This window comes from Amblyomma maculatum, chromosome 1 (genome assembly GCF_055883805.1).
Source record: "Amblyomma maculatum isolate TAMU_Amacu chromosome 1, ASM5588380v1, whole genome shotgun sequence".
In the NCBI taxonomy this organism is placed as follows: domain Eukaryota; kingdom Metazoa; phylum Arthropoda; class Arachnida; order Ixodida; family Ixodidae; genus Amblyomma; species Amblyomma maculatum.
This window is the reverse complement of record NC_139344.1, coordinates 296,953,236-297,179,319: the sequence shown is the minus strand read 5'-3', so window position 1 is coordinate 297,179,319 and position 226,084 is coordinate 296,953,236. Positions and strand designations below refer to the sequence as shown.

Below are 226,084 nucleotides of genomic sequence, written 5' to 3'. Positions count from 1 at the left end.
GCGTTTAAGATTGAAATTTGTAGAATATATAGAGGCACAGCACAACATAGAATTATATTAATTTTTTTATATTACGCAAGAACAATTTATGCATTGATGAATGCTTAAGACATTTGTGGCACTCCTGGATTGTGAATCCAGCAACGCTGAAGTTCTTTTTACTGCTGTAACTTGTGGCTGCAATGAATAATGTGTTCTTAGCAAGAAAGGAAAGATTTAGGTACATGGTTTCCTCACTTCACCAAAAACACGCGGCCTCTGAGCAAGGGGTTGATTCTGTGGCCAAGTACTCAGTAAGCTTATCTTGCTCACTGCGTGTCTTTCATGGCACCGACAAGGTCGTGGACCGCAGATGCTTTGACTAGGTGCTATGGCCCATTTCTACTGAGGCTTGTTGAGGCCTGGCACAACAGATGTGGAAGAGCTGACAGCATACCGCGAATCTGGAAACTGATACCTAAACATCTGCCGAAGAGGAAGAGACAAAAGTCAAAATTCGATAGCCCACAAGCAGCCCTTCTGCTTGGTCGTTGACAGCTAGCAAAGATCTGTTCATGCCAGGGGTGTGTGGTGTAAAGGTGCATAAACATCTGTATAGAGAATTCACACACTCTTGTGTGGGAAGGATGCTGCAAAATACTGCTGTATTGTGACGCCTAGCACACCACAACCATATTCGTGCCTTTAAAAAAGTTGTGAATACTCTGGATTGGTGTGTCCGGCCTGGCCCCGCCCAAGCTTGAGGCACAGAGCTTCTGAGCGGCCAGAGTACGAGCTTTTGGGCTAAACCGAGCCTTCGCACACCTCTAACGTTAAGGGCCGAGTTGTGCATCAATCTGGAGAAACCACATTTGCGGGTTCTGGGGTCAGAAGGGTGAAAGGCAAAGTTGCAATGATGAAACGTTCTGCGAGAGTAAGGGCGGCTCTGTAGAGCAGGTGCCGGCTTCAGTCATCCTCTAGTCCTAGGCAATCAGTTGTAGATGTGGTGCTCTAGGTCGCAGGGAAATATAAGCTTCCCACACATTTTAAGGCATAACCAAACTACTGAGCTGTGGCAGCACGTGCCTCCGGCCCAGTACATTCTTTGTTGTCCTCCTCTTGTGCAGCTGCGCTTAAGGCACAGCCAAAGAAGGATGCTGCAAGGGTAGCTTTTCTAACCAATTGTTCCAGTTTATTTTTTCTGATATTTTATGTTGAGCTTCTGTACTCTGTGAAATTTCTGGAACTCAGCGGAGAGTACTATAACTGTCGCAGCATTCAACAAATTCTTTTATTACAGTTCTGTATTCTCTGCATGAACAAGACAAATTTATATAAAAAAAAGGAAATGAATACATAACTCCTCAGGGCTGTTTCTTGGACTAGTTAGTGGGGTTTACTCATTTTGGTGAGGTCTGAAGTGCAAAACAGACAGTGACGTGAAAGAAACACAGGGCAAAGTGCTAACTTGCAAATGAATACTGAGCTCATAAAAATATTGGGGGAAGGGGGGGGGGACTTAAACTCTTCCTTTAAGGCCATGGCATGCCAGCGTTAATGGCGCCAGTTGCCGGTTTTCCTTGTGGACCTTCGTGTAGACACACTTTGCCACTCACTTGTTCAGAAGCTTTTAACTTGCGGCTGCATTGTCCCATACATAGTCGCAAGATACCACATTATAAAACCACCGCAACAAAGATCTAAAGCACCATTTTAACCAAGCCACACAAAGGTATCTTCGTGGCCTAGGGGTCCTGAAGGGCTGGATTCCGATTTCACCCTTCCATGTCACACCTGTGTTGGCAGCGCCTACCAATTCGGCCATGCCACGTCTCATGCCATCACACAACTCAATGACTAGCCATGCATGACCATGTCGTCTGCCAGCTACCACTTGCCAGAGCCATGCCCATGATTTTTTGCTCATAATGCGGACAATGGCTTTTCTGGGGGACGAAGCCTTTAATGGTGCTGAATGGGAGAACTAGGGTTGGAACACTTTCATCCAGCGATAGAACTAGTGCAGTTTCTTAGCACCAAGAACAGCCAAGGGCAGTCCAGGCTGCACTTCAAACACAAGTTTGAAGGACGTCGCCTGACATCAAAAACACTGCATAATTGCTGTTTCACCCCTTTTAGCAGAACATTTTCGAGAACACTGCAGGATCTGCACTGGAGAAATGCGTAAGCATGCTCATTGCTGTGTTGTCCGCAAGATGTGTCAGCGGGATTCCGCGAGTAACAGATACTGCGCCTTTCCTTTCCTGTAAACCAATTATAGAAGGGTGGTGAACTGTGATGCGTTCAATGGAACACTGGTTGTGTTCAACAAGAGGCATGCGATGTACCGTGTGCAGCAGCAATGCTCAGGCTTTCGCAAGATCAAAAAACAGCGCGGCTACTTGGGACAAACAGAGAGGAGAATAACGGACAAGCGCTTGTCCGTTATTCTCCTCTCTGTTTGTCCCAAGTAGCCGCGCTGTTTTTTGATCTTGCAGTGCACCAACTAGCTCAGATTTCCGTTCTTCAGGCTTTCGCATTTCTCCACTGCAGATCCTGCAGCGCTCTCGGAATTTTTCAGATTGCAATTGGCTGATTACCTCTCTTTACACACTTTCTAACCATTCCTACCATTTGTGCACGCAAATCACGCCCTTTCCCGCTCGTTCACGTTTCAAACATTTCAAATTTCCCGCCACTGGAAGTTAGTACCACGTGACCCGTTTGGATGTTGCCATTACCCCTCTAATTAATTACCTAGTTAACCCACATGCATCAAATTATTTACCCAGCAAGATTTTTTGGCCCATTCTTTTTCTTATAACTTGTTTCGTTCAAATGTAATTGTGATGACAATTCTGGTGACATGAAACTGCCGACATACCTACATAATGCTGACGCATTAAAATGGCAGTGACAAAGCATTACTGCCCTGTGCAGTCATACCTATTTGACACATGGTGCCTCTGTTGCCACAGAGGACATGGGCTCAACTTCAATGTCTTAGCCGTGAGAAGCTGAGGAAATGGAGGTTAGCATTTCATTTACAATCATGCCAGTCACAATACTGCGGTCTGGCTAGCGGTGGTGATCTTTCAAGGGGCAGAACATGCACACCCTCTCTTGGCATGCTACTGCACTGCTCCTCACTACTTGGCATCTCTGCTCCCGTCCGCCTAACGCAATGAACTATACGAGTACTGATGCGACAGCATTTGCTGACCGAGAAGAATGTCAGGCATTCGGCGTCAGTGTCCATGCGAAGCCTTCGCCTACTAACTGTGGCAGGTGATGTTAAGAGGTATTTCCCGCCCTCCATTTATGGGAGAGGAGGGAGATATTTGGACACGAAAGATTTAGCAAAGTTGAACCAAAAGCCACGACGAATAGAAATAGAATATAATCGGGATTGGAATAATTGGAGAGTGAAAAAACGATGGAATTAAAATTGGATTGGTTGAAACGTTCCAAATTGACTGGCTATGAGGGACGCTGTAGTGGAGGGATGCAGATAATTATGACTAAGTGAGGTTCTTGAATGTATGTACTCTGAAATCTCACAGCACGTGGGCACCTTGCATTTTGTCTCTATTGTAACATGGCAAGGGTCGAAGCCGGGTTTCCAGGCTCTGTAGTCAAGCACCCAATGACCAAGCCACCACAGTGCACAATGAGAGTAGTAATACATTGGTGAGTGAATTTCGTCTGCAGTCAGTCGAACTAACCGTCCTTAAATTTGTTTTTCCTACAACAAAACTTCCTATGAAAATGCTCTTTATGAACCGTTCCCAGCACTCAGGGGTGTCAGGCATTGCCCCTAGTATGTGGGCCATTCACTTCTGATCTCTTCAGTAGGCACTCCAATCCTGAGTGACCCTAGTTCATTGCTGCAAAGTGGTGGCTGCACAGGATATTGGTGGCTGCAGGAGACAGGATAAAATGGAAAAAGGTCCAATTGACTTATTTTCAGTAATGCTACTGCACATGTGCGAAGCCTTCTTCTCTATTTCTACATAGTAGGGCAGCAGTTCACTGCGTGTGCGAAAACCATAAAAGATGTCTGCTGGGTCATTGACGCTACAAACTGTTGCGCAATAATTACATGCATTGCTAGCATGTACTTGGCCCTCAGGACCACATACATTTTCCCTGCCCGCTATTGCAACAAACGAAAAGACGCTGCCAGGTTTGCCTTCTAAGAGATCAAGTGCCGCTTGGAAAATAAACCCACCCTACTATTGTGAAAGAATTTCTGCAGAAAATATGTGAGGGAGCCTCGGTAACCCGCCCTGCCAAACATACCTTGCCTGACGTCTGCAAGAAGAGGCGCGACTGGAAAAAGGTCTATAGCAGAGCTACATTGCATGTGCTTAACAAAGTTGTTTGCTGGGTTAACTAGTATAGCATCCTAAAATTTGAAAGTACTTGGAAAGACAAGGACAAGAGAAGTGGACGAGACAAAAGCGTTTTTCCTTGTCTTTCTGAGCACTTTCACATTTTAAGACTGCAAGTGCTGTTGTGTATAGCAATAAATTTGGTTATTCATAATTTGTCTGTTTTTTATTCTTTTGTTGGCTATTCATGACAAGCTTACAGAGGGGTATTTACATGACCTCACACGTGCCGTTTTATTGCCCAGAAGATAGCTTTTGCTAAGAAATCCGGAGTAAATTGTGGTGAGCCGATGAGACATGCATAGCAGTTTTTTGCAACGCTCCATGAACAGCAAATTGGTGGCCACTGTGATGTTGGTGAATAGACCAAACGTGCACGCACAGTTTTATGTAATGTAAACCAAGGATTAAAAAAGAAAAAGGCTGAGCACTGCAGCTTACTGAAACCGACGACATATTATTCGTCTTCGTGTAGTTCTGTTTGGAGTATTCCTTATATTTTATCTAATTCGTTAATTAGTTGAGATTAATTATTCTATTTTTTTTTATATTCAGTTTAGGCCCAAGTACCCTTAAGTTTTAGAGGGGGTTCAAGTACAAATGACCCAGTTTTTTCTACTAACATACTTCCTGCATGATTGTTTTTTCCAGCATTTAAACAAAGTGCGCAAATATGAAAGGAAAAGAAAATACCACATGACTACGGTCTTGCTTTGCTAAAGTTTGAATTATCCGAATTCAGGTTTTATCTTGCATGAAAGATGACGGAATCCTCTTCATGAGTATGTGGCTTCCGCCCACACTAAGAATTCGGAAAGCCCGTCTTTTTTTTTTTTTTTTTTTTTTCCGAATCAATGAAGCATACACGCCCACTGTTTCAAAGTGAGCAGCCACCGCCACTGTCAGCCAACTCTGACAAAGCTTTTATCGAGCTGTCCCACTGACAAAATTTGGCAATGGCAAACACAATGATGATCCCCAAATTTGGTCCAAACCACCCTCAAAATTTGACTTCGTCCGATTTGGACCAAAACCGACGTTCAGGCTTATTCAGCTATGTCAAGCATGATGGTGACTTTCAAATTTAGTCCAGGCCACTCTCTGCTGAAGCTGGATTCAGTTTATTGACAGGCACACTGGACAGCACTCAAAATATTGTTATGTCACTAGTGAGATCATGTATGTAACAATACAATAAAACAAGGTGAGCGCTTGTTAAAGAACAGAGAGCACGTGCAATTAAAAAAATCAGACTTTTTCCTGAGACGTGGTTACGTGGTTACAGGGATGATGACAGTGTTTCACCGCAAGAGATTCCTTCAGCCGTTTTTATGCAATTTCAGTGCCAAATTAAAATAAATCCTCAATTCTTGGATATTGTAGTGCTCGATCTATACTAAATCAGACATTTTTTTTTACACCATAATCTAATTTAATACATATTGTTACATTTTGGTCCATGTTTTGTCCCTTTACAGGTCCAATGGGCACATTCAAGTGCAAGGCCCTTAGTAACAATTGTGCAGCAATAGTACCTTGTAGCTGTGCACTATCAGACATAAAGGGCCAGTTCTGGAAGGCCTTTTTGGTGTCCATGGGATCGAAACATGTTATAGTCCTGTGCATTGTTGATAAATTCAGCCTAGCCCCACCATCCACTGGTTGTCCTGGTTAGATGACTTGGTAGACAAACTGCCCCACATGAGTAACAGTCCAGGGTTCACTCCTTGGACCACGTCAAATTTTTCACTACTGAAGCTTCTGGAAAACTTATATAGCTTTTCTTTTTACCTGTATGGCTGCACTTATATGGGTGCTAATGAGTAAGTAGCCTCTATTTGAAGTCTACTTTATCTTGTTTCCACTAAGTATACATTTGACTGATCTAGCAGCCAATGCGTGGTACTGCTTTCTTTGATACACATCGCATAATTCAGCACTCTGCCTGAGATGAGCAGTGCACCTGCTGCTAATCATATTGCTGTAACGCATGTAGCTCAGCCAGAATGTTCTCCTCAGTTGAGCAAACCAACCGTTTTCTGGTCTGAGCATTTCATCAATTAAAATAATTAGTGGACAACACACTTTGAAACAAAATTATCTTTATTATTTCAATCAGTAAGCTACTATCATTTGCTTACCATGCATGAAACATTTTGTAGATTTTGAACTGTATACTCACCACAAGATGAGTTGAAACGGTTCCGACTGATAACAGTTACAAGTGAATGGCATCCATCCTTCCACCAGTGTTCTTGTGATCTGCAAGGCTCCTGAAGTGAGAGCTGCATGGGCCACAATCTCCACACGAAGTCTTGTATCAAGGCATTTCTAGAACAAAAGAGTTTATTCTAGTAATGTCAATAGGCAGTTCATTGAAAGGTTTTGCAGACAGCTGCCAAGGAGGAGCTTCAGTTTCTTGGGGTGTATTACCATTTTGTTTTTGTTCATGAACTTGCCGCAGAATACATATCTTTATCTGCCAACAGAACTTTTTTTTTTATGTACTTTGTTCTTTTCAAGGCTGAAGCAGTACAAGAAAGATAAGGCTGCAAAATAGATTGATTCTTGTGGTAAAGTATGTGAAGTAAATGAAATAGGCTTCTGCCACAGCAAAAGCCTTCCACCTAGTAAACAATCTATTTCACTCCGGCAATGTAGTGCAAAGAGCGACGTGTCAAAGAACGCGAACTAAAGAAAACTAAGCACTGTTAAAGCTGATCACACCATCGACCACTTCAAATCTTGCGTGCACGTTTCTGTACGGTCCTGTCGTTTTTCAGAGAATAACTGGCACTTTTTACATCGGAAACAATAAATTACTTTCTTCCTGCCGATACATTCCGAACATGCTTTTAGTGCGCTCGCCCAAGTTCTGTACTTGCTCCCACGCATTGACATTATAAATGGCACTGAACCATTTTAACCTCGCAGAAGCCGCTGAAATCATTGTACTCTCCTAAGCTCGTTTCCGATGCACGGACATTTTTTAAATAGGAGCGAACTTACCAAGATTAGGTGAATTGCGCGTATCGGTCGGTGGTCTCGGTTCGCCGACGTTCCAAGTGTACGACAACAATGTTTTAGCACAGCGTTTAAGGGTCTGGTTGCCGACTTATAAAAACTGGGAAAGCATATGACAACCACAGCGGTAAAGAGGAAATGTAACAGCATAATAACAGCGCATATTTCTGCCTCTAACGCCGTACGTTAAATGCTTCAAGCACGGCGCCATGAAGAAAAATGCAAAAGCGAATGCAGCGCCACTACTGGAAATTACAATTGCAACTTCATGGAAAATATTAGTAACAGAAAAAAGTTCCCTTCTGAATGACATCTAACGACATGACTTCAACATTTAGAACTGTATTCTTGATGAGAAAGCTGAGTATGTTGCATCCTAAAGAGAAAAAAAAAAAATGATTGGTAAGTGCCGCCATCTGCACCGCTCGCAAATGCAGGTTCGGCGCCCTATTTGAAATAATTATTTTAAACGAGCGCATCGCAGATAGACCTCGCAAGGGCCGCTTTGCTCCATCGAAGCATTTGACGCACGACATGTAGCAGTGATCGCAAGGCACATCCGCGCAGACCTGTGAGGAACCAGTGCAAATGTGAAGATATTCCCTTGCTCCTTTTTCTTCTCGCAAGCAATATTCCAAGCACAAATAGAAGTGACTATGAAAATACTTTGCCGAGCCCAAAAGGAAGAATACACTGACGCTGAGCAGTCCCATTACGAATCCAACTGGATTGACATGTTGGAAAACAAGTGGCTGATTTGAGCCTGGCAGTTTTGTTGATGTGCTCAACTGACAGCAAGCAGCCTAACTACTGGCATCAACTAGAGCACAACTCACCCTTGACGATTTTTTTTTACTTTTTACAGTGACTCATGCTATACAGATATTTTATAAATGCACTAAACAAAGCGGCCCAAGCATACAAACAAGCGATAGTTTGTTTTGTCTCGCACTCTTATTTTTTCCTTCATGCATGAGCGCCCACACACTAGGAGGATGAAAATCCTGCAGGTTATGCACCTGTATGGATATGAACGAGGAATGACCAATGATGCAGCATTTGTCCAAACAAAGGCACATAATGCTCTTGAAGAGCGTATAGAAACTCTCAAATTGAAATCTTATACTACAATCCTTTTTTTTCTGGATGAACACAACGCTTATAAAATATGTTCTGTAATGCAAGCACCTTTCCTGTCATCAGCAGGACATCCGCAGCTATGCATCTAAAACTTGCCGCCACTGTGGGGAAGCAATATGAAATGCAACAGTAAGATGCACTGCTTTGATCTAGCAATCTTTTTCCGCCTCAAATGTGAATTCAGTGTACTCACCACGTTTACAACTATTACAAGGTCCTTACTACCCATCCGGTTAGCCCCTGAATTTAAATCTCCAAAATGAGAGGGCATGTGCTGCACTTAACATATTTGCTAAATATGCACTCAGGCACAACAAAACACAATGCCTTTCAGGTCTTGCAGACATGCGTTATGTTCATCTGTCAAGAAATGTCTAAATACTTGCGTGTCTAGAGAAACAAGCCCCTATTTCACAAAAACTGGGGCAACTAAAAAATGTTAGGAACTCACACAAGCCGCACAGTTTCATGCTTGCAGAATAGCAGCTATGTTTTTCTACCAAGCACATATATGACCAACTGCTTATTTCTGTTATCTGAAACTGCTTCCCCAACAAAATCTTGGCTCTTCAGTAAAACTTCCCATCATGTCAGAAAAGAAAGAAATGAAGCACCATACAACACTTCCTAGCTGCGCCATAGAACTGAGCAGTGTCCACTTTTATTTTTTTGGTAAAGTTGTTTTTCTTTTTTAGATACGAAATGGCTGCGCTATTCCAAGTTTGACATTGTGTCCACTCCTATCTTTGTCCAGGTTGGATCGACAGTATGTATAAATCGATAAATAAAAAATGAAGCTAGTGTGACTCGATGAAAATAATGCTCGGCACTTTCTGCACATAGGAAAGTACAAAACACTAGCCATGCAACAATGACTAGCATCTCACAAGTAGGTTTCCATGGATATTGTGTACGTTTTTATGTAGGGGTGTCTTGCACTTTTTTTTTTAGGTGAAGAGGATGCGATAGTGTGCAACAGCAAAGAAAAAAAAAATGGCAAGAGCATAGCCGAACAGGTTCCTCATCATCATCCTAACCAGCCTGACTACACCCACTGCAGGATAAAAGTCTCCTTTAATTCTCTTGTAAGGAGGAAGATGAGCATGCAGGAAGCTCAATGTCGGCAGCCACAGCCAGTTTGCTCAAAGTGGGAGACAAATCAAACTGCATGGGAGAAGTTCTAATTAGGCATTAACGCAGATGATGATGATGATGATGGTGCCATGGTCAGAGAGAAAATCAAAACCTGAAATGGTGTCACAGCAGCACGACGAGAGAACAAATTCTATGGTACATAATGAGCTGTGAATGGTGGCCCTGGCCGTGCAGGCAGTCAAAGGCGAAAGACACTGTGCATTACGATGTGAGAAGCGAAAGATCAGATAATGTTGTCCACACTTTTATTAGCTTGTGCAGTTTCCTACACATCACAGATACAGTAGCCCCAGTATCAACAAGGAACGGCCCTACATTTGTTGACGTATTCGCAGTTCTTGCCTCAGGCAGTAACTAGTTTTCCTGGGGCAGAGATGCAGCAAAGAAACCGAGTGGCATTATGAGGATGGAGGCGAGTAGGCAGGTGGTGAGTGGAGGTGTCAAAGTTGTCTGCAGGACAGACGTGGCCAAGGCTCAGGGGCGCGTAAAGGCAGGCACATCTGCAGGTGGCGACAATGACTCACAATGTGACCAGAAACTCTGCACGCATAACAAATAAGAAGGCTGTCATATACAGTCGTGCCTCGTTAATATGGACACTTTGGTTTCCGACCAAAACTGTCCATAAAGCGAGTCATCCATAATAACGAGTCATGAATAAAAACAAAAAGGATTTTATTGAGAAAAGAGAATTGAAATTAACGACTGCTTTTGTACATAACGGTGTGCACTGGACTCAAAATTCCACAGAACACCGGCAATTTTGAGTGCATTATCCTTGTCATTGTTGTCTTAAAAAATTTTAGTGCAGTCTGAAGCGACTCGCTTACCATGACACCCGTGATGTTGGGCTTTGTGTTGGTCGAACTTTCGAGCACGAACTCCTCACTGGCCGATGAATCAGCGTCTGATTCTCTACTCACCGCCACTTCCAAAATGGCCTCTTCACTGAGCAAAGTAGCCGCTAAGTAGCTGCTTGAGAATCTCCTGAGGCGAGGAAACAGCTGAGCCCTCGCAGCTTGGATTGACTGAGATGGCTTTTGCCGCTTGTATTCACAGATTTCTTCGTGTCTACGTTCAGCTCTGTTCTTTTGCGTTTAACTCCCGCCTTGCCAAAAGCCAGACTCAAGTTGGGGCTACTTTTTTGCCTAGTTAACCTTTCCGCCTTTCCGTACTGATTCTTTATTTTTTTGCCTTGTACTGTTTCTGTAAGGAAGCAAGGGAGTCAAGTTGGCAAGCTGCTATGCAGAGGGCTATCGAACATCCTATCTTCTTGGCGCCGTTTTTATGTGTTCCCATAAAACAAACACTGCAAGCTGAAGTACAGTTTAGAACGTCGGCTAGCCGACTACGACGGGCTCAGACCTTGTCAAGGCCGCATCGTTGACTCAAAGCGAAGCCGACATACGGACCGCCTAGTGTGCAAAGTTTGTCAGTTCGGCAGCGCAACAGGGACGAAAACGAGGAGCATGAGAGGGAAGTGCGTCCAGGACCAGACGACCGGTCCCGGTTGCGTGTTCGTACGTCGCCTTTCTTTTGTCGCCCTACTTTGTGAGTGTGTCTTAACTCTCACCGAAAAGCGTTAACGGCTTCATGGAACACACATTGCGCTTTGGGAAAGAAAACTTCAGTTCCCATCGCCACTGTAGGCACTTGTGTTTCTTCCTGTCATTTCTTTCTTACGCTTTTACTGGGCTCTCTGTTCACGTTCAGCAGAATTTATTGCAACCACATGTTGCTGTTTTCCCGACTGCGGCGGCACTTCCGCTGCACCCAGAAATCTCCTGGTTCCCCCCTTTCGGGGTCTTTCTTACGCTGACCCTCGGTTTTCTGTGTACGTTCCGCTCCGCTCTTGCGCTCCCCCCCCCCCCCCTCCCCCCTCCTTTAGTATGGCGACACGCAGGCTTTGGTTCTTTCCAACCCCACAGGACTCGTTCAGGCATCCCGCCGTATCGGCTGTCGCGTAGGTTCGTGGGCGGCGCGCCCTTCTTTAACTTGCGTTCGGACTACTCTTTTTTTCAAGCACTGTCCATATTAACGAGACAAAAATACATGGGTCCAAGTGGGGCGCGTGCATTCTTCCCCTGTCCATTGTCCGGACAGCGAGTTTCCATATTAACGAGGCATAAATACATTGAAAAGGTTTCGTCCCCAGAAAAACTGTCCATAATTCGGGTCGTCCATATTAACGGGGGTCATATTAACGGGGCACGACTGTATGCACCAGGAGTCCACACAAAGAGGGGACAGTTACGTAGGAATGAAGGTGGCAGGCTACAGTGGAAGGCGGAACGGGATAAACATGTCTGACCAGATCTGACGTTGCCATACATGAGCGTTATTGCAGCAGGAACCTGCAGATGAATGAATGGCAGCACTTCAGTCACTTGCTCTCAAATCAGCCTGAAGGGTCATGGCCAGGCTAGATGGAGATCCCCAAATGTCCTCAATTAGGAGTAGCTGTTATATCACCTCCCCGATCGCAGTCTTTAAACTGGTCCAGCAGCAAGCTGCTGACGGAACTAAGCTGGAAAGTGATTCAAAGTGCACAGAAGGTGGCTGAACCAGAATGCGCTGCTTTGCTCCTGCCAAAGCATGAATATATTGGCAACAGTGATAGGGTTTAGGACAACTGCGTCAGCCTCTATGTTTTTGAGAATGTGCTTTATCTGATCCATCTCTGGCTGGAGACTTCTAGATGTGCACACAGGTTCACAATGTCTTCAGTATAACTGGTGAAGGATCCTTGCAGCTGGGTTTAGGCTCACAAGTACTGTTTGGAACACAGCTTTTGTATGCAAGGGCAGCCAAAGATCTAAGAAAAGGCGCGTTTAAAAGCAGACTTGGTGGTGAAGTTTGCTTTGCGGTTTCTGCTCTACAAACTGGCAATGCCTGTCACGTAAAACACCATATCGTTCAGCTTCACAGCGTCGTCTCCCTGGTTGTGGACGCTTAATCGCTTGTAAGAGATAAGCCAATCCTATGTATCTTGGTCATTGAACCCATTGAAAATGGCCGGGTCCCACTATCGACATCAAGGTCCCTACATACCTATCTTAATGTTTAGCCAGCTGTGGCGACCTAATCCTTGAAAACTTCATCTCATTCGCACACTTCATTTTCTGCTGCCCCTTGCTACACGAAGTCAAGAATGTAGCACAAAAATAAAGAACAATGGACGAAGAAGAACACATAAGGCGATTGACTAGCGCTGGTCAATCATTTTATATGTCCTTCTTCGTCCGCTCTTTATTTTTGCGCTAAATTCTTGACTTCATGAATCATCAACTAGCCCGGCAGCAAGCTACACTTGGGAGGGAACGAATAAGGTTTGCCACATGAGGGACGGTGCACGAATTCAGGATCTCTGAACAGAACAGATATTCAGCTTAAGCGACGAAGGCGATCTTAGTCTAGAAGCAATGAGCGATAATTTCAGAGCCATTGATAATGAGTGCATGGCAGAGGTAGGCAGTAGGACAATTAGACAGGCTACCAGTAAACTATCCAAGCAGACGAAATATCTGATTATGAAATGGCAAGGTGTGAAAACCTCCCTCCGATGGGTCAGGATAGAACTGGCAGAGATGTTAAAGGTACTCAGTGAACGTAATTTGTTCGACGCAAGGGAGCATATTACGGAGAGAATCGAGCATGCTCTAAAATACAATGCTAGCCTGAAAGAGGTGAAGGGGAAATTAAGTAGGTGAAAATCCGATGTATGCATACCAAGGTAGCCGAGGAGTTCTACACTTAACCAGGCTGATAATGAGATTAGCAATAGTGAAGAGCAATCAGACGTTCCGTCAGTAAAAAGGAAGAGGTTAAGAAAGCTTTAGAAGCTATGAAAAGGGGGAAAGCAGCTGGGGAGGCTCAGGTAACTGCAGATTTGTTGAAGGACGGTGGGGATATTGTGCTTGAAAAATGGCCACCCTGCACATGCAATGTCTGGACATCGTCACCGGAGTTTTGGAAGAATGCTGACATTATTTTAATCCTTAAGAAAGGGGATGCTAAAGACTTGAAAAATTACAGACCAATCAACATACTACCTGTTGCGTATACGGAATTTACTAAGTCATTGCTACTGCAGTTATATATATATTGAACTCGAAGCGGATCACGGAATAGTTAGATACATAGGCAATTTCATATATAAGGCAAACCAACAGATGAGGCTCTCTATAACCCAGAAGCATGAATATGGTACATGTATGGCAGTGGTGCGTTGCCTGCCGGCAACACACTGCTCACCAAGGGTGCGGCGATGACCTGCAAGGTGTACACATGCACTGAATGTCACCTGCCACCTAGTGTCGAAAAGGAGAGTACATTGGGAACACTTCCAAATGCCACTTCGCAGGCGCCAGAAATCTTGGCAGGCAGCAGCCGCCATGACTGCACAACCCGGCTCTATGCATGAAAAATGATTGCCGGTGAGCTGTTAAAACAATCCTTTGCAGGGCACGACGCGCAATTCGATGGACATGAACAACGCTGCTAAACTTTAATGTGGGATTTTCAGGGGGATATTTTGAGAGTCCGATATAGGAAAATGATATATGTGCATTTGATATATCCGGGATCAAATACAGAATCAGGACAACCTTAGACTTTAATCAACCAAATGATCAGGCAGGTTTTCGGAAAGGGTACTCTACCATCGATCATATTCATCATGCTATCAACGAGGTGATAGAAGGATGTTCGGGATATAACCAGCCTTTATAAATAGCATTCGTTGATTAGAATAAGCATTTGACCTCCATAAAGAAAGTAATAAAATTCCCATAAGGAAAGGCACTAGGCAAGCAGACACGATCTCCCCAGTACTATTTGCCACTTGCTTAGAGGAAGTATTCAGAAACCTGGAGTGGGAACAATTATGAATAAGGGCTGATTTAATACATTGCCTTGTTAATTAACTCAGTGGACAAATTACAAAGAATGCTTAATGACCTAGGCAAGCAAAGCAAAAACATAGGCCTAAAAATTAATATGTGGAAGTCTACGGTAATGGTCAATAGCCTCGGATAAGAGCAGCAGTTTACAAAAATTCCGAGAGCACTGTGGAATCTACACTGCAGAAATGCGACAGCCTGAGTGTTGTTGGTGCACAAGGTGCATCACATTTGCTCTCATTATCATTACCAACTAATTGCATCGTCATTGTTACTTCCATCACTGTCATTATCACTAATTGCAGCATTATTGTTATCGCTACTATCATCCTCACTGTAGACAAGAAGAATTATGATGTGTTTCACAATTCCGGGCATGGCTTCAGTTTGGTAGAACTGAAAAAGTTTTAACCCGCCGTGTCACGCGAAAGTATGCTGGCACGTTTTATTGTTCATCGTCTTGTTTTGAATGTCCAAGTCGGCAATAAAGAAAAAAAAAAGGGGGGGGGCCTGGCGCAGTAGGTTAAAGCGCTTGGCAGGGGATCCGAGGTATGGAGGTTCGATTCCCGGTGGAGATCAGACTTTCATTTTTCTAGATTTAAGGACAAAGTTTTCAGCGCAAAGGCATGCGGCCAAAGGAAAGAAGAAGAAGGAAGACTATAGGGACGAACACAGCGCAGTGTTTGTCCCTATAGTCTTTCTTTTTTTTTTTTCTTTGGCCACGTGCCTTTGCGCTGAAAACTATGTCCTTAAATATAGAATACCAACTAGCCCAACAACTTACTCTACTGAAGTTCATTTTCCTGATGACGCTACTTTCGGTTTTGGGTGATGACGTCATAGGATTGATAGCTATGCCTGACCGGACGAATAAACAGCAACAGTATGAGCCATTGAAGGCTTTCGCCTTAATAGGTACACGGGTGGAAGCAGGCTCGAGCATTTTGGAACAGCTCAGGGAGCAGTGGTAATGCCACTTTGGAGCAGTAAAACGAGTGTTTTGAAGCACTCAAATTATGCTTTGGAACATGTTTCTAGGGTCAAGCACTTTTAATAACTACAATTTTTTTTCTGATATACAAAAAAATCCAATTTGATTACTTTTTATTCAATATTCAATGCTGTACTACCTATGCACGCATATCTCAACATGTAAAGATGTTTAAAGTAACACAGCTGACTAAAAGCTTTTGCCTATTCTGACTTGACAGCTTTAGACATGTCCACGCTCAAGCACCACCACTACCTTGGAATTAAAATAAACAAGCTGCACATCCCCACTTTTTGATTCCGCAGCTGTGCTGATAAATTCCTGGGCACTGCTCAGTAGTACCTTCAGGAAGGATAGATGGCACTGAAGGGTAGCCTTTTCTTCCTTAAGCTTCTTTACTTCATGGTTGTCTCCCAGTGACTCATGTTTTCTTTTAAATAACACTGGGGCTACACGTCAGCAACAGGCTTTCTATTATGCCTTTCCAACACTCTTGAAAGCATTTCTTGCAATTAACACCGTCCTGGCATCACCCCCATAATGCTTCAAGTATGCTTTTGTCTGATGTAGACTGGACAGGTTTGTTGTTAACAACGATTCTATAGTGAAGTACACACTCATTTTCACAGCAGAACTGTTGGAACAACTCGTGTAGTTCTTTGTAACCAGAAAAGTTTCCTCAACAGCTCGTGGTAGTCTGTGGCAATTGCTTCGCTCCTTGCCCTCACTTCTCTCACCACCGGCGATTCAAAAGGCTGGGAGAAGTTGCTGTCATGCGCACAAAACATTTTTCTCGCAATTAATTCCTCCCAGTCGTTTGTGACTCGTTTTAGAATAACTTGAGATCAAAATATTTCTTATGCTCGCTTTTCTAGTTTATTAAAATTTTATATGTGTTAGCTAGGCCCAGCCAAGGTGCATTGTACCTCCACCACTAGTGTGCTGCCATCGTTTAAACTATGACGACCCTTATAGACCAGAATACGGAGGGTAAATTGATCGCTGCCATATTGAGGGCGCTATAAGGCTACCTAGAGGTGCTGCAGCGAAATGACTGCTCTGCACTACCAAACGAGGTGGCCATGGCTATTCATAGCGCTTACGCCTTTACGTTTCTTTGAAGTTTTCACAACTTGCTGCTCACAAAACCGTCAAAATTGCATTTCTGCCTCATGGCAAGGCTGTTCTGCTCATCTCGCAATGGCAGAGGCAAGCACAGCGTCCACAAGTGGAGCGAGTGGTTCGGTTAAGTGCATGGTACCTTTCTATGCGAAAAATACTACGGTTGCGACATTTCTTACCCTCGCGTGGTGTCTGCAAAAATTTGTTGCAGTCCGCACCGCACAAACAGGTGGCATGCCACAAGTGCGAGTAAACCTGATGTCTCCGTTTGCATTTCAGCAAGGAAGTGCCTTTTTTTTTTTTAACAGCCATGATAAGCAACGCCAACCAGTCACAAAAATAAGACCTTGATATCTCCTGTTTGGTTGATGTGCTGCTGATTCATTCTTCAACCCTGCTGGAAAGGAAAAAAAAACAAGAGACACCGGGGAATCATCGCCAATGAGAAGCATTCGCTCGCAGTAGCGGCATGCGGTCTGTTTTGTGAGGTGTGGGCTGCGGCAGATTTTTTGCAGTCACCACGCAAAGGTAAAACATATAGCAGACTGCAAAGGTTTTGCTGGTACATGGGACATTACTTGGGGGTGCAAATCAAATCAGAAAAGTCACAGCCATAGCAAGCCTGCATGCAATGGTACCATGCGCTTATAGGAACCACTCACTTCACTTGTGGACACTGTACTTGCCTCTGCCCTCGCAAGATGTAAAGAATAGTCTTGCTGTGAGGCAGAAATTAACTTTTGACAATTTTATCAGCAACCAGTTGTGAAAACTTCAAAAAGAAACATAAAAGCGCAAGAGCTAGACACCCACGGCTGCCTCGTTTGACAATCCAGAGGCATAGTTTCACTGCGGCAACTATAGATGGTGCTAGAACGCTCTCAAAATGGCAGTGTTCAATTTACCCTCCTTGTTCTGGTCTATAGACCTTTTCGAAAAGTGGTCCTGGGCGCTGCCATATTGAATACTGGGCTGTGCTGCTAGCATAAGAAAAGTTGAGAATTATCTCTCCCAAAGCCGCCCCACAGCCCAGTCAAACCGGTTTCGCCGAGGCTCGTGAAAAGGTCTATAGCACAACATGCCACTGCCCTGCTGCACTTCTCACAGTCACCTAACCAAATTGCATCGAACCGCATTTCTTGTACCTGGCGCAATTAATGGCCCAATACAATTAATGTTAAGCAAAAATCATGTTTCGCTAAATTTTATGGCAAAATACCAAGGCATCAAAACATCATGGCAAAACATCAAGTTTTGGAGTTTTGGAACAATATTGTGTTTTGGGGCAGGATGGCGCAGGCAAAGCAGTTTGGAGCAGAATAAAGCAAACGGAGTGAATGGAGCAGTACTTCCACCCTGCAGGTAACAAAGCTCCGGATGTTGTTGGCAAATGTGTCTGCTTAGGACAGGTAGCAACCGCAGATCCGGACCATGAAAGAGCGATAACTACAGGTTTTTCCCCCGAATTTAATCCTAGTGCTAGTGCAAATAATCTGAGCGCTGACTGATATAATCTGCGTGCCATGTAATTTAATTCGAGTGCCAAGCATTTAATTAAAGCGCCAGCATATCTATTTCGAGCACGAGCTCAAATAATGCCAGCGCCAACTAATTTAATTTGAGTGCCAAAGCAATTAATACAAGTGCTGGCAAATTTAATCCGTGTGCCAACCAATTTAATCCATATGTGGAAAATGAATGCAATAGAGGGCTCCAAAGCACGAAACATGAATTCCAGAAATAAATCAAAATTGAGATCATCTTTCAGACAATGCGCCGAATCAGCAAAGTGTCAACGTATAGGATAGCCTTCATCAGTATTATGACAAGCATTGCCTTGATGCAAGTGTTTTAAACCTAATGTCTCCCAGAAAATAAAACTGCATTTTAAAGACGGCCGCTTCTGTGCTTTTACAAGCCTGTAGTTTCCTACGCCGCTACAATTACAGCCCAGGCAAATTAAGCACTGCTGTTTGGGTTAAAAGCTCTGCTGTACATAGTTTCAGCCACTTTGCCATGTCAGAGCCAGACTAAATGCAACGGCACGCGCTCTCTCTTTCCGTGGTAGTGGCCGTGTAAAATTGAGAAAGCGGTAAAATGAGATATGTTTCTCTGGCTCCATGTCTTCTCGCCTGAACCAACTCTGCTTCACACTAATCCTTCTTTTCTGCTAGTAGTGTTGAATCATTATTAGAAACACAAATACATTTCTGCACCGGTTGCCATTTCACAAAAACAGCAGGCTGTTGTGTGAAGGCCGAAATGCCATCAGCATGCAGATTCAGTGCATATGACAACCCATAATAAGCAGTGCTTAACCAGCCAATCAGAAGGTGACAGTCATATTTATTCACTTGTCATGCGTCTAAACTAAAAGCTGCAAGAGGCGTGTCATAAACTGCAGTTTTTCAGCTGCGCGTGGTCCTTGGTTTTTGCAAGATACAAGAACAAAGCAAAATAGTGCATGCAGATGTGACGCTTAAGCGTCACATGGTCTGCGAAGTGATCTCAATTTCGATTTATTTCTGGAATTCATGCTTCGTGCTTTAGAGCCCTCTACCGCATTTATTTTCCACATATGAATTAAATCCGCTGGCGCTTGTATTAATTGCGTTGGCAGTCTGATTCAATTGTTTGGCGCTGTCATCATTCGAGTTGGTGTTCGGATTAAATACACTGCCGCTTTTATTAAATGCTTGGCACTAAAATTAAATTACACGGTGCGCAGATTGTATCAGTTGGCGCTCACATTATTTCCGCTGGCACTAGGATTAAATTCAGAAGGAAAACCTGTAGAACAAGTCTAGGATGGAGCGCATTTGGCAAGTTCTTGCAGGCCATGACTAGCAGCTTACTGGTATACCTCAGGAAAACGGTAAACAACAGTTGCATCTTAAGAGTACTCATCTATGGGGCTCAAATGTGAAGGCTAATTAAAGGGGTTATACTTAAGTTGAAGTAGATGCATAGAGCTGAGGAAGGAAAATGGTAAGTGTAGTCTAGATCAACTCTAAATAATGGCATTCTAGTCGAAATCAAGAAGAAATGGTCACAAGCAGGACATGTATTGCAAAGAGAGGATAACCGATGGTCGCTAAGAGCAACAAATTGAATTCCAAGTGAAGGCAAGCGTGGCAGGGGGCGGCAGAAAGTCAGGTGGGTGGACGAGGTTAGTAAGTTTTCAGGGGTCAAGTGGGTGCAGCTAGCACAAGACCGGGTTAACTGAAGGATTATGAGAGAAGCCTTCGTTCTGCAGTGGGTATAGTCCAGCTAACGATGATAATGATGATGAGCTATGGACAAAGAAAAACCGTATGGCAACAAAGGGCTCCTTTATCAGATAAAAAACTGAATTAAAAAAAAATCTTCCCACCAGTTGAACCAGACTTGCAATGACCTCATTAAAATGGCCAGTTTACCGCCACTCTGAAATTAATGGCCGAGCAGCATAACTTTTGGGATCTGCACTCGCAAAATCAATACTGACATATACATTTCACTTGAGAAATCTGTCGCCAACGGTGACACCAGCATTTCATCTCTCCTCTTGAGTATACTCGTAACTCCCTGCCACTAAAAAGAAATATTGCTGACAAGTCGTATTGTCTACGAAGAGGCTTCACAAATTCATAAAACATTTAGCGTAAATATATGTGCGGCTCCAACGCCTCAATTCGTCTTTTAATTAAACTGCACGTGCTCTTTTCTCTCTGTCTGAGCACGTGGAGGGGCAGCTGAACTGTGCATGTGCAAAGGTTATCGCGGCGCGAGACTTGTGCTTGACGCGGCAGAAAGTGTAGATAAAGGGACAGAATGGAAGAATCGGGGGAGTCTGGCGGGAGCCCTGCTTGGGGAGCGATCACGTTGTTAGCTGTTGGCGAGCAGCCCGAAGCATCCTGATGTAATGGACTGTGGAGCAGAGCAATACCAGGATGAAGACGGAAGCAATGCCTCCTGAGCTGGGTTTTTTGCTTGAGTTGCAGCCAGACGAGGAGCAATGTATTTTGTACTGCTCGGAGCCCCTTTTGCCATGTCACATAGGCCATCTTTACACCCCACTATGTTTTGTCTTGCCATGTAAAAGCACTGGCCCCTTACTTTTGTAGCAAAGCATTGTCCTGTCACGAGTCTCGACCACATGCTTCGCATTGAAGCAGCGTGCAGTGTTGTATCTTTGCAAAGTGCTTCTCTGCTGACCCGGAAATAAACACATTTTTATCATCATCATCAGCCAGACTATACCCACTGCAGGGTGAAGGCCTCTCTCATATTTCACCAATTGGTATTTTGGAGCAGAATGGAATTCATGTGAATTTGTGACTAGTAGTCGGGCGAGGCCCTGACTCGCGGACCCATTCTTTAGAAGGCGGGGCCTTCAAATAGATTAGGTATTTTTAGACCTGCATCATTATCATCACCACGTCGCTTTATTGCTTCAGCAGCGAGTCATGGCGAGTCAGTGTGCCAGGTTCATCCATGCTATGATAGATGAAAGAATTCAGAAAATGTTGATGAATTCTGAATCAACTGTTCCTGAATTCCTGACCAAACCAAACCGAATGAGATGGAAGTAACACAGATGAAAAAAGAACCTGGAAGGAAGTGAGGAGCAGTCACAAAAAAAAAAAAAAAACTTGGCAGTGAAAGGGTTAATAACAGTGCGCTCTTTGTGATTAGGGTCATCGGCTCTACCTCGTCCATCCATCCCAGAGGTCTTTCATCTTGCCATTTTTCATTCACTTCACGACATCTGCCATCTCAGCATCAGAGCCACATAGTGCCTCATTACCCAGCGGTACGTCTGGCCAAACATTAGACGTTCGCCAGTGGGCCCGCTCGTGTTTTGCTTGCCAGTCCGTCAAAATGACTCACTATACAAAGACTCCTCCCCAGTCTTTCCTGCCATCTGGTTGTTGCTTTGACCACATTCACCTTGACTTGGTTGGACCACCACCTCCATCTAATGGCTGCCGGCACATTCTGATGATGACTGACCGCTTCACTCGTTAGCTCGAAGCAGTGCCCACTCTGGACATTACTGCGCAAACAGTTGCCAAAGCCTTCGTTTCAGCATGGATTTCCCACTTTGGCTGTTACCACGGATCGTGGCCGCCAGTTTGAATGCATCCTCTTCACTTCCCTTACCAGTCTGCTCGGCACTAAACTGCCGCACCACAGCATACCATCCTTGTGCTAACGGCATGGTTGAGAAGCTCCATCGTCAGCTCAAGACTGCCCTCATTGCTCGCCTAGATCGCGAGCACTGGGCTGGTCACCTTCCTATGGTGTTTCTTGGCCTACGCACCGTTTTTCGTCGCGACCTTGGCTGTTTGGTGGCCGAAGTCATCTCGGAGACTTGTTCGTTCCTTCGGCTTCCTCGTCCCAGCCCCTGCAGTACCTTTAACGCCTTTGGGACTGCATTCAACACCTAAACCCAGTCCCACCTCTATCATCTGACCGTCAGATCTTTGTGCACCCAGATCTTGCGTCCTCGAGGCATGTTTTTCTAAGGCGAGACACTGTAAAGGCGCCTCTTAGCCCCCCCTATGATGGCCCGTACCATGTCCTCAACAAGACTACAAAGTCGGCGACTATCCTGCTGGATGGTCGTGAGAGGTAGTCTCCCTGGATCGCCTTAAACCCAAATATATGGAGACACCTCCCCAGGAGCTCCCCTCGGATGTTGCTGGCTTATCTGTCGACATGCCTGCCGCTGAGGCACCCTCATCCCTGCCCCGTTGGCGCGTACATTTCGCCGCTCCGTTTGGTCGGGGGGCCCTGTAGCGCACAGCGCCGCTGTAAAGCGGAGGCGCTAAGATCGGCGTTCACAGCCAGCAAGCACGGCACAGGCTGCTCGGTTCGAGAAGCCTGCCACGCTGGTCCTCTTGTTCTGGTGCTCCACTGCAACGCCGTAAATTCCTTACATGCTCTTCACTGCAGGACACTTCCTGCCGGCTGCAAATATACACAGAACCAGCACTCCACTGCTTCAATACAATGCTGCTTTAGGCTTGGGCACTGCCAGCTTCGACAATAAAGGAATCTGCTGAAGGCCACGGACACAAAGAAAAATTTAAATGAAGCTGTAGTACAGCAGAAGGATCAGAATTCCCCGCAAAGTAATTTGAGATGCGGATCAAAAAGCTGCAAAGAAGACTGTTCGTTGCCCGCAGCTGCGAGGAGGGCTATCAAATGCAGGTGCCATATTCGGTTTGAGGTCGAGCACAGAGACTGGCATTCAACAAAAACAGTATGGAGCTCCTATCGGGATGGAGTCTATGCCGATTTACGACCTACGGGAAGTCGGCGCAGCCGTGGGCGAGCAGCGCACCACGGGCGTACTGGCGGCCCATGACCGGTAAGCGAGCCATGATAATTCGCCCCCTTGTGTTTCCTCGTGACTGCGGCGACGGGGATTTCAACAGAACGAGTCGGATGTACGGCCTGCATGCGGGGCCCGTTCGGCATAGAGGGTGGCCTGCCTCACTTTGGCAGCGGCACCAGGAGCAGAGCCCAACAACCCAAGTCCCGACCCCTGCCCTGATTCCTGTATTACATGGGCCTGCTGAAGGACCAGCCGTGCGACTCCCAAGGGGAAAACGGCACCCAGGTGGAGGTCATGATTAAGGGAGGAGGGTGTGGGAATTTAAGATTACCCACGCTTGCACGACACGGCTCTGTCTGCCTCACGGGGATACCTCATCTCTCTCCTTCCCCTGAAGCAGTGGCGGAGAGGGCAGGGGCGAGAGACCTGGCGTAGCGTGCCGGGCGGCCCCTCCTTCCCCCTACCCTCTAATATCGATGCACAGCATCTCATCGGGGGGAGACGACGCCGCGACGCCAGAGCCCGCGGATGCTGCTATGACCAAGGATAAAAATTGGGCACTCCCAATAAACAGCCCAGCCCGGTGGCTCTGCCTCAGTGTTTCGTTCTTCCCTGCCACGGATGTGGTCAGAGCTAGCGGCGGGGCGTTCCGTTCTGAGCACAGAGCCCGAGTCCCGTGAGAACCCCCACAAGGTGTTGTTACATGTCTCCTTGACGTCAGCTCCAGCATCCATTGCAGTGAAGAGCAAGCACAGAGCAACGCCAGGGTTCAAAGCGATCGCTGAATGGAAATGTTTTTTTTTTTCATCTAAAGCACAAATTAGATTAAGCTCTAAAAAATAAATGCCATTGAATGGTACTGTGTCATGCAATATATATATATATATATATATATATATATATATATATATATATATATATATATATATATATATATATTACCCCGCACCTCCACCAAGTGTTTAGTGGGGATCCAGGCACTGGTAGCGGGCACTGGTAGCGAGAAGAACCGGAGCGGTGGTGGCTTAACTTTTGAGTCAGCTGGTCCGCAAAAGCACTTCCTCTTCCTCCTTCTCGGCTATCTGTCCGCTTAATCAGAACTTCTTCTTTACAATACACATATATAACTGCAAAAAATTTGCACATTTAAAGCTGACAGTGCCCTCAAGCAGTGGACTGCTAGTTCGCAGCCAGCAGAAAGTGGGCTGCTGCGATGAGCAGGCACAGAGCAACACCGTGGTTGCCTGCAAAGGCTCAACTTGAGAAATTATTTTCTCACTTAAAAGCACCCTGATTAAACTTTCAGTATTAAATGGCAATGAATGGCTCTGTGTAAACTAGTATTTTTCATATCTTTAATAGGGCCACTTCATTACATAACTGACGGAGGAATAAACCTCAAACCTCAATAAGGTAATTTTCTCCGATTTAGAATACTTTTGCAGGTGCACCTTACATTGTTTGATCTCTTTTATAATGTTTTTGCAGGTGCAGCTTAAGTTGTTTGATCTCTTTTATAGGCTTTTTGTCTTCTAAAAAAGTTGGAGAAATAGATTGAGTACTATAATAGTAATAATTGGTTTACAGGAAAGGAAAAGTTTTCCCGTGGACACCTGAATCACGCTACAAGGGAAGGAAGATGGGAGCGAAAGCGGAAAGAGAGAGGCCCCATAGTGGAGGGCTACGGAGTAATTTTGACCACCTGGGGATCTTTAACATGCATTGACATCGCACAGCACACAGATGCCTCTCCGCTTTGCATCCATCGAAACGCAGCTGCCGGCAGTCAGATTCGAACCCAGGCACTCTAGTCTAGTGCCTAGACCATAAGAATATAAAATTTGACAAACATTTCAAAATTCCAGCTTTTTGTACCATATTTTATGATTTATATTTGAACAAATATAAGGCAGAGTTTGTTTATTTCCTGCACATCAAAAGAACAATGCATTTTATTAATATGAAAATTTTTGTTTATAGTGATGCATCAAAAAGTTAATTTTTTTACAAATTTATCTGTGTGACTAGGTTTTGCTATTACTTGCAAGCTTAGAGGAGTATAGACCACCTTCACTCTGGCTACGTCATGAAGATGCGGTGGCGCTGTCGTAATTACAGACTTTCGCGTGGTAGGAAAAACAATGCTTCAGTTGCTTCGCCTATTGTGATTGTGCGATGGTTTGCTGCAGCCGAAAAAATAAAAAACAAAGCACCATGCTGACTAGTTGCATCACCGTGGCATGTGCTGGAAGGCAAAGAACGCAAAGTTTAGTAAGCTTGCACAGGTTTCTTATGGGCGAAGGTCGCCGTAAACAGTGGGCCATCGCAGTGTGGCGCGGAGGCTGGATACAGACACCTTTACGCCAGAGCGGCTATGGGCTCAAAGGCCATGAATAACTCGAGTTTGGCCTTCTTTATGACGCGTAATGGTATTTTGTGAGTGCACGTAAAATGTTGACGAGGCAGCCAGTATATTAATGCGTAGACCTGTTTATAATGTAAGCAATTCCTGAAGCAAATTTTTTTTTCACTTTCTAGTTGTATGTATTATGTGCATAGTGAGCTGCTGCGCATGCGATCAGTATTGCACTCCTCCGTGGTTATATTGTATGGCTAACGTTAGCTTTGTGCACCTCAAATTATTTTAAATTTTGTGATGAAATGTGCGTGTGCTGACAGCCACTGATTTGCTCAATTGGAGATGAATTTTATTATACCGAGGGGTTTGAGTGGTATTCACTGCAGCTAATTTTGAATGCGAGTTGTGGGGTTGAGCGTCCCGAGTGACATATGGGCCCCTGTTTCAGATTTTGAGGATCTTTACATCAACTACGTAGCACACTGTCGCATTCAGAGTTTATCCTACATAGAAACGTGGTCACGGCGGCCGGGACCGAACTGGGTAGCCCTAACTACGGAACCAGCATGTGGACGCTGCAGCTTGTAATGCAAGCTAAAAGCTTGAATACCCATGAAGAAATTATAAACGCTGACGCCAATAACCTTCCACGAACAGAACAGATAGGCGTGCAGCGTGGTGATTTAAAGGAATAATGCAAGGATAAGCAAACCTGTACGGTGCCAAGGCACAATGCCCTTGCTACTGTTGCCATGCTTACCAACAACGCTCATTTGATGCTCGGTATGAAGAATCATCCGAGAATGCATTGATGTTTTGAGCGGAATACTTCCTACCTGGTTTGCGTGTGCTGTTTACGAGCGAGAAAAATCACATTCCACTTACCCGACTGAAAGTTGTTGTATGCACCCAAAGCTTTGCAATTCTCGACGCATTCCGCGGCTAATGTGCTGGGCAAATAGCAAATAGATATCAATCTACGCTACTCATTTTCAAGGCAGCAACAACTTCGCTCGTGCGCTTTGAACCCGCTCTTGGTCTGGTACGGTGTGCAGGACAAGGCGATGCATGCTGTGTACGTGAAGTTTTTCCAAGTATTGCTTTTGTACTCACACAGCGCGTGGGTATTTTATCTGCCAAAAAGGTGCCTGCATATCACAATAACACGCTCTTGGCAAGTATGGCCACAGCAGTGGGGCGGCACCACAGTGCCGCTCCCGTGCTTTCCGCCTGCTCTGGGGCCATAGACGACTGCCACACCACTTTGATTGCTTTGTTTGTTTTAAACATGGCGGAGACCTATAGACACCTAATTTTTGGGTTCGTGTTTAATTAGCTGTAATGATGTGCAAGGTATTACTGTACAGAAAGCACCAGGTGATATCCACCTATGACCGCTAAACAATTTATCATTGAATTTCTTTCCTCATCCGTTTCGGTTTCAAAAGCCGTGTGATGGCTGTGACGCCAAAGTTAAGTCTAGGTCACGTGACGGGTGAAAAAAAATTGATATCCTGTGATGTTTAAATTCACTGCAACACTGAAGCCAGCCTTCCTCAAGAACAGGAATCGCGAAGAGCTGGAGATTATACTGCGGCTTTTTCATGCTGTGCATGGCTTGGACTTGATTGTGATGTCACAGCCATCTCTCAGCTGTTGAAACCGAAATTGGCGAGAAAAGAAAATTGAACTGAAAATTATTTCGCAGTCGTAGGCAAAAACCACTTGGCGATCCGTATACAGGAATGTCCAACAAAAATGCCACCAAAATTTGGCGTCTATACTCCTTTAAGATGGTGGTCACGGGCAGAAAATATTTTTTCGCCAAAAACAAGCTGGGATAATATTCTTCATAGCAATACAATTTGCTATGATTTTTTAAAAAGAAATTGAGGATGGTCAAGCCCACAACCTGTATCAGTTGGTGTGGAATGAAACCGGCACCTTTACCTTAGCAGATCATGCTAGCCATAACAGCCTAGCATTATCCTTGATGCATTAGCATGACAGGAAAAAAAAAAAAAAACAGTGGTAGCATACTATATATACACCATTACAAAATCGAAGAACTTGAAGGTAAGCTGTCTAAAAATTGTAAAAACATTTTTTTTTTTGTGGAACTGCAGCAGCATCACACTTTGTACCAAAAAAAATTGCCTTGACAAGCACTGGACCATATATATGCTGGTCTGCAAATATGAAACGCCTTTGCCCACACGTACCAGCCACAGCTATCCGATGGAAACTAAGGCAGAATCAAAAGCACAGAAGAAAGCCCCAGGTTGCCTCCAAAGGATACCTGTTTCAGCACACGCACCAAAGACAGGGAAGGACCTGGAAATCAGAACAATGCAATAAATGCCCACTCCTGGGAAAGGTAAGATGTGAAGGATTTTGTTACAACACAGAAAGTATAATGAATGAAAGTATGAATTCCGCAATTCATGGCAGTTGGTTGTGTCTACTATCTTTGCAAACATTTGTCGTCACTTCAAGTAAAGGATCCATTTCTCGTTCCTAATTCTGAGGCAGTTGCTGATTTGCTCCAAAATGAGAGCTTGGTATACAGTGCTGGTTTTAGCGTAGATGTGGTTGATTTGTATAATCTCTTCCACACTCTCAACTCATCCAGGATGTTCAGCAATGTATTACGGAGGACAATGATGAATGCTGGTTCCAAAATGAGTGTGGAACCTTAACCGGATCCTTTTTGGAAATGTTATCTTACTACCTGAGTAACACGTTTTTTGAGTGAGATGGTCGACTTTATACGCAAAAATCTGGTGTGTGCATAGGTGCCAAGATAGCTCCCATCCTCAGCGACATTTATCTAAGCAGGGTTGATATGAAAGTTGAGAATGATTTAGCCAGTTGTTGCATGCACATTTTCCGTTTCGTGGAGGATTTTCTGGTGCTAGCTAGCTCTGTGAATCCTGAATTTGTGTCAAATGTTCTTGATGTTTTTGCACGTAATGGGTCGGGACTAAGGCTCACGCATGAAGTCCCCCAAGAAACAGCCTTACAATTTCTCGATTTAAAGTTGTCTTTCCAACCCCACCATGCCTGTTGGCAGTATTCACCTAGGAGTGAAAAGCCCCTTCTGAATTACAGGTCCTTTCATTCAAAGCTCGTAAAAAGTAGTATTGTTACGGGATGCTTAGGCATGGCAGTGAAGAAATCTTGTCATCATAAAATGATGTCCAGTCTCTTAACTCAGGCGGACAAATGCAGGGAAGCTGGTTTCCTGAACTCAGTTCTCGTCTCAAGTGCAGACAAAGTCCTCTGCGCGCTAAAATCGTCTTCAAGCATGTGAGGGCGGGAAAGGTGTTCGGAGGAAGGAAGAAGAAAGGTATGTAGTAGTCATGCCATATGTACACACGCTGTTGCACCGAATTAAAAGAGTAGGAAGCAAGCATAATGTAAACGTTCTGTTTCCTTCTCCTAACAAACTAGAAAGAGTGGGAGCCGCGGTTCAAAGAATGCACGAGGGGGCAGAAGAAATGTGTGCAACATAAATCATGAAAATAGATATGTTCCTTGTAAGACTGGCATAGTATATCAAATCCCTCTGTCCTGTGGCCTTACCTACATAGGCCAGACTGTGCAATGCATTAAAGTGCGGCTCATGGAGCACGCTAATTCGCTGAAAAAGAAAGAAGCTAACCTAGCGAAGCACTGATCCATGTGCGAATGCACGTCATTTTTTGATGACAGTGACGTTTTGTTCGTTCATTCTTACCAGTGCACTAGAGAAGTAGCCAAAGCTTTTCACATCAGAAAAAGTAAAGGGTGCGTGAGTACGCCTTTTGTCACATTATCTCCTCGGGAAATGAATATGCTGCACAGTGGGCAGCAGTTCTGCCGATGCACTCGTGCTTTTAAATGCTTTTTTTTCTTTTTACCAAAACTTGACGTCGTTGACGTTGCGCATGTGCGCTGTTTCTCTGTGTGCGTATATATGATGTGATTCTTCCCAATAAAAAAAATCAGCTGTAAGTTCAGCGCTATTCGTGTGTCTCATTTCGTTTATTTCTTGGTCTCTGTATTTTTTTTCGCTGTTGGGCCACCATTAATTTCGATACTCCCCCGCTTTTTATTGCTTTGGCTGTGGCGGTGCTGATCGAAATTCATGCCCTGGCCACATCAAAGTCATGCTGTGGACTATCTTCATAAATAAGGTGAGTTTGATTACATATATCAGCACCCTTGTGGAGCAACCGGTATTTGCCAGCACATATTTTTACAAGCGGGTGCACTCAAGTGCTACTCACCTTTTCATGAGGCACAAGGCATACCATCGGGAGAGGCCATGAGCAGAAGCTGCGACGAAGCCAAGATCTCACAATCGCCGTGCATCAAGATTATTTCGGTACATACTGAAAGGAAACAGAAATGGTTGCTCTTGCTGGGACAGGGCTAGCCGGGGCCAAACGGAGGCGTATTCGAAAATGAACTACAAAAGGAAAGCCCTTTCGTGCGAGCCGCCGGGACTGCTTTTAAGCGCACGAAAAAGGGCTCCTTAGTTCCTCTACACTTCACTTGAAGTCACTGATAAATAGACTCATAGCAAGATTACAAAAAAATAATTGAGATCGCTAAACAATAGAGCGTCGATGCAGAAAAAAAATTCCAAACAATTTGTAACGAGAGGGCAGCGGTGCAATGGGTTGGCGAGGCAAGTACGGAATGCAACACGTGTTTTGCGCTGCATTTTCGCTGTACTTACGAAAGTCTGAAGAAACTTGCAAGGATGGGTGCCGCCCAGTCTATTTTGCAGAATACATTCCAGTCTGGTCAATCTGAAACACGACGCGAACAAGCCTCCCGCTTGCTTGTACCACTGCGCGCCAAAATTGAAAAGGAAAAAAAAAAAAAGCACCTGCGGTAGTGTGGCTAGCCACCCTACCTGCGGTGCCTGCGGCTGCGGAGGCGGCGATAAAAAAAAGCGTCTGGGTACGAGAGTACACGCAAGCAAAAAACAAAAATAAGCAATTTATTACGTCACATCCGCCAGACTACAAACAGATCCTCCTCGCCTACCTTCTTTCTTCTCGCGCATGCGCAGCTTACCAAGATCGCGCGGTGGCGACCGGCAGGTGGGGTGCCACGGTGCGTGTCACGTCTCCGCCGAAAAAATTTCAGGAAGTAGATATATTATGCGCGGCGTGCGGAACTGAGGAGGAAACAACTGAACATGTTGTTCTAAGGTGCCAAAAACTTCGTCCTGCCCTTCCCGCGGGAAAAGCGGCAGATCTGGAGAGAGCGCTGGGATTTGCTGGGGAAGATGGACGAATGGATGAGGAACGCGTTTTGATAACAAAATAGAAGTTAGAGGATTGGTGGAAAAAGTCAAGAGAATAAAGAGAGGAAAAAAGGGAGGGGGGCAGATACGGGCGAATTAGAAGCTAAAAATGGGGAAGAGATAAATATATTTCTTTTAATTTTTTGGCTAGGCGGCGCAAGCTGCCGTCCGATACAAAGGGCAGAGCCACTATCACCTATCCATCATCTACCCGGTGCCGCGGCGGCGGTTTGGTTGGTTTGGTGCCGTACGACCATCATGCGTACGACTGTGCCTGTTGCATGGACGGGTGCGATCGAACTGACTGGTGTGCGCGCCATGAACAACCCTGGCACATCTGCTGCGGCTTCGGTACAGAGAGGTTAGTGCCCGGTCTGTGAAAAGATTTTAGTTGTGGACAAAGCATGCCAATGAAGGTGCCGCCATGTTCAAATTTTAGCTGCCCCTTTTGCGTGCGATGTTCGTGGTTATATGCTGTCCGCTTACCGTTCTTATTTGTCACATACTGCAGGGATTTGTGCCAAGGTATGCACTTACAGCACGCGCCAATTAGCACGGTTGAAGGCGAGCACTGCACTGTCTTATGATGCTGCTGACAGGCGCTTGATGCTTTGTCTTCTACGGCACTCGTCAGTGATTAGCTGCTTAGGGCGACGAAGCTCATTTTAAGCTTTTTTCGTTCTTGGCCCCGATTCTCCATACGCTGTTCGTTTTGATCACATCCGGGTGAAGTACTTGCCTATGATATCGCTCGAGCATCACTACCTTGAAACTAGTGATACATATTGAGCACCAAAAGCTCGAAACTAGCACTGAACCTTTTACAGCCAAAAGCGGCAGCTATATGGATGATATTCTGCGTACCCTTGATGAAATTTTACCTAGTTTGCGTCGGGTACGACAAAAGGATAAGCTCTGTTGAGACAACAGAAATGATAACGTAAATACCGTTTAGACAACTCCATTGTAGCACGGAGACCACGTAGCGGTGCTTCGAAGTAATGAACTCGCTACTGAACTCCCCTTATGTGTGTGTGATTTTTCTTTCCTGTATGTACCTTTAGTTTCTTACACTCCTTACTAGAGCCCTGCACGGATTGGATTTTCCAGCCCCTTCCCTGGCCCACGTTTGAGGACCATCCCGTGCCCATGGTTTCAAGCCCATCGGCAATGATTACATGGCCCGGACCCGGCCTGCGCTTCCACGACAGGGCCCGTGCCAAACCTGCAAAGTAAGTCTGAGCAGACGCCTTAAAAATGTATTGCTTAACTAGCACATAACAATAAATAAAAATGAAAGACAAACCTTGCAAAATATTCTTGGTAGAGAAGGGCACAGTTAAAGCACCGACAGAAGCAAAGGCTTGGTGAAGAATATTTTGACAAGACATTTTATGTAGAGCTATCTATCACAATGTACATTTAAAAAGTATGGATTACGGGTATTTTAACTATGACTCCTTATAAGCAATTGGCTCTTGGTGCAAGTTCTTTGCTTAATCACCTACAAAAAGACTGCCCCTGGCAACTTTGCCCCAGGAACATGAGTGGGCAAGGGCAGGAAAAACAAAAATTTTCATATTCATTGAAGAAATCACAGCCACATTGCCACATCTCTGTGGAGACAAAAAGCGGTAGTGTCTGTTCATTTTGCATGTATATGTTATTGGATATGTAAAGATTCCTAAAGCAATAAGCTCTTATCCTACAGCATTTATTATAGCGTAGAGACATTATTTGAAGGGGGGGGGGGCAAAGCAGACAGTTAGAATTTCTGTGAACAGACGGCTGCCTGCCGAGCAGTCAATTGAAGGTCCTTGTCCAGGGGCTGTTATGAGGCTTCAAATGTCCAGCCGTTAGCGGTAACACAAAGGTTAGAAGCTACCCTCTTGCTCACTGATTGCTGAGAAATCCTAAGCTGGTGGTGTTGAGCACTTCAGTAGGCACATGCTCATGCAAACGGGTCGTGTCATGCATGACAGGTCACAGCACTTCATAACACCTGCATTGTAGTACAGTTCGCTATTGGGTTTTGAGCTTTTCCTTTTTTAACTTTTTTCACTTGTGTCATTTAATGCAGTCCGGCATGTTCATACTAAATTACTTGGACAAAACATCGAGTGGCACTGATTAAACTCTGTTTACAAATGAGGTTTCTCTCATTCGCTGTCAACGTATGTATTAGTAGGGGTTTATTATAAACCACTGGAATAATTTTAGTGCTGGAATTCCATCATCTCCAAAAGAAGCCATACACAGCTTTACCCAGCCTGGCCTGGTTCCACCACTGCAAGCTGCAAGCCCAGGCCTGCGACGTCAAGCCCGAGCCAGGCCCAGACCCATAAAAACGGCAATTTTCTAGCCCGGCTCAGGTTTTCGGGCCGCCCGAATTCATGCTCTGCTCCATACACTCTGTTGATATTATTTGCCGAGAATAAGTTCTCAGCAGGCAGTACTTTGGCAACCTTATTTTTTTGCCCTGGAAACTTGGGTGATATCTGGCTTACACAACTACTTCAAAAATATCACCCAGACGTGTCCCTTGCCTGCAGTCGCTGTACAAACAGCATTGCAATTTATTTGCTGACACTATGGCGCATGTAGTACGAAACAAAAGGAGGTCATTATTTGCTAGAAGATGATTGTGAAAGTATGAAAAATTTCAGTCACTGCTATTTTCATGGGAAAATGTCGCATGGCCTTGTATAGCCAATTAGGGCCAATTGATGAGAAATTTTTGCTCAAGATTTCTGCCAGCAGAGTAGGCACTGCTGTCATTTCTAATAGCTGTTTCGTTGTTTGTTCATTTGCAGCGGCACCAACATGTTCTGTGGTCTGTGTTTTGTGCACCCATATTCTGTTTGTTGCTTTAAAACATTTCTGGGTAAGTGCAGTCGAGACCGTGAGCATAGTGTTGGGCGAATTCACCAGGCGGCATGACAAAAAGGAGGCAGTGTGGCGTAGAGGAATCCACTTGTGCTAAAGACAGAGACTGCAACCATGCCAGACAGGTTGCCAAGACATCGAACGAGAAGCCAGACTAGCCTATTGCCGAGAAGCTTACCAAATGTGGAATCGAGCCAAGACTGAAGCGGCAGCTACAAATGCGGCACCGGCCGATAGCTAATGCTCTTGAGTTCATTCAAAGAGAGCTGAACCTCTACAATTTTTTAATATTTCATAACAAAGGCTTCAATGATTTGCCTTAAGTGATTCCAGGTAGCCCTGCATGCACAAACCTTTGTCACGGATACACCTGCAAGACACAAATAGTGGCGCGTAATTGCTCCAAGCGATGTTCTCTTTGTTTTCCTTTTTAACTTGATACCATGAAAAGCACCCTGTGTGGCAGCACCTGCTTACTTGGTCATGTCATGTAGCCTTGTGATGTCACACAACCTGACGGACGGATGTTACCAGAATCCAATAGTGCAGTGTTTCGTGTCGTGACTTTTTTGTCACTTGTCCGGCAGCAAGACATATTTATTGCCGAGATATTTCGATTTGAAGTTGAAGAGGTCATTTTTCCTTTCAAGGGATTCAGACTTGGGGAAATGACGCAAACAATGGTGTAAACATAGACTCCGTGATTCTTGATGCATAGCAAGCAGTGCAATCTAGGAGCAGCTGAAATTAAAGCTACAGTTCACCAAAGCCGTCTATTTGTTTCACCAGGCATAGATTCTGAGCTTGACTGCAAAGTTCTCGCAGTGAATCTTGACCTTGGCACCCACAGAGCATGCGGTGCTTTTTAAAGTTGCGGTCACTTGACTAACAGGATAGAATGTACGAGCGCCGACGTGGCGGCAAAGTCTGTAGCAAGCGAAGCTATGGATGCGGCTACTGACATTGCCGAGCTACCATCACGAGTGACGAGTAAAGACTGCTACAGATGGTCTTTTTTGAATAGCAGCTGGGGCTGAACAATGCATTGTGGCAGAAAGTTAAAAGAAAAAAGGGGTACACAGGGCCTGTTTTGCTCAATTTATTTCGTTTCCTTCACTATTGTATTTCTTAATATGAACCAACTGAGCTCCCTTTCGTTCAATGCTTCCTTGGGTGTCTACACCTTATGTGGTGTACTCTAGCGTCGCTGCCCTGCAGATGGCAAACTGATGTGCCAGTAAGATCTGTGCATGCACGCTGGGACAGCAGAAAATAGAGAAATAGAAATATTATGAGATAGTTTGGCAAACTCCTATGCTTATCATAGATATGAGACATCGGTGACACTATTAACAGCCAGCAAAAGCATTCAGCACACTTGGGATGCAATTGTTTAGCGGTGAGTGAAAAATATGTGTAAAAAATGCAGTTGCACTACACAAGTAATGTAATGCGAGAGGTCTCAGCTGTTCGTGTGACGCAATGGCTAAGACATTCAGTTAAAACTCCAAAGGACTTAGGATTAAATCCCGTTTGAGGCTGTTTTTTTTTTTTTTCTCTTTTTTTTTTTTTCTTTAGCACCCATGCCATTTTAAATCTTACTTTTTCCAGCCTTTCTTTTCTTTCCCAGCTCCACTCGGGTCTGTGCAGGTTTATTCTGCACAGTAAGTTATAACTTAATCCTGTGTGCATTTCATACCAGATTTTTCAATAGAGAAGCGCTTACTGAGGCATGAACTTCATCAGAGGAAAACTCTGCTGCTCCGCACTTGTAAACCAAAGCATGTATATCAAAAATGAAACCATGTGGGCATGCCAAGTGCATAGCTGTGACTTTAAGAACCAAAACGAAACTGACTGCCTGTGGCACTGCCAAGCGCAAATTTTTTTTTTTGGCTTCCAATATTCAGCCTGTCTTTCTGCCATTTTTGAAACAAAAGTTAGCAATTCAGACATGTAACCATAATACATGTAAGGCAGCCTCTGGGATCCCTTGCATGTCATTGTGCATGCATTTGCGATTTCTGTTTTTCTGCAATGCCTGCATTTCTGTTTTGTTTTCAGTGAAAGTGGTGTTTTTGTGATTAGGAGCCAGTATACCATCGCTGCAAGCCTACTTTTTCTTTCAGTGTTCCTTTAGCACTACTTGCAGGTCTACTGCAGGTCTTTCATACTGCACTCTGAACAATTTTTTACCCATGCTTTTCAATAAGATTTGCGAAGCGTGAAGAGTTGTAGCGAATGGATTTGATTGCACCTGAAAACTTCAAACACAAATTGAGAGCCTGTAATTTCTCTTTCTGTCCTGCGCTGTTCCCGTCTACTTGCTTGTCCTATGTTTGTTGCACTGTGTATTTTTTAAAAAATGATGCACCAACTAGCTCAACTCACAGTTCTTTTGCAATTCTCTTTCTGTGTTTTCTTTTTTTTTGCTCACTGCGTGTTCTTTGCGATTGATGAATTTGACCACTTGCTTTACGAGGGAAGGCTCTAGGACGTTGAAGCTACTTTGAATGCCCGTCACTAGGCACAGTTATAGCAGTCTCGTAGCTTACTGGGTGCATGAGGTATTTGAGGTTATTACTCCTTATCGCCATAGACACCAGCAGGCTCAGCATATGTATCTAGGCATGCGACTTCTTGTTGATTGACCCCTTATCATTTATACTGCGCAGTTTGTTGAATAATGGAAGCGTACAAGTTGACGCAGGAAATGAAACGCCATGCAGTCCTCATCGCACTGGCCGTGCGCCACAGTGACTTGGAGATTGCCAACTTTCTCAATGTAGCAAAGCCTTTCGTTAACAAAGTGCGGACAGAACTGATGTGCTGTGACGGTGACGTGGCATCTGTGGAGAAAAGGAAAAAGCACAGTCAGCGGTCAGACGTCGTCAGAACACCTGATTTTCTTCAGAGGCTGCAATTCATCGTGAGTGACAACCCAGAGAAGTCAATGCGGGCCATTGCAATGGAGCTCAATGTCGCAGAGTCAGCTGTCAGGCTTGCTGTACACGAGGACGTGAGGTACCATTTTTGTGTCATGAGGAGGGCACAATTCTTTTCTGGTAAAGCTCGGGAGAATCGTCTGCTCTGGTCCAAGTGCTTGCTAGGCAAGCTGAAGAGCCTGGAATGCTCTTTTTTTTTTTTTTTCTTTCAGATGAAAAGAACTTCGATCAAGACCAAAAAGCTAATTGCTATAATGGAAGATGGCTTTACAGAAGCGCTTATGAGGTGCCGACAGCGATGCACACAAAATTTGTCTGTGATGGTGTCAGCAGCCATCAGCAACAAGGGTGATGTCATGCCGCCACACTGTTTTGCAAAAGGACTCCGCGTTAATGCTGCCGAGTACGCAGAGGTGCTTGCCACCGTTGTGAAGCCCTGGACTGATACTGTTTCGAAAGAAAGACCTTGTGTCTTTCAGCAACATTCGGCTCTCGTCCACACCGCCTGCGTCACCCAGGAGTGGCTGGCCAACAACTTCCAATAACCACATCACTCCCAACTTGTGGCCTCCTAGTTGTCCAGATTTGAATCCACTCGGCGTCGTTGAGAGAGAAGCCGACAAAAGGCCGCATAATACAAAAAACTCTCTGAAGGTCGCCATTGCTAACTCAATGGGCAGTATCTCTAAGAACCACCTGATCCGTGCATGCAGCTATTTCCGAAGCCGAATTGAATTTGTTATTGCTGAAAGTGGCGCATTCATTGAGTAATGTGAAAATAAACAGAAAGAGAAATGTCTCCTAAAGTTTGGTGAAAATATATATATTTTTGCTGGAGATATTTTCTTCCTGAAGCCAACATTGGATCCTCAAATACCTCGCGCACCCTGTATATTGCAGGATATGTGGCTCGAAAGTTCAGGCACGAATCAAAATGCAGTACTTATTCTGCGTATCTAATTTTGAGCAAATTATGCGCTCAAAAACAAAAAAAGAAAACGAATTCATCTCAAATTTTGACCACCGAGGTCTTCTTTATACGTCTGCAGAGCTTGCAAAGCTCATAAACACACTGGAAAATTAGATTTTTTTAATTATTTATTTCGTTTCAATAATGGAGATTAACACAAGCAGCATTCATAATTTTGCGATGTTTTTGAAAAGCCAGAGGTTCCCGAGCCTGGATATTCTGCCCATGACAGAAAAATTACTCTTCGCATGGAGAAGTTCTACGTCCAGATGAGGTTCTGTTCTTATGTGAAGTCACTAAACTAAGAGCAGATAATGCACCTGAAGGTGAGGAGGTGGAAAAAGTTATGTTCTAGGGCTCTATTTAGTGACTCTGCCCGCGTCTTGTGTATTTTCAAATTTAGCAGCTTAATTCATTCACGTGCTCGTAGTTCAGTGACATTTTCATATAATTCTGTAGTGTTTCTTATGTTGGTACCATATGCTTGAACTATTTATATTCACTTAAAGGGGTCATGACAGCTAGAATTTGAGCATAAACGGATTATTGCATTTCACTCCATTCACGTTAATTATAAATCCTCGAAATTTGAGATTTCAGTGCGGTAGATAGGTTAAAATGAATTTTTATTATTAATAGCGAAAGCAACTTTATGGTGTGGCAACCTTGGGCAGTGACGTCGCACGATATCATCCCCATGTTTTCTGCTATTCGTGGTGACTGCGGCACTCTTGCATGCATGCCGTGGATTGTGGTCACTGAGAGCCTTTTTCTTTCTTCAGCAAAAATATTTCATTCGCATATTTTTTTTTCTTTGGCAAGCCTTCACTATAGTGTGCAACCTTAGTGATCCTTGGACTTGTCTTGGGCTTCGTCTAGAGATTGTCGAGAAGGCCAAAATAGATGTGCTCATGCTGTATTATTTAAGCATACAATCTGAAGCACATTATTCTTACGTTTTGAAAGTTAGCTTGTTCAGCAACAAGCGCTCCCATGTATAAAAAGGCACATGTCCAACGTTTCCTTCCTGGTCTTAAATCTGTAACCACTCAGCAACACAGTTGATATGAATCGAAGTTCGGTTTACATTCCGGCTTCTGTGTTGGTGAGCAGTCAAGGTCGACAAGTCTCGTTCTGAACGAGGCCAATTTGGGAAAGCAACCCATGGGTTGCCTTTGCAAGTGTGAACATCGGTCAAGCTGAGCGGTTCCCTAATCGCACACCCTTTGCAATCCTCAATCGTGAAAGGGCCTTTAAACTGCACGCTGGTCACATCTTGCTTACAATCGGTCCGCAGTAAAATATCTTCAGAACACAGCGGGCCTGTTTGTAAGCAGCACAATTTCTGCTGCCAAGAAGGGTAGAAAGGCCTTTACGACTTATTGGAGATTTACATTGACCACATGCTCTGAAGTTTCTTCACAAAGCCGATATTTCTCCTATAAAACATTAACATTTCTGCTCCATAGCTGTTTCAGAACGTCTGTTCTGCTTTCTGCTCCATTTAGCTGCTCCAAAAAGCATATTTGCTTGCTCCAAGAAGCTGCTCTAAAAATCTATTTTGGCCACCCACACATGGTACTGCTTTTCACGAGCCCCTGTCCAAAAGTGCTGGAAGAGACAATAATGATGCTATTTTGGGGCCTACTTCACGCAGCATCAGCACTCAGACTTCGACTACCTTGAAGGAAAGTCGTCCTTGCCCCTCAGAGTGTTCAAACGTGGACTAGCCTCCTTTGTGCTTTATAATGGCGTTCGCACCCAACAGGACCGCCTACTTACTTGTCCCTGTGGGCCTTCTCGATGAAATCCTACAGGCCTCTCATGATGAGCCCACAGCTGGGCGCCTAAACTTTATTTTACTCTTCAGTCACATTCAGGTTAAATAATATGGGCCCATATTGGCCTCGTCTATTTGCTAATGTCACGCACTATGTCAGGAGTTACTGCGACTGCTAATGCCACCGAACACTAACAAGACTGCAGGATATACAACCAAACCAATCACTTGCGAGGCCATTCCAACAGATCGGCATGGACTTACTAGGTCATTTCCCGACATTGACATCTAGCAACAAGTGGATAATAGTAGCAACTGACTACCTGACTCGCAACACTGAAGCAAAGGGCCAAAGGCATCTCCAGGCTAATTATCGTTGTAGAAAGCGAGAAGCACATCATAATATCCGTTGTGTAAAAAACCCACTTCTCGTTGTCCGTAGCATTGTCCTCCTTGCATGCATTAGCAGTCAGTCGGCCTGAAAGTCAAGCCGATGTAACTGGTTTCTAGTTTTTAATGTCAGCACAGTAGCCTGCCGCGGTGTTGCTGCCGGCTAGGAGCGGAGAAGCAGGTCAACTCCATTCCACCTTGTGTATGGCAGGGAGCCCGAAAATTCCGAGAGCAGTGCGGAATCTACACTGCAGAAGTGCGAAAGGCTGAGCATTGCTGGTGCACACGGTGCATCATGTTTCCTCTTATTATCATTATCAACTAAATGCACCGTTATCATTGATAATGCCGTCATTGTCATGATCACTAATTGCAGCGTCATTGTCAGCACTACTATCGTCGCATGTGAGACCATCGCCAAGCTTGCCTTGCAGCGCCGGCTGAGCACTCTGCCATAGATGGTCCATCGAGGTATACATCGTACTCAAGTGCTCCGACACCAGATTAATGCTTTGAACGCGAAGGTTAGCAGAGAAGTACGGAATTCCACAAGCCGGCCTGTTGGAGATATTCCAGCTCTCGTGGAGAGAGCAGATCCACAACCAGGTTTGGGAAGCAGAAATGAAGAGATATGGCACAGCGAAGCACGGGCAAAGTCATGCCTGGCGGTGTACTCCAGCACAAAAAACGCCATCGCTAATGAGAACATCTATGACAACACACGAGACAGCGGACGGCAGCGGGTTACTCTGCGAGGCAAGGAATGGTTTTCTGCTCACAAGGACGACCAAAGCCAAGTACACCCAAGGCTTGGATACCAAGTGCCCAAGTGCGACGCAGCTGATGAAACCATACCGCATGTTGTGATCGAGTGCCCGAAACTGCGGCCCTCACCCCCTAACTGCGACATCAGCACTGATGGAGACTGTTTCGACAGCACTTGGTCTGCGGTCAATGTCATCACCCAAAGAGCACACCCTAAGTAGGGCAGTAGAGGTGACAAAGCACCACCTAAGTGACACTGTTTAGAGTTTAAGATTAGACCAGCCTTTCGAATACAGTGCAGCACAAGACTCGTTATGCTCTCAAAACGTCTTCCCATAAAGCCATTAGGCCAAGCAGAATCATGTTCATAAATTGGTTGAACATTGCTGGTGCATTGCACAACCCAAAGGGCATGACATTAAATTTGTAAAGTCTATCAAATGACACAAATAGTCTTTTTTTTTGGTCCAATGGATGCATCGGGATCTGCCAATAGCTAGACCACAGATCTACAGAGGGGGAATAAGAAGTGGATTGAATAGTCTATCATCATCAGCCTGACTATACTCACTGCAGGGCGAAGGCCTCTCCCATATTTCTCCAAGTAACCCGGTTCTGTGCTAGCTGCATCCACTTGACCACTGCGAACTTCTTAACCTCATCCGCCCACCTAACTTTCTGCCGCCCCCTGCTACGCTTTCCTTCCCTTGGAATCCAGTTTGCTACCCTAAGCGACCATCGGCTATCCTCTCTTCGCACTACATGTCCTGCCCATGCCCATTTCTTCTTGTTAATTTCCACTAGAATGTTGGTAACTTGAGTTATTTCTCTGACCCACTCTGCACGCTTCCTATATCTTAATGTTACCCCTACCAATTTTTATTCCATAGCCCTCTGGGTTGTCCTCAAGTAGAACTCTCTTGGTTAGCCTCCACGTTTCAGCCCCATAGGTGAGCACAGGTAAGATGCAACTGTTGTATACTTTCCTCTTGAGCGATACCGGTAAGCTGCTAGACATAATCTGCGAGTGCTTGCCAAATGCGCTCCATCCCAGTCTTATTCTTCTTGTTATTTCCTTTTCATGGTCCGGATCTGCGGTTACTACCTGTCCTAAGTAGGCATATTCGCTTACTACTTCCAGTACTTCGCTACCTATTGTAAACTGCTGTTCCATCCTGAGGCTGTTGAACATTACCTTAGTCTTCTGCATATTGATTTTCAAGCCTACCTTTCTACTTTTACTGTCTAGGTCATCAATCATTATTTGCAGTTCATCCCCCGAGTTGCGTAGCAAGGCAATGTCATCAGCAAATCGCAGATTACTGAGGTATTCTCCATCTACCCTTATTCCTAACTGCTCCCATTCCAAGTCTCTGAATACTTCCTCTAAGCAAGCTGGGAATAGTACTGGGGAGATCGTGTCTCCTTACCTAACGCCTTTCTTTATGGGAATTTTGTTACTTTCTTTATGCTCGTACGGCTCGTCTACCCCCTGATTTCGCAATGCCTGCATCACCGCCGAGGTTTCAGCTGAGTCAAATGCTTTTTCGTAATCAATGAATACTATGTATAAGGGCTGGTTATATTCCGAGCATTTTTCTATCACCTGATTGATGGTATGGATATGATCGATAGTAGAGTACCGTTTATGAAAACCTGCTTGATCCTTTGCTTGATTGCAGTCTAAGGTTGTCCTGATTCTGTTAGCGATTACCTTAGTAAATACCTTATACGTAACAGACAGTAAGCTGATTGGTTCAGTTTTTAAGGTCCTTAGAGTCCCCTTTCTTATGAATGAGAATAATGTTTGCATTCTTCCATGGTTCCGGTACCATGCACCACGCACTGCGTATACAGGGTGGCCAGTTTTTCTAACACGATATCCCCCCCCCCCCCTACCCCGTCCTTCAGCAAATCTGTAGTTATCTGATCCTCTCCAGCTGATTTCCCCCTTTTCATAGCTGTCTAAGGAGACGAAAGATTTGATTAAGAAACGCCAGAGTATGAAAGCTTCCAATCCAACAGACCAGATCGAATTGGCCCAGATACCAAAGCTAATCAATAAGCGCAAAGTGGCCGATATAAGAAAGTATAACATGGAGAAAGTTGAGCATGCTGTAAAGAACGGGGGAAGCCTTAAAGCGGTAAAGAAGAAATTGGGCATAGGCGAAAACCAGATGTATGCGATAAGGGACAAAGCGGGCAACGTCATCACGAATATAGACAAGATAGTCAAAGTATCCGAGCAGTTCTATACAGATCTCTACAGTAACCAAAGTAGTCAGGATCGTAACCAGATTGGCGGTAGGGAAAAACAGTCAGACGTTCCACTAGTGACGAAGGACGAGGTCAAGAAAGCATTAGAAACTATGCGATGTCAGTGCACGTTAAAGAACCCTAGGTGGTCGAAATTTCCGGAGTCCCCCACTACGGCATCTATCATAGCCTGGGTAACTTTGGGACGTTAAACCCCGCAAATGAAACCAAACCACTGTAGACAAGATTTATGTGCAGTTGGTTAAAATGCTCAGCTGGCGATGCGAGGGATGCAGGTTCGATTAATAATCATCCTCACTGTACACAAAGAGAATTATGATGCGTTTCATAATCCTGGGCGAGGCGTAGTTGATTAAAGCGCTCAGCTGGGGATGCGAGGGACGCAGGTTTGATTCCCGGTGGATGCAGGATTTTTATCTTTCTGATGACATTAGTTTCGGTTTCAGGTGATGTCATATGATTGAAAGGTATAGTGTGACCAAACGAACGCCGGCAGTGTGAGCCATTAAAGCGCAGCTGCATCAGTTTTCGAGCATTCTGCGATATTCAAGAATTTGAATCTCCATAAGCTGTCATTAATGCTTGCAAAGTGTTTTTGTGCTATCATTAAAACTGATGAAGTAATCAACGATTAAAATTCGAGATTCTCCTCACAGCACTGAGGGACTGCGTAGAAGCGCGATGATGACGTCACGGACGGTAATATTTCTTCTTTTCGTTACCTTCGCCCACATCCTGCGGTGCCTTTTCTGATGCCACCAAACAATGTTTCTGGGCCTTCAATTTTGGTAGCCTTGTTTTTACTTCTTCCAACCAAGCCATTCTATGCGGGAAACATACCGGTACCGTCAATGACATCATCATGTGCCCCCCACGCGTCGCTGTGTGGTGCGGAGAAGCCTGATTGCCGAAGCGGTTTAAATCGCTATTTGCGCCATTGTTTGAAATGCTAGCGCGAAAATATCTCGCATGCTTAACCTGGAAGCTGTAATCATTGGATTCCTCGAAACTCACCAAAATCTACAACCGGTGCAGTTTCCCTTTTCACCTTAATACAGCGCTCGAGGTCATGCTGACGAAACATGTAACGGAAAAGGACAGCCTCAGTGTCACTGCCTACTTTCAGCGTGCAGAAGCAGCCCGACGACTCGCCCAGCTGCGCATAAAAAGCCAGCAAGGCACCAATGCCTAACGTAACCTACAATGGCAATGAAAATTACAAGCCAGGAGACCGACTCTAGGTTTGGATGCTGAATCACCATCGTGGATTTAATGAAAACCATAAATTTTATGCTGCTGTTTCCGCAAATCAAGTTCACTCATCTAGATGAAATGGGCTATGGAATTGTCCCCAGATGCTACTGACAGCACCCCAGGGGTGATACATGTCCTGAAATTGTATGTTGTGTGCCTAAAGCCCTATTATAACTGATTGACACTGTGTTTATATTTTGCTTGATGTTTATTTTTGCCTACCTTTCGATTCAATGTAGAGCATTGGGCCGATGCTTCTTTGAGGGGGAAGTCATACCGCAAAGCTTTTTTTTTTTTTTCACGCTTTACGCCACCTGGACACAGCTTTTACTCTTTTTTTGTTGTACAATGAGGATGCACAGAGATTTACCTCGAATAATTGCCACAACACAACACTGCTTCTACATTGTTCTTGATCATTGTACTTGGCAGGTTTACCTCTGCTTCCTTGTTGCCTTTAAACTGAGCACTGGGCATTCTGTTGTTCGATGACCAGTGCCTTTGTCGTGATTGGCACCTTGTTGCAACGAAATAAATTCTGAAGGTGAATCCAGTGTGCACATATTGCTGTCAAACAGAGTACTGAGTTCTTTTTGGCTGATAGTAAATGATGGAATAAGAACAAAGAGCATATGTAGGCTCATCAAGAAGTTACCTGTGCTCCTTCTGCCATTTGCCTGTTAATTTGTGTGATGAACCACTAGTTTAAGAAACACTATCACCAACCAAATTATTTATTAGAACCCAACGTTTCGGGACCAACTCGGTCCCTTCCTCAGGGGCGACTAAAGTTCGATGCCTGCAGTAGCAGGCAGCGGCCTATGCTTCGCCTATCTGAAGCATAATAGCTACACACGCGCCTTTATTCAATGTGCTTCCCGCCGTTGAGCTAGCAGGACAAGAGGGTCGGTCACCACGGAGCCCTCGCATTGTGCTCCCATACGTGGCGGTCACCAGTGAGGCGCTTGCACACATCCTGTGCAAACATGTTTCTGTGTCGCACAAATCTACCTCAACAGTCTGCCGTTTTCTGCCGCTACCAAAAGATCGTATTCTCAGAGAAAAACAACCAGGCGTTATTTATAAAATCCCGTGCTCCGAGTGCCCGGCCTCGTATATCGGCAAAACGAAAAATCTCTGTCGGCGGATATTGCAGCACAAAAATGGAAGTCTGGCAATTGAACTCGAAAAGCAATTCCCTTGCCGAGCACTGCTAACGCGCCGACCACAAAATCGCCTTTGAGGAGGTGAGCGTACTTGACGTGGTGACCAGTCCTTACAAAAAGACGTCACATCTTTTTTCGGTTCATCCGGCTGACAGCTGCAGCAGTGAACAGGAATCCGGGGACGCTGGCTGCTACTGCAGGCCTCGAACTTTAGTCGCCCCTGAGGAAGGGACCGAGTTGGTCCCGGAACTTCGGGTTCTAATAAATAATTTGGTTGGTGATAGTGTTTCTTAAACTTTTGTTTCAAGTACCCAACCAGACGGAGTTCCACCGGAGATGTTCTCGTTCAAGTCAATGAACCACTAGAAAAGCTTTAGGCCTTTCCAGTGACGGGCATCGTAAAAAACCGATGAGTGCGGAGGACAAGTCTATTTGCCATGTCTGAACCTAGTCAGAGTCTCTATAAAGGCACACAAAGGACAACTTAATAAGAAGTTATCTAGCTCATTTTGGATATGTTGACATTCATCCAGCAGTAGTTATGGCTGACTGCATGGCAGTGTAGCCTAGCCTCTGAAATCTGCTTCCAAAAATTGATGTCAACATACGTAGTTTACTTGTGCAATCCACTGGTGTTGGCAACACCTGTACTTCTTTTTTTTGTATTTTCCGGTCTACAAGAGTTCTGTTTCTTGCTGTTTTTCTTTGAGACTCACTTTTGACAACTTGGAAAATCTTTCTTTTTGCAGAGTTCAAAGCCTGGAAGGACCATATGGAAATCTGTGAGGTGGCTCATTTTGTTAGTGGCAGGCCAAAGCATCCAACACCAGGAATGGCTAAGTGTCCTTGCCATTGCATTACAGTGAGAAAGGGGAAGGGGGGATTTTGTCAAATGTAAAATTACAAAGCAGTATAAAGTATGACTGTCACTATTTTTTCTACAGTGGCAGTATATGTGCAGTGTATCAAGGTGAAAATTGCAGTTACTAGAAAGAATAGCATCAGCATTCCCTTCAGTAATTTAGAAAGTTGCATCTGCATACCATGCAGGTTTTTGCAAATGCACATCTGTTAGCCGACCTTGAAAAATATGAGGGCTAAGGAATCTGCTCCACATCATGTTCAAAATATGCTGTGCATATTTATATGCCTAAGCTGCTTCTGACATTGCCATGGTGCTTTTGATTTTGTATACACATGCTATCTGAATAAAAGGTGCCTATGTATTTTGTATGTTTAATGAACTCAATGGTTCACATGCATGACATTGTTAATGATGGTCCCCAAGATGCACAGCATTTAATTGATGCTAATTATGTGAACTTTGCTGCACGTTAACCCCGTAACCGCCAAATTAACTCCCGAAAAACATACTAACATTGCCAGGTTTAGTTGTAATGTTTTTCAAGCCATTCTAATTCTAAAAAGTTTCCTTTATTAGTAAAGCATGCTGTCACTTCGCCATCTGTCTTTTTTTTACTAGTGTATGCACATCGCAAACGGGGTCAGAGTAACTGTCTGGTACAAATTCTAGATTGTCAGCGAAGCTGCTGTCTGAACTACTTCAAGAAAGAGCTCTTTTTTGTTGAGGCATCACTGCCACCGGCACTCTGTGTGTGGCACTATCATAAAAGGACTTTTGTCATGCCAAAAATGTGTGCTAAAGACTGAAGTGCGCATTTTTTCTCATGGATTACTACGGCTCTGTAGAGTTGAAAATGCAATCAATGGATTTACCAAATCTATTCCTTTTCTTTGGCAGTGCAAGCAATGTAACAGCAGGTCGGACAAGTGCGACTTGTCACTGGCAATACTGGCACAATTGCCAATGACAAATGAAGCTCTGAGCTAAAGGACTAAGCCAGCATATGGTTTTGTGGATGCAGAAAGCTATGTGTAGTTAGTCTAAGTTTGTACACAGTCATCTGAAAGATTCTCAACACTTTTACAATGATTATTGCAGACCTGCAATTAGAAACTAGGATATTCACTTTTACCTAGAAAAGTGATGCAGCTTCAATAGAGGCAATATGCGAAAATGCCCGTATGATATGCAGCAGTGTTAGTAGTGCATAATAAAGGTTCCCAAGAGGCTAAAATAGTGGCCCTCCTACAGCCTGGAAATAAAACCCCATGTACACTTTGCTGGTATGCACAGAAATACAGCCTTTTGATAACTAGACATAGGCTGCACCTACCTCCACCATCTGTGTTTGCCTTGGATTGCCATGCCTTATGTAATGTGCACAAAGGGATTCTACATTATTTGTAATTAATTTCACATGTACATTTTGGTGAACCGTCTGCAGCCACAGGGCCTGCTTTTAAGCTGCATAGATAGTCTTTTCCTCATGGAAGTTTACAGTTGACAAGTGCTCTGTTCAGTTTATGGGGTTTAATGTCCCAAAGCGACATTGGCTACGAGGGATACTGTAGTGGACAGCTCCAGAAAATTCTGACTGCCTGGTTTTTTTTTATGTGCACTGACATCGCAAAGTACAAAGCCGCCTTGCATTTCACCTCCATCAGCTGCCACCGCGGCTGAGAGTAAACCTGTATCCTTTGGATCAGCAATCAAGCTCTCTTATCACTGAGCCACCGTAGCAGGGTACAAGTGAACATTGCTGAAAACCTGTAGGCATAGGTTCAGGTGCAAAAACATTTTCTACAAAATTTCGCCTTGCAAACAAGCAACATTTGTGCACAACCTGCACTGTGTGCAAGGAGGCTGCAGTGGCAAAGCCGGTCAAAACGAAGGTAAAGCTTGACCACAAAGCTGCATATACAAAAAAATGAAATGATGCATTTTGAAAAGCCCAATGCTCAGCTTCATTCAAAGATGTGTACAAAGCCAAAATTTCTTTCGCCAAACCCGAAATCCAGGTTTCCTGCACAGCTGTTGTGCATAAGCTGCCCATATGAAAACTAATAACCAAAAGTTTCGCACCTTGCTTAACTGTGAAGAATCCATTTTTATTGCATGCTTAGCCTACTCAAGCTGTTGGTCTGCTTAAATCCCCTTTTTTGCATAAACCTAATTTGTTAGCATTGTGCAAATTATTGCAGTGCAAGATTGCCAAATGGCTAATGTGCATCATTTAAAATGATGCACTCTAGCCCGCAACCAAGCTTGAAGCATGCATACAAAACTAGCCAGGGTTCTTCAATATATTTGCATTTCGTAAACACCCTAGAGACTGACAGTTGCAAGGAATGGAGATTGCTAAATGGCCTTTTTTCCGCTGCACAGTGCCTTCAGTAAGCTCAAGCTTATGACACTATTTGGCAGTAAAGTCTTCTACTGGCCTGATTGGTGAACTATCCACAAAAAAGCATTGGCACTCGTGCTGAGCAGGTCTAGAATAGGAGCTGTTAAATGGTTCACAGGGCAGAGCACAAGCTGCTTTATTCTAGGTGTAGGAAATTGCCAACATTACAAAATAGAGAGAGGGTACGTACACAGGAAAGGAAAGTAAATGGCTGACTAAATATTCTCAGCCTGTGAAGTCATCTGACTGTTGGGTCAAACACTATGCAACCACTAGATAATTCCATTCTTAAAAGCTTGGGCTCGCCTCATGGCAAAGGCATTAATATTTCCCTATTTTGCTGCATTAAATAGCCGTATTGCTGACACAAGCCGCAAGTCTGCGAAGTGTTCACTAGACAAACTGCTTTTCAAGCAATATAAACCGTGAACGCCACTAATTCTACCGTTCCGCTAGCACAAGCAGCAAGCCTCGGTGCCTGAGAGCTTCTAGCAAAGAACACTCGGAAGCATAAACGTCGCACAAAAAAGTGCCTCGGTAGTAGTTAAACCGCTTGCGTTTTTCATTCCATAAGGTAAATAAATATGCGGTGCCGTTTCGAATGTCGTCACCAGAGCTAGGGGTGCAGACAATAGTAGCCAAAGGAGAAACCTTCCTCCCCTACCGTGGTGGCATTCTATGCCATCGGGAGCAGTTCCCTCGAATACCGCGCGATGGGCCCTATGTAGCCGCAGTGGTCATCAATGTACCAAGCGAGGAAAAAAGGTTAATAAATTATATTAAAAGCGATGGAATTCGGGCAAAAACAGCGGTAAGCAGAATCGCGTTTTGACAGCGAGAGAAAAGCCTACATTTTCTGTCCTGATTCAATCTTTTTAGTCCCGGCGTCACCCATTCCTTGGCATTTAGGTGCACTCTTCTGAACCTAAGCACAAAGATATCTTTCATAAAGCACAAAACAACCGGCGCAACAAAACGCAACATCGGGAATAATCGCGCCGTCGCGAGGACGTGCGGCGGCCCATGTCCTTACCTGCAAGAAAAAAGCAGCACCTTGGATGCGGGACGTGTTCTTTATTAGCGAGGACCGTTAAATTTCGTTATGGGTAAACATTCAGGACGAGAAATCGTCAAAAAAGACGGCCACTTACGCGTCCCAGCGCAAAACATGGAGGCAGCCATCTTAAATGTTCTTTTTTTTTTTTTTTTTTTTTTGGTGTAAATACACGACAGATGGTGCGAGACGCTACAAAAACGACAATGATGATAATGGCCGCGAATTTTGAAAATTCAGTTTGCACAGAAGGGTAGCGCTTCTTGCTTAAATTAGACGCAAATTCGACGAGATATATAGGCAGACGCCAAGCGTGAAAGGGAGATTTAGTTTGGCTACGAAAAAAATTTACGCCATACATAGCATAAAAAAATCCCAATAATAGTCATTTTCGACTTCAATTACACTCGGAGACAACTTGTTATGGCAGTGTGGCCAAGGCTAGGCAGAAAAGGTGGAAAATAAGCCAACTCATCCCTAGTGACCTTACACTTTCTCTTCAATTTATCCCTTTCCCCGTCCCCTCGCCTTCCACAAGGCAAGAGGACCATGGCCCGTCGTCTTCCCTTTCCTATCTGGCCTGGGCCACAGTGACAAAAAGGAAAAAAAAAAAAAAGGAAAAGGGTATCCCTTAGTATATACATAAAATATGCTGACAATGAAACATGAACTGATCGGGCAGCGCCTAGCTTGTCCGTGCGACTCTCCATATCAGTTGCAGATCCTGTACGGCTCGAGGACTTGTGTTACGTCCAAAAAGCAAGGAAAGGCACAAGCTTTCTAAACTGGTTCATTTTATTTCATACATACTGCTAGCCTCCTTTTGGAGGCTGTTGCAGGTTTGGGGCATAATATAAGAACAGCAAATGACAGGAATACTGACAATCCACACTTGTCTAATGTTTATATAATTTTATATGGCAGTGTGGAACAAGGAATGGAAAAAGAGGATATGATACAATATAATCACGCTGAAGACACGTTTCACTATATTTGTACAGAGGTCAGGCTACACATATATAGGGTACTTAAGGAACAATTGCCAGCCGTGAACTGAACCCACCTAGAGATGAGCAATTAACCACTCCATCGGCTAAACCATTCCATTCGCGGACCGCCAGGGGAAAGAATGAGAACATCAACGTATCGCTGTGCGCTCCATACTCGACTAAATGCTTGGAATGATGCATTCTTTCGTTTCTATGTGGTGACAGTTTAATAAATTTGGATGCTGTATGCAATCAAGAACAACCACACCGTGCGTGCTGCATAGCAAACAGCCTTCGGATGCTTGCCGTTGAATCAAACTGTAAAACTGGAGTCTCTATAAAGTCTTGACCATGAACTGCAGTACTTTATGTCGCTTTTCACCTCATCTTGGTTTGCAACTTCAGGTTTAAGTTCATTGCACAGGCGAGTTCTGAGTGTGTAACTATAGGCAGGGGCGTTAGAAGAGGAGCAAAGGCAGGGAGGTTAACCGAAAAAGAAACCGGTTTGCTACTTTGCACTGCGGGGACGGGGTAAGTGGATATAAAGGTGACGGGTAAAAGAAAGTTACAGAAATATGGAGTTAGTACTGTCCCATCACAGCCATATCACGTTGCATCGCAGCAAAATCACAGTCTACCGATCAGGCCCGTGGTTTTCATGAAGCAGAGCAGTGCCTGGGAGGTCTTCACCGCAGACAATCGCAGCGGGAGTCCATATAGACGCTCCAGTGCAGGGCAAAGACACTGTCTTTCCGCACTGTATGAGGTGCACTCGCAAATAATGTGGTCTATAGTCTCGTCAGACCCACAGGTTGCACATGCAGGGCTATTAGCCATACCTATCACAAACGAATGAAAATTGTGAACGCTACACCAACCCACAGACGGCACAGCAAAGTTGCTTCACGTCGGGGTAGGCCGTGTAGAAGCCGGAGCTTCAGGTCAGGAGCAGGGGTGCCGAGATGCCGGTTCTGCTTATGATATAATGACAGCACCACATTTAAGCTGTAGTGAATACGTTTTGCTAAGAATGTTGCAATAAGCGGGTACCGCACGGTTGCAGATTTATCTATACATAGGAGAGTGTCCCCCTTATATGATACAAGGAAAGAAATAACCACAAGGCGATCAAAAGGATGGAGGAAGGAGAGACTGATGACAGCGTGCTTTCTTGCCACTGAAAAACTGTGGAATAAAAGAAATCAGCTTAGTGCCAAGAGACGGTTGGTTGGTAACTTGGTTTATGGGGTTTAATCGTTTAATGCCCCAAGCATCTTGAGTCCTATGACATCAAGAGATGTGGTTATGGAAAAACCAATACAGGAATATGACAGCAGAGCTCTGCACATATAACAGTAGGACAAAAAAAAACAATAAAATAAAATAAGACATAGCAGAATTTGCCCAGACATAACAGATAAAGAAATAAACAGACAAGTGTAGCAGTATAACACCAAAGCATTGTGCCTTACAGCATATTGACGCGACACCGGACGCACAGGACCGGAGCCGAGGGTAGCGTTGACCGGCGAGGCGTCGAGGAACCGCGGAGACGTGGAGCTTTCATTAGAGCTGAGTACAAGTAGTTTATTTACATGTGTACACTTTGGAGATGTCAGAAGGAAGCCCCCTCCAGATGTCGGACACCAGGTTTTCTTCTCTTGGGTCTCCCTAGGTCCCTAGGCAGGGAATTAGTTCATCTTTGGCACGGGCCAATCGAAAAGCGCGAGGTGACAGTTTGCACACTGCATCACTGAGCCCCGCCCCGCACATTCTTGCATGTGTGCCACTACACTTTAGCAAACACATCGCCAGTTCACAAGCGACCCCCCCATCGTTCCGTCCTCACGGCTTGCCTCTGTTTTTGTCCGTTCGGTCCGGCGCCTTGTGGGTCTCCCCCTCAGCGGCAAACACTTCAGCCAGCAGGCCAGAGCTCGCGCGAAGCCGACGATGGCTTCTCCCTCCGCTTTTGTCCAATGTCGAGTACCGTAACCCGACACCGCGCGGCTCCGACGACGGTCGCTTGCTCCGCCGCCGCCCCTCTGTAGGTCATTAACAGGCCAGGCTCTTCTTGGTAAGTCAGGCCGTTTCTACCCAAAGCGACCAAATCGGTGCTTCGAAATGGCCATGGGTGAGGACAGCGGCTGTTGAGGCGTGCGTGCAGACCGGGTGGACATCTGCAGACGAAGCTTGCTGAGATGCCCGTGGAGCGAACGCAGACACACCGACGCCTTCTGAGCAATAAATGAGCTCGGACACAACAGCTCCTCCGCCGACGGGACGATCTCGGACGGCGAGGAGTTTCCGCTGCTCGACGTTAGAGATCAGCTTCTTCGTACGGTGGTTGAGCCACTCCTAAACCGCAAAGACTGGCGCCACAAACCAAGCAAGCGCCAGCAAAAGCTCTCAAGCTCCCAGGCTATTGCATGATAAACAAAATTCTCTGCCCAGTATCATACTTGCGGACCCTGTCACACTACTGCCATTCTGTTTTCTATCTAACTCCCTCTCTTCGGTTCACAAAAAGAGCTACAAATTCACTCACTTATAAAAACTGCTAAGAAACATTCAGTGCAACAATATCTAACTTAAACACTTATTAGAATAGTGCAGGATACATTTGTATCTTCCTCGTTCACTGAAGCGGTAAAAAGAGCATTATGCACGGCTCAAGCCACCGACTTTAGCATTTGTCTTTCCCTTTTGGTACCGCACACTAAAGCTCAAATCTTGGAGCGCAACGCTCCCTTTCAATTGTCGAGGATTTTTCTCTGCCATTTGCGAAAGTCACGTTAGTGGAGAGTGGTCTGTCACAAAGACGAAGGGGGTTCCGTAGAGGCAGCAAGCCAGTTTTTTGGATGCCAAAGGCAAGCACTTTCTTTTTCGCATGCGCTATAGGCTTCCTCTCTTGCTGCTAGCTTTCTGCTGGCGAATAGCACAGGTTGTTCACTTCCGTTTTCATCTACCTGACAGAGAATCTCTCCCTCACATCGTTTCATTAGGTGGTGGTGATAGATCATGAAATCTCGGCGCCCTCGCTTCCGCTCGATGGCGCAGTTCGTCTCTGAAAGCTTTTTCGCCACTCGGAACGGCCCTTCCCATTGATATTCGAGCTTTTTCGCTCGCGATGAGCACAGGACAAGGACTTGAACGCCCTCTCGACACGACTGCAACTTTGCGTTTCGGTCGTAGTAACTTTTCGCCCTAGTCTGTGCCTCAATTTTGGCTGGGTCCCACACATCTTTGAGATTTCCATCTTCTGTCTGCTCCTTAATGAGCGTTTGTCTGGTCACCTTTCCGACATTTCGATCTGTCGACACTGACGACGGAAGCACTGACAACCCCTCACAATCTCTTTCCTCACTTTCCGATTGCCCTGCATCATCTGGACTGACTCCTGTTTCTCTCTCCTCGGAGTGCGATGGGGCGTGCTTGTTTTCCATTTCATTGAACTGCCTGTTTGACACCTCCTCACTGCTTCCTTGTTCCTCGCTCCTCTGCGATGTCGGAGCCTGTGCACCCTCAACATCTCTCTCCTCCTGCCCTGAGTCAGCCTCATTCCTCTCTAGCTTGGCAGCAAGGGAACGCGCCTCAGCTCTTGTGAGCGCCTGAACGATTGCCTCTGTCAAGCTTTTCCCTTCAGCTCTCAGAAGCTGGTCCGTTCGGTTAGAAAACAAGTAGGGGTACTGCCACAGCCGCTCGATGGAAGCGCACTAGGTGCGGCCTGCTACGTCGCCCGAAACTCGCGGGAGGCGCCTACTTCCAGTCGCCACCGCCGCGGCGCCACCGTTCGGGGACAGCCGCGCGCGGAGAGCTGCGCCTGGCTGCGCTTTGAGGGAGGCGTCGGCGTGGTAGAAGCGTTTTATTTTAAGGATATAAGAGCTCCGCTTCACACAATTTGGCAACACAATTTAGTATATACTGTCATGTATAGTGTGACCATGTCAGCACTTAGCGCTTGCTCGGCAAGGATGTATACTGGAGTGTACCCCGAAAAACTTATGACGGTGGTTCAAGGCCACTCGATTGGAGAGCTCGCATTACCGTGATGTTGCAGTCGGATCCAGTTGTTTGTCACATGAAAATGTGACCCGGCTGTGAACAAATCGAAGCTGTTCAGCTGCCATGGTAGCCTAATGAATAACCCCTTAATTAACTGTGTCGCGAATTCCGTGTGTCATTTTCATACCATTTACTCATTCCTGCATACAGTTTTTATACATAGATTGATGTCAACCTGTTTTAAGCTGCCAGCGCTACCCAATAAAAAAATGTCCTACTATGAGCAAACTCTGTGAAAATGCGACATGTAACCACCCTTTCTATCTCATTCTGACAAATGTTATGGTGGAAATATGAAGATGTTTATCAGGTTAAATCTAGATGATAACCTGGGATCTTCGACTCAGTTGGAGACCTTAAACTTTGTACGCCAGAACGTTATCCATCATGGCTTCCAGCATTTTGCATGGCCGGACAAAGTAAGCGCGCTTGTTAGAGCCGGTATGCCTCAAGGTGCTACGAATATGCGGCAAAAGTTTTTATTACTATTTTTATTGGCTACTCGCAAACCCATACAATTTTGCTGGTTTTTAATTTTCAATGGAAGAACGCGCATCGAGTGTTCCTGTCGTGAAGCTCTTAGCTTTGATCACAAGAATGTTCACGCTTCAGAGCGCAACTGCAGTCGAGGTTCAGCGAGCAGCTGAGTACGCTTAATTAATGGCCACACATAAAAAAAGGAAGAAAATTACCAATCGCAGACAGAAAACCTTTCTTGAGAAAGGTTTATGTCATAGACATAAACGTCGCTGTACTGTTGAGTTGACATTTCCAGCCCAGCTCACTATCAGTGGGGGCAGCAACTTAACGATATCTGGCATAGCGCCTTAGCATGGGCATGATCATTGTTTTTGTAGATTAGCTGCAGGTACTGTGTACATGTGAGAAAACAATGATGAAATCAAAAGTTTACACAGCTTGCTACTTCGCCCGACCTCTTCAGACTTCTTCATCCTGTTAATGAAGGTGCTCGTAAGCTGACAAAGCTTGATTACTTCCTTTGCGGGGTACATCAAGCCTTCATTGCCCTTGGTTTTCATTAACCTGTAACTGGTCCGTTGACTCATATTTCCTGCAACAGGCTCTTGCACGACTGGCATGTCGCCTCAAAACCATTACCAAATATCGCATAAATTAAGCAACAACCTGGTAGTGATAAACAAAACTTGGGGTTCTTAAGTCTCCTTGAGGAGCCTCGTTAGAGTGCCCGCACTTTGCTACCTGCTTATTCATCGTATTCCGTAATTGCTGCCTCTGTCGCATATCATTAGAATGCAGCCTTAAGCCACCGCATTATGTGAAATAGCACGCTACACATAGCTATATAAAGCCCCTCTTTACCGAAGCCGTACGAACGTGCCCTACAGGAGTATACTGTGCCTGACTTGGGATCTAAGGGTCCCGCTTTCAATCAATAATTCCCATTTCACCCTTGCATCTTATTGACTCTCTCTAGTTTGGCAGCTCCTGCCACATTGAACATGTCATGTGTTCTCATTGCGCCAAAGGTGTCTGGCCATATCACCAACTAAAGTGCCTCTTACCAGAGAGGTTTTTTTCCGACTTTCCGCTCACAGAGCGGACGCCGGATTCTCTGAGGAACGTGGCTTTTCATTTTATCGCATCGGCGCAAACAGTCTCAAGAGTATAAAAAAATGTTGTATGCAGAGGCTCCTTTACTTGCAAGGCCACTAAGACAAGCGCTGCAAAATTTAGAGCAAATTACATGCTTATAGAAAAAAATCCTTCCTAGCTTTTTCTCGCAACATAACCTGCGAGAAAAGCTTCTGGTGCTACCTCATCGTGTTTATCTGCTTCACAACACATAGTTAAAAATCCTAGTTCACTGGCCAGCTCCCTGATAACTAAATAGGTTAAACAACGTGATGGGAACACAGGAAAAGAGGACGACACAACTAGTGCGGTTGTGCCGTCCTCTTCTCCTGTGTTCCCATCACGTTGTTTGCACTGTTAACCTATAATTAATCACCAACAAGTCCAATCTTCTGTCCCTTGTAGCAAATTCAACGGCAGCCGATAGGGAATTATGCTTCAGCATCTGGACTTTTTAACCTCAGCGCCGCTTTCATTTCAGAGGAAGCGAGTGCATTTCCACTCCTAACTGCTGCCTTTGCCTGAAGCGAGCTCACCAGATAAATTAGAAGGTCTCTTAGATGTCTCTTAAGCAGAGGACAGCGAAAGCCTATCCTTCTCCTATCATTTGCCTCTCATCGTTTGCTACAGTTTGTCATTTCAAGTCGTCGTTTGACATGTTGGTCGTTTCCCAGTCATTATGAGTCTGCCTGCGTAGTCTTTGTAGCCCTTACAACTCATAATTAAGCAGGTAACTCCTTTAGAATCAGCAGTGGTCATTACATGTCGTCATTTCACATATTAGTCATTTCGTAGTCATTAACAGTAATGATGAGTCATGCCTAGCTATTATAGTCATTACCACACATTGCTAAACTCGTTTACTCATTTCTAATCAATTGCGGTCATTACATGTCGTAGGTTGATATACTGGTCATTATAAATCATTTTAGTCATTATTAATCATTATTAGTCATTAGCATTAATCATTACCTCTATCAATGTCTATTTATAACTTTTATTGATTACCTATCGCCATCTATCAATTTCATTTTTAGTCTTCCTCCTTGCACGTCTGCTTTTGCGACTGACACACCAGTGCACAGATTACAGGCAGAGCTTTTGCGCACAGATTTTCGCTCCATGAGCCTAGAACGGCTTTCGCCTTAAAACACAAATGCATCCCGTCTCAACGTTAACGTGCTTGCACACGCGCACACAAAAAAGTTTGCGTTTACCACGCAGACGCGAGGCGAACGCGCCCAGAAAGGAAGCAAACCGCGCGCTCAGAGTCGGCGACCCCGGCGGCGGCGTGTCCCCGAACAGTGGCGCCCTCAGCAGAAATAGCGGGCGCAACTGTAAACTCCCCAAGGACGCGCTTGCCTCCCTCCATCGAGCGGCCGTGGTACTGCGGTGGCAGCTTGTTTGAAACTGCAGCCTCAGTACGAACTTCACCGAAAGGTCCAGTGATTACGACTTCCGCTACTGGAAGGCAAACACTAGATTCTTCCAGAATCGGCTTTATCCACGCACATTTCCCGCTGAACTGCTTTTCTTTCACGTAATCAGGATGTGCAAGGTCAATTGTTGCCCCACTGTCCCTGAGCACTCGGCATTTTTTCTCGTTGACAGTCAAATCAAACAAATAAGGATTGAGTAGTTCCTCATCCGTCACCGAATAGCAAGTGTATGCGAACGTAACTTTCGGTTTTCGACATCCCGCTGCAATGTGCCCAGATTCTTGGCAGTTATAGCAGACAGGCGGTTTGCGCGCTTCAAAAATCTTCCTCTGTAACCGATCGTGCGCCCCCTTTTTTTCAGGCTCACTTTCTGACTTTTCAACACTAAGCGTTTTCGTAGTGTCCGTTGTCACATTTCCCAGCTTAGATCCTGAACTCCACTGGCGCTTTTTCAGTCCTGACCCTGTCACGCTATTTCCCTTATCAGTCGGCATAGCGGAAGAAAGCTCCTCTCGCACCCCTCGGCGGGAGACGTATTCGTCCGCAAGTTCTGCCGCTGCCTGCACCGAGCTGACAGTCGTCTTGTCCTGAATCCAAATTCTCATCGCCTCAGGAAGTTTAGAAAGAAATTGCTCGATAGCAATGATTTCTAAGGCCTTGAGGTACTCATTATTGGCTTTGGCACCGACCATCCATTCCGTCAGGTTTGCCTTTAACTCATAGGCAAACTCTCCATAGCTAGCACCTTGCCTCTTTGTAATGCTCCGAAATCTCTGTCTGAAAGCCTCTGACGACAGACGAAATCTCTTGAGAAGGCTCTCCTTAACTTTATCATAGTCGTGAGAGTCCTCTGCAGAGAGTCGAGCAATTACATCCGTTGCCTCGCAAGGCAACAAACTTAACAAACGCCGCGGCCAAAAGCTGCGACCAAACTGTGCCTTTTCGCACATTCTCCCGAAGTTCACAAGATAGAGGCCTATGTCCTGCCCAACCTTGAATGGTTGCAATAACTTTGATAGATCATAAAGATCTTGTCGGATCGCTACGTCTACTCCTTGAACAACGCTAGTCTTTCTGAGTTCAACTTGCAGGCGGAGTTTCTCTACTTCAAGCTCCAATTGCTTTTTCTCTTCCGCCTGGGCTCTCTGAATCTCCAACCATGTCTCTTCTACTTGCTCACTCTCGGCATCCGAACTTTCTATTGCCACCATGACCTCATTTTTTGTCATTTCAGGGCCAACCTTGATGCCTAGCTCCTCCCCCAGATTCACGAGTTGAGACTTGAGCAGTTTTTTCAAAGGCTGTGGCTAAAGGTACGTCGGACGGACCCGATCAATGGTCTTAAAGGTACGTCCGACGGACCCGGTGCGTTTTTCTTCGGGATCCGTCCGACGGATCCGGGAAATATTTTTCAGAGGTACGGCGGACGGACCCGATCGGTAGGGTTCTTCCGACGGACCCAACGCATTTTTCTCCGATATGGGCCTTGGGATCCGTCGGGAAAGCCGGACTCAGATGTTGTAGCAACAACATGGTAGCCATATGTAGCCAAATCGAAGTTGGTATGAGGTGTACGTGCGAGGTGTAAGAAGTATGTACTACATACTGCATGCGTGAAATGTGAAATTACAAAGAATAGTACAGTGGCAAGAATAGTGCCTAGAATGGGTGATATACTACGTGATGGCATGATGATAGGTTTACTGAGTTGGACCGCGGCAGGGTGGCAAGCACGACAAGCGCATGTAATCGCGGTGTTGACGGCCAGCCCGCGGCCCGCACGCCCGCTCATTTGGTCCTCGTTATTATGTGGATTAACGTCTACGACGGTCGTTATGTAATTATGTAGTTTTGATTCTTCAAAGTTTCCTCACTTCCATCTGTGATGAGATGCGTCACGTAACGCATCGCTTTCTGCTCGCATTGAGGTTTGGTGCTGCAAGTTCTACGTAGTACAAGCGGCGCTGAAAAAGCTGGGCACCGCCGGCGTGTCTCTAGCCCAAGCATCGCGTCATTCGTGTTTGTTGTACAACTGGAGGTGTGGTTTGTGCTTACCGTGAGATGCTGTGATTACGGATTACGTCCTACTAGAGTGCTGTGTGAGACTACGAAGAGTGCTGTGATGAGTGCGCCGATGTCCGGACGGACATCAGTGTGTCCGTTTATGATCGGCGATGTTGCACGTGCATGTCAGTGTTTATTAGGTGCAGTGGTAATTTATTTACACGCGCTGTGCAACAATCAGACGAAAATAAGTCATCGACAATTTGTTAGCCTGTACTACAGAGCTCAAAACTCGGAAAATGGGAATGCACGATGCAGTTTTCGCATGTTGGAGTGGACCGAAAAATAAGTGCCCAGCCCACACCGCCGGGATGCGTATTACTACAGGTGAAATGGTTCAGGTTTCTGTAAAATAGCTGCCTGGCACAGCACCTTTCTAAATGTTCAGGCTTTGTACTATTGTTGAAGGCCACTTTATCATTAATAAAGGAACGAATATGCTTTATGTGTTAATGACTAATGCTTTTTCAACATATTATGTTCATTTTTTTTTTCGTTTTTCCTTAGTTTCCTTTGTTTTTCATGCTAGACAAACACAAATAGTACACTTTTAAACTTGTCAGTCCAAAGCTGAACATGAATATCTGCCATGCATGTGACAGCTTTAATGCTAGAAAGGTTGACATGTATAGCATGTACGTACACGCTGCGACATCTTAGTGGCACGTTAGGCTACTTGCCCCAAGGTCGTGATGTTTAATACCAGTGATGGCAGTCGCACTTTGGTGCAGGTGAAATGCAAATGCATCTGTTTTCTGCAAGATGTCAATTCAAAGTACAAAGCCCAGGCAGTCAAATTAGTCTGGAGCTCTCCACTACGGTATTCTTCATAGCTACATATGTCACTTTAGGATGTGAAACCCTACATGCCACAGGTAGGCTGCATTGTTTTTTAGATTTTGTAACCTCTCATCTATGTTTTGCAACATTTGGCTAATTTTAGTTCCCACTCATCTATGTTTTGCAACATTTGGCTAATTTTAGTTCCCAAACAGTTGCTAAAGATGAAACCGAAGCAGTTCTTGGCATGGTTTGCTGCTTAGATTAATTTGCTAATTGCAGTTCTTTGAAACTTGCATCAATGCTGGACAGTTCAAATAGCAAGCAGTTGAATTACAGAAATGATGTGGATCATGCATTTCAGTTCTGACAAGTGGAAAGTAACGGTCCCCTCCTTGCATGCATAGGTGCCTTTAGACAAATACATACTCGGGTGTGTGATTGTGACGCATATCAAGGGTCAACAGAAGGCCATGTGGAGCCAGTGTGATATTCTTCATGAAGGCTAAAGTAAAATTGTACAACAGCTGCTGTACCATGCAGAAAAAAAATTGATCATTTAGTGTATGATTAACTGACCATGAATAGCATCTTACTCAGAGTATGATGTGATATATATCTGGTTTAGCATCCCAAAATAACTACGGCTATGAGGAACACAATAGTTGAGGGCTCCGGTATAATTTCGACCATCTGGGGTTCTTTTATATGCACTGACACCGCACGGTGCATGACGGCCTATTGTTTCGCCTCTATTAAAATGTCCCTGCTGTGGCTGGAACCAAATCTGCATCTTTGGGTTCAGCAGCCAAGCACTCTAAGCCAGCACAACGGGGCCAAGTATCAAAATGCATGCCATTACATTTCTTTCTAGCCTGTGGTTTTCTTCACAGAACTAATGTATGCAAGGAAAAGTAAATAGCAAGAAAACACTAGTTTTATTGCACATTATATTCACATTTCAGCAAACATTCTCTAGGAAAAAATTTCTCATAATGTTTTCATGGAAACCATGAACAAAACAAAACAATGCACTTACTCCACTCGAATTATTAATGGGCAAGGTTGCATCTATGCTACTACACTGCGCTTATCACAAAACCACAAGCCCCATCTGCTTTGGCTAATCACTTGATGGAACTAACGGAGACAGATGTCGCACACCACAGACTGGTCGTCTCGCAACATATCTCTGCATATGTTGCATTTCAATTTCATGCCTTTCCACTTAGTTTCAACTGTTGCCAGCATTACTAGTCACCCATCTTTTCTGAAATTCCTTTTTACGCTGTTGGGATCAGCATCCTTGTTAACGATGGTCTCTGGCATTTTAGATGCTATCATTTTCACATCTTCCTCATCTGGAAGAACGAAGGAAATGACAAGCTTTGAGCAGACAAAAAATTAGGGAGACTCCTAATCTCCACCTGTAAGGGTATGGTGTGCCAGCGTTAATGGTTCTTGTCTGCAGATCCCACTGTGGATTCTCGTTAATTTACATGCTCTTTGCTACAAACATTACTACTAATTCCTTAATTCATGTCTCTGTTATCTCAGATATACTCATTAGCATACGGTCGTAGGCTGCCCTGTTAGGTGATAGACAACCTGGCATAGACCTCTGTAAGCCTCAACCTTTCTTAATTGGAGGTGAAACGTTGAAGCTGAAATATTTCAAATATAACTTTGTAAGCTTGGCTTAACAGCTCCTGCCATGTCGTGTGGCCTCGTGACATTTGGCTCGTGGCACTTTTGGCTTGTGCACAGGGGTCATCTGTTAAACACTGGTTAACATGCATGAAAAATACATTTTCACACAAACTGGTGGCAAATGGTCAAGTAAGTGGTGCACTGCAGATTCTGAAATGTATACCTATATTCATGCAAGGATCGCATCATCACATAACATGATCAAGAGTTCTATCAGTACCTGTAGTTACATAGCATTTCAATGCCCATTAAAGGACCACCTCAGACAATGGTTGTTGTTATCTCAAGACCTGTTCTAACAGCGTACTGACGCCATTCCACTGAGCGATGGACATGTATATGCATACCCTAGATAGCTCATGATTGTGGATCTCATTTATTTCTATGACTTCCAAGGAGTTCCTGTCGTCAGAAACTTTATGAAATCGGGACAGTAGTCTTGAAAGGTGATGAAAAGAAATAACCAGGTTACCTTGACGCAATGCTAAATTACAGAGGGTGAATATGCTGCATGAAGATACCAAGAAGCTTGTACAAAGAAAAGTGAGAGTGAAATGGCAGGATTTTTGAAACATTGAAATAAACTACAAACTATACTTGTCAAACCTGTCATTAAGGAATGGAAATCATGCAGTAATCAAAAACACAACATGGAGGACATTTTAGGTCATCTTCACAAAACACATACCCAAACCTCACACACAGCTTCATACTTATGAAAGAGGACAAACCAATATGCAAGGAGTGTGGAGATGAACTAACAATAAACCATATCTTACACATGCGCCAGAGTCGAGAAAAGAGGAAACATTTTGTACAATTTCCAACAGATCCATTTCCATCCCAGCATGATCCTAGGAGAGACGTGCAAATTTCCTGCATTTTTGGTTTCCTAAAATGTTCCTAAACAAGCTACATCCTAAAGAACATTTTAGTCATTACACACAAAATAAATACATTAAACCTTGTTCTTGGTGCATGGCAGCATTAGTCGCTTAGGCACCATAAAAATCAACACAATGCTGTAAGGTATACCATGGTTAGCTATGTTATATGAGACAAGCTTTCGGCCTGGTGTGGTCCTTATTCACGTGACAGCGCTGTCATGAGGGTCTATGTCCCAGCGATCGGAAAGTGACCTATTCCAATAATTTTACAAACTGAAGGTGAATGTAGAGATTTCTAAAGACTGGAGTGCTCAACTGTTTTATCAACGTCCGCCAGCTTTGACAGCCTGGAGTGAAACTGTTGAAGAGAATACATTTTTGAACATTTAACGCGTTTCTGAAGGCGTTGCTTTCAATTACGGGGCCAACAAAAAGCAGGTGAATGTCAAACGCCGCCTAGATAGGCTTTCTAGCAAGACAGCGGTGTAGCGTGGAAAATCGCTCCGCCGATCCATCGCTGGCGCCGCTGACTTGAAAGGCGAACTGTTCAAACTTATATAGCTACTGACCACACCTGAAACACTGAATTGCGCATGATCAAGGCAGAATTTCTCTAACACTGAGCACTGGTAGCTATCGATTTCGCGCCCAATATTGTGAAAATCTGTCCTCTCTTCGATCATTGATACGTCCACGGTTGAACATTTATGCGCCTCGGGGTAGGCCAGCCGTGGGAACATGGATGCGTGGTTGTAGCAACGATCGCTTGCATGGTACACTCTGCAAAATTCCAAGAGTCAGCTTCTTCAACGAAATGTGCAGCGCACATTTTCTACCGCGTACCTAAGCCCGGCGATGCATGCATATCGATCCCGATCGTTTCAAAGCTGCGCGGCCGTTCAGTCGGGTCACGCTAACCTCGAGCATGCGGGGGTTTAAACTACATGTACGCAAACTTCAACGACAAGAAAAAGATGCAGCCTAAGCACTTTAGTCTAGTAATCCCCTATATACCAAAGAACATTGCTGTTCACAGGGAATTCGGATCATTCACGCTTCCGGCTTTCCGGTTGTGCACTCTTGCGGTGCGGTGCAGTAGGTCTTCGCCTCGACGAGTCGATGTGCAGGCCTCTAGTAGATTCGGCAAGTCTTCTGCCACGGCTCTGAGGTAGAATTTAAACGAAGAATTTAGCCAAAAACATCCTGTTTCCTCGGTCTGCATGTGAGGAACGAGCATAATGCCATTTCACATACATACTTTGGACTGCCGAATGTTCAGCTGCACGACGAGGTGTGTGTGTGTTGTGCCGGCGCTAGATCTTCAGAAGTCGATGCAGGACCTAAGACAGCGTAAATGCTAGGAATAGCTCGCTCGCATTACGGGCAGATCGAGGTGATAGTTTAGTGCGAAGCGAAAGCTGCTCGTGAATGTGCGTATCTCGATGCCAGCTGGTGGAGCTGGAGCAGTACGTAGCATATCGCCTGCAGCTATGTGCTTGACAGCGATGTTTGCCGTACACAACCCTAAGAGAAGACCGTGATCTATGTTAGAACGGATGCACTCTTCGTAGCACCTCATCGAGAGTCGCGGCTAGCTGATATCATAGAGGATGAGATCCATTCACGCGTAGCAAGCGGAATGGGGCCGCGTTCGACGTGCATATAGCCATGAGCCTGTATATCGACGTCCGCCGTATCTTTACTAGAATCGAATGGATCCGTCGGACGTACCTTTAGACACTTCGATAAAACTAATGTTTTATTGCTATTTACTTTTTCTTGTATACATTAGTTCTGTGAAGAAAACCACAGGCTAGAAGGAAATGTAATGGCATGCATTTTGATACTTGGCCCCGTTGTGCTGGCTCAGTAGTTAGAGTGCTTTGGCTGCTGAACCCAAAGATGCAGATTTGGTTCCAGCCACAGCAGAGGCATTTCAATAGAGGCGAAACAATAGGCTGTCATGCACCGTGCGGTGTCAGTGCATGTAAAAGAACCCCAGGTGGTCGAAATTATACCGGAGCCCTCAACTATTGTGTTCCTCATAGCCGTAGTTATTTTGGGATGCTAAACCAGATATATATCACATCATACTCTGAGTAAGATGCTATTCATGGTCAGTTAATCATACACTAAATGATCAATTGTTTTCTGCATGGTACAGCAGCTGTTGTACAATTTTACTTTAGCCTTCATGAAGAATATCACACTGGCTCCACATGGCTTTCTGTTGGCCCTTGATATGCGTCACAATCACACACCCGAGCATGTATTTGTCTAAAGGCACCTATGCATGCAAGGAGGGGACCATTACTTTCCACTTGTCAGAACTGAAATGCATGATCCACATCATTTCTGTAATTCAGCTGCTTGCTATTTGAACTGTCCAGCATTGATGCAAGTTTCAAAGAACTGCAATTAGAAAATTAATCTAAGCAGCAAACCACGCCAGGAACTACTTCGGTTTCATCTTTAGCAACTGTTTGGGAACTAAAATTAGCCAAATGTTGCAAAACATAGATGAGAGGTTACAAAATCTAAAAAACAATGCAGCCTACCTGTGGCATGTAGGGTTTCACATCCTAAAGTGACATATGTAGCTATGAAGAATACCGTAGTGGAGAGCTCCAGACTAATTTGACTGCCCAGGCTTTGTACTTTGCATTGACATCTTGCAGAAAACAGAAGCATTTGCATTTCACCTGCACCAAAGAGTGACTGCCATCAATGGCATTAAGCATCACGACCTTGGGGCAAGTAGCCGAACGTGCCACTAAGATGTCGCAGCGTGTACGTACATGCTATACATGTCAACCTTTCTAGCATTAAAGCTGTCACATGCATGGCAGATATTCATGTTCAGCTTTGGACTGACAAGTTTAAAAGTGTACTATTTGTGTTTTTCTAGCATGAAAAACAAAGGAAATTAAGGAAAAGCGAAAAAAAAAAATGAACATAATATGTTGAAAAAACACTAGTCATTAACACATAAAGCATATTCGTTCCTTTATTAATGATAAAGTGGCCTTCAACAATAGTACAAAGCCTGAAAATTTCGAAAGGTGCTGTGCCAGGCAGCTATTTTACAGAAACCTGAACCATTTCACCTGTAGGAATGCGCATCCCGGCGGTGTGGGCTGGGCACTTATTTTTCGGTCCACTCCAACATGCGACGACTGCATCATGTGCATTCCCATTTTCCGAGTTTTGAGCTCTGTAGTACAGGCTAACAAATTGTCGATGACTTATTTTCGTCTGATTGTTGCACAGCGCGTGTAAATAAATTACTACTGCACCTAATAAACACTGACATGCACGTGCAACATCGCCGATCATAAACGGACACACTGATGTCCGTCCGGGCATCGGCGCACTCATCACAGCACTCTTCGTAGTCTCACACAGCACTCTAGTAGGACGTAATCCGTAATTACAGCATCTCACGGTAAGCACAAACCACACCTCCAGTTGTACAACAAACACGAATGACGCGATGCTTGGGCTAGAGACACGCCGGCGGTGCCCAGCTTTTTCAGCGCCGCTTGTACTACGTAGAACTTGCAGCACCAAACCTCAATGCAAGCAGAAAGCGATGCGTTACGTGACGCATCTCATCACATATGGAAGTGAGGAAACTTTGAAGAATCAAAACTACATAATTACATAACGACCGTCGTAGACGTTAATCCACATGATAACGAGGACCAAATGAGCGGGCGTGCGGGCCGCGGGCTGGCCGTCAACACCGCGATTACATGCGCTTGCGCTCTGGTCGTGCTTGCCACCCTGCCGCGGTCCAACTCACGTAAACCTATCATCATGCCATCACGCAGTATATCACCCATTCTAGACACTATTCTGGCCACTGTACTATTCTTTGTAATTTCACATTTCACGCATGCAGTATGTATACATACATCTTGCACCTCGTACGTATGTACACCATGCGTACACCTCATACCAACTTCGATTTGGCTACATATGGCTACCATGTTGTTGCTACAACCACATCTGGGGATCTCGGATCCGTCCGGCTTTCCCGACGGATCCCAAGGCCCATATCGGAGAAAAATGCGTTGGGTCCGTCGGAAGAACCCTACCGATCGGATCCGTCCGCCAAACCTCTGAAAAATATTTCCCGGATCCGTCCGACGGATCCCGAAGAAAAACGCACCGGGTCCGTCGGACGTACCTTTAAGACCACTGATCGGGTCCGTCGGACGTACCTTTAGCCACAGCCTAGTTTTATTGCACATTATATTCACATTTCAGCAAACATTCTCTAGGAAAAAATTTCTCATAATGTTTGCATGGAAACCATGAACGTCTTACAAAAACAAAACAATGCACTTACTCCACTCCAATTATTAATGGGCAAGGTTGCATTTATGCTACTACACTGCACTTATCACAAAACCACAAGCCCCATCTGCTTTGGCCAATCACTTGATGAAACTAACGGAGACAGATGTCGCACACCACAGACTGGTCATCTCGCAACATATCTCTGCATATGTTACATTTCAATTTCATGCCTTTCCACTTAGTTTCAACTGTTGCCAGAATTACTAGTTACCCATCTTTTCTGAAATTCCTTTTTTACGCTGTTGGGATCAGCATCCTTGTTAACGATGGTCTCTGGAATTTTCGATGCTATCATTTTCACATCTTCCTCATCTGGAAGAACGAAGGAAATGACAAGCGTTGAGCAGAAAAAAAATTAGGGAGGCTCGTAATCTCCACCTTTAAGGGTATGGTGTGCCGGCATTAATGGTTCTTGTCTGCAGATCCCACTGTGGATTCCCGTTAATTTACATGCCCTTTGCTACAAACATAATTACTAATTCCTTAATTCATGTCTCTGTTATCTCAGATATACTCATTAGCATACGGTCGTAGGCTGCCCTGTTAGTGATAGACAACCTGGCATAGACCTCTGTAAGCCTCAACCTTTCTTAATTGGAGCTGAAACGTCGCAGAACATATTTCAAATATAACTTTGTAAGCTTGACTTAACAGCTCCTGCCATGTCGTGTGGCCTCGTGACATTTGGCTCGTGGCACTTTTGGCTTGTGCACAGGGGTCATCTGTTAAATACTGGTTAACATGCATGACAAATACATTTTCACACAAACTGGTGGCAAATGGTCAAGAAGTGCACTGCAGATTCTGAAATGTATACCTAATATGCATGCAAGGATCGCACCATCACATAACATGATCAAGAGTTCTATCAGTACCTGTAGTTACATAGCATTTCAATGCCCATTAAAGGACCACCTCAGACAATGGTTGTTGTTACCACAAGACCTGTTCTAACAGTGTACTGACACCATTCCACTGAGCGATGGACATGTATATGCACACCCTAGATAGCTCATGATTGTGGATCTCATTTATTTCTACGACTTCCAAGGAGTTCCTGTCGTCAGAAACCCTACACTTTATGAAATCGGGACAGTTGTCTTGAAAGGTGATGAAAAGAAATAACTAGGTTACCTTGACGCAATGCTAAATTACAGAGGGTGAATATGCTGCATGAAGATACCAAGAAGCTTGTACAAAGAAAAGTGAGAGTGAAATGGCAGGATTTTTGAAACAATGAAATAAACTACAAACTATACTTGTCAAACCTGTCATTAAGGAATGGAAATCATGTAGTAATCAAAAACACAACATGGAGGCCATTTTAGGTCATCTTCACAAAACACATATCCACACCTCACACACAGCTTCATACTTATGAAAGAGGACAAACCAATATGCAAGGAGTGTGGAGATGAACTAACAATAAACCATATCTTACACGTGCGCCAGAGTCGAGAAAATAAGAGGAAACATTTTGTACAATTTTGCAACAGATCCTTTTCCATACCAGCATGATTCTAGGAAAGACGTGCAAATTTCCTGCATTTTTGGTTTCCTAAAATGTTCCTAAACAAGCTACATCCTAAAGAACATTTTAGTCATTACACACAAAATAAATACATTACACCTTGTTCTTGGTGCATGGCAGCATTAGTTGCTTATGCACCATAAAAATCAATACAATGCTGTAAGGTATACCTTGGTTAGCTATGTTATATGAGACAAGCTTTCGGTCTGGTGTGGTCCTTATTCACGTGACAGCGCTGTCATGAGGGTCTATGTCCCAGCGATCGGAAAGTGACCTATTCCAATAATTCTACAAACTGAAGGCGATTCTACAGATTTCTAAAGACTGGAGTGCTCAACTGTTTTATCAACGTCCGCCTGCTTTGACAGCCTGGAGTGAAACTGTTGAAGAGAATACATTTTTTAACATTTAACGCGTTTCTGAAGGCGTTGCTTCCAATTACAGGGCCCACAAAAAGCAGCTGAATGTCAAACGCCGCCTAGGTAGGCTTTCTAGCTAGACAGCGGTGTAACGTGGAAAATCGCTCCGCCGGTCCATCGCTGGCGCCGCTGACTTGACAGGCGAACTGTTCAAACTTATATCTACAGACCACACCTGAAACACTGAATTGCGCATGATCAAGGCAGAATTTCTCTAACACTGAGCACTGGTAGCTATCGATTTCGCGCCCAATATTGCGAAAATATGTCCTCTCTTCGATCATTGATACGTCCACGGTTGAACATTTATGCGCCTCGGGGTAGGCCAGCCGTTGGAACATGGATGCGTGGTTGTAGCAACGATCACTTGCATGGCACACTCTGCAAAATTCCAAGAGTCAGCTTCTGCAACGAAATGTGCAGCGCACATTTTCTACCGCGTACCTAAGTCCGGCGATGCATGCATATTGATCCCGATCGTTTCAAAGCTGCGTGGCCGTTCAGTCGGGTCACGCTAACCTCGAGCATGCGGAGGTTTAAACTACATGTACGCAAAATTCAACGACAAGAAAAAGATGCAGGCTAAGCACGAAGAACATTGCTGTTCACATGGAAATCGGATCATTCGCGCTTCCGTCTTTCCGGTTGTGCACTCTTGCGGTGCGGTGCAGTAGGCCTTCGCCTCGACGAGTCGATGTGTGCAGCTCGCCGCAGTAGCAGCGCAGGCCTCTAGTAGGTTCGGCATGTCTTCTGCCACGACTCTGAGGTAGAATTTAAACGAAGAATTTAGCTAGAAACATCCTGTTTCCTCGGTCTGCATGTGAGGAACGAGCATAATGCCATTTCACATACATACTTTGGACTGCCGAATGTTCTTCACGGCGAAGTGTGTGTGTGTGTTGTGCCGGCGCTAGATCTTCGGAGGTCGATGCAGGACCTAAGACAGCGTAAATGCTAGGAATAGCTCGCTCGCATTACGGGCAGATCGAGGTGATAGTTTAGTGCGAAGCGAAAGCTGCTCGTGAATGTGCGTATCTCGATGCCAGCTGATGGAGCTGGTGCAGTACGTAGCATCGCCTGCAGCTATGTGCGTGACAGCGATGCTTGCCGTACACGACCCTAAGTGAAGACCGTATTCTATGTTACAACGGATGCACTCTTCGTAGCACCTCATCGAGAGTCCGGCTAGCTGATATCATAGAGGATAAGATCATTCACGCGTAGCAAGCGGAATGTGGCCGCGTTCGACGTGCATATAGCCATGAGCCTGTATATCGACGTCCGCCGTATCTTTACGAGAATCGAATGGATACGTCGGACGTACCTTTAGACACTTCGTTAATGTTAAGGGTACGTCGCACTACCTCCGCTGCAGCAAAACCACGCCAATAAACTGAGAGACTTTACGCCCACTGCCCGAGTTCGCCGACGACGTCGTCGTCCAGAGCTCTTAATCCAACGCCGTCGGCGACAACGAGGAAAAAGCCGAAAAGCCCGCCACGAATCTGGAGACAAATTCAGACTCAATGATATAGGGACATAATAGTCAACATTTTGGTACTTTGTAAAAACATTGCGTTCAATGCGTTTTGGGAAATCTAGGGACAAAATTTTAGCCGAAAAAACCCTATTCATGGCGGGTTTTTCGCTGGTGATGACGCTACGCTATCTTTCTTGAAACTAGCGAAAGAAGCAGCCACATATACACTCTTCTACGAGGACAAGAATGGACTGCATTATCCGAAACCAGAGTTTATTGCCCTATTGGACAATGTTTTCTTGAAAAAAAAAAAAAAAAAATCTGCATCTACCACACACACAAATGTTCTCGAAGTATTTCAAGTCATGATTCAAGCAGCGCAATTGAGAATTCGCCATTGCTGAGTTGCCCTGAAGGAATTAACAACAGCAGGTCCGCTTCTTTGATATCTGAAAAATTTATCAGAATCCTTCTTGTCAATTATATGCCAAGAAAGTGACAGACAGGAATTACAGGCCAGCTTCCTATATGAACAAACCGGCCAGGAAGATTGAGACTGAATTTTCTAGCCGCAGCTGGGTCACGTTTTGATGAATTGATGAATATGTAGTACAATTTGTAGTACAATATGAAGTACAAGGACAATTTTTTATAGTTTGCCGCTCTTTTCAATTAGGCATAACTGTTCATGCCCATTTCCTTGATTAAAAGTTGTTTGGTTGGTTGGTTTGTGGGGTTTAACGTCCCAAAGCGACTCAGGCTATGAGAGACGCCGTAGTGGAGGACTCCGGAAATGTCGACCACCTGTGGTTCTTTAACATGCACTGACATCGCACAGCACACGGGCGCCTTGCTTTTCGCGTCCATCGAAAAGCTGCCGCCGAGGCCGGGATTCGATCCCGCGTCCTTGGGAACAGTGGTCGAGCGCCGTAACCACTGCGCCACCCCGGCGGGGTTGTTTATCCATGGATTAAACCAACTACGTCTGCTATACACGTGCGTCAGTCGCGAGACTATACATATTCTGTCTTCCAACTGTTTCAACCGACTGATTTGTTTTGAAAGAAGCTAGAACAGCTCACTCCACTATAGACAACTGCAATTTTAACTCTATGCGTAAATTTTGTTCCTTACTCTGAATCTGAGACGCGCCATGAATTTTCGCCGGTGCCAGGTGGAAATTTTCTGCTGGTTTCTTGCTGGAAGCTGCTGGTTTGTGCTGGAACCAGCAGGTTGCCTGCTGGATTTTTGCTGGTTGTACTGGTTCCAGCAGGGTGCTTGCTGGTTTTCCACTGGTCCCAGCAGGCGACCTGCTGGCTGTGCTGGTTCCAGCAGTGTACGTCTGCTGGTCTCAGCAGGCAACCTGCTGGCTTTGCTGGTTCCAGCAGGGTGCTTGCTGGTTTTCTTTGCTGGTTTTAAAATTTTGCTGGTTCCCTCCTGGAATGCTACTGGAACCAGCAAGTAACCCACCCAAGTTTACAAACGCATGTAATGAAGTTCATTTACGCACGTGAGAACTTGTTGCATTCCCCTATCGCGAGCTCATTCATTCTACAAAAACGCAGCACGGAAAGTATGTACCCGTTTTTATACCATGTTTCTGCTCCGTGATCAAAATATCACCGTAGCTGCGAAAGACACCTTTTTAAAGAAGCTAAGCTTTTTTTTTTTTTTTTTTTTTTTTTTTTTTTCGGCCGTTAGCCGCAGTGGTATGCCGCTATGAGCTATTGCAAACATCAAAGATGCAAAAAATGTTATCTGATCTTTACAATTTTGTTTATCACGTCGTAATGCATGAGGCTGTTCGCTGTCACCTTCATCATCTGCTAGCGTAGCAGACGACGCGCCTTCAAACGATCTGGTGCAACGATCAGAGCAGAGCAAATGCAATTACGTGTAAGAGGGTATACAAATAGTAATATTAGCACAATTTGAAATATTTCAGGAGTATTTGTTCGTAACGTTTGGCAAACGCGCATTTTGAGCGCTTACGACACTATCGTAACCAGTCTCCGGTTGACGCTCAACAAGCCAAAAGAAGCCGTTCCGAAGTTCAGACATTTACGTAGTGAGCTGTTTTGTGCTGGCTCGTGTTTGCGAATGGAGGAGTATTTTGTGCTTTTTACGATATTTAAACGTCGTCGTCAGTATGAATTATTTAAGACGTTTTATCTGAAACATCTACGTAAGTTTGAACCGGTCAAGGTGGTGTGACAACTTCTGTCAAGACTGAGAAATGTGATGCGACATCTGCAAGGCCTAGGACCTGCGTGTGTTTGGTAAGTAAAAAAGTGCATCTCATTTCATTTTTTTTTTTTTTTTTTTGGTAGTCCTTGCGTTGTGTAACGTCTAGTGGATTTGCGAGAGCTTATTATAGGCACGGAGGAAAAGAACAGTGACTCAAGCGCGCACCGCTGCCAGCGCAGTTCGGCAGTGATGAGAGCCTCTTACTAGTCGAGTGACTATCGAAGTGAGCTGGTAATTTTGTCGTCCCTAGTTTAAAATAGGCCATATCATTTTGCCAAAGTATCATTGGTGCTATTTTCGGCAAGTAAAATATCTTTGTCACCCGATTGTTTTTCGCTTTGTACGAACAATGGTGAACAGCCAAGGATTCAAAGAACGTCTAATCGCAAGTTAACACACTGTGCAAGTTAACACATATTCGATACGGTTCGTTGCAAATAGACTAACTAGACTATCTTTCCATGTCAATCCATTTGCAGGGTATGGGTGTATGACTTGAGTGGCATACCAAAGAAGATTAAAAGAATATGCCGCTAAACAGTCATGTCTGGCTAGCAATGGGTATACTTCTAACCTCTCTGATTTAATTTAAAGGAGCGAACAGTCTAAGAGTCCAATGTAAACTTTGGGGATAATTTTTCTTTTTTAGGTTTGTTGTTGATATTGACAAGAATGAGTCTTATGATGATTTAGGGAGAAATAATATTAAATGAAAAGCGGCATTGTTTTTCCTTCCACTTTTCATTTAATATTCTTTCTCCCTAAATCATCTTAACACTCATTCTTGTCAACATCGACAACAAACCTAAAAAGACAAATTATCCCCAATATTTACCTTGGACTTCGCTTCTTTAAATTGTATCATAACGAGCCCCTCATTTCATCTAACCTTTCTGGTAATACCGCACCAGTTGTTACGTGGCATCTGCCTAAAGCAATGCAGACACTTTCCTAGGAGTGGCATTCTCATGGTTGAATGAATGAAACATCATGGGGGCGTGCGGGCATTGGTGCAGTCTGCACAGGCACATGCAAAAGCTAGCCACCCACACATTAGTAGAAGCGCTGTTCATTGAAAATTTTCTCTAAACGTGGTTTGCATCACACTTGACCAGTTCTCTTGTGGATTTGCACCAAATATGTGGTTCTTAAGTAGATGCTTTCAATTTCCATTATTCATCTTTTATGTGCAGTAGCATGGTTTTGGTAGCATATTTTTCTGGTCTTTTTTTTTTTTTTCATGCAGCTACCTTCATGGCACCATCTGAGTTGGAGCTGGAGCACACCTGCTGCATTACCACAGTCTCGAAGGGTAAATGTGTCCATGCAGATTGCAGAATGTATATGGGCATGGAAAATAAAATTAAACTATGAGTCATGACTGAAACCTTTGCTGTTGCCTTTATTTTCTTTGTGCAGTCCAAGGCAGTCACTGCACCAAATTCTCGTAGGCTGACAAGCCCCCGGAGAACCAATCCACCAAATTCTGACTATATGCAGCCCTCGGTTGAAACCTAGCAGCCAATGGTTCCAATACCCGCTGGTCCCAGCAGCTACTGGTCCTACTGGTTTCCTGCTGGGATCCTGCTGGTTCCAGCAGTGCTGGTTTATTAGCACATTCCCAGCAGCTGCTGGTCCCAGCAGCTACTGGTCCCAGCAGCTACTGGTCCCAGCAGCTGCTGGTTCCAGCAGCTGCTGGGAATGTGCTAATAAACCAGCACTGCTGGAACCAGCAGGATCCCAGCAGGAAACCAGCAGAATATTTTCACCTGGTTGCTCTAAACGAAAACGGTAACGCTTTACAGAATCTCCACCCAACAGTTCACCATGCACTCACGCCAAGTCGCGCTACACCTGCTTACAAGGCACATTGCATAGCCCGTAAATTTATTTTTGTACAAAACTTGGGGGCAACAATGTTGAAGTGTACCCGAAGCTTCATTCGACCGTGCACGGTCGCACTGACGAAGGCGCGCGCAAGCGTGAGCGGATTATGACTGTATATTATTCCTCGTACGCGATAAATGTTCGATGCTGATTACGGCCTTTGTATAAACCATAAGGGGCGAAATGTCATGACCTGCCAGTTGCAACTGACGCGGACGAAGTTAAGAACGAGTGCGCGTTTCCCTTCCGCGTGAACGGCTGTAGCGGAGGAGCAGCAGTGGGGCTGTGGGGCGGTGGCGACCCCATCGATGCGCGGCGGGCGGTGGAAACAGACCCATTGGAGAGGCCGTACGAGAAGAGAAGCGCGCTCTCCCTCGAGACCGGCTCTCCCTCGAGACCGGCCGACCGGCCGTGGCTAAAGTGAGCTCGCTTTACCGTGGCTGCACAGACACGTGTAAAGAAGGAAAGAAAAAGAGACAAAGAGAAAGAAAAAGAGAGAGAGGGAGAAAAAAAAAAAGTTGTGGCGTCGGCGGGCCGGCGGGCCGCGGCGCGGGCGGTATTGGCGGTATGCAGACCCAATAGTCGCGCCGTCAGGCCGTGAGCGTTGTCGCGTCGTCGCCGTTGCCTTTGCCGCATTGGCTTAATAGCGGTTTTTTAGTGCTGGGAGGTGTACAGGCACATCGTTCGCTTTTCCTACTTGAAGGGAAAATGTCCAGCCCAGCGCCGGTGGAAAACGATGTATCACTACAGAACGGCGGCAAGGACTGTCATGTGAGTGATTTTGGTTCAGCGGAGTATGTCCTGTGTTTGTGTGCCTCTCGTTCGGCGCCGCCATCATGGCGATCGTCGGGTCGTACGGTGGAGGCATGTATCTGGTGGAGTTTCGCTCTGAGCCTTGCAGCCTTCCAGGGCGTTCCGATTTTCTGGAAGTTGAAGCGGTGTTCTGCGTTTGTGACATTGTTGAACCGATCGCACCTTCCATGCTTGAACCTTGCATTGTTCTGTGGCACTATTTCATGTTCTTCCGAATTTCTGTATGATGAATGCTTAGGCAGCTTAGGTACAGTCACTGTAGCTTAGGGACACAAAGTGCACAAAGATCGTGAAGAAATACCGGATGCTCTATGCGCACGGAGCGGCTAACAGCGCCGCATGGCCGCATCGCGTCGGTTGGGTGGCGCACGTTCCGCCGTTGGGCTTCGGTGCCCGTGTGCCTATGTCTGCTTTTATTTTTTGTTTCGCTCTCCGTGGATTCTTGTCTGCTGCCTCAGGAGTGCTTGGAACATCATTCTGCATTTCCTAGTTGTAATTACGCGTACCGACTGACCCGCCGCAATGGCTCAATCTTGATGGACGAGAAACGCAAGGAGCCCGGCTCGACCTCAACCGCTACTGCCGGGTTTTGATGGACGCTAAATGCAATGCTCCTGTATCTTGGTGCGACATTATTGCACTTTACACAATACCAGGTGTACGCCGTGGCATTACGGAGATGCAGTAGTCCCTTCAGTTACAGCTTGGGCTATGATGAACGCCGAAGTGGAGTGCTATCAGTAGTCGTATACGAACCATCCACTGAAGCACCGCGGTGTGGTGTTAACAGCACGCGACACGCTGCGCGCTGTGCTGAGGGCCGCCAAAGTATTGCCGCTCGTCGCTATCGCCCAGGTTCTGGGTTTTTAGAAATTTTCGCTTGTCGGCCGGAAAGCAGCTCGAGCAGCTAGGCGCAGAAGGCTTCGGGGTACTCAACTTCCGTTCTGCCTTTCTTCGCAAGTGAAGTTTATTTTCCTAGTCCGGTTTGAGTGAAGAACCTGTAGACGAGCACATATTTCATTTCATTTATTTTTTCCCTTAAAGGCCCGAGGGCATTACATAAGGGGGGAGCAAACTCAATATACAATGCGAACAAGAACAGGAAAACATTAAAACAACAAGAAAGAAAAACATATATATGAAAGCACATATAGTCTGATGGGTGTATTTTTGAGCGCATCTAGCGCAGTAAAAGCTTAGTAAGGTAATAAAGGGAAAGAAAGGCTACTGTGGCTACATATTGTTAATTTTCGCCATGAGCGGGATAAATTCACCGCTTGCAGTGCAAGTCTGCATCGCAGTGTAGTTTGGCGCATTGCTTCGCTATGCCCATTTAAAATGCGATGCGTTACAAGAAATTTCATCGCTCGTACTTCATGCTGTTTAGTGTTAGAAACGGATACTAGCGTAACTGTACTCCCCTTGACCGAACGAGGAGGCGGCGGGAAGGGTGCGCGACCGGCAGTCGCATGCGACCAGAGAGCAGCCCAGCGGAACCGATGTTCACACCTGCGAATGCGACTTGCGGTTTGCTTGTGTCTACCTTGACTGTTCACCGCATGACAACCCCTAGCGGTCCGTCGCGCGACGCCTCCGCGAACGCCTGTCGTTGCCGCTGGTGCACACCGCACGGAGCGATGGGGCTCAGCGACAGAGGCGCGTTTCCAGCGTTGCTCTGTTACCGCCGCCTCGTCGTACGGTCAAGGGGAGTGGAATCACGCTATATCCCGTTTCTAACACTAAACAGCATCAGGTAGGATAAAACACTGATGAAATTTCTTGTAACGCATCGCATTTTAAAGGGTCGCAGCGGTTCGCTACTACACTGCGATGCCGACTTGCACTGCAAGCAGTGACTTTCACCTGCTTGTTTCGAAAATTAACAGTATCTAGCCACGCTAGCCTTTTTTTTTTTTTTTTTCTTTTACAACCCTTTCAAGCTTTCACTGAATTGTCTCGATGCGCTCATATATACACGGATCAGATGAAGGAAGCGTCTGCAGGCACCAGGTTCTTCGCCCAAACCGGACTAGGAGAACAAACTTCACCTGCAGAAAAAAAAAGACCGAAAAAAGCCAGAACGGAATTTGAGCACCCGAAAGCCTTCTGCGATTGGCTGCCTCGCGAGCTGCTTCCGGAAGGCACGTGAAATTTTCTAAATACCCAGAAAGGGAGCGACAGCGACGAGCGGTAATGCTTTGGTGGCCCTCAGGCGTGTCACCTCATGCAGATAGCGCTTAACTCTGAAAACGTGCCACTCTGTTGCTGGGTCCCGTCGCTTCGTGCAGTGTGCACCAGCGGCAACGACAGGCGTCGTTGTCGCGCGACACATCGCCAAGGATTATAGCCTCTTTTGCGGTTTCTTGCGGTTAAAGCGGGTAGAAAGCATTGAGCAGTGGCTTTTCAGCGGGAATAATTCAGTGACTGGCGACATATCGGCTGAGTGAATAATGCTTGAAACTTTTTCGCGTATACTCTCAAAGTGAGTTTTAGATGAGACGTATACGCATGCACCTCTGACCGAACTTGCCGTTGGGGCTTAATCGTCTTGTCAAGAGACCAAAACACAATGCATCTTATAGTCTTGATAAAGTCGAGGAGGCTGTTTATGCGTGGTGATGGCTACGAATTTTATACCCCTGCAACACAAACACTTTTGATCCTCATTGAACTCTATCTGCATCCAACTCGATGCAGATCGAACGGCAACTTCCAAGTGCAATCGAGCTCAAGCCTGCTAGACTCGAAGCTGCTTCCACAAATGCTCTTGAGATTTCAAGCATGGTCGAAAGTGGTCGTCGACACCCTTGTTATCAGCAAGCTCTAAAATTAAAAATGAATGAATGCAGTAGAACTGCAAATAATAAGATATAAATGTATTAAAAGGCATAATAGAACATTGTTAGCACATTCTAAGATCGTTATGCTTGTTTATATTGAGCGAATTTTATAATCTCAACATTATGCTTCACCGCCAGTGCAAGCAAAGATGGTGTCCTCTTCGATGCGTCGGCGCAGAAACTGTGCAGTGAAAGAGAAACTGCAGCACTCATTGACTGCTTGGAAGATAGATTAGGGGACCTGAGGCACCAAAAGCGAAACGCTGCTGTGTACGCTGAAATCGTGCAATAAGTACCCCAATCTCTTGTTTCCTTGCAAGACTCATTGCGACTGATGGCAGACGACAGAGAAACCAGTATTTATAAGCGTTGCCACAGACCACCGTGCTTTGACTGTCGTCAGAACATTTGGCGCCACCTAGCGTACATGAAGGAAATTTCACAATGCTCATTGAAAATGCCTGTGTAGACCCGGATGCACCAATCCTTCTAAGCCACAATGCAGATTGAGTTCAGTGAGGATCGAAAGTGTTTGTGTGACAGGTATTAGAGAAGATCGTCCCAATATTTGCAAACAGCCTCACGCACAGTGAAGCGGTGTGCTTGTATACACTTAACATGCAGCGGGCAGGGGCATATGTTTCGGAAAAGAAAGGGTCATCGTCTCCAAATAAAGGGCCAGTAAATATGAATAGCACGCTACATATGAACGAAACATGGGAGAGTGTGAAAACAAAAGCAGAAATCGCGAAAACGTGTGTCAAGGCTTCTTAAGGATTAAGACTGCTCAAAACTTTTGTACAGTGATTTCAGGAAGATAGTACTTCACAGCAGACGGCGCCTATGCTAGTGAAGCAAACAAATTTGTGCGCGTAGCATGTTTTTTTCACATTTAGGCTCTGCGCACAATTTGTGTATGTAGACCGGAAGTAGCTGCGGGCCAATTTTGGGCCCATAGTATTGTCCATCTGTATTCTCTGAAGCTCAGAACTCAATTTTACTGTCCGAGTTTCATGAAGCTGCGACTTATCAGCAGTGCCTATTTTGTTGGCAGCCATGTAAATCACCGCGCTGAAAAAATATGTCTATATATAATTTCTTGCTGCCCTGACCCAGCGCTTATCTATTAAGGATATACCATATAGGGCAATGGGCAAATAATCCCTTCCCTACTTATGTGGCCGTTATTGGCCATGGATAACTTTAGAGTTGAAAGTTTGATATTGCATGGCTAACCATTCAAGAAATCGGTACTGTAAATATAAATGTGCCCCTTTGAAAACCGAGCAGGGAGAGGAAACAGCTCATAAGTTTAGGCGATTTGGGGGGACAGCACGCAGACCACTACGTGTTCGTACAAATTGGACTTGGTCACCGTCCACTAGAGATAGTCCTCGGGCTATTCTAGACTCAGTTGTGCAGGTAGGCTCTTCCTCCTGGTCAGCAGCTGGACACTGTGGAGAAATCTTCTGCAGCTGTTTCTTTCCCAGAACAAAGGGCTCAAGGGGGCTCCGATTACTCTGCAGTACGCCGTCTCGCTCTGCTTCAACCACATAGCTTCAGTGTCTTTGAGCAGGGCTCAGGACTGTAGTTTGCACTTAGTCAGGTTGCATCCACACACATTGGCCATTTTGTAGTTGCTGCAGGTTTTGCAGCTCAATGGTACCTATTGAAGTCATTGATCTGCTTCTGCTTGTATGCAGCTTTCTTGTATGGAACTTGTTCTCTTGATGGCCAGTTGGGCTTAACTGCTGTTTCATCTTGGGGAGTCGGGTCCTTAGTAGTCTTCCCATCAAGAGTTGGGCTGGACTGAAGCCTGATGCCTGGCGTACCACGATAGCTCAGTAGGGCCCAGGGAGGATCCTCTGCTCTACGGAAAAAGCCTCTCACGGTCCAAATCATTCCTTGCCCTTTGATTGTGCATAGTGTGAGCTGCTGGTCAAAGCTGTATGCCACGGCAAATGCGGCAAACACCTGCAGTTAAAACGGTGGGCCATTGTCTGACCTGATTTCTTGAGGGATTCCGTGCCTTGTGAAAATGCTCTTGAGGACATCTATAGCTTGGGCTGATGCACTCCTCAAGCTATCTCTGGGAACCATCAACCAGAAGAATAAACATTTGAACCTTTCAGTGGACCATGCTAAGCATTCCCGAGGGACTTCCAGGCAGATTTGTGGGAATCAGCGGTTCTGCCCGCTTGACTGTAGTGGAAGCACAATTTTCACAATTGGTGACTATAGAGGCTATGATATACCAGGCCACCAAACTGGCTCAAGAGCTAGAGCCTTGCTCCTGTTGATACCTTGATGATCTTCATGCAGCAGCATCAGTACTGCTGGCCGAAGTGCAGACGGGATTACTATACGGGTACCCTTCAACAGAAGACCGTCACAAACAGAAAGGGCTGCCGGCAAAAGCAGTATCGTCCAAATGGGGTGGTTAGCTCCTGGGTAGACATGGGCATTCTCATGAGGGCGTCCTCACCCTCACCTCGTGAGGTTTGACTCAATGAGGTGAGGGAGGATCGGCGCTGGAAAATTCGTGAGAGCGAGGGTGAGAGAGGGCAGAGGAGATGAGAGGAGACAGCTAGGGAGGGAAAGGTGCAGTTTGAGGGCGAGGGCAAATGTTTCAAGAAAGGCATAGTTTCTGTGGTAAGAACATATACGCGGGAACGCGAAAGGCACTGGCGAGCATCACGCTTTCTTCTCCACTGGGCCTGTGGTGCATAGAAAACAGATGTAATGGAACAGGGCGCTACAGCTAGGCTTCGAAGGGAAAGGAAAAATACTAGAAACGGTGAAGAAGCAGGAACGAAAGCCACAAAATCGCCCCGGTGCCTGCAGTTTTCCAGCCACATGGTGGAACCGGTGAAGTTTCTAACTGCCAACGTTTCTCTGCCACTCAGGGAAACTGTGGGTTTTCAAAATAGAGGGGACGCGCAGAAGGAATGCAAAAGGCCGAGGTGGGGTGATCTTATCTGCTGCGACACTGCCAAGCACTTTTTTTCCTCGCCCGGAGTAGCTTGCATGAGTAGTCTATGCATGAGAAGGTGTTCCTTGACTGTCTGGGCAGCAAGATTTTACGAGCTTTCATAAGTTGTGTAATCACAATTCGCAACAAAACCAGCGGAAAATAAATAAACAAACAGCAGTGAATTTGTGCTGATAAAAACCCCAATAAAATAACATAGTTCAACATCTCATGCAATCTTTGTCTTGCAAGCATAATTTTCTTACTTCTTGTACCATTTCTCGCTTTGTTGTGAATTAGCAAAAATCATCATATTGTGCATTTAAATGTGCAGCACGTAATTGCAACACATTCTCTTTTTTCCTGTAATTTCTGTAGCGTTAAGCTTTACTTTTTCTATCTTTTGAGATAGTTTTTTTCAGAGGCGTTTTAATATCATTGGGAAGTAATAGCATGTCACCATTGAGCACAATGTCGTGAAAGAGTTGTTTCATTTCCAGTATCCAAAGTCTAGTGTGTCGCATTTCGTGCTAACCTGTTGAAGCCCTGTACCGAAGTAAGGCTCTTTAATATTCTTTATTCGATTTACAGCATCTGTTCTGTAGTCGGAATAAGTTTCATGCATAGTAATGCCCGACGATCGTAATGCCGTATGTTATGACAGACTCATGTATGAGGGGGTATGACAGGGCTGAACCGGGTTCTATAAGTCTTTGCCGAATGCACTTTCGGGTTTGGCTTCACCTATGAGATGCCAGCGCAAGGATGCTTGCAGTTCTTTGATATATCTATTGCTGTCCGCAAAATTAAGGCCTGCTAGAAGTATCAGCCTCGCTAAAAAAAGAAGGTATATTGAACCACTAGTCAGCTCAATCCAAGCTTCTAAAGAAGGGTTATGCTAAAAACTACCAGCGTGCTCCTCTATGAAATCACACAAAGCGTACGGTGTCTGGCTGCAAACACTGATCAATGCAAGATTTCCCTGTGAGCTGGTCACCTCTGTTTTAGAGGCCCTCGCCAATGATGCTAGGGGTGTAGAGTAGCACCGCTGCAGTGAAGAAGCTCAAGGTACAAGACCAGTTGCCATTCCAATTACCATGGCTCAGAATGGTGACGTCCTGGTAGTCGTTACTGCGCCCCAAAAAACTGGTGCAAGGAATGCACAAGCAGGGATGCAGCATCACGCACGTAGGCAGGTCTGTCCAGTGGGAGAGTGCTGTCATTTACCAGACCCTGCTGTCTTGTGTCAAAAGCTACATAGGACAAATTAGATGTTGCAGAAATGTCGCACTTCAGGAGCACCACGCAGGAGTAGGCGCACTCATGGGGTGGAGGCAACTGGACGTCCATTGTCGCTACTTCCGTGGTTCTGTTTCACAACACAGAGGTGTGCGTCTCGGTTCCCTGAAACGACAGTCTTGAAGAAGTTCGCGTCCAAACTCAGCAGAAAAGTATGCGAAGCATACTGCTTTAAGATGGAATTCACCATTTAGCATTTGAAACCTCGGTTGCCTTATCCGATAACTTAAGGAGTTCAACTATCTTGGTAGAAAGCTTTCCCACACGCGCCAGCATACCAGTGTTCTTATTTTGCCATTACTTTGCCAAGATCAGATTCACTGTAGAGGTGGGCCACATTTATATCTGCTTTCAAGAGCTCCTTATCAAAGTGTGGTTTCCTGTGCTTGGTACGTCAGGATATAAAATGAAGTGATGCTGGTCCAATGCTTTAGAAATAACGCAGCCGCTGTAAGCAAACAGGATATAAAATGAAGTGATGCTGGTCCAATGCTTTAGAAATAATGCAGCCGCTGTAAGCAAACATAGATTTAAGCACACTCTCCAGGAAGGATAGTCAAACCTTATGCGCGAAATGCTGGCCTGTTCACCTTGCACGTCGTACTGCGCTACTTAGGCACTGTCTCGTTCTGCTCTCGTGTAGCTTTAATAGGAATCGAAAATAAAAAACGACCTTGGGCACCACTGTGGCGGCATTCGTGGAAGCGCAACAGAGCTACTTGTTTCTCTTTGCGTTTTCTGTTTGTTCCTGGAGGAAGTCGGGATGCGATCGGAGCAGTTTATTGGTGGTACCTACCGCGCTGTCCGAACAACTGCTTTTTTATGTGGTGTCTCCCAAATGACACTGCATGTACATGTCTGAAACTATAGCGGAGGGACCCAGGTTTGCATGCTATGTCCCCCCCTCAACCTCTAAGCGATGCGATCGAGGGTCAGGACCCCCTGATCCCCTAGAAATTTACGCTTCTGTGTGATAGCGTTTTGCTATTAATTGACTTAATTTACACTGTTTTGTTGACTAGTATGCCGTGTACGCCTCATGCCTTCCGTCTGTGGCTGGTTAGAAGTCCGAATCTCTTCTTTCCTCAAGCGGTGTGGAGTATTTCGTCTCTCAATTTCCTTCAAACATACGGAGCGTGAACAGGCGGGCAGGTTTGCCCAATTAACTATGGCAGTGGCTATTTTTCTTCCTTCTCGTATTTTCGCCTTTGAATGTCTGCTTAGGGTACTGTCAGAATTTTCTTTGCACATTTCACAACCCCTGGTTTCCCTTTGCAGTGCATATCATTGTCAGCAGCTTTCGGAATAAGTACCAGATGGCTCTTGCCAGTGATTTGCCACAGCATGAGTGCAGCCCCCGTCATTTCTTTAATCCTCTTGTTAGAAATCATATTTGCTAGCACGTCTTAAGACACAAGGGACATTAGAAAGAACATATAGGAACAGGACAGACGCTTGAAATTTAGATTGCTAAGCATAAATTATCAACGCAGCTTGACACCGGCAAAAGCGGATGCAGAGAAGAATAGTTTGTGCCTTCTTCGACTCAGTGACATTGCCATAGATTGGAAATAAAGAAAAAAATAACTCTTAATATTAAAACTGCAAGGTTGAGGGTGACGGAGGGCAGACGAAATCAAGGTTCGGGTGAGTGAGGACCAGCAGTTTTTTTTAAGTGAGGGCGAGGGAGGGCCAGGAAATTTTTAAAGTAAGGGTAAGGGAGGGCCACCGATTGAAAAGTGAGGGCGAGAAGGAAAGGCAAAAATGAGGCCCACCTCTGCTCCTGGGACTGAGAAAGGTGCAGCGTCTGGTCTATGCCGGATGGTATACTTGTTTAGTGTACCGAGTCCATGGAAGAGTTCAGAATGAAGCGTTGTGGCAGGGGCTTGAAGGTCAGTGAGAAACTTCGCTACTTCAAGGGCTTGTAATACAGGCAGGCCTAGGAAAGGTGCAGCGAGGGACAATCTAGAGGCGCTGAGTGCTATTTTTCTTGTCATCGAAGTTGCACTGAATATGAGCCAAGCATACATACATAGTGGTTAGGCCCCAGGGTCTGTAAATGAAATGTCCACATTGTTGAGTTCTGCTGGTAGTGTAGGAAAGTCTGTTCGAACCGCATATACTTCCGCTCCCGAGTCAACCTTAAATAGAGCGGTATAGTTGTCAACTGTTACATCAACAATTGTTGCGCTGGCAGTTGTCCCGGTGGCGAGAAGCTGGATGCAGTTGAGCTTCGACATGAGTGGCAGACTTGGGCAAAGTGCCCTTTTTTCTTGTAGAAGTTGCAGATCGAGCTGGAAAGGTGAGTCACTGCAAGTTGATGCTGAAGCACTTGACGTTAGGCGGCTGCTTTCAATGATATTGGTATCAGTCGTGATGTTGATGCCACTGGTCTCGGTTGGAAACTGTACCGTGGCTCAAGGGAGGTCGGCTCGGGGGAGGTCGGCTCGGGTCTCTAGGAGATGTGCGGGAGCCATAGACGACAGGCATGCAAGTGAAGCTCAAATTAACAAGACGCCCCTCTTTATTTCATAGGCATAAATATATATATTTTTGAAACACCCACCGGATAGAGCCACTGACGGGTAACTCAAATGAACAGTGGCAATCTCTACAGGTATCAGTGGACGGTAGTTAGCACCCAAAAAAGTTTTCATGCGTGCGGGTGCTTCCAAGCCTCTAACTTGCTAACCAAACGAATCTGGCCCAAGTAAACTGCACTTTGTGCGATGTCCAGTGTGTTATGATCACTTGTTGGTCATAGCAATTTTACTACAGCTGCACCAAGGTGGCTCTGGGCGCTTGACTGCTAGTGACGCGGGTTTGATCCCGGCCGTGGAGGCGCAAGGCACCCTTATGCTGTGCGATGTGAGGTGTACATTGAAGAGCTAAGGTGGCCAAAATTTCCGAAGCCCTCCACTGTGGCGTCTTTTATAGGCTGTGTCGTTTTGGGGGTGTGAAACCCTCTACACCAAACCTACAACAATCCATAGCAGATAGCCAGTGTTTGGACTTTTTTTTTTTCTGCCTATGTGTGGACTACAAGGCTGCCTGTTATTCGGCTGCCTCTAATCTGAATGCTGTCTCAAACCTGCAACCAAACAATCAAGTTTGGGGTCAGGTCACTGCAAGTTTGGTGTCTGTCAATGCAATGTGGTGTGGAACATTTAGAATTGCCAAAAATATGCCCATTCGATTTGGCTGCACTTTCTGCAGCATTTCAATGGGTGCAGCACATTTTAAAGTACCTGTTTGATAGCAAAGTTAAAATGAAGGCAAAAGATAATGGCTTCGTTTACAGAGTTTAACGTCGCAGAGCAACTTGGGCTGTGAGAAGCATTGTGGCGGAGAACTCTGGATAGCTTTCAGCCGGCATTGACATCTCTTTGTACATGGGCACCTTGTGTTTCACCTCTATGAAAACTCAGTGCTGCAGCTGGGATCGAGCTTGGGTTCCCTGGCTCGGCTCGGTAGTCGAGTCCACTGAGCCACGACGACGGCGAATAATGAAAGATGAATAAATGCCTGCTGCTCTTGTGTATTTATTTTGCAAAAGTGTGTACTCTGAGTAGCATGAGTTCCTGGCTGGGTGCACTCCTTGCATTGCTTAAAGAAATTTCCGGAGCAAAAAACAAAATGCTACTATCAAAAAGGCCCAAGAATTTGTCTTTTCCTGGTGCTGTTCATTACACATAAGGCATGTGCATTAGATACAAGTTTTATGAACATGTATTGAACTGCTTCCTGCAAGGTTATGCTACTTACATTCCTGGGACCACAGACACTTCTCCACTTCCTACTATTACTGCCTCTGAGTCGTCTCTGACCTGGCCACGGCACTGTCAATCTCCATTTTTCAATGAATGTCATCTAAGAACTGGTGTGGCACCATTTGAATTGGTTTATCAAGTGTAGCAAAATGGCAATACCCATACATAGGTCGGAGAAGGTCCATTTTAATGGCCAGTTTTTTTATGAAAGGATATAGTGGCGTCAGGATTGTAAGCCTGATCTTAGTGCAGATGTTGTCAGTTGAAAGAACCTCAGGTGGGAGCTCTCCACTATGGCATTCTTCTTAGCCAATTGCGCTTTGGGACATTAAACCCATATACAATATCAGAAACGCAATTTCCTCTGGCTGATTGACAGGAACACAATCACTATGTGAAATTTTGTTATGTGGTTTGGGCTGGCAGTAATGCAGTCAGCACAGCACTGGCTATGTTTTGCAAACAGCTACTGAATGCTAGGGAAGCTGCACACTTGTGCCACTGCAGGGCAACTTTGGGGAAGTGGAACCAAACTGAGCAGACCTACTAGCCTATCTCCACCCCATGATTTTATGCTTAACCCATTGGTCCAAAAAATCTCATTGCTTTTTCTTCAGTAATAGCACGTGTGGTGGGGCAGTGTGTAACTACAGTCCAAACCACTTATAGACCTTTTGCAAAATTGCTACCATCTATTGGTTGCCGTGCGTGTTTCCGCCATGTTTAAGGGTAGCTGAACTGAGGAGCGGCAAGCGGCGTAGTAGGGGGTTGCGTGGCAGGCTGCGTTAATGCTCTTTGTCGCCGATAATATCGGTATACTGTTGTATCCCTTGTTGTACGCAAAACTTAAATATGGGTGTAGAAGAAAAGAAGCTGCAAGTTATATCCCTTGAGCCTTTTTCTTTTCTTTTTGAGGCTTGTGTTAATCTGCTCTCGCGTAGTAGGCGCACTTTCGGTCAACGGCACGCCTGAATTGTAAAATGATACCTTAGCGTACTTTGGAAGATTGCAACTCCATACTCATTATTAAGCCAGACGAAATATATCGGCCACAGTGTGTTAAATTTGCCTGTAGAGAGACTGCGCATCGCCTTTTTGCGTGAAAGGTCTGCTAGTGTGTTCCTGATTTTCTTGTTGCGCCAACTCATCCCAGCTTTTACAATTTCATGCATACAAGCTGTCATCAGGTTTTGCCCATATGTATAGACCCTATTCACCATCAGGTTTAGCAGGCGGCCGTGGTGGCAACCCTGTTTTGCGCAGACGCCATAACGTTGGGCGGTTCGAAACTAAAAGCATGCTTCTGACGCGTCGGCGCCGGTCTACCATCATTCTCCCTGCTGCACGCCGCTCATTTGTCGGATACTTGAGACGGCGTTTGGAACGCTGTCCAACTGGAGCTCGGATTTTGACGACGCCGTGTACCCTGATTCGCATAGGCCCTCTCTCTTTCTTTCCCCCTCTCTCATGTTGCGTTGTGCGTGCCATGGTTGCCAGTGAAGCAGCAATGACGTCACATGAATAAGTTCTATACGTTAGGTATCCAGATAGAACATGTTTCGGCACTTAGAGGCACCAGACTGTTTTTTTAAATTCAAGCGCGATATTCTAATGTCTTCAAGCATTCAATTAATCGATGAATTGAGTATAGTCGATACATTCAGGCTTCAGTTGCTGAGATGCGTCTCCAGAACACGACTTGCAAAAGGTATGACTCAAAGTATACCTGGCAGCAACTGCCTCTACCATTTAGCTGCTCTCGTCTACTGCAAGTTCGCACGATTGTTATTGCTATAGTGATGGTGGTCCCCGCGCTGTTTATTTCATTTTTTTTTTTTTTTTACTAGTGCGAGATTTTTCCTCTGCGAGTTGTGGATTTTTATGGAATTTGGACCATGCCAGTTTGGTTTTCTCCTAGCCATATCACTGAATAATGCCGTTTTTTCATTTAATCTTCATGGCGCACCAATTAAAACAGTGTAACGAGGTAGGGATTGAAACTGTCAACCATTTGACACTATCCGCAAAGCAATATCGTTTGTTGCGAGCCTTACCACGCTTAGCACTGAGGTTTGCTACTGCGGATATCGCAGTAGAAACAAGGATGACCGCACGCATGTCTTCCAACCTTAGTTTGTCTAAAAATACCCAGCCCTATAAATGTATGCATCACATTTTCTGTATGCCCATTGCTCGGTACATTCTACTACTTCCCTGAATTGCTGATGGCAAATAATTTTTGTTATGCAATATGGCAAAAAAAATCCCATGCATCACAGCTCAACACTGATGACATTTGTGTTCTTTCAGGTGTGAACTGACTGCACTCCCTATAAATTTGGACTTTGCAATGTTCGGCAGCTATAAAAAGAAAACCATTCTTAATTAGACAGCCCGTATGTGTTCGCTACGTTTGCACAAAACGATTTCATGAAGAATTTTGCAAGTGTCGAATATTGCAATAGAATGCAGTGCTATTAGTATTTTCATTTAAAATCTTCACAAGCAAAGAAAGCCATTAATCTTGTCCCCCCGCCCCTAAAACTGAAAAAAAAAAAAGCTTTTCTGAAATGCTAGAAACTGGTACAGAGTCTGTGAATAGGCTCCGATAGTTGGTGCCTGTCTCACTATTAAGCTCATCAATGACATAGACTACAAAAAAAAATTTTTTTGAAATACTTCAATTCCGTCAAGAATCACGAAAAGACAAAAAAATGCGGAATTAGAGAGGAGAATGACTTTGCTGCAAAAACTGCAAATTACGCAAAGCACTGCTCGAATACGCGTCCACGAAGGAGCTTGACATTGCGTCTGGGTATAAGGCAGAACTCTGCGATGTGACTTCGCAGACTGCAGTATCTGCTATATATTGATTTTCACGAACTAGAACCACGATATGATGGCAACAGGAGCTACATATCTGAGGAGGATCAGCGCGCACGGAATCACGTCGTTGACCTGTCGCGTTTTGCCAGCAAATTCATGTGGTTGGGGCTTTTAGCCAGCAACATATAGAATATGGGATCTGCTATATGGTTGTTTACACGGTAGCGAGATACATCAGCGGCTAAATGTTCAGACAGAGGATGGGAACAGTAGTGAGCGTGCTGTAATGGGAATTGTGAAGGTCCATCGGAGCGCAGTGTTTATTAGGCATCAGTCATATATTAAAAAGAAAAAAACAACAACATTAAGCTACTTCGTGTATACGTACATACAGCCTACTATACGAAACAACAATGATCACAACCATGCGCCGGGCGCATTAACAAGTTTAGCCTTCCTCGTGCTAGACTCGAAAACATCCTGTGGTGCCTGACGCAGCGTATAATGACATCGCAGACACCTTTTACACCTGGAAGCAATATCAATATGTTTTGCACTTTCATCGACGCATATTTAAGCAGTGTGTAAAGGAATGCGCCAGAGCAGCAACGAAGGTTTTGCCGTCTGTAGCTATGCTGATGCCACCGTTTGCAAGAAGTTTTGGCAGGGCAGTATCGCTTCACGAAGTAAAATTGGAATGTAGGCAGCATTGAAAAGTCAATCTTCTATTATTCCCTCATTTTTTGCTCTGAAGGCGAACAAATGCGAATGGAAACCACAGCACAAAGCAGACGCAGCTAGCACGACGGCAGCTGCCGTAAGCGCAGCCGACTCACTCAACCCTTCAACATGGCGCCGCATAGCGCACTTCGCTGAAGGTCCGATAGATGGCAGCAATTTTGCATAAGGTCTAAAACAATACTTTCGTGGCACTGTCAGCTTTTCCATGTTTTTTTTATAGCAAAATAAACTGGTTATAACAATGCTGTCATAGTGCATTATCGGTTATAATAATTAAATGTGGCCTCCCAAGCACACATGCTCACAATGCAAAAGCGCACACATAAGGAGCTGATAAATTGATTGCTCGCTGCAGTGAAAGTGAGAGCCCCGCGTTACTGCACACACAAACGTCTTGCATGCAGGGGACGCTTACTTTCCAAAGTTTCCTTTGGCCTAGCAGACCATTATTAATGTTTATGAGGGTGTGCCCCTCCTGTGTGGCGAATTTGTTGGTGCTCGACTACTGTTCCCAAGGATGCAGGATCAAATCCCGGCCTTGGCGGCCGCTTTTCGGTGGGGCCGAAAAGCAAGGTGTCTGTGTGCTGTGCGATGTCACTGCACGTTAAAGAACCCTAGGTGGTCGAAACTTGTGGAGTCCTCCACTACGGCGTCTCTCATAGCCTGAGTCGCTTTAGGATGTTAAACCCCACAACCCAACCCGTTTACGAGAATGTGCCTCTCATAGAAAATGCGCTGGGGTGCTGGTGCCAATGCATGGCTGCATCTGCCTTGCGAGCATGATTTTCATGTTCCCTTCTCCATGCTCATCGGATTTGCTTCTGGAAAGTGTCCTCATTCGGAATACCAGGGACTTGAAGGTTAGCGAACCTTCCGCCAATGTACTGATGATGGCTGCATGTCGAGTGTTGGAGAATTCTTGCATATGACAATGCAGTTGTGAAAAATGAAGATTTCATTGATGAGGTCAGCTGTCACCTTCACTGCTAGTGGCGACGAACAGGAGCCTATGCAAAAGAGGCCTTACAAATGGTCATTTTTGTTAAATGTGCCCGAGTATGAGCAGTAATTTGGCACCCTGCAGGGAGATGTGAATGAAATATGGCCTGAAGCAGTTAGAGCTGGCTGATACGAATTTGTGAGCTACTTTCCTGTCAATAAATGCTCTGAAGTTTGTCATTATTTTTTTGTTGCATAACCCGGTCATAATAATTATTGGTTCTAACAATGATATTTGCTTGGCATTTTATTTCAGTATTGTTATAAGTGGGTTTGATTGTAGGAAAAGCAGAAAATTTGGCAAATTGGTTTAGATGGGTGTGTAACTAAGCATGCTTGAGGAATTGGGCTTGTTGCAAATACTATACCAATTGCTTGTGATATGAATTTACATGAAAACAGGTTGGGAGCCATAGCTTAGGCATTGCAGGCCACAACAGATTTTGGTAAGGGGATTATAGAAATGCACCTTCATGCAGTCCAGCTCTGAACTTGTTGTGATGCTAATTATTTTCTTTTGGAGCAGTACTTACAGGGCCCACATTTGTTGTTAATTTGTGCAATTTTTCTTTCCTTTTTAAGCGCATGGACATTTAATGTGTTAATAAATAAACTCACTTGCCAACAGCTGAGCAATTTCCATGTGATTTGCAGCAAGAAGAAACTGGGTGGCAGAGTCTTATTGTGATGCATCCATATTTCAAAATTAATTGCAGAGTTCACAGGGCCAGCCAATGTAATTGCTTTTATTGTCTGCATCTCTCCTATGCATGACTTGGGTGAGTCACGGGTAGAAGGCCGCCTAGTTTGAATCCTGTTTCAGTTGTGCTGTATTGGTGCTTTGAAAAAAAGGCTTCTCATGGCATCATAGAATTTCAGGCTGCCTGGCTGATATGTGGCTGACTAGTGGCTGTTACGGGACTCCAATATTTCCTTTGGGATGTAATTTTCAGTCTTGCTTCCAGCCAGAGAAAGGAGAGACAGAGGCTGAACATCCGACATCTGAAGCTGAAAACTCAAGCGATGGTCCTCCAGCCAAAAAGGCAGCACTGCAAGGTACTGGGTTTTTTCCTCGATTGTGGCCAGTGTGCTGACAGCAATTCATTACAAATGCATATTTCTAAGGATCAACTGTGAATCTGTTGCTTGTGTGCTGGTCTTTGTTTGTATCTTGTAGCCTTTCCACTTTGGAAAATCATATTCCTGGAAATAGGTTGCGAGGGGAAATCATCCAGCACCAAGGTAAACGGGTCTGTCTGTTTTGCCCTAGCGATCATGGCTAATAAGTGTGATTTCTGGGGTTCACTGCACACATCACCTTTTTTCATGCGTCTTTCTGTTGCTTTTCACTGAGGAAAATTCAGTGTAGGTGATTCCAGCATAGGCTTATTCATTATAAACCTGTCTTACTTAGCTTAATTCTTCTCGCTGTGTGTTTAATGTAAACTAAGCAGCTCTTTGTGTACAGACATCAGGCGATATGCACAACAAATCTAGTCAGGCTTATTGCACTATTGTTTTGAAACTGTTACTTCTGTGTAGTGTTGGTGGCGAGTCGATGATGGAGATTTGTAATGAAGGTCTGCTTGCATATACAAACCTGTCTTTTTTTTTTTCTTCTTCTTTTCTCTTTGGCACTGGTTGTGTATTTTTTAGCACCAGAAGAGCTGCATCGGCTGATGGCCGCCTTCCACGGCGTCCCCTCCCAAACTGGCAGGTGTAGGTAGTGCCTCTGCAATTGGGCACCTGCCAAACACAGCTGCCTTAACTTTTCCAGGTGACACAGCGTTTACACCACTATGCTTTTGTGATCCGGTAAAATGCGCCTTTGGATTAACGGCAGGTGACCTGTAGAAACGACAGTGATGCCCTTTCATTTACAATTTCTGTTTTCATTTTCTCCTTTGCACCAATTGTGCAGTCCCCTTTCCGTCTCAGCCCCCTTTACTGCACTGCCCAAGTGAGGCTGAGTAATGTATTAGTGACGTGAGAGAGACTCTATTCAGTTGTATTTCAGTGCTTAAATTTTCATGGCTGTTTTAATTTATGCATCTTTGTGAGTGGTTGAGTAGCCTGCATTCCCTGCAGAGACCCTTTTACTAGTTGTGCATTCAAACGCAGTAGCTTATGTGGTGTCATAGGCTTCATGAATTGCAAATGGCAGAATCAGTACCACTAAACCTTTGTGTGTTTGTCTTGTACTTTAGCAATTTAGTCAAGGCAGCCATGATGTCTTTCCCTGCTGTCTTCTAAAGACCTGTCATCTTTTGTTTCTTTTTTCTGTCTTCCTGGCAAGTCTTTGCAGGTGTTGCCTTCAGCTGCTGTGCTCCTCCACTTTTTGAAGGCACCCCATCATTCCAGTGTCGGCTGCCTTAGTTTTGATCCCTTTTCCCTTCCCACTTCCCTCTCAACTTGCGGGGCACTCAAAAATGTTTGCCTCTTGTGACAAGCTACCATTTTCATGGTAAATGTTCTAAGCAAGATAGTGTGCTGTCTATTGTTGGTATTAATCCAGTGCCAAGCTTCTGGAAGCAATTAAAAGTGGGTAATTTTGGACCCACGGAAAGGGCGTTTGTCCTCTTATCAGTATACCAAGGCATTGCGCTTTCAATTTTGCACCCTTATGTTGAATGCTGTGATTCTTGCTTTCAACAGGCCAGTCTTTAAATTTCGTCCTGTGAGCTATTGAGATGAACATATTGTTTGGCTGTGCATAGCTATCCTGCAAGTATTTCTGTGCTTTCATTGTTTCTTCCCATTCATAAAACCTTCATGGCCATGGTTATACTTTGGAATAAATGTTGGAAAAGTGTACTTTTAGTAACTACAATAACCTCATTACTGCTTACTGATGCAGTTAGTATGAGCCTTTGAACTCACTTGATACTCAAGTGCTGTGAGTACTGATTAGCTTACGGAGCATGTTTGACAGCATTTTCTATGCTGCATCATCAAGGTAGCGAAAAAGCACCTCTTTGCAGTGCTAAAGCATGTTCTGCATTGCGGCCATATTTACTACCCAATAAAAGTAGGTTCAGTTTGCTGAGCTAAGTTACGTTTTGCTTAATTTGAGTATTTCTTGCACTCCCAATGAGATAATGAGATTTTACTGTACTAGTGTCTCACTTGAAATATTGCTAACGGTGAGATGAGGGCATTAACTGCACACAGTGTGCCTGTATGCATTAAAGAAATTTTATTTAGGATGGTTTAGTGAATGTGTCAAGTCACATCAGTGTTTTACCTATGTTTCATTGCACAGCTGCCTTCGCTTATTGTACCCACACAGCTGTCTGGTAAGGCAAAACTGTCTCAACTCTAGCCACGAAGGTATTGCCCATTTGTGAGTGCTGTAATGAAAGAGGAGAACCTGCCACTAACGACCACCATTGCTGTGTAATGCTGTTGGCTTGTGTGGTGTTGTTTGGCTTCGTATCTTGATTGCCATGTTTTTCTCTTTTTTGTGTCTTTTTTACACCATTTAGTCAAGAGAGGGCGTGCGGTGCTTCTCACGATGCGAACAGTTGCGAATGTGACAAAGCGCATGACTGGAGAGCTGGCGGTAATGGCCACCTTCAGTCTGCTCCCTTTTCTTTGTTCTGCCTCTCTTCAGTATCACTCTTTTTCAGGTGATAAGTCACTGGGTGTTTCTTGCAACGCAGTGAGTTTTTGCAGTCAATTAGCTTGGCACAACCTGGGCAAGGCACTTGCACTGGCCCATAGCATGCCACCAATGGACGTAGGCAGAGACCATTTCCGCTTCAGTTACAGACGATTAGAATCATGGTGCTTGCGATCTCATTTCATTGTGCTGGATAGCATCAATTTCCTACCAGTTGAGGACAGGTGCTGCCGGTGTCAATCTGTGCAAGGAGGCAATGTTTGGAAAAAAGTCAGTGAGGGCATCATTTTAATGCCACTGAAATGGCATTTTAAATTGCATTCAGATGATGTGCTCTTCAGTAATGGGATACTCAAGTTGCAAGTAATGTAAAATGTGGTGCTAACCTGCTCCTCCCCACCGTGCATAGAGGAATGTTGCTTCTTGTCTGTTGGCCTGATTACTTGCGCTACCCAAAAATGGCAGGGGTTTTGTGGGTACTTTGATGTTGTAATTCATTAAGAGCTTGAAATTCTCATTTTGTGCGCCCATGGTAGGCCTGTGACATAGTTTTGAAAGTTAAAATTTGGAGCATAAAGGTCATTGTGCGTTCATGACATATTCAAGTCCACAAAAGTCAAGCTGGTAATTGGCAAGTAATTTTTTAAAATTTCATAGCATTGTCAGCCAAATGATGTCCTACTGCTTGCGTGATGTTGATGTTCTTGTTTGTGAGCAACACAGTTGCAAATGAAATTGAGGGAGCAAGCAGCCGAAATTGTAATCTGTAAAATCTGTAAGCTCATTCCTATGCAGGATTAATTGCTTATATCTGATGTACATAATAGGTCCTCTGTGGCGAGAGGCCTTGAAGGCAGCTGTTATTCTAAGCCATTTGTTTCCCTTTGCTTGTGCTTTTTGGGCAGGGTGGACTGCTGCAGGTGCCTTGCCCTGGCTTGAGCAAAACAGCTTTTGGAAGGTACTGTGTAGGCAAGGCATTCCTGCAAGCAGCCTTTTTTTCTCATTATTTTTAGCAAGTCTTAGCGGACATTTGCCACTTGTAGTCTGTTGCATACTCTCTGTAACCTTGGCAAGCAAATAGCATTCAGAGATGCTTTGGATCGAGGCCTTGGGACAAGCATGTTGAGCTGCATTTGCTGTTGGTTACTCATGTACGTATGAAAGCGTAGCTTTATAGTCTCTTGTTTTTTACTTTATTGCACTGGTTGCCAGGGTGCCTAGCAAACGGGAATTATCAGGGAAATTTCATGCACCGGGAAAAATCACGGAAATGTCAGAGAAACCATCAAAAATTTCGCCAAGTCAGGGAAAATGGCATGGTATATTCTGCAGTACATTTGCATTTTAAGCGGGCGCACAGCAAGTATGTTATTCATGCATTTGTGGCTGCCGTGACGTTGTGAAAGCTGATTTTATCGCATTTTGTGAGCGAAATCTGCATTAATAGTTTGAGTGCAGGTGCCCGAAAGGATAACATTCCAAAAATCAGTTTGTCTTAAAATCGATTTTTGAACATTTTTGTTCTTTCTAAGACTCGCGTCTCCAACTCTACGGCTGTTATCTTTAAGAATTTTCGCTACTGCAAGTCTTAGCTAATTTTATTTTGCAGCTCATTGAGCATTTATCAACAATCTGAAAGCTTGAAACTTAGATGCAGTTTCCTCTAATGGTCGCGGGCGCCGCCACTATTATACACCTAGGCACGGCCGGTCTCGATGGAGAGCGCGCTTTCCCTTGAAACCGGCTGTGACCTAGACGAACCCTATATACATCCGAATTTTGACCAATCAAAAACGCCGTTTTTTGATACATGGGGCCTATAGGAAATTTTGCAACTGGAGGTATCAAAAACAGCTCTGCTGAGGCTTGCATCAGTGCGCTTTTTTCAGAAAACTTGACATTTTTACCCGCCATTAACACTAATGACAGCCTTTGGCTATTGTAAACTGCAGAATATGATTAATAAATCGCTTTTTGTTGGGAATTATTCGTCTATGCTCAATATCATCAGCGGCTACATTTTTGAGCCTCTTAACTCGTCAGGGAATTTGAACTTAAATAATCTGGGAAAACCTGGAAAAGTCTGGGATTTTGAATATTTTTTTGCTAGACACCCTGGTTGCACCATGGCCACTGGGAAACCTAGGCTGTTTGAAGCAATCGTTAGAATGTCCTGCATAAGACATAAAAAAAAAAAAAAAAGTAGGAGGTGCAGACAAGTAATACTTCTGGAACTTTTTTTGCACAGGTTTGATTATTTCTGCATCTTGCCTTGTTCAGACCTTAGTGCCTCTGACGTATGTGAAAAGGTAATTAGGAAGAGTTGTTTAAAGGGAACCCGAGTGGCAAAATATCAACAACGCATTCCTTTGGGCATGCTAGGTTTTCACTACTAGCGTGTTCTGGTAATGGCTGCATTTGTTGTAACTTGAGTGTACTGTGGCATTTGCCAGGAACTGGAGGTTGCCTAGAGTTCTATATTGAGACCAGGGCTGTTGGATGCAAGTATTCAATTGTGGATACTTTGTTTCGATTGTGAAAGAAATGACAAGACCGCTGTTACAGAAGTTTTGCCTTTGAGCTTTCTTCTAATCACAGCACTAAATGCCTTCAGTGGTCCCAGTATAGAAATAGTCAAACCTCAATATAACGAACCTCAATGCAACGAAATTCGTGATATAATGCATTTTTTTTTATTTTCTAGTCTCTGCCCTGTTGAAAACTGAATTTTTTCTTCTTTATTTGTAGAAGTAATTTTATGCCACACTTTCGATGTAACGAAGTCCCTACGCATCATATGCATGTACCAGCAGCCCCATTGACAATACGATGAGCACTGAAACTTTAGACGAGACAGACCGCATTTTGTATTTGCCCCTTTTAGGCGCCAATTTTGCCCAGCAGTCTGGAATCTGCGAGCGCAACAGTGATAATAGGGGTGTACTGCCGCACCATCTGTCATATGCATGCAAAACCCTCAATGCGGAAATTTCAGAACACGTCACGCCATGACGTCACTGACCAGTCAGAACGGCAAATTGCTAACAGGAAATACAGCATTTACTCATGTAATGGACCCCCCCCCCCCTTTTTTTTTCTTCAAGGAGACGTCAGTTTGAGGGGAGGGTTCAATACACGAAATAAAGCTTTTTTGCTAGAGCTGTCCATCCTTGCACCCATTAATTATCAAAGGAAGCACGCAGTCAACCGGGAAATGACGCCGGCTGCTAGCATTGTTCACTTCAAACAGCGTTTGCTGCTATCGCATGTTCCAGCAATTTTGTGCCAGTGGGCGGCACCCGCCCCAGTTGCTGCGTGATAAAGTGAATATACTGAAAACCAGGCTTGCGCAACTGTAAAACTAAAACTGCGGGAACAGCAGGCCAGAAACAGTTCCACGATTTTAATTTTACAATGTCCCACCAATTGGCCTAAAGCCAAGCCTTTTAAGTTGCGCAAACAGACCAGTCAAGCAAACCACCGCCTGCATTCATGTCAAGGCCACTGGCACTCTGCCAAGTTGCCCTCATGACGAGGCCACCCCCCCCAACTAGAGCTAATGTTAAGAGACACACTGTGATGTTCTCCCTGCGCAGCATCTTGGCGTGGCAAGAAATGTAGTGGCATAGCCTCCTTTATACTCTCTGTGCCTGTCAACGTGCCGCTCGAACAATAGAGCGGCACCGTCGGGTAAAGTTGCGCAGCGCTGCCGCTCCCCTCTCTGAGGGCGCCACTGACGTAGGGGTCGAGGCGCACGGGTACGAACGTCGGCGCGGGGCGGGAGGGCTGTTATTCGCTGGCGGGATAACTGTTCCTAAGCATGAATCGTGCATATTCAGCATATTTACTTGCAAGGCCGACATCCACTAAGCATAACAAGTGACCATGACACTTGTTAGGCAATAACACCAACGCTATATGACATTTTATGTCAGGCAATTTCAAGAAATTGCGCATGGCTCAAAAAACTGCATGACTGCTCTGCTAGCGCCAATGGTAATAGAAAAATTACAATGCTGGTCTACACTGCAATAAAACAAAATTTAAGAAGAAAGGCAACAGCATTTATTTACACATTTCACAACGGCAATTGTGCTACAAGAGTACCATGTAGAAGTGGTGTGATGAATAGTTGCCACAAGTAGGGAAAAATGTTCACGGTGACTTCTGCCACTGATAGCACTTTAGAAGCCAGCTTGATTTACAGATGATTGGAACAACTGCATCGCAGTATGCCATTGAGATGTGTAAGGAGAACAATTTTGGTATCAGCTGTTACTTTCAATGATTCAGCGCGTCGTACAAATGTTTTTTTTTTTTTTTTAACTTGAAAAAACAAGGAAAGACAAATATACGCATTGCATCTTTCTGTTTCGGTCACTCCAAAATAATAGTCACAATAGGCAAAACTTGTGTTTTTATTTTTCACAGAATTGCGCAGTTAGCGAAACAAAAATACTGCGCTGGAGCACATATAACATACCACACAGACGAGCTAACCAGGGAGAAAGTTGGCATCGCAGTCCAGAAAATACACGTGCATATTTAATATTATTATTACCTTACTGACGTGTAATAAACACTTCCGGTGCTGTCATTTTCACAGGCCTTAATGCGGTTGAGTACGAGTTTCGCGGTTGCCGATGCTAGAGAGGGACAGTGATTTAGTTGACAAGGAAAACTAATATAGGCTTTGCCCGATTCGGTTCAACTCACTTTAAAGTAGTCATCTTCACAATAGGTGAATCTTGTGTTTCTATTTTATCACAAAATTTCGTAATTAGCGTATACTGCAAAAAAAAAAAAAAAAAAAAAAAAACAAAAAACAACTTCGCAGGAGCACATCTAACACACTACGCAGACGAGCGAGGCAGAGAAGCAATTAGCATTGCAGTCCAGAAAGCACAGGTGCACATCTAACATTACTATTGCAGTATTGACGCTTAATAAACACAGTGTTTGGTGCTGTCACTATTTTTTGCAAGCCTCAAAGCAGCTGAGCACTACGCAGCGATCGCCGGAAGGACAAAGCAAAGCTGGCACTTACCAGTTGGTGCAATGCTGTATTTGTGCAGCACCCGAAGCAGAGAAAAGTAGAAGCATGACCTTGCACACTGAAAAACAGTCCACGAAATGAGAAAGCGGCAGCGCGTGTCTATCTGGACCGCTTTGCAACACGGCGCATCCGGCACTCGCCTGGCGAGGGTTACCCTACGTCGCTGTCGCCATCTCTCGGCAGCCAGCGGCATAACTTGTCAACGGAGGAGGAACGGCGGCGACGGCCACGGAGCGCGGAGTTGCCAGGCACAGAGTGTATAAAGGAGGTTATGGCAATGGGGACTTTGGATGGCACGAACTAGATGGAAGCACTAATGACTAACCTCTTTTTTCGAGTTCTCAGTACTAAAAGTGGTAGGTGGGTTCATTATGCGAGTAAATATGGCACGCGTACATGAGGTCTGAGCAAAAGATTGCCGCGCCCAAGGCAGCCGCGTAGGCATGGCGATGCGAATATACAACAGCTCTCCCCATTAACGTCCCTAAATCAGCTGATCAAGAGACTCTAGTCACAGTTCGCATTCATTGTATGATGATGATACCAGTGGCGCCATCTGGTGGCAGCTTTGAGTACTAGGTGCCGTGTTCTATCTTTGCTTTGTGCACAAGAAGAAAAATGATGTGTTCGCGTCCATTTGCTGTCACTCATTGTGCTCCTGATATACAAAAGAACATCTGGTGCCCTTGTGAGTGGTATTATTACTAGAGTTTCTTGCTTATTTCCTGAATTTACAAGCTCCCATCTACTAGCAGTGTTCCACTAGCCTGTTATTTTATTTGGACAGCTAAAACATGGGAACCTTGACGTAACGAAATTCGCGATTTAACAAAATTTTCGGCTCAAAATTGAAATTTTTGTTATATCGGAGTTGGTCTGTAAATGAGAATTAGAATACTGCTGACGTCACTGACTGAGAAAAGCACAAAGTTGCATTAAAAACTTGCACTTATGAATAAGGTCATTGTAGTATATAAAGAGGTGGAGCTGTATACGGCATTGTCATGGCTACAAGGTGCATGCGAATGTGGGAAATTGTTGAAAATAGCTGTGTACAGTTGAACTTCATAGTGAATAGGTAAAAAAATGGAATATAGTAGGATGTAGTAAAACCTAATCTCTATTTAATGAAAGGACAGCAACTGGTATTTGTGCCATTGAGACTAGAGGCTGCCTTATCTACAGAGCCCCAGCAGTGGATGGCCAGCTAGTCATGTGCCAGAGCTGTTTCTGCCACCTCCACAACATCCAACATGAGTATTACTGCACCACTGGTCAACAGGGTTTGAAAATGTTTACAAATTGTTTGATATAACCATATCAGTGTTCATTCTGTTGAGGTTCAGCTGTACTTGTTCAAAAAGTTTAGGGGAATCCCTCAAGGTGGAGTAGATTTCTAATAAGGGAGTAATTACTCATTGTCATCCACCCAAGTGCAGCCATACGGCTGCAAAGGAAAGCTAACAGCTTTCTCAGAAACTTGGTAGCTAAAGAAAAATTTGTCCTGATCCGGAGATCGAACTCGGCACCACCGCCTTTCCGGGGCAGTCGCTCTACCGACTGAGCTAACCAGGACGGCCAGCAGATCAGATGGTAGGGCGAGAGCGAATTGATCTATAACTCGAAGTGGGAATGGTGTTGGTCAAAAATTAGAGCAACTGCCCCAGAAAGGGGTTCGATCTCCGGATCAGGACGAATTTTTCTTTAACTGCGAAGTTTCTGAGAAAGCTGTATGCGCTTAGGTGGATGACAATGAGTAATTACTCCCTTTTCAGCTGTACTTGTCGCAATACACTAAGAGAAGCAGTTTTTTTTTATGAAAGATGTCTGCTTATAAAGCCTTCTGCAACACTTGAAAACCATTTTGAAAAATTCTCCCGCCCCAGCCGGAGACTTTTTTGCGTACAAAAAATGCGCATTGTTGCCCCTTTTGTTGTGCAATTGGTGCTTACCTGCTTTGGGTTGCATGATGCGAAGCGGAAGGAATGTTATCTAGCATCACTATGAAAACATGCAACGATTGCCTCTGTACTTAACTCCAGCACTGCCAGATGGCACCCTTCTCCAGAAACTTCGCTCCCTCAATCTATTCGCCCACGGTTTCGCATCATGTGCGGCCAAACCAGGTAAGCACCATTGTCAAACTTACTACGCAACAAATGGGAGCGCAAGCTTGTACATGGTTTCACCGCTAACGAGCCTCTGATTGAAGCAGGAGAATTTTTCATAACTGTTTTGATAATGTTACAGAGCACTGTATAAAATCATTATTGCATGCTGATTCACTGCGGGGACATCAGTATGAGTTAGGAATGGCACGTTATGGAAATGTGTCACTGCACTAAGTTTCATACTTGGAAAGCTAGCATGCCTATTCATGCTGGTTGCATTTATACCCATGTAGTAATTCACTGTCCATGCAAAGTAGGGAACCCAAGACTCCTATCACAGAAACTCCTTTATTATCAAAGGGGCAGATGCAGCGCTGAATGTTTTATATCCTTCAACGCAGGGAGGGCGAATCCGCGATACAATGCCTTGTCAAGGCGGTAACAAAACACAGCATTATTGTTGAAACCTCCAGCACTGCATCCAATTTCTGCCCTCAAAACAGGTTTGCTATGCAGAGAAAATAGCTTTTCTAAAAGGTCTATTGAAATAACTGAATACCACATTTTCACTCTCCTTAAAAAGTAGGTGCAGTGCACAGATTGATTATGCGGTTTGTGGAAGGCTATTGACATTGTTTAAATATTCAGGGTGATTAGACGTGGCATCTTCCTTGATGAGCTCCAATTCTGAACACTACGGTCCGCGGAGGTAATGCAGTGGTAGGGTTGTGGTGCCCAAGGAAGCGGGCTCGAATCCCTGTCATGATGGCTTTTTTTCGATGGAGGCGAAAAGCATAGTGCACATTGAAGAACCCCAGGGGGTCAAAATTTCCGGAGCCCTCAACTATGGTGTCTCTCATAGCCTGAGTCACTTTGGGATGGTAAACCACATAAGCTAAACCAATACATAGAAGGTACCCATGAAGTAAGCAAGCTGTTTTAGTGGTGCATGTTACATTCTTCTCCTAGGGTAGCTAGGCAGTGAACGTTGAGCGTTAGCTGCATTTACGGAGGTCCCCATTTTTCATTGAACATTTGCTCTGTTTGCATCAGATAGCTGCCAGTGCTGTTTGAGCTTCATGTTTGTGCGCTACTTATTTGTAAAGCTTCACCCAGTTTTGTGACACTATATACAGTGTTTATCGTTGCATTACATTACCCCAATTTTCCTTGGCACTGGCCAAGTTCGCTTGTGGGCTGTTTTCCTCTGATAAATTCATTTGTACTGAGGGCTGCTTTGGTCTGCCAGATGTTCATTTCTTGTGCTGTAGACAATTTTTCTACCACATTGCAACTTGTTAGCAACCTTGGTGGCTGCAACCAGTCCATCATTGGAGAAGCAACCGAGGTTTATGCAGTAAATCGGCCCTTGTCATAATTTGAGCCAACGTTTACAAGTCAGCATACATGCTTCTTCCAATGCCACTTTTTGTAAAGGCTGTTGCATGACGCCATACGCATGCTGTAAATGAAGGAGACTTGACCTGTGGTCTGCAGAAGCCTGCAGCTTCAATTATAGGTGGCGCAGGGCACAAGGCTCCTGGCATCTCCTGTGAGGACGCCATTAATGCAGCATGTTGTGCACAACATACTTACAGGCTGTGGTTGCACGCAGATGCTAGCAGTGGAGGAGCGACCAAGGAAGAGGGGACGCCACAACAAGAGCAGATGGGTCCCGTGCTGGCAGGGCCTGGTGCCCTGAAGGCCGCGCCGCCGCTTATTGGCTTTGGCCTCATGAAGCTGACGCCTGAGCAGCTTGAGATGGTTACACGAGCCAAGAAATTTGCCATGGAGCAGAGTATCAAAAGCGTGCTCATGAAGCAGACCATTGCACACCAGCAGCAGGTGGGTGTTCCCTTGTGGGACTGCTAACACATCTTAATATCATTTTATATAGCCTAGATTCAGTTATGTTAAGTTTTGTGAAGAACATGCTCAAGAGAAGTTTAGCCAGTGAGGGGACAGCAACTCTGGCAACACTTACAAAAGAAGTGGGGCGACTTTTCGGTGACTATTCTAGAGCAAAAAAGCAAACGTAGCACAGATAGGCGAAAGCTGTCGTGAGTGCAGCAAGGCTGCTTCTGAGGTGCTGTCAATGGGTGTGAGAGGCGTAACATGGGCTTGGTGTCCAACCCTACATGCTGCACTCTTGTGGGATAAATGCACTACAGGCAGTCGTCTGCTATACAAGCAGATGCTGAGGATATGTCCAATAGTTTCTAAAAATCGGTATTCATTATAGTATCAAGGTTTCACTGTACATAACGTTTAAAAAAAGAAATAAATCTGTGTGAATTTGCAGAAAACAGCAAAACAAAAAAAAGTTGAAAGTGGCACGAATATTAAAACAAGCTGTAATAAAAATGGCTTCCAATTTACGGGGCTAAGCTGAATGCGATTTAGGTGCACTAGCACATTTTCTCCTTGTTTACCTTTGTTTGGTTTGGTTATTGTTATGCGGCACAGCACTTGAGCGCGTGTCGAGGTACAGTCGAACCCGGATATATCGAACTCGAAGGGGATCGCGAAATAGTTCGATATATCGATAATTCGATATACAAAAATCGGCTTGTGACAGCACTTACGATGCGAAAACACGATACCGTATTTGTCGCCTAATCAACCCACTCGCATAATGAACCCACCCTCCACTTTTGCACCTGAGAATTTGAAAAATAAAAAATGCGTTAAGACCGGCTCGCTCACATGCAAGAGATTGAGCGATCTCAGCGACGAGCGGCAGCAAGAGAGCGAAAAATTTCAAACTTGTTGGAACTGTGTCCCTCTTGCCGCTCTAGCCACCGCGACATCTCAAAACAAGGTTTCTGTGTTGCTGCGGCAGAAATCGTGAGCGTTTTCGCTTGCATGTCGATGGCGCGCGTCACTCCGTTTCGGTCGTCGCATCCACAGCTCATTTCTTGGCAGCCAAGATGCTGCGCAGCGATAACGTCAAGACGCGTTTATCTTTTTATAGCTCCTCCGGTGGCGGGGAGCGAACTTGGCAGAGTGCCTGTGATGGCTTGATTCAATCAAGCCTGGTTCGATTTATCATGCCGCGCTTGGGGCGGGCGTCATGATCGCAGTAGCAGACTGCGTGCTTCCGTTGATTCATACGTGCTTGGGTCTGCGTGCGTCGGCGGCACGGATGGTCGTGGCACTGAAAAGCTTTTTATTTTCTTTTTTTTTCTTTCCGCTGAAGCGCTGCTCGGACGGTCGAGTAAGCTGCGCGGGTGGGGTGTGACCGGCCGTGAAAATTCATCTTAACCGATTAGCGATTGCAAAGTGTTCATCTTAAGCGGATTTTTTTTGCATTGACTCTATGGGGAACCAAACAAACGACCTCCACTGTTCATCTTAACCGAGGGTTCATCTTAAGCGAGTTCGTCTTAACGGGAGTCTACTGTATAAACTTTCGGATGGTGGCTAACCGGGGCATAATGATGGGTCAGTGTTTGGCTGGACCTTGATGACTGCATTAAAATTTCCCTGTGCTGCCGCCTCATCAGTTTGCATCCCACACTGGCTACCACTTCTAATTATCCAGTCAGATTTACATGTAAATAACGGGACTACAGAAATTGTTCAGTTATCTGGTATTTGGAATCATTGAGGTTGTACTGTACGTGATTCCCATTCCTTATTTAATCCTTGGTTGGCCTTATAGGGATGGAAAATTATGCTGATGGCGAGTTGAGACAAAGTTTGGTTGCAATACTATTTTATAGCTCTGTTTTAAAGTACTTGTACTCAGTCAATGGGCAGTATTGAAGGTACATGTATCTTCAATACTATCTTTAGATACATTTTGTGTATCGATATTAGGTATCGTGTGCTGAAAATGAAAGTATCGGAGTATCGAAAATACATTTTAAGTGTGTCGTGTATTTTAACGATACTAGATACTAAAGAAAACTGCAAATACAGTCAACGACCGATTTTTCGGACCCTCTAGGGAACGCAAAAACGTCAGAAAATTCAGGCAGTCTGAAAAAAAATGAATGCATGAAAAAGACGTACCATTTTACAAATATTTCTTGGATCAAAACAGTCAAGGACGAGGTATTAGGCTTCCGAAACACCAAAGCATGAAAAAGAGCCGTTCAAAAACTTTATGCAGCCGACAGCCTGTTTATTATGCATGTGTCGTCACGGCAGCCAGCGTTATTGCTGCAGTGTCTTAAAGAACTTGTCGATCATTGTTTGGATGGCGTTACGCTTGCATGCGATCATATTCGCCTCGATCTGAGCAAGAGTCATGTCAGCGCTGTACACCGATGAAAGCGTGAGCAATGCTCGCATCAACTTGGCGCTCGTAGGCGGCACAGACGTTGGCTCCTCATTCTCAACATCGGAGTCTTCCGAATCCTCCACAACCTGACGGACTAGCTCCTCATCGGTCAGTTCTGCATGCATAGAAGTCGAGCTCGTTGTCAGCGTTGACAAACTGTTCAAAAGTTATTTCCGTCGGTATGGAAATCCCAGCAGAGCGGAGGTCGTGATTGCGTCGTCCATGGGCGGGCACATGTCAATCATGTCACATTCAGGCAAGTCTGCTGTGGTGAGTGCGAAGCCCGCGTGGCGAAAACTGTTGCGAATCGTGTCTTCCTTCACTGTCTTCCATGTGTCCGCAAGCATTCCGACAGCAGACCGAAGGTCAACGTTGTAGCCTTTGCCGCTTTCCGCACACAACACCATGTGGTTTAGTACCCGTGAATGGTACAAAGGTTTCAGATTGCGGATGACTCCTTGGTCCATCGGTTGGAGAATTGCAGTCGTGTTGGGCGGCATGAACTCCAGCTGTACAGCCTTCAAATTCTTGATGTGACCATGAGTGGTGCAGTTGTCAACGAAGAGCACGACACGTCTGTTCTGAAGCTCAAACTTCCTGTCCAACCTGTGGACATAATTCTCAAACTGCTGAGTGACCCATGCCTTTTTGTTGGCTTCGTACAACACTGGCAGCGATGCCCCTTTAAAGCACCTTGGGTTCTTCGACTTCCCGATTACAAGCAAGGGAAGCTTCTCGCTGCCAGATATGTTGCTGCTGACGAGAACAGTCAACCGCTCTTTACTGTGCTTGCCATCGTGGCATGGGTCACCAGCAAAAGCAAGCGTTCTTTCCGGCAACATCTTATAAAATAAGCCAGTTTCGTCGCAGTTGAAAACATTGTCAGCAGAGAACTGCTGCAACAAAGACTGCAGTTTTCCGTTGCAGTACTGCTCAATATCTGCATTGTCGACGACGCCGCTCTCACCGCACACCTTGAACTTGAGGTCATTCCGATGTTTAAAGTTTCTCAGCCACCCATCACTAAACTTAAAATCGTCAATGCCCATTTGAAGCGCGAGAGTTTCCGCTTTTTATTTCAAGCACAGCTTCAAAAGTTCGTTATCGCACAAATGGCAAACTAACTGCTCAGTTCTCCAAACACACGAGGCTGTACCTCTTAGCACAGAGAAAACGCAGGGGCCACCGGGTAAGCAACGTGTAGTATGAAATGAAAAGGTAGATGCTTGGGCACGTTGTTTTGACATTATCGGTGTCTCCTCTTGTCCTCGACGTATGTGTTGCATTGATAATAAAATGAAAGGCAACAGAAAAAGTTTCAGATGTGTTTGTATGTACAGTCAACGACTGATTTTTCGGGCTCTCAACGGACCACGAAAATGTCCGAAAAAATCTGGCTGTCCGAAAAAACAAATGTGCACCAAAAAAGCTCAATTTATTGCCTATTATTCACTTTGAGGCCGGAAAAAGCCATGAATGCTTTTCTGCACCACGCTCCGCTTCCGTGCTAACAGGTCCACCTGAATTTCGCTTGCATCAGCTCAGCTTGCGTCGTCTGCGCTGCTGCAGGTGAGTCATCATCGTCTTCGCTCTCAGACTCCACAAGCACTTGGCGAATAATTCCTGTATCTATGGGCCCAGAGCACAGTTCCAACTGGTGGTCCACGTCTGTGAACTTTGAAAACGAGATGGCCGATGGAATTTCGACACCAGCAGTGCAAAGGTCGTGAATGAACTGCTCACTGCCTGACAACTGCTCGACGACGCTCTTCTCGTCCAAGGCAGCCGACTCGTCATTCAGCACAAATCCCGCGTTATGGAAGTAATTGCGCGGCGTTGTGGGTGCTACAGACTTCCACGCATCGGCGAGGGTACTAAGTGCTCCAAGCAAATCGACAGAGTAGGTTTTCCCACTGTCAAGGCACACAACAACCACCAAACACTGAACCACAACACCGACTCCGTTGAGTGCCTTCTCGCTGTCGCGTTGCAAAAAAAGAAAAAAAAAAAATCTTTTAAAATCTGGAAACAGAATTGTAGCCGATTCAATAAAATGCGAGCCACAGTAGCGACAGAACGTAGTTCTCGCATCAGAATGACCACGGCTAGGCCTACATGGCAAACGCACAGAGGAACAGGCAGTAGAAGTGATCACACTAAAAGAAAAAAAAAAGCACTCTGGCAGCGACGTTGTCCCGGAAACGGAAGCTGCTAGGCAAATATTATAGCCTCGATCCAGCGTGCTTAGCTAAGGAGCGGCATGCAAGGCCAGCACCGGTTTCGAGGCTATCGAAGGAGAAAGTAAACAAGATGGCGGCGACACTGCTCAAAATGTGTGGCAGTTGGCCCGGCTGACGCTTGGAATGTCCAAAAAATCAAATAGCCCTCCTTAGAGTGTCCAAAATTTTGAGCAGCGTAATACATTGACTTTATAAGGTATGTCCTGGGGCCGGGAAAAAGTCCGAATAATCAAGCATGTTCGAAAAATCGGTCGTCGACTGTATAGCCAGGGTGCCCACAGGTCGGTTTGCATGAAAAGCTTTAGTTTAACGAAATGTTTGCTAGGTTGCTTGTGGAAGCTATCACTTCATTGTAACATGGCTTCAATCCAGTGTGAAGTTCTGACGAGGCCAGCTGCCCAGACAGAGGAGCTTCAATAACTCCGTGCGGTCGGATTCGTTTAAGCCCTTTTTGATAAAACTATGCTATAGGAATGCACTGAAGATTCCAGAAAGCACGGCAAAATTTCATAATGTTGCTAATCATATCGCCACCTTTATTATGTCGGGATTTCAGTGATGCATCGATGTATCGAAGTATCAAAACAGTACCGAGTATCTGTATCGAAAATCAGTCTGGACTCTGTATCTTGTATCAGTATCGGAAATACAATTTTTCAGGGTATCGAGTATTGGTATCTAAGATACTTTGAAGTACAGTAAAACCCCGTTAATTCGGATTTCACGGGACCGGAGAAAATGTCCGAATTAACCGAATGTCGAATTATCGAGAGGGGCAGAAAAAAACGCAACAAACTGTCCCACACCAACATACCTTTATTTTTTGAAAAAATCTGTTATAGATGTCTGCTTTGTGCGAGAAACTTGCATCGCAACTACTATCTTACGCACCTCTGCCAAATGGTGCAGGGCACGTACGCTGTCTGCAGAGCCTGCACAAATGTCCTCCAGAATGCTCAGGGCGTCAACAGCCTCCGTCACAGTGTGATGCGGCAGTTCATCGCATGCATCGTCATCGTCTTCGGAACTGGGCTGTTCGCTTCCTAAGGCTTCTGCGATGATTTCACCGTCGGTGAGGTGGCCAGCAACGACAACGTCACTGTTGATAGCGACGTAATCACTCAGCCGAACATTCGATGGCAGAACGCTTTCGTAGTCTTCATCATCTTCATTGGCATCGAGGCCGTCCACACCGATGGAGTCGGTGCTATCACCGAAACCACTATGTCGGAAGCAGTTGGCGATCACTGCAGGTGGTGTGCCTCTCCACACATGCACCAGTATGTGTAGTGCACTTAGAAGTGTGACGTCATACTTGCGTCCAGCTTCCGTGCATAAGAGCATACGTTGAAGCACCTGCTTCCTGTACCGGCTCTTCAGGTATTGAATAATTCCCTGATCCATCGGTTGGAGGGAAGCAGTGGTGTTGGGTGGCAGGAAAAGTAATTCAATGTTTTCGAGCCCGGACATATTCCTGTGTGCACTGCAGTTGTCAACGACAAGCAGCACCTTGCATTTTTGGACTGAAAAGCCGCGGTCAAGTTGTCGTAGCCATGCTTGAAATATCTCCGACGTCATCCAAGCTTTTTTGTTCGCTCGGTATTCTACCGGCAGCTGCTTTATATTCTTGAAGCACCGCGGCTTTTGAGATTTCCCAATAACCAGCAGTGGCAGCCGCTCCGTGCCGGTCATATTCGCAGCAAGCAAAACTGTCACTCTGTCCTTACTCCGCTTGCCGCTGACACATGGGTCCCCTTTAAAAGTGATTGTCTTATCAGGCAGAGCCTTGTAAAAAAGTGCCGTTTCGTCTGCATTAAATACATTGCAGGGCTCATAGGCAGCAAGGCGCCTCGGAAGCTGAGCCCTCCAATCGTTCTCGACGCTTTCATCCACAGCGCCTTTTTCGCCGCAGACACTACGGAAGACTAGATTATGCCTTTTCTTAAATCGGTCAAACCATCCTTTTGATGCACTGAAGGCTTCAATGTCCATCATTAGTGCGTACCTTTCTGCTTGTGCACAGATGAGGGGTCCACTCAAGGGCAGCTGTGCATTTCGCGTGTCAGAAATCCACCGAAGTAGTGCCTCTTCTAGCTTTGGGTGCGCTGCTGTCCGGAGTCTTTTTCGCTTGTCGCTGAACTTCTGTCCGTCGTAGGCTTCGAAAATCTGAGCTTCATTTTTTATGTATGAGCTCAGCGTGGACCTCTTCACGTTAAACTTTGCCATGATGACTTGTCGAGGCATTCCTTCCTTTACGGCTTTCAATATCTCGACTTTTTCTCCCAAGACCTTCGCTTTGCAGTACTTCGTCCGCTTTGCTGGGGCCGCGGTAGCCATCGCGGGGGCCTAAGAACGCAGCGCTATCGGGCTTGTTCCACGGGAAAAAATGAGAACAGGGGACTGCTGTCCACACTTCAGCACCAGCTTGACGCACACACCTCGCGAAAAAAAAAAGCGCACACCTTGCGTACGACACGCTCGCAACAGCTGAGACAAAGCGCGCTCTACGATGCACACGCAAAGAAAACAAAGGGAAAATGGCGAAGTACGGCCAGCAGCAGAAAACAAAAAAGTATCCCATCGTGCCTTTTCCCATTTGATGTTTATAGCAATGAGTATGGTGCTGTTACATTTCGGTTGAACACCAGCGCCACCCGTGCTATAGTGGCCAGGCTTATCCCTCATTCACTATCATCATCATCGTCAGCCGCCCTCATGGCCGCCTTTTACACATACATTCAAGCTCCGCTGCCTGTCCGAATTAACCGAAGGGCGGCCAAATTTGTCCCAATTAACGAGAGTTTTGCGCCATAGAAAAGTAAATGCGGTTGACGGGACCGGATGGGCTGTCCGAATTATCCGATTTTCCGAATTAACGAGGGTCGAATTAACGAGGTTTTACTTATCTTGCCCAGCCCTGCCTATACTCGTTTGAAATTATTTTAATTTACACTCTGTTTGATTCGCAAGCAGTTTTTATTATTCACATTTGCTTTGACCACTGGAAATAACCTAAAGCATACGGAAGTGGTCATTAAAGCTAATGTCATTGTATCTGGCATACTGAGTATCAGTTTGCAATTCGCTTTTCATATGGTAAATTAGGTTTAGCTCCATAGCAACATAGGAAATGACATGGGATGAAGCAGATGTTGAGGTGTGTTCTGTTGGGTTATTAGGTCTACAGTGTCGATCTAGATAGCTGCCATTCTTGTTGATCCTGTTTCTTTGATTGCAGCAACAGAAGACGCTACAACGACATCAGGCGCTGGTGCTCATGTGTCGGTAAGTTCCTTTACCTGTGTTGTACTTTGCACAGGGGTTGTGAGATGGTCAGCATGGAGGTGGCCTGTTGCTTCAAGCATAGTAGATCTGGTCTACATTTGAAAGTGAATGCTCGGGCCATATGGCCAAAATGGCTAATACAACATGTGAATCAAAATTTTGAGGACGAGTGTTGTAATCAAAATATAGTTGTAGCTGCGAAATGAAACAGTAGATAAACTTGAAACAATAAATGGTCAAATTTTGTCCCAAACTCGGCAGAAATGATTCAGAGACCCTTAAGGCCGAACCACATGGCAGCGTTTCTTCGGCGCTGCGTCAGCGTCTCGGCTATCGCCATCGCCAGAGACGCAGTTCTGGCCGTTGAAGCGAGGCGATGCTAAAAGACGCAGGTATCTGGAGGTGCCAGATCTCAGCATCGACGCCGGAAATGATTCGCAGGTGGTGACCAATGACAAGCCACACGTGGGCAGCTAGCACCCACCGCCACAGGCCCAACTTGTTTCCGCGAAAGCAACAGCTCCTCTTTTGTCCGTGTGCATGCCTGCGCCTTTTGTTGCCCTTGCCTCTCCCACCCTCCACAGTAAGTCCCCGTCGTCACCGAATAAGACGATTTTAGCTATGGACGGGAGAGAATTGTTCGAACCTCCAGGTTTCCCCCATGTCTTGGCTTGCAGACGCAAGTTCATACGCCGTCATGTGTTTGGCCACCCTTTCCAGCGCGCGCCGAGCGACGACGCTCATAGACGATACGCTGACGCGACACTGAAAAATTGCTATGTGGTCGGGCCTTTGTAGCTTGGCAACTAGCATAGCAGAAAGTACATGTGTGCAGAGCTGTTCAAGTCGGAGCTCTTCGATACTACCAGTTGTGAAACATCCCATAGGGCGCATGCAAAAAAAAAAAAAACAGCAGTTTTGATTGGTCAAAATTCGGGATGATATGAATAGTGGCGGCGCCCGCGGCTACTAAAGAAAACTGCGTCTAAATTGCAAACTTCCAGATCGTTCATAAATGCGCAACCGCCATGGAAAATATGAACTGAAGACATGCAGTAGCGAAAATTCATGACGATAACAGCCATATAGTTAAGATAGAAAAGAAGAAAGAAGAATGTGATTTCAAAAAGGCAATGATGGCAATGGCAAAACGCTTCTATTCACCGCTTCCAGATGGCGCGACAATTCATAGGCACGTAGAGTCACATAATAAATTTCAGAGTACCGCGAAGGTCTCATCGCCTGCTGGCAACCATGAATTAAGATAGCAAAGAAGAAAAATGTTTCAAAAAGGCAATGATGGCAATGGCAAAACGCTTCTATTCACTGCTTCCGCGACAATCCATAGGCACGTAGAGTCACGTAATAAATTTCAGAGTACCGCGAAGGTCTCGTCGCGTGCTGGTAACCATGAATTAAGATAGAAAAGAAGAAAAATGTTTCAAAAAGGCAATGATGGCAATGGCAAAACACTTCTATTCACCGCTTCCAGATGGTGCGACAATCCATAGGCACGTGATAAATTTCAGAGTACCGCGAAGGTTCCATCGCGTGCTGGCAACCATGACCGGGCACGGCCATGAAGCTTTCAACTGCTCGAGGCTATACAGTACAACCCGGCTATAGCATACTTGGAAATAGTAGTAAAAACTCTGATATAGTAAAGTGAAACTGAAGTCCCAGTCATCTTCCATAAATGACTGTACATTTCCCCCCTGTATTACATTTCCTCACCACCATTACCACTACCACTAGTGTACATTTCCTCACCACCAGGCAGACATCTCCTGTTGCCATTAAAATATATATCTCTCTCTCCCACTTTATACAGTCAAATCTCGATATAACGAATCCCGCGGGACCGCAAAAAATCTTTTGTTATTTTGAAATATTGTTGTAATGAAAAATTCCGATTATAAGCCAGTGGTCAAACCTAGGTATGCAAACGACGTACCTTGGCAGTGGGCACGTGGGTAGACAAGCAAAACCTCAAATGAAAATGTTGCACTAACTCCAGAGCTGATTCATTTGAAGAAATCAATTATTTTCTTCTGCCGCGTGCAGCAAACACGACCGTGCACTGCATTACACCACTACAGCACATACACCTTCCACTTGGCGGAACACCTCGTCGCATGCGTGATTGCACCGAGCGATGAAAGTACGGACTTTGTCCATGTGCAAAAAAACAGAAAAAACATGAGTTCGATATGACCACATCTTCAATGCCCCCTGAAGTTTGAAAATCTTGTCTCGGTCTTTCAAAATGATCGCGGCGGTCGATGGGGCAATGCTACCTGTCTGTAGAGGCCGAATCGCTTTTTCCTTGCGTCGATTCCTTGCAGTGAAAGCTGCTGCGTTCATATCTTCTTGGCACTTCGCTGGCTAATATCATCGCTCTCGCACAAACTTTGCAATAAGATAATCCGTGGCATAAACAAAACTTCCAGCGTGCTCGGAACGCACAAACGACCGACCCGCGTACAACACATAAAAAAAAAAAACGGAGGCGGCTAGGCCTGCTGGCTACTGCGTAATAAATCATAGCTTCGTGGTGGCGCTGGCAGCTGGTACTAGATATCTACAGCCCACGGACCATACACACAGAAACGGCGGTTTCTGTTTCATGTTTCTGCAAGCTGCGGCGCTGTTAATTTTAGCCGAATTCGTAATACTGATGTTCCAAAATTATAGAAGAAGAAATAAAATATGTTCATTATTCTGAAATGTATGCTATATTGAAATTCATAATTCTGAAATAGTTTTAATTGAAAACAGCAAATCTGCCGGGGATTCTTAAAAAATTCGTTAATGTGGTGTTCATAGTAACGAGATTTCACTGTAGACTGTTTTACTGAGAGCAAGCAGGAGAGAAGGAAAATACCCTAACCAGATTCCTTGCAGCGGCCCGTTGTTGCCAGTACCGAGTGGGCTGTGCATTCGCACGCTTCGGTATATTGTTGTTTGAGAGACTTAAATACCTTTATTAGTGCCCATTTTAGTGGTAATGTCATTGGGACAGCAATGCGTGATCGTGGACTGCACAATCATTAAAAGAAATCACATGATTGCCGAAAGTGTATGCGGGAAGCATGCAACGACAGTCCGAGCGCGGCTGTGATATGTTTCTGCTTCACCGCATCCATGTCCATCCTGATTTAATTCGCCTGTGAATGTTTTGTATAAGCCAAATAGACTTAGTACCAATGACGGACTCACGGATATGATGCCCATTTTGCTTCCTCCGCACGAACGCTGGGCAGGCTGTGCCTCCTGCAAGCCCTCTGCCCCAACGATACGGTGGATCTCTTCCGTCAGCGCCAGAAGAGTGTGCTACACCTAAACAATAAGCCAACAGAAAAAAAAAAAAAAAAAAAAAAAAAAAAATTGCGGTTTTTTGATTCATATCGTGTTATTGATAACTGCAATACAGTAAAAGCTCGTTAATTCGAACTTCACGGGACTGGGAAAAAAGTTAGAATTATCCGATGTTCGAATTATCGAATGGCCTCGGAAAAGCTGACCAAAACCGTTCGTACTACGGTAAATGTACCGTATTTAGTCGCGTAACGAACTCACTCTCGCTCGCATAATGAACCCACCCAGCCCCGATTTGTGCCTACGAATCTGAAAAAAAAAAAAAATAATAAAGGCGTCAGTCGTTAACGCGTCCCTCTGTTTTTGCGCCTTGACGGTCCACAACACATTTCTTGGCAGTGCACCAAGATGCTGCTCGGCGATAACTGCGTGTTTATCTTTTGACTTCAGCTCGGGCAGGGGGGAGGAAAGCGAACTTGGCAAAGTGCCTGCGCTTATCCGGTTGTGTAAGCCTCCTTTTCAGTACGTTCACTTAATCATGCTATGAGCGACTTGGGCGGGCGGCACTGTCTACTGCCACTCCAATCATCGGAGTGAACGTTGCTAAAAGCCGGCGTCATGATTGCGGCGGCTGACTCGCGTGCTTCCGTTGACGACTGATGGGTGGAAGGATGGATGGCTATCGCAAAAAAAAAAAAAAAAAGTTTAACCCATAGTGGTCGTCCGATATCATAGCCTTTTATGGGCATTGGCTGGGACCACGCCGACAGTACTTATCCCTATTTCCAAATTAACAGGGTTGGAATTAACGAGTATTTAGTTGCGAGCTACGGAGGTTGCGCAGAAGAGAGCAGGCAGCTGCCGCCGCGGCCATGCATATACCTTGCAGCGGCCGCGTCCCCTCCCTTCAACGCCGCCGGCCGCCACGCCGGTCATGGCGCCATTTAAGTTTTACCCACTTTTCCATGGTTTTACCTGGTTCCTTATTCTGTCCCCGTTTTGGACGTGCGCAGCCTCTAATTATGCCTACCGATCGCGGAGGTGTTTCTTTACCTTTTTTTTTTTTTTTTGCCGCGTGATGTGCGCCAAGCCGCCCAGGCGCGGCGGCGCGTAGTTCGAATTATCCGTAGCGGAACCGACTCGCGTTCGAATTAACGGGCTTTTTTATACACAGATCTCTATGGAGCTTGGCCGGACCAAGTAGTGTAGTTCTAATTATCCGAAAATGCGAATTATCGAGGTTCGAATTAACGAGCTTTCATTGTACAAACAAGTTTCGCAACACATTGCCGCTGGTGCGGCGCGTGGCTCACTGTCTGCACGCTGGCTCCGCTGCTAAGGCGTCAATGAAATTTACAGCTTTCTTTTACTTATATAATGAGATCGGCAATAAGGCAGTTCCATGAGAAATCATTTACTCTAGCCTGAGCAATTACAAAGCGCCGTCGGATGTGTCTTTGATGCGAAACAATTAGGGAGTAGCCCTCGACGAGAGTGCCGTCGTCCGCCGCGCCAGTGGGCGGGTCCGTTTTCGTAAGCGCTGCTGTATGTGCTGCGAATTTGTCGTCTTCGTTCATGGTGCAGCTGAGAGCGCACGTTTTTTGACGATTCGCTCAACAATACGTAATGTAAATGAGGCTGTTACGACGTACGGGATGGGGATACGATGTTGCGCCGCAGGATGAACACCCATAAAAACGTCGACGGATGGTACTTTATACACTACTTTTTTATGTACTGTTCTTGAGCCGTGGTTTAACTTGAAAGTACACATTGTTGAAGCAGGACAGCTCGATCATATATCGAAATAGGTCGCACTTCACCTTAAATCAATGTGGCGATGACTGGAAAACATCTTTCTTAGTATTTTATTCCGCCTTCGATAGCTGCCCGTACGGTTTATTCGCTTTGTGTTTGTGTGTGCAGATATCATTGCGATTATAAAAATATAATTGAAAATACATGTATCATGAGAGATACAACAGATGCATCCGCACAGTTAACTCTGACGAGTTCGGCCTGTGGAAGCGGAGCGCAGACCTTCACTGTCTCCCCGGCTGCTAGTGCTGTTTCCAACAGCTGCCGCCATGCCAAACGGATGGTATACAGTTTGCTGGCGCGCACAAACAAACCACAAAATAGCACCAAGGTGTCTGATAGCTTTCACGAACACCGTGAAACAGCACTTTTACACTGCCACATCGCAGCATCAACACACACAGCACAGCCCAAGATGGCGTCAAGAGGAGTCAGAGTGGTCTTTCCCAGTTTGGCTTATATGGGGCGCCACCATCAAACTAAGATGGCTGTGCCCAGGCATTGGAACTAAAATAGTCTATAGTAAAGACATTTTTCGGTAAAAATCTGTTATAGTAAAGAGCGTCTGGCCGCGGCGACGCCTTTCCGTGAAATGACATCGCCGCATGCGCTCTACTTAAAATCGAGAAGCAATTTTTTTCTGAAACAAAAAAAAACACCGAGCGTTCTTTTAAGGGAGACCCTGGTCTTTGACCAAATTTTGTTAATATTTAACTTAGAGAGATGAAACTTTTGTGGCTAGTGTATTTTGGCATCCTAAAAACAAATATGCAATCGATTTTTGCCTCTCTCTGATAGATTTTAAGATTTCAAGATTTTAATAGGTCAGCATTCTGCCCAAGTTATAATATTTCGTACATTAATGACTGGCAAAAATTTTATGTCTACTTGTTCTACTGTAATCCCAGAGTGCAACTGTATCATCAGCATAATTTTAGCAGCGGCAGTTCAAATGTCGTAGCCTGTCATAAGCTGTGCATAAATTTGTCAAATTTTTTTTCTATGGAAGCGCTAAATTAATTCAATTTTGCCAAAACAAAGTAGTAGTTTTTTGTTATACAGTCGAACCTGGATATATCGAACCCGGATATATTGAATTTCGGTTATATCGAACTCACGGAATATCCCCTTGAAAATCCCATGTAAAAGAATTGGAAAGCCGCGTCATATATTGAACTCAATTTCATCGGTCGTTCGATATATCGAACTACGCACCACGCACTGGAAAGTGTGCCTTTCCCTAGGCGTTCGCATCACCCTCGGCCGTTTGCCTCGTGACGTTTTCAAGCTGCACGCGGAAGTAATGAGAGGGGACAGTTCGGCTAGGGCAGCGCCGCGCCCATTCCCTAAAGGCGTTCGCATTTTTTTATCGTTTCCCGCGCGCCAGCACGTGACGTTTGCAAGCCATGTGCGTGAATGAACCAGAGAGAACCGGTGGGAACGAGTGGGGAAAAACGCGACAGAGCGAAGTGCAAGGGTGTGCCCATTCTTTTGCCTAGCTATCTCTCTCCTTTCTCTTTCCCTGCCTTCGTTCGCAGTAGCACGCGCTACGCATGCGCCAAGCCAGCTCAGCCCGTTTTCAGACAGAACGTCGGACGCTTTCCCCAGCGTGTGTTGCGAAGCCTCTGTGCACAGCGGCTGACGTGGCTATGGCGCCTGCGGAAGTTAGCAAGCGGCAGATCTATCTTTTTTTTTTTTTTTTCCGAGAGTCTTCTATTTTTATCGGTTGTGCTGTACGCGCGGCGTAGCGTAAGATATGGCGTTACGAAGCGGCTTGTTTTCTTTTTGTGGGAGTTGTTTATTCTTGCAAGTATGAATTAACGAAAGCATTCGGTCAGCTGCGATCATGACACACCGGCTTTTAGCATTTTTCGCTTCAAACAGCATTTGCAGCTACTGTATCACGCTTTCCAATATTTTGTGGCAGTGGACTATGCCCACACCAAGCGCCACCCCAAGCGCGGCTTGATAAATTGAACTAGGCTTGTGCAATCAAGCCATCATGGGCAGTCTGCCAAGTTCACTCCCCGCGGCCGCAGGAGCTATAAAAAGAAACGCGCGCAGCATCTTGGCACGCTGCCAAGAAATGAGCTGTGGATGAGGACCGAAACGGAGTGCGACATGCAAGTGAAAACGCTGGCGATTTCTGCCGCAGCGACACAGAAACCTTGTTTGGAGCTGCCGCGGTGGCTGGAACAGCATTCCAACAAGTTGGAAATTTTTTGCTCTGTCGCTGCGGCTCGTCCCTGAGATCGCTTAATCGCTTGCATGTGAGCGAGCTGGCCTTAACGCTTTTTTTTTTCCAAATTTTCGGTTGATTAAGTGGAGGGTGGGTTTTATGCGAGTGAGTTGATTACACGAGAAATAAGGTATCGTTTTTTCGCATCGTAAGTGCTGTCCCAAGCCGATTTCTGTATATCGAATTATTGATATATCGATCTATTTCGCGGTGCCCTTCGAGTTCGATAGATCCGGGTTTGACTGTAGTGCACAGAAGAATGTATAAGCTTTCATATACATCAAGAATGATTGAAATCCAACCACTACATCAAGAGATACCTTGGGCAACAGCACATGTCATGCTAAGAAGAACACTTTTTAGAAAACGAAGAAAGAAATTTCAAAACATAGCCTGAACTTATTTACTGCAAATATGGGCATGAGATAAGACACACTTTGTATTAAAACCCTCTGGGAACATAATGACTGTCATTTTCCTTGATGAGCTTTTGTTTGGAGGTGCCTTGGTGATTAAATGTAAGATCTTGTGGAGAAGATTTTTCTAAATAATCTAGAGTCACCAAGTGGTGCAATAAGCATATATATGAATGTGCCTAAAGCTAACAGCTACATATTAAAGTGGGTTCTGACTGGCTTCCGATGTTAGTGCATCATTTACCACCAATATAATTGCCCTCTTGAACGAATGAAATTGCCGCAAACGGAATGCATGGTCCGGAGGCCGCCACCAAGAGGAGTTCGTTTGCATCGTGACCTCCGCAAAAGTTGGTGCTAAGTTCTGGTGCGCAAGCGCCATTCTCACGTTCATGTTGTAAACGCAGTTGGCCTGCAAATAGTGATAAGCGGCCATTGCTCGTCTTGCACCGCGTAGCATTCAGAAGGAAGTTTATTTTGACTGGGTTTGGGATTCCGCTTGTCGCGCTGTTTCGCAACTGTGGCCAGAGGGCGATCTATCCCGGCGTTCAATGATGCATCACTTGCTTATCTGCACGATTAAGGTGCCCCTATACGGCAAGAATTGCTTCGACAAAGTCATGCTGCTCCTCGCTATCGCACTGAGTACGACCGGCTATGCTACGCCGTTATCAGGCCGCTTTGATGGGCTCGCTTATGGTCGCCAACTGAATATAGGAATGGCCTGAATCGCGCTCTTTTGAACGAGACCGAGATTATGCCCGCGGATCCCGTATTTCTCGAACTGCGGGCGATCGAAATTCAGCGCGATTTGACCTCAGTTTAAAGGGCTACGTGTGCAGATTCTCGTCTTTGGAACGCTGTAGCGCGTGAATTAGGCAGTATTTTTCAACTAAACTTTGGAGGTGGCTGCGGAAAGATCTCAGGGTTGCGAAAACGAGGAGATCGAAAATCCGATTTTCGGCTGCAAAGACCCGTGTCCCCCCTTAAGAAGTGCCAATGCATAACATGCACGCGTGTTTTATCTCGTGTACGCATCGTCCGAGCCAGAATTGACAGCGTAAAACAGTGAAGCAGCTCGGCACATGCAGTTTGGCAGCACAGGTTGTCACCGATTTCTGCAGCTACACGCAAGAATCGCTCACAGGAGCATGCGAACAGCTACGCTAGAGAGGCAGCGAAATGGCCTATTCCAAAACGTCGTCTGCCGTGGCATCGATGCCAGATAACCAAGGCCCAGCGACGACCAGGGAACAGCGCACAACCGGAGTGCCGTCAGCTGCAACGATCACGGACGGCATCTCTGAGGTAACGTGGCGGCATCCGGTGCTGCACTTAACCCTTTGAGGGTTTTTGCGGTACAGTCGAGCCCGCTTATAACGAACCTGAGCGTCACGCGGCGTCCGTTCGTTATATCCCGAAGTTCGTAGTAACTGGACCACAAACTAAAAAAGAGAAAAAAAAAAGTTGGCGGTCAAAACACGAAATTTATTTCTTGGCAAAAAAGTCTGTGATGCTCGTCTGTTTCTGCAGTGCAGATGCGATGAGGGCGGTCTCCAGTTTATTTAAAGCACTAGCGTGCTCTTCGCCGAGTCCCTTAGCATAGACAAGTTGTCTGAGGCCCTCTATATAGCCCATTGCTACAGATGTGCTTACGGGTGCTGGCTCAGACGTTTCATCTTCATCTGATTCTTCCGCGTCGCTCTCGGCCCGCACTTCAGAAACGATGCGTTCGTCCGTGCACGGTTCCGCAATATCCGCGTCTTCATCCGCAGAAATAAAATCCTGCCAACCAATGCCAGGGCCTCCCATGTCGGAGTCGACGACGCGCTGCCACAAATCGCCGCCGGAATCATCATCATCGGAGGCATCAGGCCCGACGTCCGGTACTGCGTCGACGAAGCCGGCTTTGCGGAAACAGTTTCGCACGCAAGCGGTCGTCACCTCCGCCCAGGCCGCCTTCACCATCTCAAGGGCTGAATACAATGAAACTCGGAGCGGCAAGTTAGCGGCCGGGCGGTCAACGGCGATGAGCAAGCGCTGCACAATGCGGCGCCTATACGATGCCTTAAAGGGGCGTATTATGCCCAAATCAAGAGGCTGCACTTTAGAAGTGGTATTGGGCGGCAGGAAAAGTTCAGTCACTGCCGTCAGAGACGTTTGCACGTGGTGCGCTGAGCAATTGTCGAGCAACAGCAGCACGCGCCTGCTTTGCCTCTGCATGTCGCGGTCAAACTCGCCCAGCCACTCTGCGAATAAATCCCGTGTCATCCAGGACTTAGTATTGTGCCTGTAGCGCACGGGTACATGGTTCCGAAAGCAACGTGGCTTCTTGGATTTTCCGATTGCAAACGGCATGCGCCGGTCGCTGCCATTCATATTAGTGCACAGAAGAACTGTAACGCGCACTTTACTGTGTTTACCGCCAGCGCATGACTCCCCTTTCATGGAGTGCGTCTTGTCTGGAAGCATCTGATAAAATAATGCAGTTTCATCTGCGTTATACACATCCTGCTCCGCGTAGCTTGCAATAATGGCTCGGTTTGTTGCAAGCCAATTGGCAACGTCCTGGTCACTTACCGAACGCGCCTCACCGACAATCGATTTAAAAACAATCCCATGCCGCACTTTGAACCGATGTAGCCAGCCATTGCCTGGGCAGAAGTCGGGAAAATCTAGTAGGAATGCGAAGTCTTTGGCTTTGCCCAGCATCATTGGTCCACTTATCGGAATGTTGCGAGCCCGTGCGTCGACGAACCACTTCAGCAGCGCATCCTCTACGTCCGCATAGGTGGCCTTCCGCAGGCGCTTTCTGTCCGCTGTGTTGGCGTCGGAGCTGGCGATCTTTTCCTTATTCTTCAGAATTGTCGAGATGGTTGATTTCGACACGTTGTACTTCTTCACCAGCTCGCAATTTTTAGTACCTTGAGACAGTTCCGTCACAATTGCTCGCTTCATTGCCATGTCCAGCGCTTTTCGTTTCGTGACCGCTGGAGGCAGGCAATTCCCGTCCGCCATCCCGAATTATACGACTCAGGCCCGACAGACGAAGCGCTCACACCACACACACGAAAATGACAACAAAGCGCCGCAACTGACGGAGCACGTGCGCATGTGCGACAATCACGGGAGGCAGGCGAGGAAGTGCCTAAGGAATGGAACGGAACGGAACGGACACACAGCGGGGCATGGTATGCAGCGGGGAGACCAATGAGAGGCACCCCTGAGCGTCAGTGCTGCCACCTGTTGGCTCCTACCGTAGTTGCTTTCAACCGCCCATGGCCTCCGAGATTTGCCACGAACCGTCACCGCCGTACTGAATGCAGCGGCGTGCGCGCGCCGCTGCGCATTCAGTTTGCCCGTGCAAACAGTACAACCGCTAGCGTATGGAGAGGCCTGCCTCCTGGCGCCCCGCGCCCCTGGCACGGCCGCTCAATGGAACAGCCAGGAAACGAAACGACGAAACTTCGAAGACTATGCCGGCGGCCGGCGCCGTGGAGACAGGCGAAGACGAGGGAATGGCGAGAGGAGAGGGGAGCGGAGTTGCGAGGAGGGGCGGCAGCGGCCACACCACGCGCCGACACTCGTAGGCAGCGCACGTCGGCGAGCAAAGGGTAGCTCGCTTGCGAGGAGGATTGCGAGAACAGACCAAAAGGGATGGGAGCCCATCGTTATCTCGTATCGGGGCGCCGGGTTTACGCCGTCCGTTCGCTGTAACCGATCGGCAGCGCTCATGGACGTTCGTTATTCGTCGCGAGATCGACCTAGAGGTGGCACCACCGTCACTCCGGTAGTGTGGATCGGCAGCTGGCGGCGCTCGCAGAAACGCACGCTGCGTAGGTCTGCTTCCGAGTTTACGGCGGGTTTGTTGGCGATGAAAACGTGTCTTCTGCAGTATTTCTGCAATATTGCAGAAAAAGATCCAAGGATTTCGCCAGTGCAGCAGAAGAAGAACGGATTTTAGGAAAACAAAGCACGCAACCACCAGTCTTCTAGATTTACTTTGCACGTTTCTTGCGCTGTACCGCGCTCACGCGCCTAATGCTTGGGCCTGCCAAATGACCGCTTTGTTTTTCTTATTGACTTTTAAACAGTTTGCACGTGTCTCATGTGAGTGAGACCGGCGAATTTAGTGTCAAGCCCATGCAGATACAAGGTTCGTGCTCTGACCTGCAGTAATTTAGACTGTATCGAGAAAGCCTGGTTCATTATATCGTACTTGACTCGAGGATTAAGCAGGTTAAATGTAGCATTGGCAGCGCACTGCATGGCGAGTTTCTTTAGACTGAGTGCACATCAACTCTGGCCCAGACAACCACGCACAAGTATTCCCCAAAAATGATATCACGCCGACACTATACAGGAAATCTCGCCGCACAGGAAAGCTGATTGTTCACGTGTACAGCGCTGAGTGGGTTGAATTTGCCGAGATGCTTTTTGCGGCCACTGTCTTAGAATGTGATAGTGTATTAATGCATGCGCCACTAACTGTAAATGATTTCCTGAAGCCGAGGAAAGTATAAGGGATTTCTGATATGTGTGATGTTAATATATAACGGTAAATTAGTAGTGTAATTATTTTGTTTTGCAATGCGAATAAATTTCATCGTGTGAGAGAACTTTTAAACACTTGACAGAATTTAGAATAATCAACGATTAATTTTCAGTAACGTTAAAGTGCGAGCTACGAATTACTCACTGCGAAGACATCGTTATAAACTGCGCATGGGCACTGTCATGTTCTGGGAAGCAATTTTACAGGCTGAAAATTTCATCACTAATTATTTAGCAGTGACTAAATCTTATGCGAAGTAAATATTAGGGTTGCTTCCAAAACAGATGCCGGATATAAAACTATTCCGAAAGAAATGGAGGTCATCTTATCATGCGACTATAAAAATGTATTTATTCCCGAACTAAACACTGATATTTAAGCCTGCATGGAGCTGTTTTACTCCCGTTGTCAGAAATGACGAGTTTTGTCGGAAGACAGCACTTGGACGAAAAGGGATTATAATGATTATAATAGGCTACCTGTAAAGTACATCGATCTAGGTGTATTATGTAATATTTAGGGGAACAATTAGGTGCAGGGAATATGTTTCCCAAATATTCGAGCATTTCTCTAAAGCAAAATGTGTTCACTAAAACTTTTACGGATGCACAGAAGCCTTCAACAACAAAAAGAAAAGAAATGCATATTGGCCCGAGTTTAACGCATGAAAGCGGCATCGGCTATGACGGATGATTGCAGAAGCTGGTTTTGGTGTCGTCTTTTTTTTTTTTTTCATTATTAACACCACATTTACCACGTGGGATTGTTTATTGTGCAGTCAAATCCCACAGCAGAGGACGCCTTTCGAAACGGTTGTGATTGAATCCCCCGTTCTCGAAATCAGCAGTCGAGCGCCCTTACCATTGAGACACCGTGACAGAGGTTTTAAAAGCAAAAAAAAAAAAAAAAACTACTCACACAACTCTATCGTGCATACAGACGGCACAGTAGGCATAGAGTGTTCTGTTCAAACTGTATTCTGCTGTATGAAGCAGTCTGCGGTGGCATATGTTTTAGTAGCTGCGGTATTCCGAACAGAAACGGGAATATGCGATTTCTGAGCGTTTGCATTAACTTTCATTGACGGCAGCGACCTGTTTTGCTTTGACACAGCGGTAACGACAGTACCACTTCGTTTGAGACATTGAGACCGCGTTTGAGACCGCGATGGATGATGCCCTTATCCAAACATGACATGCTCGATACGGACAAGTATATATATATTTTTTTAATGAAGCGTGGGGTTATAGACTGTTCATATTTATTTTGCAAGAGGCATATAGGTAAGCAAAAGCTCACAGGAACGGCGAAACAAACAAAAACACTCCTGTACACGCCGCATGCGCGCACGTAAATCACTGCGGGCTGGCACGCGACGCGAAAACGCATCCACACTGAGTAGGTTTCGCCGCTGAGCCGCAAGGTGGCGACTCTGCTCGATCTCGAGGCCAATACGTGCGATCTTGTGTCATTGAAGTAATGTATATTTTGGCGGTCGCTCCGGTCTCGTTCGTTATAAGCGAAAGTTCGTCTTAAGTGGGGCCGATATAAGTGGGCTCGACTGTACATGTACGGTGGTGAGTTTTCGTCCCGCAAGGTTTTTGCCGTACCGGTACGGTTCCAATCCTCCGTTTGAAATCTCGCGCCCTAATGACAATGCATGCTCACTGGGAAGTGCTGCCACCTCCTAGGGCTTACGAGAAGTGCCTAAAATGTATTGCGCTGCCCTTTTGCGAAGATAAACAGAAATGATTCTTCGCTGCAGCGTGTCGCCCGGTCTGTGGCAACGCTGCCGCCCTATCGCGGTTTCGGTTTCGCGACGTGATCGCATGGGTGGAAGCGCTGCTCCAATTGCTCCATTCTGCTCCAAACTGCTTTCCCTGCTTCATCCTGCTCCAAAATGTGATATTGCTCCAAATTGGCTGCCTTGATGTTCTACCATCAAATTTAGCAGAACACAGGAACAATGTCACAGCGTCAGGGGCAAAGATATAACGCATCTTGCACTGGGCTTAATACAAATTAAATTTTGTAATGGAAAGAAGCATGGAGCATAATAAATATTTGTTCACAAGTAAATTTAGTATGAGCCGCAGGTGATTGAAAATAGTTAATTGCGAAAAAAATGTTATGTGCATATGACGTAGCACCTCCTTTCAGCCTTTTGAATCGCCAGTGGAGAGAGTAGCGAGAGTAGCAAACAAAGAAGATAGCTTAAGCTACTGCGAGCTGTTAGGAAACTTGTCTGGCTTCTCAAAATACACAAGTTTTTTTAATGCTTTTACTATGAAAACAATCCAGTACTATTGAGCCCCTTTGTCCCTGAGAAGCACGTCAGGCCTACGTCAGACAAAATTATACTTGAAGCGTTATGGGTTGGTACGCCAAAACTGTCGATCACGAGGAAGCTTCTCAAGAGTGTTGGAAAGGCGTATGGACTACTGCCAAGATAATAAAAATGAGCCCCAGCATTGCTCAAGCAAAGGATGATGAACTACTGGCAGGCAGCAGTGAAGTAAAGCTGAAGGATGGTAACCCATCAATGCCATCTATTTGTATCCCAAAGCTGCTCCAAAATGCTCAAGCCTGCTTCCAGCTCTGTAAACCTCTTCCATAATTACAAACAAACAAGGCGATCGAGGTGGTGCTGCTGTCGTCTGCGATCCCAAGGTAGGCAAAAGGTACAGGAGCAGCACTGGTGCCAAGCTTGTCAAGGTGTGTTATTGTGGTCTGAAGGTGCCTTTTTGGCAGACGAAATAACCAGTGCTCAGGAATTAATCAGACAAGCCCAGACATAGGATCAAAAAGGATCATTAATACCCCATATCTATGGACTTCGAAGTGTATTCTAAATAAATATGCGCAAGGTAGGAAGCAGAAATGTCATGCCCATTAATATGGACTCCAAATTAGTATCTCTGCTAAAGCGCATTGAAGTGGTAGACTCGACATTTCAATCCATCAAGTCAAAATAGGTAAACACATTAGGTCAGACTAGGTGCTCTGCTATGAAGTGCACCAGTAAGCGTTCCGTTTGCTGCTAGTCTGTTCCAAGTTGTTGCTAAGGTCAGCCTGTGTTATATTGTATACCTTTACATGCTTTGACCGTTTGTCTTGTCGGAGATGAGTGCGAAGTCGGAAAGGCGTTGGACTTGCATGAAAAGGAATCAGGTTGAACTTTATATTTCAGAAAAAAGAAAACTGCAATTATCAAAGGTGTTTGACCTTAGAAACGTGCTCCAAAACAATTTAAATGCTCCAAAACTCTCGTTTCGTTGCTTCAAAGTGGCTCTGAAATGGCTTTATTACTGCTCCCAAAGCTGCTCCAAAATGCTCCAGCCCGCTTCCACCCCTGTGATCACAAAGTAGGGCGAAACTTGATTTCTTCAAGGGCACTTCCTTGCAGGGGGATAAACAGAACTGATTCCTAGCTGCAGCTCGTGGCCCGGTCTGTGGGAAGGCCCTTGCATGGTTTTGGTTAACCCCCCCCCCCCCATGATTCCATGATCACAATGGAGCCCCAAAACTTGATTTTTATCTTTATGGCCACTCGGGGTGCAGGGGCCATAGAAACTGATTTCCATCTTTATTGGGGCTGCTGTTAGCTTGTTTATCATGGAAGCTCAGGAGGTATTCCTGCTCTCCTTGAGGTTTCCTGAGGTTCTTGAGTTTGCAGTGTGGAGCAACGTTGTCTCGAAAATACGGTTCCTAATATTTTTCTACAACGTTTCCTTGACTTTACTCATACTGACCTTTCAGAATCCAAAGTAAAGTCATTTGACCATCTGGGAAAGTTTTTTTAAAAGAAATTCGACCCTGAAAGGGTTAACCGTTGCAAATTTGTGTAGTTGTGCGATGAAGCTGAGGGCAGACCTTTTTTAACGCACATTCTATTTAATTATCAAAAAGCTGCACAAATGGTCGATGCTGCAAAGTCGAGACGGGACTACAGTACACTGTTGCCACGCCGTAGGTCGGTACACAAGGCTGATGCTGCCTATTTTATGTGCTGCTCCTGAAATATGATCCGAAGCTGAAGTGTACAATTGATATGGTGCTGAATCGGACCAGCTTGTGCTCTTTTCGCATTCTGGTGCTGACGCGCACTTCTCTGTTAACATCGTGAACTGAAGCGCCAAGCTCAGGGGTTCACGTATGCAGTGTGTGCAGCACTCTAGCAGACTTTCGCAGTTACCAGAAGTGTGTCCGTGACGTAGTGGCTGTCGCGGCTGCAGCCAATGGCAACCTGTCATGGCCTACCACTCTTGGTAGTTGTGACGTATGTACTCATGGCAGAATAGTTCTCTAGCACCCTTTTGGGTGGGTGCCGGGAACACGGATAACACGCGCTGCCTGACGAAGAAAATAAAGACTGCTCCTGGACATGGCTCATGCAGCCTCTACAGGCAGTCTTGTTCTGGTGCCAATCAATAGCAGCAGTCAGTCGCCGCACTGCGCAGCCTACCCCAGGAGACCCGGCCACCTCGTCTCCATCATCACGCTCTTTCGCGGACACTTCAAGCTCAGAGTCCCAGCCCTCCGGCTCTCGACACCGGGCCACGAAGTGTACACCACCCTGTTAGTGGTCGGGAAACACCCGCTGGGATCACTAATGGCGGCATGTGGTCCCGCCAGTTGTCCGAGCTGCCTATTTATGGTAACTGACACATTCTACGGCACCCGGTTACTTATAGACACGGGCACGGAAATCAGCGTGGTTCCACTGACTAAGGCTGATCATTCCAAGTCATCAGGGCAGTCGCTCCGTGCTGCCAACGCCTCGTCTATAGCCACATACGGACTAAGATCTGCGCTTCGCTGCACTTTTCGATGGGTATTCATCATCGCAGACGTGGTTCACCCAATCAGCTCAGACTTCCTCTCACACTTCGACTTGGACGTCAGTGTGCGGCGTCGTCGCCTTACTGATGGTCTGACTCATCTTTCCATCTCGGGAGTCTTGCCCGACCTTCCTCCAAGTTCGAAAAAGTGCTGGCTGATTTCCCAGAGCTGACCAAGCAGTGCAACCACACTCAGGCACCGAAACAAACTGTGAAACACCACATCGTCACCTGAGGTCCACCTATAGCTGCTCGACCACGCCGCTTGTTTGGGAACCGTCTCACTATCGCCCAACTTGAGTTTAACCACATGCTACAGCTCGGCATTATACACCTGTCATCCAATGCGTGGGCGTCTCCGCTTCATCTAGTGGCCAAGCAGGATCCAAGCGACTATTAGGCGTTGAATGCCAAGACTGTCCACGACAGCTATTCGCTGCCCTACATCCAGGACTTTACGACGTGCCTCGCCAGCTGCACCGTTTTTAGCAAAGTTGACCTGGTGAAGGCGTGTCACTGAATTTCCATTGAACCCGCCGACATACCTAAGACCGCCATTACGACGCCCTTTGATTTGTTTCAGTATGTACGCATGCCTTTTGGACTGCGCAGTTCGGCTCAAACCTTCCCGCGGTTGCTGCTATTCTAGCTAACTACATTTCTTGTACTCAGCGCTCGTTGTGTCGTCTTCTAATCTTGTGCTCCCGTCCACGTTCCGCACTGTTACCTCAAGATGCATAACCAACATGCCCAAGCTGCTATTCTAGCTAACTACATTTCTTGTACTCAGCGCTCGTTGTGTCGTCTTCTAATCTTGTGCTCCCGTCCACGTTCCGCGCTGTTACCTCAATATGCATAACCAACATGCCCAAGCTGCTATTCTAGCTAACTACATTTCTTGTACTCAGCGCTCGTTGTGTCGTCTTCTAATCTTGTGCTGCCGTCCACGTTCCGCGCTGTTACCTCAAGATGCATAACCAACATACCCAAGCTGCTATTCTAGCTAACTATGTGCTAGTGCTTCCAAATCACTCGGATTCATCAGGAGACCACTTTCCATGTCCACCGCGGCCACCAGACAACTAGCATATGAAACGTACATTCGGACTAAACTAGAATACGCCTCAGTTCAGTTCAGTTCAGGCGTTCAGTCGTGTCCGACTCTTCGTGACCCTATGGACCATGTCACTCCACGCTTTCCGGTCTCTCACTATCTTCTTAACATCACATAGCTTCATCTGCAATGCCTCGAGAATGCCATCTAACCCATTTCTCGCTTGACGATATCCAGTTTACCTTGCGTCATAGATCTTACATTCCATGTTGCTATGTGATATATCTCCTTGCAACATCGGACTTTCCGGTCGCTTCCAGACACATCCACAGCTGAGCGTCCTTTTGGCTTTAGCCCAGCCGCTTCATTCGTCCTGGAGCTACTAGGAATCGCCCTTTGTTCATCCCCAGTAACATGTGGGACGCCTTCCAACCTGGGTCTCAAATCACTAGCCTTCCGCAGGAAAATTTCTATTCTTTGTCTTTTTCACAAACTGTATTTTAACTTTCCAGCACTGCGAGAAAACCTTCTATGAGCTCCGGTACGATCATGTCGCTGTTTATTTAACTCTTTAAGCATACAGCATTTGCACGGCTCCACCAATTCTTTCAATAAATCCTTCCTTCTCAATGTGATAGAAAGCTGGAATAACCTCCCCGAACACATTGTCATTGAGGCTAATCCTTCCAGATTCAGACAGCTCCTAATCGACTATCTCAATGAAAAATAATCTTCCTGTACCTTATGTCAGCTACCAAGCCCTGCAAACTGACCAGCCGGTTTTCCTTCCATAGCTGTAATCTGATTTTGTTTTATATTTTTGCCACTCTGCCTTGGCGTGATTATCTGAATTTGTTACTCATCTTTTTCCACCTTGTTTTACCCGCTGTTTCTATTTTGTTTTTATCTTGTTATTTTCTATATTTCTATATTACTTTTATATTTATGTTCATGTATGACTGTACCCCCACCCCCTTATGTAATGTTAAGGATTAATAAATGATGATGATGATGATGATGAATTACTGCACTACACTGTTCGTGGATACAATCTGCATTGTTATTACTTGTGTAGTGTAAGTGCACTTTTGTCAGATATTTTTTTCAATCGTTGAAATTTGCATTGCCTGCAGAACGTGCTAAATTTTTTGGCTGTGTATTAGATGGTCAATGTCACATATCTTAACTGAAGTTGGATGTTCTCTGATGCCACCTGAAATCAGAGCGGCCACTGCACAATAATTTTTGTTGTTTGTTGCACATTGGGATAGGTAGTGGCTGTTTTCAGGAGCTTCGGTGCAAAGCAGTGTAAGCCTAGTTGGCAGCATGTTGCTGCAGGAAGTGCACCACTTGTGCTGCTAATTTGCAGATAAGCTTCACTTTTTGTGCCTGCATTATCGTAACTGAGCTTCTAGAGGTTGATAATGTTTGAGCACCACTTATTAGTCGATTAGGTTAAGACCACTGTTGTGAGCATGTGAATGTGCCAGTTGTACAGAGGGTGAGTCGTCCACACGGATGGTGCAGGGTGTACGTTGGCAGCATCAGTTTCGAGCTGAAGGAGGACACCATCAAGCAGGCATTCCGGCCATTCGGTCCCATCAAGTCCATCAATATGTCCTGGGACCCAGTGACGCAGAAGCACAAAGGCTTTGCCTTTGTGGAGTATGAACTGCCCGAAGCAGCCCAGCTGGCCTTGGAGCAGATGAATGGAGTACTCATTGGTGGCCGCAACATCAAGGTGGGACTTACTTTATGAGACATTAGCAGTCTGTAGAGATGGAGCAGCACTGACTGCTTAAGGTTTCAAAGCATAGCATTGGCTTGATGGTTTTCAGGTGGCAATTGCTAATTTTGACAGCATGAGCCCAGACAGGACCAGTATTGTGATTACAGCATCAGTATTTTTGGGACAATGGTTGAAGCTGGATAGAATATAGCTTGTTCAAAGATAATTGGTTGGTTTGTGGGGTTTAATGTCCCAAAGCGACTCGGGCTATGAGAGACGCCGTAGTGGAGGCCTCCGGAAATTTCGACCACCTGGGGTTCTTTAACGTGCACTGACATCGCACAGCACACGGACGCCACTTCATTTCGCCTTCATCGAAACTCAGCCGCCGAGGCCGGGATTCGATCCCGCTTCCTTGAGCACAGTAGTCGAGCGCCGTAACCACTGCGCCACCCTGGCGGGGCTGTCCAAAGATAAGCTGTCATATCAAGATCAGCTGCCATCCAATTTGACTCAGTGTCAAACTAGCATTGTTAACAATGTCAACACACATCAGGCGCAGCACTTTCCCAGGCACCTGAACAATGAAACTGTGAGTAATACCCTGTGAACGTCATTAATAGACAAACTAAAAAGAGTGCCAGTGAATTGTAGTAGTTGTGGGATGGTTCAAAATTGTAAAAATTTTTAAAGCTACTATATTGTCAGGGGTGCAACAGCTGTGCCAGTTGCACCATTTTGATACAGCTGCATACGTCTGAGCCAAGCTGCGCCATAAGCATAAAATTTGTTAAATTTGCGCTATGCTGTGCCAAAATGCCCCGACTATCGCAAACGTTTGCCATACTCAAGAACTTCTTTCTGCAGCCAGTCGCGATGTTTCAGGCACTGAAGCGCACGTCAGTGTTTTTAATTTTATTTTGAGGTGTTTGAGGTGGCATCATGCCGTTCTAACGCCTACTCATTTTTTGTTTTTTTTCACGTGCTTCCTCCACATGCTTCCTCCGCTCTTCGAGTCCGCCGAACCATTGCGTTATGGGGATGCTTCGCCGCACGGACTCTCACCCATGCGGTGAAGCATCCTCATAACGCAAAGGGGCCGCTTGTAACGGGGGCACCACTGCTACCTCCTGCTACTGCGTCTCACTGCGAAAAGGGCCGTTGGTACTTGTGATTTTGGAGAAATACTTGAACACTGTGTTTTAAGCATTGCATGCTTTTAATGGATGTAGTATCTCTAGTTTTTTATGAGGCTGTTGGAAGTTTTCGGTGCTTTGTCGGCTATTCATGTGCAGCAAGGTTGTTCTCTTCGATAGACTGACTTTTCCGTCGTCAGATAGCGTAGGAGGTGCATCAATTATGGCTTCTGTGTTTGTGCTAATATAACTTGAGGAGGTGCATGGGAAATTTATTTTGGGCTTCAGCAGGTCGGGAAACGTGCACCAGCCTTAGATTTTGAATTCCATAATGCCACATTGGAGCCAAAGACTGCCAAAATTAACATTAACGGATGCTGGAACATTGAAATGCTCTGAAATGTGCTCCGTGCATTAAATATATAACCTAATATTACGAGTGATCGCCCACCTTCCCTTAATCAAAATATCGAGCCAAAAACCACAGTTATCGACAGTCCCTATAGAAAGTGTAAATCACGGATGGACTCGCTCATCAAGTTTTTTTTGCTTACAACTTACTTCCTTATCTGCTTTCAGCAATTTTTTTTTTAGTGTGATAGCATACCTTGGAGTACAAAATGCTTATTTGCAAAAATGGTGCACGCTGGATTCCTAAAAGAAATATACTAAGCGCCTGTGATAGGTGGCCCTTGCTAGATTTCCTTTGGATTACATTCATACAGCTCGATATCTCTTCACATCTCTTCATTTTTTTGTGCCGAGTTTCTTCCCTGTTTAACGGCTCCAAAATTTTAATTTCTGCTGCAGAGTGCAGTTTTTTTTTCCTGTGAGCTGCTCCAAATATGGATTTTACATATCCAAAAGTAAGATCCTGCATTTTGCTGGCCCTCCCAATTGCTTTGCTCAGGTTGGACGTCCGAGCAACATGCCGCAAGCAGCACCCATTTTGGACCAGATTATGGAAGAGGCCAAGACCTACAACCGCATCTACATTGCGTCCGTCCACCAGGATCTGACGGAATCTGATATTCAAAGGTCAGCATTCCCTTCAGTCTTTGTGTGCACCTTCAGCAGGGTATGACTTTCTTGAAACGACATGATTGTCTGCAGCACTCATTTCACTAGCAGAGGCTAGCCAGTGGGGCATACTATGAGATGAAAAACTGAGAAAAGGGTGGCCAAGTGGCGCTCGACTGCCCAAGGATACGGATTAAATCTCAAACAAGGTGCTTGTGTACTGTGCGATGTCTGTGAATATTAAAAAACACCAGGCGGTTGAAACTTCCGGAGCCCTCCACTACGGTGCATCCTTCATAGCCAATGTTAGTTTGGGACGTTAAATGTCTTAAACAAAAGTAAGCCATCACGCCAGTCTCAGCCCTTTGGCCCCGTGAAGCGTGGATACAGCCAACTGCTGTTAAATCATGTCCGGTGTATGTGCCAACAGCCCGCACGGTCAACACTTCTAAAAACATAGACCATGGTCCTCAAAGCTAGATGAAGTGAACCAAACCTCTAGCAACCTGCTGCTTGCGCTTGTCGTTCCCATCAGCCGGTGAGAGCATGTGACAGGTCGCAGGGCTGCTTGACACCTTTAAATAATCCCCCGTTTCTCTTTTGCTCATTTCTCAAAACATGCATTGTCGACCACTTGCAGTTTTGCGGCCTCAATATCTCTGCACCCAAAGCACGTAGAGCTGAAATTTTTTTTTTTTTGCAATGGGAAGCTGAATGTATTCTGTGTAAAATGTTGGAAGGAGATTTTTGTTTTTGAAAGTTAAAATTAATTATTTTTGAGTTTACTCTCACTTGGTGCATACTTTTATACTGAACTTAATAAGGCTGCAAAATGAGTGGTAATTAACATATCAAGAAACTGCTCCCAATATTTCATTCTTTATTCTTCTGGCTATCCAACCATGCTAACAATCCATTATTTCAGAATTTAGGTCTTAAACAATGGACATTGATTAATAATTATCTTGCAAACTAATGGACCTACTTGAAAACGGCATGAAAAATTTAATAAGGCTGTGAATTTTTATTACAATTGGCCAAAAAGCAACAGAATAGGTCCCCCCCTCCTCTTTGTTTTGTATTTAGCAAAAGCAGCCCTTCCATGGCGGTTGCTGCAGCAACATGTGAAGGTTGAGATAATTTTCAGTGACGGTGCTTATACCTCCAGCCATGAGTCAGGATTTAGAGATAATTTGGTCAGAAAATACTTCAAAGGTTATACCTAAATCTAAATGCACAGCACCCGTGGGTAGCTGCTTTTTTTTTATCTACCGATTTGGATTAAACTTCCATCACTGATATATTTCAATGTGCTGATTTGAAATATTCAATTAGCTTTTTGTAGAGTGCATAGTTTTTATAATATTACCTAATTAATGTTATTCATTTGGAGGTGAGCTTATTACTGAACACTCAAGAGCATGATGAAGATGAGTGCTAGATTAATATTAACTTATGTTAGCGTACATCAAACTTTACTGTGGAAAAGCTCGAGTTGACGCCCATTGTAAATAATTAGTTTTGGAAACGTTGCCTCATCATAAAAGCGTATATTTGAGTCTTATTGCACTCTTCAAGAAAGCATCTTTGCAACAAAGAAAAAAATGAAAGCAATAGTCCAAGAGATATCGCTCCTCTGAAATTGCAGCACCCTCAAAATTGCAGTTTTGAGAAAACAAGCAAAACATGTCAGAGCATGCAGATTTAAATTATGATAAGGACTGACATATCAATATGATGAGAAATGGTTAGAAAGTAAATTAAAGCAAAAAATTATGTTCTATACCGATTTGAGCCAAGGTTACACCATAAAAAAATCCTTAATGGAAATTTTCTTTTTGGTGCAGAGATAACCTTTTCAGTAAATTCTCCCGCATGGAGACACGAGAAAAGAAAACAACTGTTGCAAGAGCAGGACCAGAAATACTGGTCTTCCAAAACTGCACGGGGGACTGTGAGGAGCACACATGTTCACAGTATAGACCATTTTACGACCCTGGGCTGTTAAGGGGGGGTGTCGTTAACTCTTTCCTTTGCTACGGAAGCAGCCCAGCGCCCCAACATGGCAGCACCCTTCGGTAAAATCGTCTATATTTAGCCAGGCAAGAAGTGCTTTAAAATGCACCTGGAGTGGGTGCATGTTTTTGCTGCTTTAGCAAAGGTCAAGTGAAGGTGCAAGTTCTTTTCTTCGGCTCTCCTGGAGCCAGTTACTGTTACAGTATCCACATTCTTGCATGATCGCTGCAGCCGTATGCTTGCAGCCAGCACTAAAGCGCAGCACAGCTTCTGCTGTGGCGGCCTCCATTGCTAACAGCGATGCTTGTCGTTCCCTGTGGATCCACAAGTTCTGGGTTTTCCCCTGCAGGCACCTCTGCAGGAAGCTCTTCTCTGACAAGTGGTTGTAGGCTGGTTTTGAGCTTCAACAACATCACTTGGCAGGCTGTACTTGTGGCTGGGTTCAGGCTCCTGCCTAGCTCACCAGATTGCTCACTAGTTGGGCACAAGGTGTGGTTGGGGCGGTTATCAGTGGATGCGACATAATAATACGCCACCATCACAGCATGGCATCCACATCATCTATATACACAGCCAGCCTGTCAAAAATAGCTCGGCTGTGAGTCGTGCCTTGCCGAGGCTTTGCTTTCCCTCGCCATTGTGCTTCTGCAAGAGGTTGCGCAGTGCTGTCTCCGTGCTCTTCTGCATATGATTGATGCGGTCTTCTTTCGCTACCTCTTTGTAGCCACATACTCTCACATCCTGAATGGCGTTGAATGAGCGATTGTCCCCATCATGGCTGTGTAGTGCAGGCTGTGCAGCTGTAGCGACGTCTCAACTAGAATTTTGCCTGCCTCCATTTCTACTTTTTTTTCTGGCGCTGGTCATCCACATGCCGTTGTAGCACACGGCAATGTTCTCCCTCTGCCCAAAACACAAATCGTCCTACACATTCACCGCAGCTTGCACGGCCTGTGCCATAGCGGTCACAACAGCTCGGGTGGCAGCAGGTTCAAGAGTATTTTTTAGATGTTGTTGAAATGTCTTGTTGTGTATTCCACGACGAGACAATCCTATCACTGAAAATATGTCTTTCATTGCTGTCTGGCAGCGTTCTTGACTAGCCAGAACGTTGACCTCAAAAGGGTTGCACCTTTTCGTGCCGTCGACTCTGCGAATCCCACATCTCACCGTAGTTGTCGCACGGCAAGGCCACACGTTTTGCACTGCAGAGCATCCAGCTGCTCCGGCCGATGCTGCGAACCAGTGAAGAGAACAGTCTTCCATGCAGTTGCCAGCGTCAGTTGCAATCAAGCGTTGCCTGCTCACGGGCACTTTCTTGCGTTATGTCACTGTTTGTGACAGGCGCAGTGTCATTTCATATGTGACTGCAGTTGGCACGAACATCGCTGTTTTCCGGCAGAGTCGGAGGAGCATCGTTGTCCGCAACGCGACTATCAGGCAATTGCGGAGCACTGGCACTTGCTTGTTAATCACCAGTCACAGGCGGCAATGATAACGTGCCATCAACACGTTTCTTGGCCTTTGCTCGCTTTCGCCTGAACTTGTGCACAGAGTGGTACTTCTTCACACCTCCTGGCATAGTTCTCGCGTTGCGCTAGCTTGAAGAGAAAGACAGAATGGCATCGCAGGGCGTCGGATTTCCGAGGCTAGTTTGCCGCGGCCAACCAAAAGGCGTCATTTTAATCATGTGCCTCAACCACCCAATAGCTGCGCGCGCTGGTTGTTACTTTTGGGTTTTTTCTGCAATGATGGCGCGTACAGGGTTGCTTCTTGCAAGGAATAGAAAGCTGAAAACGTGCTCTTTCGAACGAGACCACCGCAATTTGCATAGTTTCCATACCCTGGTTAGTTGAAATTGGGTGTTGTTTCTCCACAGTTTAAAGTGTGGCATCGCATTTTTGGACTTATGAAGTGCTGGAAGTGGCGCTAGGAACTCGAAAGGATTGAAAATGTCCCCACCACGTCTTGGGTGATATTTATTATAGCTTTATTATACTACTCTTACGAATGCAAAATAAAGTGGAAGGTTTCAGGCATGCGCAATATCATTTACGCCAGTGGAAGATGCAGCACAGTTTTTCCCAGAAAGTATGAGTTCTATTGAGGTTCAACTGTATCTGATCAGTGAAAAAAAATTGGAGGTTAATAAATAGCAAACATTTTGTTTATTTCTGATGCAAATACAGTCAAACCTTGATATAGCGAACACGCATATTACGAATTATTGAATATATCCAACTCTTCCGAAATTATTTTGTCAAACACATGTATTTTTAACTTCCCATAGCGAATGCGGTTCGGCATAAAACGGATATTACGAACTTCGCGACGCCAAGCACTACCTTCTTTTAATAACAGGAGGCAGGCTTCGTTGCACTACATGTGTGTTGTGCGGCGCAGCAAACGTTCAGGACTACCTCGCAGGCGCTGACAGCGCCACAGATGCCACGACGGCATTGGGAGTTGACAGCCAAAGAATTCCATGGCCTCCGAGATTACCCCCGCTTGCCTGTTTGTTCGTGCGGAGGTGATCTTGGAGGCCATAAGAAATCGTTCGCATGTCACAATTGCTGCAGCGCCGCTTCAGCAGCGGCGGCAGCGGCGCGATCGAAGGTTGCTTTTGCCTTTTTGGTTTTTGCGTTTTTAGTGTTAGCAGCGGCGTCGCGGCGTGGCCGTCGTAGCGTTCGGCGGAGGCTGCGTCGGTCGTCGTGTCGAGTGTGGTGCGCGGGTGTGCGTAGTGCTGTGATGGCGGTGAACGTGAAAAAAAGAGCAGCACTTACGTTAAAGACCAAGCTCAAGATAAAATCAGGGCCTTCAAGGCAGTTTACAAGAGGAGACTGATTGACACTCTTCTCGTGACTTGACTTGAAGATCGACTTGCTGGGGGCATTGAAGCAGCATTGGACAGCGTGAAAGGCGAAATGATTGCAAACTACTTCCGGCACGGAGGTTTTGTTCCAGCAGAGGCCCGTGCATCATGTGACGATGGGGACGATCCCGACGAAGCAGAAGCAGATGTAGAGCTCCGCGAGCTCGATGAGCCTGGAACCATTTTTTGCGTTTTGTTGGTGACATGCCCACAACAATGACTGTAGATGACTTTGTAGGCGGCGACGACATCGCGGCGACCACGCCTGTACTGACGGACGCCAAAATCGCTGTGGAAGTTTCTGAACATTCCGCAGACGAAGCTCAGGCTGACCCTGCAGACAATGAGAACATTCCGACTTCACAAGAAGCGCTTGCTGCATTGGATTTACTGCGCAGCCACTGCAGTGCTATTGAGAGCAGTGGGTTTGCCCTTGTTGAGTGTTTGCAAACTGTGGAACAGGGCATGATACGGAATGCAATCAACACAAAAAAGCAGGCCACGATAACGCAGTTCTTTGCACGTAAATAAATGGACGTGACCCAAGTAGGCACCCTCCAAGTTGCTGTGCCTTCTCTGATTGAATTTCGCTGAGTACGAATTATGGATAGAGCTAACTATTTTCCGATTTTTTAATTGTTCGTTATAACGAGGTTTCATGTAAAATTAAACTAGAATTGCACGGATGTGTATACGATTCTGTGTTCCAATGTTTTGTAAGAACCTGCATGAAACTGGGTGGAGCTGTCATATTGCTGCAGAATACAGTAAACTCATTAATTTGACCTTAAATCTCTGAATTAACAGTTATCCCCTCTTCTCAAATAGGAAGGTCCTTCTTTACAAAAAGGAGGGTGCTTCACTCCACAGTCCACGTGGCACACAGGCAATGAAACTGCGATGAATTCGAAAAATGTATTATGTAATTTTTCAATATTCCAAAATTCTGAATATATCAGAATATGAATAATAGTTGTATAACAAACATATTCAAAATTTCATGTATTTGCACACCCCTGTCCCGTCCGTCTTTCTGTGTGGTTCGTCTAAAACTTAGCGCTGTATTTCCTTTGGTTTAACGCGATTGCACACCCCCAGTGCAGGGCACATGATGTTGCCTGGCTGCCATTGTCTGTTAAATGTATCCAAACTTGCATTAGTAACTTGTATTAATAATTTGATGCTTTATTTTTCTAAGTGTGAGAAGCAAACATGTATACTGAAGCAAGAATTTTTTCCATGCATACTTTTTTTTCCCCTTTGCTTTCATGAGTGCTTCGTAACTAACATGCTACTTGCATTTTTGTTGTTGCAGTGTGTTTGAAGCATTTGGCAAAATCAGGAGCTGCAAACTGATACCGTCATCAACCCCTGGGAAGCACAAGTAAGAGACGTCACCGTGTGCTGCTGATGCACTGTGCTATGCCGTGCATTGAGCCATGGCACGATCAGCATTTTCATTACAAATCAGCCAGAGCTGGTTTTGATAATGTAGAGGCATTTCTGCTCAAATGCTGTACATGAGACATGTGCCTCAAAAATACCTGAAATGTTTTGCAGGTGTACTGGTAAAAATTGGTCAGCTACTGTAATTTGAAGTTTGCATTGTGGTGCTGAGGGGGTTCTCGTGAGCTGCATCACAAGGAAATGTGTGTGGTCTGTCCTGTGTGCCCTGCAATCTGCTTGCTCTGTGTTAGGGTTGTCTTCTAAGTGTTGCCTTCCCATTCTTTTCAGAGAGTATGGCTTCATTGAGTATGAAACCAATGTGGGTGCAAATGAAGCTATAGCATCAATGAATCTTTTTGACCTTGGCGGACAGTATCTTCGAGTTGGAAGGGTAAGTAACCATTCATGATGATGTCCTTCAGCACCCATCACTCTATGCCGCCCAGAGTAGTGCCACTGTCAATTGAGGGGCATGTTTTTGCAGGTGGCGGGAGCAGGCGGCCGTCAAATTGCGTCAAAAGGGATGCATTTGCAAATATGCTCATTATTGTAAAGCATTCTGTGAATACAGTCGAACCCGGTTATATCAAACTCGCGAAATATCCCCTTGAAAATCCCATGTAAAAGTATAGGAAAGCCGCGTCATATATCGAACCTTATTTCACCGGTCGTTCGATATATCGAACTCCGCACCGCGCACTGAAAAGTGTGCCTTCCCCAAAGATGATCGCATCACCCTTGGCCGTTTGCCGCGTGACGTTTTCAAGCCTTGCGCGGAAGGAGTGAAAAGGAACAGTTCGGCGACGGCTGGTCGGGCCAGCGCCGGGCCCATTCCCCAAAAGTGCGTGCATCTGCAGTTATCGTTTTCCGCGCGCCAACACATGACGTTTGCAAGCCATGTGCATGGGTGTGCCCATTCTTATGCCGAGCTATCTCTCTCTCCTTCAGCACGCGCAACGCATGCGCCAAGCCAGCTCAACCCGTTTTCAGACAGACGTCGGACGCTTTAGCTTGTTGCGAACACCCTGCGCGCAGCGGCTGACGTGGCTCTCTGTCTCTCTCTCTCTCTCTCTTCTCTTTTTTTTTTTTGCGAGAGTCATTCATTTTTATCGGTGTGCTGTACGCGCGGCGTAGCGTAAGATATGGCGGCTGCGGACGTTAAGAAGCGGCAGGGCTTTTTTTTTTTTTTTTTTTTGGCGGGAGTCGTTTATCCTTGCATGTATGAATCAATGAAAGCACACGGTCAGCTGCTGCGATCATGATGCCCGCTCTAAGATGATATCCTAGAATATTGAGAAAGCACCACAATCGCATTCTTAAGACACGATTACACCAGTACAGGCACAAAATTTGGGTTAGTTTTGAGTGGATGGCTGTATTTTTGACGTTTTCTGAACGGCCACCGGGTCAGAGGTAGTGCGCTCCCGACTGTGAGCCAGCGGATGTGACGTCACAATTGCCCTCAGCAACGTCATGGCCCCGCGATCCCGCCGCCGCCGCCCCCGCACCTGAAGTTGGTTGACCGGCTACACGCAGTGTCGGTTCCCCCGCGTCATGTTGTGCACAATGCTGCGAAGTGTGAAATGCTGCACACGATGGAGGTTGAGGGGGACGCGTACAGAGGGCGCGTATTGCGGACAATTGTTTTCACGCTGGGAGGGAAGGATGAATTGTGCACAGGAACACGAGCAGCAAAAAAAAAAAGCATGTCCGTTCCTGCGCTTTGCGAGTGCCACGGGGGAAAGAAAAAATGAACAGGTGTGACCGGCCGCGATGGGGGTAGTTGTGACGTGATATCCGGTTTTGTCAGAGCTTTCGCAGGAGCCTGCTAGGTGCGGTGATTTGAGATATATTCATTAAAATACTTACTTTCCACTCATTTCTGTTCATAAAGTGGATTGTTTTGGTCACATCCAATGCGAGAGCTACGATCTGCGCTGGAAATCTCGGCGCCAATTTTTTTATTCAGTATACCTTTAAGGGTAGGATGCGGGATTTTTTTTAGCAGGACTGTCCAGCTTTCACTCCAACATGGGTCCACACTGATCTTTGGCTGACTGCTGCTACAATTGGTGCACTGTGATGCAGATCAGCAAGTACAAAGCCAGGTGCCTGGTTGCACCCATTTGAGAGGGATGAACAGTTTTAGAAGTGATTCTTCTAGTTTGATTTAAGAGCAACTGCCTGAAACTCTGCTGCTTGTGGGAAGTGGGTGCAGGTTCATGCTGCACAGCAGGCCATATGCTTTGGGACTTGCAATGCGAAGTAATGGGCACTTCATCATCTCTTGTGGGACTTTTCCTTGCTTTAAAGATGTTTTGATAGCCAGCTGAATTTTTAGCTGACAGCTGCATTGTTTAGCTTCTTGATACTATCTAAGAATGGTTCCTCCTTGCTAGGTGCCTCTCCTTGCATGAGTTTTTTTTCTGGGTATGGCAGAATGTGCAAGTTGCCTACAGTGGAAGGACTTGGTGTGCAGCAGCTGCTTCCGTGTGCACCTTGACAAACATGAACAAGTGGTTATTAGATTTTGCAGGTCTTCAACAGTGGTAATGGTAACGTACGTCATTGTTGTGTGCCAGTATGCGCTTACTGTAGCCAGCTTTTCTTTATCTATCCAAATACATGTGTCTATTTGTGGAACCCTGTTATCACCATTCCTGTATTCATGGGCAATCCTCCGAGCTGTCACACTACATGTCGCCCAATATGTGCTCTTAAACAGCGACAGAACCAGTGTCTGGATCGAGCTCATTCCCTTCTTTGTTCACGTCACCATCTTCAAGACCACACACAGCACATTGAGTCGTTTTTTCTTGTCTGCTTCTTCAGAGGCAGGAAGACTTGGCAAAGCCTTTGGGCCAGCACCTCAGCGAGGCTGCACTTGCCACTCTGCATTTCCTTTTTGTTGATTATATGTATGCAGTTTTTCTGGCTGTCTTCGTCATGAAAATGAATGTCACAAACATTGGCAGAGAGCTCTTTGTTGGCCCTGTTTCATGCGGAGTGTCTCGTTGCTGCGAGCAGGGAAGAAATGCTGGACTGGCCTGTTGGTGTCAGGTGCATAGCCACCAGTGTAGCCATGAACTAAGCATCATTCACTTGCTGACTGCAATGTGCAGAACGGGCAATGGCGGTCAGTACCTAAGCAGCAAAAAAACGCACTGCCAAGCCAGCCAAATCAGCGTGATGTTGCCCCAGCCGTGCCGTTCAACCAAAGGGCGACGACAGCACCACGAGATTTGGTGGTGGATTCACGCAAGCAGGGAAGAAGTGTGAAAACTGAACCTAGTCTGGTAACGTTGAGCTCTCCCTCATCATCACCTCGCCAAGTGAATTCCTCGAAGTGAGGGTGAGAACGCTCTCGTAAGGATGCCCATGTCTGATTACAATAGCACATTAAGCCACAGCTTTGTGGTGCCGCTAACAGTTGGAACTAGTCACGATGATGATGATAGCTAAGGGCGTGCTCACAAAAAGAGCATCTTCTGCTTCATGCGCTCTTACTTTTAGCCGAATTGGTAATACTGGTGTTCCTTGAGTAGAAAATAAATTATGTACAATGTTTGGAAATATCTGCTTATATTGAAATTTTTAGCTGTGAAATGTTTTGCATTGAAAATGCTGTCAGTCTGTTGAATTCTTAAGCTATTCATAAATTTGCAAAATTTGTTTCTGTTGTATTCATAGTAATGAGATTTCACTAATCAAACATGGTTCCTATGACTACCATCTTCACTGGTAAAAAACTGGTAAAATAACTGTTCATGAAAAAGAAAACAGACACGATTCAGAGTTATTTTTAGCACAGAAGATTGTTATAGTAAATTGCCAATAAGAATCAGTTGTTAGAAACTGAATAGAAACCGAAAAAGTCAGCTGGATTTTCAAAGTTTAAAAATGGAAAAGTTCAATCCCCCACTTATATGACACGGCAGGCATATGAAAAGACTATTAATTAAACAAAATCAGCTGATTTACTTCTAATTGTTTTGTTTTAAGGCATAACATTATATTGCAAAATGAAAGACCCTTATCATGAAGGAGAGTCCAGTTTATAATTTTTGTAGTTTGAAATATGGAACGTCAAACATAGGGTCTAATGGAATGCTGAAATGGTTATACCTCTGTGCGCATTGCTGAAATATGTAGGGGTGTATTCTTCATTCAATATCTGATTGGTGAAAAGTAAAAAAAAAAAAAAAACAGTAAACATTGTCTCGCTTATTTAAGAATCCACATGGTATTTGCAAATAAAATTAAACTATAATTGTACAGGAGAGTACACCCAGCTGGAAAATCCAGGATAAACTTTATAATAAGCTCTTGTTATTTGGTTTCAAACGACCAGAAAAAATTGCAGAATTAACCGAAAGATGAGTTATTGAATGGGCCTAAAGAACTGCAAAAGTGTTTACATCACAGTAATTTTATCACCTGCACGATGGACGTCGTGCATTTGAGAAGAGGTGAGAATGTCGTTTGTCAAGTGCTTAGCGCATATAGTCTCCTAGGAAGGCCTTCTTTATTGAAGGGAAGGTGCCTGCCTCTACGAAAAGGATGCTTCTCTGCACACAATTAAGTATTGCGGTGAAGCAACAGTTGTGCCCCGTTAATACGGACACTTTGGTTCCTGCGCAAAGTCATCCATAATAACAAAGCAGGAAAACTCTTAGGATAAGGACTGCTTTAGCGCATAATAGAGGCGCCAGCAAAGCTGGCATTAGGAGCTACGAACATATTATCCCATTCACCCTTATGCTTCAAATGCGATGTAATTGAAAATAATGTCGTGCAGTTGCATATTGTTCTCTATAGCGTTTCACGAATAAATTACTTCACTTCTACAACTATTAATCTCCCACAAATCCCTGCTGCACATTAGCATTCAGTCGGCTGAAATATGCTGAATGCGGCTTTCTACAGGGCGCAAGTTGCAGGCAGTTTTCACGTGAATTCATGATATACGAAAATTCGTAACGCAGTATAACACACTTCTCGATATAAAATATGAAACCACAAGCAAAAAGGACAATCACTTAGTCATTAGCACTACGTTCATGTAGTGCTGTACACAAAAGTCAGAAGTGCAAATTTCTTTGAAGCAGTATAACTGTTTCGTTTTCATGACTGTCCATATTAACATGACAAATATGCATGGGGGCTAATGGGAGCTGTGCATTTTTTTCGTGTCCACCGGCTGGACAGCGAGTTTCCATATTTAAATACATGAAAAAAGTTTGCTTCCCAGAAGAAACTGTCCATGATTCAAGTCGTCCATATTAACGGGGGTCGTATTAACGAGGCACGACTGTATTCGGGAATTTTTCAAAAAATTTTGAAAACATATTCGATTCGTGTTCAAAATCTTGAATATTCTACATCCCTATTAAAATGGCATCCCTGCGTGTGGTATTGCACAGAAATAGCATAACCATCTTTTATGTCATAAAATACACAAACTATCCATATTTGATTCAAGTGGAATTATTTCATCAATGTGTAGCTTGGGGAAGATGACTTTGAAGAGGCTCTAAAACCATTTGTTTTAACATTCTTACCATGAACCACAATGCCGATTCTGGAATTTTTTGCTCTTGACAGCCTTTTGCTATATAATTATGTGCGTGAAACAAAATTAATGAGGCTAAATTGAGTTACCTTTCTGTTGTACTTTGTAGCTTATTGTCTGCCCTATCGTACAGTCAAGCTGCACAGACTGCGCTGAAGTGTCTCTTGCATGGTTATGAAAACGTAAATCTACATTGAATCATTTGAAACACCTAGTATATCCGCTAGAAATATGGCAGTGGTGTGAATTCGTTAAGATAAGGTTACTGGAAATTCCTAACCCTTTTTACCTTACTTGTGTGTTCATGAAGAAAAAAGGCATGTCAAGTTGCTCTTTAATAAATAGCATGCACAATCATTTGACTACATGGTGGTGATTCTAGTTTGATTTACACAGCCTTGCAGCATATTGTCGGGCAAGATGCCAATATAGGGAGCACAAGCTGAAGCTTGTTCCCCAATACTTGTTTTCTGTTGGAGTGGAGAGTTCTACCTATGAGCCCCCTATGTGCGTGCGTGGAGAGACATGCCAGTGGGCGCAGCATGTGCACATGGTGGAGGCTGTGAACAGACGCGTACGAAGCCAAAGAAGTGGGCTTTCCCATTTTTAGATTTTTCGGTTCCTCGGCTTACAAAGAAAGCTCTGTGCTCTCAAAAGTAAGAAATTAAGATTAACTGGTAAACTGTGACCTCTGCGCACCACTTTAGGTCCTGAAAAACGAGCTGCAGATATTGTTTACAACGCGTATGTTGCAGGCCCTGAGACGTTATAAAAAGAAAGATAGCCACAGAATCGCTACTCGAAGGTCATAGACAAGTGACGGGCTGTTTGAGGGATTCTAGACTGCATGGCACCTCTTGTGTTAAGGTGTAGGAGAGCCAAGAAACAGCCTCGGGAAGGAACAGCAGTTTACATTAGGTAGCGAAATACTGGAAGTAGTAGGCGAATATGTCTACTTAGGACAGGTAGTAACCGCAGATCCGGACCACGAAAAGGAAATAAGAAGAATACGATTGGGATGGAGCGCATTTGGCAAGCACTCGCAGATTATGACTAGCAGCTTACCGGTATCGCTCAAGAGGAAAGTATACAACAGTTGCATCTTGCCTGTACTCACCTATGGGGCTGAAACGTGGAGGCTAACCAAGAGAGTTCTACTTAAGTTGAGGACAACCCAGAGGGCTATGGAACGAAAAATGGTAGGGGTAACATTAAGAGATAGAAAGCGTGCAGAGTGGGTCAGAGAAATAACTCAAGTTACCGACATTCTAGTAGAAATTAAGAAGAAGAAATGGACATGGGCAGGACATGTAGTGCGAAGAGAGGATAACCGATGGTCGCTGAGGGTAACAAACTGGATTCCAAGGGAAGGAAAGCGTAGCAGGGGGCGGCAGAAAGTTAGGTGGGCGGATGAGATTAAGAAGTTCGCAGGGGTCAAGTGGATGCAGCTAGCACAGAACCGGGTTAAGTGGAGAAATATGGGAGAGGCCTTCGCCCTGCAGTGGGTATAATCAGGCTGATGATGATGATGATGATGATGTTGATGAGCCAAGAATAATGAAACCCCGACGTCTCTGTCCCTGATGTTCAGGTAAAGGAAGGGTGCAGTCTTCTCATGGAGACCCATTGATGCGCGTTAACACAGCAATGAGTGCTCCAGGAACCGGTTTCGGAGCGAATAAACGACAAAACAGCGGCTTTCCTTTGAGGAGGTTGACAACAGGCGTTTGCCCCTAACAAGGTGGATGCAACTAAACATTGCCACCCATGACTCACTTGCACCAGCAGGGTGACACAGGATGCTACCAGTTCTGTCTTGATTTGAGACACCCGACAGGGGCACTGCTGTGTTGCTGGTCCTGTCTGGATTTAGTGATAAGTGGTCCATTGTCATTGACCGGACGCCATGACATTCTTATTTCTCTCCTCACGAGACGAACAGCGAGGAAATGCCTTTTGATGCAGTTCTCCGGAAGTGGTCATAACTGCTGCTTTAAGAAAAAAAAAAAAAACTAACAACCACCATCCAAATTCTGCCATTTTCCCTATAAGTGGTATGTGAAAGCATTTGGAATTTTTCTTTTCTTGGAACGCTACAGCGGCCTGAACTTGGAAAGAGTTGCAACATTTGAGTGCACGTAAACAAGCGCTCTTCTCTTCACTGTTCTTTCCTTATCAGAGTGTTTTTGGTGCTGCAGAGCATTCAAGGTGTGTGAATGCAGGCCCAAATGGAGAGTGCATGCTGTGAATAGATGCATTTTTTCCAGGCCATCACACCACCCAACGCACTGACCCCACCCAGTGCACAGAGCTGCATGCCAACTGCTGCAGCTGTGGCAGCAGCAGCAGCCACTGCGAAGATTCAGGCGATGGATGCAGTTGCCAATAATGCCCTGGTAAGCACTTTTTCTTTTTTGTTTACGACCATAACAATGACAGAGGTCGGAAAAAAGAATTGGCAAGCAACAAATAGTGCATATACTCGTGCCCCCAATATGGCGGATGGTAATTAAAAACGAATATCAACCACAGCCATTTTTTTCCTCGTGGTGCATTCTGCTGAGAGGGGATAATACTGTCATTGCCAGCTATATCGAGCCTGAAGGAGATTGCAGAATAGTTCTATAAGGCAGTAATTCGACTGTAGTGAATCAAGTTACCTGTGACCTAAAGTGCAAGTATGGTGCATCAGCACTAGGGACACACATTCTGAAGCGACATGCCATCTGCTGGCATACTACTAGCAACAAAGCTGCCATGAACACTTTTTTGTCTTGCACTATGAGAACACTAATTTTTATTCAGATTAATGAACCTTGGCTCCTGCGTGCCTCAGCTTTGTCGGTGCTCACAGAAGTCAAAATTACAGTTGGCTCCAGGCATCAGGTTTTGATGCGTAAAAGCAGCTCACGAGTCTAGTTTCCATAGCTACAGGAAGCAGTTAGCATTCGGATGCTGAGAGGAGAGCCCTTGAGAAGCTGCTTACTGAAACTAGAAAGGGCAGTCTCTGCTATGCAAAAATATTTAAACTACCTCCTTTCTGCCTCAACTCCGCTCACGCTGGCATGGAAGAAAGCAAGCACCCGTGTAGTTTTCTTGCATGTAGCATTTCTGCATTTATATCCTTCAGTGCCACCTCTTCCAGAAAAATGCATTTACTGATACATGCTCCTCCATTTGCGAAAGAAAAAAAAAGGGGATAAAAGTGAAATGGTAGCACTTGATGCTTCTGCTTGGTAGTCAAGTCACTTGTGTAAAATCTTTGTTGTACTTGAGTCCTGTAGACATTCCTTTATGCTTAAGTTACACGGAGTTGCAAAAGCACATGCTTCAAAGGGGGCAGCCAGTGTTTAGGTATGGTCATTTACTGAGAAGTCATTTCATACATGCCAACCTTCCCGATTTGCCTGGGAGACTCCCTGTTTTCGACTGAACTTTCTGATTGTATACTGTAGCATACTGTACTGTACAGCATACTGTAGTCCCGCCTCGTCTTAGCAGCATCGATCATTTGTGCGGCGTGTTGATAATTAAATGGAATGTGCGTCAAAAAAGTCTGCCCTCAGCTGCATCGCGAAAGTACACAAATTCGCACCAGTTACGTGCAGCGCCGGATGCCGCGAAGTTACCGCAGAGACACCATCCGCAAGCACTGTGGCTGACGGCACTCTGGCCGTGTGCTGCTGCCAGGTTTTTGCTAGGCTTTACAGTTGAATCCCGCTATAACGAAATTCACGGTGCACGAAAAAAAAATTCATTCTCGCGGAACTTCGTTATCGCAAAAATTTGACTTGAAACGCAGAAAGAATTGCCCAAGCAGCAGCAAAGGCGTTTAATGCCAAAAATCTGTAAGCTTGGTTTGCTTACGCTTCACGGCGAGCAACGCCGTCACGCGATTTTCGCACTCGGTCAGCAAACCTATTGCAACATCGTCGTCTCGGACAGCAACGAAATTCCTGATGACATCAAAAGCGTCCATCACCTGTACGGCGGTTGCCGCAGCCGGCGCTTCCTGTACGTCGTAGTTTTCTTCATCGGAAGAGTTCTTATCATTCCGGGCAGCTTTTATGATCTGCTCATCACTCGCATCTTCGTGAACAACAACACAAGCCTCAGCGCCGATGTATTTGTCGAGCTCAAGATTAGGCGGCACGGTTCCTATTTCTTCCAGCATTTTCCAGGCGGCAGCGATCCCCGGAGCCGGTGACGCCTCTTTGTCGTCGTCTGTAACGCCTGGTGTTAGGCCAGCAGAGTGTACGGGTCGACCTTCGGCAAATCCGGCGTGCCTGAAACAGTTCACAATTATTGAGCGCCCCAGTGTGCTCCAGGCAGCAGACATAATCTGCAGTGCCACTTACAAGTCCACCTTCGTGTCTCGGCCGGTTTCAGTGTTAAACAGCAGCCGCTGAATTAACCTCCCGCGGTAAGCGCGCTTCAGGCTAAGAATCACGCCCTGATCGAGAGGCTGTAAGACAGACGTGCAATTGGGAGGGAAAAACCTCAGCTCCGTGTTAGTGAGCTTGACTTCGTCGGAGTGATGTGCTGAACAATTGTCCAGAAGCAAGCAAACTTTACGGCCCTACCGTTTCATGTCGCGGTCGAATGCCACCATCCTCTCGGTGAAAATAGCGCGGGTCATCCATGACATGTTGTTCGCCTTGTACTGCACAGGTAGGCTACGAGTTTCCTTAAAACAGCGCGGCTTGGCACTTTTGCCTATGACTAACGGCGGACGCTTGTCCGAGCCATCCATGTTTGTGCAAAGTAGCACTGTGATGCGTTTTTTGCTGTGTTTGCCGCCGTGACAGCACTGCCCCTTGAAGTCGAGTGTCCTAGCCGGCAACATCTCGTAGAATAGCCCGGTCTCGTTGGTGTTGTAAATCTCTGCAGGCACGAAGTTGCTTAAAATTCCGGCCATGTTACTCGCCTTCCAAGCAGCTGCTCCGTTCACGTCTGCTGACATTGACTCGCCGCACAACACATTTCCAACGATGTTATGGCGGGCCTTGAAACGGTTTAGCCAGCCAATGCTGGCTTTAAAATCATCAATGCCAAGTAGGCATGCATAGTTCAAGGCTTTCTGCTGGACGATGCTTCCGGACAGGGGGACGTTGCTGGCTCGTGCTTCCACAAACCACGCATACACTGCTTTGTCCAACTCTTCATGGAGGGGCCGCGTCACCTTTTTATGCTTCGAGGATGGGCCTGAAGCAAGTGCCATTCTCACGATGTCCTTATTGCCTAGAATCGTTGACAGCGAACTTGCAGGAATTCCGAAGTCTTCAGCAATTGCCGCTTTCTTCCTTCCGCTTTCTGCTTGGGCGATTATTTGAGCTTTTTGCTCAAGGGAAAGTGTTTAGCGTTTTTTCACTTGCGTTGCCATCGTGTCCTGCGGATGAAAACTCGTCGTCGTCGAAGAGAAAGGCAGCGAGTGAACAACGCGACCATGACACAAAGCCAAAATGGCGGAACTGCAATCACGTGATTTCATGCTTAATGTGGCTTTGGATTTGACTTGGACTTCTCGCCAATAAAACTAGTTTCAGTTTCGATTTTGCCCGCGAAAGTTTCGTTGAAGCGGAAACGCTCTGCAAAAATGGTTCGTTGTGCAGAGAAATTTAGGCCATTAATTCTTATAGGATACTCGCGGGGAATAAAAAATTATTCGTTGTCGCGGAAATTTCGTTGTGGCGGTATTCGTTGTGGCGGGATTCAACTGTATTAGGCATCTAAGCCACAATGGACAGTGTTTTGCAATCTGCCGCTCTATGCGTTATTGTTGTGTGTACCCTGCGCTGCCGAACTGCATGCTGCTTTGCTTATGTTTCGATCCATCGAGTCTGGCTCGGACGATGCAAATATATACATGAGATAAAACAAGCGTGCACGTAAACACTTCCTAAACAATGTGTGAAAGAATTTCAAGAAGCGCAACTACCCATTTGTTAATCTGAATTCTTCTGACTCGCAGATGAGTAATTCGGGCTCACTTGTAATCCGATATCCAAACCTTGTAGTGATCTCTAAAAAGATAATCCATGCTCATGTCGATTCATTATGCACCACAAATGTCGACCATCGTTAAAGTGCTCATTCTGACTAAAAACTATGTTTGCATGTTTTCACGCGTGCAACTCGCACTCTTGTCTGCCAGCATCCATGCAGAGTCGTTGCTTGCTATTGCACCAATTCCGCGAGGAGACTTGTTGCCGTTGGTCAAACCACAGAATACGGTACCAAAGCTACTGACACCGGAGATTGACGGGCAGTGTGAGAGAAGAAAAGTGCTTTTTGGAAAGCCTGCACTAGAGCACTGCATGAGCTCGGGCCGACCTGAAAGCCCGGGCTCGACCCGGCCCGCAGGCTGGGCTTAAAAATTGCTTCTTTGCCGGGCCCGGGCCGGTCTCGGGCTTGAAATTGCAGGCCCGGGACGGGCTCCGGCTTGAAGTGGCGGGCCAAGGTTGGGCTGGGGCTAGTTGTGTACGGCTACTTTCGGAAATGAATAAATCCCGGCGCTAAAATCATTGAAGTGGTTTATGAATAAACCCCTAATAGCACATTTCTTAATGCTGAATGAGAAAAAGCTCAGTTGTAGACCGAGTTTAATCAGCTGCACTCAGTGGTTTGTTCAAGTAACTTTGGGTGCGCACGCCTCTCAGCATTCAACACAAGCGAAAAAGCTAGAGAATGCGCAAAACACTCCAGTGCGTTCTACTACAGTGCAGATCATAAAAAGCGCTGAAACGCATGCCGCACGTCTTGTTTACATGAGCACGCGCTTACTAAAGTACACAACACCTCTAGCTTGGAATTTTTCAGCCATCAGTGAGCACACTCCGTCGGATCTAGCAGAAGGCAGTCTTGTATCATTTCTGTTTTATGTTACCGCCAACGACTGGACGTTTGAAGCCTCATATGAGCCACTGGAGAAGGACATTTAATCGATTGCTTGGCGGGCAGCCGTCTTCATTTCACCTCACCTACCCCCCCCCCCCCCCCCCCCCTCACTTACTTAAAAAAAAAAAAAATCTATACTCTACGAGAAACACCATTGAATAATAGCGTATTGCATTAGAAATCTTTCGGTATTCAAACACATAATGATGCACAACAAACAAGAGTTTTTTTTCTGTCTCCATAACAATGCGGAGGGCGGCCATGAGTTCTTCAATAAAATATTGTTGCACAAGAATTTCTAAATTTTTTGTTTTCCTGCCCTTGATCACACAAGTTCCTGTGGCATAGTTGCCGGAGGCAGTCTCTGTGTGTGATTAAGCAAATAACTTGCCTCAGGAGCTAATTGATAATAAGGAGCCATGCTTAGAAACTCTGTAATCCATAGCTTTTAAACGTGCATGAGCACAATGCCTTTAATTAAATGACATGCCAGAAATTTCTTGACCAAGCATTTGCTCCTGCCGGTACTTTAAAAATGCCCTCCTCTGCTCAGAAGAATATTTTATCACATTTTTCTTCCATCTTGATTTGTTATTATGTACCATTTAAGCAGTATTTTTTATTTTAACAATACTATCAGTCCTATTCAGAGCTAAGATAGGAGTGCGTTACTTAGATCAAAATGTACACCCCCTCGTAGTAGTAAACTAAGACATTACACATGAAATACAGTCATGATCAAAGAAAAAAAAATGTGAGCAGCTTACCTGCCATTGCGGATCCAGCAATTGAGACAACAGAGAGAGTTACTGACTGCTCTTAGCATATACAATATTATTGGTAAGTTTATTCCAACCTCGCTTCCGACATAGTGGCTAGCACACGTGGAAGGCTCATACAGAAGGTAGGTGGACAGTTCCTTGTGTGATAGCATTACATCCGACTATAGCTACCAACAAGCCCAAATAAGAGCCTTGGTAGTGCAGTCTTGCTCTTTTCCGATAAAAAAGGACTACTTCATGCAGACTTTTGAAAATCTTTTTTTCTTTCATGTGCTTAGAATTTTTTTTCCGCATTATTCTGGATGTGGACTCTCTTATATAGCATTTGATGTCAATCAAGACTAGGTCATTTGTGATGGAATAAATAAAAAAGAGTTAAGTGTTTTTTGTTTGTTTTTCGCCTTAAAGGAGTATAGACGTTATATTTTGAAACGTCGGAAGGAATACGATTGCTCTCCTGGTTATACAGAGATGCTCCCCAAGCAATCCCAACCTCGCACATTGCCGCGAAGATATTTTAATCTAATTTTAAAAACAAGCCAGGCAAGTACTTCGTTTTTCAAAACCGATCGGCAGTGACATCTCTGTGACGAAAACGTGTACATAGGTAAACATGATGTAATCAAAACTGTGATGTGGAGTCTGCAAAGCAGGGCAGTGACGACACATGGCCGGACTTGAACAGCGGCGGCGTCGCCGCCGGTTCCGGCCGTGCCCTGAGAAAGTACTACGCTTCTGCTCGGTTTACTTGATCGCATCTTTATTGGTGCATGTTACAATTACCTCACTGGTGTACGAATGCAGACTTCCTGCTATACTCGGGCCCGAACAGCATGCCTGCGCAACGGCAGGGCTTTCGGCAACGGTGCCTCTCGATGGCGCACCGCGAACTAACTGCGTTGCTCCCCGCCTTCCCTAGACGTCGCTAGTCCTAGTTGGTTTCACTGGCAAGCCCATCTCTTAAAATATTTTGTTGCTTTGCGCGACTCCTTCAGCAGCGGAGCTAGCAGACGTCAGATGCGTCTCACCGGGCAGCAGCTGTAGGGGAAAAAAGAGTTTGCTTATATCACTGTAATTACTTCTACCAGGCCCTCAGTACAGGCCGAACAATCCTCGCAATTTAATCATGACTGATAGTCCTTTGTACAAATAGTTATGTAAGCGAATGAACAGCGATCCGCGATAGCTAGATTACTGTTAGCGGATGCTATGAAGCCGCTACGACTTGGGAGCCGATCGCGGCGGCCACAGCTTTAAACACCTAGATTGCCTTGACTGCGCCAGATGGTGCCACATGCTTGGACGGTGGCACGCAGGCCTGCCGTGTTGGGACCAATCAGTGCGCGAGCAGGCGTGAGCACGGGAGCCATCGGGAGAGCTTGCAGGTTACGGTGGCTGATCGCGTCATTACTAAAACATTTTTTTAGAACACCAGCTTGGCTCACACTGGCCAACTAGACTGATAAAGCAGCATCTTCACGGTTCCTTTGTTCAACATTCCTACCAGTTGACATTTCCTGCGCATCAACCCACCAAGCTTTCGTGGCTGCTGCTGATTCCTGCTTCGTCGCTTGGGTCGCAGGCGAGCGGGTCGGGATCAAAGTGCCCAGCAATGCCAGTAACATCCGCGCTATCGGGCGAAACAACGTCAGAGTACTAATTATGCTGAAGCACTGCCCGACGATGATATTTTCTTGCATATGCGACCGCAAGCAGACGAAAAACACGGCTCGAATGCGTCATCAGATTTTGTGTTTACGCGATCACCAACCTTGCCAGTAGGGGGCGGGGCGCTCGTATGGCGTTTTCGTATCTTTGACGTCATCGCGCGCTCGTACCCGGAGAGATCGAAACCGAAACTGGCCCTGATAAATGCACTGATAATAAATTATTTGAGCTATGCTGGGTCGTTTTGGGTCGCAGTCCCTCTGTTTTGGACTCTGTGGATTGATTAAAGCAAAAATACCGGAACAGACAATGTACGTGTCTATACTCCTTCAACTCTAGGTTTTAAAGTATGCCGCGCAGACAGACTGCAAGGCCTAGGCCGGGCTGAGTCTGTAGTGTGGGCCCGGGCCCAGCTCGGGCTAGCAGCTATGGGACCAGGCTGGGCTCGGGCTTCAAACGATGGGCTCGGGCCGGGCACGGGCAGTAAAATTAGGCCTGTGCAGTGCTCTAGCCTGCATGCTTATTTGTACTCAATCACACTGCGTGTGTATGAAGCACTGGGATATGAAGGGAAGTGCTCTGCGGCGGCTGCTGGTGTCGAGGCTTGCGAATGACCCGGGTCGTTCGAGCTGTTGGTGCACACAATTTTGAGCGGTCAAGAGACTGCTGAAGCCAGCGGCCTAGGAAACCACGAGACAAGGCTGAAAATTATGCAAACGCAGACGAGAAGGGAAAGGCAGAGACTGATGAATGTGGAGGCGGTGTAGGAGGGAGAAATTTCACGCTTAGGAAAATGGGCGTGACACCCGGAAGTCGACGAGCCGAGCATTGCCGAATGGCTTTTTCATGGGAGGGGCAAAGCCCCCGTGCTGTTTTCTTTGTATTTTTTTTCCCTGATGTCTTGGAGTGTTATGGAGGGGGAGAGGAGGAGCACCACTTTTAATTGCCGATATCTCCGGTGTTAATGAAGCTAGCTGAAAAATTCTTCCGATGAAGTGACTTGTGAGGGAGTACCTACCTGTCGACCGCTTTGCTTTACCTAATTTTAGGCGTTTCATAGTCCCTTTAATAATTGAAAATCTCTGATCATTCAAAGAGCCCATGTTGTGCCTTTAATGTAATTTAGACAATAATTCGACGGGGCTAGCACAGTCAATGTGGGAATGCCCAGTTTTGCTGCAGAATGCCTTAGAGCCGCAGTGGTGATGTCTCATCGCATCATTGGTCACCCATAGCAGTGTGTTTCTTTTAGTGGTATGTCCTATTTATGAGTGTGTAAGGTACATTGGATGAGCAGCAGGTAGTACATGCTTGGCAGGACGCATTAGGCTCCATGCATCAAAAAGACTAGGTAATTAATGTGAAAATCGGCTGCGGTATAGGAAATTTGAATTGCACGCTCATTCGAACATACTTTTGACGATAATACCGCAAGGATCTATACACAACTATACACGGCCATGCAGACTTGCCAACAGGCCATTCAGGCTGCACTGGAAGGCAGGGCAGAGTAGTTTCGCTTTTGATGTCATAATTTATTTCTGTAAGTTGCACGAATACCGCAGGAGACTACAAAACGAAGTGCTGGATGGAGGGTATGTGCAGCATGTCCACGCTGTAAAATTTTTAGCCTGACTTTTCTTTTTTGTTTGGTCAATTTGAACATTTTTTATGGTCCCAATGGCTTTGAATAATGAGGTTTTACTGTATTTATTTGATTGCTGCAGGGGTTTCGTAATGCTGGCACTTATCTTAGGCTAATGATGCCAATTGCAGCTAAGAGCTGGGAAGAAATGGCGATGGCACGCAAAAGTATGGAAGCAGTGGACTCATAGATGAGAGGCAACATCATTAGTACAGAAAAGCCTCCAATGCATTGGCGCAGTCACCTGCAGAGCAGTGGCTGCCATCACCACTTGAGGGCCATTGCTGCTATGTGTTTGTCCTTTGCTAATCCACTCTGTGGATATCACTGCATTCTTTCCCTTCATACATGCATGGTATGCAGCTCGAAAGCGTTTCGAAAGCTGAGCTTACAAGCTTGGTGGTAATAAGGGAGTAATTATATTCATATTGTGGTCCCGAATATAATGTAAGAGGAAAAATGTTTTATATTCGTGTAAATGAAGTACTTAGTTTTGTGCACAAACCAACTGCCCTGTTGTGATTTTTTTAAAAACTTTGTTGGTATCTTGCATGCAGGTTCTAAGGTAAATTTTTTTTTTGAATTTCGTTTCTGATTAAATTTAACAGTGCAGTAAGCTCTTAATGTTTAACATCTTATCTAGCTAATTTAACAGTACCTCACTGCTACCTTGCCTTTGTCGTTCCACTTCTGCAGGATCCTTTCAATGTTATTTTTTTTGCTCAGTTGAATTCTTGGGAACACGCTTGGTAAAGTGCATCCGTTTTGTTTGCAGGCATTGGGGCTGTCATCGCCAGGAGCAATACGTTCTTCATCAGCAGCGGTACAATAATCTTATTTATATTTTGCTGTGTAATAGTGTGGACAGATGTGTTTCATGGGTTTTCAGACGAAGCTGTAATGGTGGCATGGAACTGAGCGATATCACTTGCCTCTTTCTTCTTGCTTGTCATAATACTGTGAAATCACTGTGCGGAATTTGCAACTTGCATCCCGGTCCCATCAACATGAAGAATAATATTTGAGCTCTGCATAATTTCGGCAAGTTATTCAGAGTCAGCTGTACCAATAACTTTGGGTGCATGTTGACTTGTAAAGTACACTTTGCCATCGGTATTAATGAATTTCTTGCATTCTATTCTGTAACAGTACTTGATTGGATGCTTTTTGCTTGTTGTTCTTTATAGATGTAAAGCATAATGCTTTGGAGATTGCTTTATATGGACCAAATATGCCTATGATTAGTCGTAAAATTTGCCCGAGTGGGTGAAGGGCAAATATGCACTTAATATGTGCCCACAGTCTTCTAGTTTCTTTTTTTTTTGTATATTACAGTGCAATCCACTTATAACGATATTGAGAAAACGGGAAAATCCGATCGTTATAACCGATTATCGTTATATCTGGACCGGCAAAAAAAAAAAAGTAAAAAGAAAAAAAAAACAAAACAAGAGAGCGCACATACATTTGCCCGTGCATGCAGACTTACCTACTTGCCAGCGACGATTCAATCGGATAAAACAAAGCTAGTCACTAAAGAACACTCAACACTTTATTGCTGTACTGTATATAAAGGGAATAAATAACTTAATCTCGCTTAAAGAAGTCTGAAATCCGCGCTTGCTTGAGCGGCAGCTGACGCTTGATAATTTCAGTCTGCATAGTCTCCAGTTGTTGCGCGTACATGTGCGGCAGTCCTGTAGCATGGATGAAGCCTATCAGCGACTGGATGGACTGTACGGCACTTCGTGACGACAATGGAGCTGGCGTGGTGGTGTCACTGCCATCGTTGTCCATGGTGCCGTCATCGTCGTCACTATTTTCACCATCGCTCGATGCCGCTTTTTGTCGCTGCTCCTCGGCAATGGCCTCATCGGTAAATTCCTCACACGAAGCAGCAGCGCAGTCAGCGTTTAAAAAGTCTTCCAAGAGCGCTCCGCCGGCATTATCGGAAGATGCAACATGATCCCATAGTGCACACACATCGGCAGTTTCGGGGAGCAAGTCATCTGTATCTGTCCCTTCTGAGACCGCACAGTCGTGGCGCACGAAGCCTGCTTTTCTAAAGCAGTTCTGGATTGTGGACTGCTTCACTTCGTACCACGCACCATACACAAACCGCACCGCTTCGATCAAGCTCACCTTCAGGTGAGCAGGCCCGGAAGCATCCTCTGGCGATCCCAAACGGTCTATTTTTAAGATCAGCCATTCGACCATACGACGTCTATAGAGAGCCTTGAAATTGGCAATTACGCCTGCGTCCATGGGCTGCAGACCTGCCGTGGTGTTCGGGGGCAGGAACAGCAACTCGACAGACGTCAGCTTCACGCTGACGCTGTGTGCTGTGCAATTGTCGAGGACTAGAACCACTTTCCTCTTCTTTTGCTCCATTAGGCCGTCAAATTCAAGCAGCCATTCCTGAAACAGGTCGCGAGTCATCCACGCTTTCTTGTTATTCCGATAGCGGACCGGAATGTGTTGGTTCCTGAAGCAGTGGGGCCTCTTCGATTTCCCAATCACAAAAGGCTTCAGACGCTCGCTACCGTCCATGCTGGCGCACAAAAACACAGTCACTCGGACCTTGCTGTGCTTCCCACCGCTGCACGGATCTCCTTTGAGAGCGTGCGTCCTTGAAGGCAGCATTTCGTAGAAAAGCGCTGTCTCGTCCCCATTGAAAATGTCCTTCTGTTCATAGCGCTCCAACAGCTCGGGCAGTTTCGTCGCCAGCCACTCGTCTTTCGCCGACACGTCCAGCGAGGCAGCCTCCCCGACCACGTTTCTATAAACAATGCCGTGGCGATCTTTGAATCTTTGGATCCATCCTCCGCCGGGCTCGAAGTTTTCTCGTCCCAGAAGAAAAGCGAATTTCTTCGCCTTTGCACAAAGAATCGGTCCTGTGATGGGAACATTCTGGTTGCGAGCGTTCAGAAACCACTGGTAGAGAGACTCTTCCACATCACTGTACAAAGGGTCTCTAACCCTCTTTCGCTGGTCGTCGTGGCCGCTGGAGCCGGCTTTCTCGAGGACATCTGCAGCCTTGATTATGGTTGAAACCGTCGACTGCGAAAGCCCATACTTTTTAGTGAGGCTTCCCACCTTGAAGCCCTGCCGAAAATCTTGGTGAATTTGGTGCTTCACCTCGAGAGAGATTGCCTTCCGCTTAGTCGGCGCCATCTTCCACGTACAACGGCCAAGGACGCGCTCCCCTTCTCCCCACCTTCTCTCTTCAGCGATTGCGATGATGATGGCGCTCGCTTCCAAAGGCCGTACGCATCGCCTCCTTGCGGATTTCTCCACAACGGTCTATTTGCGGCACTTTTCGCGTCATTCTAATCAAATAATTTTATTTTTCGCAAATATTTATACGAAATTTGCTAGTAAATATTTTCCAGGCGGTCAAAATTCTATCGTTGTATCCGATATATCGCCGATAATCGTATCGTTATATGTGGTTTATTTTTACATAGGGGCAATGGGAAAATTGATAAATCTAAATTATTTGATCGTTATAACCGATATATCGTTATATCTGGTATCGTTATAAGTGGATTACACTGTATATAGAACTACTACAGTGTGAAAGCGGTGTGTAGACCATTAGCCAACAAAGTGCTATGGGCTATTTCCTAAGGTGTAGTTCTTCTCTGATACGTGCTTTGTGCTATCTGGGGAAGTGCACATCTCTTGCCACTTTCACAGGCTTTGGGGCTGTCATCTCCTGGAGTCATAGGTTCTTCATCTGCAGCAGCGGTCATCCCTCCACCGGGCCTCACCATTCCAACCCTGGTGCCGCCTGGCTTAGTTGGGCCACCAGGCGTGCTCCCGCAGCCAGTGTTGGCTGCCAATGCACCAGGCATCATTACTGGTCAGTGGGCAAGTTTGTATAATGTGCACCATCATGGCTGCATGCTAGCCGACCGTTTTTTCCGACTCAGTGGGACCTGGGAAATGGTCCGAAAAATCCGGAAACTTGAAAAACATCACTTTTCTGCAAACAATTGGCTCTACAAGTCACAAACTTTGCCACCTCCTATGTTTAGTTTGTAGACAAGCGTCAGCACGTGACGTCAGTGGAGATGCGGCGGCGCTGGTGACAGCAGTGACTTTCGTGGTGTAGGCAGAAGCCAGCGCCGTTTGCATTGGATGCGCAGCGCTTGCTGTGTTAACAATTTCGTGAGCGCTGTTGGCGGGAGGCGATGACATGTTTCTGAATAGTTCGTGTTGGGCCGATGTGACAGGATCGCCAACACTACATGAACACGCTGATGACGGACTGAGTTGACCAAACTGTTTCCGAGTGTGACCTCTGGCTAAAGAATGTTGCCATGGCCCTGCTGCCGGTTTATTAGTGGCTTTCCAAAAGAAAGGTGCTTGAAAGGTGTTCTCAAGGTAAAACTCAGAACTCCAATGAGAGTTTGCACTCGGCCATTTGGAGTCTTGTGCCCAAAGCACGACACTCTTCACTTTTTGCTGTTGAAGCAGCTGTTGCTGAGACAGTGTTGCGCTTTAATACAGGGAGCCAACGGGCAGTGGCAGCAATCTTAGGCGAACTAAGCACAAGCGTGCCAAAAACTGGCCTCAAGAGACATCGAGAGAGAGATGTACGCCGTAGCCGCATGTCCAGCAAGAAACTTCAAGTTTCACATCGCCTGAAGAAGAGAGTGAAGTTCAGACACCAGGACTCCATGCACCCAGATTATTCTCCTGGGGCATATTCAGTGGTTTTGACTGGATTTTTTTTTAACTTTCCAGTGAGTAAACATGTTACAAAACATTTTTCTTCGTTTTCTCAAAATTAAAATATTGTTGATGGTACATGTTTGGAGGTGCGATATCTCAGGTTCTACTTATGATATTGCTATAATTCTTTTGCACTAGGAAGATAAACTCATGTACAGTGTAAAAATATAAATGAATTTGTGGTATTTAATTAGGTAAATTAAAAAAAAATTGCATGTTTTCTGGACTGTCCAGGTGGCTTTTTGTTCTCGGAACTTTCACAAGCTGTAACTTTGGTTAAAATGGGACCAGGGCATTCAGTCTTGATTTTTGCAATCTCTGTGAGTTCTAAATCGATTTGATAGGTCAGTTTTCATTGTAACTCCTGTAGTTTTACTGACAGCTCACCTAAGAACATAAAGTGCTCATTATCGTAAAAAATAAATGGCCTACAGAGAATATATGTGCATATTTGAAATCAGCACAAAAAACTGCATAAATGGTACAACTTTAATCAAAATCTACCAGTAAATAAAAAAGTGTTTAAGACCAGGGGTCCTGGTCTTAAGACAGTTTTTTTTATTTACTGCATATTTGAGATCTGCACAGAGACTAGGGTCCCCCTACCGACTGCGCTGTTTTGAGGCAACTGGCCAAATGAACTTACTACATCTGCAGTTCTGGGCAGAGGTGGACAGAGAGGCACTTTACTGGGGGGGACCCTGGTCTTAAGGCAGTTTTTTTTTATTTACTGGTAGATTTCGATGAAAGTTCCACCATTTATGCAGTTGTTCGTGGTGATTTCAAATATGCACTTAGATTTTCTGTAAGTCATCTAGTTTTGATTATATTGAGCGCTTTATGCTTTTTCTTTGGAGGTCGATTGTTAGTAAAACTACAGGAGTTACAATGAAAATTGACCTACCAAATCATTCTAGAACACACAGGGAATGCAAAAAGCAAGACTGAATGTCCTGGTCCCTTTTTAACCAAAGTTATGGCTTGTCAAAGTTCTTATTTGCCACCTCGACACTCCAGAAAACATGCAATTTTTAAAAACTTTCCTCATAAAATACCACAAATTCATTAATATTGTTGCACTGTAGATGAGTTTACCTTTCTGGTGCAAAAGGAATTATAGCAATATCATGAGTAAAACCTAAGATATCACACCTCCAAACATGTTTCGTCATCAATATTTTGATTTTGAGAAAACGAAGAAAAACGTTTTATCACATGTCTACTCACTGGAAAGTTAAAAACAAACCCAGTCAAAACCACTGAATACAGTCGAACCCGGATATATCGAATTTTGGTTATATCGAACTCAAGGAATATCCCCTTGAAAATCCCATGTAAAAGTATAGGAAAGCCGCGTCATATATCGAACTCAATTTCACCGGTTGTTCGATATATCGAACTCCGCACCACGCACTGGAAAGTGTGCCTTCCCCAAAGACGATCGCATCACGCTTGGCCGTTTGCCGCGTGACGTTTTCAAGCCACGCGCGGAAGGAATGAGAGGGGACAGTTCTGGACAGCGCCGCGCCCATTCCCCAAAGGCGCGCGCATCTGCAGTCATTGTTTCCCGCGCGCCAACACATGACGTTTGCAAGCCATGTGCGTGGGTGTGCCCATTCTTTTGCCGAGCTATCTCTCTCCTTCAGCACGCGCTACGCATGCGCCAAGTCAGCTCAGCCCGTTCTCAGACAGACGTCGGATGCTTCCTCCAGCGTGTGTTGCGAACCCTCTACGCGCGGCGGCTGACATGGCTATGGCGCCTGCGGACGTTAAGAAGCGGCAGCTCTGTTTTTCTTTTTTTTTTCTTTTTTGCGAGAGTCATCCTTTTTTATCGTTGTGCTGTACGCGCGACGTATCGTAAGATATGGCAGCTGCGGACGTTAAGAAGCGGCAGGCTTTTTTCTTTTTTCTTTTTTTTGCGGGAGCCGTTTATCTTTGCATGTATGAATCAACGGAAGCACGCGGTCTGCTGCTACGATCATGACGCCCGCCCCAAGCGCGGCGTGATAAATCGAACCAGGCTTGTGCAAATAAGCCATCACGGGCACTCTGCTAAGTCGCTCCCCGCCACCGGAGGAGCTATAAAAAGATAAACGCGCCCTGACGTTATCGCTGCGCAGCATCTTGGCACGCTGCCAAGAAATGAGCTGTGGATGCGACGACCGAAACGGAGTGACGCGCGCCATCCACATGCAAGCGAAAACTCTCGCAATTTCTGCCGCAGCGACACAGAAACCTTGTATTGAGCTGTCGCGGTGGCTCGAGCGGCAAGGGGGACGCAGTTCCAACAAGTTAGAAATTTTTTGCTCTGTCGCTACCGCTCGTCGCTGAGATCACTCAATCGCTTGCATGTGAGCGAGCTGGTCTTAACGCATTTTTTTTTTTTTTTTTTTTTTCAAATTCTCGGGTGAAAAAGTGGAGGGTGGGTTCATTATGCGAGTGGATTGATTACGCGACACGTGCGGTATCGTTTTTTGGCATCGTAAGTGCCGTCACAAGCCGATTTTTGTATATCGAATTATCGATATATCGAACTATTTCGCGATCCCCTTCGAGTTCGATATATCCGGGTTCGACTGTATGCCCCAGGAGAATAATCTGGGTGCATGGAGTCCTGGTGCCTGTGCTTCACTCTCTTCTTCAGGCGATGTGAAACTTGAAGTTTCTTGCTGGACATGCGGCTACGGCATACATCTCTTTCTTGACTCCTCTTGAGGCCAGTTTTGGCATGCTTGTGCTTAGTTCGCCTAAGATTGCTGCCACTGCCTGTTGGCTCCCTGTATTAAAGCGCAACACTGCCTCAGGAACAGCTGCTTCAACAGCAAAAAGCGAAGAGTGTCATGCTTTGGGCACAAGACTCCAAATGGCCGAGTGCAAACTCTAATTGGAGTTCTTGGTTCTACCTCGAAAACACCTTTCCAGCAATTTTCTTTCAGAATGCCGCTAAGAAACCGGCAGCAGGGCCATAGCGACATCCTTTGGAAAATTCTATTTGTGCTTAGGGACTGGCTCTTCCTTTGCTTTCGCAGCATTGTGCCGGCACCATGACTTTGCCAGCTGGGCACAGTGAATGGTTAGGCTTCTCATTAGTAGGAGTAATGTGGCAATAAGTAGCCATTACTGCCCTCATCATGGCGTCCATGTAACCTCATGGGATTTGAGTGCGCAGCCATAATATACACTCAGCTTTGTGATGAGGTCCGCTGCCAGTCGGCATTTTCCTCCCAGGCTTCATCCATGTTCAGTCACTGTGCTTTTGCAGCAGGTTTCTGAGTGCCGTCCCCATCCTTTCTTGAACATGATTTATGCATTCCTCTTTTTTAGCTTGTACAAAACCATGCACTTCAACCTGGGTAATGGCATCATAAGTCCAGCTATCCCCATTTTAGAGGACAGTTGTGTACCGGAGTTTGTACTTCTCAATCGACCTTTGAAATAAAATCAGGCCTGCTTCCACCTCCATTTGCCATGACTTACAGTCAGTGTTTGTTTTTTGTTTTGCACTGGTGCTCATTTTTCCATTCCTCATAGCATTCCATGCCAGGTTTCGAGCCAACTTCGCATCCGAAACAAAAATTGCTCAGAACTGCGTAGTCAAGCATAAAGCCCGTAAATAACTCTAAGATGGCACCGACACCGATGTGTGCAGAGTGGCCGCGCGTCATCCAACTTCCTTCGTAACACACGGCTATGTTGAATGGATGAATGGAATCAACTTTATTAGATAAAAAAGAAAGTCTTCCAAGGTTGTCCCCTACTAGTCCAGGAGTCCACGGGCTTGTGCTTCACATAGAGCCCGTTCCACCAGCCATTTCTAGCCTGCGGGCTGAGTGGTCCGCAAAGCAGCCTTCCAGAAAGAATAAGTGGGATTGGGGATGGGAGGTACAGTTGAGCCTCGCTATAACAAACATGTATGTTTCGAATTATCTGATAAACGCACTACAATCAAAGTTTGGTCGGTCTACGGTTTATTTCTATGGGAGTTCTTTGTGTAAAACGAAAGAAAAATTTTAAAATTTGATGCTAGATTGGTTATAACGAAGAATTTTGTTTGCATTAAAACCGCAAAAAATGCGTAAAGGAGCCGGAAGAAACATCAAGGCACACAATTTTTTTCGATCAATCGAATTGCCCACCGCAGAGCTGTGTTTGAATCGCCCGCGTGCTCTCGTGCCGCGTCATTTGGCGGCGGCAACAAAAGCGACTTATGGCTTCCGAGATCACATCCCCATGCGCTGTGCTCTCGGAGGTCATGAACGGCCATCGCCAGAGTCGAGCAGCGCCGCCAAAGTGCGTTTAAATTGCCCGCGCGTTGCGTGTGGCATCATCTAGCGGCAGCGACAAAAACTAGCACCAATGGCCCATGGCCTCCGAGATCACACCTTTGCGTGTGGTGATTTCTGAGGTCATTAACGGCCATGGTCGGACTTGAGCGCCGCCGCCGCCGCTGCTTGAGTCCGGCCATGCAATGGCTGACATGCAGGCATGTGCATGTCATCACTATAGCCTCGTCATGGCATGAGACCCTGATGCGCCTCTACCACTGCGGCCGACCCGTGTGCGTGCTTCGCTCCCGAAGTTTGTTGGCTCCGTCGTGCAAATTGTGTGCGGAGGCAACATCCCTTCTTAGTATTCATTTTTGCTCTCTAACACAGATCGAAAAGCGAGATTTCATGCTTATCCCAAGCTTTTAATTAAAAAATTGTGCATTTTCGCACCTTTGTGTTGTCCATGTTAGTGCACATTTTGTTTCGTTTTATTAGCCAACTTATTTGCCAGAATTTGGGTGCACACCTCACTAGCAGGTGGAAAGTTTTAAAATATATCGTTTCTAAAGAAGAATAAAAATACGCACTTGAGTCAGCTTGTGATTGATGGCTTGCCCTATTCCCGCTCGTTGCTGGCAGACAAATTCAATGACTTCTTTACAAGCTTTAGACCGAGTGGTTCTGTGGTCGAAGCTCTTCGGTTTCTCCCAAATACGGGTTTAGAGACTTTTGCTTTTCATTTAACGACTAGTGAGGAAGTTTTTAGCGTTATAATGAACCTAAAATCTACAAGTTGCACCGATCTTGATGGCTTTAAAGTTAAACCAGTTAAATTTGTTGCAGATCTCTTAGCATCATGCTTAAGCTACATCTTTAACTTGTCGCTCAAATCGGGAATATTTCCTGCACGAATGAAATATGCAAACGTAACTTTTATTTTCAAAGGAGGTGATAGAAACAAGATAACAAACTATAGGCCAATTTCTATTCTTCCTGTTTTTTCAAAGGTGCATGAAAAAGCAGTGCTCAAAAGTATCTATGGGTTCTTTTCTAAACATGCCTTAATAAACGCCAGTCAGTTTGGATTTCGAAAGGGCAAGTCCATGGAATCTGTTTTACTCTTGCAAAAGGAAAATGTTTTAATTAATATTGAAGCTAAAAGCTTGACTGTTGGTGTTTTCATAGACTTTACAAAAGCTTTCGACCTTCTTAATCACGAAATACTACTCTGTAAACTTGAAAGCTATGGTGTCTGTAGTCTTTCCCTCCAACTCTTTTGTTCTTATATAAAAATGCGCCAACAGGTCGTTTTGGTCAATAATCACAAGCCTAGCTCTCTTTTTATTTAATGTGGTGTCTCGCAAGGCAGCCTTCTTGGCCCGCTCCTCTTTAATGTCTATGCTAGCGACCTTGCGAGCATAGCCTATCATACAAGTTGTATTCAGTACACTGACGACACAAGTTTTTTTTCTTAGGGGCTTTTCTGCCGACGAAATAATCAGTAGTGCAGATCTGGTTCTTAGTGCCCTCCACAAATGGTCCACAGCTAATGGTTTGGTAGTTAACTCTAATAAGACCAGAGCAGTCTTTTTTCAACCCCTTAGCCTGGATATTACAGTAAAAAATACTCTGCATCTAAATAATAACATTATTGAAATTATAGACAAGTTCAAATTGCTCGGTGTTGTATTCGACTCTCGCATGAGGTGGTCAGACCATACAATATATATTGAAAGCAAGCTTACTACAGTCTACTACTTATTTTTTGGACTCTCAACAGACCACGAAAATGTCCGAAAAATCGGGCAGTCCGACAAATGTGCACCAAAAAAGCTCAATTTATTGCCTATTATTCACTTTGAGGCAGGAAAAAGTCTAATGCTTTTCTGCACCACGCTCCGCTTCCGTGCTAACAGGTCCGCCTGAATTACGCTTGCATCAGCTCAGCTTGCGTCGGCTGTGCTGCTGCAGGTGAGTCGTCGTCGTCACTCTCAGACTCTGCAAGCACTTGGCAAATAATTTGTGCATCTGTGAGCCCAGCGCACAGTTCTAACTCGTGGTCCACGTCTGTGAACTCTGAAAACGAGATGGCCGATGGAATTTCGACACCAGCAGTGCGAAGGTCGTGAATGAGTTGCTCACTGCTTTACAGCTGCTCGATGATGCTCTCCTCGTCCAAGGCAGCCGACTCGTCATTCAGCACAAATCCCACGTGGCGGAAGCAATTGTGCAGCGTTGTGGGTGCTACAGACTTGCACGCATCGGCGAGCGTACTAAGTGCTTCGAGCAAAATGACAGAGTAGGTTTTCTCATTGTCGAGGCACACCATAGCCACCAACCACTGGATCACAACACCGACTCCGTTGAGTGCCTTCTCGCTGCCGCGTTGCACGGGAAAAAAAAAAGAAAAAGAAAAAAAAAAAACAACCACTGCTTATAAAATTTGGAAACAGCTTCTTGAAGAACTGAAGCCGATTCTATTCTCTCATTAGCATGACCATGGCTAGGCCTACTCGCTACGCTCGGCAACGCACGTGAAACGCACGGCAAGCACACAGAGGAACAGGCAGTCGAAGCGATCACGCTAAAAGAAAACAAAAAGCACTCCGGTGGCGAGCAGCGACGGCAGCGACGTCCCAGAAACGGAAGATGCTAGGCAAATAATATAGCCTCGATTCAGCGTCAGTTTAGCTGAGCCGGCACCGGTTTTGAGGCTATCGAAGGAAAAAATAAACAAGATGGCGGCAACACCGCTCAAAATGCGTGGCAGTTGCCCCGGCTGACGCTTGGAATGTCCGAAAAATTGAATAGCCCTCCTTAGAGTGTCCGAAATTTTGAGCAGCCTAATACATTGACTTTATAAGGTATGTCCTGAGGCTGGGAAAAAGTCCAAATAATCAAGCATGTCCGAAAAATTGGTTGTCCGAAAAATCGGTCGTTGACTGTATATCTGTTGGCTTCCTCTCGAGACTTCGGAACGAATTTTTTCTAAAGCATAAGCTCCTTATTTACCACGCTATAATTCAATCACACATAAACTACTGTCACCTCGTTTGGGGTACAACATCTAAAACAAATCTGAACATCATATTCGGTCTTCAAAAGAAGGCCATTAGACTGATTGCTGGTGCATGTTACACTGCCCACACAGAAACATTTCCGCAATATAGGATTCATCGTGTGCATAACATGTTTGAGTATCGTTTATTTCACTTGCCTTAAATTGTCACCTCAATGCTTAACCGACTTCTTGAAGAATACTGCTGGACTTAAGCCTTACGCAAAACCCTTTCACGCCAGAAGTAACCAAATATGGGACGTTCCTCGAACGAGGACGTTATGCGGTAACCAGAGCCTTCGTTTTATATTACCATGCATACTAAATCATTACAGCATACAGAACCCAGACATCTTTACCACCTCAATTACGGGCAGAGGCACATTATTTTATGTTTTTTTTTGGGTAGCCTTACCATAATATATGTCTTTCTGTACTTTCCGTTTCTTGCCTTAAACATTACCATAAGAATAGTCACTTTACAGTTAAACCTCTATGTAACGAACCTCCATTTAGCGAATTCCTCGATATTAAGAAGTTTTTCAATTCCCCAATGCCGCCTTCATTGAAGTGAATGTATTTGAAAACTCCATGTAACGGACATGTCGCGGCGAACTCGAGGTGCCGACTGTCTCTTAGCTAGTGCTGAGTTAGGGGAAATATCTAGAACCCCGCAAGTTTCAGGATGATAAACACTAACTGAAGTGAGAGGAACGCCTACTATAGCAACGATGACCGCAGCAGTTACAACTCGCCGTGTTTCAGCGCCGACGCCGCATCTCCGCTGCAGACACAGCATTCTCCGCTGCTTTTGCTGTCGAAGCATGGCACTACAATAGTTCATGCGTAAAAGCTGGCAAAAATAACAGAAAGAAGACACAGGGTGAGCAGCGCACGTCCATCGCTGCCACGCGGCTGCTCGCGGGCTCCCGCGCGTCGGCAGCGGGAACAGCGGAGCGCGCTGGCGACGCGAGGCAAAGCCGGCTTCCTTGGGCAACGGTAGTGGGCAAGGGGGCGGCAATGCGCGTGCTCTTGCCCACATTGATTTCTCCTCCATCCCCTCTCCCCGTTCTCTCGTGGACGTGTCGCGCGAGCTGCGGAGGCGCAAGCTGCCGCCGCAGTCGCGCCACGCTATCAGTGCGATCGCGAAACATTCCCTTCTATGACTTCAGATAATTCTGATTTACTGTAAACACTTTCAAGGTGCTTTCCCTTACATCAATTCTTCATCTGGTTCATTGTCCTTTTGGGTCTTTACGCTAAAACTGTATGTAACGAAAACCTGGATGTATTGAAGAATTGCGGACACTTTACAATTTCGTTATACCCAGGTTTAACTATTTTCATTACGTTTTGCCATGTTGCGTGCATACCATTAGATGATTGTTGGCCGTTAATTCACTGTGCTAATTTTTAATTTGCTGTTTCATTTGTATACTTGTGCTCTTTCTATCTTTCTGTGCTTCACAATTTTCATGTTATATATATGGATATGTTCGCCTTAATTTCACACGTCTTGTTGCTCTGCCTTTATTGAGCCTCGGGCATCTCTCAAGCTATTATTGTAGCTTTTAGCCTGAGACCCATTTCCTGTATATTACTGGAAATAAAATCTTTTTCAAATATTTAATTTCTTTTATTAATAACGAATATTGGATATAACGAACTACTTCGTTATAACGAGGTTTGACTGTACTGCTTGGGAAAGGAAGGACATTCCCACAGGTAGTGGAAAAGTGAGGATCTGGGCCCGCCACTGGTGTCACAGTGAGGGGGCAAGCCGAGGTGAAGGCATGAGAGGTGGTAGGGGAAAATGAAGCAACCCGCCTGCAGTTGTCGCCATGTGACACTGGATAAGGGCGAAAAGGTGCTGTGGGGTGGTAGAAGTGTCATGCGGCTGTGTTTGTGGAATGGGGTGATTTGATGATATGTAGAAAGGACCGATGTGGCCTCTTGCGCAGGGTTGTGTGTCTGATCATCCGGGGCCCTGGAAGGGAGTTCTTGGGCCAGTTCATGAACGCGCTTATTACCGGGGATTGAGGCATGCCCAGGGATCCATGTCAGATTAACCGTTTGGTCGAGAGAGGTGGCTGTGGCAAGAATATGATGTGTGGCCGGTGTCGCCATGCCGTGTAGCTAGTGGCAGTATGCAGCCTGAGAACCGGTGCAAATTTCGGTTATATTTTTGTCGATGGTGGAGTGGACCAGTGCAAGTGCGATGGCGGCTGTTGCGGTGCGCAAAGCACAGTTCCTCATAAAGCTTAGCCACTTTGCGCGCACTCTGCTCCATACCTTGGCCGCTTGCGCAGCAGCAGGCCTCAGCATGTTTCTGAGGTGGCCTTGGAATGTTTTCTTATGCATGCCGCGGCCAGACAACCTTATAGTGGCAAATATATCATTCATGGCTGCTTGGCCATTGCCAGTCGAGAGCATTGCTCGTCCTGCGAGTATATTAATTTCAAAGGGGTTGCACTGCTTCTCGGTCTCCACCCTCCAGCTCCATTCTGAGGCAGCTTCACCACAGGTCTCGCAAACCAATGTCAACTTAGTCTAGCGAGGCCATAGTCACGGTCACCTCGCACTGACTTCAAGCCACTATGGCACACTTTGCACGTAGCAACATGAAGGAGCATGTTCATTGCAGTGATATCCACAACGGGATACTGTGCTGCTGATGCGACCGACGCTTCTGTGGTACTAGCCTGAAAACACTGGAACTGCCTTTCTGTGACAGGCGTCGAATCCAGCTTTCGATTTTTGTGACGACTTTTGATCCCAAAGACCGACCCGGGTCCCCCCTTATCTGTTCCTTTGCATCGCATTACACAGTAGTGCGTTGCATTCTAAATGTGTGGATCATCAGCCGGTACGAAAAGACCAGTGTTCGCCCACTGCAGCTCTCTATGCGGCACGCATGCCCATTGCGGAAACAACCCTTCTCCTCTCCACGTCGATGTGCGCATCTGCTGGGATGTCGCTACTCTCCTTCTCCTCTCTATAGCGAGCCCAGTGGCGGAACACCTGAGGAAGGCACAGCTCGTTGCCGTGGTTACGGCGCGTCCATTGTGGTGTGTGCCAACATAGAGACCTTTGCTTTAGATGATGTAGTGAAGCTTTCGCTTCAAAAGTCAAACAAAATTGCACAAAGACTAGCAGCTAACCGTCAAAGCAATCCGGTGCTTACTGCATTTTGCAAATAAGCAGCAACAACGCGCACGAGAAGATGCATGACGGCAGAAAGCAGTGGCACAGCACGCCAACATGTTTGCCAGCAGCCGACGCCAGTGGCAATCGCTTCATTCTGTTATCATGCTTTGCGCGGATCTGCCAGGGGATGGCGCTGCAATTTGCAGATAGGTCTATTGATCATATAGACCTTTTCACGAGCCCCGGCGAAACCGGTTTGACTGGGCCTTGAAGTGGGTTTTGGGGAGATAATCTCCAGCTTTCCCTGTGCTACGAGCACAGCCCAGTATCTAATATGGCAGCGCCCATGACCACTTCTTGAAAAGGTCTATATGTGTTGATTGTATCAATGCACTGAAAAGATGTGCCTTTGTGTTGCAGGCGTTACCCCGATGCCGCCCACAGCAGCAGCTCTCATCCCTCCTCCTAGCATAGTGACCACGCTACCACTTGGCAAGCCTGCCACTGACCTGCTTGGGGCGCTGGCTACGACGACAACAGAGACTGCGCTCAACCAGGCTTCCATAACCCAGGCTGCTCTGAACCAAGCTGTACTAAACCAGTCGGTGAGCCAAGCACCTGCCACTGAGACACCTAAGGAAGATGATGATGATCTGGCCAAGAAGATCGCTGAGGAGCTGGAGCCTCAGACATTGCAACAGCAGGAGAACATGATGATAAAGGGTTCGAATGCAAGGCACATGCTCATGCGGAAGCTGATGCGGCGCACTGAGGTGAGCTGCTTGTGGCTAGGTGCAAAAATCTTTTGGCTGTGCCCACGCTTATTATAGGACCTGTAATTTGAAGATGCCAAAAGAAAGCATGTATTTTTACTGCATATTGTGCATCACTTAGTGTCTGGATGGAGACTTGTAAGGCACTCGCGGAAACCTCCGATTGGTGTACTGTGCTGCATCTCCTCTCTGAGAGTAACACTTCAGTGTGACCAGCTAAAACATTATCTGGATGTCAGTAAACATTTAAAGGTTTTCATTATGTTATTTGCATTCCTTCATGGCCGAAAGAGTGGCTTTTATTTGTTTTTATTGTTAAAGCAATACTCCGACAGCCAAAGCGAAACCTAGGGTGGCCGTAGCTATGCCGTGAAGAAGCGTAGCTACAGTCTCCTCATAAAAAAATCAGTCTGCCATGACATATGAATTCACGTTACCCCTATGCCGTGGGCAGGAGCTGCCAACTCTGGTCGCTCCTTTCATATGGGAGGGTGATATCAGAATCTGCTCACCAGAACCATTTGCATTATTGTTACCCCTAGGACACGCAGACACGTCCATACGGCTTAGTTGAAGTGTGACATTTTATGTGGGCTGGTAGCTTACGCTCTCGCGTTATACGCTTAAGGGGGGACCCTGGTCTTAAGACGTTTGTTTTTTATTTACAGGTAGATTTTGATGAAAGTTGCACCATATATGCAGTTTTTTGTGCTGATTTCAAATATGCACATAAATTCTCTGTAGGCCATTCATTTTTTAAGATATTGAGCACTTTGTGTTCTTTGTTTGGATGTGAGCTGACAGTAAAACTACAGGAGTTACAATGATAATTGACCTATCAAATCAATTTAGAACATGCAGAGAATGCAAAAATCATGATTGAATGTCCTGGTCCCATTTTAACCAAAGTTACAGCTTGTCAAAGTTCTTATTTTCCACCTTGACACTCCAGAAAACATGCAATTTTTAAAAACTTTCCTCATTAAATACTACCAATTCATTGATATTTTCGCTGCACTGTACATGAGTTTACCTTTCTGGTGCAAAAGGAATTATAGCAATATCATAAGTAAAACCTGAGATATCACACCTCCAAACATGTTTCGTCGTCAATATTTTGATTTTGAGAAAATGAAGAAAAACTTTTTATCACATGTCTACTCACTGAAAAGTTAAAAACAAACCCAGTCAAAACCACTGAATATGCCCCAGGAGAATAATCTGGGTGCATGGAGTCCTGGTGTCTGCGCTTCACTCTCTTCTTCAGGCGATGTGAAACTTGAAGTTTCTTGCTGGACATGCGGCTGCGGCATACATCTCATTCTTGACTCCTCTTGAGGCCAGTTTTGGCACGCTTGTGCTTAGTTCGCCTAAGATTAGTGCCACTGCCTGTTGGCTCCCTGTATTAAAGCACAACACTGCCTCAGCAACAGCTGCTTCAACAGCAAAAAGCGAAGAGTGTCGTGCTTTGGGCACGAGATTCCGAATGGCCGAGTTCAAACTCTCATTGGAGTTCTGGGTTCTACCTCGAAAACACCTTTCAAGCAGCTTTCTTTCGGAAAGCCACTAATAAACCGGCAGCAGGGCCATGGCAACATCCTTTGGCAAATTGTATTTGTGCTTAGGGACTGGCTCTTCTTTTGTTCGCAGCATTGTGCCGGCACCACGGCTCTTTGCCAGCTGGGCACAGTGAATGGTTAGGCTCCTCATCAGTAGAAGTAACATGGCAATAAGTAGCCATTACTGCCCTCGTCATGGCTTCCACATCACCATCTTGGGATTTGAGTGCACGGCCATATTATGCACTCAGCTTTGTTATGAGGTCCGCTGTCAATCGACCTTTTCCTACCAGGCTTCGTCCATGTTCAGTCCTGTGCTTTTGCAGCAGGTTTCTTAGTGCCATCCCCATCCTTTTTTGAACATGATTTACACCGTCCTCTTTTTTAACTTGCTCAAAACCACACATCTCAGCCTGGGTAATGGCATCATAAGTCTTGCTGTCCCCATCACAAAGTACAGTTGTGTACCGGAGGTTGTGCTTCTCAATCGACCTTTGAAATAAAATTAGGCCTGCCTCCACCTCCATTTGTCCTTACAGTCAGTGTTTTTTTTTTGGCACTGGGGCTCATTTTTTCATTTTTCATAGCATTCTGTGCCAGGTTTCGGACCAATGTTTTGCATCTCAAACAAAAATTGCTCAGATCTATGTAGTCGAGCACGTAGCCGTAAATAGCTCGATGATGGCGCCGACACCAATGTATGAAGAGTGGCCGCGCGTCATCCAACTTATGTCGTAACACACGACGATGTTGCATTGCCCAAAGCACAGTTCCTCATGGAGCTTAGTCACTTTGCACTGCAGCAGGCCTAAGCATGTTTTTAAAGTGGCCCTGAAACGTTTTCTTATGCATGCTGCGACCGGACAATCCCATAGTGGCAAATATATCGTTCATGGCTGTTTGGCCATTGCCAGTCGAGAGCATTGCTCGTCCTGCAGGTATAATAATTTCGAAGGGGTTGCACCGCTTCTCGGTCTCCACCTTCCGCAAGCTCCATTCTGAGGCAATTTCACCGCAGGTCTCGCAAACCAATGTTAACTTAGTAGCGAGGCCATAGTCACGGTCGCCCCGCATTAACTTCAAGCCACTACGGCACACTTTGCACGCCGCAACACGAAGGAGCACGTTCATTGCGGTGAGATCCACGGCAGTATAGTACTGTGCATCTGACGCGACCGACACTTCCATGGTAGTAGCCTGAAAGCCCTGGAGCTTCATTTCTGTTTGCAGGTGTCGAATCCAGCTTTCTGAGTGCAGCTTTTTCACGGGCACTTACTTCTTTCAGTTTGCTGGTTGTCACGAGTGCTTTATCCATTCTTAGGCGGCCGGAGTCACCACAAAATGATGCGCTGTTGACATGGTCCTGCGGAGCCGGCAAAGCGTTGGATTCTTGCGGCAATTCCAAGTCCACATCGGGTTGCCAAGCATCCGCTTTGCGCTTGACTCATTTGCGCACTTCTTCGTTTTTCTTCTCGTCCGTCTGTAGCGGCCTCCAGGCATGGCAAGATGGGAGAAGCCTTGACCGTGGTTACCCACTCCATTTGAGCCAATCAACACCTGCCATACTGGTCACGTGCCCTGACTGGCCAATGGGAACGCACGCTGCGTGTTCTTTTTGTGGTCGCTTTTTATCGCAACCATCACATGCACAGTGTTGCCTCTTGACTAGAAAAAAGTCTGAAATGTGACATTTCGAACAAGACCAAAATGGTGCCGAGGGACCCCTGCGCTCCCGTGTTACGTGCGGCGGAAACCTTGCATGATTTGACCTCAATTTAAAGGGCCGTGCTCGGGTACTCTGTTATTTAAAATCGTCTAGGGCAACAAATATGCGGTATTTTTGCACTGAAATTTGCAGATAGGTGCGGAAACGTGCCAGGATCACAAAAATGGGGACTTCGAAAATTCGGTTTTTGGGACGATTTTTGATCCCAAGGACCCGGCCTCCCTTAAGGGGGGAGGCTACCTTTGAATACCAACTTTGTTGTTTCTTGAGATAATTGAATGAAATTTTCAGGGTAGACTCATGGCGTAGCCATTTGAATAACTGCAAAGTTTCATGGAGCTGCGCACATTGGTACTCAAATTAGAGAAGTATATCAGAATGGTTCACATGGGTTCCTTGTTCCATGCCTGGTGAACTTGCAAAATGTGTTGGTACTATGAAATTCATTATGAAGGTTCCTGAATAGGTACCACAGGGCAAGACAGAGCCCTTTTTTTTAATTTCCCTGCCGAAAACTTTTAGCAGTGCATTGAAGTTAGTGCCACTAATTGGACTTGCATTAGCCTAATTTTGATTGTTTATTATAAATTCCAGACTCAATAATATGAAAAAATGAGCTTGTCTTGCCCTCGGAAATTTATTCAGGCACACAATAAAAAAAACCAGGTGGGAATCCGATTAGCGGTTCCAGAAATATTGCGGGAATAAGCAACCATACCATGAAAAAAATTCATTCTGAGAAAATGGCCCTTGAAGTTTAAAACAGCATTTTCAAGTCTAAAGTTTGTTTTTCACTGCAGCACGTTGTGCCTCCACCTTCCCGATTCCCTCGGAAAGTGCATTTTCATGCGAACAGAGGACGACGCTGACGACGCGTTATCGCTTGCGATGACAGACGCGATACGGGAGGCCGAGATCGCTGATAAGGTCGGTACAGCAGGCACGCTTCAAACGCCGGCTCCTTACGTTGACGCGAAAGATACGCAGTTGGAAGTGGCAGCGCAGTCGGTCTAGTAGTGATGTAGCAGAAGCAGCACTAATAGAAGCGTCTCTGCGCCCGTTGACAACGCTTTTCGCTAACTTCGCGATTCGAACGGCATTCACAGAACAGCGACGTATGCAGTGTTTTGAACTTCTTAGCGCGCATCGTGGCCGACCGTGCAATAATCCACAAAGTGCACATAACCGTTCAAAACACGCCACCAGAATTCGTAACGAGCGATGATCACGGCGATCTCAAAATGGTGAAACGTGGAGCTATTCAGCGAGCGTACAAAGAACGCCAGCTCAGTAGCAAGCCGGAGCAGACGACGCGCCGGGGAGGGGCTACCGCGTCAGCGCGCGCAGCAGCCAATAGCAGTCGCGCGATTCCCCGCGTTCTCACGGAGCGCGCGCTTTGTCCAATCACAGCCCGAATTCAAGACGCGGGAAGCTCAACAATCCCTGTGAGGCCCCCAATCACAAGCGAGCCACGCTTCTGCTACGCCGCGGATGCCGCCGGCGAAGGCAATATGGAAAAGGGCAAGCATTCACAAACAAAACAAGACCAAGATGGCGGCGCTCGGTTCAGCGGCAGAGAAATGGCGCGCGCGCGAAGTTTGGGTACTTTTGCCGTTCGCTCGCGACTCTGGGGCTGCCGCGCCCAGTTGTATATTTAATTTAAAGCAGTTCCACGATGAATTAGGCGTTTATAATTATAGGAAAGGTAGTTTATAACATATACAACCGAGATATGTACTTTTTGAAAAGCCGACTTTTTCGCGATTTTTCGACTTTTAAAGCCCGCGTCCCCCCTTAAAGGGGTCATGCAATGCCTAAAATGGGGTAAAGCAAATCGGTCGAGAGATAGGTACTCCCTCACAAGTCAATTCACCGCAAGAATTTTTTAGCTAGCTTCATTAACACCAGAGATAGGTACTCCCTCACAAGTCAATTCACCGCAAGAATTTTTTAGCTAGCTTCATTAACACCAGAGATAGGTACTCCCTCACAAGTCAATTCACCGCAAGAATTTTTTAGCTAGCTTCATTAACACCAGAGATAGGTACTCCCTCACAAGTCAATTCACCGCAAGAATTTTTTAGCTAGCTTCATTAACACCAGAGATAGGTACTCCCTCACAAGTCAATTCACCGCAAGAATTTTTTAGCTAGCTTCATTAACACCAGAGATAGGTACTCCCTCACAAGTCAATTCACCGCAAGAATTTTTTAGCTAGCTTCATTAACACCAGAGATAGGTACTCCCTCACAAGTCAATTCACCGCAAGAATTTTTTAGCTAGCTTCATTAACACCAGAGATAGGTACTCCCTCACAAGTCAATTCACCGCAAGAATTTTTTAGCTAGCTTCATTAACACCAGAGATAGGTACTCCCTCACAAGTCAATTCACCGCAAGAATTTTTTAGCTAGCTTCATTAACACCAGAGATAGGTACTCCCTCACAAGTCAATTCACCGCAAGAATTTTTTAGCTAGCTTCATTAACACCAGAGATATTGGCGATTAAAAATGGCGCTCCTCCTCGCTTCCCTCAACTCAACACTCGGAGACACCAGAAAAAAACGAAGAAAACAGCTCGGGAACTCCGCCCCGCTAGCCCCGCCCATGAAGCATCGGGTGACGCTCGGTTCTCAGACTTCCAGTCGTCACGCCTGTTTTCCCCGAGCGTCGCCCATGCATTCACGGTCTCTGCCTTTCCCGTCCCGTCTGCGTTTGCATAGCTTTCAACCTTGTATGCTGTCTTCCTCGGCTGCCGGTTTCTTCAGTTTCTTGACCTCTCGGAATTACGTGCGACAGCAGCCCGAACGACTCGGGTCGTTCGCGAGCGCGTACCTGCAGGTGGGAAGCTGCTGTCCACACATACCGGCAGCCGCCGCGGAGGGAGCACTTTCCTTCATATCTCTGTCCCATACAGCGCAAATTAGCGTGCACTCACAGAGCACGGCTTTCTACAAGACCGCTTTCTTCTCTCGCGCTGCCTGGGTCAGTCTCTTTGGTACCGTCTTTTGCGGTTTGACCAACGGCGGCCGGTGACCCCTCGCGGAGTTGACGCGATAGCATCGACTCTGCATGGATGCTGGCAGACGATCGAGCGTGCGAGCTGCCCGCGTGCAAACATATGTCGTCGTCCCTTTTAGACCGGAGCTGCTTTCATTATGGTCAACGAGAGGCATCTCTTGTGCATAACGAATGATATGTACACGCGTATGTATTACCGAAGAGAGCACGGACTGACGATCGCTACAGTTTGGATATCGGATGACAGGTGAGCACAAATTATTCGTCCGCGAATCTTAAAATTGAAATTAACAAAAGGGATAATGTAGTGTTTTTTTTTTTTTTTGACATCCTTTCGCACATCGTTTAGGAAGTGCCAATGCGTAACGTGAACGCGTGTTTTATCTCATGTGTACGCATCGTTCGAGCCAGAATCGACGACGTAAAATATCAGCAAAGCAGCTCGGCACATTCAGTTCGGCAGCACAGGTTGTCTCTGATTTTGGCAGCGAAACGCAAGAATCGCGCACATGAGCATGCGAGCAGCTACACTAGAGACGCAGCAAAGCGGACGATTCTAAAACGCTGTCCGCCGTGGCTTCGACGCAAATAAGGCCTAGCGACGACCAGGGAGCAGCGCACGATCGGAGTGTCGTCGGTCGCAGCGCCCGCGGACGGTATCGCTGCGGTAACCTGGCGACATCCGGTGCTGCACATAAGCGGTGCGAATTTGTGTACTTTCGCGCTGAAGCTGAGGACAGACCTTTTTTGACGCACGTTTCATTTACACGAAGGTTGATGCTGCCTTTTTAATCGGTACGATGTTGAATCAGACCAGCTTGTGCTCTTTTCGCACTGCTGCACCGACACGCGCTTTCAGTCAGACGCACATCGTTTAGGAAGTGCCAATGCGTAACATGCACGCATGTTTTATGTGTACGCATCGGCCGAGCCAGAAACAACTGCGCAAAACATGAGCAAAGCAGCTCGCCACATGCAGTTCGGCAGCGCAAGTTGTCACCGCTTTCCGAAGCTACACGCAAGAATCGTGCACAGGAGCACGCGAGCGACTACACTAGAGACGCAGCGAAGCGGACGATTCTAAAACGCTGTCTGCTGTGGCTGCGATGCAAAAGAAACAAGGCCTAGCGACGAGCAGGGAGCAGCGCACGACCGGAGTGCCGTCGGCCGCAGCGCCCGCGCCTGGCAGCATCCGGTGCTGCACTTAAGCGGTGTGAATTTGTGTACTTTCGCGATGAAGCTGAGGGTAGACCTTCTTTTGACGCACGGTCCATTTATTTATCAACACGCCGCACAAATGGTCGATGCGGCAAAGACGAGACGGGACACGGGACTACAGTACGCTGCTGTGCCGTCGGTCGGTACATGCTGCCTATTTAATCGGTACGGTGTTTAATCGGACCAGCTGGTGCTCTTTTCGCACTCCTGCACCGAAGCGCACTTTCAGTCGGACGCCACCACCTTTTCGGTTAACATCGCGAACCGAAGCGCCAAGCTCGGGTTCACGCATGCATTGCAGCACTCGAGCAGACGACTTTCTCAGCTATCGGAAATGTGTCCGTGATGTCGTGGCTCTCGCGGCTACAGCCAATGGCAGCCTGTCATGGCCTGTCTCTCTCGTGACTTGTGACATAGGTAATCACGGCAGAATACAGTCAAACCCGGATATATCGAACTCGAAGGGGATCGCGAAATAGTTCGATATATCGATAATTCGATATAGAGAAATCGGCTTGGGACGGCACTTACGATGCGAAAAAACGATACTGTATTTGTCGCGTAATCAACTCACTCGCATAATGAACCCACTCTCCACTTTTGCACTCGAGAATTTGGCAAAAAAAAAAAAAAGCGTTACATCCAGCTCGCTCACATGCAAGCGCTTAAGCTATCTCAGCGACGAGCCGCAGCGACAGAGCAAAACATTTCCAACTTGCTGGAACTGTGTCCCTCTGCCGTACGAGCCACCCGGGTAGCTCAAAACAAGGTTTCTGTGTCGCCGTAGTGGAAATCGCAATGTTATCGCTTGCATGTCGCACTCCATTTCGGTCGTCTCATCCACAGCTCATTTCTTGGCAGCGTGCCAAGATGCTGCGCAGCGATAACGTCGCCGCATGTTTATCTTTGGATAGCTCCTGCTGCGACCGGGAGCGAACTTGGCAGACTGCCCGTGATGGCTTGATTGCACAAGCCTGGTTTGATTTATCAAGCCGTGTTTTGGGGCGGGCGTAGTCTACTGCCACAAAATCATTGGAAAGCAAAGTAGCTGCAAATGCTGTTTGAAACGAAAAATGCTAAAAGCCGGTGTCATGATCGCAGCTGACCGCGTGCTTTCGTTGATTCATACATGCAAGAATAAACGACTCCCCTAAAAAAATCCCGTTTCTTTTTTGCTCTTTTCTCAAAATATGCATTGTAGACCAGTTGCAGATTTGCGGCCTCAATACCTCGGCACCCAAAGCACATAGAGCTGAAATGATTTTTTTTTGCAATGGGAAGCTAAATGTATGCTGTGTGAAAGATTTGGCGTTTTTGAAAGTGAAAATAATTGTTTTGATGAGTTTACTCCCACTTGGTACACTCGCTTTGTATACTGAACCTAATAAGGCTGCAAAATGAGTGGTAATTACTGTATATTGCCGATTTTAAGTCGACTCCTATTATAAGTCGATGCCCCAACTCGCGACCCCCTTTCGAACTCCGAATTAGGTTGACGCTGCTGCACCCTGCTGTCCTAGCTCGTCCAAAAAGTATTTCAGAAAGCCGAGTCATAAAGAAACATTTATTCGTTCATGAGACATCTGTCGTCGCTTGTAAGGACACAGTCGCGATCATCATCTTATGAGCCACTGCTGCCGCTGGTCGTCGGAAGCGGTGCCAAGATGCCGCACGTGGAGAACGCCACAGAGACCATGTCTGTTGGTAGTCCATACCAGGCATCGTTGACGCATTGAGCCACTTCGCCCAAAGAAGCTCGCTTCAGCCTCTGTGTTGGTGTCTTTGAGTTTCCTTGCTGGAGCCACTCGTCGTAGAATGTACCGATGCAGTCGTTGAATGGCTTGTTCAGCGCCACATTCAGGGGCTGAAGAATAGGTGTCAATCCACCCGGAATGATGACCAGGTCGTATCCCGCGTCCGCTACCGCTTTTTTCACATGGTCGGTTATGTGGCCGCAGAAAGAGTCCAGGGTGAGCATGCTGCGGGGCTTCAGCAGTGCCCGTGGACGCCTGCACAACACGAGACGAAACCATTCGAGGACCATTTCATCATTAAAGAATCCCTTCTCATTCACCCGCACGATGACTTTTGGCGGGAATTTTTCCTTCGTCGGGATCGTTTTCCTCTTGAACAGAAGGAATGGCGGCAACTTGTGCCCATCTGCCGTACAGCATAACTTGACCGTGAAACGGTTGTGCGTGTTGCCCATTGTCAGCAGGTGGACCTGGCGCTCCCCTTTTACGGACACGGTTCTATTGCTAGGCATATACAGTCAAACCCGGATATATCGAACTCGAAGGGGATCGCGAAATAGTTCGATATACAGTTAAACCTCGATATAATGAAGTCGTAAAAATCGGCACTTTACTTCGTTATAATGAAATTTTGTTGCATCGAAATTTCGTACCTAGCATGCGGAAACATTACCAAATCACTTGCCAGTTGTAAGCACTCATCCTTTATTTTCTGTGAAAGTAATCAGTGACTTTCTTTTGCGTCTGCTTTGCAATCAGTGATGGCCTCACACTGCGTTCATAGGCCCACAAGGATTGCATTGCATCTTGCTGCCCAATCGAACTCGCGTGGCGCCGCAGAACATCAATTGCGTCAAGCACTTTGCGGCTGCTCAGGGCGTCGTCGTCTTCAGCATCGATATCGCTGCCTGGGTCCTCCTGCGTGCTTCCTAGCACATCCTGCACGATGGAGTCGTCGGTAACTTCCTCGGTGGCAACGACGCAAGAGTCTGCGTAGAGGAAGTCTTCCAGAGCGACACCGTCAGGAACGGCCCCGTCACTCTCCAGGCACCTCCATGCTTCTTCAAGGCCGGCTTGATCGCCTTCCTCGCCATCGAACGGAGCCCTTTCATTAGCCTCCGTGCTGTTGTCTTCGGAGGCACTCGCTGCTGCTGCCACGCCGTTCTCAAACCCGGCTTTCCGGAAGCAGTTCTTGATAATTTCCTTTGATGTCGCCTTCCACGATGCGGAAAACATCTCTAAGGCTTGAAAAATATCCACCTTAGTGGGGCGTTTTAAGCGGAGATTGAGCAGCAGCTTGTCGATCAACCGGCGATGATACGCACACTTCACGCTGTTGATGACTCCTTGGTCGAGCGGCTGAAGCAGCGACGTGCAGTTCAGTGGAAAAAACCGTAGCTCGACATTGGTAAGCTCTAAGTCGTCGACGTGATGGGCGGAACAATTGTCCACTAAGAGGCACACGCTGCGGCCGCCATTCTTCATATCCTTGTCGAACGCCCGGAGCCAGTCACGGAAGATGTCGCGGGACATCTACGCTTTCGTGTTAGAAGTGTACTCCACTTCCAGCTTCCGAGCGTTTCTGAAGCACTGCGGCTTCTTGCTCTTGCCAATCACAAGCGGCACTCTCTTATCACTGCCATCCATGTTGGCGCACATCAGGGCAGTTATGCGCAGTTTACTCTGTTTGCCACCATGGCAGCGATCACCTTTCAGTGCTAGCGTCCGATTCGGTAGCATCTGATAAAAAAATCCAGTTTCGTCTGCGTTGTAAACGTCCGATGGCTGGTATCGCGTCAGTATTGCTGGCATTTCCTTCTCCAGCCAACTAGCGGCTTCAGGCGCGTCAGCCGACATTGACCCCACAGCAGCCGTCCGACGATCCCGTACCGGGCCTTAAAACGGTGGAGCCAACCACTGCTTGCCTTGAATGAATCCTTCTCGAGCAGGCAACCGAAATCCTTTGCTTTTTGCTGCAAAATTGCGCCACTTACCGGCACATTCTGCGCTCTGGCGTCCATGAACCAGGCGAGTCTTGATACGTAGCAGGCTTCAATCGCTTACGTTGGGCGCTCGTTCCACACTTCACTGAGCTGAGGATAGACTCCTTGGCTTTCAAAATTGTTGAAAGCGTACTCATGGATATGCTGAATCGAACCGCTACGTCCTTCTTCTTTTCGCCTTTCGAAACTGCGTCCAGAATCGCCTCTTTTTGCTCAAGCGAAAGGGCTTTCCGCTTGCCACTCATGGCGGCGACGCACGCGGGCATACACGAGGGCAACCAAAGCAACGCCTGCGATGTATCCAGCACATGTGGTAGCAGCGAGTGAACAACGCGACAACGCGGACAAAGGTGCACGGCGGCGACGGCGGCCGCGCAAGTGCGCAAGCAATCACATGGGTTGGCAGATCCAATGAGAGACGGGCGTGTAAGCTGACGCATGCACAGCAAAGAAGCCTGGGAGGAGTGGGGGGGGGGCTGGAGTGGAGTGCGCCGTCGCCGGCGACCGAGCAAAAAAAAAAATAGATGGGCCCGGACGGGGGGAAGAGAGAGGGTTGCGCTCTCTCTCTCCCGCTTGCTGGGAGCGAATTCCACGCGCCCCATGAGGCCCATCCGCGTGGGTTACCCAAGTCACTCACGCTAGCACCGCTTTCCCCGTGGCCGTCATCGTCACGGCGACATGTTCCTTCTGGGTAAATCTTTTTAGGATACGCGACTTCGTTGTAATGAAATTGCAGCAATATTACTTCGTTATGTCGAGGCAAAATATACATGGTTTCCAATGGGGAATAAGTTGAATATGCCTTGTAACTTCGTTATATTGAGGATTTCGTTATATTGAAGTTCGTTATATCGAGGTTTAACTGTATTGATAATTCGATATACAGAAATCGGCTTGTGACGGCATTTACGATGCGAAAAAACGATACCGTATATGTCGCGTAATCAACCCATTCGCGCAATGAACCCACTGTTCACTTTTGCGCCCGAGAATTTGGAAAAAGAAAAAAAAAAGCGTTAAGGCCAGCTCGCTCACATGCAAGCGATTGAGCGATCTCAGCCACAAGCGGCAGCGACAGAGCGAAAAATTTCCAACTTGTTGGAACTGCGTCCCTTTCGCCGCTCGAGCCACCGCGGCAGCTCGGAACAAGGTTTCTGTGTCGCCGCGGCAGAAATCGCGAGCGTTTTCGCTGCATATCGATGGCGCGCGCCACTCCATTTCGGTCGTCTCAGCCGCAGCTCATTTCTTGGCAGCGTGTCAAGATGCTGCACAGCGCTAACGTCACCGGGCGTTATCTTTTGATAGCTCCTGCTGTGGCGGGGAGCGAACTTGGCAGAGTGCCCGTGATGGCTTGATTGCACCTGGTTCCATTTATCACGCCGCGCTTGGGGCGGGTGTCATGATCGCAGCTGACCGCGTGCTTCCGTTGATTCATAGGTGCAAGGATAAACGACTCCCCCCCCCCCCCCCCAAAAAAAAACATCTGCTGCTTTTTAACGTCCGCAGTAACATATCTTACACTACGCCCCGCGTACAGCACAGCGATAAGAATGGATGACTCTCGCAAAAAAAAAAAAAAAAAACCACAAAGAGAGACAGAGAGATTTGCCGCTTAACGTCCGCAGGCGCCATAGCCACGTCAGCCGCCGCGCGCAGAGTGTTCGCAACACACGCTGGAGAAAGCGTCCGATGTCTGTCTGAAAACGGGCTGAGCTGGCTTGACTCATGCGTAAGCGCGTGCTGAAGGAAAGAGATAGCTCAGCAAAAGAATGGGCACACCCACGCACATGTCTTGAAAACGTCATGTACTGGCACGCAGGAAAGGATAACTGCAGATGCGCGCGCGCCTTTGAGGAATGGGTGCGGCGCTGCCCAGGCCAGCCGTCGCCGAACTGTCCCCTCATTTCTTCCGCGCGTGGCTTGAAAACGTCACGCGGCAAACGGCCAAAGGTGATGCGATCGTCTTTGGGGAAGGCACACTTTCCAGTGTGAGGTGCGGAGTTCGATATATCGAACGACCGGTGAAATTGAGTTCGATATATGACGCGGCTTTCCTATATTTTTACATGGGATTTTCAAGGGGATATTCCGTGAGTTCGATATAACCAAAATTCGATATATCCGGGTTCGATATAACCGGGTTCGACTGCAAAACCAGACTGGAGTCTGGTCACCGTTGCCTATTTGACCAAGCAGGAAGGAATGTGTTGCCCGCAGGTCATTCATGTAATACAGAAAGGCGCTTCGTTTTTCTTCGTAGGCTTCGGGCAACCGTTGGCATACGGTCGTTCGTCACCTCAGGCTTAGGCCGTTCCTCTTCATGAAATTCGTCACCCATTTCTTAGACACTTTAAACTCTGTACGCGGGATGCACATCTCCTCCTCGACGGCACGTGCCTTTGTTTCAATGTCATTGTAGGAAACACTCAGGCTCTTGCTGCTCTGGTCTAACCGAATCTCGAACCGCCTCATCAACGACAGGGTATTGTCCGGACTTCGGCCCGCGAAAGGAACGGCGTGTAGCAGCACACGCAGAAAGCTTACTTTTGTTTTCTCCAGCCTCTCACGCACTTTTCCGAGATGTCAAACTTCCGCCCTGCTTTGACGTTGTTTTCCGAGTCGGCGTAGAGGATGACTTGCCGCTTAAAAGCAGCGCTGTACTGTTGCCGAGGTAGCGGCGGCATCTTGCAAGGCGCCCGTCGAGTGACACAAACCACATACACCGCTGTTAGCTGTCACGTCGGCTAGAGTCCAGGCGGTGCGATGAGAAGAAATGGCGAAAGGCACATAACGTTGCACAACACGCGAAAATGCTTCTCTGCTCATGTGACTGGTCACGTATGGTCGTTTTGGATTGGATTGGATTTGTAGCTGTCCCATGTGTATCAAACATTGCCAGTGCCAGCTCGCCCGGCTTTGGCCGTTTTTTTGTGGAACGCCCACGATTTGTCGATAACAAGTTGCTATCGTATTAAAGCAAACCTTTGGTGCATATCTCAAATTCGTTTTTTTTTTTTAAAGCAGATCCATTTTCGCATTGTGTCTGACAACTTTTATGGAATTACGAGCGCACGGTGCGTGATATTTTCCCTAACTCGGTCGAAATGTCGACCCCAATTATAAGTCGACTCCCCAACTTTTGGAAGGACATATAAAAAAAAAAAGATCGACTTATACGCGGCAATATATGGTAACATATCAGGAAACTGCTCCCAACATTTCATACTTTACTCTTTTGGCTATCTAACCATGCCTTAAAAAATTAGTTTTTAACAATTCATTATTTCACAATTTAGGCCTTAGCACTTTCCTGGGAAAAACAGTGGTTTTTGGGTGCTGTTTTTATTTTTTTTCCTTTAACAAAACTTGTTTGGTACAGGAGTGTCTAGTGCCAAATTGTAGGCGAGGAATTCCTTTTTACAATGGTATTAGTGATAATCAACATACAGTCGACGACTGATTTTTCGGACACCCAATTTTTCGGACATGCTTGATTATTCGGACTTTTTCCCGGCCCCAGGACATACCTTATAAAGTCAATGTATTACGCTGCTCAAAATTTCGGACGCTCTAAGGAGGGCTATTCGATTTTTCGGACATTCCAAGCATCAGCCGGGCCAACTGCCACACATTTTGAGCGGTGTTGCCGCCATCTTGTTTGTTTACTTTTGCCTTCAATAGCTTCGAAACCGGTGCCGGCCTTGCGTGCCGCTCCTTAGCTAAACACGCTGGATCGAGGCTATAATATTTGCCTAGCAGCTTCTGTTTCCGGGACGTCGCTGCCGGAGTGCTTTTTTTTTTTTTTTCTTTTAGCTTGATCGCTTCTACTGCCTGTTCCTCTGTGTGTTTGCCGTGTAGGCCTAGCCGTGGTCATGCTGATGCGAGAACTACGTTCTGTCGCTACTGTGGCTCGCATTTTATTGAATCGGCTTCAGTTCTGTTTCCGGATCTTATAAGATCAGCGAGAAGGCACTCAACGGAGTCGGTGCTGTGATTCAGTGTTTGGTGGTTATGGTGTGCCTCGACAGTGGGAAACCCTACTTTGTCGATTTGCTTGGAGCACTTAGTACCCTTGCCGATGCGTGGAAGTCTGTAGCACCCACAACGCTGCGCAATTGCTTCCGCGACGCGGGATTTGTGCTGAATGACGAGTCGGCTGCCTTGGACGAGGAGAGCGTCGTCGAGCAGTTGTCAGGCAGTGAGCAGTTCATTCACGACCTTCGCACTGCTGGTGTCGAAATTCCATCGGCCATCTCGTTTTCAAAGTTCACAGACGTGGACCACCAGTTGGAACTGTGCTCTGGGCTCATAGATACAGGAATTATTCGCCAAGTGCTTGTGGAGTCTGAGAGCGAGGACGATGATGACTCACCTGCAGCAGCGCAGCCGACGCAAGCTGAGCTGATGCAAGCGAAATCAGGTGGACCTGTTAGCACGGAAGCGGAGCGTGGTGCAGAAAAGTATTCATGACTTTTTCCGGCCTCAAAGTGAATAATAGGCAATAAATTGAGCTTTTTTGGTGCACATTTGTTTTTTAGGACTGCCCGATTTTTCGGACATTTTCGTGGTCCGTTGAGAGTCTGAAAATTCGGTCGTCGACTGTATTTATTGAATAAGTGATGAAAAAAAAAACTATCAGCAAGAAATTGTAGTTAAAAAGCACAAAAGCATCAAAGTTTCTTGATACAAATAAAACAAATATTTTTCAAAATATGCTTTCTTTACAACGGGGACCAATGCAACATTGCAGTGAATTCTGGCTTTTTGTGTACAGTATTCGCTGAGTTAGGAAAGAAAACAGTAGTCGAGGTCGACCCCTGGCTCTCCTCTAGCGGAAAATGTGACTTCCTGCTCTGCCGGCGACAAGTAATACTGCCCAAAAGATATTGTCACCCTGCAGATAACAGTTGTGACCTTCAGAACAGTGATCTCTTCCACGCAGCAAAAGCGGAAATATTTGGGGAGCGAACGCTAAACTTATTGAGGCACGAACGCTAAACTTATTGAGGCATGGCTGTCGACGTTTCGGGGGCGGTTTGACATAGTTTCGCTGTCAGTGCTAAAGTCTGAAGATCTGAGTTCATCTTCCCAGTCATCACTGCTGCAGTTCGCATCCAATAACGAGCTCTCCGATGCGTCAACTTCCACGGAACTGCGCCGTTTCACGCAGCAGGAGCGCACGCGACGTCGACGCCATGATGTAAACAAGGAGCGCAGATCACCTGAGTTCGGAGAGACCATCTGGACGGGTGCGGCAATGGCGGAAATAGTAAAACCAAAAGCAAAACTGAAAGAAGGGTTCTTCTGTTTCCCATTGGATGACGCCACTTGTCAAGGAGCGCTTCGAAAGCGGTAAAATTCGATTTCTGAAACCATCGATAGTGGGCTATCGATGGGAATAGGCGCTGACAGGAAAATGTTAAACAATGGAAGTTTAATAATTATTATCTTTCAAATTAATTGGGCTACAGGGAAAAAGATTGCATATTTGAAATCAGTATGAAAAATTCAGTAAGGCTGTCAATTTTAATTACAATTGGCCTAAATATAACGAAAATAGCCCTAGACCCATATCCCCCCCCCCCCCCCCCCCCCCTTAAGGGAAGACACTGGTCTTAAAACAATTTTTTTTATTATTAGATATATCGCAATGAAATTCGGTATGCATTTGTATTTCTTTCTGCTGTTTTCAAAAATTTAATTTGTTTTACCATATTTCAATTAGTTCTCATACTATGGAAACATAACTGATGCCTAATTAGGTCATTTCTTACTGGTGATTAAGACACTTTCCCTCAATATTATTTGTCTCTGATTAAAATGTAGCTGTAGCCAAAGACCTGCCATGTGGAGCTAGGCTATTTATATTATCACTGAGGTGCTTTGCCATATAAAAATGCCCAATTATGCCGACGCCCCATAATTTTTAAATATTTAGCTGACATTACTCTCCCCCAAATTTGATATGTTCAACCTAGCAACATAAAAATAGCATAGCTCCACAGTTCAGTTCTTCCTGAATGCAACGGTGTAAGACTTATAAAATTGTACCACAAAAACGTAATGAAAAGTTCCGTAAGGCTAGTCATATTGGCAAAAAATATGAAGTTAAGAAAATCGCATTTGAAGTTTTGACTCTGACTGCAGAAAATTTTGGGAGGAATCTTCAAGTGCAGATTTTATTTCAGTTTTCCCTATCTGTCTGCCTGCAACACAAAACAAAAAGTGTCTTATTCCATCCAACAAAACATTTCCTAAAAATTTTGAAGATGTGTACATGACGAAATTGTAAAAAAAAAAAATCAAAGTTATGTGTTTAATTTTTTTTTTTTAAGCCGACGAGAGCGCGGGGCTAGGATGTCCAGCTCCAAGGATAATATCTTGAGCCCTGCAAACGGTTTCTTGAGGGAACTAGCGGTCCCGTGCCAAGGGGGCCTGTGGCAAACAGTTGGGTGGCCCTGAAAAGCTCCGTCGTGATACTTGTGCGATTGACCGCTCGCATCTTTGCGATCTCGCCGCAGGTTCCGCGCTTCGTGTGTGCAATAAAGTTGTTAACGCTTTCATGTCCACAATCGTGAACTCTGTACTGGCATAGCATTCCGCGCTGAGGCCGCGGTGAAATTTGCGTTGGGTGGCCGACTTTCCCGACAAAACGGACTTTGCGCCGACAGCTCAACACAGTGCATTGGCTCCGCCGTAGAGTAGTACGCGGCGGCGGCATCAGTGTATCGTAATCCGGGATACAGTTCGCACTGTAATTTGAACCCGCGGTGTCGTCGTAGTGCAAGTCCCGACAGCATGCTTGCGACCCGCGTCTTCTGGCTTTTTTTTTCCACGCCTGTTTTGATTGCAAGGAGAAAAAAAAGAAGAAAAAAACGATCGGCACAAAACGGTGCTTCGAAAAACGCGAGCGCAGACGTACGCGAAGAGGCAGCCACGGCGGCGAACGCAAAACAGAAAGAAAACAAAAATGACGCGCTGTTCACGCCAGCCAATAGGAGACGCGGAACGGCCAAGTGCGCCGCATGGCAGCCAATCGGAGACCATAAACGGCCTTCGGAAAACCGGCGCTATCAGCCATACTGCTTGAGTGACGCCATTTTGAGGTAGCGCAAATTGTGCACAAAGAAAACAGCTTCAAACCAAGCCCAAGATGGCGGCGATCGGTCGGCTGGAACGCCCGCGGCGCGCGCGGGAATTTCTAACAAATTTTCTCTTCTCGGGGGTGGGAGGGGGTGGCATTTCGCGGCTGCCGTGATGTTTTGAAAACCGATTTTATCGCATCTCCTGACAGACTTCAGCGTTAATAATTTGAGTGCAGGTACTCGAAAGGTTAAGCCTTCAGAAAATGGGTGTTTCTCAAAATAGAATTTTTTACCATTTTCGGCCGTTCTAAGACCCGCGTCTCCCCTTAAGTTTTCTGTTTGAATTTGTTAAGTCAAAATAATTGAAAGCTTTTAATGAAACTTAATGTCAGTTATGAAGTGTGGAAGCAAGCATTCTGTTTGCTACTGGTCTGCTTTGAATTATTGCTCATTTCGCTTGTGTTTATTTGGCTGTTTGTTTTGTTAGAGGCGTGTGCCTAGTCAGTGAAGCTTTAAATAAAAATTAATCAAAGTGGGTATTTTTGTATGTCAGGAATAAAAAAAAATGCAGTTATCAGAAATGTTTCACCATAAAAACATTCTGCAAACATAATTCGAATACTCTAAAACTCTTGTTTTATTTCTCCAAAATGTTCCACCCCTGGCATCTGACACATTCTGTTGGCTTCGTGAAAGCTTTTTTTGAAATGCCCGCTCGGGCGTGTTGTTATAAATACTGTGTTGAACTGAGATTTACTTTTTCTCTTTACAGTCCTGTGTAGTGGTGCTGCGCAACATGGTGGGTGTGGAAGACCTGGACGATGAGCTTGAGTCCGAAGTAACGGATGAGTGTGGCCGGTTTGGTACTGTCAAGAGGGTTATTATTTACCAGGAACGGCAGTCTGAGGACGAGAATGCTGACATTGTCGTCAAGATTTTTGTTGAATTCTCTCAAGCACAAGGTGAGCCATGTGATCTCAAGGTCGTGGATATTGTGTTTATCATTAACTGTTTCTGACAGGTTTTCAATCTGAGTTCTCTAGAAACTGTGGAGTTTCTTAAGGGGGGAGGCTACCCTTGAAAACCAACTTTTTTATTTCTTGAGATATTTAAATGAAATTTCCAGGGTAGGCTCATAGTACAAACATTTGAAGAACTACCAAGTTTCATGGAGCTGGGCTCATTGGTTCTCAAGTTGAAGGAGTATATCAAGATGGTTTACATAGGTCCCTCGGGGTAGGCCTGCAGAATTTGCAAAACGTGCTGGCACTATGAAATTCGTTATGGTTATTCCTGGCTTTTTTTTTATTTCCTTGTTTTCCAAGTTCCACTGTAACAGATGCTAGGATGCTGCAGGCATCGATGCAGTCGTCGTTGGCACGCCTCGCCATGAGGATGGCCTTCGCTTCCGGGCACTGAACGCGTGTCGCACCTCGAGGCATCGTGAGCGACTACGCAATGCTTTAACACGTTGCTCGAAACAGTTCAGAGGGTACGATGAGAGATATTATATCCAGCGATCGCAAAAACGGCGAAAGGCAAACAGAATGCACAAAGTACAAAGACAGCCAACAACGACAGCGAAGAGCCGGAGCAGACGATGCGGGTAGGCAGCCGGCAGAGACCGATGCGTCAGCGGGCGCAGCTGCCAATAGCAGTCGCCCAATCCACCGTGTTCTTGCAGAGCGCGCGCTTTACCCAATCACAACCTTGAATTTGAGCGCGGTAAACTCGAAAGCCGCCGCGAGGTTCCCAATCAGAAGCAAGTCGCGCCTCGACCGCGCCGCCGCCACTGACGAGGGTGGCAAAAGAAAGCACGAGAACTCACAAACAAGACAAGACAAGGTAGCGCTCAGTTTAGCAGAAGAGGAATGGCACGCGCGTGAAGTTTGAGAATTTTCGGGGCTTACTCGCAGCTCCGCGGCTGCCGCCGCTTGTTATTTAATTAATTTCGAGTATTTCTACGGTTCTATGAAACCCCGGCCCTCAGTCACCAGCGGCTGCAGAACAACTGACCACGGCAGCGGTCAGACCTGTGACGCAGCAGGGGGTGCTAAGAATTTCTGGCTCTGCTGGACAGGCCGCCATTGGAAACTGACCCTGGTAACGTTTAAAGGGCCACTGTCCAGGGAAGGACCTTTTAAGCAAAGGAGCGCAGTGTTTCGATCAGGTACCGGAGATAGTCTGTGCAAAGTGCTACAGTGACACGCGTGCCGCAAAGCAACGAAAATACAAATCAAAGCTCTCTCATGTTCTCCTTCGGGAAGCCAGCTTCCCCGTTCCCTGCGCTTGGCCCGTCGAGCCTCAGCTATGACGACTTAGGCCTCATTCTCACAGCCGATTTTTCTCTCCTCTGTCGCGCAGGCGCTCGCCCGAGAAGGGGAGTTAATGGTGCCAGTACTCCCCAAAATCGGGTGGCCGGCGCCATGGGGTTTTGCTCCAAGGCGCCTCCGGTCCGGCAAGCGGCGGACTCCGCCCCACGAAAGACGGACCAGTGAGCGCGCTCGCTTCTCTCACGTGACTCTACGTCACGGCTTGCGTGTCGCGACCGAGCGAGCGCTGGCGGAGCGGCCGCGAGGCTTGCATGCAGACGGGCTTGCATGCAGACGGCGGTGCGCGAACACACAGAGAGAGAGAGAAAAGCGGGGGTTGCCCTCCTGTTTGGTGCCCCGCGAAGCACGCTCTGACAAGAGACAACAGATGCCGTTTTTTTTTTTTTGTTTTTTTTTTTTCATTTTTCAATGCACCGGGTGTCGCAGCTAAACATGACCTCCTGCAAAACTTTACAATATTTCAGTTGTATGTTTGAATGGGTGTATCAAAAGAAATCTTGCAAGTTCTGGCGACCCATTCCTTTATTGATGACAGAGTTATTATATATGTTCCTATAGATTTCTTCGATTTCGCTGACTGCCATGAATAATATTATAGATGTGCGCATTTATACAGAGCTTGGATACTGGCTTGATATATATTCGTACCCTTTATTGATCCGTAGTACGTGTGGTGTTTGTACTGAGGCTGAGATAAGGCGTTCCAACTCTGAACTGCTGCAAGAAGTTGTGACACTAAAAGCGGAATATAAGAGACGGGGAATTTTTTTTTTATCTGAGATGCTGAGGTAACACTATTTTCAAGTAGTAGATTTGGAATTTCACTCCCTTTCATTTTGGAGCTACGCAAACGGTACCTTGTTGCAAATAGTTAATCTGGTAGTTTTTCTCGCCAACCTAAGTTGATCCAAATGCAGAACAGGTTCTTGACAAATTGAAATCATGCAAAGTATGTGGCTCACAAGTTGAGCTAAGAGCCATTATATAGACACAACCAGAACCAAAAACAAGTGCGGAGTGGCAAACAAGGTTCAAAGCAGTAAAGATTTGGATGGACTGAAAACCTGCTGGCTAGGCAGGCGAAGAAGTCAAAACGACTGCCGCACAGGTGAAGAAGGGAAAGGAAGAGGTAATGAGCGAGGTGAGGAAAGGAGCAGAGGAGAAAACTGAACAAAGAAAAGAGAGAGAGAGAAAAAAAAATGCAAACAGCGGGTAAATGGCATGGCAAGAAAACTTCGTCAAGGGGAGGAGGTCTAAGAAAGCAAGTAAAGAAAAAGCATGTCATTGGGGAAAAGAAATGTAAGAAAAGGTCGCAATCTTCCCGCAAGACAGAGAACCCTTAAAAAAAAAAAAAGCTGTGACGAAACTGCGTTTCAAGAGGAAGCCACCGCTTTTGAAGCTGCATTGCTTGCACTTGCAGGTGATAGCGAAATATTAAGCGCTACCTTAATATCACGAATGGTGGTATCGACAGGAACGTTTCATTGCTGGTGAACAATGCTTATATTGATAGCAGCCTTGAGTTGCGTGGAGTTTTGTACAGCTACTGAAGAACCAAAGCACAAGAGGCTAACAAAAAATGCCGATTTCATTTAATTTTGCAATATGCAGGACGTCACAGCTAACCTCGACTTCCGACAGATTTGCGTGAAATATTATTTCAGTCGGCGCCATTCTAACTTGATTTTTTAATGCTTGTATCAAAACCATCTTGCCATGTTGTCGCGAACAATTCTTTTATTGATAGAATAGTTCATTACGTTTTCTGTGATTGTGCTGATTGCGAAGAATAATTTTATTGGATTGAGCATAACTTTCTGCGGTTTAATACATGCTTGCTATAATTATACTCATTTGTTTTGGCACAGTACGCGTGGTGTTTGTACCGTTACCAAAGCTGAGATGAGAAAGCTGAGATCGCTTTCTAGCTCCAAACTGCTGCTAGAGCACGTGAGACAGCACGCTTCTTTTTTTTCCAACCATACAGACACGAAGTACACGACTTCCACTGCTGCAGAGAGGGCAGCCGCCCTCCGTATTTTTATTTTTTTTTCTTGCAGGAGAAAAAAAAAAGCGCTCCGACGTAGAGTCACGTGGGAGCGGCGAAGCCCCTCCCGAACTGGTTTGACGGCGTTCGGCGGCCCTTTATGTTTGAACATCGCGCCGCTCCATCCGTCGTGCGGTGTCCCCCGCCGGTGCCGCCGCGTTGGAGAGGAGCACCGGCTATGAGAATGAGGCCTTAGTCGAAAACGACGTCCATTGGTCCGTCTCTCTCTGTCTGAGGGTGAAGGATGGGTGTCTACCGCTCGCTGCTCGCTTTTCCCTCTCCGTGGCCGGACTGAATCCAGAGGCACGCGCTTCCTCGCTCACATTTTTTTTCCGCGCACGCGGAGTGCCACGTCCCACCTCCCTCCAAACGCGGAGGAGGAAGGGGAATTTGTCTTGCGGAGGCTAGACGACCGGGCAGGAGAGTGAAAAACCTTTGCGAGGGAACGGGAGGAGAGAAACACTACAGAATCGGGTGATTGCGGGGGCTGTAACTGCATTATTAGTTACTCTTTTGAAAAACATTTTGTGCCCTTGTGTTCTGGGGGCGAAGTCTCACAGTCACCGGGGAAGAAAATATTTTCGACCGGAGGGTGGACAGTGGGCCTTTAAGTGTATAATCAAAATCATTTAATTTTACTGAATGAAATTGCTGAATCAGGCATTTATTGAGGCAATTGCATAAGTAGATAAAATCTTTGCCTTTGCCTGCTTGCACTTTTCTGTGGTGGGAAAGAGCCATTGCTGTGTTTTTGCTCTTCGGTTGCTATTTCCCAGGCCCAGCCCGACAGTAGGGTGGACACTGATATACGTTCACATTTTTTTAGGCAGCATGAAGAAGCTAATGCTATTTCTCTACTTCATGTCGCGTCCCTATGGGACGGGTGAATGCCATTGCATTTCAGCTGTTGATATTGTGCGCCCAGGCTCAGCTTGCTCGTATGTTTTCACAAGTCCATTTGGTTGGTAAACGTATTGTACGACCAGAATTCATGGAAATTTTGAATGTAGCAGCTACGAAATCTCATCTGGGAGCATATTAACCATTAAATTCCATACAAAATTTTTATTGCCTACTATTTTGAGTATATGAACTGGGAACTTGTCAGTGAGGTTCTGTTTTAACAACCAAGGGCTACATAGGGGTGCAGTGCATGTGTAGCCGTGCTGCCTTTTGGCTGGCAGCAAGTCTGGCATGACTCGGTAGTTGCCTTGATATCCTTGTAATGCTTTTTGTATTGAATTTTGAGTGCAAAGTATGATATTGCTGAAAAATGGTCTGATCTCACTTCGTAGGCAGCTATTGGGAGTAGTGCAAAATGGTGAACTTGAGTGGTTAGAAATGTCACTAGTCTCTTCCAAACCTCTTTCTTATTTTGTGGTAATTGGAGTTATAACTGGAAGGAATGTACTGCAGAATTATGATTGATTTTTATTGCTGCTTCCAGAGTCTGCAAGTGCAAGGGATGCATTGAATGGCCGATTCTTTGGCGGTAGGATTGTCAAAGCTGAGTTGTATGATCAGACACTCTACGAAGCAAATGACCTGTCTGGATAGATTGTATAGAACCTGTACATACCTGTGTATATACCATACCAAAATAAATCCTCGTCACCTGCAAAGGACCTCGTCTAATTTCTTCCGATCGGATGCGCTCATCGATCACTTTTTGTTTCCATGTCTGCTGTGTGATGTATGCCTTTGTATGCCAAATGAAACTTGTGCAACATCACAAGTTAGCTTTTTCTTTTCTTGGTGACGTCAAGCACTGATTGCACCAGTGCCTTTGTGCTATAATATAAGTAGTTGAAGGGACACTGCGGTGGTTTTCAAATCTACTAATACTCTAGATTTTTGAAGCAGATTATTTGTTAATCACGGCTGTGAAGTTATTTTTTTCGATTATGCATAAAACACCTGTGCAGTCGCCGACTGAAAGTGCGCAATTAGTCTCCCATGCCCCGCGCAACTGCTACAGAGGGGGAAAAGAGAGAGACCTCGCTTCTCCATCCGTTGTGACGCCACTTTGAGGAGCCAGAAGCATTCAGAGCCACCTGAAGGAGCTTTCGGCGTGCGTGGTTCCTCGTCTTGTGTGCATTGCGTACGTACAGAATATGTGTTGTGTGCCCGATACAACACAGCTCTGCATGTGTTTATAGGCATGAACAGCTGTGGCACGACGATGTCGTCTTCCATCGTTTCTTGCAATGTCAAAAGCTTGCGGTACAAGGCAGTGCTGCTGAGGAGAGAGCCGACCAAACAAAACATTCTACTCGAACCATTTTCGTGACTGTGACTACGTGCAGTTTGTTCTTAGTGTGATTTCTGTAGGGCTTTGCCAAAAAAACGTGACTTAACCATGACGCTGTTCCTTCTATTTCCTTGTACAAAAGAGTTGTGCCAGTCATGTTTAGGGATGATTGTGATCTGTTCACGAAGTTCAATCTCGCAATGGGACAGGCAGAAATGTAATTCACAAGGGTGGAATCTTGGACTAGTCGGTAACGATGATCCATGACATGAGAGTAGCGTGTAGGTGCTAACTTCTGACTGAAAGAACCTAAGGCGACTAAGGTGAAATGTGACATATAAAGACTAACAGGTCCAGAAAACTGTGAAAAAAGTTGTTTTTCGTGTGTTTTTTTTCACCGGTTTTCTGGATGCATGTGTCTGCCAGTTTATGTGTCATGTTTCGCCTTGGTCGCCTTAGGTTCTTTCAGTCGGAAGTTAGCGCCTGTGTTGTGTACCCTTTGTGTCTTTCGTCGCTCTGCACTCTCATGTCAGGGACAGGCAGACAGCATCGGCACGTGGTTGTACTCGCATGTCTCATTTTCTTCTTTTTTTTTGTGCAAAGGTATGGGCAACAGCTCCTGTGTTAAACATTCGACAACTCATGAGCAGCACTCACTGGTGATCCTTTGTGAGCGAGCAGATTAAGAGCCCACTGTTATTTTGCAGCTGTTGTGACATCATTGCGAGATCCTTTCCAGCACAGAACATGCCTTATATATAGGGTTTGGAGTTTTCGGTTTTTATTTTCAAAGAATTTAGCTGACTTTTCAGCATTTATTTGCAAACACAACTTCCGTTTTTTGAGGGTAATATTTTCTGCTGAAAAATATCGTTTTTTTCGGTGAGATATTCATCCATCTACAGTTAAAAGTGACGTAGTGTTCATTTTAGATTTTTTTTCTTGCATATTGTTTTATGCACTTATTTAATGTGCAGTTGGTCATATATACTGTTAAGATCCTGGGAGAAAATGCTATTGTTGTTATGACAAAGTGCATATGTAGAACAAATGCACACGTTAGACAAAGGAGTAATGAAATATCATTCATTGCGATCAAATTTTTGGATAAACCAAATCACTTAAAAAAACAAATGCTTTTCTCTCGGTTTTTATCTGAGAAGCATCACGTGGCAAGAAACTGGCGGGTTTTGGTCTTCGCGATTTCCTGAAAGCACGTGCAATGCAAGTACTCTGGTCTGTCCTCCGCCCCTCGAAGGGCCTGCCTTGCTGCAGGCGCCCCTCCTCGGACGCTTGATGTGTTTATGAGGGTCGGGAAGCACGGCTGCCATTCTTTCTCAATTCGTGAGGCCATGAACAATGCCTCAAAAGCCTTTAACCGCTGTACCTAAACCAAATATCCCACTGTCCCGCATCATGCCCCTGGATTGAACACTGTTCTAATGTTCTCCAGTCTTTGAGAGTTTGCGGTGTGCATGAAAAGGTACTGATCTTTTTCAGTTTAAACCGAACCTTTTAAAATGCGTTCGGCGTACCTTTATCGGTATTTTTCGGTTTAAACCGAAAAGTCCAACCCCTACTTATATGTTCGTGGAACCCATACGAGAGCATTATTAGAAGATAAAGCGTGTAGCGCTCAGCTGAGTATGGGCACATTCAGGTATGAAGCACATTGAGCGAGGTTTCCTTCGATGTGTTCAAGCAAACAATCATCGAAGTTGTTTATATATGGCCTCGTGAAAGCAGGATTTGGTGCATCATGCCTTGCACCCGTTGCTGCCTCATCATTTGACATAGCCTTGTCTTGTTTGGGGATGAAAATTAAATTAAAAATGAAACCGACGAGGCTCTTGTAAGAAGAGCCATATCAGAACATGTTTTTCTCATGAAGGTATGGGTACAGTGAAGCTGCAGCCTGGCTTTCAAAATACGGCAGCCGTCAATTCACTAAACATTGTGAGTACGATAAAAGGGAAAGGTTCTTGTGATTTTTTCGAAGGTGGAAGCAGACTCCAGCCATCCCGAATGAACACAACCTGTTTATTCACACATACACTCATATATATATATATATATATATATGTATATGGATGGATGGAATATAGGAGCGTCCCCTTTGAAACGGGGTGGTAGCAGTTGCTATCATGCTCATTTTTTCCCACTATATCTTAATTATTTTAGATTGGTTAACTCTACCATCATTCTATTTATTGAATTTTTCTTTCTACATTACTAACATTATGTCACTTTTCTGCTTTTAAGCTACCAATCTTCGAATTGCTTTTGCTAGCTTCCACCGCAGGTTCATTCACCTGACCACTGGTATCTAAACCCCGGAGCTTCAGGAAGAGTGACTGCACCTGCATCGACTTCCGGATGGATACCATTACATTCGAGTATAATATGGTTAATTGTTTTATGGATTTGCCACTTACTGCACATGTGTCATTTTCCTTGTTAAATTTATATTTGTAGCTGTGTAGAAGCACCCCCTGGGGAATAAAGAATTCAAACCAAAACGAAACTTAATACAATATACTCCCCCCTTATTTTTAGTGATTAGTAAGGAAACCCCAAAGCATGCACACTACTTATTTATACATATATACAGACTATTTACACGTCCCAACTAATAAGTGGTAGTCTTGGAGCCAGGCCGGTGGCTGGCGCTCTCGGGTCAGGCACTGTTGACGACAGGCTTGTAGGCTGCTGCTGCAGTATGCCAGGAGACCCGAGGCTGCGGCGTGGCAAGCTGTAGCACATCGGAAGACCAGGGCTGCGGCATGGCAAGATGCAGCACACCAGGAGACCGGGGCTGCGGCGTGGCAGGCTGTAGCACATCGGAAGACCAGGGCTGCGGCATGGCAAGATGCAGCACACTGGCAGGTTGAAGCACACTAAGGGGACCGAGGCTCTGGAACCCTGGAAAGCTTGGATGCATTCCATGTACGGCAGTCTCCAAGTCTGAAAGAAGCTGGTCCCCTCCTCACGACCACCTTTGTTGGTGAAGAAAAGGTGCAGTCTCCCTTGAAACGAACCGGCAGTTTCCTGACATGAACAAAATTGCCTAAGGCTATCTTCGTCTTCTTGGCAGCTCTCCTTTTGTCCGTGTAGTGTTTGCTGTTCTGCTGTTGACGCCGGACCCTTCGACGGAGTCTCGCCAACTCCTTGGCTGGGTCTTCTGCAAATGCTGGTGCTGAAAAACCCACAACATTTAGCCTGGTTCGGGGCATTCTACCATGCAGCAGAACTGCTGGGGCGACCACTGTGGTGGCGTGTGGAGTGGCAAGGTACTCTGGATAAATGATAAATGGCAAGGTACTCTGTGACTGCTTGCCAGAGTGGTCGTATTTCAAGGAGTGAGACAAAGTTTTTCAATGTGCGATTGAGCCGCTCTATTTCCGCATTCGCTTGGGGATAGTACACCGATGAATGTGAAAGACTGATGCCTCTGCTTTGCAGGAAGGTGATGGATTAAAAAAAAAAAGGTGAGGAGGTTCTTTGTCACAGACGATCTCTTCTGGATAGCCTTCACGGGCAAAAACTTGTTAAAAAGTCTTTCACGGTGCTTGAGGACACTTGCTGCAAAAATGTACCTCTGGTCAAATGGCCATAGGTAAAATGGTAATCAACAAGTGTTACTGCAAATGTAAGCTACATGCGCCAAAGGGCCAACAATGTCTAGGACAAGCTTCTGCCACGGTCGCTCAGGCCACTAAACAGGTTGCAACGGTGCTGGTGATGTTTCGGCGGACTTATCAGGTGTGGCAGTTTTTTATTGCCATTTCCACTTATCCGTTCGAGGCACGCAGTCGCGCCTTCGTGTGCGTGATACTAGGCTGTCTCGTGCGCGGTGCCGATGATCTGAGTCGTGAGGGAGGACGGAACGAGGCGCTCTGGACGCAGTAGCAGGTTATCAACAAGATTTCTTCCTGATTAGGGTAGAATGGGTTCGCTTCCTTGGGTATGGATTTCTTTGGCGGCCAGGAACTCTGCACGAATGACTTGACGGATGCAGGAGCGCACGGAGCTGCCGAAACTCGCAGATCTTGGATTTGAGGAAGAAAGAACCGATTGCGAAATAATGTTTTGCGGTTTCAGGGGCACTGGACGCTTCGTTAATGAGATAGAGTCCGTGAAGGATGTAGATGATGCCGGCTCGTTACGCCCAGACGTTTCCCAAGCCACTGCAACGCCTGAAAGGCCACGATCCCGACGGAGGCCACTGGAAGCTCTTTTCAGTGCTGCCACTATCAGTGGCCTTGAAGGCAAATGATGGGGCATTTCGCGCACGAGTATCTGAATGTCTGTAAAGGTGGATTCACACGACGGACCGAATAGCGAAGCGATCGGTCACGTGACCTCTGATCCGAGGTCCGTCCGTCCGCGGCGAGCATTCACACGGTGGGAGAGAATAGCAGACGACAGAGCGGACTTACTCTTTCTCCCAGGCACTAGGGTCCCTAGAAATATTGCTAGTCTGTCGTCCGCCGGCCGCGGCGGGGGCTGCCGCTGAATGATCGCCGCGGTGGCGCTGCGGTGAACCGGAGTGCGCCACTGCTGACGGAGCAGACGACGTGCGCGCCCGTGCGCTTCGAAATGCATTCGCTGCATGCTCATTGTCAGGCCTTGTACATGCGATGCCGCTCTTTAGTCTTTGATTTCAGTTTAGTCGTAATAATGAATTCGCAGCCGAGTTGTTGGCATAACCACGGATGCGACTTTTTTTTTTTTTCGTGAGCGAAGTTTTGCGCGCATGCCCCTGAGCCGACGTAGAAACGAAGCTGCTTTTTATACCCTATTATCCTGCTGAAGCTACCGCCGTGCCGTATTGTAATGAAGACTTCTGAGGATTTTGTGCAAACAATTGCGCTTGCATGGAGAACTATACTAGACGCACATTCCAGGCTCCAAGGACCATGTGTGCGAGCAACAGAGCGCTGTCGCCGGCGTTTTCATTCACGCTATAGTTTCATCTTTCAACTTCTTCGGACGTTTAGCTAAGTTATAACACGTATGTAGAACTAGAAACTTTCGGATGCATGCACAATTAAAGCACGCAAGATGGGAACCCGAGCCCTTCAAATCGCACCGCGCTTCAGGCAAACTGCTGATAGGCATTCTTTGGTACTTAGGAAGCCTAGTAGCCACTCATCAGAATATGACATCACTTTTGTTGACTTCCGTTTTGCAACCTCTAAAACATATTTTAGCAGCCAGCTGTTAGTTGAGAGGAAGGGCACTAACACTTCTTTCAAACTCTGTCCTTGAAAGGTGTTCATTTTCATTTTTCATTTCACCGAGAGCTTTTACCAGCTTTGCCACCTTATCCTTCGTACGACAAACTGCTCGAGACATAGAAGTCTATTTCTTAATTTTTTCTTCTTCTTGACAGGGTGTTCTAAGTTAACTTTCGCAAGTATTTGCAGGCTATATGCATGTTGCATCAGAAATAATGGTACAGTTCGTCGCAAATTAAGCAACGCCCATTGTAGGTGGGAAAGGTCTTGGTAATAGGCTTCAATCCGCTGCCAGGACACACGCTGAGTTTCGCAATGTCCTGAATAAGATTAATTACCTCTTCTGTCGACTTTACAGCTCTGTTTCCTCGAATGCACACATCAGCATTCATGGCAGCTTCACCACTGCGATGGAACAGAACTCGCCGATGGCAATTGCCTCCGGAGATTCGTCCTCGCTTGAGTAGCACTATGCGAATGTTCATTGTTCAACATCAGAAAGATCGACATTTGTCCCCAGTGGCGGTGGCATGCAGTTTTCTGCATTCCTGGAGCAGGCTCACGTCACACGATCCACCACCGCTGTATTCAACTGGCTCCACTGATGCTTCAGGATCAGTGCACTTGTTTTCTTTCTCTGCAGGTCTCCCTGCTGACTGTTTTTGCTCGTACAAGTTGCGCTCCTTTCTCTTGAGAGGCAGGAGTTTCAACAAGTATTTTGGAGTGTCAGGAAACAGCGTTGAGATGGCATCCTTCGTGAGTTGCGTAACATCCCGTGGAATCTCAATTACCTTTGCCTGTCTTAAAACTTCGCTCAATAAAGCAGGGCTCGAAGTGTCGCTCACAAACGTCGACACTAGCTTATTCGTGTTACAGTAATGTGAGGGCAACCCCATCCGGATCATCCGATATTTATATATACCGATACTTATATCAACGTCCAGGATTTCCTGTCTGCAACTCACAAAATAATGAGGAAGATATTCACCACTTGTGGGTTTGCCCGCCACTGAAGCCGACAATATCGGCACCTGACGGCAGTGGGCCTTTCACCGAGCAACCCATCTTCGTAATTGCTTGCACGCAAGGGCCTTATCATCGTTCTCTCTTGAATTTTATTAGAACACAGCCATTCAATTTTCTTTCATTTATTACGCCTTTTAATTTTCGTTTTGCATATTCCTTTATGCCCTAAACAATGTTATTGCCTTTGCAGCCGCGCTTGATGTTGCGCTCCCACTCTTGCCTCTTCCCTGCGTCTTTCGGTGTCCTGAACAGAGAACATTTCACCTTGCACGAGCGCTACCCGGTCTTGCACCCGGGCAAGAAACACGTGCTATCACGCTTACCCCGTTTTCTGGACGTGACGCGATCACATATCCATAAAAAAGGCACACTTGCACACATGCTAGCTAATTTGCGCGCATTCCGGCTCGCGAGCGAAAAAAAGTGCACGTGGTGCACGAGCCTTGTCACGGCACCAACGGATCAGCGCGGCGCAGATTCGCAGTACGGCACAACCGCCACAGCACCACGTACACAACGCGACCGCGCTCCGAATGCGTACAGCGCCCCCTGCGCTTTCATCCGGGAAGCGGCCAACCGGTTCCATAGGGAACCCCGCTCGGACGGCAGACTAGCAAATACTTCTAGGGACTCTACAGGTATACTACAGGCACTGCGCGAGAGGAGAGCCTTGTTCTGGCGCGCTGTTATCGAGGGTAGCCTACCATGGACGATGCATGGACGGTGGGTGAATGCGCGGGTTGCGGCGGCCTACAGCTACTGCTGCTGCGCCGTTTTGCCAAAGTATTGTGGTGACTGTTTCGCTCGATGTGGTATACTACGCAGGCAGTTCTCTGCAGTGCAAACGATCGCGCTTACTCTATGAGAGCTGCATGAAAATACTGCTTTCAACCCTTGGAAGACGACCATTCGGACTGCCCCTATGCTCCCGGTACGTGCCAAATGCCAAAACGCTTGAGGAAAGCGATGAATACATTCAAGCGACTGCTCTGTGCAGTCACAAAACTCACGCATTCGGTATCGCGCAGTGCAAGAGCCTGTCACTGTAAATTCTGTGAAAACCATGTACTGCGAATGAAGGCAAAAACAGGCTAGTTCGACTCCAAAATAGAAACGACTGCCGTCAGTCGTCAGAAGCCGCTTCTCGCTTTCCTACAGCGTTTTAGTGCAATGTATGTTATGTTGTCTATGCTTGGGCACCGGGAGCATAGCTGAAAAGCGTTCCGCGAGAGAAATAAATAAATAAAAAAATGTCTTGTCCGTGAAGGATCCGAATTGTGAAAAGGACTCTCGACCTTGTCGCGAATTGCTGCTCGCGGACTGAAGCGAAGCAGCGGAAATCACTGACGTAGGGCCACGTCACAGCGAATCGTGAGAGCGATTCGCGATTTGGTCCGCCGTGTGAATCCACCTTAAAGGTGGATTCACACGGCGGACCAAATCGCGAACAGCGCGCCAGAACAAGGCTCTCCTCTCGCGCAGTGCCTGGGAGAAAGAGTAAGTCCGCTCTGTCGTCTGCTATTCTCTCCCACCGTGTGAATGCTCGCCGCGGACGGACGGACCTCGGATCAGAGGTCACGTGACCGATCGCTTCGCTATTCGGTCCGTCGTGTGAATCCACCTTAAGGAGCAGTACACCACTGAAGCAGCTTTGCATGGTCACTTTCTCGCACCAACATACCATAGTCGCTGTGATCCTTGATGGAGCCGCCGTGCTCTATGCGTTCTGCTGGCATCATCGAGGTTCTCGACGCATGGCCCGAAGACTGACTGTCCCGAGACTGCTCGTGTGTCGAAAGCGTTGTCTACTCGCGTAAAGTTTGGGCTCGATCCAAGCCTTTGCTCGGGGGAGGTTCAGGGAACGTTGGGCTGAGACAGCGGGCATTTTGATTGATGACGAAGTTCTGCGTGTCGTCCTCATCGTCGCTCTTGTCATCCGTGTTGCGTCTGTGTTTTATCGATAGGCGCCTACGCTCATCAGGTGTGCTGTCGCTGCGAGACGGAACATTTCGCTCATTGGCTTTCTATTCTTTCAAGCACCAAGGAAGGAAAAAACTAGGAGGGAGTACCGCAGCGGAAGTGATACCTAGTCATTAAAAATATAATGGAAAGCATCATGGGAAATTAGCCAACACGGCAAGCGGTAGCCGGTAGCTGGTTTCGATTGTGGTTTCGCACATTGAGTTTCCTCTACGGTTTCGCACGCTCCCCTCGGAAGGAATGCCTTCGCTACGCAACGCCTGCACTAGAAACATGAGGCGCACGCTGCGATGAGACGATGGATGGAACTCTGGAATTTTAGACAGGCTGATGCCGTAGGGGCTGCAGCCGCTATACAGTGCACCCATGTATTTCGCAACGTATGACTCCCCTCAACTGCTCCATGAAATGCTTGCGGGGCTCGGCGCACAAAGACTAAGGACGAGAGGAAGCGCTGGTCATCGCTTCCCTGTCCATTGTATTCTTGGGCTTCGTCTTTGTGCGCTGAGCCTCGCAAGCATGGAATACTACTTACCTTAGCACTCGAAACATTTGTTCGAATCATTTGAATGCAGCCTTTTTTCTGGAAGTTTTTTTTTTTACAATTCACAGCATTGAAATAAATTACTATCATCTTTCCTGGGGTGTATTCCTCTTTAGGTTGCACTATGTCATGCTTTAGATTCTTAATAGCTACAAAACCAGCCGTGAACACGGCCAGGAGGGGATGGCATGCCAGTGGTTACACCATGCAGTTACCTTTCCCGCTTTGAGTAAGAGTATGTTACCTTTAGGTTATGACTAGCAGCTTACCGGTATCGCTCAAAAGGAAAGTATACAACGCGGAGGCTAACCACGAGGGTTCTACTTGAGGACAACGCAGAGGGCTATGGAACGAAAAAATGGTAGGGGTACCATAAAGAGATAGGAAGCGTGCAGAGTGGGTCAGAGAAATAACTCCAGTTACTGACATTCAAGTGGAAATCAAAAAAGAAATGGGCATGGGCAGGACATGTAGTGCGAAGAGAGGATAACCGATGGTCGCTTAGGGTAACAAACTGGATTCCACGGGAAGGAAAGCTTAGCAGGGGGTGGCAGATAGGTGGGCGGATGAGGTTAAGAAGTTCGTAGGGGTCAAGTGGATGCAGCTAGCACAGAACCGAGTAATTGGAGAAATATGGAAGAGGCCTTCACCTTGCAGTGGGTATAGTCAGGCTGATGATGATGATGACCTTTAGGTTGCGTGCACAGACACCTCTCGGCAACAATCACCATTTAACTCTTGCGAGACTGCCAGTGAGGAGAAAAGCTGTGTGATGCCACAGTTGAGAGAATAGAATTACGCTGGTGCGCAGGCCTGTCGCACCGGTACCAACTGGCGCGTGAGCACGAGAGCCTCACAGTAGCAGGTAGCGGTGGCTGATCGCGCCTATACACCCATCCTTCCTAACTCCCTAATTACCCAAACAGCTGCCGGGAGCCATCCCTTCCTTCAAATAAAGGATTCATTCATAATTCTCTACTAAAACTTTTTTTCACATGCCAGCTTGGCGCTGAGAAACCGGACTGAGAGAGCATCTTCACTGTAATCAGTTCATTTGTTCAACATGTCCTACCAGTTCGTTTCCTGCACTACCAATCGATCAAGCTTTCGTGGCTACTGCTGATTCCTGCTTCATCGGTTGAGTCGCTAGCGAACGGGTCGAAATCAACGTCCGCGCCTTCGGGCGCAATAATGTCGCAGTACTACAATTATGCTATGCTGAAGCACTGCTCAACGACGATATTTTCTTGCTCGTGCGATCGCAAGCAGACGAAAAACTTCCAGTCATTAGATTCTGTGTTGATAGCAACTGCTACCACCCTGTCTCAAAGGGACGCTCCTATATTCTCTTCGCACTACTTTACTTCGTGACGTCAAGTTATTACTCTTGAAACGAATGGGCAAATTACCAGTGCACTACAACTAACAGCTTGAGGCGACGGAAATAAACTAGTCGTTCTGAATGGAACTGCAAGGTTCATCCACTGCCGTATACACTTTCTTATGACAATCATGGGCGATTCTGTATTCGTGTGAATGCTTTCCCTGCGTGACATCTGGTGGAGGTACTTCCCTTGATCCTTCAAGCGAAGCTTTGTTCCTGTAGCCCTTGAAGACCACCCTACAGGTCACCAAGCCAGCCGCTGACTCCAAGGCCTGCAACCAGAACATGGTCTGCTGCCTGACCCCACTATAAAAGAGTGGAGGGTTGAATTTCCAAAGCCTTTCGCACACAATGCATGCATGTGAGTGGTTCACATTCATTGCCTATTCAAATATAATAACCCAAAGAGTACAAGAAAGGCGTCAGTCTCTGGCGTCTATTCTATAGCTTGCAAATCACTGTCAGGAATGGAACCCCGCACAAATTAACCTTTTATTGATGTCTTATCTCCGGAGGCGACTACGATACAAAGACGATCTGTAGGACACTTTCCGGGAATTATTTGTCGAGAAAGCACGCTGAACACATGGTATTCACGTAAAGCGGCACCTTACGATTCAAAAACACGCAGAACAAGAGCACCGTAGTTTTGCGCCGGCGTCGACTTTCTGCGCTCTTATATGTGAACTTTATTAAGCATGTTGTTTTGTGCTCTGCACTGCTTCTACGCCCTGTTTTATACTCGGTACGAAGACAGCGAAAAAAGTCAACCATAGATGAGCATGTGACACAAATGAACGCTACGATCACCTGATTTTAATTTGTCTGTGGCTGTTTTTTGCGCTGTCTTCTTACTGAATGTGATTAAATAACTTACTGAGATCGATTTGGTCTGCAACAGAATTTATTCTTGCATACACAATGGTGCATTCATCAATCGCTGAGCTTGGCAGTCGTGTGGTGCGGACGCGTGTTTCATTGCTCCTCAGACTGCACGTGGCGACCGGAAACGTACAGACGCGAAAGCGTCAAATAGACAAGCTCTTTCTTCTATTAATTTTATTTAGTTTTGAGCTAGTTAGGTTAGGTGCAGGCTAAAGAATAGATTTTAGTTCTTTGTCCTAGTGGCTTGGTTTTCGTACCGGCAGCTAGGTTTTTCAGCTTTTATTCTTTAACTATTTTGTTAGCATCTTAGTTTTTTAGGTAGTTATCCTTTTTTCTAGGTGATTGTCATTCACGGAATTTATTTGAATGCGTGTTTGCTAGTAGTTTTTGTGTCTCATCAGGAGTCTGTATATTCTGAGAACTCCCTAGAAAATATAGTCCAGTTTATATAGGCTTAAGATGTGCAACCAAAAGAAGGTTAAGTGCATGCAGTGTGAGGCGCAGGTTAATCTGAAGGCAACACGTTTCGACTCGGTAGAGGAAGCGGAAGGCACTGACTTTTTGTGTCGATATTGCGTGCCGAGTATGTGCTTGGACAAGTTTGAACAAGAAAAGGCCGGTCTAGTGTCACGTGTGGAAGCCTTGGAAAAAGAAATAGGCATAGTAAGGGCAGAAAATGAGAAACTGCTGGAACAGCTTCCTCAAATGGAAGAAAACATGGCAGACACCGTCCTTGGAAACAGTAAGGATGGACATTCCAGTGCAGGCCACGTGGCTGGGACAGGCACTGGCATGAACAACGAAGGCAAAGTAGGTCAGGCGAAGCCGTACCGACAGAGCTATCCAGAAGTGGCTACTAAGAAGTCGGGAAAGAAGGAAGAAGTAGGAAGCATTGAAATTCCCAGAGAGGACATAGATAACCCAAAGCAGGAGCCAGCAGTTGGGAGGGAGAGAATGCCCGGGTGCTTATCGCCGGAGATTCCAACATGAGCAGGTGCAGTCGAGCTATCATGGAACGTGTAGAGGGTGATCAGCCAGTATCAGTCGAAACTTTCCTAGGGAGGACAATGAACGCAGTGCTGAAAGAAACCAAGAATAGGCTGTATGAAAATTTCGCAGAGCACAATATTGTGATAGTAGCAGCGGGGCACAACGATGTCCTCAATAGTGGCGCTGCCGGAGTGGTGAAAAGTCTAGCTCAGGGAGTTAATGATATCAGGGAGATAACACAGCAAGCGCAGATCATTGCATTCACAGTGCTAGAGGTGCTACGAACGAACGGAAATCTTGAAAAGGATGTGCTGACAGTTAATCATTACATAAAATTAAATCTGGAGAAAAGTTTCGAAGTGGCTGAAGTAAACGGGGAGGTGCATAGAGCAGATTTTGGCAAAGCTTTTCATCGAGACAGCATCCATTTTAGCAGAAGGGTGGGAGCAGAGATCGGGTGGCGCCTGGCGGGCAGGGCTGTAGCTTTTTTAGGCGATCCGCGAGGGCTCCAGGAGCTGGGGTAGTTGGATGTGAAGCAGAAGAAAGCGTAATAATGGAGAATGAGCCCAACAAAATGGCAAAGAGGAGGTCCAGAAAGAAAAGTACGAAAAAGATTTAACATTAGGATCAGCTACATAAACATGCAAGGGGGTAGAAAGACAGCGCAATGGCTATAGAACAGTAGTTCAAGGACGACAAAATAGGTGTGTATGCTTTATGCAAGACTTATCTGAGGAATCTAGAAGATCCACCGTTTATTGAAGTCTATATCTGGGAAGCATGCAACATAACTACAATGCAGAAAAAGAGGGAGGGGTAGGTATGTTGATATACTAATTTCATTGGGATTAGTAAATGCCTTGTACTCCACGTGGTTTATTAAATTATTTACATTGAAAGGGATTGATCTAAGGTCATATTTTGAGCGAAGAGAAAGGCACGCAGATTTGCATGTGCTGCACGTTAAAGTGCAAATATCAAGGTGCGGTTTAGCAGTACGAGAAGCACGCGTAAACAATTAGCCGTTTACGCTACATGGTTTATTACATTTTTTAAATTGAAAGAGATAGATCTGAGATCATGCTCAGAGCGAAGGGAAAAACACGCAGATTTGTCAAGTCAAGTCACTTTTATTTTCAACATTTTACAATGTTGACGGTCTCCCAGGCAAAAAGCTGTAGGGACAGCTTGACGGGGCCTGGAAACCGGCGGCAGGCAACAGTGACAGCAGTACAAAAAATGAGTACAAGAGATCAGTTGCTACTTGGGAAAAAAAACAAACAAAACTGATATTTTATCACAGACATACAAATGAGACGAATGAAGTGAAAATATAAGTTATATCAGGGTGTTATATAAAGACTAGCGTTTACATACACAAAATATTACAACAAACCGATAATTACAACATGACGGACATAAAACTCAATCTACTATGTATATTACACGCGGTACCATTTTACACTGGAAACAGCAAAACACAGGTCAGCCTATAAACATTGAACGTAAAACTTTGCGTGTTAGTACAGCGTTACTAAGAGTGGATAAATTGAACTTATTTAGCAACATTGGCACTGTATAACTTAATGACTGCAGAAGGTAATTTGTTCGGTGGTGCGGAATTGTCCATTTTTCAGGTGTACGTGTTTTAGAAATATTGCAGCGTAATGTTGCACCCGAGAGCGTAATTAGAAATTCTTTATACTTTTCATTAGCAAAATGGAGGTGGTGGAGAAGATGGTAACTATAAAGAGACTGAATATTGATTATATGATGCTGACGGAATAGCTCGGCTGAAGGATGCAAAAGTGGTACTTTGTTTATGCAACGTATGGCTTTTTTTTCTAGACGCAGAAGTGTACTGATGTTTTGTTTGGTGGTCGTCCCCCATACTAGCGTGCAGTAGTTAAGGTGTGAGCGGAAGAGGGCATGGTACACTTGTAGTCTGACAGACATAGGAAAGAGGTCGCGCGTTCTAAATAAGGCACCTGCAGCAGACGAAAGTTTTTTAGCCACTTGTTCAACATGACTGTCCCATGTCATCTGATTGGAAAATGTCACACCTAGGATTTTATGCTGTTTAACGATATCTATTTTACGGAGACCTAATTTTAGCTCCCGACTACAGGCCAGACGTTTGTTTTTAGGAGCAAATAAAATTGCTTTTGTTTTTTTCCCATTTATTTCTAAGCTGTTTACTTCGGACCATTTCAGTACCTTTGACAACGCCCTATTCGCCATTTCAAACAATTCGGCTTCATTAGTTGAGCTAAAGAACAAACTTGAATCATCCGCATATAATACAAATACAGCATTATCATCAGTACGCATAAGATCATTAACGTAGACATTAAATAAAAATGGCCCAAGAATACTGCCTTGTGGGACACCAGATGAAATCGGTTGGAAAGCGGAATAGTAGCCATTAATGTGAACACACTGGGATCGGCCGGCTAGGTATGACTGCAGAAGAGTATTTGTTAGCCCACGGACACCATAATAATCTAACCATAATTTGCATGTGCTTTTTGTTAACTGTCAAAATCGGAATACGATTTAGCAGTACGAGACACGTGTAAAGCATGCACTAATTTTACTAGAAATCGTAATTGCCGTTTACGCTACATGGCTTATTACATTTTTTAAATTGAAAGACACAGATCTGAGATCATATTCAAAGCGAAGGGAAAAACACGCAGATTTGGATGTGCTTTTTGTTAACTGCCGAGTTAAGAGTAAGATTTAGTAGTACGAGGAACGCGTGCAAAGAATGGACTAACTTCATTAGAAATAGTAATTTCCGTTTTCGCCTCGTGGTTTATTAGATTTTTATAATTAAAAAGGTTGGTTCGAGATCATATTCAGAGCGAAGGGAATTACACGCAGATTTGGAAGCGCTTTTTGTTAACTGCCGAAATCACAGTACGGTTTAGCAGTACGAGACACTCGTGTAAAGCATGCACTAATTTTACTAGAAATCGTAATTGATGCTTAAGCTACATGGTTTATTACATTTTTTAAATTGAAAGAGATGGATCTGAGATCATATCCAGAGCGAAGGGAAATACATGCAGATTTGCAAGTGCTTTTTGTTAACTGCCGAAATCAGAGTATGATTTATCAGTACGAGACACGCGTGTAAAGCATGCACTAATTTTACTAGAAATCGTAATGTCCGATTTCGCCTCGTGGTTTATTAGATTTTTATATTTAAAAAGATTGGTTTGAAATCATATTCAGAGCGAAGGGAAACACACGCAGATTTGGATGCGCTTTTTGTTAACTGCCGAAATCACAGTACGATTTGGCAGTACGAGACACTCGTGTAAAGCATGCACTAATTTTACTAGAAATCGTAATTGATGCTTAAGCTACATGGTTTATTACATTTTTTAAATTGAAAGAGATTGATCTGAGATCATATCCAGAGCGAAGGGAAATACATGCAGATTTGCAAGTGCTTTTTGTTAACTGCCGAAATCAGAGTATGATTTATCAGTACGAGACACGCGTGTAAAGCATGCACTAATTTTACTAGAAATCGTAATTGATGCTTAAGCTACATGGTTTATTACATTTTTTAAATTGAAAGAGATGGATCTGAGATCATATCCAGAGCGAAGGGAAATACATGCAGATTTGCAAGTGCTTTTTGTTAACTGCCGAAATCAGAGTATGATTTATCAGTACGAGACACGCGTGTAAAGCATGCACTAATTTTACTAGAAATCGTAATGTCCGACTTCGCCTCGTGGTTTATTAGATTTTTATATTTAAAAAGATTGGTTTGAAATCATATTCAGAGCGAAGGGAAACACACGCAGATTTGGATGCGCTTTTTGTTAACTGCCGAAATCACAGTACGATTTGGCAGTACGAGACACTCGTGTAAAGCATGCACTAATTTTACTAGAAATCGTAATTGATGCTTAAGCTACATGGTTTATTACATTTTTTAAATTGAAAGAGATTGATCTGAGATCATATCCAGAGCGAAGGGAAATACATGCAGATTTGCAAGTGCTTTTTGTTAACTGCCGAGTTAAGAGTACGATTTAGTAGTACGAGGAACGCGTGCAAAGAATGGACTACCTTCATTAGAAATAGTAATTTCCGTTTTCGCCTCGTGGTTTATTAGATTTTTAAATGTAAAAAGATTGGTTTGAGATCATATTCAGAGCGAAGGGAAATACACGCAGATTTGCATGGGCTTTTTGTTAACTGCCGAAATCAGAGTACGATTTAGCAGTACATGGCATGCGTGTAAAGCATGCACTAATTTTACTAGAAATCGTAATGTCCGATTTCGCCTCGTGGTTTATTAGATTTTTATATTTAAAAAGATTGGTTTGAGATCATATTTAGAGCGAAGGGAAATACATGCAGATTTGGATGTGCTTTTTGTTAACTGCCGAAATCGGAGTACGATTTAGCAGTACGAGACACGCGTGTAAAGCATGCACTAATTTTACTAGAAATCGTAATGTCCGACTTCGCCTCGTGGTTTATTACATTTCTAAATTGAAAGAGACAGATCTGAGATTATATTCAGAGCGAAGGGAAAAACACGCAGATTTGCATATGCTTTTTGTTAACTGCCGAGTTAAGAGGATGATTTAGTAGTACGAGGAACGCGTGCAAAGAATGGACTAACTTCATTAGAAATAGTAATTTTGAAATAGTAATTTCTGTTTTCGCCTAGTGATTTATTAGATTTTTATACTTAAAAAGATTGGTTTGAGACCATATTCAGAGCGAAGGGAAATACACGCAGATTTGCATGTGCTTTTTGTTAACTGCCGAAATAAGATTACAATTTAGCAGTACATGGCACGCGTGTGAAGCATGCACTACTTTTACTAGAAATCGTAATTGCCGCTTACGCTACATGGTTTATTACATTTTTTAAATTGAAAGAGACAGATCTGAGATCATATTCAGAGCCAAGGAAAAAACACGCAGATTTGCATATGCTTTTTGTTAACTGCCGAGTTAAGAGTACGATTTAGTAGTACAAGGAACGCGTGCAAAGAATGGACTAACTTCATTAGAAATAGTAATTTTGAAATAGTAATTTCTGTTTTCGCCTAGTGATTTATTAGATTTTTATACATAAAAAGATTGGTTTGAGACCATATTCAGAGCGAAGGGAAATACACGCAGATTTGCATGTGCTTTTTGTTAACTGCCGAAATAAGATTACAATTCAGCAGTACATGGCACGCGTGTAAAGCATGCACTAATTTTACTAGAAATCGTAATTGCCGCTTACGCTACACGGTTGATTATATTTTTTAAATTGAAAGAGGCAGCTCTGAGATCATATTCAGAGCGAATGGAAAAACACGCAGATTTGCAATTGCTTTTTGTTGATTGCCGAGTTAAGAGGATGATTTAGTAGTACGAGGAACGCGTGCAAAGAATGGACTAACTTCATTAGAAATAACAATGTCCGTTTTCGCCTCGTGGTGTATTAGATTTTTAAATTTAAATAGATTGGTTTGAGGTCATATTCAGAGCGAAGGGAAATACATGCAGATTTGGATGTGCTTTTTGTTAACTGCCGAAATCAGAGTACGATATAGCAGTACATGGCACGCGTGTAAAGCATGCACTAATTTTACTAGAAATCGTAATTGCCGCTTACGATACATGGTTTATTACATTTTTTAAATTGAAAGAGACAGATCTGAGATCATATTCAGAGCCAAGGAAAAAACACGCAGATTTGCATATGCTTTTTGTTAACTGCCGAGTTAAGAGGATGATTTAGTAGTACGAGGAACGCGTGCAAAGAATGGACTAACTTCATTAGAAATAATAATTACCGTTTTCGCCTCGTGATTTATTAGATTTTTATATTTAAAAAGATTGGTTTGAGATCATATTCAGAGCGAAGGGAAATACACGCAGATTTGCATGGGCTTTTTGTTAACTGCCGAAATCAGAGTACGATTTAGCAGTACATGGCATGCGTGTAAAGCATGCACTAATTTTACTAGAAATCGTAATGTCCGACTTCGCCTCGTGGTTTATTAGATTTTTATATTTAAAAAGATTGGTTTGAGATCATATTCAGAGCGAAGGGAAATACACGCAGATTTGCATGGGCTTTTTGTTAACTGCCGAAATCAGAGTACGATTTAGCAGTACATGGCATGCGTGTAAAGCATGCACTACTTTTACTAGAAATCGTAATTGCCGCTTACGCTACATGGTTTATTACATTTTTTAAATTGAAAGAGACAGATCTGAGATCATATTCAGAGCCAAGGAAAAAACACGCAGATTTGCATATGCTTTTTGTTAACTGCCGAGTTAAGAGGATGATTTAGAAGTACGAGGAACGCGTGCAAAGAATGGACTAACTTCATTAGAAATAATAATTACCGTTTTCGCCTCGTGATTTATTAGATTTTTATATTTAAAAAGATTGGTTTGAGATCATATTCAGAGCGAAGGGAAATACACGCAGATTTGCATGGGCTTTTTGTTAACTGCCGAAATCAGAGTACGATTTAGCAGTACATGGCATGCGTGTAAAGCATGCACTAATTTTACTAGAAATCGTAATGTCCGACTTCGCCTCGTGGTTTATTAGATTTTTATATTTAAAAAGATTGGTTTGAGATCATATTCAGAGCGAAGGGAAATACACGCAGATTTGCATGGGCTTTTTGTTAACTGCCGAAATCAGAGTACGATTTAGCAGTACATGGCATGCGTGTAAAGCATGCACTACTTTTACTAGAAATCGTAATTGCCGCTTACGCTACATGGTTTATTACATTTTTTAAATTGAAAGAGACAGATCTGAGATCATATTCAGAGCCAAGGAAAAAACACGCAGATTTGCATATGCTTTTTGTTAACTGCCGAGTTAAGAGGATGATTTAGAAGTACGAGGAACGCGTGCAAAGAATGGACTAACTTCATTAGAAATAATAATTACCGTTTTCGCCTCGTGATTTATTAGATTTTTATATTTAAAAAGATTGGTTTGAGATCATATTCAGAGCGAAGGGAAATACACGCAGATTTGCATGGGCTTTTTGTTAACTGCCGAAATCAGAGTACGATTTAGCAGTACATGGCATGCGTGTAAAGCATGCACTACTTTTACTAGAAATCGTAATTGCCGCTTACGCTACATGGTTTATTACATTTTTTAAATTGAAAGAGACAGATCTGAGATCATATTCAGAGCCAAGGAAAAAACACGCAGATTTGCATATGCTTTTTGTTAACTGCCGAGTTAAGAGTACGATTTAGTAGTACGAGGAACGCGTGCAAAGAATGGACTACCTTCATTAGAAATAGTAATTTCCGTTTTCGCCTCGTGGTTTATTAGATTTTTAAATGTAAAAAGATTGGTTTGAGATCATATTCAGAGCGAAGGGAAATACACGCAGATTTGCATGGGCTTTTTGTTAACTGCCGAAATCAGAGTACGATTTAGCAGTTCATGGCACGCGTGTAAAGCCTGCACTAATTTTACTAGAAATCGTAATTGCCGCTTACGCTACATGGTTTATTACATTTTTTAAATTGAAAGAGACAGATCTGAGATCATATTCAGAGCCAAGGAAAAAACACGCAGATTTGCATATGCTTTTTGTTAACTGCCGAGTTAAGAGGATGATTTAGTAGTACGAGGAACGCGTGCAAAGAATGGACTAACTTCATTAGAAATAATAATTACCGTTTTCGCCTCGTGGTTTATTAGATTTTTATATTTAAAAAGATTGGTTTGAGATCATATTCAGAGCGAAGGGAAATACACGCAGATTTGCATGTGCTTTTTGTTAACTGCCGAAATAAGATTACAATTTAGCAGTACATGGCACGCGTGTGAAGCATGCACTAATTTTACTAGAAATCGTAATTGCCGCTTACGCTACATGGTTTATTACATTTTTTAAATTGAAAGAGACAGATCTGAGATCATATTCAGAGCCAAGGAAAAAACACGCAGATTTGCATATGCTTTTTGTTAACTGCCAAGTTAAGAGGATGATTTAGTAGTACGAGGAACGCGTGCAAAGAATGGACTAACTTCATTAGAAATAATAATTACCGTTTTCGCCTCGTGATTTATTAGATTTTTATATTTAAAAAGATTGGTTTGAGATCATATTCAGAGCGAAGGGAAATACACGCAGATTTGCATGGGCTTTTTGTTAACTGCCGAAATCAGAGTACGATTTAGCAGTACATGGCATGCGTGTAAAGCATGCACTAATTTTACTAGAAATCGTAATGTCCGACTTCGCCTCGTGGTTTATTAGATTTTTATATTTAAAAAGATTGGTTTGAGATCATATTCAGAGCGAAGGGAAATACACGCAGATTTGCATGTGCTTTTTGTTAACTGCCGAAATAAGATTACAATTTAGCAGTACATGGCACGCGTGTGAAGCATGCACTAATTTTACTAGAAATCGTAATTGCCGCTACGCTACATGGTTTATTACATTTTTTAAATTGAAAGACACAGATCTGAGATCATATTCAGAGCCAAGGAAAAAACACGCAGATTTGCATATGCTTTTTGTTAACTGCCGAGTTAAGAGGATGATTTAGAAGTACGAGGAACGCGTGCAAAGAATGGACTAACTTGATTAGAAATAATAATTACCGTTTTCGCCTCGTGATTTATTAGATTTTTATATTTAAAAAGATTGGTTTGAGATCATATTCAGAGCGAAGGGAAATACACGCAGATTTGCATGTGCTTTTTGTTAACTGCCGAAATAAGATTACAATTTAGCAGTACATGGCACGCGTGTGAAGCATGCACTAATTTTACTAGAAATCGTAATTGCCGCTTACGCTACATGGTTTATTACATTTTTTAAATTGAAAGAGACAGATCTGAGATCATATTCAGAGCCAAGGAAAAAACACGCAGATTTGCACATGCTTTTTGTTAACTGCCGAGTTAAGAGGATGATTTAGAAGTACGAGGAACGCGTGCAAAGAATGGACTAACTTCATTAGAAATAATAATTACCGTTTTCGCCTCGTGGTTTATTAGATTTTTATATTTAAAAAGATTGGTTTGAGATCATATTCAGAGCGAAGGGAAATACACGCAGATTTGCATGTGCTTTTTGTTAACTGCCGAAATAAGATTACAATTTAGCAGTACATGGCACGCGTGTGAAGCATGCACTAATTTTACTAGAAATCGTAATTGCCGCTTACGCTACATGGTTTATTACATTTTTTAAATTGAAAGAGACAGATCTGAGATCATATTCAGAGCCAAGGAAAAAACACGCAGATTTGCATATGCTTTTTGTTAACTGCCGAGTTAAGAGGATGATTTAGAAGTACGAGGAACGCGTGCAAAGAATGGACTAACTTCATTAGAAATAATAATTACCGTTTTCGCCTCGTGGTTTATTAGATTTTTATATTTAAAAAGATTGGTTTGAGATCATATTCAGAGCGAAGGGAAATACACGCAGATTTGCATGTGCTTTTTGTTAACTGCCGAAATAAGATTACAATTTAGCAGTACATGGCACGCGTGTGAAGCATGCACTAATTTTACTAGAAATCGTAATTGCCGCTTACTCTACATGGTTTATTACATTTTTTAAATTGAGACAGATCTGAGATCATATTCAGAGCCAAGGAAAAAACACGCAGATTGGCATATGCTTTTTGTTAACTGCCGAGTTAAGAGGATGATTTAGAAGTACGAGGAACGCGTGCAAAGAATGGACTAACTTCATTAGAAATAATAATTACCGTTTTCGCCTCGTGGTTTATTAGATTTTTATATTTAAAAAGATTGGTTTGAGATCATATTCAGAGCGAAGGGAAATACACGCAGATTTGCATGTGCTTTTTGTTAACTGCCGAAATAAGATTACAATTTAGCAGTACATGGCACGCGTGTAAAGCATGCACTAATTTTACTAGAAATCGTAATGTCCGACTTCGCCTCGTGGTTTATTAGATTTTGATATTTAAAAAGATTGGTTTGAGATCATATTCAGAGCGAAGGGAAATATACGCAGATTTGCATGGGCTTTTTGTTAACTGCCGAAATCAGAGTACGATTTAGCAGTACATGGCACGCGTGCAAAGCATGCACTAATTTTACTAGAAATCGTAATTGCCGCTTACGCTACATGGTTTATTACATTTTTTAAATTGAAAGAGACAGATCTGAGATCATATTCAGAGCCAAGGAAAAAACACGCAGATTTGCATATGCTTTTTGTTAACTGCCGAGTTAAGAGGATGATTTAGAAGTACGAGGAACGCGTGCAAATAATGGACTAACTTCATTAGAAATAATAATTACCGTTTTCGCCTCGTGATTTATTAGATTTTTATATTTAAAAAGATTGGTTTGAGATCATATTCAGAGCGAAGGGAAATACACGCAGATTTGCATGGGCTTTTTGTTAACTGCCGAAATCAGAGTACGATTTAGCAGTACATGGCACGCGTGTAAAGCATGCACTAATTTTACTAGAAATCGTAATTGCCGCTTACGCTACAAGGTTTATTACATTTTTTAAATTGAAAGAGACAGATCTGAGATCATATTCAGAGCCAAGGAAAAAACACGCAGATTTGCATATGCTTTTTGTTAACTGCCGAGTTAAGAGTACGATTTAGTAGTACGAGGAACGCGTGCAAAGAATGGACTACCTTCATTAGAAATAGTAATTTCCGTTTTCGCCTCGTGCTTTATTAGATTTTTAAATGTAAAAAGATTGGTTTGAGATCATATTCAGAGCGAAGGGAAATACACGCAGATTTGGATGTGCTTTTTGTTAACTGCCGAAATCAGAGTACGATTTAGCAGTACATGGCATGCGTGTAAAGCATGCACTAATTTTACTAGAAATCGTAATGTCCGATTTCGCCTCGTGGTTTATTAGATTTTTATATTTAAAAAGATTGGTTTGAGATCATATTTAGAGCGAAGGGAAATACATGCAGATTTGGATGTGCTTTTTGTTAACTGCCGAAATCGGAGTACGATTTAGCAGTACGAGACACGCGTGTAAAGCATGCACTAATTTTACTAGAAATCGTAATTGCCGCTTACGCTACATGGTTTATTACATTTTTTAAATTGAAAGAGACAGATCTGAGATCATATTCAGAGCCAAGGAAAAAACACGCAGATTTGCATATGCTTTTTGTTAACTGCCGAGTTAAGAGGATGATTTAGAAGTACGAGGAATGCGTGCGAAGAATGGACTACCTTCATTAGAAATAGTAATTTCCGTTTTCGCCTCGTGGTTTATTAGGTTTTTATATTTAAAAAGATTGGTTTGAGATCATATTCAGAGCGAAGGGAAATACACGCAGATTGGCATGGGCTTTTTGTTAACTGCCGAAATCAGAGTACGATATAGCAGTACATGGCACGCGTGTAAAGCATGCACTAATTTTACTAGAAATCGTAATGTCCGACTTCGCCTCGTGGTTTATTAGATTTTTATATTTAAAAAGATTGGTTTGAGATCATATTCAGAGCGAAGGGAAATACACGCAGATTTGCATGTGCTTTTTGTTAACTGCCGAAATCGGAGTACGATTTAGCAGTACGAGACACGCGTGTGAAGCATGCACTACTTTTACTAGAAATCGTAATTGCCGCTTACGCTACATGGTTTATTACATTTTTTAAATTGAAAGAGACAGATCTGAGATCATATTCAGAGCCAAGGAAAAAACACGCAGATTTGCATATGCTTTTTGCTAACTGCCGAGTTAAGAGTACGATTTAGTAGTACAAGGAACGCGTGCAAAGAATGGACTAACTTCATTAGAAATAGTAATTTTGAAATAGTAATTTCTGTTTTCGCCTAGTGATTTATTAGATTTTTATACTTAAAAAGATTGGGTTGAGACCATATTCAGAGCGAAGGGAAATACACGCAGATTTTGGACGTGCTTTTTGTTAACTGCCGAAAATGAGTATGATTTAGGAGTACGAGACACGCGTGTAAAGCATGCACTACTTTTACTAGAAATCGTAATTGCCGCTTACGCTACATGGTTTATTACATTTTTTAAATTGAAAGAGACAGATCTGAGATCATATTCAGAGCCAAGGAAAAAACACGCAGATTTGCATATGCTTTTTGCTAACTGCCGAGTTAAGAGTACGATTTAGTAGTACAAGGAACTCGTGCAAAGAATGGACTAACTTCATTAGAAATAGTAATTTTGAAATAGTAATTTCTGTTTTCGCCTAGTGATTTATCAGATTTTTATACTTAAAAAGATTGGGTTGAGACCATATTCAGAGCGAAGGGAAATACACGCAGATTTTGGACGTGCTTTTTGTTAACTGCCGAAAACGAGTATGATTTAGCAGTACGAGACACGCGTGTAAAGCATGCACTACTTTTACTAGAAATCGTAATTGCCGCTTACGCTACATGGTTTATTACATTTTTTAAATTGAAAGAGACAGATCTGAGATCATATTCAGAGCCAAGGAAAAAACACGCAGATTTGCATATGCTTTTTGTTAACTGCCGAGTTAAGAGGATGATTTAGTAGTACGAGGAACGCGTGCAAAGAATGGACTAACTCCATTAGAAATAATAATGTCCGTTTTCGCCTCGTGGCTTATTAGATTTTTATATTTAAAAAGATTGGTTTGAGGTCATATTCAGAGCGAAGGGAAATACACGCAGATTTGCATGGGCTTTTTGTTAACTGCCGAAATCAGAGTACGATTTAGCAGTACATGGCATGCGTGTAAAGCATGCACTAATTTTACTAGAAATCGTAATGTCCGATTTTGCCTCGTGGTTTATTAGATTTTTAAATGTAAAAAGATTGGTTTGAGATCATATTTAGAGCCAAGGAAAAAACACGCAGATTTGCATATGCTTTTTGTTAACTGCCGAGTTAAGAGTACGATTTAGTAGTACGAGGAACGCGTGCAAAGAATGGACTACCTTCATTAGAAATAGTAATTTCCGTTTTCGCCTCGTGGTTTATTAGATTTTTAAATGTAAAAAGATTGGTTTGAGATCATATTCAGAGCGAAGGGAAATACACGCAGATTTGCATGGGCTTTTTGTTAACTGCCGAAATCAGAGTACGATTTAGCAGTTCATGGAACGCGTGTAAAGCCTGCACTAATTTTACTAGAAATCGTAATTGCCGCTTACGCTACATGGTTTATTACATTTTTTAAATTGAAAGAGACAGATCTGAGATCATAATCAGAGCCAAGGAAAAAACACGCAGATTTGCATATGCTTTTTGTTAACTGCCGAGTTAAGAGTACGATTTAGTAGTAGGAGGAACGCGTGCAAAGAATGGACTACCTTCATTAGAAATAGTAATTTCCGTTTTCGCCTCGTGGTTTATTAGATTTTTAAATGTAAAAAGATTGGTTTGAGATCATATTCAGAGCGAAGGGAAATACACGCAGATTTGGATGTGCTTTTTGTTAACTGCCGAAATCAGAGTACGATTTAGCAGTACATGGCATGCGTGTAAAGCATGCACTAATTTTACTAGAAATCGTAATGTCCGATTTCGCCTCGTGGTTTATTAGATTTTTATATTTAAAAAGATTGGTTTGAGATCATATTTAGAGCGAAGGGAAATACATGCAGATTTGGATGTGCTTTTTGTTAACTGCCGAAATCGGAGTACGATTTAGCAGTACGAGACACGCGTGTAAAGCATGCACTAATTTTACTAGAAATCGTAATTGCCGCTTACGCTACATGGTTTATTACATTTTTTAAATTGAAAGAGACAGATCTGAGATCATATTCAGAGCCAAGGAAAAAACACGCAGATTTGCATATGCTTTTTGTTAACTGCCGAGTTAAGAGGATGATTTAGAAGTACGAGGAATGCGTGCGAAGAATGGACTACCTTCATTAGAAATAGTAATTTCCGTTTTCGCCTCGTGGTTTATTAGGTTTTTATATTTAAAAAGATTGGTTTGAGATCATATTCAGAGCGAAGGGAAATACACGCAGATTGGCATGGGCTTTTTGTTAACTGCCGAAATCAGAGTACGATATAGCAGTACATGGCACGCGTGTAAAGCATGCACTAATTTTACTAGAAATCGTAATGTCCGACTTCGCCTCGTGGTTTATTATATTTTTATATTTAAAAAGATTGGTTTGAGATCATATTCAGAGCGAAGGGAAATACACGCAGATTTGCATGTTCTTTTTGTTAACTGCCGAAATCGGAGTACGATTTAGCAGTACGAGACACGCGTGTGAAGCATGCACTACTTTTACTAGAAATCGTAATTGCCGCTTACGCTACATGGTTTATTACATTTTTTAAATTGAAAGAGACAGATCTGAGATCATATTCAGAGCCAAGGAAAAAACACGCAGATTTGCATATGCTTTTTGCTAACTGCCGAGTTAAGAGTACGATTTAGTAGTACAAGGAACGCGTGCAAAGAATGGACTAACTTCATTAGAAATAGTAATTTTGAAATAGTAATTTCTGTTTTCGCCTAGTGATTTATCAGATTTTTATACTTAAAAAGATTGGGTTGAGACCATATTCAGAGCGAAGGGAAATACACGCAGATTTTGGACGTGCTTTTTGTTAACTGCCGAAAATGAGTATGATTTAGCAGTACGAGACACGCGTGTAAAGCATGCACTACTTTTACTAGAAATCGTAATTGCCGCTTACGCTACATGGTTTATTACATTTTTTAAATTGAAAGAGACAGATCTGAGATCATATTCAGAGCCAAGGAAAAAACACGCAGATTTGCATATGGTTTTTGTTAACTGCCGAGTTAAGAGGATGATTTAGTAGTACGAGGAACGCGTGCAAAGAATGGACTAACTCCATTAGAAATAATAATGTCCGTTTTCGCCTCGTGGCTTATTAGATTTTTATATTTAAAAAGATTGGTTTGAGGTCATATTCAGAGCGAAGGGAAATACGCGCAGGTTTGCCTGGGCTTTTTGTTAACTGCCGAAATCAGAGTACGATTTAGCAGTACATGGCACGCGTGTAAAGCCTGCACTAATTTTACTAGAAATCGTAATTGCCGCTTACGCTACATGGTTTATTACATTTTTTAAATTGAAAGAGACAGATCTGAGATCATATTCAGAGCCAAGGAAAAAACACGCAGATTTGCATATGCTTTTTGTTAACTGCCGAGTTAAGAGTACGATTTAGTAGTACGAGGAACGCGTGCAAAGAATGGACTACCTTCATTAGAAATAGTAATTTCCGTTTTCGCCTCGTGGTTTTTTAGATTTTTAAATGTAAAAAGATTGGTTTGAGATCATATTCAGAGCGAAGGGAAATACACGCAGATTTGGATGTGCTTTTTGTTAACTGCCGAGTAAAGAGGATGATTTAGTAGTACGAGGAATGCGTGCAAAGAATGGACTACCTTCATTAGAAATAGTAATTTCCGTTTTCGCCTCGTGGTTTATTAGATTTTTAAATGTAAAAAGATTGGTTTGAGATCATATTCAGAGCGAAGGGAAATACACGCAGATTTGGATGTGCTTTTTGTTAACTGCCGAGTAAAGAGGATGATTTAGTAGTACGAGGAATGCGTGCAAAGAATGGACTACCTTCATTAGAAATAGTAATTTCCGTTTTCGCCTCGTGGTTTATTAGATTTTTAAATGTAAAAAGATTGGTTTGAGATCATATTCAGAGTGGAGGGAAATACACGCAGATTTGGATGTGCTTTTTGTTAACTGCCGAGTTAAGAGGATGATTTAGTAGTACGAGGAACGAGTGCAAAGAATGGACTACCTTCATTAGAAATAGTAATTTCCGTTTTCGCCTCGTGGTTTATTAGATTTTTATATTTAAAAAGATTGGTTTGAGGTCATATTCAGAGCGAAGGGAAATACACGCAGATTTGCATGTGCTTTTTGTTAACTGCCGAAATAAGATTACAATTTAGCAGTACATGGCACGCGTGTGAAGCATGCACTACTTTTACTAGAAATCGTAATTGCCGCTTACGCTACATGGTTTATTACATTTTTTAAATTGAAAGAGACAGATCTGAGATCATATTCAGAGCCAATTGGAAAAAACACGCAGATTTGCATATGCTTTTTGTTAACTGCCGAGTTAAGAGTACGATTTAGTAGTACAAGGAACGCGTGCAAAGAATGGACTAACTTCATTAGAAATAGTAATTTTGAAATAGTAATTTCTGTTTTCGCCTAGTGATTTATTAGATTTTTATACATAAAAAGATTGGTTTGAGGCCAT

The 226,084-nt window shown here is 45.2% G+C and overlaps 1 protein-coding gene and 2 long non-coding RNA genes across 16 annotated transcripts; 2 read left to right on the top strand and 1 right to left on the bottom strand.

The window, feature by feature from the left end:
• Positions 1-9,923: 9,923 nt before the first annotated feature.
• On the bottom strand, positions 9,924-30,319 carry LOC146206851 (uncharacterized). The gene is made up of 4 exons (XR_014704534.1): positions 30,117-30,319; positions 29,662-29,766; positions 27,613-27,724; positions 9,924-10,192 (listed from the first exon to the last, which is right to left on the bottom strand). It is a non-coding gene; the product is annotated as an uncharacterized LOC146206851 (long non-coding RNA).
• A 590-nt stretch (positions 30,320-30,909) lies between these two features.
• On the top strand, positions 30,910-46,338 carry LOC146206850 (uncharacterized). 2 transcript variants are annotated; one of them, XR_014703293.1, is made up of 3 exons: positions 30,910-31,053; positions 31,803-31,924; positions 45,875-46,338. It is a non-coding gene; the product is annotated as an uncharacterized LOC146206850 (long non-coding RNA). The 2 variants fall into 2 exon arrangements; XR_014703292.1 differs by having other exon boundaries at positions 31,777-31,924.
• A 28,986-nt stretch (positions 46,339-75,324) lies between these two features.
• Positions 75,325-197,164, top strand: hfp (Poly(U)-binding-splicing factor hfp). 13 transcript variants are annotated; one of them, XM_084591614.1, is made up of 17 exons: positions 75,325-75,693; positions 92,151-92,237; positions 93,487-93,645; positions 94,667-94,743; positions 101,902-101,985; positions 103,586-103,815; positions 111,737-111,783; positions 131,543-131,765; positions 133,800-133,927; positions 140,113-140,181; positions 140,532-140,634; positions 148,083-148,211; positions 157,583-157,630; positions 160,507-160,672; positions 172,441-172,793; positions 191,932-192,121; positions 196,987-197,164. In XM_084591614.1, the coding sequence occupies exons 3-17, from the start codon at positions 93,611-93,613 to the stop codon at positions 197,094-197,096; spliced, it is 1,992 nt and encodes a 663-aa protein (XP_084447740.1). In that variant the 5' UTR covers positions 75,325-75,693; positions 92,151-92,237; positions 93,487-93,610; the 3' UTR covers positions 197,097-197,164. The 13 variants fall into 13 exon arrangements, with proteins under 13 accessions (XP_084447740.1, XP_084447747.1, XP_084447745.1 ...); XM_084591625.1 differs by lacking the exons at positions 93,487-93,645; positions 94,667-94,743; positions 101,902-101,985 and adding an exon at positions 92,838-92,958 and having other exon boundaries at positions 75,328-75,693; XM_084591618.1 differs by lacking the exons at positions 75,325-75,693; positions 92,151-92,237 and having other exon boundaries at positions 111,743-111,783; positions 131,552-131,765.
• Positions 197,165-226,084: the final 28,920 nt, after the last annotated feature.

Bases quoted from the DNA above. Each gene is read 5' to 3' on its own strand.
- hfp (XM_084591614.1), top strand. From the start codon at position 93,611: ATGTTTGCCTCTTGTGACAAGCTACCATTTTCATG. The intron at 103,816-111,736 runs GTGGGTGTTCCC...CTTTGATTGCAG, and splicing joins CCATTGCACACCAGCAGCAG to CAACAGAAGACGCTACAACG. The intron at 160,673-172,440 runs GTCAGTGGGCAA...TTTGTGTTGCAG, and splicing joins TGCACCAGGCATCATTACTG to GCGTTACCCCGATGCCGCCC.